We start from the raw sequence: 288,358 nt of genomic DNA on the forward strand, positions 1-288,358 counted from the left end.
ATTTTCAGGCACTATCGGAAGGGCGCGCAGCTCACATGTACTTAATGCGTGCTTGCAAGAATCATGCAATTTGCACGAATATTGTATGTGTTTGAGCATACGTACGTGTGTTTCCGATATGTCCCCGCTAATTTCGTAAGCTGCTTTCTGGCCAAATAAATCTCCACCGGTGAGCGGTTGTGCTGGTACAAGGTGTGTGCTACACAAACCGATTAAAACGTACAATTAAGCTTCTTGCCAGTATTATAACTTTCCCGAAGCGATTCGCAGCTATGCCGGTGACGGTCGAAGCTTACGTCGCCCGCAGACAGAGCAGCTGCATGCAGATTTCTGCAGGACCGTCAGAGTCACTCCGGTAAACAGAGCTGCTAATGGAGATGCCTTCAGCACAGTCAGAGCTCGTGCCGGTACAAACAGACGTGCTGACGGAGATCCCTTCAGCACCATCAGAGACGCGCCGGTGCAAACAGAGCTCCTGACGGAGATGCCTTCAGCACCATCAGAGTCACGCCGGTACAAACAGAGCGGCTGACGGAGATACCTTCAAACCGTCAGAGCCGCGCCGGTGCAAACAGAGCTGCTAATGGAGATGCCTTCAGCCCCGTCAGAGTCGCGCCATTGCAAACAGAGCATCCATGCAGATTCCTTCAGGACCATCAGGTGCATGTAGAGGTGACAGTCAAGAATCCTGTTGGCTCCCTGAAGGAACTTTGAAGGATTTTTTGACCGGGTAGTCATCTTCAGGACCCCTCCGTCTTCAACTCTGGTTCCAGCGGTGGGCTTGCGGCCCCGTTCGCAACACTGGTTGGCAGCAGCTGGGATGGACCGTGCGACATCGTGCTTTCTCCACGGGTGAGCGTTTTGGCTTTTGCTATGGGATTCGCCAGGCTTTAGATTCAGAGAAAAATCTTGACTGGGAATCAAGGGTTTGTCATTTGAGAAGGGTTATTCTCAAGGCATTTTTTTTGGAGTTAGCAGAGCCAAAGCGGAGAAAGCGTCACAATGGACCTAATGAGATTGTTGAAGTCGGACTTGCTGTTGATATGCGAGGAACTGTCAGTGGAAGTTCAGAACAAAGTAACCAAAATTGAACTGGGCGAAATCATTCTTAAACACGTCAAGGATAACGATCACCTAGAAGTTACATGGAACTTGATACAGGAGGAAAAAGCCCGTAAAGAAAAAACAAAAGCCGAACAGAAGGAAAAAGCCCGTAAAGAAAAAACCGAACAGGAGGAAAAAGCGCGCACAGAGAAAAAAGCGCGTAAAGAGGAAGCTGATCGGGAGTGGGAAAAAGAGAAAGAAAGACAAAAATGGGAAGCTGAAAAGGCTGAAAGGGATCTAAAGCGTATACAGCTTGAAAACGAACTGCGAAGAAAAGGCGGTATTGTGAGAGCCGGAACTCCTGAAAGAGCAAGCGATGCTTATGAAATAGGTCCGCAGGCAAGACCCGCAAAGTCTGTGACCGTAGCCGAGTTGGTAAATCGCGACACCACGAGGGTAGTGGCAGAGAACGTGTGCAACTGGTACGGTAGTCCAAGGAAAGCCGCAGAATCCGAGACCGTGTCCAGTGTAGTTGGACGTAATGCTAAGAGAGAGCATTCCGAGATAGCGTCTCAACGACACGAGTGCGAGGATTCTCCTCCAAGTGAGGTAGGAGTGGCAATGGACAGCTTTGTCGGGACAGTTACGAGCGCGACCCTTTCAGTAGAGTCGATACAGGCGTCAAACCGGCAGAACCGCGAAAAGGGAGATTTTCCTAGCGAGAAAGGTTTCGAAGTTGAAACAGCGGAAACCCCTTTTGAGAGTAACAACCGCGGTAAGGGCGAGTTGGGATGTCACAGTGGCTTCAGTGACAAAGGCTCCGGAGAGGCTACCTTGGTAATACTGGCACAAGAAGAGTGCGAGGCTGCCGGGGAAAAGGATAGCCATAAGAGCCAGGCGGGCTCAGTTGTAGCTGAGCACTGCAGTGCAGAGAATGGCGCGCAGAGCGACAGCCAGGCGGGCTCAGTTGTAGCTGAGCACTGCAGTACAGAGAATGGCGCGCAGAGCGACAGCCAGGCGGGCTCAGTTGTAGCTGGGCACTGCAATGTAGAGAATGGCGCGCAGAGCGACAGCCAGGCGGGCTCAGTTGTGGCTGAGCACTGCAATGCAGAGAATAGAGCGCAAAGCGACAGGCACGCGGTAGAGGACAACTCCCTAAGGAATGAGCCAGGGATCTCAGGGGCAGTTTCATGTCCGTCTGTCAGCTGCGTGGAGCTGGCACTCTGCTGCGAAGGCACAGAGGCCAGTTTGGAATTTCATAAAAATTTCCGAGGTGCGACGGAAAAACTAGAGATAGCTAGTTGTCATCAGGAGACGCACGCGACACAGTCTAGGCGCAGAAAAAGAACAAGGGCAAGAACCAAGAAAAAACGAACCAAATTCAAAGCCCTAAATTCGGTTGCGCGGACAGGTGCGAAAAAAAGAAATGCGGTGGAAGGAAAGGCGAAGCCTTCCCGCGTTGCGCCTCGCAGACTTACAACTGCAGTTAGCGATCTGGCGACACGGGCATCTCGTTCGAAGGCTGACTGCAGTAATGAAAAGGGAAGAGCGCGTCTTCCAAGCAAAACTGGCGCGAAGTGCATAAAGGGGCATCGGCCTGCAAGAAAGACTAGACCGCGCCGTCCGGACAAAAAGCCAGTTAGGAAAAAGGCAAAGCGGCCCAAGAGATCAGAAACCGCAAGGTTGCGCGGCACTCAGCGCATGCGAACACAGGCGTCGAACAACCGAGACGACACATGCAGGCGTGTTCGGCGGGCGCACTTGAAAAGGAATCGTCCTTCACATTTGGCACCGCATTCTAGGAAGCGCGCATGGCGAATGGGTAGCCGAGCTTCCTGCTTGGGGCGAGAGAAAGAGGCACCTTCTCGCGCTGGTCACTGCTCGTTGTCCAGAGCCAGAGTCGGTTATCGACATTGTAGGCACGACCAAGGTTTTCGGAGAGCCTCGAGGGGGCGCGGAAACGACAGGGAGAGTCGGGGATCGTTTTTTTCTGCAGCCTTTTGTCACGAGTTGACCGCAGTACAATCAGTCAAAGCGCGACCCCGGCGGGCGCGTCTGAAAGACTAATCCTTTCAACTCGGCGGCGGGGAGTCAGCTTTCCCCCCCGCGTGGCGATTCGAAGTAGCTGTTTCTTTTTTTTTATTCCTCTTTTTTTTTTCTGTGTGTGTTTATGAAATCAGGCAAGGAAAGGCTACTTTTGAGTTAAAACAAGTTGATCGGAGGTTACTGTTTTTTTTTTTCCTTACCTTAGACAAGGGCTAGGGCGTCACTGAGTTAGAAATCACAGGTGTCGATTTCACATGCTACCAAGAGATAACGGCACTCACAGGAGTGCAGCTCGCGTAGAACTACGCTTAGAGTCGCGTAGACGGAGATTTGATCCCTTAATTGTCTGACACCTTACCAAAGGGAGCCTCACTGACATACACTGAAATGACCGAAGAGAAAACTCGTCTGGGGGAAGCGCTCGTGTCCAGACCTTTGATTCGGGCCACTTATTTTGTTAAAGAAGTTCAGTGTGACGCCAGTGATAGAGGACTGGGTGCTATTTTAAGTCAAGTTGGCGACGGCCACGAAGAGCACCATGTTCAGTACGTCAGCCGCAGGCTGACCTGTAGAGAAGAAGCGTTCAGCGCTTCAGACAAAGAGCGCGCGTTTGGTTTAGACGGCACAGATGTTGTCGGGTTACCAGAGTTACTTGAACGGCGCGAAGTTCATATTTGAGACTGACCACCGTCTCAAACGTGCTTATGACAGTTTTGCCCCCCCCAAAAATGGTCGCTTGCTTAGACGGAGTGCTGCTCTCTAAAAACAGAATTTCTCGATGCGTTTCAGGAACGGAAAACCGCACGGAAATGCTGATGGATTCAGCCGATTGTTGTAGACAGGAGTACTTGGTAGGACCACCTACTGTGTGTGGGTTATTGGTTTTAACCTTGGTCCAAGCAGTCCGTCTTTGGCGATTTCAAAGGGGATATATTGCGCTTTCTCGGCACCAAAATTACGCCAAAATTCAGTCAAGTTTTAGTACACCTTTGTTGTCATTGTGGGAAGCCTGGTGGGCCTTTGGCAAATTCCGAGCGCTTGCTTGTGGGTCAGTGCCCTGTCTCGTGGAACAGTCCACTGATGCCATTCTTTGTTGAATGTTCGAGCTTGGATGCCATTTCTGGAAACCAGCCCTTCCACCCGACTCCGGCCTCATCTCTTCCTGCCCAGCGGTCGTGAACGCTGGCCATTCGAGATTTTTCGGGCCGCGGACGAGCTGTTAAGAGTGGACAACGAGGCCTGGCGCCGGCGGCAGAAGCATAGACGACGACGGACGGGGGTTGTTGCTCTCCAAATCACCGAACCTCCGAAGAGATCGAAGGACGCTGTCTCCCACGGGCCTGGGAGAAATTACTGTCAAACGAGTGTCGTCGTTAGGCAAAGATGCGGCGAGAACTTGGGACAGCAGCAGCAACGCTGGAAGCAGAGATGCACATGAAGCACGGCGAAAGCAGCGGTATACGTTGGCCGAGTCGGCCTTCGGGTCACCGAACGGGATGATGCTACGCAAGGTCACGCTGAGCGAGGCTGCTAATTGAAAGACGCTGTGTCGAAGGGGTCTCGTGCTTCGGCCATCCGGCGGGGGAGTTCGAGAAGGTTCAACCACCTGCGAGGAGACTGCGGGATTCTGCTTTCCCACGGAGGCAACGCACAGAAAACTTGCGGCAGTGGTCAAGGTGACGCATCTGTGTTTGATGACTGTCTTCCCCTTCTCATCCCCCAAGCTGTGAGAGAGAGAGAGAGCTTCAGCACCGCCCCGTGCCGGGGGTGGTACCGCCAGCGTCATCAATGGCCCATCCGATTGGACAACGTTATTCGAACTAAGTTCCCCAGTCAGGGATCTGGGGAACGCGAACCGTATTTAACGGGATGTTGTTGTGTGATCGGAGCATTGCATTGCATTGCATTCGCATTCGAGTCGATTCTCATCTGTAAATATGTAGAATAAACCCTCTTGTACAGTTTCCTCGATAGCGCAGTCCGTCAACGTCATTCGGAGCCGGTACCTGTGGGGCTAAACGAGTTAGTCATCTTCAGGACCCCTCCGTCTTCAACTCTGGTTCCAGCGGTGGGCTTGCGGCCCCGTTCGCAACAGGGTGTTCGAGTCAGATTTGAAAGCTCTTCGTGGACCCTTTAATTTAGAAAGAATTTAAGACAATCGCTGCTGGCAGTAGCACGCAACCGATTAAGGCGACACACCTCACAGCACGTCCGCTACCTCGATGACGTCGGTGGGCAGAAGGGACAGCCGGAGTGTACCAGGCCAGCCTTCAAGCTCGCCCCGTCTGCCCATTGACGTCATCGGGGCAGGGCACGTGCTGTGAGGTGAGTCGCCCTAATCGGTTGCGAGCTACTGCGAGCAGCGATTTTTAAAAATTATTTCTAAATTATACAGGGTCCACGCAGAGCTTTGAAATTTGACTCGAATACCCACAAACACCACCTCTACAGATGTGTTACACATGAATATGCCCATCTAAATCATTTCAGGGTTCCTTTAAGCGGTGCACCACTGACCTCGGATGGCAGGTGCTGCCACCGGCGGGACTTGTGTGATCCATGTTGTCCCGAGCAATCCCGACCAATCATTAACCCTTAACCAACACCTGCCAGGTTGCATGAGGACGCCATCTGTTATGGGTACCACCGAGTTATCACACACCCATACACACAGGATTCGGCGTCATAATCCTTAACAGCTTCTTTTTGAAGAGTAGCTATATATAGGTTTATGTTTGTGTAGTGCGTGTCGGCAAAACGCACTGCCGCTTATTATTATCCGGCAGATAATTTCTTTATCATGATCCGCGCGTACGGCGATTTCTTTTCAAAGTGAGCTTTAAAATCCCGCACCGGCGCATGGTCTATGAGGGACGCCGTAGTGCACGGCTGCTTTCGACCACCTGTGGTTTCTTAACGCGTGCCGCCATCGCGCAGCACTCGGATAATTTTGCGCTTCACCTCCATATGGGGCTGTCAGGCGAGCCCAATAGAGCCCAAGATTACAAACCCGTCAGTGGAGCAAAGGGAGGAGCTTCAATCCAGCTCCGACCCGCAAGATCAGCTTGCGCTGGTTGAGCGAGCCGAGGAAGCAGAAAGAACCAATGGGATCCTGTACCCAGGAACACCACTTGCAGCTCAAGACCCCAACCCCTAAACCCCGTCCCATTTAGCGGAATAAAGTTGTATACTACTACTTCTACCTCCATGGAAATTTGGCAGCAGCGGCTGGGATTCGATGCTGCGACTTCGACCTCAGCAGCAGAACGTCGCTTAGCCATTGAGGCCGATGTATTTACTTCGTCGAGATGAAGGCTTCAAAGCGGCAAGAAGTACTGGGAAATTTTTGTGCCTATACTAAAATGTGGACAGGCGTTAGCTGCCAAATGCACCAGTTTCACTTGGGAATATTTGCTTTAAATGCGTTGCTTCTCGAGGTACAAGTCCCTCCAATGGGGAAGATTTGTTTATGGCTGGTTTTGGGGTTTAACGTCCCAAAGCGACTAAGGCTATGAGAGACGCCGTAGTGGAGGGCTCCGGAAATTTCGACCACCTGGGGTTCTTTAACGTGCACTGACATCGCACAGTACACGGGCCTCTAGAATTCCTCCTCCAAAGAAATTCAACCACCAGGGCCGGGTTCGAACCCGCGTCTTTCGGGTCAACGGCCGAGCACCATAACCACTGAGCCACCGCGGCGGCTCCAATGGGGAAGAAGCAACTCATTTCTCCGCTATTTCTCCACTAAAATTAAAAATAACATTTGGATATTGCGCGAAGAGGAAAACTGAATGCTCAAAGCTTGTTCCCTTTCACATTCGAGGGACGTGTACTTTGTAATAACTTCATTGAGCATTGTTCCTGTAGATTAACAGCGTCATGCTTAATGCGAATGATCTCTAATCGGAGAGAGAATTAACTTTCAGGGAAAAATCCTTGCAAAATGAGGAGCCGAGATAGGAGGGAAAATTACAAGTAATTTATTGCCGAGTTTAAATCGTCAAGAGCAAAAAGAAATACTGTGACCACCAAAACTATGAGTCAGCACAGCAAAATTGAAGTGCGGTTTGCAATGCTCTTTTCGTACTATTTACATCTTAGTTTGCACCCTTGAGGGAGAGCATTGTTTTGTGCGGTCAGTGATTACGTAGATTGGAGTCAACCTTGAGGACTATGCGCTGTGTGCTTGCGGACGACCAGGCACGCATCGGGACAAACTCGATCACTCGGCCTCAACTTTCGATCTCAAAAGGACGCACCGTCTTACAGTGCTTCATTGCCATCGAGGGGAGAGCTTGCAATAAAATTGAGATTTCTAATAGTGATTTTACTGTTTATAGCAAGCAAAACACCTAGCGTTTTTCCCTGAAAACGCGAGACATAAGAAATTAATTACTTCGCACAGGCGACTTGAAACCACCAAAGCGTTTGGGAGAAATGATGAGAAAATGGTTTCTAGATCAAAAGCATTCAGGAGACATTTTTTAAAAAGAAAAATTGTCATACAGTTTTCGATACTACCGCACGCGCTCGTCCCAGAAGATTTAAAGCGCACAGGGCTTCCTCAGCTTCATGGCTGCATGCTGGGACGAGAAACGAGCTGTGTGCATGTGCAGGTACTTCTTGTGGACGCGTGAAAAACGGAGCCCTGCTGCGGATGTTCAGTCGCAGCAGGGGGATTCATCGGCACGTGGACTCGGCGCATGAGCTCCAGCCGCTCACAACAGCGCAGGAAGGAGAACAGGACCGGACGACGCCATCAGCTGCCCCCATCCCAAGCGCTTCAGGGCTGCCCGTTGCGTCGCGAAGCAGGCTGGTCGCACAGCCGGTGCGCGCTCCTCCCAGCCGTTGCGCCGCGCGCTACTGCGCATGCGCGAGGAGGGTGCGCCACGTGAATATAATACGCTCGACATGGGAGGTAAGGAGAGTCGAGCCGCTGCTAGGGTCCCTAGAACGGCGCAGAAGACTGGGAGGTTGTCGCCTGGCCGTCGAGCAGCGGAAGAGCGATCGAGCCAAGGCGAAACGTGCGGCCGAAACACCGGAGCAACGAGAAGAACGCCTAGCGAAAAGACGTCGCCAGTAAGCTCAACGACGTGCTATGGCCGCCGCTTTACGCTACGTATATGCAGGCATAGCAGAGCTAAGCCACTGCCATTTTTTTTATTCTGTGATTGCACACGTCCAACGCGCGAAACAGAGAAGCAACTGTCTGCCCTGCAATGTAAAAATAAAATGACAGATACACAGGTGAAACTCCAAATGCTTCTGCTGAGGAAACGTTTTGATTGCCCAGTGAAGGCTAAGGCAATCTCATCTACAATCCCTCCCTCACCTTCATTTTCTCTTTCTAAACTGACATCGGTGATATCCGCGAAATATACCCCTGCGTACGCGTTCGTGGACGCAGTGAGCGCTATTGGTGGCCATATATTCAATGAGCGCTTGTAAATAAACGTGTGCTCTTTATATTGCAATACAGCTGAGCTATGCAGTCCGGATAAAAAAATGTTGCCTGAAAGTCGGGGCGCAAAACCCAGTCCGCGGACATTTTGCGTGCAAGCACTAGAATGCATTTCCCCATCCATACAGTGACCGACGAGTTTTCTCTACAGCGTCAGAAGAATGAAAGGACTCATACAAATTGTAACAACTTTGAATAGCAAACCGCGCTAACAGCGCATAGGCACAGTTTATGCGATAGAGGCAAGAAACCAAGGACACTTCCGTTCGGGATAAATCTCGCACTGGTAGCTCCCAGAAGTGGCATAGCTACAGCGCGCCACTTTTTAACTTAGGTTCAAGTGGAGGCACGCACGACAAAGTACACGTAATGAACAGCGTTAAAAGACAGTCCATATTCCTCTCTAAAACAATACAGTTACTGCGTATGAATTGTCAAGGCGATATCCTTGAAGATAAAGCTATTTTTATACGTCCAAGAATTTAAAATAAACCAGAAATAGGCCACTCCAGTCGGAATGTTTTAACTGGAAACGTGAACAGATTTACAAAGCAGACAGTGGAGATTGGCGAGGATCTATATTTTTTTTAATTTTTCGGTTTTGCGAGTTGAGTGCAGGGCCGACAGTGAAGAGACCCTGTACTGTACGGTGGCAGAAGCATATCTAAACTTGCGCTTATCACGAGGTCTCAGCGTGCTGTTTCATAAGCAGCGGTTTTTATTCTCATAGAGCCGACACGGCACCCCCGCCATGCCACGGCAACTCCTTACAACTGTGGACTGCAAACGCGAGAATGGTAGCATTCATAGGCATTCTATTTTTTTCCTGGTGTGTGTGTGCGCACGCAAAGGTGACCAGTTAGGCGAAGACGAGAGTCTCTTAGCAGGGCGAAGAACATTGCACAGACGCCTTCTTTTCTAAATGTTCGGCGATAACCGTGTTTTCTTAAGTACCTACAGACAGCAATGCAGCTCACCTGGCATTACGAGCACTCCATATGTCTGAGAGACGAGGAGAGCTTTCTACTTTAGCCCTCCTTTAGAGCGTTTGAGTAACAGGCGTACTACCAGATTCCCACTTCAACGCCCAGCAGCAGAACAAGTGGCCTAGCTGGGAACTTCCTGAAAGGACAGTAGACGCGCACTGAGCAAGGAGTGCACAGCGATTCTAAGCAGACAAGCAGAGTTTCTCAAACGGCAGACATAACACTTCGCTGCGTTGTGGCGACATGGATTTCAGGAAAAGAGGCGCACCCACGCATTCCACTCTGGCATTTGAAGTTGCTTCCTAGGCTGTACTTCTCCTCTTCGTCTATTTCCATTATTGCGAGCTCAATTCCTATAGATGCCCTGCGACATTAGACAGTAGTCAATGGTTGTTTGCCTGTTACGGGATTCCCACGTGATTTGTCCCTCACATTTAGTTTCTCTATTGACAATAACTAGGTTGTGCCGCTCACACAAGTCTAGCATTAACTTCCCGTTACAATCTGTGTATCCATCCAGATCCTCGATGTGGCCGTTCATGTCTCCAAGCAAAATAATATCGACACCGTCTCCAATCTGCTTTATATCGTCATTGAGGCACTTACCTAGATCCTTGTTTTCTTGCCTGCATTTGTCCCCGGTCCCTAAATAAACTACCCCTAGCCTTGTCCTTTTACCAGGAATTGTACCTGATACCCAGACATGTTCTGTGCAAGTTGATTTTATTCTTTGCCAATTTGTTCCTTGATGTATCAGCATACCTACTCCTCCTCCCTTGTTCTCCGTTGTTGTTCTGTTGCATCCTTCCCAGACATAGCCATCGATTAAAGGTGGATCTTCTAGATCCCTCAGATGTGTCTCGCATAGAGCGTACACACCTACTGCTTCGTCCTTTAACTGCTGTTCTATTTCAAATCAAATCAAATCAAATGCAGTTTATTTTCCGTCAGAAAGAAATCAACGGAGGAGGCTCGAGCAAAAAGTGAAACATGTTCACTTGATTGCGCTCAAGCCCCCTTTTACATGGCATGCAGTGACGACACACAGGTGGACATTATATAAAACATACTCGTGTAATATGGAAATATGAAACAAAGCAAGCAAAACGTACAAGGTTAAACAATATAGAGTGGTTTTGCAAAGCTCTCTTGTGGAACGTAAACATTTTTTTATATGTACAGCAAGTACGAAGACAAAACAAAATAAACTGTAGTAATTTACAAACAGAATGGAAAGTGCATAGGTACATATTCATAAAGGCAAACGGTTTTGCAACAGAATTGCATGTTATTATTTCAGGTGCACTAATTAGTATGGGTTGTCTGATGCTTGCTCCGACAGGAAATACCTAATTTTTGAAATACTAATGTGGTTAATGTCAATTCCGTTATGTTCAAGATTGTTTAAGTGTTGGTAATGAATGACGTAGCATTTGTTGCCCATAATTTGTCCGGGAATAAGGAACTTTCCAAGGTTCTGAAAAGCGTGTATCACGTACATGTGTTGTTCGAGTTAACTGTGCCATATATTTTAATTCTTGCTGGCTGTTACGAAGTTGTTGTTTATATCTTTTTGCCAATGTATATAGGTATAGATTATGTACACTTGTTACATTAAGCTGCATAAAATATTCGCCTGTGTGGGCTTGCGAGTCGACCCCTACGATATGCCGAATAGATTTCTTTTGGAGTACGTGCAAACGATTTAGATTTGTGACGGTTGTTCTCCCCCAAACAAGAAAGCAGTAACTTATATGTGATAGAATCAAGGCATTGTATATGTGCAGTTTAATTGCTTGTGGTAGGAAAGAGTGGAACCTCGCTAGTATTCCGAAAGATTTAGATATTTTTGTTATAGCATAATTAACGTGAGTGTCCCATAGCATATTTTTGTGCAGATATACGCCAAGTGTTTTAACTGAATCAACAAATTCTATTGGTTCGGATCCTAATGTGATATTTAAGAAGTGAGGTGCTTTCGATTGCCTGGGAGTGAACATGACTGCCTTTGTTTTTTTCGTATTAATGTCCAGGGAGTTCGCTTTACTCCATTGGTAGAGATCTTGAAGGATCGCGTTAATACCAGCCTCTAAGGATTGAAAGTTACGCTCGTGGAATAATAAGGTAGTGTCATCTGCATAGGATATATAATGTGGAACAGGGCTAACAGATGTGATATCATTTACGTATATGTTAAATAGGAGGGGGCCAAGTATGCTTCCTTGAGGTATGCCGGTGGTTACAGGTCTGTATGATGACATGTTGTTATCTATTGAAACGCTTTGCCTTCGATGTTGTAGATATGAAGTTATGAGTGCTAGTGGTGTTCCCCTTACTCCATATATTTCTAGTTTCTTTAGTAATGTTATGTGATTAAGACGATCAAAAGCTTTAGAAAAATCAATGTAGATGCCAACTACTGCTTCTTTTTCTTCAAATGCTTTTAGTATAATTTCTTTCTGTGTGAGCAATGCTAGTTCTGTGGATTTGCCTTTGCGAAAGCCGAATTGTGTCGGTGTTAACAAATTGTGCTTTTCAAAAAAATTGATGATGCGGATATGAATTACTTTTTCAAGTCCTTTTGAAAAGATAGGTAGCAAGGATATTGGGCGATAGTTTGATAAATTGTTGCGATCACCGCCTTTGAAAATTGTTATTACTTTAGATATTTGCATCTTTGCTGGGAAAACGCCTGTGGAGAGTGCTAAATTGTAGATATGAGTGAGATGTGGTGTAAGCAAGTCAAGTGCACCTTTTACAGGCCTTAGCTGAAGATCGTTTATGTCCCGCGCCGAACTGTTACGAAGAGAACTAAATACATCATGGACTTCACTTTCACTTGTGGGAACAAAAAAGATGCTGTCTAAATTTCTAGCAATATTTCCCGTTGCTTCTACACAGTGAGCACTAGTAACCTGGTTGACTAGATGGTTGTTAAATTCTTCAGCTAGCTCTTGTCCACAAATAACTTTGTCATTTATAATTAATTCATGTGTATTCGGGCTATGAGGGTTTCGATTAAGTAGCTCATTTAATTTCTTCCACATAACGTCAGATTTTATGGTATGACCCGTCTCAAAGAATAGGTAAAGATACCGCTGTTTTTCTTTCCGCAGTATGGCATTTGTTTTGTTTCTATATTTTTTGAAGGCTTTCCAATCTTCTGTATCGCGCGTGCGTAGAAATCTATGGAAGAGTTTGTCTTTCTTTTTTATCATTTTTAGGGACTCCTTGGTAATCCAAGGTTTACGTGATTTCTTGAATTTTTTTGCAGTAATGAAGGGGAACGACTGCGAATATGCATCTATTAATTTATTTAAAAAGTTATTATATGCATCATCAGCTGATGTTGTGCTATAAACATCACTCCAGTTTGTCTGTATAAGTTTACTACGAAAAGTGGATATTGTAGACTCACTGATGCTTTGAATTTTTCTGCTTGGAAGTGATACAGTATTCGTACGTTTAGGTGTTGTTTTACAGAGTAAAACTATTGCCAAGTGGTCGCTGATATTTGATGAAACTGTACCTGCTGTTGTTTCTTGCTAGCCATTTCGCTCTCTTTCTACCTCCTTGCATGTTTATGTAACTGATCCTGGCGTTAAATTTCTTTTTCGTAGTTTTCTTTCTGGGCCTCCAAGTAGCCATTTTGTTGGGCGCAGCCGCCATTGTTACATTTACTACTTCGCTTCTACCTACCCTTACGCCCTGAGCCACCCTGGACCGCTCCCGCTCGGCCTTCCAGGCGCCACCCTATCTCTTCTCCTACCTTTTCACTGAAATGGATGCCATCTCGTCCAAAGTCTCTGCCAGAACCTGCTCTGTCGAATTGCCAGGTGCAGCGCCATCGTGGGAAAGGAATGCCATGCCGATTCCCAGCCGGTGGACAGGGGGGGAAAGACGTCATCGAAGGCTGTCGCGTCGACTTCAGCACTGTGTTGAGGTCGATGCCTCCGTGGGAAAGAAACTGCACTGCGTTTTCCAGCAGGTGAATGAAGAGCCTTGTACGCCCCCGCCTGATGTCCGAAACGCGGGACCTCTGTCAATATCGCAGTCGCCTTCCAAGTAAAATCCACAGCGTGACCTTTCACCGCGTCACTCCGTCCGGTGATCCGTGGGCAGACTCGGCCGCCACCGTCGCTGCTGTTTCGGCCGTCCCCAGTCCACGCCGCACCTTTGTTGTATGACTCAAGTCTTCTTGGAATTCCTCCCCGGCCCGTGTTCGCCGAACTCAACACTGGTCATCCCGAAGATACCGTAAAAAGCTCGCACCAGCTGAAATAAAACTGTCATTTTGAAGCACTCATTATCGATTCATTCTCCTTCAACTCTGGTAGATGATCGCTGAAGCGCTTTCCCATTATCGATGTGCTTTTCAAGCATCGCCAGCCACATTCGAAGCGTGCACTTGTATTCTTTTCAGTAGGGCGCTGCCGGTTGAGATGTTTTTTTTTTTTTGCTAAAGAACTCACTATCCTTTGCCACCTGCTGTCGATGCGCGCGTCCACATCTCCCTCAAGAATCTGATGGCAGCAAGATAGGCTGCCTAAATGTGCACCTGGGAATAAAGAACAAACCGAAGCCGGGCTGAAAATACGTGAAGGAGAAGATGCATCGATCCAGCACGTCGGCTTGTATGCCGGCGTGGTTTTCGTGGCTTTTGTGGCTTCGCCGCCAGTATTTCTCGCCGCATGGGGTGCGGGATTTTTTAAAGTCTTTCGACAGCATAGTTTCAGCAGTGAGATCTACTGAGTTAGCTTCAGCAGACTACACTGCTGAAACTACCTAGTCGAAGCAGATTGAAATGCCGCACCCCCCGCGATGAGAAATACTGCCGGCAAAGCCGCAGAAGAATTCTACTGAATACCCCATGTCATGATCAAGTTTTCTTCTTTCACCTAATGGACGCAAGCTGTGATGATTCACGGCGACGTCATGCCAGGCACTCGGTGGAGGCCTTTTGTGGCCTCCCCTTCCCGAGGTCTCACCTGGACCGTGAGTAGAACTCAAGGAGGATGTCCAGCACCGCAGCCGCGGGCTCTGGAAGCAATACGTCTCCGCTGGTTCCACACTGCTCGCCGGAGTTGGACCAGATGAGGGGAGCCACTGCAGAGCACGCTGTCTCAAGAGCCCACCGCCAGAGGCAATGGCCATGCCTGCGGGCTGCATCAGGCTTGTGGAAAAACGGTACGTGGCCCCCGAACGACGTTCTGCCTCTGTAGAACCCACGGTGTGCGAGCCCCGCGTGAAACAACGGCTTCGTCGTTGTCTGATTCCTTTAGCAAAAAAAAAAAGTACTGAAGTCGGTGATTGCGCTTCCCATCTTTTTGTTATTTCCGCTTTGTATTGCGCTCAACGGCGTCCGGAGGGGGGGGGGGGGGGTTGGGGGGGGGGGGCGGCTGCACCTCCCTGGAAAATCACTCACTCGAACCGTGAGTGATGGCCGCACGCCAGGGGCGGTGGTGCGCTCAGCCAAAAGGGCAAAAGCAGCCCCGCTTCCACGCTTTGGGTCACATCTGCGAAATGCCGCGTCCGGGCGCGCGCCGTTCCGCCGTTTTCAAACCACGCCATCGTTAGCTCTGCTGAAGGGCGACCTGTTGCAGACATAGAGCGGCACCGGCGAGCATGTGTTTCGAGCCGTCTTGAGATGGGTGTCTGTTTCTTTGATCTCTAGAGAGATAGCGACACAGAGGCAGACAGTGCACAGGGCATCTTGTTTTAGCCTTCGTCGCTCGCTATAATCAGGATACGTCCGTACGCCGGCCACCGATGAATTCTTCAGGAGGGAAGGACAAATCAGCCATGTCCACCCCCGCTTTGTCGGGCTCTTCAGGACCAAGCGGGCGATGAGTTGGCGCCGCCGCCGCTCACTGTCTCCTGCGATCCACGGGAGAGCGCAGTTCGGTAGAGGCGCCGCTTTCAGAATCTTCGGCAAAGGGGATTAGCAGTTGCTTTTGTTCACGGCGACGCAGTCTCCAGAGGCGCCCCCACACCAGCGTTCCTTGCGTCTTCTCCGAAAACCAGCGCCTTTGGTCAACGCAGCTCGATGGCGCCTGCCTGGCTCGCCTGTCACCTCTGGCTGGGCCTCAAATCACAACAGCGCCCATGTACTGTGCGATGTCAGTGCATGGTAAAGAGACCCAGGTGGTCGACATTATCCGGAATTCTGTACTACTCCGTCCCTCATAGCCTGAGTCGTTTTGGGGCTCTGAACCCCACAAAAACACAAAAAGAAATTTTCCGACCGGAGGCGAGTGTCCCTTCCCCTCGGAAGTCGCGCGGCGTTCCTTTCACCCCCAAAGTGCGCATTCGCGGATATTGCGGCAAGTAAGCCCTTGCACGTGCGCGCGCCTCTCTGTTTGTGCTTCGGTGTTTTTAGTGATCTTTTGTTTTCAACGTACGCGTTCAACCGTTTTTCCGATCAATGTGTATGACGAGTGTGCACCGAGAACGTGTAATGAATCACAGAAATGAATTTATCACCCGTGTAATCACGCAATTCGCCCAGAAAAATCCGAGGCGCCTACAGTTGCTGTTCATGGAAGACTGACTGAGTGACTGTAGTTGCGTGTTTGTGAACATATTGTGCTGTGTGCTGGTCATCAATCCGGGTGAGTCAAGAACCCGTATGCAGCAAGACTGAGCACTCTTCTCCACGAAGTGACAGTATCTTTTTGCATTTTTATTAATTTTAATTGTTTCTTCGTTGATAAACTCCAATGTACCTCTCCTAGCCACGCTTTAATTTGCTGTTTGTAATTTTTCTTTCATGTGTGTATTTCACTTATTTTTTATTTATATATAAATAAATAAAGTTACTCCGCAAATAGTGCCTTTTTGCTACGAACATATCCCCCCCCTTCCGGCGCCAACAACCAATGGGGCCCTCCCCTGCAAAAAATTCTGCGGACGCCCTTGATTACGCTATGTCCTTTCAAGCAGTTTGGGTATTCTTTTTTTCTGCAGCGCTATAATAATGGCCTTTGCGTCTATTGGTAAAAGTTACAGTTGTTGATTGTCACAGACCAGCGGGACTTGGCTCATCGGGAGAGAGCAGAGGGGGGGGTTCAGATAGCATAGTAACAGGCTCGTAGCACGGCTGTTGCTGGGGGTCCGTCAAGGTCTCTCTCGGTGCTCAGCCATCGGCGAACGAAGCCGACACTGGAGTTCCAGGAAGCGTGGAAAGTTCAAGGGCGGTGGTGCAGGTGCGCTGTTTTTTGAAAGTGGAGAGTGCAGGCCTGCCGACTCTGTGAGGGCTGTCTTTTGCGTTCCCTCTTACCCTCCCGCACCGCGCGTCCTGATGATGAGGGGAAGGGAGAAAGTCTGCGATCTGCCGGCTCGTCCGGGTTGCAGGGAGCACTGAGGACAGTCGGGAGGGAACAGGCAACTAAAGAGGTTGCGTGGTGTGTCAGCGGGCGTGGAGGGCCGAATTACCGCGCCGAGGCACACGCAAGGCCCGCCGCCGTCGAGCCATTGCCGCATTGACAGCCACCCGAACCGGAGTCATCGCCTCGGCTCCCGTATGTGAATTGTCCGCCGGACTTTCTCTTTTTTCTACCTCTAACGTTTTTTATATTCCCTCCTTTAATGCACTGCACGCCTTATTGTTGTTCGCTATAGTTGGATGACTGTATTTTTGTTTTGTCCGTCTCCTGCTTTTCGCGTTTCGTGTTTTTTATAGTTGTTTCTGGTACTCCTGCTGTTCGTTTCTACCTTTTTTGTGTTTCTCTCTGCCTTTAAGTAAATACTTGTTTTAACCCATTAACCCCTTGAGCCCCTTCTCGATGACCGACGCACCGACACACGTGCACCACGCACTGGCTGACCGACCTTAACAAATAAATGTTGTCCAACGCTCGCTTTTCGGCCACAGGGAAGCGTAAAGCCGCTCCTGTGCCTCAACGGTTTGCGCCAGGCAGCCGGTTGACGAGCGATAGTTGTGACATTGATATTGCTCCGAACTGCGTGGCCGCAGATGCCTATTTGTTCGGTAAATCTCGCGTCTCGGTTGCACACAATGTGTGGTTGCAGGCACTGCCTGGTCGTTTTGAAATTACGGAACTTTCCTGGTCAAAAAACGCCGTTCATAGCAAGGCCACACACGCAGACGGACGCCCAACTCACAATTAATTAATTGCAAGGTGGCATGCTGAAAAAAAAATCTATTTTGCATGCGCCCGGAGAAAGCAAAATGCAGATGGACACGTGCCAAAGGCAATACTTAGTTTGATATACACCATAAAGCATCTTGCAACGGAGAAAGTGTGTCAAGTACCAAATCAAATCGGTCAATAGCTCGTTTTATTTCAATATCTCCTTCTCAAAACCTACTCATAAACGTTGATATCAGTCCTCTCAATGCTGTTGCCTTCTTCTCCAAATGTTGTATATCGCCGAGGCGTTCAGCTTTCGCCTCCACTGGACACTGCCGTTGAGGCGGGTGTTCCTTCATGTCTGGCTGCACTGAAAAAAGACAGCGGTTCTTTGGTCTTCCTTCGTAGTACTAGTTTAGAGTATCAGGGTCGCCGAATTCCGCAAAATTATGCTGCATTTTTTGTTCGAACATACGGGCTGTTCGCAAGGTCCCAAGTTTCTCTGGTATGCCAGCAGCGCAGAGGATTACGTTCCAAATATAACGATCTTTATGCAGTCAACACCCGCTTTCCAACACTCTCTGGCATTCCTTAGTCTTATTACCTACTGCGCAACATGTGTAGAATTACACGCTGCAGTGAGGGCAAATTTTATTTTTAAACGGTTTTTCGCATGTACAGCTCAGGACACGTCTGAAACTCAGTGGTCGTGTTTTCTCAACTGCTTCCCTTATTGGCTTGTTCCGCAGCAACACTGTGCAGACGGTTCAGTTTCCCTCTTGATGTTGTTGACGATACACGGAGATTTATGACTCGATGTGACGACCTTTTGCTGATTCGTAGTTGCTGAAGCCTCATTCGAGTACAAATTTAACTGAAGCGGCATCTTTTTTTTCCTTTTCAAAACATGAAGACTAAAATATTAATATATTGAATACCTTATAAACCTCCCAAAACCAGCCCCAGACAGCCACTTCGTTTGAATGTCATTGCGACTGCCAGGCTAAACTAAAGAAGGGAGGTCGCAGCAACACAAGTCGCCGGCTGGGTTTCGTGAGACAAGCGTTTGCGGGTAGGCAGGCTGGAAACGCTGATTGGTCAAAAAAATATGACGTCATACGCGTGAAGTCCTAGGTCACGTGGTATTTAATGACGTCATGTTCTGTTGGGGACAGGCATGTTTTCCCTAGATTTTTCCCCGCCCCCGCCACCACTCGTCAGCGGACGGGGCTGCTCCTGTTGGCTGCTCGCGAGGAGCCGAGAGGCGAGGAGGCAGCGTGCACTGCAGCGAACAAAAGAAAACTGTTTTTATTCCCCTTCAGTATTCCTGCTTATCGAGACTTGAGCATTTATATGTTGCAGTACAACTTTTTTCAGGCATCACAACTGATGTTTCGATGTGTTTGGTACATATTCATCTTCAGACATTTGATGTCTGTTGGGTAAAAAAAAATATACGAAATAATACTTGACTGCATCAATTGTGACTGAGGCAACTAGCATCACGTATAGCATGCTCTTGAAATTCCTCTAGCTGTTGCACAGAAGTCTGTAATTGACTTCATTGTAGCTTCATACTTGCACCATTTAAACTCTGCACATAGCTCTTTTTTCACAAAAGGAAATGTGATTAGGTTTCTGAATAGAGCTGTGCACGCGCCGCAATTTCGAACCCGCGCCTGGCCCGGGACCTAACCTACCGACAGGAAGCCCGGCCCGACCTGCAAAGCGGCGACGACACAAAAAGAGAATTTCAGGAAAATGAGTTTATTTCAATGACATTCAAATTTTGACCTCGCATTGCAAATCACAGTTTGGGATTATACACAAGACACAACGCATAAAGGTATAGATTTATCACTCTAAATATGCAAGTTGTTCATTGATGATGGCTTGATCGAAACAAGAGCGGCGCTCTTTCATTACGAATCCTGCGGCGCTGAAATTTTTCTCGCTGCTTGAATTGGTGGCCGCAACGGCTAATACTTTCATAGCAAGAAGAGAAACGCTTGAAGTACGAAGGGGAATGACAGACGTGGTGTCGTAAGCCATGGATGGCGTGCCACGACAGGAAGACTTTTTGACTTGTCAGAGGATAAGCGAGCAAATAAGCGACAGGGCGGCGCTATCCTGCGAATGCCGATGTGGCCGCGACGTCCCTGCTTCTACTATTCACGGGAAGGCACGGTGCTGTGTTCACTTCGCTGACAAGCGATTACGGCGAAACGCAGCACTGCACCAGAATAGTAGTGGAGGCGCCAGTGACATTCTTCTAATGCCATTCATGTGGTGCCCCCCCCCCCCCCCTTCGCTCTCGCCCGCGACTATTGTCCGTCTCCCCGGCCGGAACCTGCCGGGTAGGCGGACAAGAGAGAAGGCTGCCGGTTCTGCGGTGCGCTGCGAGTGGCGAGTGGAAGAATTTAACCTTTTCCCGATGTGCTGCTGCAGCGCGACGCCGTGACCCCGCGACCTCGCGTGCGCCGTACGCAGCCCTGCCTCCGCTTCCCAGAACCATCCTTTCTTCTTACAAGGCGCCCAAAACTGGTTGCTTTGCCCCAACGTTGGTACTTGCTAGAACGAAAAATGCGTTTCCAGCCCCAGCTAGCTTTTTTTTTTAGCGTTTGTACTATCCTCCCGTCCTTCTACATTCCCTCCTGGATGGTCTAGACACAAATCTATTCCTGCTGTGCATGCAAGACGCCCAGCGCACCACAGCCATATTCGCACTTCCACATATATGATACATGCTTTGACCAAATTAGAGCCCTGGGCGTTTGGTTGTGAGTAACACCGTATGGCGCGTAATGCATTCCCATCAGGCAGAATTAAAGTATGAGAAAATTCATCGCAAGATATATTTCCTTGTATTGTCCAAGTAAATTACTTCTATACTAACTCCTCCGTTCTGAAGTGAACAAAAGATAAAACAACTCAGCGTGTAAAAAAGGTGAATGCAAAAATACACTACTTTTGTGCAAAATTCACAGGCAGTGCACTTAAATTGCCACAAGTGCATGGCCAATTAAGGAAAAAAAAACAAGGGCAAAGGACGGAGACGCACAACAGGAACACAGGACGACGCTGTGTTCTGTGTTCCCAGTTCTGTGTCCCCGTCTTTTGCGCTGGTTTTCTTTCTACAATTGTGAACCAATTAACTCGCCCAGCTCTCCACTCTACTGGACCAATAAGGCATCAAGGTTCACAGTGCATTAGTGTTATATTTTACGCTACATATTTTCGAATTGCTTTTGCTCGGCATACACGTCTTTCATTTGCTTAGGAAGAAAGCAGCGCAGTCAAGAAAGTTACTCCCTCCTGCCAGCGAAAATTTAAAAAATGCGGTTTTTTTCAGCGCCAGTATAAAATCTTTGCATGCTGACGGCCTGTTGAAATTTTCGTTAATGCACCGTAATAATTATCTCATGAAGCCCCAGCTCTTGTGGCTCAGGACGAAGAGTACGATGATTTATGGCAATATTTGAAGTGCATTTATGAACCAATTTCTTATTGCTCTAACGTTCTCCTAAGCAAATAAAACTGAAAATTGTGATAATTTTGATAATGCTTTATGGAGCTAACACTATCAGGACGTGGTAAATAAACAAAAAATAAATTCTTTTATAAAGGCCTGTACGCTGCACTTGTGCAGCTCATTTATTTCATGCTGTCCATTTTCTCAGTGCAGTGTCTTCTTTGATATGCATATTTCTGGCTTATTACATACTTTGCTTCGGTTCACAATTCTTCTTCTAGCTATATTTCATCCACTTTCCTGCCATGATCTCTATTCAAACGTAATTTGTGTAATTTTGCTTTGTCCGGGCTCCTACAATGTTCTAGTATATATGAATGATGTGAAGACCTGTTTCAAGCTGTTGCACTATAATTCAGTCTAACCTCCTCGATCACGATCACCTAAGCCTTTCCTTATCTGTTGCCATACTTTTTTATGGAAACACTTAAAAACAAAGCACCATGATCTATTTCAGTATTGTTTTATTTGCCGATCTAATTTTTTCGAAGATAACATGGAATACCAACTCCCCTTTAATGTCCCCGTTCTCGTCTCGAAGTCGCGAATTTTTAGATGTTCGCTCAGTATTCTCGTTAGTGCATTTGTGCTCACAAGGGACTATAACAGCCAACGCGGCTAATACGCTAGATTTAATCCTGACAAATCGATCTGACATAGTCTCACCTATTACATACCTGCCAGGCATCAGCGATCAGTTGCTAATGCACTCTGACATTAATCTAGCCACTCCGAACACTAACAAAAAGAAAAAAATAATAATACGAGACTACAACAGAGCAAATTTTCAGGCGATAAATAATGAACTATTTTTTTTTATCGATGCTTTCCCATAGTTTTGGTGTCCGCAGCATTCAAACCAACTGGAGCATGTTCACAGCTATAGTCACCCAACTCACAGAACAATACACTCCTGAACGCACTGCCACCACCCACTCAATAGCTCCCTGGTGTAATAATCACATTAAACGTTTATCTAACAAAAAGAAAGCCTCTACCGCATCGTAAAGTTCTCGCCAACTAGTGAGTGATCGGACTTCGTATTCAGCGGCTTCCAACATGTATGTTCAGGCGCTCAAAAGCGCTAAAAGCACTTCCACTCACATGTAACCACCAATGTCAAAAATTCTGGCTGGTCATTAATCCTTCCACCAACGATAGTTTTGCGTTATCTGACCCGTTAGGCGACCCCATCCCTTCCGACTTTTGCGTCACGATTCTTAACCGCGCAATCACTGACAACATTACACCCATATCTGATGTATACATATGCCTACAACTCACCACTTCAACTATGTTTTCATGCCACCTATAACTGTTGCTCCTACTGGTGCGAATAAGCTTATTGATGGACTCAGTGTTCATTCCGCTCCGGGTTATGACTGCGTTACTTAAAAAGCACTGCAGCTTATTCGCCCATTATACTAACCAAACTTTTCCAGCATTGACCAGTCGACGCTGCTACTGAGTGGAAGATCAGAAAGGTGGTTACAGTCTACAAATCCGGCAGCAAAGCATCCCCTATTAATTATCGTCCCATATCCCTTACCAATACTTGACCCAAAATGTTCAAAAATATAATATTCACCAACCTTGTTAACTTCCTTTCATTGAACAACTTTTTTATGTCAGCGCAACATGGTTCTCGAAAACCTTACTCTTGCGAAACACAGTTAATATAGTTTACACATGCATTGCACTGTATTCTAGACCTACCATCACTAACTGACTGTATATTTCTGGATTTTTCGAAGGCTTTCGACGATGTATGTCACAACCTTTTGGCTCACAAAAAAAATCTGTATATTGACTGGAACTTATTGAAATGGATTGAAGGTCTACTTAATCGCTCACAATTAGTTTTTGCTAACGGTTATAACACCTGTTTTACAGAGGTGTCTTCCGGAGTTCCACAAGGTTCAGTGCTTGGACCCTAGCTACTGTTCCTGATTTAACATTAATGATCCCCGCTCTCTTATGGATTCTCATATTCACCTATTCGCTGATGTTTGCGTCATTTTTAGAAAAATAACCAACACTAACAACCTTACATTACTTCAGTCAGTGGCGGTCACAGAGAGTGGTTTTAGGGGGAGCGGACAGACTGCTGTATATAAAAAAAAGAAAAAATAGAAACAACGATTTTTTATTTTATTTGCACAAAATTTTTTTTGCGCTTTGTTATTGAAAAATAAAGGGCGAAAGGTATAGACATTATACCATTACTCAATCTTTGAATGTTAACGTTTACGCGAGCAATATTCATTTCGATACCAGGGGAAACGAGTCGACGTCTGAGATATCCCGCCACGACATGTCCACTAAGGTCAAAGCACCTGCCCGGACATTTCACCAGTGGGGCTAGCGGCCTTCATTTCTCAGTTCTGGGAAGTGGCTTTGTTCCGCCCTCAGTCCCCTCCTTCAAGGAGGCTGGTGGGCGCTCCTTGTCAAGCCAGAAAGGGATGGTCCCCTGGCTGGCGTCGCTGTGTCCCATGGTGGGATAAAGACATGAATGGGTGGCTCCCTTCCCCCCCCTCCCCCGCCGACGAGGTTGCTGGCCACCGCAACCGCAGGTGAATGGCACTGCCGTCGCCGCCGCGCCGGCGGCATGGCAAGACAACGGTGGCGGCAAGGCAGGAACACGATTCCTCGACAATCACAACGAATTGTGCTCCTATAACTATCAACGTGTAGAACGTGGAATTGTGTGAAATAAGACAGCTGCTAACAAGGTGAACGTACAAAGCAGGGGACTACTTGACGAGACCGCCACTGACTTCAGTGCGAAGAATGGTGAATGCAGCTATATATGAACAAATGCAAAGTCATGGTGTATCTAGAAAAACTTCCGTCCCACCTCACTACTACTTCGATAACATTTCGTTGAGATCAGCCTCATCATATAAGTGCATCGGCGTCCACATTACTTATTATCTTAACTGGTCTCTTCATACCGAGAACATAATTGAAAATGCTAATCGCATGCTTTGCTACTTACGTCGCAACTTCTTTAACGTTCCTTCCAATTTGAAACTATTGCTTTATCAAACACTAATACGATAAAAACTCGAGCATGCAACACGTGTATGGCACCCTGCTCATGACAACTTCATTAATGATCTTGAGCTGGTGCAAAATAACTCTGTGCGTTTAATCCTTGTTAACTACAACCGCACAGCGAGTATAACTACTATGAAGTCTAATATCTGCCTCCCATAACTGACATCGCGTAGAAAATTGTTTCGTATCACCCTGTTCCACAAGCTGTACCATCATCCCGCTCTTCGTGATCACCTCATCCCCCATACAATTTCTGTATTCCGCCGCATTGATCATGATCACAAAGTCGGAAGTATGTCATGCAACAGAAAATGCTGCTCGCAATCATTCCTGCCGCGAACCTCATGCGACTGGAACCACCTTCCCGCAGAAGTTGCCGGCACTGAAAATATGAGCAGTTCCGCGTAGCACTAGCTAACATTGTATATTCAGGCGCTGTTTAATATCCATGTAATGAACTGTATTTTTCTCTCAGTTTTCGTATATTTACCATTCCCCCTGTGTAATGCCACTGGCCTTGAGGGGTAACATAAATAAATAAACAAACAGAGTATGCAAGCCTCTTACACAACGTTCCCTAATATTTCTTTCTTTCTGTAATAACGATTTGTAGACAGCCTAAAGACTCATATTTCACTGACGTGAAGGTTCATTTTTCACAGTCACAGTTCCATACTGTAGAGCGCAGGATAGCGCTTGTGCTGCATCGTTCTTCTTCTGTGTGTGTCATTGTAGGCGCTATTGTTTATTTTCTCAAGTACTATGCACCATGTACCCCAAACTGAAGTTCTTCTAAACCTTTGATATTAGCAGTTGCAAATTCAAGCCTTCTGCAGGATTTGAAGGAGGCCCAAGGAGCCGAGGACTAATTTTATGCATATGTAAATGTAAACAGCTAATCTATCTGTACTATTGTAACTTCCGTTCTCTTTTTTGCTTTATGTGCTGTTTTTATATTTCGTGCCATAGTGCTGAATGTCGTAATTTTTGTATGTATAATAGTGTAAATTGATACTGTATGTCTGCTGTCAAAGTGTTTTCTTTTTCTTTATTGTAAAGCGCGATTGTAATGTTTATCTCTTATATTGTTTGGTGTACTTTTCATGTTCTTGTAAAGTATCAACTTGTTTTTCCTACGTTCAAAACTGTCATCTAATGGTCTCCTGGGCCTTGTCAAGCTGTTTGGTTTTGGTTTGGTTTATGGGGTTTAACGTCCCAAAGCGACTAAGGCTATGAGAGACGCCGTAGTGGAGGGCTCCGGAAATTTCGATCACCTGGGGTTCTTTAACGTGCACTGACATCGCACAGTACACGGGCCTCTAGAATTTCTCCTCCAAAGAAATTCTAGCCGCCGCGGCCGGGATCGAACCCGCGTCTTTTGGGCCAGCAGCCGAGCACCATAACCACTGAGCCACCATCAAGCTGTGTGCACAGCTTTTAGCCCAGGGTGACCAGCCAGATTTTTCTGGTAAATAAAGTGCATTGACTGATTTATTAATTCATTGATATGCAACTTACAAATGATTGGAAATGAGGGGAACATGTGCACAGGGCGGAAAGCGCGTGGTCTGCCAGGAAACACTGAGGTGGCCCCGAGAAGGGCCTTTAGTAAGGACGACATCCGTTTTGTGCCTCTTCACTAAGCAGCGACGACATGGCGTGCGCAGTCCTCGTTTTGCACGAGCTGTCGAAGCAATCCTTGGTAAAAAAAAACACGAGGGAACAAAGTCGTGCTGTGTATGCAGATGCGATCGCCTCGTGGTTCCATTCACGGCGAACAACCATCCGGCAAGCCTGGCTCTTTCGACGGATTCAGGAAACGACTGAAAAGAACAAAAGTAAGGAGCGAAGAAAGGTGCACTGCTTACAGGTTAGAACACAAAAACAAAGCTAGGCGCTGCACTCGGTTAACCCATTCAACGAGGCGTGGCGTGAGCTTTAAATCCGATTTCGACAAGGCGTGAGAAGTCGCTAAAGAAGCAAAGGCACACTGCACTGAATGAATGATATAGATAGACTAAGCGCAAGTCATAACTTCTCTAAAGCCACACTGCACTCGTTTAACCCTGCAACGAGGCCTAGCGCGGGTTCTGATGTCTGGCGCCGATTTCGACAAAGAGAGGGAACACGGCCGCGAGATTGGATGCCCGCAATCTTCCAGGAAGCAATGAAGCGGCCCTGAAAAGGGCCGTTTGGAGCAGCTCTTCAACGTCAACCTACAGCGGCGTGGCGGCGAGCAGTAGGCCCAGCGTCCGCGGCGAACAATGACATCGGCTTCCGAGAAGCATATCCAGGGAACGATGCTGCAAAAAAAAAAGTTTCGTTACAAGCACCCGAAATTTGGTGAGCCCTCAATGCACGAGAAAACTTGCGACAATGTAGTTCAGTCCTTACCTCGGGGTTGAGAATGCGCACGCCCGACATGCGCGTCAGCGTAGCTGTCAAACGGCGGTCCTCAAAGCGCGCCTGATGCGGATCCTTGTAGTGCCGCGGCAAAAACTTTAAATACGAGCATGACACTAGCCACGTGCTCCTGGCGAAACAGCGAAAGCCGCAAGCAAAAACTGCACAGAAATTTCAGCTGGCTGTCGCCGACGGTTGAGAACGAGGGCGAAGTCAAAAAACGTCACGGAGAAGCGCATCCCATCGACCAATCAGCGTTTCCAGCCTGCCTACCCGCAAACGCTTCTTTCGTGAGACGTACCCGCCGTCTGCTATCCCAGTGTTGCCAGACTTGCGCGAAGGAGAGGCCCTTTGTATTCCCAATGCATTGGCAAGAATGTGGCGGAAGTGACGTCAAAATTTAGGCTTAAAAAGTCGGGCCACTAGCAACGTTGTCGTTGTTGCTAAGAAAACTCGGGCCACTAGCAACGGCGTACGGCGTCGTTAGCGTCGTTGTTGCTAGGGGCCCGAGTGTTTCTCGGTGGCGGTGGACGGGCTTTCGGCACGGTGTGTTCGGCCTTGCGTGTTAAAGTCTACATGCCTGGCGTCGTGACGTTACGCACGCATCTAAGATTGCTTTTAAATGCAGCAAATAACCGCTCATTTCATATTTTGTTCGTCAAACTTGGTGTCGTTACGCGGAGCGATCGATGCATTGAAATGAATCTCGCGAAAAGGTGGCACTCCGGAACCGCGCTTCGACACGCGAAGAAGCGTTGATTGTTTTGATCAGCGAACTTTCGCACCTCACCATACAACACAGAAACATGAAGCCGCTCTCGGCGATGCTGAGCTGCGTGTCGAAGGCCACACGGCGGCTGTACGGTAGCCCGAGGAGGATGGCGAGCTGAGCTATAAGCGGCGCGCAATGTCGTCTTTCTTCGCCTGGCGTCGGAAAGGTTCACCGCACCTGTGCGCCGGTCTGTGTCTAGGTGCGTGTTTGCGGGGAGGGAGGTGTAGGAGTGTAGCGGCGAGCGGCGCGGTTTTTTTTTATACCTTTCTTTTACGAAGCGCTTGCGAGCCGCGCGCGATTCCCGCCCCGTAGCTCGGTGGAGAAGGAAGACAGTGAGGAAAGCTGAGCCAACTTCCGGTTGCGGGGCGGCTTCACAAAAAGTGACGTCAGGGCCTCTCCTTAGTTCTTTCCTTCCTCCATGCTTGCGCGACTTCCAGTGTTGCCAGGCTATAAGGTTGCCAGATTGTGAACTAAAACCCAGTGTGGCCAGACTATTTGTTCCCTCTCCCTTTTACATTCTCCTCCGCCTACAGCTACGCTGTCGCGCCGCAACCGCCCAGCTCGTTAGAGCAGCCTTGCCCGGAGTGGCCGCCGCCTGTTCGCCAAGCGAAAGAGCACGCCGGCGGCGGTTGTGAAATTGTTTTTTTAGTGTCTTGTCGAGCAGACGGGTACGACAGACGAAATCTGCCGATGCGTGGCCCCAGTGAGCGTATTAACAGGAGAGAAACGCGTGATTTTGTTGAAATAAGCGTGCTGTGCTCAAATTCACTTGTGGAGCAGACGGCTACGACAGACGAAATCTGCCGATGCGTGGCCCCAGTGAGCGTATTAAGACGAGAGAAACGCGTGATTTTGTTGAAATAAGCGTGCTGTGCTCAAATTCACTTGTGGAGCAGACGGCTACGACAGACGAAATCTGCCGATGCGTGGCCCCAGTGAGCGTATTAAGAGGAGAGAAACGCGTGATTTTGTTGAAATAAGCGTGCTGTGCTCAAATTCACTTGTGGAGCAGACGGCTACGACAGACGAAATCTGCCGATGCGTGGCCCCAGTGAGCGTATTAAGACGAGAGAAACGCGTGATTTTGTTGAAATAAGCGTGCTGTGCTCAAATTCACTTGTCGAGCAGACGGGTACGACAGACGAAATCTGCCGATGCGTGGCCCCAGTGAGCGTATTAAGACGAGAGAAACGCGTGATTTTGTTGAAATAAGCGTGCTGTGCTCAAATTCACTTGTCGAGCAGACGGGTACGACAGACGAAATCTGCCGATGCGTGGCCCCAGTGAGCGTATTAAGACGAGAGAAACGCGTGATTTTGTTGAAATAAGCGTGCTGTGCTCAAATTCCCTTGTCGAGCAGACGGGTACGACAGACGAAATCTGCCGATGCGTGGCCCCAGTGAGCGTATTAAGAGGAGAGAAACGCGTGATTTTGTTGAAATAAGCGTGCTGTGCTCAAATTCACTTGTCGAGCAGACGGCTACGACAGACGAAATCTGCCGATGCGTGGCCCCAGTGAGCGTATTAAGACGAGAGAAACGCGTGATTTTGTTGAAATAAGCGTGCTGTGCTCAAATTCACTTGTCGAGCAGACGGGTACGACAGACGAAATCTGCCGATGCGTGGCCCCAGTGAGCGTATTAATACGAGAGAAACGCGTGATTTTGTTGAAATAAGCGTGCTGTGCTCAAATTCACTTGTCGAGCAGACGGGTACGACAGACGAAATCTGCCGATGCGTGGCCCCAGTGAGCGTATTAAGACGAGAGAAACGCGTGATTTTGTTGAAATAAGCGTGCTGTGCTCAAATTCCCTTGTCGAGCAGACGGGTACGACAGACGAAATCTGCCGATGCGTGGCCCCAGTGAGCGTATTAAGAGGAGAGAAACGCGTGATTTTGTTGAAATAAGCGTGCTGTGCTCAAATTCACTTGTCGAGCAGACGGGTACGACAGACGAAATCTGCCGATGCGTGGCCCCAGTGAGCGTATTAAGACGAGAGAAACGCGTGATTTATTTGAAATAAGCGTGCTGTGCTCAAATTCACTTGTCGAGCAGACGGGTACGACAGACGAAATCTGCCGATGCGTGGCCCCAGTGAGCGTATTAAGACGAGAGAAACGCGTGATTTTGTTGAAATAAGCGTGCTGTGCTCAAATTCACTTGTCGAGCAGACGGCTACGACAGACGAAATCTGCCGATGCGTGGCCCCAGTGAGCGTATTAAGACGAGAGAAACGCGTGATTTTGTTGAAATAAGCGTGCTGTGCTCAAATTCACTTGTCGAGCAGACGGGTACGACAGACGAAATCTGCCGATGCGTGGCCCCAGTGAGCGTATTAAGACGAGAGAAACGCGTGATTTTGTTGAAATAAGCGTGCTGTGCTCAAATTCACTTGTCGAGCAGACGGGTACGACAGACGAAATCTGCCGATGCGTGGCCCCAGTGAGCGTATTAAGACGAGAGAAACGCGTGATTTTGTTGAAATAAGCGTGCTGTGCTCAAATTCCCTTGTCGAGCAGACGGGTACGACAGACGAAATCTGCCGATGCGTGGCCCCAGTGAGCGTATTAAGAGGAGAGAAACGCGTGATTTTGTTGAAATAAGCGTGCTGTGCTCAAATTCACTTGTCGAGCAGACGGGTACGACAGACGAAATCTGCCGATGCGTGGCCCCAGTGAGCGTATTAAGACGAGAGAAACGCGTGATTTTGTTGAAATAAGCGTGCTGTGCTCAAATTCACTTGTCGAGCAGACGGGTACGACAGACGAAATCTGCCGATGCGTGGCCCCAGTGAGCGTATTAAGACGAGAGAAACGCGTGATTTTGTTGAAATAAGCGTGCTGTGCTCAAATTCACTTGTCGAGCAGACGGCTACGACAGACGAAATCTGCCGATGCGTGGCCCCAGTGAGCGTATTAAGACGAGAGAAACGCGTGATTTTGTTGAAATAAGCGTGCTGTGCTCAAATTCACTTGTCGAGCAGACGGGTACGACAGACGAAATCTGCCGATGCGTGGCCCCAGTGAGCGTATTAAGACGAGAGAAACGCGTGATTTTGTTGAAATAAGCGTGCTGTGCTCAAATTCACTAGTCGAGCAGACGGGTACGACAGACGAAATCTGCCGATGCGTGGCCCCAGTGAGCGTATTAAGACGAGAGAAACGCGTGATTTTGTTGAAATAAGCGTGCTGTGCTCAAATTCCCTTGTCGAGCAGACGGGTACGACAGACGAAATCTGCCGATGCGTGGCCCCAGTGAGCGTATTAAGACGAGAGAAACGCGTGATTTTGTTGAAATAAGCGTGCTGTGCTCAAATTCACTTGTCGAGCAGACGGGTACGACAGACGAAATCTGCCGATGCGTGGCCCCAGTGATCGTATTTAGACGAGAGAAACGCGTGATTTTGTTGAAATCAACTTCTCTGTTTTTCCGCATCTTTCCTTGCTAATAGCAATAACACTAGATTCTCTGAACAAAACAATATTCTTCTACCAAAAGTGAGTACAAATTATGGAAAACAAACTGCTTTTTTCTCCGCCATCAAAACCTGGAATTCATTACCACTAGCAATCAAATCCGCACGTTCGCAGCCCGCTTTCTACACTTTACTAAAAAAACATCTCTCATCAACCCATTAAGCCTCATTCCATGCTTAAGGTTGCCTTAATCTCATTTTCTGTTCCCCACTCTGACAGCAAACGGTCATTTGTTACTCATCTGGAACCTCTTGGTTTTTCCTCCGCCTATGTTTTATATCTGCATTTATTCAATGCCCATTGCTATCCGATGTCTTTTTGTGTTCTTTCTCTTGCTCTTATGCTTTGCTGTTTTATGCCTTTTTTGTTAAATTATGCCCGCTAACTATTGTCTGACTTATTCATTGGCGCAAATTACACCAATCGGTTTTAACTTAACTGTATACTTTTGTTCCAGCTCCCCTGCCAAACTTGTGCACTTTTCTTATGTATTCCTTATGGGAGGTCCCCCAGACAGTTTCGACTTTGGGACCTCCTACTCTACTAACTTTTTTATGAAACTTACAGCTCATTTATATTTCGTTTTAATAAACCTTTTAAATCTGCGCAAAAAAAAAAACCGTTCAAGAGGCGACATGTGGAGTCATGACACATCCGGTTCACAAAGGCGGCGATTAATAGGACTCCAGGAACGCTTCCCTCCTCGTGCGTTAGTGCACTGCGCCACGGGCTAACAAAGGCAGAGCGAAGGCAGCACCCACCCCTGAAGAAGGGACCAAGTTGGTCCCGAAACGGTGGGCAAAAAAATGAAAATATTGGTTGGCGTCAGTTTCCTCTCAAGTATCTCAAAAACCCATAAAGACGGATTTCGGTCGAAGATGTTTCCGTTCCTACAATTACTGCTCTGAATGCGGCTTTCAACGCAGCACGAGCTGCAGAGCATTCTTAACTGCCAGAAGAAAAAAATATCCAGCCACTACGAAGTGCCTGGGCAATAATTGGATGCACGCACATGAAGTAATTATTTCTGCAAGGCTGCTTCTGAAACGCCCGAATTTCGCACTTTTTTCGAAGCTCACCAAGCACAGCCTACAATTTCGTTGTTATCAGTTATTCAGTTCAACACTGCCTACCCCAAATTAAAAGTGTCAATGTTGCGTGAATCTGAGCATAACACGCTTATTTCCAGAAAAGCATGCGTCTGTCTCGTCTTAATACGCTCGCTGGCTGGGGCCACGCAGCGGCAGATTTCGTCTGTGGTACCTGTTAAGCTAGACGCCTACGGCGCCAGTAGGTTCCTTCCCCCTTTTGACGGTAACTACCGTGTCCATTGGAAGTCTAGAGGGGTTAGGAATGGTGACAGCGCGTCGCGCGCTTCGGACGCTCTCCAAGGCCGCGGGAAACGGGGACCAAGGGGCCAACGACCGTTTCCTATTGAAAAGAGATTAGCTCTCAAGTGGGTGGGGTCAGTAAGGTCGGCGACTTCTGAAAACCCGCACTGTCTAGCTAAGTAGCGGACATTACTGGCGCCTCTAGAGTCGGGCTCTGGCGAGCACTGGGCGCCGCCCACTTGTGCCTACAGTGCCACTGCAGCAGTATTGATTGAAATTGCGCGAGAACAGATTTAATAAAGCTCCGCCCAATTATCGAAGGTATTAAAACCAGCTGCAAACAAAGAAGACTCCTCGCTATATTTTCCCTTTCACCTCCGCCGGCTGCAGCTCGCGTGCTACAGATGGCAATTGACGCGGCCGGCAACATTCCTTTCGTTCGCCTTTTTTATTTTTTTCTTTAAAATACCTATCCCACCATGAGACGCAGCGACGCCAGCGTGGGGATCATCCCTTAGCATAGCATAGCACGCTTATTTCAACAAAATCACGCGTTTCTCTCGTCTTAATACGCTCACTGGGGCCACGCATCGGCAGATTTCGTCTGTCGTACCCGTCTGCTCGACAAGTGAATTTGAGCACAGCACGCTTACTTCAACAAAATCACGCGTTTCTCTCGTCTTAATACGCTCACTGGGGCCACGCATCGGCAGATTTGGTCTGTCGTACCCGTCTGCTCGACAAGTGAATTTGAGCACAGCACGCTTACTTCAACAAAATCACGCGTTTCTCTCGTCTTAATACGCTCACTGGGGCCACGCAGCGGCAGATTTCGTCTGTTGTACCCGTCTGCTCGACAAGCGAATTTGAGCACAGCACGCTTACTTCAACAAAATCACGCGTTTCTCTCGTCTTAATACGCTCACTGGGGCCACGCATCGGCAGATTTCGTCTGTTGTACCCGTCTGCTCGACAAGTCACTAAAAAAGCAATTTCGTAACCGCCGCGGACGTGCTCTTTCGCTTGGCGAACAGGCGGCGGCCACTCCGGGCAAGGCTGCTGTAACGAGCTGGGCGGTTGCGGCGCGACAGCGTAGCTGAGGAGAATGTAAAAGAGAGAGGGAACAAATAGTCTGGCCACACTGGGTTTTAGTTCACAATCTGGCAACCTTATAGCCTGGCAACACTGGAAGTTGCGCAAGTCTGGCAACACTATAGTGTTGCCAGGCAAAAAAGGTGTACAAGTATATGTACATGAAAAGTATTAACACAAAATGGACTAATAGAACCCGAAAGCTAAGAACGAAGTATTTACGGGTGAGGGATGGGACGCAACAAAAGACTAACGTGAAAGTGGAGGTAAAGGAGTCGGAAAGAAAGATGTGGAAAGAAAGAATGCAGGAAAAATCGGCGCTAGGCATATATAGGACACGAAAACAGGACATCAAAAAAGAGCGATTATTCGATAATTCGCGGGGCAGTTCACTGCTTTTTGAGGCTAGGACAGGGACTCTGAGAACAAAAACGTATAGGTCCAAATTTGAAGAAGTGGATATTTTGTGCTCTGCATGTAAAACGGAAACGGAGACCATAGAACACTTGGTTCTGAGGTGCGCAGAACTCCGCCCAGCCCTCCCAGAGGGGACAGCAACGACCATAGAGATAGCGCTGGGATTTACTGGGGAGGACGGGCGAGTGGATGGGAAAAGCGTGACATTGACGAAGGGGAGGTTGGAGGATTGGTGGCGGAAATCAAGGGAGGCGTGAATTTTGAGGGTAAAAGGATAGACAGATTAGATATTGTAAAAGCGAAAGGGAAAAGAAAATTAAATTAACAATGGGGGAAGTATAGGCTAGGTGGCGAAAGCTACCGCCCGGTACAAAGGGTAAAGCCATTATCATCCATCCATCCATCCATCCATCCAGCAGACGGCGGGTACGTCTCACGAAACTCTGCCAAGTCGTCTTTCTCGCTTCCGCGGAACCGTGTGCTCCAGCTTGGCAGCTGGAGCAGGCTTCACTTGATAGCCTAGGACAAGGTTGTGGGGATACGCATGAATCCCCCGCCCCGTAGTAACGGCCACGCGTAATTATCACGCGATGTTATGCGCGCGCCGTTTGGGAGGTTTGCGAGGGGGAGGCACTCGGTCACGCCGGCCCCCGCTTCCTTTCGCGCGACGCCGCCGCGCGAGACACCTCCTCTCGGAGACACCTCCTCTCCACAGCCCGGGAGTTTTTTCTCCCGAGGCTCTCTCGTCTTCTGGCGGCGACCGTGCGCACGGACGGATCGTACATCTGCCACGGCTGCCGTCACCGTGTGACTTGACTGCCGTGAGCGAGGAGCCAGGCGAGGAGCCAGGCGAGGTGAGCGGAACATTCCTCCCCCACGTTTTCGCGTGCTTTTTCACCCAGTACGCAAACGACCCTTGTTACGGCGGTTGTTTGCATGTGTCTCATACTAGTGGACGACTCGTCTTTGTCCCCTCTGGTCCGAACCCGCCATGGTGACGAGTTATCGCACCGCGGGTAGGGGTCACAGCTCTAAGTGTTAAGCACCACGCAGGTGTTAGAAAGTGCCTACTGCTTCATAGCCCTTTGAGCGTTACTACAAGAACAACCCCCGTAATGTATGGGTTGCTGGAAAACCACGTTGACGTGATGCGCGCAGAAAGACACGCTTCAGTGAACACGACGGAAAAGCTCTCATCCCCGCCGCTGTCATCAAGAGGGGCAAGAAAAGAAACAAAGTCTCTAGGATATGCCTGTCCACAAACACGCGTCACAAATTTTACTGATGTGACTACGTGACGCCAAAGAAATCAGCCTTTTTCCTCCAGTATTGGTTGATTGAAAAGCAATACGAAAAGAGATGGGGCATAAATCACTACTGGGGACAAAAGCTCCTTTCGTGGCCGTCACGCAGCCACGACTGACGCGCTGAAGATGGGTACGGCGCCACGATATTGGTAGTGAGCTGGCACGAAGAAGTAAGCAGGGAGGGGCAAGGGGATTGAACGCCGCCGTGGAATAGAGACTAAATAAATGAACTAAAGAAAATGCAGCGAAGGGAGCTTCACATAATCGCTGACAAAAACCAGGACGCTTATACGGCTGCCTTATGGGGAAACGTCTTTGTCGTCAGGTTCTGAAGAAAGCGCTCGGCTAATTAGTGTGGCATGCATGTCTTAACCCTCGCCTCTCCTTGGGGCCATCATCAGTGCCAGAGCTCCGACCACATATGCCGAACAAAAAACCTGCATGCGGTATTTGTGCAGCTGCCGGGCGATTGCAGCTTTCCCGAATTGGCGTACGGGCTTCTGGTCTGGTGGAAAATTGGGGTTAGGTGTACTGGCACAGATAGTCCGAGCGATTGTTTCGGATATCGGGAGCTGTAGTACGGTCGGGAGAGGTTGACCGACGATGCTTTCAAGAAATTTGAAAAGCGTTTTTTTTTTTTGCGACGGCATATGCACAATTTCCCATCTAGTGAGGAAAGTGTTCGTCTTATATATTTACGTAAAAGAGGTTCGGACAATCACCACGCAGCAGTTACCCTGTACGTTTTCATCTTCTGTTAAAGCGTGTGGCTTGCGTTGCAATATAATTGTTGCAGTACCTCATTTCCCCTTTGCGGTGCACATGCATAGTAAGCATAACCGGGTAACAAAGGTAGTGCGATCGTCATTAACGTCCCAGAGAGACACAGGCTATGAGGGACGCCGTAGTGCAGGACTCGGGAAATTTCCACCACCTGGGCACTGATATCGCACAGTACACGGGTCTATAATTTCGCCTCCATCGATATGTGATTGCCGCGGGCAGGATGGAACCCGCATCTTTCGGGCTAGAAGCCGAGTACCATAACCAGTGAGCCACCACGGCGGCTTATAACCAGGTAGCAGCGTATCTGTGTGGTTTACTGGAACTGCATGCCTTAGATTGAAGAAAAATGCCACTTCTGTTATTTTGCAGCCAGCTTTTCTTTTAGAGATGACGTCACCAATGCGTTCTGTTAGCGATATTAATCGAAAATTGTAATGACGAAGGTAGAGGAAGGCAGAACGAAGTGTAACTTGCGGGCACGTTTCGCGTTCCAGAAAACAGTCTTTCAGAATACAAAATGGCGCCGCCAAAGAATAGAGGCAGCTACTATTTAAGTGATCGTGAAGTGTTAAGTGAGGACAGGTGCAATGAATGCCACAGGTTATTGCCTCAAATAGTGCGCATATTGCGAGTAAACAATTCCTGCGATTAACATCAGCACATTTCTTTGCCTTGACAGCGTGGTTTGCTCATTTGTTGGCATGCTAAAAGGATTCCGGGTCCGAGTTCATGTACTGGCTCCTGGTATTCAGTTCTTAAAGCCTGTTATGTGCAATGTTCCTCCGAGGCAATTTGCCGTCACTGTGCGCCTAAGTTTTTCGCATGTCTTCGGCGGTTCAGCAGGAAACAACGAAGGCCCACACTGCCACGATGCCTCGTGGCACGCCATATTATCGCGTTACATCCTACCAGGGTGGAAATTTGGGCAAGTCGGTATTGATCCATAAAGCCCGAGTCACACTGCGGAAACACAACAACGACATGAACCAAACATGTTCGCAAGCGAGCCGTCAACAAGTCGCCCAACCAACTTGTCCCACAACTTCTTGTCACACTGCACGAACGGCAGGGAAACGAGACAGGTTGCTGGGGTGTTCCCTCGGTATGACAGCTTCCGGGAACCGGAACAACAAACAAACAGCGTTCGTGGACACGGTTGGCGCTGTTCGCCGGCCGCGCGAATTTCCTGGCGACACCGCACGAACAAACCAAGCCCTTTGCGGTGATTCACCGCTTTTGAGCCTTTCGTGCTTGGAAACTTCGTTTGCAAAGTGCAAAAAAGAGCGCTTCCTTTCGTGGTAATGCTGTCTGCTGCGGTACGGCGTCTTGCAGGCGGGTGCATACAGACGGGAAGGCTGCCCTGGCCACCATCGGCTGGCAGGTGCGGCCGCCGTGGAGAATCACGTTCGATCCCCGTCGCATTCTTGTGAGCAAGCGTACACTTCTGACGAACGCGGTTCTGTAGGGAGCCAAAAGGAATGTCCTGTTCCAGGGACTGCCTCGGCTGCGGGTTCCAGAAGTTTCTTGACGGGTTTGTGCGCTAGAACCACCCGAGCAGGAGCCGGCATACGAGCGTGCCAGTTGCTCGCGTGAACATGCCGCCGTCGTACTCGTGCCGCCAGGAAAGTGACCTGATCGCGATGATTGAAGAGAGGCATTTTCCATGGGATATAACAGACCCAAAATATCAACGGTGTGATCTGAAGGAATCTGTGTTTCAAGAGATCGCTAGTTGGGACTGTATTTCACAGGTGAGCGCGAGTTACCAGTTACCTGTCCTGCTATTTTTGAACTTGAGATGAAGAAGAAAGCAGTGCTGCATTTTTTTGTTTGAGATAGCAATCAGAATAACTTTACTGGGTTCCCATTTGATTGCAAAAATGATGCGTACAATTATATCTTTTTTTAGTACTCTCAGAGCGTGGAACAAACTCGATGAATCTGCCGAGATTGTGGCGTGATTTGTAGTGACCGGCCGGGTTGATAATGCATTGTGGAACAGCAGCGCAAAACACAAAATGTGTAGAAGTAGACACAGGGCACAGAAAGTAGACGCATGTAGTCCGTGTTTAATTCTTTCGCATGAAGTTTTCGAAAACGCCTTTCTCAGGCGCCCTTCTCAACCAGTCGATCATCCAGCGCGGTTTCTCTGCGGTGGCGGCTGGTCGTCCGAGTCAGAATCGAGCAAGGCTGCACCTCAGCCGCCGCGCACGATCATAGTTCGTCCGATATTCTGAAAAACCGCCAGTAGCTACGACAGCGCAAGATGTCTCCAGTTTCCGCGGTTGTGCACACGCACGGAGGAGAGCGCGCGAGCAAAGGCAGAGAAGCGCCGGGGAACGCGATTGAGGTGGTTTTTCCGGTGTGACAGAGAGTTTGTGAACAAGCGGCGCACATGTGGCCAACACAGGCTGGCGGGAGACAGCGACATGTTTACCCTCTGTTCGTGTTGACGCGGTGTGACAGGATCGCCAACCCGACGAAAACACTGTTTTGTCGGACGGGTTGGAGGACTGTTTCCGCAGTGTGACTCGGCCTTAAAACCAGGACGACGGACAAAAGGGGGAGAGAACACACACCAACACCACCAGCGCTAACTTCCGACTGACGAAGAAAGCCAAAACCAACCAAGTGAGCGAAACCTGAGCAAAAGTAGCGCATGCGCTGACCTAAGAGAAAAAATAAATCGAAAAAAAAAGATGCGATAAAAAATGGGAGATCACGGATGTTTTGAACCCAAGAAGGCCAGCTCTCGTTTAGACAAGGAAATGGACGGAGTACTAACGCAGTTACTTTGTATGGCAGCAATCTGTGCAGCTTCCACAATTTCGCGAGTCAGCTTATCTCTACTCTTAGCAACGACTGAGCATTTATCCAAAAAAGGCACGCACTTGCAACCTTTGCAGTGCAAAGCTAGATTGCTGCCGCTATATGTCTTCATGTTGTTATTGTGCTCCCGAAGCCTATCGTTCAGGCACCTACCAGATTGTCCAATATACTGCTTGCGACAAGAGAGCGGAATATTGTACACAATGCCCTCAGTGCATTTAACAAATATTTTCCTGTGGCGGATGGTACACTGCTGCTTTTGGGAGCGATGTGCGGAGGGCAGGGATCTTTTGCATAACACACTTGAGTTTCTCTGGAGCTGAAAACACCACACGAACGTTTGCCTTTTTTCCTATTTTCTTGAGATTTTGCGCGAGACAATGAACGTAAGGAATGACAGCCACCTTGCTCCTCGTTTCTTCTGTGGTGTCCGTTTTTTCCGGAGCTTCTTTTTCAGGAGGTTTTCGGCGACTGAACCCACGAATTCTTTAGGGTACCCTGCTTCGAGGAACCTCGCGAGTTGTTCATGAAAGCTAGATGTGGATTGATGGGGGCATGATTTTTCAAAGGCGTTTTCCATGCAGAGGTTAATAATGCCTCGTTTCACGAGTTTAGAATGAGCTGATGTATATGGCAGAAGCGGTTTGTTGGCGCGAAGTGAATAGCACCAGCAAACGTGGTTGTCCATGAATTTAAGCCGAATATCAAGAAATCTTATCTCTGAGTCAGTAGGCATTTCTCTAGTCAATAGTAGGGGGTGAAAACACCCTTGTACAGTGGTCAAAATGTCGGAAGTAACGGTCTCGAGGTTCGATGGTGTGCAGTTAACAAGGAAGAGAAAATCGTCAACAAATCTAAAGATTCTAACCACGCAAGAATTAGCAAGTCGCTCTTGGAGGATCCTGTCAAGGTGTGCAAGGTATAGGTTGCTAAGTGCGGTTACCAGGCAGGACCGAATGCATATTCCCTGTTGTTAAGCTAGACGCCTATGGCGCCAGTAGCTAATTTCCCCCTACCGTGTCCGTCTGGAGGGGTTAGGAATGGCGACAGTGCGTCGCGCGCTTCGGACGCTGCCGGGGCCGCAGGGGGCCGACGACCGTGCCCCATTGAAAAGAGATTAGCGGTCAAGTGGGTGGGGGACAGTAAGGTCGGCGACTTCTTAAACCCCCGACTGTCTAGCTAAGCAGTGGACGTTACTGGCGCCTCTAGAGTCGGGCTCTGGCGAGCACTGGTGGTGGTAGTGGTTTATTAAAAAAAAAAAAGTGAAGCAAAAGAGTGTTGCCGGCGGCGGCAATTGCTATCTAATATCTTAAGCACCCGAGCTGCAGCCGGCGGAAACGAAAGGGAAAGGGAGAGGATAGTGAGGAGGAGTATGGAGGGGAGCGACAGCAAGAAAGGACAGGGGAGAGCTTTGCACACTATTTACAAAATACAAAAGTAATCAAGTTCGCGCCGCTCGCGCGCTAATGTCCAAGCATTGTCCGAAAATAAGTGCGCGAGCGCCACTGCGCACAATCACTTACACAAGAAGTAAACTGTATGTACATAGCCGCGCGCACGTAGCGTCCTGTCTCGGACTAATCGCGCGCGCGGCACACTGCACTAGCGGCCGGGGTGGGGCGCCCGACCGCGTATACCGTCCGAGGTAGCACCCACGGAGCGTTCGTGTCACGCGTGCACTACCTGGCGTAGAGCAAGCGGGAAGTCAAATCCGCCTGCTCGATGAACGCACAGAGGCTCACCATTGTTCTGTCACGGGTGCGCGCACTGCCGCGTGGCCACAGGAGCGCTTCGAGACTGGGCGAGCACTGGGCTCCGCCCACTTGTATCTACGATGCCATCGCAGCAGTATTGGTTGAAATTGGGCGAGAGCGGATTTAATAAAGCTCCGCCCAATTATCAAAGGTATTAAAACCCGCTGCAAGAAAGAGCGGGACGAGCGCGCCGAGTCCCAGTCTCGGCGGCTTTTCTACAGCCCTTCTTTTAAACAGCCTTTTTTTGACAGCCCTTTTTTAAACCGCCTTTTCTCTAAGTGTTTGTATTTTGCTCCGTCTTCATCAACTAAGTTTTGCTCCTCAAGAAGTTTGGAGTGGCTGCCCCAACCGGCAACGTGTCGCCGGACGAGTGGACGAAGACGTGAAGTGCCCAGCATACGATCAGACCAACCGGCCATTTAGGACCTTTTTTTTTAACTCCTGTTTTTGAACGTCCGGAGCGTCTTGAAAATTTATGAAAGTGGAGCGCAGATAAAACAGCAGTTCTAAAAAACTATCAACAGACAGCCCTGATTCATTTTGAAATGCCACCGCACCGTAATGAAGGATCGATTGTTCCGACTATGGTAAGTAGGTTATTCTTAGAAGTGTTTTTCAGCGCAAAGACTCATAAGGTTGATGCTCCCCTTAGGGTAATAATTTCTGAACAGGACACCTGGCAGAAGTCAATAGCTCTGTTTCTCCAAGAAAAACTTAATATTTTGCCTGTCAATGACCCGTGTCTTGTAAGAAATTCAGAAGTTGTTAATGATGTAAAATTGTTTTCCGACAAGTGCCTTATCTGCTCCTCCATTGACGTTAAAGACATATTACTCCTTGCCTCATGATAACCTACTTACCATAGTCGAACAATCGATCCTTCATTACGGTGCGGTGGCATTTCAAAATGAACCAGGGCTGTCTGTTGAAAGTTTTTTAAAACTGCTGTTGTTTGATCTGCGCTCCACTTTCATAAATTGTCAAGACGCTCCGTACATTCAAAAACAGGGAATATGCATTGGAATATGCATTGGGTGTTCGTACCTTTAGCCGCTGCCGCGCGGTCTCCGCCGCCGTCCCAAGCGGAGAAGGTTCTTTCGCAAGGCTTTGCGAGAACGCACGCGTGAGCGGCGGCGGCGGCCGTATTTTTTTACGATTTATTCCTTCTCTTAGGTCAGCGCATGCGCTACTTTTGCTCAGGTTCCGTCCACTTGGTTGGTTTTGGCTTTCTTCGTCAGTCGGAAGTTAGCGCCTGTGGTGTTGGTGTGTGTTCTCTCCCCCTTTTGTCCGTCGTCCTGGTTTTGCGCTACTCTTATGTTGTGAGATCCTAATTTACTTGTAGCGGCAGAAGTGATCATGGGGTGCTCCGTGCGCTCCTCAAGTTTGATACATCTCACTTGCGATAACCGACCTAACTGTCGTCGTATCCCTGCTCTCAAATTATTAACAAATCACAACTTAGTCAATGAATAAAACATGTGCAGGGTTAAAGGGAGACTGAAGCACTTTTTTTGAAAATCAGGCTGGCAGCGGCGTCCTATAGTTTTTCATGCTATATGCTGAAATATCGCATCCAAATAAGACAAAAACAAGCGCGAATTACCTTTTTTAGCATAAATATGCGGCCTGTGCCGCAGGGCACGCCGTGCGGCGCGCCGCCGCCCGTGATTGGTCAGGAGAGGTCGTGGCGACACTTTGAGGACTGGAGAAGCTGCCGATGCGGATCCGGCGCTGCGTTGAGTGCAGATCAAAGCTTTCCGTGGTGTTATAAAAGCGAATATGATGACTATTTTTTTTTACTGACCGCCAAAGAAAAGTATACTACAGTTTCTTCATTCCACGTGTCACCTGAAACCAAAAAAGGCACAAGCAAAAAATTCTACGCCTAGCACAAGCATACGCCAGCGTGAAAGACGCGTATGCAGACAATGCGTAAAAGGTGCCAGTACAACCTCGGCTCGTATTCTCGGAAAGGAAAGGGTGCGAACAATACTCAAGTTAATTACCACCACCGGACGTCTCCTGGCTCGCCCGAAAGAGCGTCATCCTAAAGAAAATGCCCAAAGAGCTGTGTAGACAAAAATCCTGTTCTCAGTGCCCGGCGTTGTAGGTATTTCAAGAAAGTATTTCAAGGAAACGATGAAGCAGCACAAAGTTGATGTCAAAATAAGCGAAGCGCAGTGGCCAAGCACTGCGAGGCATGTGACCACAGGATAGTGACGCAATCATTGCGCGCTCGAAACCAAGCCAAATACGCATACAAGACTGCTGCTTCACTCGTGGCGCGTTCAGCAGATGCCAGAAAATATTAATCGCTCCCTCGGAAACGTTCGCCCTTCCTAGATTTGCAGTTTAGGTTCAGTGAAGTGGTGACCAACTATGTGTGTTCTAACGCAAGCTAGCTGCAACTCTACCGCTGCCACAACTTGATGAAGATACCGAATAAGGTTGCGAAACATGGTGTTTTTTTTTTGCAAAAACTTGGTTGGCATTCATTTCTCTTAAATTTGCATCCGAAATCAGAACGTCGAACGCTTTCATTTTAATCGCTTAGCTACGAATAAACGAGATGGCGCATATGAAGAGCTTCGATGCTTGCTTGCTTTGCTGTATTGTGCTTTGCTTTGCTTGCGTGCTTGTACACGTCGAACCAAGTATAAAATCACAGCCTTGCTGAGCACGCCTCAGGTGGTCTGGCCATCACATAAGCTGAGGAGTGCGACATATGCTTGAGCCTCTATAAGGTTTCTGCAGGGGCTAAAGCCCGAGTCACACTGCGGAAACTCAACAACGACATGAACCAAACACGTGCGCAAGCGAGTCGTCAACAAGTCGCCTAACCAACTCGTCCCACAACTTCTTGTCACACTGCGCGAACAGCAGGGAAACGAGACAGGTTGCTGGGGTGTTGCCTCGGTATGACAGCTTCCGGGAACCGGAACAATAAACAGCGTTCGTGGACCCGGTTGGCGCTGTTCGCCGGCCGGGCGAATTTCCTGGAGACACCGCACCAACCAAACCAAGCACATTGCGGTGATTCACCGCTTTTGTGCCTTTCGTGCTTAGAAACGTCGTTTGCAAAGTGCAAAAAAGAGCGCTTGCTTTCGTGGTAATGCTGTCTGCTGCGGTACGGTGTCTTGCACGCGGGTGCATACAGACGGGAAGGCTGCCGTGGCCACCGTCGGCTGGCGGATGCGTCGCCGTGGAGAAGCACGTTTCCTACGATCCCCGTCGCATTCTTGTGAGCAAGCGTACACTTCTGGCGAGCGCGGCTCTGTAGGGAGCCAAAAAGAATGTCTTGTGCCAGGGACTGCCTCGGCCGCGAGCTCCAGCAGCTTCTTGGCGGGTTTGTGCGCGAGAACCACCCGAGCGGCAGCCGGCATACGAGTGTGCCAGTTGCTCGCATGAACATGCCGCCGTCGTACTCGTGCCGCCAGGAAAGTGACCTTGAAAGTGACAGGAAAGTGACAGGAAAGTGAAAAAAGAGAGGCGCTTTCCATGGGATATAACAGACCCAAAATATGAACGGCGTGACCTGAAGGAATCGTGTGTTTCAGGAGATCGATATTTGGGACCGTATTTCGCATGTGAGCGCGAGTTACCCGTTACCTTTCGTGCTATTTTTGCGATGAACAACAAAGGAGTGCTGCATATTTTTCTTTGCGATAGCAATCGGAATAACTTTAGTGATTTCCCATTTGATTTCACGAATGATGCGTATAATTATACCTTTTTTTAGTACTCTGAGAGCGTGGAATAAACTCGATGAATTAGCCGAGATTGTGGCGGATTTGTAGTGACCGGCTGGGTTAATAATGCGTTATGGAACAGCAGCGCAAAATACGAAATCCGTAGAAGTAGGCACAGGGCACAGAAAATAGACGTGTCTAGCCCGTGTTTCATTCTCTCGCATGAAGGTTTCGAAAACGCCTCGCTCAGGCGCCCTTCCCAGCCTGTCGATCATCCAGCGCGGTTTCTCTGCGGTGGCAGCTCGCCGTCCGACTCAGAATCGAGCAAGGCTGCACCTCAGCCGCCGCGCACGGTCATAATTCGATATTCTGCAAAACCGCCAGTAGCTACGGGAGCGTAAGGTTTCTCCAGTTTCCGCGGCTGCGCATACGCACGGAGGAGAGCGCGCGAGCAAGAGCAGAGAAGCGCCGTGGAACACGATTGAGGTGGTTTTTCCGGTGTGACAGAGAGTTTCTGAACAACTGGCGCACATGTGGCCAACACAGGCTGGCGGGAGACAGAGGTCACATTAGGGACAAGCCCTGCATGTAGCCGCACTTACGAAAGTGCTTCGAGCAGAGTGCGCTTGCTTTGGTCGGCTTGAATTCTTCGTCACAGCAGCGAGCGCTTGCGCTGTGAGCTTATGGCGGAAAACAGTGGAAGACGACAAGAGTCGCGGCCGTGGTTGTTCGTGGATACGAACGCAGCGCTTTCGATTGGTGATTGCGGCACTGTTTTAGCCAAAATCGAAAAAATAGTTTCACAGGCGTGATTAGCAATGACACTACTTCAAAACCCTAAAAAATTGGCTGATTCGAAAACCGCCTCAGTATTGGCCACTGCCATGCCTTGTTATTTTCAAGCTAATCTGCAGTGCGCTGAAACGTGATCGCACAGGAAAAGCGCCAAGGTGTTTCTCACGCAACTTTGTGAATTCAAAAGAAAACATTCGACAGACGTCGGTTTGGTTGGGAAAGGAATTTAATTTTAAGTTAGAAAGAACGCCAAGCAAAAAAAAAAAGAGAAAAAAAAACACGATTTAAGAACCTACTCGGTTCCTGTTGCGACCATGCGAAGTGGATGGCAAGGACGGGCTCACTCTATCGCCCATTTGCGTTTTTTTTTGCATTTGTCAATCTGTCCCGTTCCGCCGCTTCAAATGACCTTCTGGCCATGCCTCCCACGGAGAGCGCAGGGGGTGTTCGGAGGCTGGCGCTCTGCCCTTCCGAGGAAATCAATCAGCCTTGCCGGCCCACCCAAAGCGGAGACAGCAACGGAAGTTTCTTTGCACGAACGCGGGCGCCGTTACCTCCCAAAGGTTCCACGCTTAGAATAGTTTTTGGCCTGCGTAGGGAGAATAGTTGTCCTCCGGACGACGAGCAGCTATACTTCGCCTCACAAGATGTTTGCAGCACTACGGAAGGTAGAGCTCTCTCGTCCAATCAGGACTGCAGAAACACACAAAATAGTCCCTCGAATATTTGAGCAGTGTATGACTATTAATCAAAACAATAAGCATTGCAACTAAAAACATGGTTTGGACAGGTATATTTGAATGGTAGGGAGTGTTTCAATCACTGGTGATATTACCAGACAAAGCCCGTACGGACACAGCTCTGCGGAGGCCTGCTGCGAGGTAGTGATGCGTCGCCACTTTCCAACATGGCGTCGGTCGAGTCTGTTGTGTCTCCTGTGTGCTCTACACTGACAGTGCGCTGTTTCCCCAAGCAGGCGAAGCAGGTGGCTTCGCGACAACAGAGGAACTGATCAGAACAGGTTGCGACAAAAAAAAAGTGGAACGGGCGTCCTTTGGACAGGCGGACGCCCTTTGGAACGGGTGTCCGCCTGTCCAAAAACAAACCAAAAAAAGAATAAAAAGACATCAAGCGCCACCTGCTACAGGTAGAAAGAAGCCACCTGGACATCAGGTGGATCGAGCCACAGGCGCGTAGGAACACACTAATGTAGTGCGCGCCATCCTGATTGGACGAGAGAGCTCTACCTTTCGTAGTGCTGCAAACATCCTGTGAGACGGAGTATAGCTCCGCTGACTGCTCGAGCTTTCCGAGAGATGTGCAGTTGTTTTCTGTTGACCATTATTACTTAATCTATAAATAAATTGAGTGAGTTAAGTTTTCATCGACGTCATCATGTCTTATCTCATAATTTATAAATAGAGCAATGGATAGCGGCAGCGACGCACAGTTACAACCGTTCCTCATCAGTTGTGACAATGGGCGAGTTACAGCTTACCTTTTAAGTCTTCGTCATCCGTCCGTTCACTGAACGTAGACCGCGGATATAAGAGGGGGGGGGGGGGAGAGAACCTAGGGAGCGGTTAACATTGCCTCGCGTTTGCTGAATATGCCTCGAGTCAAGTAAGCGCCTTCAGCGCGGACGCGGCTCGCTGTCCAGCACAATTGTTCCCTCAAAGTCAACCTTGTGGCCAGATGCCGCGCAGTGTGCCGCCGCCGCGCTCCGTTCCCAGTTCATTTGTTTGACATCCGCCTTGGGCTGCTTCATTCTTTCGGCGAAGTTCATGGTTTGTACGACGGCGAGCACTTGGAGCAGGGGACCTTGTGTGCCACTCCTCGGTCCTTTTCTTTCGGGTGGCGGGTGTCTTGGGCGGGGGAGGAGGCGTCCGATGAAGGGAGGCGGTTTGTGTGCCGTTTGTACCCCTCCCTTTCTGAGAATACGGGCCAAGGTTCCACTGATGCGTTTTACATAAGGAATTCAAGCGCGCATTTGCCGATTTCATGTTATTAGGATCGGGGGAGCGTGGTCGGGCCGGAGAAGGGACGAGGAAGGACGGGAGACGGGGTTACGAGTAGAAAACAAGGAAGGAGGACTTTATGCAGGAATATTTACATTATTTACATAAGAGAGCAACTGAGAGGGACTCTCAGTGGAGAAGAACTTCTTCAGGAGTCAACAGGAGTGCTCTGGAGTCTCAAAACAACTCCCGTTAAATAACGCACGGATTCCCCACATCCCTGTCTGGGGAATATAGTTCGAAGAATGACATCCAATCGCATGGGCAGACGTGGACTCCGGAGGTACCACCCACGGCTGGGGCGGTGCTGGCTTTCCCGCTCTCTCAGCTCGGTCGGTGGGAAAGGGTAGAGTCGGGAAATGAACCTCCCACAGTCTACCCGCAGGTGAACGACCTTCGTCGTGCACACCTGCTGGATGTCCAAAACACGAGACGCCGAGGACACAGCCGTCTTTCATTAGCACATCACCACTGTGTCCGTCGACCCGAGGGTCGACTCGGCCACGGAACGCCGCCATCGTCGCCGCATCTTCGGCCAGCGCTGCTTCGGCCTTCGGCGGTGCCGCTTTCGCCGCTGCCACCATGGTCCCACGGTCCTGGAAGGTCGCTGCCTTAATCCACTTAGGCAGGAGGGGAGCGCGAGCTGCCTTAATCCACACAGGCAGAGGGGGGGGGGGGGGGGGGGGGGGGCATCCCAAACCCAACAATGTGCATATGCCTGAGATGGAATTATTTTTCTATTTGTTGAGACTTTTCTGGTTTTGGATGATGTGCCGAATAGAGGAGGTGGGATATCCGTTTTTTTTTTGGAGGTCAAAGGCAACTCAGTTATTTTCGTTTCTTTTTTTTGGTGTGCGCTCTCTTCAATAAGGTTCTTAGGACAGATGCCGTGTGTGGCGTGGTTGGAGGCGAATTGGAGGTAACGTCCCGTGTGGGTTGACTTTCTGTACACCGAGAACCATAAGCCTTTTTCGCACCTTGTAATTAGAACTTCGGGAAATGGAAGGCTGTTCTTTCCACACTGCAAAAGGCCAGCAGCTATTTCGCTTTGCTCAGGACAGCGCGCGCAAAAAAATGTGGGAATCACAGGTCAAGCGAGACGTTTGGAAACCACCAGACAGCTCCAAAGTGTGCGAGGTAACCATGCGAAACGCTTGCATTCCAGAAGCACTTTTTGTGGGAGCGGAGGCATAATGCACAACTTTTAATTTTTCATCCTAATAGTTACTGACATTTTAGCAGCCGTCAGAGGTGACTTCTCGCACTTGATTTCATGGCAAGCGAGAATGTCTGAGTGGCAGTCTTTGGAAAATATGGAAAGCAGCTCGAAAAAGTAATCCTGATTGCTTAAAAAGTAATTCAATGTAGAGTATCCGGCTCAACACATTGCACAGAAGTATGCCATGCGCGACTGTTGACAACGCGCCGCGTTCCTCGGCAGATTAGCGGTGAAAGATTGCATACTTTAGCGTAACTAACACAGATTCACTGTTTAAACAATCTCTGGTACCACTCTGTCTTGACAGGACAACAAATTTGCGGAATTCCATGCGATGGCGGCAGTTTTTTCTTCGAGACGCCCGCCGCCGCATTGCGCTTGACACAGCCGAACGGGAGGGTGGCCGGGAGCCAACGTGCCGCTTATAGAGCGGTGTATTCACCCCGAAAGCGGCGCTGGCCCTCGATACACCCTAAGGACCTTGAATAAACAGCGCGAACGAAGGCGAGCACAAAAGACAAGAAACGGACGACACAGCGCTGTGTCGTCCGTTTCCTTGTCTTTTGTGCTCGTCTTCGTTCGCGCTGTTTATTCAAGATGCTTAACCAACTAGCCCGCCAAAACGTGTAAACCCTAAGGACGGGTAGTTTCACAGGGTCAAGATCGTGCAGCGGCGGCAGACAGGAAACACCCGGGTCCGTTGCGCAGGCCATACAAAGCTCGCGCAGCCGCCGTTCCATTCCGGCCGTGGGTGAAGTTAGGAGAGGTAGGTGTGAAAAGGACCGCCGAAAGCTGGCTCCAAAACGCCCTCATGCTGCGCGGTGACGCTGCAAACACGGGCGCCGTCAGAGCGAGCAGACCCCCCCCCGCCCAGCGTTGTGCGCGACAAGAAAGCATCGTTGGCGCTTATTTTTGCCTTCTGCTTTTAGTAAATTATTTTGCGTCATTTCGGTTTCCTCAATAATGTGTCCATCGTATTAAAGACCAGCGCATACGTACACAAACAGAAGACGAGACGAGACAAACTGAAGGCGCTGAGAGCTCTCGTTCTCTGGCTGTGTTCGTAAGGTTTTTAATACGAAGGATCACCACCAACTCGCCCAATCCTGATTTGTTCTCAGTAATGTGTGGTGATTGAGCTTATCATTAGCATCTTTACCTGTCTTGTGCGTTGGGGTTTCTTAAAGCTCGCGTGTCGAGCCGCAGCGGATAAGAGCAGAATATGTGTAATTTAAAGGTCATACGCCGCAAACGAAGCATGCTAATTTGCCCTGGTGCTATGTTGAAAATTTTTAAAACATGCGCCCAGCCTTCCATCATTTTCTCTTGGTCCCCAGTTGGAAAATTACATGCCCTGACCACGCTGTGTCGTGTACACGGTCGTATCGTAAAACAAATAAATAAATCTAGCATAGCGGAGACGTGATAGCGCAGACAGATACCGGGTGCGCACGCGCTGTGGCATGGGTGCGGCCAGGCGGGGCCACTGAGCGTGCCCAGCCGGTGTCCGGTAAGCCGGTGTAGTACCTCCACGCCAGCACGGCTCCGCTGCTCTAAATCGCCCTATTGGCGGATTTTCCGAGCCGAACCCGAGAACGTAGAGTAAAATCGAAAGAGGAAGGCTCCGTATTAATTGGCTACGCGGGGTTCTTTTACATGCACTGCAATCTTAGCAAACAAGCGTTTTTGCATTCCCTCTTTTTGTGATAAAGGCAAGAAAAATATGTTTCGGGGTGTTGCTCCTGTTAACACTTGTCGAAAGTTTAGTTTAGTTTAGTTTATGGGGTTTAACGTCCCAAAGCGACTGAGGCTATGAGAGACGCCGTAGTGAAGGGCTCCGGAAATTTCGACCACCTGGGGTTCTTTAACGTGCACTGACATCGCACAGTACACGGGCCTCTAGAATTTCTCCTCCAAAGAAATTCCAGCCGCCGCGGCCGGGATCGAACCCGCGTCTTTCGGGTCAGCAGCCGAGCACCATAGCCACTGAGCCACCGCGGCGGCACTTGTCGAAAGGAATACTGATATAACGCTTTGAGTCTTTTGCAGCGGTGCTCTTAGTTAATTTTTTCCTCTTGTCTGCTTTCACCTGGTGATTTGGTTTTTTCTTCTTTCCTCATCTTTTCTTCTGTTTCTTCTCTACTGCTTAATTTTCTTCTCTCTCTACTCGGTCTATTATTGCCCAAGCACGCTTCTTACCCATTTGTTCGTTTCTTCTGTCCAGCTTTGTTGTGGTTCTGCTCTTCTCCCCTTCTCCCAACCTACTTACCCCCTCTGTCTTCCCTTTCTGCCCAGCAACAGGTTTCTTCCATACTTCCCCCTCCCCCCTCCCCCCCCCCCATCCGGGGCGGGCTCTTTCTCTTCGCTGCCACCCATGCGTCTTCGTCACCTGCTTTTCCTAGTTTCATTTCATTTTAATACCTTAAAGACCCACTGGGGGTATTACATAAGGGGTGGGTACAAACAGTCAGATGAACAAGTGTTATGCTGAAAAATGGTTCGTAACAGCTTCGGCGAATGTGGATGGGCATGAGATGGTAGCGATGTCATTGGAGAGGTCGTTCCAGTCTACAGAAACACGGTGAAAAAAAGAAGCGGCACAAGGAAGATGCGATCGTCACTGCAGTAAACTGCAGTGGATGACGTGGTTGCTGGGGGAAGGGCCAACAATGCCGGAAGAAGGGCATTAGCGACGAAGGCGAACACCTGCATGATGTAGACAAACGGATTAGTGGTGTGGACGCTTGCACAGCCACCGAGCCCACCGAGCCCAACTTCGTGACAAGCAGTTTTTCCCTGCTTGTCACGAAGTTCGTGCATGCATTGCGTTTCTTTTACTTTTGCAGCAGAGGTAGGCAAGGCGCCTCGTGTCTTTTCAGAAACATGTCGCAGTGCGGCGGCGACGATTACCCCCCCCCCCTCCTCGCGTGGACAGTTGACAACTCGCGAAGCTGGAGGGTCATGGCTACCCCGCCCCCTCCTAGGATTACCGTTTCTCCCCGCTCGCTTGAACTCTTTTCTTTGTCCTGTCGCTGTCTCTCGTCCTATTCTTTTAAGGCGAAAGCCTTTCATGCCTCATACTGTCGTTAGCAGACACTGTCGGCAGCCGTGTCGACAGACACGTCGGCAGCGATGTCGACAGACGTGTCGGCAGCCGTGCCGACAGAAGGTGGCGGTTCCACTGCCGCCATCTTGCAAGTAGTTCATATTCTGCCACCAGGCTACGACACTGATCTATCACTGAGAAAGTGTCTACCCGTCTTGCCCCCAGCGACCCGAGACTGGTTTTGGTTGAGATGTTGAGATACGTGTCCGGTCCTTTCTTGACCCGTGCTGGGTGAAGGCTTTTCTTTTGCTGCTGCACCTGCCTTCAGAGGATTACAAACGAACCATGGCAAACCCGGCTGCTAGTCCCCGTCGTGCGTGGGGGGAGGTGTTGGCTGGTGTGGTTCCGCATGCTTCTTTCTCTGCCTGTCCCTTGCCAACACCAAAGAGAGTGGGGCTTCCTTTATTCGGTCTATGGTTCCGGAAGGGTGAAGGGAAAAAGTTGGAGAACTGGGGAAAAGAGGGTACCGTCTTTGTCCAAACGGGAGCAGAGGACCGTTTCTTTCCCTCTCTTGTTTAGCCTTGGCTGAGTAGCCACAGAAAGCTGTACAGTCGATGTTGCTATCTGAAGGGCCTCCTTTGAGGGAATGTGCCGTTTCGTTCTTGAGTTTGACCCACATGTTTTACCCCACTACAGACTTCACTGTTTTCAATGTCGTGACATATATTAGTGGGAGTAAAGAAAAAGAAAAAATAATGCTGCCCAGCCCGCATCGCAAAAGGCACAACGTCGATACAGTGGAAACTTGGGAGAGTTAGTGATAATTGTCGAAATAATTGCACAGCGCAAATTACTAAGTAAGCGAAAAGAGAAAGCGGACGCCAAAAATAAGGAAGGTGTGATATAAAGCAAGTCATTTATGTTTATGTCCCATGTATATATTTCTAGCGTTCTTTTTTTCCAATGAACCTTATAGTTGAAATCGGTGCCTTTCTTGTGTCCTTCCTTCTGCCCTCGTCTTTTGCGCGTGCAATCACTTCGTCACTGTTGATGCATAGTAATATTAGTAGTAGTCGGAACACTCCTGGTCTAGAGTGTAACCTGCAAACTCTAGCGCTGAAAAAAAATATTTTTTTTTTATCAAATGGTATTGCATCTATGATAAAACTATAACAAAGACAGCTATACAATTTAGTCAACGCTCAGCGGATGCCTGTCCAACATTATAAACTATGGTTGGTAAAGAAAAAGGCAGAGAGAAGTGGGCAATTGTCAATTTCTGTTTACCTTTGAGATGAATCGACATTGCGCAAGAGACGTGAAATTGCTATTGAGAGGGTTAGCACCGCACGGTGTCGGAATGCGTTTACCTCAGAAGCAAATATTCGTCGTACATGCGGCGCCACCTTGCAACCAATTCCGATCAACATAGACGGAATTTTGCCAAGGTTCACAAAAATGAAGTATACAGCTAGATGCGTACCATTCACGAGGCGGACTCGAGACTTTTTTATAGACATTGTACGAAGAAAGGGTGGGGGGGAGGCGAGGTGTGCAGGAACGCTGCCAAAAAAAAGGGGGTCGGCTACAAAGCGATAGTTCTGTAGGCACTTAGGGCGACCCCCTCCCCTCTCTCGTTTGGACCCTCAACTGCATGCCCTTATTCATTTTAGACGTACAGGCGCCCAAATCTTTAGCTGGCGTGCGCGAGCGGCGACTTTTCTGTTCGTCAGCGCCATATGACGGAGCGAAGTTGGAAATAGGATGAGGCTAAGCGCATGCTCACAAAGCCCGCTCAGCTGGGGCCGTCGTCTGCTAGGCTGTTCCTTCTTAAGGACGTCACCCCTTCTTATCGCGTTTCGACGAGCAGGCAGCATGAGTAGGCCAATGGTTTTGCTCGCATTTTACGTTCCGAAGAACAGAGTTGTAGCTACCAAGCGAGGAAATAAAACTGAAAGATATGCAGAACACGCCAAATCATGCAATAAGCCGGAGAACATGGGTCGTTATCATTACGAATGAAGAACATGGGTCATTATCGTTATGAAAGGGTTATCACTAGCTCAGGCAACAATCTGCAAGTCTTCTTTTGTTTTCCTGGTGAGGTAGCGAGGAGCATCTTCGATCCGACCTTCGTTCCAGGAGGCACGTATGATTCTGCCCACTGAAGCCCCAGCCACTCCAGTTGCTTTAGCATCTCCTTCTGCGATGAGCCGCCCAATGACATCCCTATAATTCGGAGCCTTGTCGCTTGACATACACGGAGTGGCATCCTGATAACTGTTCTGAACTGCTGCGAGCACGGCTGCAGAGCAGCTTCACTTCAGTTCCGCAGCGGCCTTTTAGTTTCGTCGCCACGCTGAAGCATAAAGCACGCAAAGTGTTGATAAGCGCCCTTCGTGCAGATGAAAAAAAGCTTTCGCGTCAGAAAGTAACACATGAACGATATATGTTCTCCGGCTTATCGCATGATTGGGAGTGTTCGGCCTATCTTTCAGTTTTATTTCCTCGCTTGGTTGCTACAACGCTGTTCTTCGGAACGTAAAATGCGAGCAAAACCATTCGTCTACTCACACTGCCTGCTCGCCGAAACGCGATAATAAGGGGTGACGTCCTTAAGAAGGAACAGCCTGGCAGACGACGGGCCCAGCCGAGCGTGCTTTGTGAGCATGCGCTTAGCCTCATCCTGTTTCCAACTTCGCTCCGTCATATGGCGCTGACGCACAGAAAAGTCGCCGCTCGCGCACGCCAGTTAAAGATTTGGGCGCCTGTACGTCTTTCTTGCATACATTTTGCATCATTAGGTTACTTATTTCCTCCAGAATTTTCCATCGCGTGTTGATATGTATATCTTTCTTGCCTTGCGTCGATTTGACTCGATTTGGTTAGATCAAAGATTGAAAAAGTGCGCCCGCGTATGTGTGTGTGTATGCGTGCGTGTCCACGCGCGCGTACCTGGAAACTGAAGGAACAGCTGCTATTTTCACACTGTCTATTGTCAGGCAACTATAGCCTCATTTACATGAACCCAACTTCGGCGGGTCGAGCCAGTAGATCAAGCTGAGCAAGGTCAGCCCAACTTGACTGCATGTTCACATGAACTCGATTTTAGCGAGTCGCGACCGGTTCAACAGCAGCGGCACCAAGCGTCGAGCGGCGCAGCGGGAAAGGTGAGTGGCAGCCTGGAAGATTGCGGCATGCACGGCTGCCTCGGAGGCGCTACGGCGCAAGCGAATAACAGGTTCGAATTTATCACCTCCCCTTCCACTAACCCGACTCCGACCGGTTTACGTGCTATCTGCTGTTGGGGTCGAGTGAGTCAACCCCCACCCCCTGCAGCGGAGTTGACTGGACTCGCTCCCTCGAGTCCCGGACCGGACTCTTAGGTGTTTACATGAACCCAGTAACCGGTTTTCAGCTCAAATCCTCAACTCAACCCATCATGTAAATGCCGCTTATAACGTGCTTGTAATCATTTCCCGAGAATTCCTTTTCCTGCGGCGCTAGTCTACCCCGCCTGCAGGAGGGGCGCGCAGCAAGGGGTGGGGACGGTCCTTTGTGCCATTTCCCGAAAAGAGGACTTCTCAGCACTATAGTCGGTTACAACTAAAGAACGAAGCGGCACACGCAACTCAGAGGGAGCTCTCCAGCCAATCACGTCGATTTGTGTGGCTGTGCATGCAGCCAAGCCTACGAAAGAGAGCGAAGGAGTCGGCGTTTTCTCCCCGTGTCGTCGAGGGTGGATGTCCTTTGTTCGGGATAAGGCTCAAAGAATAATAACGCAAAAAGAAAGGAAAATATTTTGCTGTCTCGGCATCTGCCATCGTCTCTAGGAGCACCTGAGCTGGAGCAGGGGAAAAGACAGGGAGAAAGGCGAAGGTGTGGTGCCCCCGTTTATTGTCTCAGCTGCACTGGCTACTAAAGGGGGACGGAGGGGGAAGAGGGCTGGGGTGCTCACCTTTCGCATATGTCCGCGCGAGAGCGTCTTTTGCGCAAAAGTGCTGAAGGTAACAGGTGGGGTCATGTTCGGCAACAGACGGTCGTGGCGGCTTCAGTCTCCACCGGTGCTGTCGCGGCGCACCTATGGAGACCGAACAGAAAACTGTTCGGTCGACGCGCTTGGCTGGGCGGTCTCCTTTGATGGGCATGTGCTGCTGCTTCTTGAGTTTTACCCCACTTATATACCACATGGATTCATTTCAGCGGTGGAACATGGCGCCCTCTGAATCACGGCATTCGCTTGAAAGAAGTGCGAGTCTAGTTCAGGAAAACTGCACCTGCTGCATGGTTAGTGCTGAAATGTGCAGCTGCAGCCGCCATGGAAGCAGATGATGGTTTGCGGGTTGTGATAAACGGCGGGGACTCGAGTAAGTTTCACTCGTCGACAAGCTAGAACGCTGCTCGAGTTCTCCGAAGAAACGGATCGAGGCTGGTTCATGGCAACATGTTATTGTGATGTGCTGTTTGCACATTTCTTCATGAGATACGAGATGTTGGCTGCCGCTGATGTAGGCTGTGAACAGCTGACTGCAATGCATTGGCATCGCAAAGGCTAGCGACGACCAGGCCTGCACACGACCATCCGTTTTGGCAGCAGACAGTGCCAAACTGCGCTCAAAGTGCCGGAACTAGCGGTACACACCCGCCGCACCGCCGCTGCCGCAGAACTTTGCCGAACTGGTGCAGTGAGTGCACGCTAATCGAGCGCTCTCGAACTTCCCCTCCACAGCGCTAGCCGGAACAACGAACAACCGGCAGCACGAAGCGCTTTAGCAATGCCAAAGCTATCCTCGAAAAATAATACGACGTCCAGAATGCGTTTCGTAGCGTCAGGTGAAAAAAATTGGCAGTGGCTTAGCTCTGCTATGCCTGGATATACGTAGCGTAAATCGCTACGGTGTTTCTGCCGCACGTTTCGCCTTGGCTGCTCGACGGCGAACTGCCAGGCAACAACCTCGGGATCGGAAGAATTTACATTTTCCAGTCTTCTCCGCCGTTTGGCAGCTGCTCGACTCTCCTTAGCTTACCAGAGCTTACATGTTGAGCGCGACCGTCATTTCTCCGCGCACCCTCCTCGCGCATGCGCAGTAGCGCGCGGCGCAACTGTCGTAAACACGAGGTCACGCTATAGTCACGCGTCGGAGAGGAGCGCACGCCGGCGGCGCCGGCAGCGAGGAGCTCGCACCGGCTGTGGCGAGGAGGCGACGCACCTGCGGACCTGCGCCTCTCGTGACGTCACGCGGTTCTCGCGCACGCGCATAACAGGCGGCGCACACTCGCGCAAAACTCTGCTCTGACCCGCGTAGTGTGGCTTTACTAGCTTTACGCTACAAAACAATACAGCAAAAGCAATATGGCGAAAATCTGCTTGGAAGTTCGACACACACTACTACAGTGAACTAGAATAATATTCTAGGTCACTGTACACTACATAGGGCAAAATCGAGGGAAACGTGCAAACATCGTAGAGATATGGTTCCCTCTCGTGAACACCACCTGATTGTAAACGTTTAGCAGCGCCACACTCGTTATTTTTTTGAACTGTGATTATTTAGTACACGTGCATGTGTGTAGATGGCGCTACTTACTACATTTCTCTACATTTATCGCATGTCGCTGCGTTATTGCTATTATTGTTTGTATTCTAAGGACTTTGTTGTTGCTAATTGTTACAAGTTGATTAAAAGAATGAGAGACCGACATTTTAAGAGTGTATTTGCCAGAAAAAAAAGAAGCCGCGGAATGTTTCAAGAGCTTGTGCCCTTCATAAGGAGAACAAAAAAGGTAGCTAATATCAACTAGACATTGCGCATTCCAAAAAAGCCGTAGAGTAAAAGCGATGCTTAGCCGCGTAGAGCGAAGTATTAAGTTTCTTCACGCAAAATCTCAGAACTGCCACATGCTGGTTACCTGAACAGTATTGCATTCCGTTTTTAACTATTTCGAAAAAACGCTAACTTTGATCAGGAATAACTTTTAAACTAAACACGGCAGACGCATAAAATTTTCAGAATGGATGAGCGATTAGACGATCTCAAACTGTACAAAAATTCGCCGGACTGCAATGCATATCCCAAAAGTTATTGCAGATTGCATTGTTCTGTTTTCTATGCTTTTCAAACAAGCGTGGCTAATAAACTAATCTATACACGTACTTCTACATGCTTAAATATGCGCACTAGCATCAGATCTCAAAGTATCTCGAAAGATATTTCTCTAGGTGCAAGAGGTTTTTCACAATTTTGCATTTCCTGAGACAAGTTGAGCTCAACTGCCAGTTTTCATCTTTGCGTTTTCTTTTACAGTTGAAACAAATTTGCAGCTACCGTTAAACCAAATGCATCTTTTAAAAGCAGAGAAAACTAGCTTTTCGGAGATATCTGAACCATATTTATGAAGCGAACGAGCGAGGTACAGTCGACGTACAAATATCGCCAAAAATGGTTCCCGCTCAAGAAACTGCGCCGAGGGTGGGAATCGAACCAGAGCCTTTGTCATTTGAAGCGGAGACGCTGCCACGAAGGCTCAAGGTTCGAGCATGAATAAAGGTGCATCTAGTGAATGCATGGGTTTCATAAATAAAATAAAAGGAGTAAAGTGAAGGAAATGAAAATAAAAATAAGAAAATAAACAAAAATAAACAAAATAAAAGCAAGATGAAAATAAAAATAAAAACAATAAAAATAAGAACAAAAATAAAACAAGATGTGAAAAATAAAAAATAAATAAATAAAAACAGTGCGCCAGGAAACGCTTTCGCCTTGCAGCACTTTAGAGAGCCAAAGTGCCCCCTGAATTTTTGTATAGTGCGTATTGTTTTGTCTTGTAACTTTGTTGTATAGTTCGCGACCTCATGTTTTTCCCTGCGTGTTTAGTTGTTTGTGTTCTGAATCTGTGTTTATCCGCGTCACGTCTGTACGCACTTGGTGTTGTAACTTTTATTGCGAAAGCAATAGGTGGTATGCACTGGCACGGAGGCCGCCATGATTGAGGCGCACGTAGCAGACGAACTCGTGCTCCGCAAGCATTGCTTCCTTCGCGTGTCGCGTTCACACTGCCGCTGGGAATCCGCGTGCATCGGAAATTCGGCCCTTAAGCCGCCGAGCCCTAGAGCCGCACGAAACTACGTCGTAAACGAATGCCCATTTGATTGGGAAGCTGCGCTTGTTGGCGCTGCTCGAGCCGGCCGAGAAAACAGGCGCAGCGACGAAAGTTGGTCGCGTGTTTAGTTCCCCTCGGATCTGGGATAGAAGCTCGGATAGCAGTCAATGACAGCAGAGCTTCCGTGAAACCGGAGATCCGCATGTAGTTCAGGCATGTGACATTCGCGGGAAAGGGATCGGTACCTCGGCGCCACTCGACAGCTGCGGCGCGTCTGCCGTGCTCCTTGCATAACTGTGGACTGTATATCCGCGCAGAGCCGTTTATTTCCGAGCTGTACTACATATTTGACCGTGATATAACGTTTCAAACTTTAATCTTGGGTTGACCTGCGAAATTCTTGGACGAAGTGCATCCTAAAAAAACGCAGGATGGCCACCAAAGTTTGCTTAGATATGTTGAATGAAAGAATGTGACCTCGTGCTTTTTTTGGTCTTGAAATTAATTCCTGGGACATGCGCTTCGTTTTTCGATGGAATCGTGGCCACCCAGGCGGCGTCCTATCGCGGACGAGGTGAAATTTGCGCTTGCGTCAGAGTGATACTGCATGGCTTGCGAGCTGCACGGCAAACCTGATCCTTACCAAAACAGCTCACAAATTTTTGCACCGTGCGCTGTGTTGTCAGATGCTGACACGAAAAAGAGACACGATATTGACAAAACGCGGGCTATCAAGTATACGCTAGCAGGTACTCTCGCGTCGAATTTTGTCAACATGGCGTGCACAGTGCAAAAGTAAACAATTACCTAGCCCAGTCTGCTGCCTTATACGCGGCCGTTGTGTCAATCTAAACGACCACCTGTGTGCAGAAGAACGACTGTTCCACAGTGGTAAGAAGGCTTCCGATGTCCGGCCATGTGCGTATGTTGTGTGCAGAGGACTCCTACACAAGACATAATACCCTCGATACATAATACCCTCATAATACCCCCTATGTAATACCCTCGATTGAGGGCCTTTAGGGGTTTATTGAATAAAAAATAAATAAAAATAAATAGGTAGTTTTAGCTGAGCGTTTTTACGGTCATCGGGGCGGAGCGGCCAAGCAGATACACCAGCGGAGACGCGCGCGAGAAAACAGTTTTAGCCGGGCGGATCGCCCGTCCTCTCGAGCGGACTAGAGTCGAATTAAAGCCCCTAAATAAACTAAAAGTAGCGACATCTCCTCCCTCCTCCTCCTATGCCGGCGCTCCTTCTCTCGGCTTCTCCCGGGCGCCGACGGTGGCGGCACCTAGGCCGGGAGCAGCTAGCAGACGCTCTCAACCGTCGCCTTTTGGCGCCCGGCAGACCGCGCGCCCAAATGAACTTTGTGTTGCGTTTTGTGACTTGTCTTCGGTCAAAATGACATCATGAAATGAGAGATTGAAAAATCAGTTTCTGTAATAACTGCCCAGACCAACGTTGGATTGCTTTATAGAAACTTCTTGTTTTTTGATCGCTTTGACTGCGGAGCACACGTTGGAAGTGGCGCGCGCGAGCGAGTTCGCGGCACTAGAGTGACTACCATCGCTCGACGAGTGGCTTTCTCGTCGCTCGCGCTTTGGCGCGCAGCGGACCACGCGCCCGCATGATTTTTGTTGCATTTTCTGCCTCCAATTCGGCCGCATTGAGATTGTGGCGTGGGAGATACAAGGCACGAAAAAAAATATAGAGCGTGACCTTTCATAACTGAAAAAAGAATACACAAGTGTTAACACGTCACCACTCCGCATTAAAAGCCATGAGGAGCTTTTCCAATGTCGAACTTTGGAAATGGTCAGGATCATTGCGCGCGCCCCTGCGTTAGTGATTCATTTGACACCAGCTATCCACGTTACATAGCTCCACGCAGCGTGATTTTCGCAGGAATTCGCGGCAGCGACGACGGGCTCAACCCAAAATGTCTGAAACTATGTTTGCATTCTCAAGTAATATGCTTGCATTCTCAAGTATTATCCACGCAGGTATCCTGTATTCAAGCGACAGGTGCGTTAATGTGCCTAGGCACAGTAACGCCCGATTTCGGTTTAGAACCCTGCTTGAAAAATACGCTCAGCAATGCGCGCAACATGAAAGCTAGACCTTAATCGCAAGCAGCATGAGCAGCAGGAGCTTCAACAGCAAGTACCACACCTTTGGTGTCGAGTTCGTGAGCGAAGGAGTGCAACTGTAACAAAACAAATACGTCTATCGATGCGTTCAACATGAAAGCTAGACCTGCACCGCGAGCAGCATGAGCAGAGTAGGCTCAAACAGCGAGTACCGCCCCTTTAGTATCGAGTTCGGGAGCCCAGGAGTCCAGCTGCAGCAACGCAAATACGGCAAGCAATGCGCGCAGCATCAAGCCTGGACCTGCATAGCGAGCAACGTAAACGGCGGGGCTCAAACAACATGCGAACGAGCCCGACTGGAACCAAGCCGACACGCCACGCAATGCGAGCAACATTAAACCTGCACTTCAGCACGACTTTCGTACCCGCTAGCGAACGAGTCTATTTAAAATCATGCCAAACGGCATTTAGTGCGAAGAAAGACTGCAGCCGCTGGCGCTTCACACCAAATCATCCGAAAAAACACGACTGACAACTGAAAAACGACCACTTATCTCACAAAGACGCGGATCCACAACATTATCGAAGTTTGCCCGGCCGATCCTGTGCTGCCAAACCTTTCGGCGAGCCGCGTTGCTTTTTCTGGAAGGAATTACAAAAAATCTTTTGCCACTGCCGCCTCGGTTGTTGCATCTATACGCGCAAAAGAAGCTCGGCATCGCCGCAACACGTAGACGCCGTCAAAGATAAAGAAAAAACGCTTAACGCCAAAACTGTTGCACAGAAAGAAAATGAATCGCGACTCCCAGCCCCGGCAATGGCGCCGGCGTCTGCTGCGGAGCCAAAAAGCGCGCGCTAACACGTGACTACGGCGCCTCGGCCAATGGGAGGCTCGGTTCTCCGGCGGCGCGCCAGGAGAGGAGGAGTGTCGGAAAGTTCAAAGCTTTTCGCTACTTTTGTTTCATTGAGGGGCTTTAGAGTCGAATTGCTCTGCTGCTCCACCTATTGGTCACAATTCGAGTTAGAGTTAAAAGAATATCAATTAAGCCTGCTATAATAAGGCGCTGAAACTGTTTAGGAAAGGCATATTCTGTGTTTTTAGTTAATTATTTGGTAAGAGTGGCGTTTTAGATGCACAAAAGAGGCTGCCATCTTGAATACCCATACACGCCCGCGCGCTCTTACGCACGCTCACGCGCTGCCTATCGCTCCGCTCGAGAGGGCTTCCCAGCGGGCGTAAGCTTCGCTCCGTAAAAACGCTGGCTGGCCCGGGGACGTGCGCATACGCAGTGGCGTCTGCGCTTGTCCGCTCCTCTCCGCTGGCCGTAAAAACGCTCAGCTAAAACGGTCTAATACCGGCCCCTTGTCATGCACCGCAAACGCCGTAGCGAGTGGCGCCGAGTCACCGATCCCTTTCCCGCGAATGTCACATGCCTGAACTACATGCGGCTCTCCGGTTTCACGGAAGCGCTGCTGTCATTGACCGAGCTTCTATCCCAGATCCGAGGGGAGCTAAACAAGCGACCAACTTTCGTCGCTGCGCCTGCTTTCTCGGCCGGATCGAGCAGCGCTAACAAGCGCAGCTTCCCAATCAAATTGGCATTCGTTTACGACGTAGTTTCGTGCTGCTCTAGCGCTCGGCGACTGACCGGCCGATGCACGCGGATTCCAAACGGCAGTCTGAACGCGACACGCGAAGGAAACATGCTTGCGGAGCACGAGTTCGTCTGCTGCGTGCACCTCAATTATGGCGGCCGGTGGCGACGCACCGCAGCGCCGCGTCGCGGCTGCGTGCCAGTGCATACCACCTATAGACCTCCTCCATGTTTGCAAACAAGCGAGGTGGCGCTGCAGTCGCTAGCAGGCTCGCGGTAGGCAAGAGGCCAGGGAGTGGCGTCGAGTTGAGGTGGCGCGGCGCCGGTTTTCAAGGCTTGTAGGCGCGTTTTGAGTTTCTGAGAATCATAGCAATGGTTGATGCACTGGCCATGTACGGCGTATTTCACCACAGTGTATTGTACCTAGGCATTGAATAAAATGATAAGTTTTTGACACTCTGCACTAGCCAGAATGATTTTACCTCAGGACAGTAGTGAGGTAAGCACTGGCGTTTTTTCGGCAGAGCCGACGTGCGCTCACCATCTGTTGACACACGTGTCGCGCAGTGCGAAAAGTGGGGACAGCGTCGATCGTGTCCCGATCTCGTATGTCTCGCGTAACCGCTGTTTTTAGCCGTCAGATCAGGCACCAGCCAGGCCGACTTCTCCCCTTCTTAAACTGGTCGATTTAGTGAAAAGTTTGAATTCCTGAAATTATATTCTTTCCTAGCCCTGGGTCTTTGGTTTTGTGACGAAAAAATATAGCAAAATATTCAGTAGAAATTCATAAAATTACGGTTTTTAGATCTCTGGTCGTCAAAAATTGTGAGGTAATGCGGTTTCTGATGGTCCTTGCACGTCGCGAATTCTGCGGGCTTCCGACGACGGAGTACCACAATGGTAGCATCACTACGAAGAGGGATCGGAGGTTTCGTTGATTTTTCATCGCCGCATTTCTTTGACCACAGCGAAAGCGAAGAGGCCATAACAAGGGAGTGAACTTAAAGGGTTGTTTTTTGATCTACCACATTTTCTGTGATTGCCATCCCTCCCCCCTTCGTAAATTTGTAAATAATGGAAATAGAATGATTTTATTTGTCGCGAACGATTCCAGATACGTAGAGAAGTGCAATAAATGTCCCGATTTTTTTCCTACAGGAGCAGTAGTATGTTAGTTATTTTTATAACAAAAGTTTTCATGTGACTATGCAAGCATAAGTACTGATAATCTAATAAAAAAAGAAGTAATACCGCTATCACAGAGAACAGGGCTTCGGGGACATGCTGGCATAAAAACTTTCCGCACTTTATACATAATTATTCAAGACTTGGGGTGACTTGACGACGGTGTTAATTGTAATTACCGAAGAACTGCACCAGGTATAGCTGAAAATAAAACAAAACGCATTACTAAAATTACCAGAGCAATTTCATATTTGCACCAAATTTGGTTACATATATCATGCATCAATAAAGAAAAAACTTTTCATTGCCTCATCCCCTGTAAATCTCGCTACGTGCTCTTTTGGTAGCCCGCCTGCGGTTGCTTCTTTCCAAACAGGCTTCGCGATCATGTACTACTTCATGAAGCAGCTTATGACACATGCATGATGCAATGAAAAGGATGTGGTTTTTAGCACACCTAAAGTACGCTGTTCGAAGCATGCCAACGTGACCGCGCAAGATTGTCACAACTTACCAGACTGCTTTCTACTAGAATCAAATGATCATGTCGGTCATGTTAAGAAATAGTTTCAAGAATATATTAAATGCCCTAAAACACGCCATTATATTTTCGTATAACTTCTACACACGTTAAAACATGATGTGCTATCAACGAAATAACGCACTCGTTGATGGTGAATGACCTTGCTGGCGCCCGTGCACACCAGCCCAGGGTGATAAGTACGTGCGCAGCTACATGCTTTTTTTTTCCTTGCGCAGTTTTAAGCGTACCATGCTGTTGTTCATTTGAATGAGCGCAAAAATTTCCCTGCTATGAAGTACGTTGACTGGCAGCACCTGTCGACACCCAGACTTCGCGCTTTTACTACCGCGGCCCATTTCCTAATGCGGTATTTATATGCGATAAACCTATTAAGGCTAATCTAATTTTCCGTTTTATGATACTACGTGGATAAACAACGACACAGCTGGTCAGTACATGCTACTTCTGCTGTGCGTAGCCAAGATGCAGCCGCCGGTAGCTGCGGCAACTGCGGTAAGCACGGGCAGGCGGAACCTGTTTTGCCTACCACGCGAAAGTCGCTACTGACATCAGCGCCACCGCATCTCCGTGACGTCGCGGAGTGAAGGAGGTCTATACTACGCTCATGAACGGCCTTTCGTGTAGCGGCGGCCGGTAGCCACGTTTGACCTTTAGAATGACCTCTGACGTCATACCAGGCTGAGAGATGGGCTACCGAGTCGAATCGTCGCGCAGCGGCGGCCGGTAGCCGCGCGTGACATTTAGAATGACATCTGACGTCATGCCATGCCTAGTGACGTCATAGCGCGACGTCATACCAGGGTGAGAGATGGGCTACCAAGTCGAGTCGTCGCGCAGCGGCGGCCGGTAGCCACGCGTGACCTGTAGACGCGGTGCGCCGCGTTCCTTCCGTTAGAGGCGCTGCGCTCGCTTTCGCAACCTATCAGGTCTAACCAAAGCTAAGCCCCCGCCAATTTTTGGTCGTTATCCTTTGTCCAAGTAAAGGTGTTTGAACTTGTCTACGCCTCATGCCTCCGGTCAGCGGCTAATCAGGCGTGGCCCTATCGCCGATCAGCAGTCGAACCTCATCTTTCGCACGTGGGGTGGAGAAGTTTGTCGCTCTTCCCCTCCAAACTGACGGAGAGTGCAGTGGTGGCCAGGTTGGCCCGATCAATTATAATGTCGGCACCGACGAACCATCAAGCCGCCCACAATATCATGACACTGCTCGAAGTGGGCTCAACCAAAAACGCCCGTTTCGTGCACCTTGTATGAAAGCTAGCCCTTTGACTTAAAGGGCCACTGACCAGGGTCCGGACATTTTGAAAAACAAACCCACTGCATAGATGAGGCATCGAAGATAACCTCTGCAAAATACTAGAGCCATGGGCGCCCCGAAAAGCTGCAGAAATTCAAATCAAACCCCGCTCGTTCTTTCCTTCAACAAAAACGGCCCCGCCCACTGTTGACGTCATGGGGGGTTACTTTCGCTAAAGGCACTCCACTGGTGCATCGTTCTGACTGTTCTGGCTCATGCCTACAAACCCGCATGAAGGAAAAAAAAAACTGCGGAGGGAGCGTGCGGCGACAGCCTTGAACCCTAGCCATAAAAAGTAAAAAATAGTAAAACTGAGGAAGTTGGTTCGCCCCCCCCCACCGTGATCCCGTCACGAAACGCTCTGCGTGCGCGTTCCCTTCTCAGTTTTTTTCTTCTATGCAAGCCCCCCAAAACAAGGTTTTAATTACTAGTGCAGCAGAGCCTTTCCCTCGCTCGCCCACTTGACCGCTCCGCACACACACCGCTTATCCTTCATGCATCTTGGGTACGCCTTGACTCCAATGAACGACATGGGCTTCGGAGTGGAGAAAAGACACAAACACACATGAAGAAAAGTAAACGGTCGGTTGCCGGGTCCGCACTTCGCCGTGTGTTTCAAACACAACCGACTTCCGCCCCTCCGCTCGTGAAGCGGTGGGGAGGCCTAAAAAAATGACAAGGTGGCTCGCTAACTGGGAATGACAAACAGATGTATGAAAGGATGCGCTCGCAAACAAGTCTATTATAGGTGGTCGAGCCGATCGCGCCTCTCGATCGTTCAGTGTGCGGAGAAAATGCGACGAGAGTCGAAACATGATCTGGTGCTAGAAGCAGCAAAATATAGCTAAAAAACATCAAAAGCGGCGGGAGAAACCACGCACGTGTTGACTTCTCAAAGGCCTGCCGCGAAAAGAAAAAAAAAACCTCGCCAAGGACAAACGGCCTCAGACAACACTGAAGCAAAGGCACGCGCGCCAAGCATTGCTCAGTGACCATGGAAAAGCGAGGGACGAATACAGGCCAGTAACAGGGGTGGAGCAGTTTTGTTGCACCCCCAACCAGGAAGGGCAGGGAATGGAGTGGCGAAGGTGAAAAAAAGAGCTTCAAACAGAAAAAAAACAGCAACTGGGGAGAGGAAGGACAAATAAAAAAAAACGCGGCGAAACACCGCGAGGAGACCCAAAGAGGGAAACAGAGAGGGTGTTAGGAAACCCGCAGCGCCCCCCCCCCCATCCCCTCGACGAGGAGTGGGAGAGAAAAATTTCGAGGAGGGAACGGGAGGCTCACTCAAAGAGAGAGGTAGAGATTCACCAGGGTGGAAATTTGGGCAAGTCGGTATTGATCCATAACATAAGAGTAGCGCAAAACCAGGACGACGGACACAAGGGGAGAGAACACACACCAACAACACAGGCGCTAACTTCCGACTGACGAAGAAAACCAAACCCAACCAAGTGAACGGAACCCGAGCAAAAGTAGCGCATGCGCTGACCTAAGATAAAAAAAAAAACGAAAAAAAGGTGCGAAAAATGCGATAAAAAATGTGAGATCACGGATGTTTTGACCCCAAGAAGGCCAGCTCTCGTTTAGACAAGGAAATGGACGGAGTACTAACGCAGTTATCTTGTAAGGCAGCAATCTGTGCAGCTTCCACAATTTCGCGTGTTAGCTTATCTCTACTCTTAGCAACGACTGAGCATTTGTCCAAAAAAGGCACGCACTTGCAATCTTTGCAGTGCAAAGCTAGATTGCTGCCGGTATAAGTCTTCATGTTATTATTGTGCTCTCGAAGCCTATCGTTCAGGCACCTACCGGATTGCCCAATATACTGCTTGCCACAGGAGAGCGGAATGTTGTACGCAATGCCCTCAGTACATTTTACAAATCTTTTCCTGTGGCGGATGGTACACTGCTGCTTTTGGGAGCTATGTGCGGAGGGCACGGACCTTTTGCATAACACACTGAGCTTTTGTGGAGCTGAAAACACCACACGAGCGTTTGCCTTTTTTCCTATTTTCTTGAGATTGTGCGCGAGACAATGGACGTAAGGAATGACAGCCACCTTGCCTCTCGTTTCTTCTGTAGTGTTAGGTTCTTTCCGGAGCTTCTTTTTCAGCAGGTTTTCGGCTACTGTACCCACGAAATCTTTAGGGTACCCTGCTTCGAGGAGCCTCGCGAGTTGTTCATGAAAGCTAGATGCGGATTGATGGGGGCATGACTTTTCAAAGGCGTTTTCCATGCAGAGGTTAATAATGCCTCGTTTCACGAGTTTAGAATGAGCTGATGTGTAAGGTAGAAGCGGTTTGTTGGCGCGAGGTGAATAGCACCAGCAAACGTGGTTGTCCATAAATTTAAGCCGAATATCGAGAAACCTAATCTCTGAGTCAGTAGGCATTTCGCTAGTCAATAGTAGCGGGTGCAAACACCCTTGTACAATGGTCAAAATGTCTGAAGTAACGGCCTCGAGGTTCGAAGGTGTGCAGTTGAAAAGTATCCTCAATGCCAATTAGTATGTCTGATACCGATGCATGATATTGAACCAAAATTGATTTCCCATACAGATACTTGATACTCTGATACTTTGATACGCCACTGAAATCACCATTAATAAAGCTGTAATATGTTGATAAGTTAAAAATGTGAATTTTTAGTGTATATGCTATAGTGTACTGTATTTGAAACGGTTGAAACGAATCCGCAGCCACACAGATTTTTTAAGGTCCACTACTGGCACAGCTGGTTTTGTCAAAACTTGTAACACTGGAGTGCAGCCATGGGGATGCCGAAACAGTTGCTTAAATAAGCAGCCAGCAAAATCTTTTGGTGCAAAAGCAATCATATGATCGTGAGAGCGGAGCAAAAATCTTGCTTGCATCTTGGATCTTGCTTGTGTATCTTGCTTAGTGTGGTGGTTGCCATAGCAGCTGTGGTGCCAAGTGCCAAATATTTGGCTTGGGCTACCCTCAAAAGTTGACCTTGGCCAGTTTGGATCAAAATCGATTCTTCATCATAATTGAGCATGTCCGACACGATGGTGATCTCCAAATTTGGCCTGGGCCATTGCAAAAATTTGAGGTATGCACGTCTTGTTGCTAAGGTGTCACTTCTGGCATCACTGTTTATGCCACCATGTTTTCGTACGTCACACATCTTTTTAAGCAGAGTTAAACTCCGCCTAACTTTTTATTTAAAAGTTAATGTTCTTCATGCAAACCAGCCTCGGAGCACTTGTCTGCGTAAATAAACTTTAAACTGTTTCTGATGCTTTTCGTTTGTTACTGCCGTATTTACTAGTTAGAACTGTCTTTTTCCTGTGCTAAAAAGTGCAAGCTCTGTATACTTGGGAAAGGCGAACAGTTATTTTGTTAAAAGCTAGAAGGAAAACAATAAACTATAAAATGATGAAAAGTTTTTATTAGGCAAAGCATACTGTGTTAATCCTGTTATTTAGATTTTTTTACTTTACAGTAGCAAGTAACAGTAGCAGTAACAGCATTTGCTGTCCAAAAAAGCCCCACGATGTGGCTGTGCTTTAAGTGAAGCAGTTGAAAAATGCCCCTCTACCGGAGCCGCGCAAGCATGTTGCTGTGTTGTATTTTATGAAGGCTCCTTTTAACAACGGCTAAGACTGAAGCATTGCCACTTAGGCTCGATGATTCTCGGGGTATATTCAAGTAACTCAAGTTTCACTAGCACCTCTCGAGAACTATGGCTTGTTGCAGCTTGTTCCTCGAAATGAAAGTAATGTGTCGGTTGATGCATTTGATGCCCACATGCAGAAAAGTGCATGACCTTTATTGTGGTTATTCAGCCGCTGTGGTGGCTTGGTGGTCATGGTGCTGGGCTTTAATTTTACTTTAATTTCAGGAAGTGATGCCTAATACTGATGCATGAAAAGTATAGAAAGATAGTATCGAAGACACATGTACCTTCGATACTGCCCATGCCTGAAAGCAACTGCATGGGTGCAACACAAATACATGCAGATGCTTTCCGGCATTGATATGTCAAGTGGTGGAATCAGTTAAGGTTTGGGGATGTGTTCCTTGTTGGTTTGAACCTCGCAAGGTCTGCAAAACTGCCAATCAAATAGATCTGTGTGCCAACTCTGTTACTGGTTGTACAAAGGTCTTGGATGTTTTTTATTTTTTTTTCTGTCTGATGTGCCTCCTACTGCAGAGCAGCCTGCTGTGACACCTTCGTAACAACTTGGCAGGAAGGACTGCAGTGCCAGTCATCAGCAGACTTGCCTCTCTCCAAGTGCAAGAAGGGCGGCTGCAGTAAGTTCTGATCTCTCATTTTGTGCATGTGACACAAAGGAGGAGACACATGATGGGAATATAATGGACAAGTGCTGAGTGATACCTGTCCCTAGGCCAGTTATCATTGAACAGTGCAAGCCAGTTCATGCCAGACTGAATGTGCCATTGATCAGTGTACCCAGAATAGGGAAACGAACTTCTACAGCTCACGCACACACATATAGCTGAAAACTACTGGCATGTGGTCAAATCCTGTGGGAAAAAGGTTGCAAGCTGACCTTGCTGTTAAACACTGGAGACTGAGTGCAACTATTACTGAATTTCATGCTTCAGGGAACAACATGGCTGAGTGATAAAACTGCCAGCAGTGATGAGGCAATGGTGGATAAAAGACTTTCTGACCATCTGGCAGCGGAAACACCGACAGAGCCCACCACAGAAAGAAACACCAGCTGATGTCTGCAGTGATGGTGAGACGGGGCTGTTTGTCTGATGCCAGCCAAAGCAGATCTTGTGTTGCTAGGGGGAGTGCCACAACGGTAGCAAGGTAAGCGAGAAAGGGGTTGACCTTAATGGTATGCATAAACTTGGGCGAGAGTCACGAGCCTGAACTCTTTGTAGTTGACTGATGGGAGCCCGAGGTGATTCAAAGGCATGCAGACCTGTGCATCAAACACTTATGCTTGGGAGATGCAAGGCTTATTCAAGAACTCTCTGCAAGGATTTATACTTCAATTCAAATGTGCATGCCTTGCTTCCTCTATCCTAGGCTGCAGCAGAGACACTGTATCTGACAGCGGCACTTGGGAACAAAGTAAGAATGAAGTAACTAATGACCTCATTCTTTCTGACTTGTAAGCACACAGCATGACTGCTGACAAAAGGAGTTATGCTGCTAAAGATGACAAACTGTGTGCATGATTGGAAGACACGCTTTGTGAGGACTGCACTACATAGTTGAGGAGGCTCCATTAAAATGTACACATTAAAGGACCCCAGAATATCTACATAGCCCTCTACTATGGTGTCCCTCACAGCCCATGTGTTGCTTTGGGACACTGAGCCCTGCAATGTACAATTTATTTAATAATCGGTTTATTAAAAAATAAGAAGAGAAAGTTGGGCTTTCCATCATATTCAGCAGATCTACAGGTTCCTACAGGTTCTCGACCATCAAGGAAAATTCCGGTGAAGAGCGGGCTGCTCTTGCTGGCATTGAAAAATTCAGGGGGGCACTTTGTTGACCCAAAGTGCGGTGAGGCAAAAGCCTTTAGCCCGGTGTTGCTGCTTGTGTCACTGATGTGTGGTTAAGATGTTAAGTACACAATTGTTTGTGAAGTGTGCTGGAGACACTGGAGGGCGTCTGGGAGGCATCCATCTGATTCTACGCCTTTCTACAAACACTTTCCAGCATCCTAGACAAGGACAACTACATTTTCATTGGCATGAAGTAGCATAGCCATTAACACGCTCGGCTGTGGAACGAAAGGATGGTGGTTCGAATTCCATCGTGCACAAAGGTTTTTTTTTTTGGTCTGACTAGAAAAGCGTGACACTTCTGCTGAAAAACTTCTGCTGGCATTAAAGGCTTTCGCCTTAAAATTTTGATTCAAAGTGAGGGGGCGTAAATATTGAAATTTTCGAATACAAATCAAATAAGAAGAATAAGAATGAATAAAAAATGCCTTCAAAAATGAAATTGATTGCCTGATCAGTATGAAAAAAATATTTTATAAAAGGCGAACAAGTGAATATTGTTGCCCTTTTCTTTCAAATTCGTGTATGAGAATTGCAATGGAAAACACAATGGGACTGAATCAGCACTATAGAAAAAAAAAGTGCACATAAATGCGTACTTTTTTATTACGGAGCATAATAGTATGAAACAATGTACTGTCATGCAAAATGAGTAACAAAATTTAATCCATGAACTGACGCGACTGGCAACTAAAAATAACATGATGGCTAGCAAAACCTTATTAATTCGGATTTCAAAGGCCTGGAAGAAATGCCTGGATTATCTGAAGGTCTGTTTATATAATGCCGCACATGACTGGCAACTAAAAATAACATGATGGTTAGCAAAACCTTATTAATTCGGATTTCAAAGGCCTGGAAGAAATGCCTGGATTATCTGAAGGTCTGTTTATATAATGCCGCACGTGACTGGCGACTAAAAATAACATGATGGTTAGCAAAACCTTATTAATTCGGATTTCAAAGGCCTGGAAGAAATGCCTGGATTATCTGAAGGTCTGTTTATATAATGCCGCATGCCCTCGAAAAGAAAAAAAAAATACTGCTGAAAATGCCGTAAAGCCTGATAGGAGGCTCCATTGCACGAACATTGAAAAGCCCATGACAAGCGCACAGTTTCTGTGTGATGGAAGAACAATGCAGACATAAGCAAGAGGAATGCTCATTGGCATCGGAACAGCGAGTCTGCTTTGAAAAAGGAGAGAGAAATGACCAGTGACACGTTTGTTGGTGTGTGAAAGTGCTGGGTAGCTGGACTCAAAAGACTGCCGAATGCGCAGGCCGACAGCCACCGGCTAAGCTCGGAAACTGAACTACATGGCCAGGCTATTTTTTGTTTTGCAACAGGGGCTGTCCTATCATCGTCACGCCTGCCATTGTGCACACTTAAGAGGTGCTTGGGATGCAAAGTTCCATGCAGTAGGTGGGATTTTTACACGATTGCGCGCTCTGCTTTGACTAAAGCCCCTCAATGAACTAAAAGTACCGCCATCTCCTCTCTCCCTCTCCTGTGCCATCGCTGTTTCTCTCTTGTTTCGACTGAGGCTCCCCCTACGTAGTGCGGAATTAGCAGACGCTCTCTGGAGAATGCGCTAGCACTATAAAGAAAGAGAGGGAGGAAAACTTTATTTTGCGAAGGAATTCAGGCCTCCTAGGACCCCTGGGTCCCCGCAAGATCCCACCATACTAAACATTCATGCCTAGAAGGTTCATGACACTGGCGACAATCCTGTAGCTGGCGCAAGGTATTGCACAAGCTTTTCAGCTCGGATTTTTGTCGAAATTTTTTCATGTTATATTATGACTGCTTGCCGAAACACCAAGTGAGAATGTCTAAAAGTCGTTGCACTTCGGTGTTTCTGCTGTTTGCTTTCACACAATAGTGGTGGTGGAAACATTTGTAGCCAAAATAAGATATTGGGGGGGGGGGGGCGGAGCCGCCTACATGGCACTTGGGAGCCCTCCCTGTGTAGGGAGGGCCCCCTTACAAAGCAAAAGATAGCCCTTGGAGGGCTATCCTAGAGAGAGCGCTAGTATTAACCTTGCGCTGCTATCGATCAGAAGTACTGGCTGGTAGGCACTCCCAGTAGTCCAGGGCTACCTCAGGTGCGGGAGCATGTGGGATTGAGGGGCAGGTGAGTAGTAGGTGTAAAAAGTCTCCAGCTTTGCCGCAGAGCTTGCAGGTGGAGGGAAATTAATCAGGAAAGCAGGCATGGCGGTGGAGGGGGTATGGGGTTGTGCGCTTTTGTAGCCTGCGCCAGTGGGCGGATTTTGTGGTAGTATTTAAAGATGTCTCAAAAGGACAGCAGGTGCTCCCCAGCATCCAAGGACGGCCGTTCCTTCCTAGCTCAGAAAGTGAGACCTCGGGCCAGGGAGTGAGCCTCCTTCTTACCTAGAAGGCCCGCATGTGTGGGTGTCCAAATAAGGGTAATGGATTGTCGGGGTTGCCAAGAACGCAGATGCCAGCAGGTGGTTGGGGACACTATGCTATTGGAAAATCTAAGGACAGCCGTTTTGGTGTCCGAGATAATTTTGGTGATGGGCGTGGAGGTCATGACTAACGCAATGGCTGCCTCCTCTGCCTCAGTTGTAGAATCGGTGAGAATTGAGCCAGCAGTGAGAAGTTATTGTGTGATTGTTTGTGATGGCTAGTACTTTGCGATGGCTGATTGAATAGATGGCCGCATTGACACAGGCTACACTGAGGTCTTCTCCAAATTGTCTATGTAAGGCTTGCACCCTGGCTGTTCTGCAGTTCCTGTCCCTTTCTGGGGGCATGTTTTAGGGAGAGGGGCTACTAGAATTTTGGATCGAATTGCAGGAGGGAAGGGGTGCCCCCGAGGGGAGTGATATATGTAGAGAAGAGAGTAGTGCACGACTGGCTGGTGCATGTGAGAGGCGGGCCATCTGGGCTGTGAGCATAGCCTCAGCTGAGCAGGATAACCCTCTCTCCTTCACATGTGTATCAATAGTGTTAAAGGCTGTCTGGAGATTGGTCTCTATGGCGGCATCACTGCCTCGGCATGCTGTATGTCATCCGTATAGAGACTGAAATGTACCTCTGGAATTTGAGAGAGTTGTCGGGGGAGGTGAATAAGAGCAATGTTAAAAGGATCGGTGAAAAGACCGTTTTTTGAAGGGTTCTCTGAGCACCGAGCTGGATGTTTGGGAGTTTGTGGGGGCCTAGTGTGAGGGTTGCTGTTCAGCTGCTGAGGAAGGCCCTTATTTAGTTAATACGTATAGCTGCCTATTTGTAGTGTTTGTAGACCTTCAAGAATGGCAGAGTGCATTACATTATCAAATGCTTTGAAGGGATCTACCCCAAGAATGGTGCGTGTGTCGGGAGTTTTTGAATCAAGGATGGGGTGTTTCAGTTTGAGGAATACGTCCTGGGTGGCGACACCCAGACGGTACCCAAACATGCAGGTGGGCAGGAGCTCCCATTTCTCGGCAAGGTGCAGAGTTGTGTGTGAATTGCATGTTCCGGTAATTTTCCCACACAAGAGGTGAGACAAATAGGTTGGAGTTTGGAGGGGAGAAGTGGTTTTCCTGGTTTTGGGATGAAGACCACTTTTGCCTCCTTTCATTTGGGCGGCAGTCTGCCTTGTTGCCAGCATTCATTAAAGTAATTGGTTAAGGCCATCATGGATGGGATGTCTAAGTTGCATAAACCTTTGTTGGTGATTCCATCTGGTCCGAGGGCTGAAGAGGTATTTATATTGTGGAGCTCTGCCATTACTTCTGCTTCAATGATAGGTTGACTTAGAAGGTCATTAGGGACTCCTTGTTAGTTCGGGTGGAGTGTGGGTTGGAAAGGTGGAATGTATGTCTCCTTAAGTTCCCCAAGTAGCTCAGCTGGCGAAGTGGGGGAGGTGTCAATTAGTTTTGATAGATTGTTTCTTTGTGATGTCGTAGATTGAGGTGGGTGTATTAAATGCCGGAAGAGGTTCTATGTTTGAGGTATGGTTATGTTACCATCAAGACGGTTGCATAGGGACTCCCAGTTTTGCCTTGAGAGCGCGGCTGTGCGTGTTTCTATGTCTTTGTTCAGTCGAGCCAGTCTGGGGCAGAGAGTTCTGTTTCATCTCTGGAATTGCCAGCACCTTTCAAGGCTGGCTTCAGCTTGCCAGAGATGTACGAGGCGAGTGTCAGTGGTGTCACTGGGGCAGTCAATAGGAAGTTATGTGACTGCCTGGACATCATTCTGTAATTGTGTAGTCCACGCAGCGATATCAGTAATGGGCGCATATGTTCTGTTAGATCTACATTTCCGGAGGGGTTTGGCGAGAGTGGATCCCCTAGGTGGGCGGTTAGGGAGGTGAGTGTTAAGTAGGATTTCGAGGATGCAGTGGTCACTGTGTAAGCACATCTTGGTGTTGCACCACGGGGCGGCTGGGAGTCGATGAGTGAAGGTGAGATCAGGTGTAGTGTCTTTGCACACGCAAGTGCTGATACGTGTGGAGTAAGTGGAGTCAATGATAAGAGACGGCCCTGACTGCTGCGCAGCAAGCCGTACTCTGCGGCCTTTTGGGGAGTCATTTGGGTATCCCCATGCTGTATGGGGTACGTTGAAGTCACCTAGAATTAAGAGAGGACACTTGTTGGCAACCCTCTGAACCAGTGTGAAAAGACGTTCAAAGTTGTGTTGTGGCTGTTTTGGATGACTAAATGCATTGAGGATGAAAAGGCTCTTGGCCCATGTGTGTTGGAAGACTAATTACAGAAGGAGATGGTCGATATCTGGTATAGCTAATGTATGAGTAATTGTGGGAAGTGATTGCCTAATTAGAAAGGCCACTTTGGGTGGCACGGCAGATGAAGAAAGGAGACATAACCTGGGAGGGTTATAGGATTGGTAGGTTCTTGCAGAGCTAGGACATCGGGTCCCTCTGTGCAGTGGAGAAGTTGTTGAAGGACTACGTTTTTGGCTAAAACCCCCAGCAGTTCCAGTGCCACACCATTATCACAGGATTAGGTTTTGCCATCATGGGTCAGGGGTGTAAGGGATCCTGCATTGCGAAGGAGGCGTTCTTGTGCAGGAGTAGCGGGATGTATAACCTGGATGAGAAGGGGCTGTTCCTGTACAGGGGAGTGGGATGAAGTCTTCGTGTTCCAGAATCTTCGTCTTTTGATACCTGTGATTGTTGAGGGTCGTGATACTCTCCTCACGAGTTTCAAAGCTCAACGTTTTCTGCTCTTCTGTGATATCGAGGCATCATCTAAATTCATTGACTACATGTGTAAGCATAGCCTCCATGTGTTGGATTAAGATAGTTTATTATCGTTTGGCTACCATGTTGTCAAGCCTTGCGATTATCTTTGTTTCTAGCCACTCTGTTATGGTAACCTCTAATCTATCTACAAGGATTTGCATGCCAGCTTCGGATAGGGGCATATGTGGGGCAGCAGCTGTAACTGGGCGAGGAGATAGTGGAGAATCTAATTCTGGTGCCATGCAGGTAGAGTCGGATGAAACAGTAGGGCTGGGAGGAACACTTATGAGCGAGGGGTGGTCATTTGGGGTGTTAGCTGTGGTGGGTGGTGGGGGAGGGTTGGGCTGTGGTGGGAAGAGAGTTGCACCGGTGGCGGCACTTATATGAGCTTCCAGCTGTGTGATCCATTGGCAAAGGAGGGCGTTTTTTGTGCTGAGGTTGTCTTGGGGTGGCCTAGTTGCTAAGGGCGGGACAGTAACGTAGTGGCAGGATGGTAGTGCAGTGTGCATGTTGGGTTGAGCAGCCTTCTGGGCCCAGGCTTGTGCCGAGTGAGGACCTTGCAAGGGGGGATAGTGTGGGCCATTCCTGTGAAGTGGGAATCGGTGGGTTGGAGACCTGGTGATGCTAAGCTGTTGGCTTGGGATAGCAAGTTGATGTGCCTTGCATGAGTCGGTGCCCGTGAGATGTGGGCCTTCGCACAGGATGCATTTGGGAGTGCAGGGGGGTCCTGGATGGGATGAGGTTGGTCTTGGGTAGAGAGCAGACGTCATAGCGATGTCCGGGTTGTCTGCAGTTGGTGCAGGCACCCGGGCTGCCTCTGTATGGCGTGCAGTGGTATATGGTACTCATATAATTGACAGAATAGGGGACGTAGTCTTCATCGACGGTGATGAGCATCGAGTTTTTCTTGCCCATGTGTCTAGCGGTGTAGACCTCGCAGTGATGGAAGAACAATGCAGACATAAGCAAGAGGAATGCTCATTGGCATCGGAACAGCGAGTCTGCTTTGAAAAAGGAGAGAGAAATGACCAGTGACACGTTTGTTGGTGTGTGAAAGTGCTGGGTAGCTGGACTCAAAAGACTGCCGAATGCGCAGGCCGACAGCCACCGGCTAAGCTCGGAAACTGAACTACATGGCCAGGCTATTTTTTGTTTTGCAACAGGGGCTGTCCTATCATCGTCACGCCTGCCATTGTGCACACTTAAGAGGTGCTTGGGATGCAAAGTTCCATGCAGTAGGTGGGATTTTTACACGATTGCGCGCTCTGCTTTGACTAAAGCCCCTCAATGAACTAAAAGTACCGCCATCTCCTCTCTCCCTCTCCTGTGCCATCGCTGTTTCTCTCTTGTTTCGACTGAGGCTCCCCCTACGTAGTGCGGAATTAGCAGACGCTCTCTGGAGAATGCGCTAGCACTATAAAGAAAGAGAGGGAGGAAAACTTTATTTTGCGAAGGAATTCAGGCCTCCTAGGACCCCTGGGTCCCCGCAAGATCCCACCATACTAAACATTCATGCCTAGAAGGTTCATGACACTGGCGACAATCCTGTAGCTGGCGCAAGGTATTGCACAAGCTTTTCAGCTCGGATTTTTGTCGAAATTTTTTCATGTTATATTATGACTGCTTGCCGAAACACCAAGTGAGAATGTCTAAAAGTCGTTGCACTTCGGTGTTTCTGCTGTTTGCTTTCACACAATAGTGGTGGTGGAAACATTTGTAGCCAAAATAAGATATTGGGGGGGGGGGCGGAGCCGCCTACATGGCACTTGGGAGCCCTCCCTGTGTAGGGAGGGCCCCCTTACAAAGCAAAAGATAGCCCTTGGAGGGCTATCCTAGAGAGAGCGCTAGTATTAACCTTGCGCTGCTATCGATCAGAAGTACTGGCTGGTAGGCACTCCCAGTAGTCCAGGGCTACCTCAGGTGCGGGAGCATGTGGGATTGAGGGGCAGGTGAGTAGTAGGTGTAAAAAGTCTCCAGCTTTGCCGCAGAGCTTGCAGGTGGAGGGAAATTAATCAGGAAAGCAGGCATGGCGGTGGAGGGGGTATGGGGTTGTGCGCTTTTGTAGCCTGCGCCAGTGGGCGGATTTTGTGGTAGTATTTAAAGATGTCTCAAAAGGACAGCAGGTGCTCCCCAGCATCCAAGGACGGCCGTTCCTTCCTAGCTCAGAAAGTGAGACCTCGGGCCAGGGAGTGAGCCTCCTTCTTACCTAGAAGGCCCGCATGTGTGGGTGTCCAAATAAGGGTAATGGATTGTCGGGGTTGCCAAGAACGCAGATGCCAGCAGGTGGTTGGGGACACTATGCTATTGGAAAATCTAAGGACAGCCGTTTTGGTGTCCGAGATAATTTTGGTGATGGGCGTGGAGGTCATGACTAACGCAATGGCTGCCTCCTCTGCCTCAGTTGTAGAATCGGTGAGAATTGAGCCAGCAGTGAGAAGTTATTGTGTGATTGTTTGTGATGGCTAGTACTTTGCGATGGCTGATTGAATAGATGGCCGCATTGACACAGGCTACACTGAGGTCTTCTCCAAATTGTCTATGTAAGGCTTGCACCCTGGCTGTTCTGCAGTTCCTGTCCCTTTCTGGGGGCATGTTTTAGGGAGAGGGGCTACTAGAATTTTGGATCGAATTGCAGGAGGGAAGGGGTGCCCCCGAGGGGAGTGATATATGTAGAGAAGAGAGTAGTGCACGACTGGCTGGTGCATGTGAGAGGCGGGCCATCTGGGCTGTGAGCATAGCCTCAGCTGAGCAGGATAACCCTCTCTCCTTCACATGTGTATCAATAGTGTTAAAGGCTGTCTGGAGATTGGTCTCTATGGCGGCATCACTGCCTCGGCATGCTGTATGTCATCCGTATAGAGACTGAAATGTACCTCTGGAATTTGAGAGAGTTGTCGGGGGAGGTGAATAAGAGCAATGTTAAAAGGATCGGTGAAAAGACCGTTTTTTGAAGGGTTCTCTGAGCACCGAGCTGGATGTTTGGGAGTTTGTGGGGGCCTAGTGTGAGGGTTGCTGTTCAGCTGCTGAGGAAGGCCCTTATTTAGTTAATACGTATAGCTGCCTATTTGTAGTGTTTGTAGACCTTCAAGAATGGCAGAGTGCATTACATTATCAAATGCTTTGAAGGGATCTACCCCAAGAATGGTGCGTGTGTCGGGAGTTTTTGAATCAAGGATGGGGTGTTTCAGTTTGAGGAATACGTCCTGGGTGGCGACACCCAGACGGTACCCAAACATGCAGGTGGGCAGGAGCTCCCATTTCTCGGCAAGGTGCAGAGTTGTGTGTGAATTGCATGTTCCGGTAATTTTCCCACACAAGAGGTGAGACAAATAGGTTGGAGTTTGGAGGGGAGAAGTGGTTTTCCTGGTTTTGGGATGAAGACCACTTTTGCCTCCTTTCATTTGGGCGGCAGTCTGCCTTGTTGCCAGCATTCATTAAAGTAATTGGTTAAGGCCATCATGGATGGGATGTCTAAGTTGCATAAACCTTTGTTGGTGATTCCATCTGGTCCGAGGGCTGAAGAGGTATTTATATTGTGGAGCTCTGCCATTACTTCTGCTTCAATGATAGGTTGACTTAGAAGGTCATTAGGGACTCCTTGTTAGTTCGGGTGGAGTGTGGGTTGGAAAGGTGGAATGTATGTCTCCTTAAGTTCCCCAAGTAGCTCAGCTGGCGAAGTGGGGGAGGTGTCAATTAGTTTTGATAGATTGTTTCTTTGTGATGTCGTAGATTGAGGTGGGTGTATTAAATGCCGGAAGAGGTTCTATGTTTGAGGTATGGTTATGTTACCATCAAGACGGTTGCATAGGGACTCCCAGTTTTGCCTTGAGAGCGCGGCTGTGCGTGTTTCTATGTCTTTGTTCAGTCGAGCCAGTCTGGGGCAGAGAGTTCTGTTTCATCTCTGGAATTGCCAGCACCTTTCAAGGCTGGCTTCAGCTTGCCAGAGATGTACGAGGCGAGTGTCAGTGGTGTCACTGGGGCAGTCAATAGGAAGTTATGTGACTGCCTGGACATCATTCTGTAATTGTGTAGTCCACGCAGCGATATCAGTAATGGGCGCATATGTTCTGTTAGATCTACATTTCCGGAGGGGTTTGGCGAGAGTGGATCCCCTAGGTGGGCGGTTAGGGAGGTGAGTGTTAAGTAGGATTTCGAGGATGCAGTGGTCACTGTGTAAGCACATCTTGGTGTTGCACCACGGGGCGGCTGGGAGTCGATGAGTGAAGGTGAGATCAGGTGTAGTGTCTTTGCACACGCAAGTGCTGATACGTGTGGAGTAAGTGGAGTCAATGATAAGAGACGGCCCTGACTGCTGCGCAGCAAGCCGTACTCTGCGGCCTTTTGGGGAGTCATTTGGGTATCCCCATGCTGTATGGGGTACGTTGAAGTCACCTAGAATTAAGAGAGGACACTTGTTGGCAACCCTCTGAACCAGTGTGAAAAGACGTTCAAAGTTGTGTTGTGGCTGTTTTGGATGACTAAATGCATTGAGGATGAAAAGGCTCTTGGCCCATGTGTGTTGGAAGACTAATTACAGAAGGAGATGGTCGATATCTGGTATAGCTAATGTATGAGTAATTGTGGGAAGTGATTGCCTAATTAGAAAGGCCACTTTGGGTGGCACGGCAGATGAAGAAAGGAGACATAACCTGGGAGGGTTATAGGATTGGTAGGTTCTTGCAGAGCTAGGACATCGGGTCCCTCTGTGCAGTGGAGAAGTTGTTGAAGGACTACGTTTTTGGCTAAAACCCCCAGCAGTTCCAGTGCCACACCATTATCACAGGATTAGGTTTTGCCATCATGGGTCAGGGGTGTAAGGGATCCTGCATTGCGAAGGAGGCGTTCTTGTGCAGGAGTAGCGGGATGTATAACCTGGATGAGAAGGGGCTGTTCCTGTACAGGGGAGTGGGATGAAGTCTTCGTGTTCCAGAATCTTCGTCTTTTGATACCTGTGATTGTTGAGGGTCGTGATACTCTCCTCACGAGTTTCAAAGCTCAACGTTTTCTGCTCTTCTGTGATATCGAGGCATCATCTAAATTCATTGACTACATGTGTAAGCATAGCCTCCATGTGTTGGATTAAGATAGTTTATTATCGTTTGGCTACCATGTTGTCAAGCCTTGCGATTATCTTTGTTTCTAGCCACTCTGTTATGGTAACCTCTAATCTATCTACAAGGATTTGCATGCCAGCTTCGGATAGGGGCATATGTGGGGCAGCAGCTGTAACTGGGCGAGGAGATAGTGGAGAATCTAATTCTGGTGCCATGCAGGTAGAGTCGGATGAAACAGTAGGGCTGGGAGGAACACTTATGAGCGAGGGGTGGTCATTTGGGGTGTTAGCTGTGGTGGGTGGTGGGGGAGGGTTGGGCTGTGGTGGGAAGAGAGTTGCACCGGTGGCGGCACTTATATGAGCTTCCAGCTGTGTGATCCATTGGCAAAGGAGGGCGTTTTTTGTGCTGAGGTTGTCTTGGGGTGGCCTAGTTGCTAAGGGCGGGACAGTAACGTAGTGGCAGGATGGTAGTGCAGTGTGCATGTTGGGTTGAGCAGCCTTCTGGGCCCAGGCTTGTGCCGAGTGAGGACCTTGCAAGGGGGGATAGTGTGGGCCATTCCTGTGAAGTGGGAATCGGTGGGTTGGAGACCTGGTGATGCTAAGCTGTTGGCTTGGGATAGCAAGTTGATGTGCCTTGCATGAGTCGGTGCCCGTGAGATGTGGGCCTTCGCACAGGATGCATTTGGGAGTGCAGGGGGGTCCTGGATGGGATGAGGTTGGTCTTGGGTAGAGAGCAGACGTCATAGCGATGTCCGGGTTGTCTGCAGTTGGTGCAGGCACCCGGGCTGCCTCTGTATGGCGTGCAGTGGTATATGGTACTCATATAATTGACAGAATAGGGGACGTAGTCTTCATCGACGGTGATGAGCATCGAGTTTTTCTTGCCCATGTGTCTAGAGGTGTAGACCTTGCAGTTGAGGTTGCCTTGAACGAATTAACGGTAGACTTCTGCAGGTGTTTCTTGGCAGTAAGCCTGTGAGATGACATCACGGGTAGCTACAGGAGGAGGTGCTGTGCAGGCATGTTCTTTGCCATCCATATTGAGGGAGATGATTGGGTGAGACGCATGGCCAGTTCAGTCTGCGAGATGGCCACCGTGAAAGTGGGGGGGACCCGGAGGAAGGTGTCTGAGGGTGGCGTAGTCTTGAGCTGCTCCTGGATGGCATGCCGCAGTTTGATGCCGGAAATATGGTCCTGTTGAAGCTTTCCGTGAGGCAGAAAATCACACGGAGTGCATCTGATGGAAGCGATGGGAGTTGTTTGGTGCATTGTGCTATGAGGTGCGCTGCTTTTTTTGCTGGCGGTGAATGGGTTGGCGGCATGCTAGGCTTAGCACTGTGCCATGCCGTGTGCGACTTTGGCGCTGGTTCATCTACCGCCTTTGCCTCCATGCTTGTCACTCGTCGGTTACCAGCCAAAGTGTGCAGCGTGGTTTCAACGTTATAACTGGCGTGCAAAGTGATTGGTCCACCAAGTTATCATGCGGCTGTCACTGGCTTGCGAGCTACCGATAAAGCTGTGGAAGCGGCTCGTCGATGATGAGGCCAAAGCGAAGTGCTGCACTAGCTAGACGCTACTCTTTCGTCTGCTGCATGTCGGAGCACGTTACACAATGCCATGCATGTCTTTTTTTCTTTTTGGAGGGCGGGGGGGTCTGGAAAAACAAGGCAGCAGTCGTTTTAGAGGTGTCTGCCAGCAGCTACTGTGGATCATATCGGGGCTTGCATGTGTTGCGTGCGGTAGCGAGCTGGCATGCTTGGCATTTTATACAGCATCTTAACAAACTGAGAGAATACAAAGTGTGATCTAACTGCGGCTTTGCCCCTTCCCACCCACCTTCGGAGTCTGCGGTGTCACCACACACCGACACCCATGGACCTTCAGATGTGCTCCTAACATGCTCCTTCAGAGGTGCAGAGCTAACACGGGACTTTGTCCCAGCCACTGAGAGAGCCGGGAAAGAATTCGTTAAGAGTGAAATCGAGGGCCTTGGCATGTGAAAATAGTTATTAGTGGTTAGTCGAACTGGTTGTTCATTTTTGAATAGTGCATAATTGAATGAATGTGCACACAACTCTTCCCATGCCTCCTGATACTAATATAAAGCTAAGGAGCAAACGGTAACATTACTAATCCCCAATCATATCAGATCTGGAGGCAGTATTCCTTTTGTTTATGATGCTACATGAGAACGTTTGCTGGCAGAAATGGTACCAGGTAGATGCTCTTACGGCACGTCCAACACTTCCCCTTTGCTGTGTTGACATTTAGGCACGTCGGAGATCGAAGACTTCAATAGGCAGTATAGCTGTGCTGTATGTTTTCACCAGTTTTGTGAAACTTTACTTCAGCTTTCGTGCCACATGTCTTTAACATTTAATGGCAGATTAGTTTCCATTCCGATCATAAAGGGAATAATCATTTTAATAATTAAAAAGGGAGCACTAGGCAGTACCTGAAAACGGATCATCCGGCATGAAATTTTAGTAGAGATTATTTTGTTCACCTAGAAAGTGCGAAAACTTGATGTTTCCACTCAGTCAAATGCTTTCTCGTTATCAATGAACACTATATATTGGGGTTGGTTATATTTTCACATTTCTCTGTCACCTGATTGATTGTGTGAATATGGTCTATTGTCGAATATCCTTTATGAAAGCCTTCCTGATTATTTGGTTGATTGAAGTCTAAGGTTGTCCCGACTCTATTAGCGATTTACCTTAGTAAATACCTTGTAGGCAATGGACAGGAAGTTGGTCGTTCTGCAATTCTTCAATTTCTTGATGTCTGCTTTCTGATGAATTAAGTAAAACTTAGCGTTTTTCCAAGCTGTAGGTACGCTTGAGGTCACAAGGCATTGCGTATACAGGTTGGCTAGTTTTTCTAGCACAATCTCTCCTCCGTCCTTCAACAAATCTGCTGTTACCTGATCCTCACCAGCTGCTTTCCCTCTTTGCATTGCTCCCAAGGCTTTCTTTGCTTCCTCCTTCGTTACTGGCGGTATGTCCCATTGCTGTGTTCTACTGCCTCTCTCATTAATGTTCTGATTACAATGGCTACTGTATAGATTTGTGTAAAAATAAATGCTGTCAAAAAGAAATGCACACACAGTGAGGGCTCATCAAAGATAATGAGTACAATACTATTAATTGAGCAACCTTCTGCTTGGGAGATCAACTGCTCCAAGTTAATCTGTATTGTATGATGCCAGTACAGAAAAAGTTGAGGTACAGAAAAATAAGCTAGATGTGCACAGAAAACAAAGTTCAGTGAGTGTGCCACATGAAATATGCAGGTAAAAATGACAGCATATAGGTATGTTTTCACTATAATACATAAAGCACAAAAAAAATTGTGCAAAAAAAAAAATTTAAGAAATTGCGTGGTGCTTGCTTTCTTCCACCATAGTAGTATTTTATTCCATCTGATTTGAAGCAACTGTTTCAACATTCATTCACAACTTGCTAGCACTTCAGTTCTCTCCAGCAAATCTGTGAGTGACAATGCAGTCGTGAATAAAGCCGATAGATTCCTGCGGTTCTGCAGAAAATTGCGGATTTTATCATTTTTCGCAGATTTTTGTATTAGCAGCTGCGTATATTTCTTATGATATTTATTATTTTTTATGGATGTCAGTAGAAATAAGAGGATGAGAATGTGATTAACGTAATTGTTTGAATTCTCTTGAAACATGGAACTGATAACAAAGTTCTGCTGGCACCTTGACATGCTTGCTCCCTCACTGGCTCAAGCAAGTTGGCTTAGTTTAGTTGGGTGTAATGTCCCAAAACGACTCTGGCTATGACAGACATCGTATTAAAGGGCTCCAGAAATTTTGACCACTTGGGGTTCTTTAACGTGCACCGACATCGCAGAGTATATGGGCCTCTAGAATTTCACCTCCATTAAAATTCATCCGCTGTGGTCAGGATTCAATCTGCATCTTTAGGGTCAGCAGCCGAACACTATAACCACTGAGCCAACATGCCTGCACGCTTCTATGGGATGAGTCGGGTACTGGTGCTGGTTGAAAGCAGTAATAATTTATTTGCACAGCTATAATGCTATTTATTTTTCATGTAACATCGGCTTCAGAGAGCTCCTTGCATTATATTTGAAACTAGAGTATTGCATAGTCCATGTAGGAATGCGTTTTGTTATGTGTTCTGAGCGAGACCGAGCCACTGTGACGGATCTTGCAGCATGTTGAGGCATAGCCAGCACCAAGAGAGCTGGGCACCTTCTTCGTCTTCAGGCCCAGCCTAGTGTCGGCGCCTGCCGGTGGCGGAACCCGTGAAAGTTGGTACACTACAGTTTCCCCCTTTGGAAACTGTATGTCCGAGGCATTCACCTCGGAGCACGACTGACAGGAACGAAAATGGGTTGGAGACATACGTTGCACTGCGTCCATTGTGGATTGTGAGAGCAGCAAAGGGAAACAGGATGCAGGGATGGCGGGAAGCAACTTCAGAAAGCGTGAAGAAAACATTTGAATGAGTGATGCCCGTTCAGTAGTGTGGTACGAGGGCAGCAGAAAACGGAGGAATGTTGTTATCAGTTGCGACAAGAAGTTAGGCAGACTGGGTAGGTACATTGCATGAGGGGGCATCACACAGCAGAGAAAAGGCAATTTCCACTTGGGCACAGTCAATAATGGCACAATGAGACGAAACGAAGTCGCATCCCAGGATGATGTCGTGTGAGCAGTGAGACAGCACAATAAACTCGATGATGTGCAAAACGTCTTGAATGAATACATGGGCCATACACGTGGCTGAGGGATTAAAGGGACCCTGAAAAGCTCTTTGCCAAGGTTAGCAAAAGCCCACGAGAGATCGTTATTCTATCACTTGTCACCACACCGCAAAAATTGTTAAGCGAACTCCATCAACACCGAAGAGATCGCCGATTAAAAATGATGTTTCTCCTCTCCCCCACATACTACCCTCAACTCATACACGCGGGGCTCGCTCCGAAAAAAAAAAAAGAAAAGACAGGCCGATGCTCCGCCGATGCATACGTCAAGCAATAGCGCCCTGCTTGTTTACTTCCGGTGGTCGCAGACACATGTGCGAAAAGTGAGTGCGATTCACGGCGGTGCGCTGTTGCGAATGGCGTCACAACGTCCGATCACAGCTCGTCGCCTGCGTGCAACTTGCTAGATGTCAACGACGAGCTGCGCGCGGCAGACGCAACGACGGGAAGCGGGAGCCAAAGCGAGCGCGGAGAGCGGCAGCGTCGTGATGACGTACAGCGCGCTCCTCAGGGCGCTCGGGGCCGAGCCACGCCGGGCCGGCCTGCCAGCCTTGATGCCGGCCACCGGCGAGTGAAAAACGCGCTAGTATTGTTTGTTCACGTTTATAGCAAGCCCTGGGATAGATGCATGTCAAAAATGCATCACTTCTGACGGTCGTTGGCCAATACCGAGCTGATTGTAAAAGTGATGAATGCGTACTAGCAAATTTCATCCCATAGCCGCTTTGGAGCAGGCGGCGCATCGCCTGCCGCCTGCTAGCTCCGTTGCTGAAGGCGTCGTGGAAATCGAATATATATTCTATTATGGGATGAGTTCGCAGTAAAACGATGTGAAGAGTAGGCCTTTTGATATAGCGCAAGCGACTTCCGAAGCGCCGCCAGCCGCGGCTTGGATGCGAAACCATTAGGCCTAGTGACGACTAGGGCAACCTGGGACCAGCTCACAGTTCGTCGCCTGGCCTTGTCGCAGTCGGTGTCGTTGCCGAAAGTTCCACTTTTGAACAGACATGTTGTCGTTGCTCGAATCTAGGAAGCATCATCTCTGGTAGAATGGCTGTTTTGTATTTCCTTGTGCGAACGTCAAGTACGCCGAGCATGCCGGCCGGCCGACCGCCTGGATCACGTCTGCCGGCATCATAAAAAATGAGCTAGAGTGTTCTTGACCTAAATAATAAGCCCTAGGCCAAGAAATGTGAAAAATGTGTCATTTTTGAGGATCGCTGACCAATACTGAGGTGCTGGTAAAGGTAACAACTGTGATACGAGCAAATTTCTGGCCACAACCGCCTTGCAGCTGCCGCTGGCCTGACGTTGGGGTCCGGCTCGCCTGGCACCCGTTCGCTTCGCTGCTGAAGGCGTCGCAAAAAGTGACCATACTATTACTTTATGGTGAGATGATGCTGTTGACTGTAAAGCGATGTGTAGAGTAAGCCTTTTATTATAGCTCAGGCGACTTCCGAAGCGCCGGCCGCTGCGGCTTCGATGTGAAACGAGCTATAGGCCTAGTGATGACACCACGGCAGCCAGGCAGCACCAGAGCTCGTCGCTCGGAGAGCCCCCGAGCGATGCCGTTGCCGAAAGCTCCCAACATAAGCAGGCATGCTTTGTAGCTGCTCGAGTATAGCTGGCAGTCTTTCTGATGACGATCGGTGCGGCGCGCCGGCCAAGTTTTCGCACATATGTGTCTCCTACTTGCTGCTCGAACGGCATGGATCCGGAGCTCGAAGCGCGGCTGCGTGCAGACACCGCTGAGATGGGCTTCGAGCCTTTCAGCACACGCCATACCGAGACCCACAGGGCGACAACAGCAGCAATATATATAATTCTAGTACACTATAGCAGTGACTCGTCGGCGCATCTAGGAAACTCTCAAAGGCGGGCGCCAAGGTTTGACGAAACACATGCTTTTGTGAGCAGATGGATTTCCTTCTTTACCGGAAGTACCACATTAATTTCAAGAAATGCGTTGGATTCTTACCTCTGTATACGTGAGTTTTAAAAAATAATAAGCAATCAATAAAATAGTATTTCAAGGAGCATCAGTGCTCAGTTTCAAATGAAATATTGCAAAAATTGCGCGTGACGTTATATGGCAGAGCTAATGATAAGGGTCGCCCAGTCCATGGCCAAGGCTGCCGAGTTTACGTCATGTGGTAGGGGTGGGTAAAAACGCGCGGTGAGGTGTCACCCTAATCGGCTGTGAGCGGCAAGTTTGAAAAATTGTTTGTAAATTATTGGTTCCACACGCAGCTTTCTGAATCAGACTAGAATACTCTTAGAGACCATCTCTACAGAGTTGTTGCAATAAAATATGATTGAAGAAACCATTTCAGGGCCCCTTTAATGCACTGTGAGGAGGCATTTGGAGCAAAAGGTCAGTGAGCAGTGTGGTCACTTTGCGGAGTCGATGGCAGAGAGCTTCTCTGATGATGGGATACTGCAGCGCCCTTATCGACGAGAGCAAAAACTGTGGCGCCTTTCACGAACACTGCGATGACATAGTGGGACGACACGTAGGACTTGGAAGACTTGGAAACAAGTGTAGTTCTTGCCCCTGGAACTGCGACTGTTAGTTTTCCTCTTGGGCGGAGTTAGAATGTTGCAGCATCGGAGGAGGGCAGTGGCAGTGAGGGGAAGGCGATCAGCGAGTGGTATAAATTTGCCGATCTGACGACCCAAAGGGGGACCCATGATGACCCATGGGCGGCCTTCATGGTGAGGATGGTTCGGCATTGTATGGGTAGCAGCGCAGATCAGGTCGAGAGGGCGGAAAATGCTGGTGGCAAAGCCGCGCAACATGGCTGGGCAGGCCACAGGTGTAACAGATTGGTCGGTTGTCCGCAGTACGCCGAGGGTTCATAGGATATGGGTGGGCTCTTGAGAACGGAGCATGAGAGGGGGCTGAGAGGGCGTCGGAGGATGGACAAAAGGGGAGGCCTGGTAGGAATTGGGTGCTGGCGGATGTCGCGGCCTGGCCACCCGCTTGGTCACATGTCAGGGGTGCTGTCATCAGCGGGAGAAAATGGCTAGATGGCAGCATGTCAGCAACATTGTCCTGCACAACACAGTGTATGGTAGGAGCCAAAAACGGGGCCGAGTCAAAAGCATGGTGAGCAGGGTCTTGGAAATATGAAATTAGGGACAGCTGGTGGGTGACCTCTTCGTGAATGAAGGCTTTCATTTGGTATAACAGAAGGGAGTTCTCAGCAGTAGGACCGCTCAGGGCCAGTGTGGAGAGAGCCTCATCACAGACACCAAAGTGCTGCAAAGAAGCGTGCTGCTTGTGGAGCTTATCGTAGCTCTGCTCTGGCAAAGCTTAATGACCTCACTGACAGTGGTAGGATTCTTCGCAAGGAGCATCTGAAATGCGTCTTCAGCAATTCCTTTGAATCTTGTCTGCTTTGGGCATGGCGGAGTTGGCGCATTTACAGAGGCCAATGATGTCCTCAATATAACTGGTGAAGGTCTCTTCGGTGTGTTGAGCACGACCATGTAAAGTTGTTTGGCATGGGAGCTTGTGTTCTGCAGGGCAGCCGAACACTTCTACAAAACTCTTCTTAAATGCGGACCAAGTCGGTAGATCTGCCTCATGGTTGCGAAACCAGAGGTTCGCGACGTCCATAAGGTAAATGTTGACGTTACTCAGCTTGAAGGAATCATCCCACTTGTTGTAGCTGCTGACTTGTTCGTACGAATACACCCATTCGTTAACATCTTGGTCGGCTGTGCCATTGAAGAGGGAAGAGTCACGCTGCTGGATGATGCCAGAACAAAGGACCACAGTTGAAATGGCTGCCAGTGTTGAGGCAGTCCCGTCTGGCATGGTTGACGCAGGGGGCAGTGTATAACTGTGGAGTTCCAGGTTGCTAGCGGAGGCACCCAGCACCCCCACCAATTGTGGGGTGTGTTTATTATGTGTTTGAGCTATTGTGATGGATGTTGCAGCGTAGTCAGGCATAGCCAGCACCAAGAGAGCGGGGCACTTTTATCTTCAGGCACAGCGTAGTGTCGGTGCATGCTGGTAGCAGAACCCATGACAGTTGGTGCGCTACACGCCATCTTTTTTCTTTTACGCTGTTCTTCGAGATGCTCATTGCAAGCTCACCCACTACGCTTATGAGCTGTGAGAAAAAGCAAACTTCTCAATGACCTTGGACCATCGAAGCGAAGCATGTGGTCCCTTCTGCAGGAAAGGCTGCATGCGTGAACCTGTGGGAGGCTTCCTGCGGAATATTGCAGATTCTTTGCTCTCTTTCTGAAGAATTTCAAATTTTCTGCTGCAGAAAATTAGGGGCCTGCCAACTCAAATTTTTTGCAACACACACATTACAATGAAGTTGCAAATTGCAAATAAGCGCTGCTTTTTTCGCTTTGGAGTTTCTTAGGCGTCTGCATGCAAACTTTGGTTGAGTACAAAAGATTGTGCAAGGCCATACAGATAACCTACTTGAAGATTTGAAGTGTTTAGAAAAGTTCACTTCTGGATCAGTGATGACATGTTCAGGAACTGTTGTGCGGGCTCCTAGGCTATCACAAAGTGATGGCCCTCAAATAAACATAACTAGTTGATTTAGACCATGCACATTCGTGTGGGCCTTAGGCCTATGTTACCTATTTAGGCTGCATTAACGTGGCTAGTGTCCTCCTTTGGCAATATCAAGACCACATATGTGAAAAACATTGCTGCTACATTTCCCACGATGTTGTGTCCACATTGCTGCAACGTTGCCACAATGTTTCATAACATTATATGTAACATTCGTGACTCTTGCTTGCTCTCCTGTCTTTCACCTGCCCTGCTCTACAGTTTCCGATTCTTCCTTTTCACTTTTTGCAGTGCTTCATGGGGAATGTGGAGCCCTCTTTGTTTGGATATACAAGTTTCCTTCTGCTGTTTAAGGGGGGACACGGGTCTTGGACGCGAAAAAATCGCCAAAAAAATCGATTTTCGGAAAACTGCATTTTTCGAATCTACAACAATTATTCTACCGATTTGTCAAGTTTCTCATCTCCTCGATTAATATTTGCGCCGTAATATCAATTTATAACAAGCCTCATGGCTAATTTCGAGCCAGCGTTCACGCCAAAACAGCGCGGTTTCAAAAAAGTACAGCTTCCGTCTCACGCCTGCGCTCATGGCGATCTTGGTATCGTTTGAAAGAGCGGTTTTTCCTCTTCAAATTGCGCGCGCCAGCTCCCTGTTCCGCCGATTGGTTGAGTAAAAAATAGCAAATAAAAAAAGGTACCCACGCGCGTTTCTATTCGCTAGTCTGTGCACGTGACGAAAAGGGATCGCCTGATTGGTTGAGCTTGCTTTCCGTCGTCTGCTTCGCGCTTAGGAGACGCGTCCGGACGCCATTTTGACAAGTGCTGCCGGCCTCGGAAATTTCGCTGTGATGCCGGCATCAACGATTAACGACTCCTTCCGAAAGGAAGGAGTCGTTAATCGCAGATGTCAAGAAACGTTCTCCGGCGTGGCGTTGCAAGACATCGATGATGAGTGAAGTTCAGCGTCAAGTGCCGAAGCCGGCGAGCCTGCGGTTCCCGTTGTAAACAAGTAGGCCTAGCGTGCCCGCCGGGTGGAAGTGCTCCCGGGTGGAAGTGCTCCCTATGTCGGCCGCGTTCGTTGGGATACAGCAATGCTGACTGACGACTTGCGGTGTTGGGGAAGGGAAGAAGAAAGTAGACTCAATATTGCAAGAGCTGTCGTTATCTATAATCAGCGATGAAGCGCCGACGCTTCGCGATGAACCGATAACGCCGCCGCCCGCGGTGCTTAGCGCGACAGCGAGGAGTGAACAGGGCGATTCCTTGCAGATAAAGAAGTGATACCTAAGCAGCTTCCGTTGACAGCCAGCAACCGCGCGATAGATCGAGCTTTCTGGTAAAGCTGGTGGTGCGGTGCCAGCGGCTGCCGCGAAACGAAACGGGGTCCTGCGAAGCGCGGAATCTGAATTCTTGACGAAATAAACTTGCTTCTCAGTGTTTTGGGGGGCAAGATGAGCAGCAAAGAGCAAGTATCGTTTGTTAGGGGCTGACTGCGATCACAACGCCGTTTTGAGGTAGAACCGCGCGCCGCAACTTGGGAGAGGTCGCAGTGCAAAGGCACTCATCCCGGGTTCCAGCCTCTAGACTATGCCATCTGTTCGCCGGCAATTTCCTTGTTGCAAGCACAGTTATGTCGACGGGAAATGGTTCTTCCACATCAGAAACGAGCCAGAACTCACTTCAGTGATTTCTACTTACCCTTCGTGCCACAAAAATGTGCCAAAAACGTTTTTCTCTGATTTCTCAAAACTGCAATTTTGGCACATTTAGAATTTTGGAGGAGCGATATCTTCAGTTCTATATTAGCTATTAGTATAATTATTTTTGTACTTTAAAGATAAATGCACAGGTTGTGCAATAAGGCTAGCTTTAAACCACTGCTTCCTTGGGAAAATTTCAAAATAAATCTTTTGTCTCAGTCATCAAAATGAGCTTTTTCTCTGCCATGTTTGACCAGCTCTAACTTTCGTCCAAGTCGTCCTAGAATGCTAATTTATGCCTTATTGCACTCCTTGGTGACTCCAGATAATTTATAAATAGTAATCTTCTCCACAAGGTCTTATGTCAATTAACCAAGCTTCCTCCAAACAAAAAACACTTTCCATGATAAATATAAAACTTATGGCTGCAGGAAGAAACCATTTGAAAGTTTTAGAATCAGCACATGAAAATGTACAAACAATGAAAATTTGGTGTAAATTTGCCCATAAAGGAAATAGGTCTAAGAGGGGTGTCCCCCAATGATTTTTAAGATTGCAATTCATTTTTTGCATTTTTCTTGAAACGAAAAATTCTCCCACCCTTCTATTTTGCGGGTGGCGCTGCGACTCTTGTATTTGTCAGATTTCAATGATCTTTTTTTTTTACTGGCTCTTGAGTGTGCAAGGAACACAATCCCTAGTAGCACAGATTGCTGCTGGAACGTTGCAGCAATGTTACCTATTTAGGCTGCATTAACGTGGCTAGTGTCCTCCTTTGGCAATATCAAGACCACATATGTGAAAAACATTGCTGCTACATTTCCCACGATGTTGTGTCCACATTGCTGCAACGTTGCCACAATGTTTCATAACATTATATGTAACATTCGTGAAAATTTTAGCAACCCTGCACAAGCACGCAGGCCTGCCAATTGGTAAGCTACACAACATATCATAACGCTTTTCGAGGACCAACGAGAGCAACCGGCACTTGAGCTCCACAATACATTACATACTCATACACTCACCTCCGAGCGGATAACATATAGCCGTTCCTGAAGGGTGTCCCAAGGGTGACAGTGGCGAATAGGTAATAAACAAAGCTTTGCGACATATTAATCGAGCTGTGCATGCAATTTATAGCAGGCGCAACAGAAGAGGTTCAGTTGCAAAGTACTGCTAGTTAAAAAAAATGTTTACTGTAGCAACAGTCGGAAAACTTCTGTAACTCTGTGCTTGAAATATATTTGTAATGTTGCTTTATTGTTATGATTCAAGCATTATAATAACTTTCATCAGGCTGTATTGCCTCAACGTTGCTTCTCGATGTTGTTCCAAAGATAGCAGATGGTATGTTATCCTAACGAATTTCTGAACATTTGGCTGCAATGTAGCAGAGTGTGTCATCCTGACCAACTTATGGGCATGTTGCTGTAACGTTGGAGTATGTTGCACAACATTATAAAACATTGGCGACATTGTCATAACGTTCTGGCGACATTTTGTGCTACTAGGGATAAAGCTACTACACAAGGCCTCTACTAACTGCACAGACATTTTGAAATTGTAGAGAATGTAGAAAGGGAAAGCTTGTACTCTTGAAGTTGAAACTTCAAACTTTCATAACTCTGTCTACAAGAAAGATAGGAACATACAACAAGTTTTATTGTGTTCCTTAAATGAATGGGAATAGATCCACACATCTTTCATCCATTTCCCTTTGTGGATCTTTCTGCAAGCTTCCCACAAATCTAGAACAGAAAAGTCCTTCTAACTATTGAACAAGTTTATGCAGAAGGTAACCAATAGCATATTTGAAATGAGCACACAGAATTACATAAGTTCTGCAAATTTCATGTTGGTAGTTTGAGTATCCTGTCTGCAGGGTTGGGAGTTGCCTGCCTTGGCTGCATTGACACTATTGCACACATGACACTATTGTGAACACCTCCTTTTCTGAGGATATTGCCCCTCTGTAGGAGTCTAGTCTTGACTGTAATATTCAAAAATGCTTGGCTTTTGCCCTGTTCACTCTAGTGTCAGTGTTCTGCTTGTTTCTTCTGGTCATGCACCTGTGATTGGGTGCTTTTCTTCACTGTTGTCGTAGGAGTAGAGTGAGCGACTGGCAGTCAAATTTTTTCTTGATGTCCCATACCTATTTCTCGCTTTGGGTCTACTAAAATGTGTTCTTTGCATGAGTGAGGTCATGGAGTGGTTCAACATTGTGACGTGAATATGGAATGAATTGACTGCAGTAGTTCACCATCCAAGCAAGCTTTAGGCTTCCAAGGAATGCCTCTGTGTGTTACGCTCTTGACTGCCTTCACTTTTTTTGCTGTCTGCTGTGATTTCTCTGTTTCAGAATGTATGTGTGAGGAACTTTGCACTTGTCTTGATTGCACCCATCTCGCTTTCGTGCAGTTTCTTGTACTGGCCTTAGTACGAGTCAACTTCATTGATCATCTTCTTTGAGAATGGGTCTAGACTCTAGAATGTCGTCGCTGATAATTATCATTTCTTCTGCACTCAAAAAAACCTGTCGAATGACATCTTGGAAGAAATCTACTGCAGTGTTTACTCAAAGGGAAGTCTTATCTGCACAGTCCGTGGTGGGTTGAGATTGATTTATTATTTATTTATTTTAGAATTACCGCCAGGCTTCACAGACGGCCTTAGGCAGAAAAAAATACAACTTAACAAGACTTCACAGAAGGCCTTAGGCAGAAAAAAAATCACCTTAACAAGACATGAATCGGGCAAGAAATCGGACATAATCAGCCTGTTTGGGAGAGTTGGCCGATTACAAAAAAAATGGGCAGAATGACCTGCACTTCGGCACGCGGGTCGTGCATGCTGTTTGTAGATGTGACGACTAGGGATAGATAATATAAAACAAAGTGAGATAAAAAAAAAGTGGTAGGGTTTTAACAGCTAAACTGAGTAGGTGTGTGAAAGCATGGGTTTAGTCGTCGGCACATCTGGCGACGATAACAGAGTAAGGTTAAGCTCTGATGGAGGTTAAGCTGATATGATTTGGTCGCTCCAGACATGGAAGTTGATGAAGACGACGATGTGCAGTGTGTGTTGCAGTGTGTTGCAGTTTACCACGAGGTGTGATTGGCTGCGGCCCTTGTGTAGTGGCCAGTAAGCTGATATGTTCTCGCGGCTACGGGTTCGTGGCAATATTCAATTTGGTTGTGCATGGGCTGTTGCTATGCTAGGTTTTGCCAAGGTCGCCTCCAAGGTCAAGCTTCACACAAACTCATGAGCTGGTTAGACCTCATGAAGTAGTGCTTTTACACTAGAATGTTGTGATAATCTGTTGCATTGTTCAAATTCTAGCTGGGATACCATTGATTCAAATCCAGTTTTGAGAACTATGGTTTCATTGAGGATATCAATAATATTTACAAATATTGCAATAATTGCTACAATAATAAGGATTACATGTCTTGTGGGAACTTTCTGCCTTGTAATGCTCATGTTCAGGAATGTAGAGTGGTCGATTCACTGCGACATGTGAAGCTGAAAAGACATTGCCAAAGTGAAAATGCTTAGGCCGTGTGGCCTAAAGCTGGAAAGACAGTGCAGTTGCAAGCACTTATCAGAGGTTGTGACACAAGAGTTTAGGAAAACAATGAATGTAGGACAACTTAAGTCTGCAGACAAGTTTCCATTTATCATGTTTTTATTTTTGTGGGTGTGTTCAGATAAGAACGATAATTGAGGTCCTGTGGCCATTTTTTGCTTTCAATGAAATTTTTATTTATGGTGGGCAAATGTGTCAACAAAAAGGGAATTATACTTAGTTTTTCAAGAAACGCTTTACTTTTCTTGTAAAAAAATCGTATATCACTCTAGATGGAAAATGTCAATTTTGCGATTTCACTAAAACGCTAGTTTGTAGCCCTGCAGAAAGTTAAATAAAATTTTGTGGAGCCTAATTATTTTTTCAGTGATTTTATGCAAACTTTTCTCTTGGAACCAATGCAAAATTCTTTTTTTGCTCCTGTAATTTTCCTGCAAAAAATTGCAAACATTGCTGAAAAAGTAAGGCATTTCAGTAAGGGCAGTTTTTAGGACAATAATGGGAAAAGGAGGAGTAAGAACATGTTGCTGAAATGTTTTCTCAGTATTAATTCATTCTTTTTGCTATCGGTGTACAAAATTTGTGCTTCTGGATCTTCTAGTGAGGTGCAGCAGCGTAATTTTTTGGGAGAGCTACTAAGCGCACCTGTCTTGTGATGAAGCTTAGATGTTGCAGATGGTGGATATCTGCTTTCTGGAAAAATGTGCTTTGAAAGCAGTGTCCATGCAGCAGTAACAATCAGTTCAGTTCAGTTCAGTTTATTACCTTAAAAGTCCCCCGTAGGGGCATTACATAAGGGGTGGGTTTTTATACAAACAGTAAGGATCATGGTAATCGTAAAAAATCTGGGTTCAAGCACCTGGGTTGGGTTGTGATATGTTTACTGATGATGTCTTCATGGCAGTGTGCAACAGATGCTAAACTGAGGGCATTGATATTGCCTGCGCAGTGGCTCATAGGGCCCAGGCTCCATGGGAAGAGCTGCCTGAGGCACCACCACTTGCCACACCTGAGACAGTATCTGCTGTGGATGCAGATCGGAGGAACAGGCCAACACATGTTAACAAGCTGCGGGTTCTCAGCACATCCTATGAATGCTGCAAGGTGAGGGCACCACATATCTTCTACTCCATCCGAAGGCTCACATCCGAGACCTTCAGGCTTGTTGCTCATGTGCACTATGTGGTTTTCACTGTGCTTATGCTACAGTGAGGCTGCGTGTGAGTATTGTGAAAGCTGCATAAATGTCTCTAAAGCTGATCACTGCACTCCTCATGTATTTGAGGCCTCGGAAAAGAAAAAAATTGATTTAGTATTACAGCAAGCCACTTGCTCAGTGTGTCAGCAAAATCAGTTTTGTGCCCATTGTATGCGACTGTTGGCATGAAAAATCAAAAGTTTGTCCCTATTGGTAATGTGTTGGACACTTGAGCTGCAAAGCACACAAAGGCAGAAGGGAACAAGACAGATGAGCTTAATTGCAGTGTCTTACACATGTGAGGGTGTTAGAGAAAGTATCACTGATGTCAGGTGGCTGGCTGAAATCTGCTATCATTTCTTTCTGCATTGCTCACAGTACAAATCAGTAAAAAGCCAGCAAAGCACTCACGTGGTCCTTTGCTTTCTGTGTAGAAGACATTGCAGCAATGAACTTAAGCTTGTATGTCTTCATCGCGAATGCTTCGCAGGTGGCCCTCGTGGGGAACTCAGCGCTAAGCACAGCATAGTTCTTCTTAATCCCTTTCGACATATGTATTAGGAAGTTATTGAGGAACAGCCCTTCTGGCACGAAAAGAGACACCCTCCTGATGTTCCCGATGCATCTGATACTTAGGTAATTGCTGCTTTCCTTTCTGTGTAGAAGACAATGCAGCAATGAACTTAAACTTGCAGCATATGTCTTCACCAGCGCTATGTGTGACATACTGAGGCCAGAATTTGCTCTATCTTGTAAGTGCACTGTAACATAGCACGGTTCACACATGCACTACTGGAGATCTGCGAAAGCTCACCTTTTAAAAGAAAGGTGGAAACCTAAATAGCAGTGTCTGCTGATGTCCTCCTCCTTTTGACTAAGTTGTCTCGAAATGAGCATGTGCACAACCTCATTTTTAGCTTTGCTTTGCATTGTTTGAGGAATTTGGAGAAAGGTGTTTCACTTTTTATTTGTGAGAGTGTGCCATGCATATGGTGTCAGCTTGTTCTGTTGTTCCTGGCTGACATTTTATTGAATGGTAATTGACATATCCTTCCTGATAAACTAGTTAAGAAATTTGCTCTGTGACGTATTTTATGTGCCGACAACACAGTGAAAGGCCACTCCATGCCTTCTCCGAAAACGGTCGAGCCAGCCATTGCTGCACACGAACTCCACATTCAGCCGCAGCGCAATTTCTTCTGCTTTTGCTTTCAATATCACTCCATTCACTGGCAAATTCGCACCACGCGCTCTTTTCACCCAAGCAAGCAGAACGTCTTCTAGGTCTTTGTGTATAGCTGTGCACATTCTCTTTCGCTTTGGCACAAACTCACCATCTTGCAAAGCATTAGTAATCCGCTCGTTGTTTTTTACAGTACCGCTCACGGTACTTTTCGCGATGCCGAACTTGCGCGCTATTTCATTCTTTGAAAGCCGGCCGGCGAGAACTTCGGTCAAAACTTCGATCTTCGCACAAAGCTCAAGCGGCTTTTTCCAAGCTTTTGGCTGATCAGCCATACTGGCAACACGACGAACAAGGTGAGAACTAAAACAAACATCGGACACCACGATGTGACGGGTGTATGCACTAGCAGGAGATTGCGGAACACAGCAAGGTCCTCCCTGCCCGAGATCGTAGGAGGAGTCTGCAAGTTCCGAGAACTCTGCGCACACGACGCGAATCTACTGGCGCGATAAAGAGGACAGATTATTGTTAGGAATTGCTGCAGAAGGTGGGGGGGGGGGGGTTGGGGGGGAGAGGGAGCAGGTTATCATCATCATCATCATCATTTATTGAACCCTTAAAGATCCCGTCTGGGACATTACATAAGGGGGGGAAAGACAGTGGTGTGAAACGGTCATACAAAGGCATGTAAACATAAAAAAAACCATAACAAATATAACAAGAATAACAAGTTTGACGTGCAATTAGCGTCAGGTAATTCAAATAGTACAGAATATATAAGGCAAAGCAGTTGTATATAAAATTAAACATTAAAATGTACGGAAATTAAATAAGTGGGAAAACACTTGTGGGGTGGAGGGGGGGGTCGCAATGGCACAAGCAGTTCAAATTGCAGGGACAGCATCGCGGGGGAAGTAGCTATAGTTGGTTCAAGTGGTCTGTTATTAGCTGCCTAAATCTGGCGGGATTAGTTTCGATGACAACGGTTTCAGGAAGATTGTTCCATTCTTCTATGGCGATGGGAAGGAAAGATTTGTTGCAAGCGTTGGATGAACCGTGCAACCGCTGAATGCTGAGGGAGTTGAATAATCGGCGAGATGAGCGTAGGGGAGCAGATAACGAAGTTAGGCGTAGTGCAGGGAAGTTAAAGTATAGTTTGTGTAAAAGACAAAGAATTGATACTTTTCTGCGGAGTGCTAATGGTTCAAGGCCGAGAGACGATTTTAGGTTGGTAACGCTGTGTCGAGACGAATATTGCGACGTTATGAAGCGCGCTGCCCGATTCTGGATAGCTTCGAGCAGTTGTATTAAGTAAGCCTGGTGAGGGTTCCATATTGCTGAGGCATATTCCATTTTAGCGTGAATGAATGTTTCGTATGCTTATTGTCTGATTGATGGAGGGGACATTGATAGTGATCTTCGGATAAAGCCAAGTGCTCTGGAAGTGCTTGCGCAAAGTTTGATAATGTGGTCTGACCATGTTAATTTGTTCGGTATTTCGACGCCAAGGTACCTGTATGAATTCGTTACTGACAGCGCCACAGAGTTCAAGGAGTACTGGAAATTAGTAATGGAACGTTTGCGTGATATGTGCATGCATTTACATTTCGAAATATTAAGCTGCATGAGCCAGTCGGAGCACCATTTCTGTATTTTATTTAGGTCGTCCTGTAATAATTCCTGGTCAGTGTTATCAGATATGCGGCGATAAATGACGCAATCATCCGCAAAAAGACGGACAGATGACGAGATTCCAGATGGCAGGTCATTGATGAAGATTAGGACGGAACCCTTGGGTACACTGGAGATAACTACGGTAGTTGCAGATGCGTGATTAGCGATGACGGTGAACTGCGAGCGATTAGTCAAGAAGCAGCGAATCCAGGAAAAGACTAAAGGGTCGAATGACAGGCATGCAAGTTTACAGATGAGACGTTGGTGAGGAACGCGATCATATGCTTTAGAGAAATCTAGGTAAATGGCGTCTGTTTGAAATAAAGAATCTACTGCAATGTCAGTGTTATGATCTTCAAGGACGGTTTCAACTATTTCTTTTTTTGGCTGGTAACTACGTATGTTGGTCATCAGGACAGAAGCTTTCTGATAAGTTGCGCTAGGACGCAAGCATTTGGATGGCTGGACATGCGGTAACAACGGGACACATGGCGCCTTGGCTAATCGCTATGACTTTAGTTCTACAATGAAATCCGTTTCAGTGTTGAAAGTGAACTGTCTTTTGCCGATAAGTAACTTGTCGAAGCGGATCTTAAATGAGGCGTTGCTTTGTTGGCCGTAAGAAAAAAGTTTTTTCCTGGCTTGTCGGACTTTCGCGGAATAGTCGTCTTGAACTGAGAATGAGGTGTCTTTAAGTTTATGCCCTGCAACAAGAATTCTTGATTTATCTTTAAAGTGTGCCAGTTTAACAATTATTGGGCGGTTTTTGTCTGTTTGGAAACGGCCCAGTCGATGCGCGTTCGATGTCTTGGCTATCAATTGTAATGTCTAGGTGTTTGGAGCAGAAGGAAATAATGTGTGCTTCAGACTGTGCCCAACTTTCGCTGGGTTCATCCTGAAGACCGAGGAACAATAAGTTCGAGCGGCACAAGCGGTTTTCAGCGTCATCGCACTTGTTTGTTAAAGCTTTAACGTTTGAAGAAAGTCTGGCCAAGTCGGTGTTATTTATAGATGCAGCTACATTTTCCGGATTGGATTCGACTGCTTTTTCCAGTGTTTCGACCCGCGCTGAAAGACGGCGGACCGAGTCTTCAATGTTTGTTTGAGCAGAACGGATCAAGGCAAGCTCTGCAATTACAGTACTCTGAGAGGATTCAATGCGTGATATGGCTTCGGAAATTGATTCTAGAGACGGCGGAGCTTTGCTTTCAGTCGGGCCTGGATTCAATTCGACGTCTCCAGATAATATGAGCAGGAGACAAGTGAGGTGGACGTTGAGGCAGAAGGGGCAAGCAATATACAGCAACCGTTTGCAACAGTCAATGGCGTCAATGGGGCACGACACCGCTAGCAAGAACGGGTCACTAGAGCGGCAGGAAGCGGCACAGGGTAAATAACTAACCTGCAGTAGGTGAAGAAAGGGCAATTGCATGACAAGTTCTGATGTGGTGGCGCGCCCCAAATGGCCCCAGCGATACAGCAGCTTATGTAGGTGGCGACTTCGCGCGTTCGTGCCTAAAGTCACTGGAACTCTGAAAGTACCGCAGCTGTTTTCTCTTCGCCGCCGCGCCGCCTATTGGCTAGTTTTGATCACGTGATTAGGCGCCTCCATAGATGGTCCACTCGCTCTAGGAGCCGACGGGGCGCAGTGCTTCCGAGGTGGTTGGACGGCGTGTTTTATGAAGTAGCACGTTCAGTATAGCGTGTGTGTGCGTGTGTGTGTGTCTGTGTGCGTGTGCGTGCGTGCCTGTGCCTCTATCTGAGCGTATGTCTGTGTGCGTGTCTCTGTGTGCACGCATGTGTGTCTGCGCGCGCGTCTGTGCGTGCGTATCTGTGTGCGCACGTGTCTGTGCACCGCGTGTGTCTGTGTATGCGTGTCTCTGTCAGTGCGTGTGTCTGCGTGCGTATCTGTGTGCGTGCGTGTCTTTGTGCACCGCGTGTGTCTGTGTATGCGTGTCTCTGTCGGTGCGTGTGTCTGCGTCCGTATATGTGTGCGCGGGTGTCTTTGTGCACCGCGTGTGTCTGTGTGCGTCGTGTGTTTGTGTGAGTGTGACAGCAATAAATGTCTTCGAAGACGTTGCTTTACGAGATTTTTTTCCCTGCTTATCGATATTGGCTAATAAGGATTAAATAAAAAGTAATAAATTGTGAAGTTTAACGTCCCGAAGAGACACGATAGCTATAAAGGGTGCCGAAGTGGAGCGCAGTGGGAGAATTTATGCCACCTGGAGTTATTTAACGCGTACTTACATCGCACTGCGCACGGGACTTTTTGTATTTCGCCTCCATCGAAATACAGCCACAGCACGCCCGCATGCTATCTGGCTATCTGGCCGCACAGTTAGAGCTTTGGACCCGTCGTCGACCTTGGGGTCGCCCAACTACCTCCCACAAGCCTCCGACAGGCGACTGACCACACGGAGGGAAGAACAGGAGGCAGGAAACAGCAAGCGCACAGGGAACGTTTTATACGCATCAGACTTCCAAGTGAGCCGATTTACTAAACGTTTTGCTATATACCGCTCGTATGTACGCAGCCTGCCGGCTTTAAAGTCTTCCGGGCCCCGAAAACATGCATTTGCGAGCCTCTCACGGAAGCAAAATAGGACAAGCCTGCTTCTTACGTTGTTAGCTCACACCCGTAGGCTAAAGAATACGAGAGGCTGCGCAGCTGTCGTGCGACGCTTTCAAGGTTTTCGAAACCCTCACCTCATCTAAGGTATCAATCGTGAATACTTTCATTGATTAATTTTCGCGCAAACCGATGAGCAAGGCGGCCACAAGGGAGACCTTCTTCGCCTAGCAGACGACGCGCTCACCGCGCTGGACCACCTCTGGCAACAACACCCCAATGTTGCCCGCGCGCTGCCCGCTGGTTGCGGTACTTTCAGAGTTCCAGTGACTTTATTCGTGCCCGGTTGCCAGATGACAGGCTGGTCCACCACTGGAAGCAGCGGATGCTGGTCAAGGTGGTCGTTGTCGAAGAAGTCGTTGTCGGCAGGCAGCCAGGAGAACTCGGTGGCGTCATGCGTCGCGAAAAAGCCTGAGCTCTCGGCGATGATACTTGAAGTGGCGGGAAGCCATATCAGGATAGCCTGCAGTAGGTGAAGGAAGGGTGATTGCATGACGAGTTCTGTTGCGGTGGTGCGCCCCAAATGGCCCCAGCGATACAGCGGCTTATGTAGGTGGTGGGTTCGCGCGTTCGTGCCCGGTTGCCAGATGACAGGCTGGTCCACCACTGGAAGCAGCGGATGCAGGTCAAGGTGGTCGTTGTCGAAGAAGTCGTTGTCGGCAGGCAGCCAGGAGAACTCGGTGGCGTCATGCGTCGCGAAAAAGCCTGAGCTCTCGGCGATGATACTTGAAGTGGCGGGAAGCGATATCAGGATAGCCTGCAGTAGGTGAAGAAAGGGCGATTGCATGACGAGTTCTGATGCGGTGGCGTGCCCCGGGAGGTTAGGGAGGGAAGGAGCAGCGGCAGTTCTGCGTTCATAGAATCGCCTTTTCAACGGAGACGTGGTTAGGCCTCTGTGCCTCCCCGCATTGCACGGAGGGTCGGCGGTGCAAAAAAGCTTTTTTTTTTCCTTTCTTTCCTCTGAAATACTGCTCGAATGGTCGAGTACAGCTACATGGCTTGGGTGCGGCTGGTCGTGAAAGTTCATCTTAACCGATTAACACGTGGGCAATGTACATCTAAGCAGATTTTTTTTGCATTAACTCTAAGGGAAATTGAACAAACGATCTCCCTGTTCATCTTAACTAAGGGTTCATCTTAAGCGAATTCATCTTGACGGGAGTCTACTGTACTTAGTAGTGTGCTTGGTGTGGCACGAAAAATAAGGTAATAATTTTAAATTGTAACATATTACTTTTCACAGCTGTAATCTTCATGCGCAGTTTGCGCTATTGTTGACGAAGTACGATGCAAACTTTCTGCACCGCGCTTTCCGCATCGCCATTGGCCCGCGGCAGTCAGGCATGTCACGGTAGTCACGGTCTCAGCAGTAGAAGTTCGTTTCGGTCCTTGGGCAATTATAAATAAATAATTAAAACGTTACCCTGCCCAAAACACCTATGTCACAATGGGCTAGAGACAGAAGGAAAGTGGGCTGAATAAAAAAAAAACATAGCAGTGCTAATAACGCGGGCACACGATATATGTTTACTGCAGCGTGACCCATGCTAAACGCGCAATGCAGAGTTTTGAGAGAAGCGGTGTTATTCGCCTGGAGAGCGTCGACGAGCATTTTGACATGCAGTGCAGTCGGACTGATGTTCGCCAATAAGCCAGCTTCAATCTAATTTCACGGTACGCTCATTTCTGCGCCTAATGACTGTAAGATGTGCTGAGCTGCAGCAGCATTTATTTCCTTCTCGTCATCCCTCCAAGCAGTAAAAAAACTTCTCATTTGGTTTTTACCCATGACTAGCTCTGCCCAGTTGGCCCTCAACTGGGAATTTTCGCTTTCCACTTGATCCACAAATGGAATCACTTGCTTCCCATTTGGTCCCCAGTTCTTCCGATTTGGCTCTCGACTGGGAAACGATTTTTTCCAGTTGGTGGCAGACTGTAACCATTTGCATCCATTTGGCCCCCAATTGGGACCAGTTGAGTGCCAACTGAATTTCAAAGTGGAACCAGTTGGACTCCAACTGGAACCAGTTACTCCCATTTTAAACCACTTACTCCCATTTCAATTTCCAGTTGAAGATTTTCACTTGGGTTTGCACTGACATTCCCAACAGTGTGTTTGCAATAAAGCATCTGACAAAACTGCAAGAAATTGTCACTGCTGTGTGGTTTTCACCCCAAAAGCAGATGATAATCAGCCAGGTTTTCGCCAAATAAATATACTCTGATGTAAACAGTTTTGCAGCAGTTTTGGAGGGCTCTTGTTTAGTTTCTCCTGCCAATAATTCAAACATTTTGTCTGGTCTCTTGAAATTCATATTAACAGGTTTTGCTGTGGGATGTATAGTGAGCTTCCATTCCCTTGAGGCTTGGGTAATGTTTGTAGTTTCACTTCGTTTTTTTCTTGATTTTTTTGTGTTGCAATTTGACTGCACTTACCTGTGTTTGTCCCCTACAGCAGGTGCACTGTAAGTCTATTGGTTACGAGTTTTTGTGACTGAAAATGCTCCTGTAATATACTCCTGTTTTAGCGTGGTGTGATGCATGGTGCTGTATTGTGAATCGCCACATCCAGATGGCAGGTGTCGTCTCCCAGCTGCTGAGGTGCAGGCAGGGTTCAGAACACAGCTTCAGGCCTCCCTCCCAGAGGGAAGGTGAAAAGGAAGTCTTGGTTATTTAGGGCAGTCATGCTTGCATGCAAGAGAAACTGCCTTGGAGAGAACACTGGAGAGAGAATCATGGCAGAGGAGCTGTTCACTGTTACAACTACAACTCCACTAGTAATGAATCATTAGACAAAGGTTTTGTGGGAGTGCATTCTTCACCTCCACAAGGCCTCCAGGGTGCAATAAACAAGTGCCGTCAGGGGCCCTAAAGGTTCTCTCAAGGAGACCATATTGTACCCACGTTGCCCGCTGGTGAAGTTAGTCATTGCCTGATGTCTTTGGGATGATGCCATCAGCTGCCACAGTAATTGGAGCATGAAGTTCTTTGAAGTTCTATTGCTTAAAGCTAGGGGTATGCAGGTGCTAACACTTGGAAATTCGAATATTGTGTGAATAGTGATTGCTATTTGATTCACACTGCAGTTTATCTATTAAAATTTAGTTGGCTCCCATTAAGACGATCTTGGTTAAGATGAACTTTTGGATAAGATGAACAGTGCAAGGCCATTTGGTTAGTGTCCTGAGGGATTCAATGTAAAAATATCTGCTTAGTATGAATGAACTTTTGCAGCAACCGTGTACCTAGCTGATCCATGCAGCGGCACTTGCGAGATATCTATCTGTGCAGCGCAGTGTCGAGGAAAAAAAATGTATAAAATGATTCAGTGCAAGAAATCACGCCCCCACATGATAGCTTCTGTGCACCTTCACTCAGAGGTACGAAGAAGCTGTCTTGCGGGAGCACTTTTAGAGCGGAAGCTCAGTGTGGCTGTGACGTCATGCCATGTGGCTCGGCACTCCTCAGCGCAGCTTCGCCTTCACAACTACATTGAACAACATGATTGACCGCTCCCTTCTCAATTGCACTGAACAACGTGACCAAATTTAGCTGACTGTTATTGTCGGCTGGGCAGCACTGGGCGCTCGCGACGAAACGAACGCAACTGCATTCGCATCGACAGTTGGGTTCGCTCGTGGTGGTTCGCGCGGCTGTCATGAAAGGCTTGTACAAGTATGAGTAAAAGTACTGTTAAATATCTGGTAATATAAGTTGAGCGCAGCCAGTATTGTGAAGTTACCTCACATAGCAAGCTGTAATTATTGTGCGGACGAGATACCAGGTTCACTCGTGTAATTTGCACTTTTTTCAGTAAATTAGGGGTCCAAAGAGAGATGCGGAGATTTCACGAAACTCGTCCTAAAAAAACTCCATAATGGTCATAATGCGCCTATATGCCCTACATTGTCGCTCATACGTCGACCCCCCATTTGCACCCGTCGCTGTCGATGCAACCCCCGTCTCCGCGGGATGGTTTGAACGCCGCGTGCGCAGCTCTAAGCAATAAACGTGCAACGATACAATTGCAGAGCTAGCAGTCAGGAGCCAGTTGAGATAAACGTGGCGTCCTCGCGATAGGCCCGGTTGACTAGCGGCTAACCGAACCGCCAGCGGTTCGGCTGGTTAGAAATTCGGGCACCTTGTCCTGGAAAGCATCCGCCAGCACGAGTGGGCTGGGTAAACGGTGCACAAATATAATTTTCTTTACCAGAGCTGATTTAACAAACGAATTATGAACTTCTTACATGTGGAGCTGCCAGGGAATGGGCACCGGGCTTACTGTACCGTCGTGCTCGCACCTCGCACCCAGTTGGGCTTTGGCTTTGCCTGGCCAGTTACGTGATTACACCTTCACAGCGGCACGGCCAGCGCCCCCTCTCTGCTCGCACCTTTCACAGCCGTACACTGCAACACGTTCGCGCTGATCTTCCACAGCCTGCTTTCATGCACGCTGGTGCATTTTTTTCTCATATATGTTGGGTAATAAATTCTGGGTGCACATTTACGCGAGGGCGTAAATTATGCGAGTAAATGGGGTAAGTTAGCCCCCTCCTTGTCAGTTTGGCTGCGGAAATTTTCCGAATTTTAAAATCTACCGGTTGGCGGGCATTGATTTTTTCTTCTTTTTCTGGTCCTGACATAGTATATTCGAGGTTCTGCTGCACTCTTTGGGCGGTATTGACAAACTGTCTCCATTATAATGTTTTTTTTTTCTGAACTGAAATTAGTAATAGCTAATGTACTGCAACTACTTTTTGTGGTGGCTGCCACATGTCTACTTTTTTATGAACTCTAGCAATGATCTTTAGAACAGTTGCACTCCTTTTAATTAATTCTGGTCTGTGGGATTCGTGGTCAATATTTATGCAGATTTTAGACCAGTTGAAAACAAAATTGCTCTCAGTCGCATTTAAATGTCGCCAGTCTGCTCCAAAAGTGCTCGAAATTATCCTGCAAAATGCTCCAAACCTGCTCCAAAATGGGTCTTTTGCTGCTCCAAAGCTGCTCCAAAATAAGACTTGCTGCTCCCGTGCCTGCTCCAAAAAGCTGGAGCCTGCTTCCACCCCTGTTTTCAGCCAAATTTCATAACTCAGCACAAGCTAACAAACAGTTAGCCTAGCGAGTTTGTTACAACAAGGTCAACCACCGCTAGGCATTCGTTACATTGAGGTCTCAAATACACGCACTTCAATGGGGGTGGCGTTGGGGAACTGAAAAACTTGGTTATATCAAGGAATTCGCTATATAGAGGTGTGCTTCATCCAGGTTTAACTGTATGCTTGTTCCTCTTAGCTTTGTTGCTTTCGTCCATTAAAAACGAGCTTTCCAGCAGAATTTCAGGCACATCAGAACGGACTTCTAAGCTCACGGAACTCTGCAGGATATGCTGTGCAGTGACAGCAGTTTCATGGCGGGTATTTAATACTTTGAAGAGAAGCCGGAGGTCATAGCTGTTGTTGCTGCTTGCCAAAATGACGACAGGTTCCTGCAAATAACTGCAGATGATTAACCCTCCAAATGTTTCCCAGTCGCCATTCCTACCTCATCGTTCGTACTGCACTTCAGCTTCCGGTGTTCACCAGAGATGAAAACAAACAAAAAGAGCAAAGAGCCCGTCTCAATGGCCAGTGCGTTCCGCTCCTGGCAGTTGTTCATCCGTTGTGAGCGTCAGGTGTTGGAAACCTTGGAAGGTCTCCGTTGCCAGAAAAAATTGCAACGGTTGCTTGCGGCTTGACGTGAATAATTCAGCGTGAAGCTGCCACCGGTGTATTTTGGCCATGAAGTGGATCACATTCACTCTTGGCTTCATGTACGGCTTTGTTGTCGTCGCTCATCGTTTCTCTCCTGGTCCGGGGTAGGAAAGACCTGCGAATTTCGCTCTCGACTGTTTCAAAGTAGCTGGCAACTGGAGAACTCGCGTTTTAAAGCGAATAATTCTTGCACATGCAGCGTTTGTGTTTTATTGTTGACATGCCTATAACAGCTTGCATAATTGAGGTTGTAGTGTTTACAATGAATACATGCATTTTCATCTCTACTTTTTTTGACCGACACGCTGTTTTCATTTCCCGCTGTTTAGGCCCTCCGGCGGACAATATTCATGTATTCTGGATGACTAGAACGGGTGTGCATGCTCTTGCTGTTAGGCTATAACAGTTCCATAAGAGCTTGCTGAATTGAGGTTGTAGTGTTTACAATAAATACGTGCATTTTCATCTTTACTTTTCTCGACCGACACACAGTTTTCATTTTCCGCTGCTTAGGCCCACCAACAGACAATTTTCGTGTATTTGGGATGACTAGAACAGGTGCACATACTCTTGCTGTTAGGCTTGGCAATGGCCAAATTGTCTAAGGCATCCAGAGGCTACGCTGCTCTGTTTGCGCCAACCATGGGTGACGCCGGGAGTGGTTTGAATCTCGCTCTGGGATGAAGTTTTTTCCTGTGTTGCTCTGAGGAGTAATGAACTATGTGCAGGTCATTCGGCGGGACAGCTGTGTAACACCTTGTCGTTGTTAAAAAAACAGGCACACATAAATATTGCAGCTATAGTGAGATGCCATTCTTGTCATGCTCATTGTTTTGAGGAGGCACAATAGGAGGCAAAAGAAAAGGGAACGCCTGGTGCAAAAGGCGCAGGAGGCGAAAAGATTAACTGAGCACATTGATTACCTTGCAACCAGTTCATTCTCTTTTCTTGGCCCTCCTCACTGAACCCTGGCCTGCCCCCTTCGTGGGTATGTGCCATATGTATCTTGGGAAACAATCCTCGGCCGTCCTCGGAAGAATAAAGGTGCGCATTGGCTGCTGCGAAGGCACCCAAGGGTGCAGCGCCTGCAGCCGAATGCGCAAGATGAAAAGGACTCGCGGTTTTCTGCGAACTCCCACACTGTGAGGGTAAACTACGCAATATGCGGTCAAAAATTGTAAAATCGTTCGATACAGCTGAAATTCATAAAATAAAATTTCATCAGAAACGCACGCAATAGCGATGCAATTTGTCACTGAAGGGACAGAAGTTCAGGCGATCTTTAACAGAGAAACAGAGAGACGTTTTCTAAGGTTTTAGCGGCATTTCCAAAGCACTCTCGGCTCCTCCGGAGGCCGCAAAAAAACGAGTGTCAGTTAGGTTGCCTTCCCCGCACAGCACTGCAAATGCTGGTTAAGCGTGAGTGATGGTCGGTGGCTTCTCCCCATCACATTTGTGGCACGTGGAAAGCGGTACGTCAGAGCGAAAGCTATCGATGTTTTCACCACCTCCGCGACAGTCTACTTGAGCGCACAATTGTTACTGCAAGCTTTCTGCTGCTGCGCTGCTGCTTGCAGGGTACTGTCACGGCCGCCGTGGCACTGTTGACAGATGCAAGAGGCGTGAACGCGTGCTGACTGTGAGACTACAAACCTACACGCTGCTGTTGATGAGTGCGAGATATAAGCTCAAACCTTGGCCCGAATGCTTGTCGCATAAGCACCGGTATTTTGTGTCGTGCGGCAAAGCCTGCAGCCTGCCATGTGAACGGGCAGAGCTTGGAGCTGGGGAGGACGAAGTAGTTCCATATATAAAGTAGAGATTACATGCATTTGTCAAATATTTACGAAGCATTCAATATAAACAATAAGTCATAATATTCGTGTTTGTTATATCGAGGTTTGTCTGTAGTTGGTCTGTGGTCAAACCGCCATTCTGGCCACAAATTTTAAATATGTGCGTGCACGAGCCCCCGCCGGTGCCCAGTTGAGGGCTGACCCGGCACCTCTCAGTGCTGACAATGGACGGGTCGCCCGCCCGTACGGTACAAGTCTCGGCCAGGGGCGGCAGCTCACACCTCATGCAAATCTCAAATCACGTCGCATATAATACGTCTGTCCCTGTGGGTATCAGCGCGGAGGAGAGACAGTGCGTTTCATTGCCAGAAGTGCGGAAGCAAGCTGGCGGAGGCAATTGTGAGAAAAAAAGGCTCGAAGGCACAGTTTTCTTTGACGCGAACGTCGGTGGGCAGTTGTACGAAGAGCTAGTGCTACTGAATCTGGATGCAAAACTGCATGTGAAGTAGCCGATGAGAGGTCTGACCCTACTGTAAAATTCAAAGAAAGGGAGAATTTCAACGCGAGGGTAGCAGCGATCTTCGTAGCCCGCGGGGAGCCAGTCAGCTCTACCAATTTGATACCGGTGGCAGCCTTTGCAACCGGCGCTGAGCCGGATAATTCAGAATTTTAGTCCAGTCTTCTGGACAAAGCCCAAAAGAAACAAGTTTTGTTTCGAGATGTATTCAACGCGAGAATACCACATCTTCATCACAATGTGAGAAGATCACATAAGGGCAAAAAGCCCTACCAATGTGACTTGTGCCAAAAGACATTCAGTGAGAGGAAAAATTTGAGCCACCACAAGAAGTCTTTTCAGTAAAAATAGCAGTTGTCCATAATGCCCCTGGTATAAGCACAACATAATCAGCTGTAAACGAAATTTCTAAATTAAATCAGAGAAACTTCTTTATTCCTACATTTCTATGGAAATTGCGCCCGAAATTGCGCCCGATCTAGCAGACAGGGCCGCTGCACTGGAGAACATTGTCCGATCTTTCTGAACGCTTACAATGAAGAAAATTTCACGAACTCAACATAGCCTTTGCACATGAAAAGTTTAGATCCTCTTGAACCTATGCTAGGAGGCACAAGTTTTTGCGAAACAAGCTTTCGGAGTTAGTATACATTAAAGCAGTGATGGGGAGGACTCTGCAATGTACAGCAGAGAAGAATGGGCGTTATTCATTTAGAATTCACATGAAAGGTTGCTCGTCGATCATGACGAGAATGAGCGTAGGCAACGTCATGTCTATTATGTGCTATATGGACAGTGGTGGAGAAAATGAGAAGTTGGAGAGAACTTTTCTCCAAAGCAACTAAACAAAACCAGGATAATGCGTCATTCGTAATGCAATTCCATCAGACAAAATAGCTTTGTTGTGGGGAACAGCACTGAATGCTGAGGAGAGTGATGATTGCAATTCTTTGCTTGATACAAGGCACAGTGATGTCTATGGATGCTCGATGTACAACACTAAAAAAAAAAGCTTTTTCAAGGACCGCACTGCTTTTGAATTTTAGTGCACAATATGTCAAGCAAGCGGGTTTCACAAGGAGCCAGAATGCATTCAACAGTTTGTATTCAACAGTTTGTAATTAAAACTGCAATAAAATACTGATGTGCGCTAAGCAATTTCACACAACCGACCCAAATCATGAACTTTGCAAGACACTAAAAGATTACATTGTTTGTCATCGACACTAATCACAGTGTTATCACGAACACCATGTGTGAATAGATAAGGCTTTTTCAAGTAACATGAACACAACAAAAAAGCTAGCACAATGTGAAATGATCACAAACGGCTGGTGTTCTGAAGGACGAAAGAGATTAAAGATGGTGTGGAAACATTGCTCCACAAATATTATGCCATTTGAATACAGCAGAGACGGTGCTCTCTGAGAAATGGTGATGCAGATCTTAGTGAACTCTTTAAAGAACAAATAACTTTTAAAGCCTGCAAATTGAAGTAAGGCACATTATTTTGAGGCTGGATAACTACCTCTGCTAACACTGCTTGAGTAAAGAGAAAACATTTTTACAGGAGCAGGTTTTCCTGTGTTGTTATGAAGATAGTTCGAGGTGCAGTGATTGTAAAGAGTTAATTTATATTTAAGCTCTCAAAAATTATGCCACTCAGACTGCATGTTTGAAATGAGTTATTGTGCGACCTTTCGCTCCCGCAAATCTCTTCTTTGAGGCAGAGAGAGGGAATAATATTGTGTACAAGGTTTTAGAATGTAACTCTCCAAGAACGAAGGGATGCCATTGATATATGAACATGATTTTATTTTAATTTAGGCAAGTTTACGAGCATAGCGGGCTCACCTTCCGTGATCCGGAAAGACTCAGAGCGACTGTCTGTGTAACCTAAGGGAACAATAAATGTCCTTTTCTGACAAGTTTGCCAAAACGAACAAATTTGCCAAAACAAGGTGATTTTGCACCAAATGTATGTGGGTGGCAACTCTCATAGTGGATTTAGCATTGAGCTACTGAGCACCAAATTTCTATATGCATTACGGCATTGAGACGTTTGAACCAGCTCGCGGCTTGTGTTTTCCATACATTGCCACTGCATCCAGTGTTGTGAGGCAGTGGCACCCACCATACACAGCGCATATATGAGACATTTCGCTCAATCTATCACCATGGCATTGAACATCACTAACCAACTGCCAGAGATGCGCTCTCATTTCCTCTGCCTGCTCCGCTATGACTCATTTGAAGGGTGCTGGAAATACTGCATCTTTTGTGTTGCTAGGCTGATGGCCATACTGCGGTGCAAGAAGCATCGCCGGTGGTGCACAGGTGGATCTCAGGTGTGAGCATACATTGCTCCAAAGAACTGAGGCCGAACACTTGGCACACACCATGCGTAGTGATGACGACAATCTTGCTGGAAATGCTTGGAGATAAGGGAAGCAGCCACCAGTCTGACAACCATTTTCTTCGTTGCAGCATTTCATCTCTCTCTTAAGTATACTTCATTGGTGGGCCACTCCTTCCGGTCGATGTCTTCTTCCTCTGCGCAGTGCTCTCTACTTGACTGGCACACTACCTGCATGCATGGAAGTAAGGAGTTCATCCTTCGCACCAGTGCACAAGCACTGCATTTGGTTCAGCTCAAAAAAGGGAGGGTTGCATAAGTGGCGAGCACTCAGCATGGGCCCGATTGCTTATTCACTTCAAATCGCACACAAGATATGTTGCCAAGCTTTTTCTTTTACATATTGGAGACTGACGGCCGGAAACTTTTGGCATGTGTATGTGTGAATAAATATTGAAAATCAAAATAACCTGTCTACGTATATACTAGGCGAGCAAGGAGGGAAGCGTAGACGCGCACACCTATCAATGCATTCACACGAAGCGAGTCCAGGGCTTTTTCATTTATGGGTCGGTCCTTGTGAATGTTATTTTCTTGATCCGGAAGAGAGATTTCCTTCTGAGCTCCTCTTCATAGCTGGCATGCTGAAGGAGATCACTGGATGCTTTCTTGGCCCATTTTGGCACGTGTGATAAAAAGCATATTTAGAATGCTGCCACGCTTCACGAGGACACGCCCCCAACAACCTGCACGCAACTGGGTAAACGATAATGAAAAGCAGAAAGTTGACCTCTGAGGTGCTTAAATGAAAACATTAAACTCTTTTAATCTCTGAGATGCTGGGGTGTGAGCAGATGTTTGCCGACAAAGGCACAAACAATTTATGTAACTTCGTTTCTCTAGAAAATATCTAGACTATCTGGTGTACTATTAGTTTGCCTAGGAAGCCTGACAGAGGGCAGGAGGCCATTCCATGACAGTAAAAAATAACAGATATGCTTCCAAAGAAGTCTTCAGATAATTCAGCCTCTAGTAGGCCCCCTCTCTGGTAAGCGACTATGTGAACGTTTTCCCGGTGCATTTTGCTCATTTATTTTCTCCTTCAAAGGAGTGTCCAAAAGATGCATCATAACTAGCTAAAATTTAACCCTCACCCCAAACAAAATTTCTTGTACTCTGCCTGCTTGTGGGTACTACTTTCCATTCATGTACCTAATCCACTAGCCCTGTAACTGCACCAAGTTAGCTCATTGAAATTCAAGAAACCTACAATTCTGCTATACGCCTATCTCGAATGCCTTTTATTCTCAAACGGCTTTGACACCGCTACGCTAACTAAAGGTTGGGGATGCCAGCCCCGGTTTGGACAAATGGCGGTTGTCTACTTACATTCCTTTCAGAGTATGTATGCATGCATGCAGTGCAAATTTCATATATGATTAGCAACAGTAATCCTATGGCACCTGGCAATGTCATCGGCAAGTCTACAATTCAATGTTGGCTTTGATAAAAAAAGGCTTCACTTTCAACATGCAGATGCATAGAAGACATTTTACGGATGATGGTACAAGCCAATAACATACACAAATTATCCGCAAATGGGCGCAAGAAATTATCGTACATCTGTTGGCCTGATAGCGAAGGGCAAATGTAGCGTCGTGACACCGCATACTGACGCCGCATGTTGTTACCTCAAATGACGCCGCAATAGCTTCACTTTGTTCGCTTTCGGCATTTGCATCAACGATGAGGCTCACTCGTTTCTTTTCGAGCTAGGTTGGCTTCTCTGCCAGAAAGCTCAGCTCCGCATAGCACATAAATCAGCTATAGTAGACTAACGTAAACACAAAAAAAGAAATCACAACACTCGCCAAGGTGCCGAAGCTGAGCATGTGCCGGTTTTGTTGAATCCTTTAATCTTCTTCAACGCATTCTTGTAGCACAGATGCTACACACCAAAAGCTGTGTCGGCCAAAGATTTCACTGGGTGTACATCTCATTTCATTGTAGAAGAACGGCAGATTGGGCGAGTTGGTGTTCCATGGCGACAAGTACATATAAATAGCGCTAAACAACAAGACGAGATAGAGGAGTAGACATTTTATTTCACCTACGCATTTGATCAAAATGTGCGTCATGTGGAACAGCTCGGAGTTGCGCTCACAATCCAGTATGCGGCTTAAGAAAAAATTGTGTCGCAACAGCGGCTCCTAAATTGTCTCCTTCCTCCATGGCTTCCAGCCTCTGCAGCGGAGAAATAGAAGACGAAACATACTCCTTGCTTCCATATTGAAGAAGTTGCAACCTAGGTGTTCTTCTTTGCGAGAGTTATGCTACCAAATATCTTTTCCGAAAATGCTGTAACTACAGTGGCTATGGAATAGAGAAATATTTCCACCAAGGCCTGCTGAACTACAGACCTCCACTTGATGGCGCGGTCGTATGGAGCTGCGTGCACCAACTTCCGGTAGCTTTTTAACCGCAGAAGACACCCAATTGCTATGTTCATCTACAGTGATTATCACCAGCGTCCACCACTATTTCGTGCGGTCTATTTAATACATTTATTTTGCCCTTCCCTGCTATCACAACATCAACAATGAAGATAGCCATTATAAGTACTTTTCTTCTAAAAGAGGTTAAAAAGCGTTTTGCTTTTGGTCACTTTATTTCTGTCCGCACAAGAGGTCTGGCCGGCAGCACAATTGCGCCTAGCATAGATAAATAGATGATGATGGTAACGTGGACAAACGATGAAATTGTCCTCTTTGAAATAAATTGATGGAGTGGGATATTTTTCCGATAGGTAAATATTAGAGCCACACTGCTGGTAGTGCTTCTGGCCTAGCAGCGAAAGGCATCATACAGTATGCGCGTATTTAGCATTACGGCTCTTGTTGCTGACAAAAAGCTCATGTTCTCGACAAAAGTATAGGGAGTCTATTGTTAGGGAATGTATTTTGTGTACCACAATTTGTCCTTAGAGAACGCTCTACTGTGTGGCAGTCTTCGGTGCAAAGACTGTGGTGAGCGCACCACTTACATTCTCATGGCTGTTTTTGTTCCCTCCATTCACCGTCTCCCCCTCTCTTTCCCTCCACCCTGATCTCTTGGGTCTCTGCTAACTGGCCACAGCTGCTTTGCCTCGTACTTCCATCGCTTAGCACCCAATCCTTCGCCTTCCTGTCTGCGGGGTGCAGCTGTGGGGGAGGTTCTCCATTACCTACGTGCCTGTCCTCTCATCACGGACATAGCAGCGCAGCTGCCCGGCTTTCTTTCCCCTCACGACTTCCCGTCTTTGTTATCATCCCCTCGGTCTCGTGTGTGCGGTTTGCATATCCACCCGGATGGCTCGTAGGCTGCCTGGCTGCCATTTCTGAGCTTCCCTCATGTCTCATGCGGTTGGGGGCACCATATGGCCAATGTTGGTGGGCCGTGGCCCTGCCCCTGCCCCACGGGCATGGGGGCTTTGCTAGTTGCTTTGTTGCGTGCACCTGCTGTTTTTGTTTTCTTTTTCATTATTTCTTGTCCACGTTTTATTTTTGTTTTGTTTGTATATTTTTTGTTTTTCAGCTGATCGGTTACTTTTAAATTTCGCTCGCTGTTTATATTTTCTTCTGTCGCTACCTTTTTCTCGTTTCTTTTGATTCACTTTCCTGTTTCCCTATTTTTTATGTACCCTTTCTGCTTTGCGAAGCATATTTATCTCCCTTTTTTTCCGTTTTCTTTACTCCGCTTTTCTTCCTTCCTATAGATCTCCCCGCACCTTCCCACCTCCTGGCACAGATTCGTGCAGTTGATTGTCTTGAAGTGATACTTCACTGTACAAGCCCATTTATACCAAATGGTATGATCGCGGGCTTCCTCTTTTTATGCTTGCTGGATTGAAAGCACAGTTTCAGTATTGACAGTGCTTGCAATGAATAAGGACCTCCGGAAAGCAGATACTAAGGCGGTGCCCCAGAGAAAACGGTTTGTTTGTCCCACTCTGCGGGTGCTGCTTATATCGAATTCTCGTCTTCTGGGGCGCTGCGGAATGTGGGCTGGTTTCATATTGAGGCAGCCTCCAGCGCCTTCTGCACAGAGGCTGTTATATTTCACGAAGCTTGTTATGCCCGGCGTGCCCCCTCTCCTTTAGCCTGTCTCTCATTTCCGTTCATCACTCTCTTTGCACAAACGACTTTTGCGTCCGAGACATCAAGCGCACCGTTGCCTCCATTTCTCTTTGTTGTCCGGTCTTCTATCATGTCCACGCTCATTGTGGTGTTTTCTCGAAATAATGCAGCCTATATACTACGCCTTCGACTAGCCATGGTGGGATCCGCATCTAGAAGACATATCCAGTCACATGACTCCTTTACTGTGAGAACAGAGGCATTTTTAATTTTAACATCTTTTCATATGTACTTGAGCATATGTACTTGAGCAGCTGCTGCTGTTTTTTATTACGTGCAAGTGCTACCTTAGCATTTGGGCTTAAAGATGCAAGTCGCCGTGATAGGTTTCGTCTTGCCGGCTGTTGTACGAGTTACTCTTCATATAATTTCATTCGCTTCGTAAATACTGAAAGGTCACCTCCATTACAAGCAGGATGCCGAGCAGAGTGCATCGGCAAGGCAGTTGAGGTGCCGCAGATCTGTCTTTGCCAGAATGGTGACACACTAATGATGAGGATTACAGATAATATTTTATATGGCAACACAATATGATCACTGCCAGTAGGAGTGTGGTGTATACTCTGAGCTGCCTCCTCGAGAACTTAGTTCATCAGCACCGTTACAAGCAGGCTACTTGATGCTGAGTAGAGGGGTCTCAGGGGCCTATAATATGAGGTCTGTGGATATTACATACTATGACAATAACAAGGCAGTGCCAGTAGGGTAAGGTGTGCACGTTACAACTGCCTCCTCGGGAATTATCTTCCTCAGCTCCATTACAAACACATGCTGGATGCTGAGCAGGTCTATCAGCAAGGCAGCTCAGGAGCCGCTTGGAGAGTTGTCCTCGCCAGAATAATATTGCATTGCAATAATAGCGCTCGAACGAAGCACCAGGGAGTGTACTGACATCATTTACGAGGGATCTAGGGTTTGAAACAAGACCAGATCGTGCACACTTGCCATGGATCGTGTTTAATTCGTCTTTAAAAGCTATATCGGATCCGCCAGGGAGCGGCGACTGTAAAAAATGAACAGAGCGGGCCGCTCGAGCGCTCTAGACAGTTGTGTGCACGATTGTACGTATCATTACCCCCCCCATTCCCCCACTGCGTCCAAAGCACAGTCCCGATGTGTACTGTACTGGCGAGGTAGAGTTCGAATAATAAGGGTTGAGATGTGCGACATGGAGAATCTCGGTGCGTGATGTAGCGGGTGAGGACTGCAGCTGCAATGGTGTGATCCCATACCTCAGTGCGGTCACAGGGCGTATACTTATGTTTTATTTTTCAACACGGTTCCCCTTCAGCTCCACACGCTTCTTCCATCGATGCTGCAATTTTTTATTCCCCTCAGACAAAAAAAATGTGGCTCAAAGCCCTTGAGTAGACATTTACAATGGGGGTAACCTCTTTGTCTCATGAAAATTTCTTCCCACCCAGCCACTTTTTCATCTCTGAAAGTAGGATAGAAGTCATATGGGGCCAAATCTGGAGAATAGAGTGGATGAGGCACAACTCGAAAGCCTAACTCGTTGTCTTCATAACGGTAATCTGTAACTTGCCACCTGCTCATAACACGTACGGCCAGTGACTCATAAAATATAATGCAGCCTATGTGTGGATTGAAGTGCCAAACGAAGTAAAAGAAAGAAATAATTCTTTTGCATCTTTAAAAGATGTTTTACTAATTCCCATAGAAATGTAGGAATAGAGAAGTTTCTCTGATTTAAGTTAGAAATTTCGTTTACAGCTGATTATGTGTGCTCTAACCCACCATACCCCGTAGTTTTGGAGTTCAGCGTTCCATATTTCTTTGTGCATTATTGAAGTGCGCTGTGGCTTTGTCCGGTCATAATTAAGTCTGCCAGTATTATTGTGCTTGTTTAGCTTTTGGGCCCCATCACTAAGGCTATGGGTCCAACCAACTCTCTGTGTACTGGTTTTGAAAATGAATAAAAAAAACAAACAAAATGCACAAGCTAAAAGTGACATCATGGCAACTGTAATTTTACAGTTGCTCCGCGTCGCTACCTCGACTGCCGTTTGGGCTAGCAGTATGCTATCGCCACTGTGCATCGCTTTGCTTATGCACTCACTGTGCAGCCAAATTTGCTTACCTATGTCAACCATCGGCACGACGGTGGAAGGGCTCCCAGCCCCATCGTCAGCCGAAGTTCCAGCCATTTTTTGACAGTATGGCTTCACTGCTGTTTTGAAGAACTTTATCTGTCCATCAGGAGCTTTTATAGCAAAAAAAATCGATGCAGAACCACCAAAATACCAATTTGCGCTGTTTCCGTCCTCGCCAATCTTGCAAATACAACGCCAGATACCAGCGTGGCTGTCACGGTCTGCCGAGACGCTAGATGGCGTTACCTTTCCGAAATGGCGGTGCCCCAGAGAAAACGGTTTGTTTGTCCCACTCTGCGGGTGCTGCCTATATCGAATTCTCGTCTTCTGGGGCGCTGCGGAATGTGGGCTGGTTTCGTACTGAGGCAGCCTCCAGCGCCTTCTGCACAGAGGCTGTTGTATTTCATGAAGCTTGTTATGCCCGGCGTGCCCCCTCTCCTTTAGCCTGTCTCTCATTCCCACTCATCACTCTCTTTCCACAAACGACTTTTGCGTCCGAGACGTCAAGCGCACCGTTGCCTCCATTTCTCTTTGTTGTCCTGTCTTCTATCATGTCCACGCCCATTGTGGTGTTTTCTCTAAATAATGCAGCCTATATGTTACGCCTTCGACTAGCCATGGTGGGATCTGCATCTAGAAGACATTTCCAGTCACATGACTCTTTTGCTTTGAGAACAGAGGCATTTTTAATTTTAACATCTTTTCACCCTCAAATTTAAATAAAGTCAAGTAAGTGCACTAGCGATGCTGAAGCCAGTCATGAAATTACACCAGTCGAATAGAGCGGTCAGTTAAAGGGGTTTAGTTTCTGGGCCTTTGCTTTTTTTTTTCCTTTTGAAACTGTCCTACTGGCCTACTAGTCATTAAAAGGAGCTCAAAACACCAGTTAATTAATTATAAACGATTCTGTGAAGGCAATTTCTATCTCGGTCAGCGCAGGTGCATACGTTGACGCCATGGTGCACCCTCGATGTCATTGCCAACCTGGGCTATCATAAACTAACTATTACTGATGATGCCTGCATCACCACTGCCTGCATGATGCCTGCAGCTCACTTTCTTGCCACATATAAATAGCATAAAGAAAAAAGGTTGCCAGGCCCTCAATATACTGAAACTACTGTCAAGAAAACGCTGGGGGTCTGATAGGGCATGCCTGTTACATATATATCGTTCTCTGGTTCGCTCTAAGTTAGACTATGGGTCCATAGTATATGGCTCAGGACTGGATCCTATCCACAACCTTGGTTTAAGGTTGTCTTCCGGTGCTTACAGAACTTCACCATACATACATCCTCAAAATCCTTTCTCAGCCCAAACATCTCTTGTTACCCAATTGTGACGAAATGCTCATCCCAAATACTCTTCAACAACAAGCCTCACGTGATTAAGCCATTGCTCTTGCGCTTCGAAGAAAAATGCCAAGCTCTGAACATACTAAACGAAATTACATATACTGCCCCAAGACACGAAGCGCTACCACCGTGGTACACTCTCCCCACAGTGTGTGACGTCACACTAACACGCCTCAGTAAAACCTGTACGCCACACGACCATATAATACAAGAATATCTAGCACTACAAGAAAAATACAGAAATTACACTGCATTTTATACTGACGGGTCAAGAACTCATGCTCATGTAGGAAGCGCAGTAATACAAGGAAAAAATGAAAATGCAGTACGACTGCCCTCATGTGCTACAGTTTTCACCGTGGAGTGTTATGCTATTAGTGTTGCGGCACAGAAAATAACAAATGAGAACATCAAAAACAGCATCATTTATAGACCAGAATTTTGAGCCTCTCCCGGGCGCGGCCATTTTGCACCGACTGACGCGCCGCGGTGCGGGCGTTTCTTTGGGGACTGCGGGGCTGCGGCAGTTCTGCGGCCGCGCCTGCATATAGCCGCGCTTCGGGCGCTAAAAAAACATTGTCGAGCACACTTCCGTTGCGTGGCTGTGTTGCAGGAAGTTTTTACGTTATAAAAGTGATAACACTGACGCATTTTAATGACATTTAGTTTGACATTCAGGTTAATTGTGCCGGCGCTTAGAACGCGCTCGTGCTTATATCGAATTCCGTCTTGGTGCTCTATCGCAGAGAAACTTTTTGTTCAATATCAAGCATTAGGTGTGCGGCTAGCATGCAATTCCAATTCCCATGCACTCTTATTCCTTCCTGCCGGCTGGCCATAAAGCCACCCCCCCTTCCACAAACAGGGCTTTCTTGTCGCCGTGCCAGTTTATCAACAAATTACCGCTGTGAGCTCAACCGAGTCGCAGCGCCAACAGAAAACAAATTTTGTCATGGTTTATGCAACCTGGTGCATAAAAACCTACTTCCGCTTAATTTATCAAAGCTTGAATACATATTAGCAGTGGATCCAGCTTTCTCTAATTCTGAGGTCCGAAGTCGCGTTATTTTATTGAGGAGCTCTCGCCGCGTGTGAGAGCGTTGCGTAGCCTTTTGGCTAAGTGTGGAAAATGTAACGAAATCGCGCATAGTATTTTCCTATGAATAAGGTAGATACCACACCGCTGCGGTGGCTCAGTGGTTACGGCTCTCGGCTCTGGCCCAAAAGATGTGGGTTCGATCCCGGCCGCGGCGGCCGAATTTCGATGGAGGCGAAATTCTAGAGGCCCGTGTACTGTGCGATGTCAGTGCACGTTAAAGAGCCCCAGGTGGTCGAAATTTCCGGAGTCCTTCACTACGGCGTCCCTCATAGCCTGAATCGCTTTAACCAAACCAAAGTAGTGTAGATACCAACAGCAGAGACATACTATAGATAAACCTTTACCCCGCAGACCCCTCTGACATGCGTGCGGAAAAAGCAGCTGAAATCGGTAGCGGTCGTGCTTACAATCCTGTGCATGAAATGGGTTTAATGGGAACAAGAGCAAGCTCAGCGCAAGGATGCCGAACACGTACTGGTGATCGAAACACGCGCTCCGTCGGGACAACCTTCAGTCTGCAGCTCACCTATTCAGTTACTACTCCACTGAGTCAAATCAATAGATCTACATTCTGATGCATAAAATTATCATGGATGATATCGCACGTAAAAGGCGACAACAAATGACACGACAGCGCAGAAATTGCTTAGAAGTGCCGGTTTCCAGTCCGTACACTACCTGGTCGGCTACCCTCGGATGTCACGTTAACGAGTAACTGCGCGCAAGATAACCGCAGTACTGTCTGGAGGAGGAAAAATGTGAGCAGTGACGCACAGCACACACCCTCATACGTTAGCTGATGGAGCACAACAACGGCAGAAGCGAACACGTAAACATGCGTTCTACGCGCGGCGCGACCCGCAGTCCCTCGGGCCGCGCGCGCTGACAGATGGCGACTGGTGTCGAGAGTAGGAGCGCGCCCGCAGCCTGCGTGCGAGGGTAAAAAAATCTGGTCTATACAGATATTCACTGAGCGTCCTTACAGCATTGAATTCCAAAAATGCCACGGAGCCACTGATTGGAAGCATCATACACAGTATAGTATAAAATTCTGCTGGGTTCCCAGTCACATTGGCATTAGGGACAATGAGAAAGCCGACGTGTGCTGCACAAACCAGAACCATGGAAATAAAACATGTGAATTTGGCTCCTAGGGATTACATGAAGTTAGTGCATAGCATACTAAGAGCCAAGTGGCAAGCTTCTTGGGAAAATGAAGGACACAACAAGCTGCATACCATAAAGCCCATTTTAAAAGAATGGAAATCATGCCGCCATAAAGAGCGTTTTATCGAAAGTAATTTTATGTCGTTTATGCATAGGTCACACACACATCACCCATAACTTCTTATTAACAAAAAAAGACAAACCTGTGTGTGAAATGTGTGGTGAGGAGCTCACAGTAAATCACATTTTAATTTCTTGTTCGCATCTCAAAGAACTTAGAAAAAATTTCTTACGGTATTTTACAATGAACACATTCCATTTCATCCCGCATTGCTTTTAGGCGAGCAAACACTTGTCGAGTTTTCACTTGTTTGTAAGTTTTTAAAGAAAGCCAATGTTCAAAGAAGGCTGGACAAAGAAGGCTTTGTCCAGAAGACACATTCCATTTCATCCCGCATTGCTTTTAGGCGAGCAAACACTTGTCGAGTTTTCACTTGTTTGTAAGTTTTTAAAGAAAGCCAATGTTCAAAGAAGGCTGGACAAAGAAGGCTTTGTCCAGAAGACACATTCCATTTCATCCCGCATTGCTTTTAGGCGAGCAAACACTTGTCGAGTTTTCACTTGTTTGTAAGTTTTTAAAGAAAGCCAATGTTTTAAATCTATTATAATGTAACCTCTGTACACTTGACATAACATCATCTAACCTTGTGTTTGGTGCATGATAGCCATAGTTGCTTATGCGCCATAAAACCCCATATAACTAACTAACTCTTTTGGCACAAGTCAGATTGGTAGGGCTTTTTGCCGTTACGTGATCTTCTCACGGTATTCTCACGTTGAATACATCTCGAAACAAAACTTGTTTCTTTTGGGCTTTGTCCAGAAGACACATTCCATTTCATCCCGCATTGCTTTTAGGCGAGCAAACACTTGTCGAGTTTTCACTTGTTTGTAAGTTTTTAAAGAAAGCCAATGTTTTAAATCTATTATAATGTAACTAACCTCTGTACACTTGACATAACATCATCTAACCTTGTGTTTGGTGCATGATAGCCATAGTTGCTTATGCGCCATAAAACCCCATATAACTAACTAACTCTTTTGGCACAAGTCAGATTGGTAGGGCTTTTTGCCGTTACGTGATCTTCTCACGGTATTCTCACGTTGAATACATCTCGAAACAAAACTTGTTTATTTTGGGCTTTGTCCAGAAGACACATTCCATTTCATCCCGCATTGCTTTTAGGCGAGCAAACACTTGTCGAGTTTTCACTTGTTTGTAAGTTTTTAAAGAAAGCCAATGTTTTAAATCTATTATAATGTAACTAACCTCTGTACACTTGACATAACATCATCTAACCTTGTGTTTGGCGCATGATAGCCATAGTTGCTTATGTGCCATAAAACCCCATATAACTAACTAACTCTTTTGGCACAAGTCAGATTGGTAGGGCTTTTTGCCGTTATGTGATCTTCTCACGGTATTCTCACGTTGAATACATCTCGAAACAAAACTTGTTTCTTTTGGGCTTTGTCCTGAAGACACATTCCATTTCATCCCGCATTGCTTTTAGGCGAGCAAACACTTGTCGAGTTTTCACTTGTTTGTAAGTTTTTAAAGAAAGCCAATGTTTTAAATCTATTACAGTTAAACCTGGATGTAACGAACCTCTATGTAACGAATTCCTGGATTTAACGAAATTTTTGAATTCCCCAACGCTGCCCCCATTGAAGCCCATGTATTTTCGACCTCGATGTAACGAAGACGTTGCGGCAGTTAACCTTGATGTAACGAACTCGCAAAGCTGATCAGTCATTACTTTTCGCACTTTTAAGGAAAATTCAACCGAATAAATGCACTTTATTAGTGAATATTAATATTGTACGGAGCCAACAGCTACGCGAACGCCTGGGATCACCGCGACTGGCCGTGACCAAGCGAACTTAGCAATGATGATGATAGCGACGGCTAGCGCGCGGCTAGCGCCGCCCCGTGGCTAACGTAGCAGCCTGTTCAGGCTTTGCTTGTGTAGCGTGGCACCAGGTGGCATTTGTAGCGGCGGTTGATTTTTTTGTTGCATTTTTTATGTATGGATTTGAGGACAAGCACTTTTATTTTGTGATTTCCATTTGTTTCAATGGCTCAGACACAGTTATGTGTAAGAATTAACTTTAAAAGCAACGCTGATGGCCGGTTCTTTCATTACCAGGGCCACGGCCGGTCTCGAGGGGGGCGCGCGCTCTTTAAAGAGCGAGCGCGCCCCCCTCGAGACCGGCCGTGCCAGGGCAAAGGAAGGAGAGGGGGAAAGGAGAACGAGAGGGGCAAGGAGGACGAGACCGACGAGACGACGCGTTGCATTCGCCATTTTGTGTTTGTCCTGCGTCTGCGCTTGTCAGCTGTGCTCTCGTGCTGGTTCGTTGACTTGTTTTGGAGGTGCTAGGCCTACCGTCGGCGTGTAGTCGTGCGTCTCCGCTTGTAACTGCGTCGTCGGTTGGTCGTGATGAGTTCTGCTGCCAGAAAACGAAAAGTTTTGTCTTTCGAAGACAAACTTGCAATTTTAAATGCAGTCGCCGCGGGCGAGAAGAAGAAGGACATTGCCGCCTGTTTCAGCATTCCAGCGAGCACCCTATCAACGATTTTGAGTGCGGAACACAGCATCAGAAACGCAGTGGAGTCGGGAACAAGCTCGAAGAAAAAAAGGCTGAAGACGTCGACATATGCTGATGTGGACAAGGCAGTGTTCACGTGGTTTTTGGACACGCGAGCCAGAAATGTGCCCATTAGTGGCGCGATTTTGCAACAGAAGGCAAAGGACTTTGCGTGTATCTTGGGCCATGACGATTTCAAGGCAAGCAACGGGTGGCTGCAGGGTTTCAAGAGCCGACACGGTGTCGTCGGGAGAGTAATCAGCGGCGAATCTGCCTCCGCAGACAGCGATGCTGCTGCTTCATGGGTGGCTGACAAGCTGCCTGGAATACTTAGTCGCTTCGAGGCGGCCGAGGTCTACAATGCCGACGAGACAGCCCTGTTTTATCAAATGCTGCCGGGCCGCACGCTAGCACTAAAAGGCGATGACTGCCGCGGCGGAAAGCAGAGCAAGCTCCGCATAACGATTCTGCTGTGCGCCAACCTCGACGGCACAGACAAGCGAGTCCCGCTGGTTGTCGGCAAAAGTGCCCGTCCCAGGTGCTTTAAGGGAACGAAGCGTATGCCCGTCAAGTATGTGGCGAACTCCAAGGCGTGGATGACTCGGACAATATTTTCAGAGTGGTTAAAGGAATTTAACCAGGACGTCAAGCGGCAAGGCCGTCAAATTTGCCTACTGCTGGATAATTGCTCGGCGCACCACGTCGAAGGTCTGCAGCTCTCGAACATCGAACTGCACTACTTCCCGGCCAACTGCACGTCCCTAATACAACCCCTTGACAAAGGGGTCATTAACAGTTTTAAATGCTGTTACCGACGCCGACTAATCCAGAAGATTCTTCTCGACATCCGGCTGGAACGAGAGATGAAGATTGATATTTATCAAGCAGTCGAGATGCTTGCTGCCTCCTGGCAAGAGGTCAGGGCAGAGGTTATTAGGAATTGCTTTTTAAAGGCCGGAATAGCAAAAAACGCACAGGCTGGTGCCGATGACGAGGAAGACGTTTCTACTCCGTCCGATGTGGCCGAAGCGTGGAACGAGCTACGCACTAACGGTGGTGTACCCGACGACGTTGAACTGGATGACTTTTTGTTTGCCGACAACGCCGCCGTGGCTACAGAGGAAATGACTGATGCAGCACTAGCTGAAAGCGTGCAAGATGATGGTGGTGATGGTGCTTGCGATGCAGATCCGTGTGACGTGCCTACTGCAAAGGAGGTGATGAACGCAATGGACGTTATGCGCCGTTTCGTCGGCTCGCGCGACGATGAAGGAGCTCTACATCTTTGGAGCGGCGTGTTCTGCCTGCACTTGTGCCGAAGAAGCAGGCAGCAATTACGCAATTTTTCAGTGTAAAAAATATTTGAAGGCTGCCTTCACCGGCCGATCCGTGAAAAAAAAAACTCCTCGCCCAACGCCGCCTCTCCTCCTCCCGTTCGCTCAAAGCTGCTTTGGCAGCTTTTTTTTTTTCAACGGTCCCTCTCGGGGCCACCAATCGCGCTTCGGCAGAGCATGCGGGCGTTCCCGCTGCGTCTGACTCGAGTTCCTCTCTCTACACCAAGTCGCCTGTGCGCAGACACATGGTGCAGTCGTTTCGCGCCACGCACTTTCACGTGCGCGGCGACGTAAGAACAGTCGTGTCACGTCATAAAAACAATTGTGATAATGAGGTATAAACAGTGTTGTAGGCATAGTGTTGTGGGCTATTTGATTTCGTTTCTGCATCATTCGTACGAGCCTTCACGCGAAACCTGCATGTAACGAAAACCTGCATGTAACGAAAAATCGGGAGCTTTCTTCAACTTCGTTATATCCAGGTTTAACTTATAATGTAACCTCTGTACACTTGACATAACATCATCTAACCTTGTGTTTGGCGCATGATAGCCATAGTTGCTTATGCACCATAAAACCCCATATAACTAACTAACTCTTTTGGCACAAGTCAGATTGGTAGGGCTTTTTGGCGTTATGTGATCTCATGGTATTCTCACGTTGAATACATCTCGAAACAAAACTTGTTTCTTTTGGGCTTTGTCCAGAAGACACATTCCATTTCATCCCGCATTGCTTTTAGGCGAGCAAACACTTGTCGAGTTTTCACTTGTTTGTAAGTTTTTAAAGAAAGCCAATGTTTTAAATCTATTATAATGTAACTAACCTCTGTACACTTGACATAACATCATCTAACCTTGTGTTTGGCGCATGATAGCCATAGTTGCTTATGCGCCATAAAACCCCATATAACTAACTAACTCTTTTGGCACAAGTCAGATTGGTAGGGCTTTTTGCCGTTATGTGATCTTCTCACGGTATTCTCACGTTGAATACATCTCGAAACAAAACTTGTTTCTTTTGGGCTTTGTCCAGAAGACACATTCCATTTCATCCCGCATTGCTTTTAGGCGAGCAAACACTTGTCGAGTTTTCACTTGTTTGTAAGTTTTTAAAGAAAGCCAATGTTTTAAATCTATTATAATGTAACTAACCTCTGTACACTTGACATAACATCATCTAACCTTGTGTTTGGCGCATGATAGCCATAGTTGCTTATGCGCCATAAAACCCCATATAACTAACTAACTCTTTTGGCACAAGTCAGATTGGTAGGGCTTTTTGCCGTTATGTGATCTCATGGTATTCTCACGTTGAATACATCTCGAAACAAAACTTGTTTCTTTTGGGCTTTGTCCAGAAGACACATTCCATTTCATCCCACATTGCTTTTAGGCGAGCAAACACTTGTCGAGTTTTCACTTGTTTGTAAGTTTTTAAAGAAAGCCAATGTTTTAAATCTATTATAATGTAACCTCTGTACACTTGACATAACATCATCTAACCTTGTGTTTGGCGCATGATAGCCATAGTTGCTTATGCGCCATAAAACCCCATATAACAACTTTGTCCAGAAGACTGGACCAAAATTCTGAATTATCCGGCTCAGCGCCGGTTGCAAAGGCTTCCGCCGGTATCAAATTGGTATAGCTGACTGGCTCCCCGCGGGCTATGAAGATCGCTGCTGCCCTCGCGTCGGAATTCTCCCTTTCTTTGAATTTTACAGTAGGGTCAGGCCTCTCATCGGCTACTTCACATGCATTTGCAGCTAGCTCTTCGTACAACTGCCCACCGACTTCGCGTCAAAGAAAATATTTCCTTCGAGCCTTTTTTTCTCACAATTGCCTCCGCCAGCTTGCTTCCGCACTTCTGGCAATGAAACGCACTGTCTCTCCTCCGCGCTTATACCCACAGTGACAGACGTATTATCCGAATCCCCCAGTTCCCTACCTGCCACGAAACCCATTGCAGCGGTATCAATTAGCTGAGAATCTGCTGAAAAAACTTTTGCAGCTTCCGGGTCTGCGTGAACCTCTACTGGCGTCTCGGGTTTGTCTCGAACAGGTTCGTGGGGAATTTCGAAATGCTGTTCAAAATCGCCACTCTCCGTTTCTTCATGTAGCTGCTCTCTTTCTGGCTGCTCTAACAATGAGAGTGTTTCATGTGTTACCAACCACCTTCAGCTACATCTGCTGCCACTGTGCAGACTGTCAGCTCCGGCTGGCTACCCACCTCATCTTTTTGTTTGTTCACGAGCTATACATTCATGTGCCTCCTGGGTCTGCTCTATCTCAGCTTGCTGTGACATGCAGTGCTTCACAGGCGTGACTAACACCCCTATGCCTTCAGCCATCTCTTCTGGCATGGCACAAAACATTAGGACCCGCTGACTACTATCCTTTGCAGCTTTCACAGCTGTAGTTATCGGCACAGATGTTAGATCAGCGTCCGCTACCTGGAGGACCACCCCTTTCCTGTTTTATTTCATCGGAGCGCTCGCCCATAGAAACTAATTGAATTGTTTCTGCCGTTGTTAGCGTTATTTCAGTCCCCGAGTCCACAGAGGCTTCAGAACTTTGAACTTTGGTATACATGTCACCGCATGCCTGGTCCTCCGCCTTAACTGATTGACTGATCTTATTAACAACCATCTTCGATTGGGAACACAGTCTGTCAGGCACCAGCATTTCCACATGGGCTACTAGTTTGCACACCTCTCTTCTCACAGCCAGAACACTTTGTTCTCGCTTCGAGCTCGGACAGTTAATAATTAAGTGCCCCAATTTCATGCAGTGAAAACATTGAACTGCCGCAAATAGGATATCACTATCAGCTTTCGTTCCCCGTCTTTTTCATCTGCATCTATGCAAGCTTTGTCTTTTCCCGATTGATAACGAGTTTCAACTTCTCAATTTCAAGCAGCTGTTCTGCCCTGCCTTCTGCTCAACCGCCACGCGTCGCATAATGCCCCCCCCCCGATTATGCCGTACAGCAGCCATCTCTCTTTGCCGTGCTATCATTTATAGCACGAAAACACTACACGAACATGGTGAATTCGGAGAAAGCAGAAAGGTCTCCTACCTCGCTGGTTGCTTTCATCTGCCACGGTAATCACATCGTCCTTAGTGACGACAGCAGGCTCCTCGATGCGGATGAGTTGAGCCCCGTCTCTCACAGCAGCTCGCTGACTTGAACCTCCCTGATGATGTCGCCTTGCAGCTTGAAGTTTCTCGATGCGACAGCCCGGTTCATTCAGCAGCTTGCTGACCTGCCTCGTTTGACTTGCTGGTCGCCTGGTTCATTCATGTCTTGAACCTCAACGTGGACACCTGGTTAGTTCCGCAGCTCACGGACTTGGCAACTCCACGACATATCGATCGTCTGGCTCCTTCAGCTCCTCGCTGACTTGAGCCTCCTACGTCCCGTTGACACTGATTGACCAGCAGTCTCCGAAGCTTCCAACGTCACTCTATGACACTGACTCACGTTCCTCCTTTAGGACATACTGCTCTGCAGCTTGTCCACCGACTTGGTCTTCCGCCCCTCCGTCAGATACCTCAAGCAGAAAGACGTAGAAAATCCTGTCTACTGCGCCAGTTGAGAGTCCTGGCTGGAGAGGTTATTACACAAAGAATATGCAAGCAAGGAGAAAACATTTACACTTCACTGACTCGACTTGACGAAACCAGCCCTCGGTCTTGCCGAAACAGCTGGTTTTAAACCCTATGTCCCCTCCCTCTGTGGGGAGAATAACCAATCAGTTAACTGCACAAACATACACCCAATAGATGTTTGGGGAAAGGAAAACGTCACAATCAGCAATTTGGAAACGTAACTCATCGCGGCATACCCTGTACACATATGTGCACTTTCTACCATCACGATTTTGGAGAGTCACTTCAACCCATCTGTTCAGCATCGTTGCTCCTCATGCTTGCAGCTAGTATGGCAATATCCTGTTGACTGCTCTTCAAGCTGTCAACGCATGCCGCTGCAGACATGGGACCAAAGCCACACACTGTGACGCGGGTCCGCCTCGCTGCAAGCACGTACGTGCACACAGGATGCAACCTAATGAATCTGTCCCTGGCGGGAGTTTGACCTTTCCCGTAATCCTCCGCTATCTGGCGCTCCCTTATGCCGCTGGGTAGCGAGTGTGAATCACACCCCCTTCTCTGCAGTTGTGCGGAGAGCACAAGAGAAAGAATGGAATGGGCATTCCATTAACGCGAACTGGGTGCAGCAAAACAAAATACAGCACCGTGAACTTCTCTAGTCCATTGCCACGCGCTCTCGGAACTAGTGGGCCGTTTGGACGGCCAGCAAAATCGTTGTGAGTCCCTGCAAGTTCTGATTCGCGTGAGCACCCTGTGTATCCAAATATGTAGCTGGCTCTTAGCCGTTAATAAGCGGGCATATCTTCCGGGCAAAGCATGCAAGTACCGTTGAGAAAATAGAATGCTGTGCATTTGAAATATAAATACCCGAAAGCATGAGGGTTGATCGAGAAGTAAGATCATAGGTAACTGCTGCGAGCAGTAGCCACTAAAATTTACACATACTCGAAGAATTTATGCCATTGCTACATTCAGCGTGTTGATGGGGTGCCAAAATCGTACTCCTTGAAGACCGCACTATTCCATGTCAGCATGGTCTTGAACAAACTGGAACTTCATCTCTTCCTCGCATGGGAGTAGCTTCTGTGCAGCCATTCTGATCTCTTCCTCGCATGGGAGTAGCTTCTGTGCAGCCATTCTGCTTTTGAGTCTTGCGTCATAGATACGGCACTTCGTGGTTGTAGCCAAAACACGGTCTAGTCCGAGCTTAGCCTGCTCTCCCTGGCCAGACAGAAGTCGGTTGGTCGATTTCGGCTGCCACAGTCACCGTGTAGTATGTCTTCACCCACTGTAATCACTCTGGGACGGGGCTACCGAGGGGCTTCTTCAATGCGTCCTTCATTCCTGTATGCCTGGATGATGCGGATTACCGTGTAAACAGGACGACCAGTAATTACAGAATTTCAATGTCGATAATACTGTTTCACACACAAATCAATAATGCATCTCTATTCATTCTCAGGCATTCTTCCCATTGTTCTTCAGTTCTGAGCGAAGAATGGAGTATCATCAAGCATGTGAAGCCTTGCTATCCTGTAGCGATCAAAAAGTGAGAGAAACTTCGTTTGCGCTTAACTGCAGATGACGAAGTATGTACGCTTATGGTAGCGGCTGATACCCTACGCTTCCAAATATCCGGATCACCGAATGACTCAGAAGAACCATGCTCAGCTGGAGCCCACACGACAGCCTCTTCACTGTCCTGTCTTCCATCATGTCCCCACCCATTTTGGTGTCTGGGGCATCATCCATCTAGCAGACTGGGCCGCCGCACTGGAGAACATTGTCCGAAGAGACTACGAAGAAAATTTCACGAACTCAACATAGCCTTTGCACATGAAAAGTTTAGATCCTCTTGAACCTATGCTAGGAGGCACAAGTTTTTGCGAAATAAGCTTTCGGAGTTAGTATACATTAAAGCAGTGATGGGGAGGACTCTGCAATGTACAGCAGAGAAGAATGGGCATTATTCATTTAGAATTCACATGAAAGGTTGCTCGTCGATCATGACGAGAATGAGCGTAGGCAACGTCATGTCTATTATGCGCTATATGGACAGTGGTGGAGAAAATGAGAAGTTGGAGAGAACTTTTCTCCAAAGCAACTAAACAAAACCGGGATAATGCGTCATTCGTAATGCAATTCCATCACACAAAATAGCTTTGTTGTGGGGAACAGCACTGAATGCTGAGGAGAGTGATGATGAGGAGAGTGATGATTGCAATTCTTTGCTTGATGCAAGGCACAGTGATGTCTATGGATGCTAGATGTACAACACTAAAAAAAAAGCTTTTTCAAGGACCGCACTGCTTTTGAATTTTAATGCACAATATGTCAAGCAAGCGGGTTTCACAAGGAGCCAGAATGCATTCAACAGTTTGTAATTAAAACTGCAATAAAATACTGATGTGCGCTAAGCAATTTCACACAACCGACCCAAATTATGAACTTTGCAAGACACTAAAAGATTACATTGTTTGTCATCGACACTAATCACAGTGTTATCACGAACACCATGTGTGAATAGATAAGGCTTTTTCAAGTAACATGAACACAACAAAAAAGCTAGCACAATGTGAAATGATCACAAACGGCTGGTATTCTGAAGGACGAAAGAGATTAAAGATGGTGTGGAAACATTGCTCCACAAATATTATGCCATTTGAATACAGCAGAGACAGTGCTCTCTGAGAAATGGTAATGCAGATCTTAGTGAACTCTTTAAAGAACAAATAACTTTTAAAGCCTGCAAATTGAAGCAAGGCACATTATTTTGAGGCTGGATAACTACCTCTGCTAACACTGCTTGAGTAAAGAGAAAAAATTTTTACAGGAGCAGGTTTTCCTGTGTTCTTATGAAAATAGTTCGAGGTGCAGTGATTGTAAAGAGTTAATTTATATTTAAGCTCTCAAAAATTATGCCACTCAGACTGCATGTTTGAAATGAGTTATTGTGCGACCTTTCGCTCCCGCAAATCTCTTCTTTGAGGCAGAGAGAGGGAATAATATTGTGTACAAGGTTTTAGAATGTAACTCTCCAAGAACGAAGGGATGCCATTGATATATGAACATGATTTTATTTTAATTTAGGCAAGTTTACGAGCATAGCGGGCTCACCTTCCATGATCCGGAAAGACTCAGAACGACTGTCTGTGTATTCTAAGGGAACAATAAATGTCCTTTTCTGACAAGTTTGCCAAAACGAACAAATTTGCCAAAACAAGGTGATTTTTCACCAAATGTATGTGGGTGGCAACTCTCATAGTGGATTTAGCATTGAGCTACTGAGCACCAAATTTCTATATGCATTACGGCATTGAGACGTTTGAACAAGCTCGCGGCTTGTGTTTTCCATACATTGCCACTGCATCCGGTGTTGTGAGGCAGTGGCACCCACCATACACAGCGCATAAATGAGACATTTCGCTCAATCTATCACCATGGCATTGAACATCACTAACCAACTGCCAAAGATGCGCTCTCATTTCCTCTGCCTGCTCAGCTATGACTCGTTTGAAGGGTGCTGGAAATACTGCATCTTTTGTGTTGCTAGGCTGATGGCCATACTGCGGTGCAAGAAGCATCGCCGGTGGTGCACAGGTGGATCTCAGGTGTGAGCATACATTGCTCCAAAGAACCGAGGCCGAACACTTGGCACACACCATGCGTAGTGATGACGACAATCTTGCTGGAAATGCTTGGAGATAAGGGAAGCAGCCACCAGTCTGACAACCATTTTCTTCGTTGCAGCAGTTCATCTCTCTCTTAAGTATACTTCATTGGTGGGCCACTCCTTCCGGTCGATGTCTTCTTCCTCTGCGCAGTGCTCGCTACTTGACTGGCACACTACCTGCATGCATGGAAGTAAGGAGTTCATCCTTCGCACCAGTGCACAAGCACTGCATGTGGTTCAGCTCAAAAAAGGGAGGGTTGCATAAGTGGCGAGCACTCAGCATGGGCCAGATTGCTTATTCACTTCAAATCGCACACAAGATATGTTGCCAAGCTTTTTCTTTTACATATTGGAGACTGACGGCCGGAAACTTTTGGCATGTGTATGTGTGAATAAATATTGAAAATCAAAATAACCTGTCTACGTATATACTAGGCGAGCAAGGAGGGAAGCGTAGGCACGCACACCTATCAATGCATTCACACGAAGTGAGTCCAGGGCTTTTTCATTTATGGGTCGGTCCTTGTGAATGTTATTTTCTTGATCCGGAAGAGAGATTTCCTTCTGAGCTCCTCTTCGTAGCTGGCATGCTGAAGGAGATCACTGGATGCTTGCTTGGCCCAGTTTGGCACGTGTGATAAAAAGCATATTTAGAATGCTGCCGCGTTTCACAAGGACACGCCCCCAACAACCTGCACGCAACTGGGTAAACGATAATGAAAAGCAGAAAGTTGACCTCTGAGGTGCTTAAATGAAAACATTAAACTCTTTTAATCTCTGAGATGCTGGGGTGTGAGCAGATGTTTGCCGACAGAGGCACAAACAATTTATGTAACTTCGTTTCTCTAGAAAATATCTAGACTATCTGGTGTACTATTAGTTTGCCTAGGAAGCCTGACAGAGGCCCAGGAGGCCATTCCATGACAGTAAAAAATAACAGATATGCTTCCAAAGAAGTCTTCAGATAATTCAGCCTCTAGTAGGCCCCCTCTCTGGTAAGCGACTATGTGAACGTTTTCCCGGTGCATTTTGCTCATTTATTTTCTCCTTCAAAGGAGTGTCCAAAAGATGCATCATAACTAGCTAAAATTTAACCCTCACCCCAAACAAAATTTCTTGCACTCTGCCTGGTTGTGGGTACTACGTTCCATTCATGTACCTAATCGACTAGCCCTGTAACTGCACCAAGTTAGGTCATTGAAATTCAAGGAACCTACAATTCTGCTATAGGGAAGCGCACCTGAAGTTTGCTGCCACTGCACCAGCGCCACTTCTCCCCTGCCGGTCATTTTGGCGTTTCCGTCCGGGCACGTCGCGGGCGGAGCGCATTGAGCCAGCAGCCTGTCGACTGGTATGCGCGTGCTGCTCGCGCAGCTGTCACTCTCTCATTGTGAGCACGCGCCGTCCTGCTCGCGGGCGCACAAAAGTGTTGTTGCCGCTCGCTGTGAATTTCGCGACGTTCTAAGAGTGGAGAAACTTGTTGTGTCTGGGGCTGTCACAATAGTTCTCTGAACATCGACGGCCAAGGACTGCCCGTGGAATTCTACAGATTTCCTGGAGATGTCCTACATTCTTGGGGGAAAAAATTTAATATTGGAAAATTGTAACGTACAGTAACGGAAATATTGAAGGTAATGTTCCACCCTTTCTATATGCAGCAAAATCTTAAATATTTTTCATCGCTCGTATCGAGCAGTTGACGATAGGAATAACGTTAAAACGAAAAAAAAAAAAAATGCAAGCCTATCGATGGGAGATTGCTATAGTGAAATCTTCCAGTATATGAAAAAAAAAAAAAATGCGTTCATACACTTTTTCCTATTAAAAAGTGTTTTTGTCCGGTGTATGAAATGGATGAGAACGAGAAACGGCAGGCCTCGATAACTGCTATGGGCAGGGTGAAGTAAGCTTTTGCCTGTTGCTAAACACGTTTGGCATGTTGCACGCGTAATATTATTTCTGAGCAGTTTTTGTTGTAATTCACTAAGCATGCAGTGTTTAGTAAAGCTCGCGCTAACGAAACTCATTTCTTTTGCCATTTTTTATTTTGGAGACTGACAACAGCTAGCGGCGTTATGCAGACGCGTGTGAGGCAAGGTCAGTGATCGCCTCAATGTTCCGACTTGTGACGTCTGGCTCAATTTTCGAAGTTGCTTTACATGTAAAAAATTTCTAAAAATAAAAATAATCAAAATGTTTGCTTGCACATGAATGAGCGTTTGCATATGAGCGATGGCTCTGCAAATAAATTGGGGATGCGCGTGCGCTGTAATCGGCATTAAAATAAATATACCAACCGCTTATCTTCGTTGTAGCGATTGACCAAACTAGAGCATTTTTTCTCTTTGCCGTATATAGCAAGAAGCTGGTAGGCGCATTTCGTGAGTGTTTTCGTTTTTCTCCTCAGCCTCGCGTGTCGCCTTAAGGCCACTTTATTTTAAGTTAAAATAAAAATTATTTCCATTATTTTTCAGCGAAACACGTAACAAATTCCTTATTATTTGGCCAACAAACCTGCATGCATCTAACTGCTCAGGCACCCAACGAAATTAAGCATCTTGCGAAGATGGCTGCGCCAAAAAAAAATGGTATTTACCTCGAATTCCACGTCTTAAATGACCTCGTCATTTACTTGCGATACACATTTCGCCGTTACGGTACCGGCTTTTTCGTCAACAATCTGCTTCACGTAGTGGGCCTGATCCACTAGCAGTTCATTTTTCAAGTTTGCGCAGCGAAAAAAAAAATTCACTGTCCACTATCTGAGAGCGTACTGCCGCGACAGAAACAAATGCGTACAGCGCAGTGCCTAGGCGCTCCGCTGTTGGAATTTATTTTCGTCACGCTTATACTTGGCTCGCAACACAAATACGCTGGAGACATCCGTGATACAATAATGTACCACTTTAGCGTCTTTTTGTTACTACTGAGATAAAAACGCATTGAAGATAAATTCCGACTGCGCAGCGCGTGGGCGCCGTGCAGTCCGCATTTTTTCCTAGCGCCCCTGTACATTTTGCTAATCCTTTGAAGTTCGTCAGCGTTCAAGCATGAGGGAAAAAGCTCGCGACTGCACAAAGAGATTTGCAGGCTGGCCAACACGTGCAAAGTACGTGCGGAACTGGCTTTTTTTCAGGAGAAAGCGCGCTGCTTGCGCAGCTACTCAATGGGAGGGAGACCGGTTTGCCCGGACAATAGTGCGGAGTCGGCCGGAGAGGGCGCTTTTCAGTGGCGTCCGCAGCGCCCCCCTGCGAAGCTGCGGTCCCCTATACGCCTATCTAGAATGCCTTTTATTCTCAAACGGCTTTGACATCGCTACGCTAACTAAAGGTTGGGGATGCCAGCCCCGGTTTGGACAAATGGCGGTTGTCTACTTACATTCCTTTCAGAGTATGTATGCATGCATGCAGTGCAAATTTCATATATGATTAGCAACAGTAATCCTATGGCACCTGGCAATGTCATCAGTAAGTCTACAATTCAATGTTGGCTTTGATAAAGAAAGGCTTCACTTTCAAGATGCAGATGCATAGAAGACATTTTACGGATGATGGTAGAAGCCAATAACGTACACAAATTATCCGCAAATGGGCGCAAGAAATTATCGTACATCTGTTGGCCTTATAGCGAAGGGCAGATGTAGCGTCGTGACACCGCATACTGACGCTGCATGTTGTTACCTCAAATGACGCCGCAATAGCTTCACTTTGTTCGCTTTCGGCATTTGCATCAACGATGAGGCTCACTCATTTCTTTTCGAGCTAGGTTGGCTTCTCTGCCAGAAAGCTCAGCTCCGCATAGCACATAAATTAGCTATAGTAGACTAACGTAAACACAAAAAGAGAAATCAGAACACTCGCCAAGGTGCCGAAGCTGAGCATGTGCCGGTTTTGTTGAACCCTGTAATCTTCTTCAACGCATTCTTGTAGCACACAGATGCTACACACCAAAAGCTGTGTCGGCCAAAGATTTCACTGGGTGTACATCTCATTTCATTTCGCCTACGCATTTGATCAAAATGTGCGTCATGTGGAACAGCTCGGAGTTGCGCTCACAATCCAGTATGCGGCTTAAGAAAAAATTGTGTCGCAACAGCGGCTCCTAAATTGTCTCCTTCCTCCATGGCTTCCAGCCTCTGCAGCGGAGAAATAGAAGACGAAACATACTCCTTGCTTCCATATTGAAGAAGTTGCAACCTAGGTGTTCTTCTTTGCGAGAGTTATGCTACCAAATATCTTTTCCGAAAATGCTGTAACTACAGTGGCTATGGAATAGAGAAATATTTCCACCAAGGCCTGCTGAACTACAGACCTCCACTTGATGGCGCGGTCGTATGGAGCTGCGTGCACCAACTTCCGGTAGCTTTTTAACCGCAGAAGACACCCAATTGCTATGTTCATCTACAGTGATTATCACCAGCGTCCACCACTATTTCGTGCGGTCTATTTAATACATTTATTTTGCCCTTCCCTGCTATCACAACATCAACAATGAAGATAGCCATTATAAGTACTTTTCTTCTAAAAGAGGTTAAAAAGCGTTTTGCTTTTGGTCACTTTATTTCTGTCCGCACAAGAGGTCTGGCCGGTGGCACAATTGCGCCTAGCATAGATAAATAGATGATGATGGTAACGTGGACAAACGATGAAATTGTCCTCTTTGAAATAAATTGATGGAGTGGGATATTTTTCCGATAGGTAAATATTAGAGCCACACTGCTGGTAGTGCTTCTGGCCTAGCAGCGAAAGGCATCATACAGTATGCGCGTATTTAGCATTACGGCTCTTGTTGCTGACAAAAAGCTCATGTTCTCGACAAAAGTATAGGGAGTCTATTGTTAGGGAATGTATTTTGTGTACCACAATTTGTCCTTAGAGAACGCTCTACTGTGTGGCAGTCTTCGGTGCAAAGACTGTGGTGAGCGCACCACTTACATTCTCATGGCTGTTTTTGTTCCCTCCATTCACCGTCTCCCCCTCTCTTTCCCTCCACCCTGATCTCTTGGGTCTCTGCTAACTGGCCACAGCAGCTTTGCCTCGTACTTCCATCGCTTAGCACCCAATCCTTCGCCTTCCTGTCTGCGGGGTGCAGCTGTGGGGGAGGTTCTCCATTACCTACGTGCCTGTCCTCTCATCACGGACATAGCAGCGCAGCTGCCCGGCTTTCTTTCCCCTCACGACTTCCCGTCTTTGTTATCAACCCCTCGGTCTCGTGTGTGCGGTTTGCATATCCACCTGGATGGCTCGTAGGCTGCCTGGCTGCCATTTCTGAGCTTCCCTCATGTCTCATGCGGTTGGGGGCACCATATGGCCAATATTGGTGGGCCGTGGCCCTGCCCCTGCCCCATGGGCATGGGGGCTTTGCTAGTTGCTTTGTTGCGTGCACCTGCTGTTTTCGTTTTCTTTTTCATTATTTCTTGTCCACGTTTTATTTTTGTTTTGTTTGTATATTTTTTTGTTTTTTAGCTGTTCAGTTACTTTTAAATTTCGCTCGCTATTTATATTTTCTTCTGTCGCTACCTTTTTCTCATTTCTTTTGATTCACTTTCCTGTTTCCCTATTTGTATGTACCCTTTCTGCTTTGCGAAGCATATTTATCTCCCTTTTTTTTCCGTTTTCTTTACTCCGCTTTTCTTCCTTCCTAGAGATCCCCGCACCTTCCCACCTCCTGGCACAGATTCGTGCAGTTGATTGTCTTGAAGTGATACTTCACTGTACAAGCCCATTTATACCAAATGGTATGATCGCGGACTTCCTCTTTTTATGCTTGCTGGATTGAAAGCACAGTTTCAGTATTGACAGTGCTTGCAATGAATAAGGACCTCCGGAAAGGAAATACTAAGGTGGTGTTTTGGTAAAAGTTATTGTGTGAAGCGTTTGCGATTTCCGCCAGAACGTGTTAATGAGAATTTACTCCGGAATCCACAAAACTTGCTTGTAATGCAGACCTATCTGCTAAAGAAAAAGAAAAAAGAATGCAGATTTTATTTATGTATTATTGATCAAAGTACTGACAAAATATAAAGGCATGACATACAGACAGTAGATATCACCTCCCCAATGTAGGATTAAACATCCTGGAGAATATTGTTTTTGCATTTCCCATACATTGCGCCATTGTGCAGTTGTGACGATAATACAAAACAACTGCTGCATACCTGCAGCTGACGTCACACCTCGCATGTTGCAGCTGGTGTCATCTGCTAGAAAAAAATATCTGTGACGACTTCTTTCCGATCGTCCCATGTCATATGAGTCTTGCACCGCGCGTGTGAACTCGAGGTGTCTACGCCTTTGCATGCATGTCTATCAAATGCGGCTTGTGTGCTGCCACGTAGCTGCTCAGCACTGACACGATTGTGACACGATTCGGCGGCTCTGGCTGCCATATCTCGAGCGGGGATTGAGAAAAGAAGAGAGTAAAAAACGACTCCCTTCGGCTGTCTCGATCCCAGGTAGAGCTGTGCACGAGCCGCAAATTTCGGCCCGGCCCGAGCCCTACACTACTGACGGAGGCCCGGCCCGACACTGAAGAAACCTAAACCCGCCTGGACCCGGCCCGAGTTAAGGCCCGGCCCGGGCCCGGGCCGACCTGCGAAACTGAAATTGAAGTGACGATGAAACAGAAAGAGATAATTTAAGGAAAATCAGTTTATTTCGATGTTTTTAAAATGCTCGGCTCTCATGGTCTAGATCAAAATTAGTGATTATATGCAAACACGGCGCATGTGAAGAGTTATCACTCCACGTTGTTATGTAAAAACAACAAATCGTCCATTGATAACGGCTTGAGGCAAGTGCGGCGCTCCTGCATAATAAACCCGGCAGCGCTGAAATTTCTCTCGCTGCTTGAACTGGTAGCCGGAATGGCTAACACTTTCTTGGCAAGAAGAGAAAGCGTTGGGTACGTCGCTGCCTTGCTTCTTCAAAACTGTGATAGCTCAAACTCTGAGCAAAGGGTCGACTCTGTGGCCAAGTACTCGCTGCAGCTCGTCTCTTTCGGCACTTCGATTGCTGATTTCGTCACTCCAGTCGCTGAACAAATCCATGGACGGCTTTTTCGCAGGAGGTTGTTCTTGCATAGTTTCCGGCAACTCCTGTGGTGCCGACGCGACGAGCTCTCGTATGCGCCCGTACACTTCTTCGCGCTCCTCGGCGGAAATCATCCTAAGGTGCCAAAATTGAGGGCAAAACATCGTTGCTATCTTGTGCTCCATGGTCAGGATAACCTTTATCTTCACCTTACCTTCCTTTGTGCAGTGTCATTAGGGCTCGTGAGACCACTCATGTGGAGATTACTTTTGAACCTTGCAACAGTAGGGCGGCTGGAGCCACGCAGGAGCAATCGCGATCGCGAATCCCGGCCGGCCCGTCCGAGGCAAATATACCATGGCCCGAGCCCGGCCCGGGCCCGGGTGAATAGACTTCCGCAAGGCCCGAGCCCGGCCCGCGGGCTGGGCCGGGTACGGGCTTTCGGGCCGGCCCGAGCCCGTGCACAGCTCTAATCCCAGGTGCCGCCTATAGGCGGGACTGAAGTGCAGTTTTGCCTAGTTTTGCCTTGCTCCGCAATTTGAAGTATATCACCTTTGATCCCAGACTCAAATGTTATTTTTGTCTTCTTCCCGGTATTTTGTCTTCTTTTTCTTTCTGTATTTTGCACGAAGCATGTGTTGGCGATATAACCATGGCCTTTCTCAAAGTGAATTTGCATTCTGACCTTAGCTTCCTCGTGCCGTGCATGCTTACATGAAGTAGTCTTCTACTTACCACGTTTCGTGGCAAGCATTGCAGACTGCATATGGGTCTGTCCGTTGCCACGTGCTTTCGGAACTAATGGGCCGTTAGGTAGGCCAGCAATATCGTTGTGAGTGCGTGCAAGTTCTGATTCGCGGAGTACCCTGTGTATCCAAATATGTAGCTGGCTCTTAGCCGTCAATAAGCGGGCATACTTTCCGGGCAAAGCATGAAAGTACCGTTGAGAAAATAGAGTGCCGTGCATTTGAAATATAAATACCCGAAAGCAAGAGGATTGATCGAGAAGTAGCATCATAGCTAACTGTTGCGAGCAGTAGCCACTAAAATTTACACATGCTCGAAGAATTTATGCCATTGCTACACTCAGTGTGTTGATGGGGTGCCGAACTCGTACTCCTTGAAGACCACACACACTCTTCCATGTCAGCATGGTCTTGAACAAACTGGACGTTGATCTTGTCCTCACATGGGAGTAGCTTTCGTGGAGCCATTCTGCTTTTGAGTCTTGCGTCATGAGTCTTCCTTCCTGGTTGTAGCCGAAACACTGCCTAGTCCGAGCTCAGCCTGCACTCCCCGGCCGGACAAAAGTGGGTTGGTCTGCTTTGGCTGCCACAATCACCGTGTAGTATGTCTTCATCTACTCTAGTCACTCTGCGACGGGGCTACCGAGGGGCTTCTTCGATGCGTCCTTCATTCCTGTATGCCTGCATGATGCGGTTTGCTGTGTAAACAGGACGTCCAGTAATAGCAGAAATTCAACGTCGACAATGCTGTTTCACAGATAAATCAATAATGCATCTCCATTCATTCGCGGGCATTCTTGCCATTGTTCTTTTGTTCTGAGCGAAGAATGAAGTATCATAGAGCATTTCAAGTCCTGCTATCTTGTAGCGATCAAAAATCGAGATAAGCTTCATTTGCGCTTAACTGCAGATGACGAAGCATGTACGCTCATGATAGCGGCTGATACCCTACGCTTCCAAATATTCGGATCACCGAATGACTCAGAAGAACCGCACTCGGCTGGAGCCCACACAACGGCCTCTTCACTGTCCAGTCTTCCATCATGTCCCCGCCCATTGTGGTTTCTGGGGCATCGAGCTAGGAGACTGGACCGCCACACTAGAGAACATTGTCCGACCTTTCTGAACGCATACAAGACAGAAAATTTCACCAACTCAACATAACCCTTCCACATGAAAAGTTTAGATCCTCTTGAACCTATGCTAGCAGGCACAAGTTTTTGCGAAATAAACTTTCGGAGTTACTATACATAAATGCAGTGATGGGGAGGACTGTGCATTGTACAGCAGAGAAGAACGGGCATTATTCATTTAGAAGTCACATGAAAGGTTGCTCGTCGATCATGACGAGAATGAGCGTAGGCAACGTCATGTCTATGCACTAAATGCACAGTGTTTGAGAAAATGAGAAGTTGGAGAGAACTTTTCTCAAAAGCAGCTAAAAATATACAAACAAGATAATGTGACATTCTTAATGCAATGCCATCAGACAAAATGGCTTTGTTGTGGGGAACAGCACTGAATGGTGAGGAGAGTGATGATAGCAATTCTTTGCTGGATCCAAGCCACAGTGGTGTGTATGGATGCTCGATGTATAACACTAAAAAAAAAAAGCTTTTTCAAGTACCGCTTTTGAATTTTAATGCATAATATGTCAAGCAAGCAAGTTTCATAAAGAGCCAGAATGCATTCAACAGTTTGTAATTAAAACTACAATAAAATGCTGATGCGCACTAAGCAATTTCAGACAACCGACCCAAATTATGAACTTTGCAATACACTAAAAGATTACATTGTTTGTCATCGACACTAATCACAGTGTTATCACGAACACCATGTGTGAATAGATAAGGCTTTTTCAAGTAACATGAACACAACAAAAAAGCTAGCACAATGTGAAATGATCACAAACGGCTGGTATTCTGAAGGACGAAAGAGATTAAAGATGGTGTGGAAACATTGCTCCACAAATATTATGCCATTTGAATACAGCAGAGACAGTGCTCTCTGAGAAATGGTAATGCAGATCTTAGTGAACTCTTTAAAGAACAAATAACTTTTAAAGCCTGCAAATTGAAGTAAGGCACATTATTTTGAGGCTGGATAACTACCTCTGCTAACACTGCTTGAGTAAAGAGAAAACATTTTTACAGGAGCAGGTTTTCCTGTGTTGTTATGAAAATAGTTCGAGGTGCAGTGATTGTAAAGAGTTAATTTATATTTAAGCTCTCAAAAATTATGCCACTCAGACTGCATGTTTGAAATGAGTTATTGTGCGACCTTTCGCTCCCGCAAATCTCTTCTTTGAGGCAGAGTGACAACTATGACCAGGGAATAATATTGTGTACAAGGTTTTAGAATGTAACTCTCCAAGAACGAAGGGATGCCATTGATATATGAACATGATTTTATTTTAATTTAGGCAAGTTTACGAGCATAGCGGGCTCACCTTCCGTGATCCGGAAAGACTCAGAGCGACTGTCTGTGTATTCTAAGGGAACAATAAATGTCCTTTTCTGACAAGTTTGCCAAAACGAACAAATTTGCCAAAACAAGGTGATTTTGCACCAAATGTATGTGGGTGGCAACTCTCATAGTGGATTTAGCATTGAGCTACTGAGCACCAAATTTCTATATGCATTACGGCATTGAGACGTTTGAACCAGCTCGCGGCTTGTGTTTTCCATACATTGCCACTGCATCCGGTGTTGTGAGGCAGTGGCACCCACCATACACAGCGCATAAATGAGACATTTCGCTCAATCTATCACCATGGCATTGAACATCACTAACCAACTGCCAAAGATGCGCTCTCATTTCCTCTGCCTGCTCCGCTATGACTCATTTGAAGGGTGCTGGAAATACTGCATCTTTTGTGTTGCTAGGCTGATGGCCATACTGCGGTGCAAGAAGCATCGCCGGTGGTGCACAGGTGGATCTCAGGTGTGAGCATACATTGCTCCAAAGAACCGAGGCCGAACACTTGGCACACACCATGCGTAGTGATGACGACAATCTTGCTGGAAATGCTTGGAGATAAGGGAAGCAGCCACCAGTCTGACAACCATTTTCTTCGTTGCAGCATTTCATCTCTCTCTTAAGTATACTTCATTGGTGGGCCACTCCTTCCGGTCGATGTCTTCTTCCTCTGCGCAGTGCTCTCTACTTGACTGGCACACTACCTGCATGCATGGAAGTAAGGAGTTCATCCTTCGCACCAGTGCACAAGCACTGCATGTGGTTCAGCTCAAAAAAGGGAGGGTTGCATAAGTGGCGAGCACTCAGCATGGGCCCGATTGCTTATTCACTTTAAATCGCACACAAGATATGTTGCCAAGCTTTTTCTTTTACATATTGGAGACTGACAGCCGGAAACTTTTGGCATGTGTATGTGCGAATAAATATTGAAAATCAAAATAACCTGTCTACGTATATACTAGGCGAGCAAGGAGGGAAGCGTAGGCGCGCACACCTATCAATGCATTCACACGAAGCGAGTCCAGGGCTTTTTCATTTATGGGTCGGTCCTTGTGAATGTTATTTTCTTGATCCGGAAGAGAGATTTCCTTCTGAGCTCCTCTTCATAGCTGGCATGCTGAAGGAGATCACTGGATGCTTGCTTGGCCCATTTTGGCACGTGTGATAAAAAGCATATTTAGAATGCTGCCGCGCTTCACGAGGACACGCCCCCAACAACCTGCACGCAACTGGGTAAACAATAATGAAAAGCAGAAAGTTGACCTCTGAGGTGCTTAAATGAAAACATTAAACTCTTTTAATCTCTGAGATGCTGGGGTGTGAGCAGATGTTTGCCGACAGAGGCACAAACAATTTATGTAACTTCGTTTCTCTAGAAAATATCTAGACTATCTGGTGTACTATTAGTTTGCCTAGGAAGCCTGACAGAGGGCAGGAGGCCATTCCATGACAGTAAAAACTAACAGATATGCTTCCAAAGAAGTCTTCAGATAATTCAGCCTCTAGTAGGCCCCCTCTCTGGTGTTATATTTGTCGATGCTAGAAGCGTGTCCCACCAGGCATCGGGTCCAAGAGCACCGCCGCTGTGCCGAAGGAGGAAGGAAACGTGGGCCGGGAAGTGAAGGAAAAAACTGTATTCACATATTTACATTATTTACATAGAGCGGGACTGAGAATGGCTCTCAGTGGAAGGGGAACGTCTTCGTCAACCGTAGTTGACTGGAGCTAGCAGGCTTCTCTCGGCCACACTCACGGCCGAGTTAAATATCGTTCGGTTTCCCCAGATCCCTGGCTGGGGAATAATGGTCGACGAACACTGTCCAATCGGATGGACCAAAGGGGACGTTCTTGTTACCGCCCACGGCTGGGCAGGTGCGGGTTTTTCCACTCTCTTGCAGCTGGTTGATGAGAGGAGGAGATGCTGACTCATCCAGCGCTGCGGGATAGGAATCTCCCGAAGTCCTCCAGCAGGTGAATAAACTTGCTTCCCCGCCGATTGCCCAGAACGCGAGTCGGGGCCACGGAATTCTTCAATTATCCGCCAGCGTGACCGGCGCCGGCTCGTCGCCTTGGTGTGGTCGCTCGGACAATAACTCCGACGCGTCCCCGGCCTTCGCCTCTATAGTGGTCACCTCCGCTCAAGGAATTTCGCTGGGGTTACGGCTGACAATGGCCCTTGAAATTCCTGCTACACTAATCCGCTGAGGCTCGCAAAGGGCATTCCAAGCATCCCACTTCCCATGGTCGTCGCGAGGTTGTCGACCTTGGTGATTGTTCACGGTAGCTGCTTGCTCGGGCCCACGTGGTCCGAAGTACAGTCACAACAGCACGTCCGCCGCCCGAAGAGGTCTCGTAGTGGTTGCAGCCAACGCTGCTGCGCGCAGAGACCTGGAGTTGTGTCCGTTCGGCCTTTGGTCACAGCTGGGCCCAAAGGTTCTTCTTGCTTCGTTGACAGCTGTAACGAGCTCAACCAGCAAAGTCCAAAGCCCAACAAGCAGAAAGCGCCAAACCGACTTCAAGAACTGCCAAGCTGTTTTCGGTCAACAAAACCTCTTTAGAGAAAATGAGCTGTAGCGTGAAATTTACGTCCTCCTCCGAAAGTTGACATGTTTGACCAAACCAGAATACACAGAGCTTGTTTAGCCAAAAGGGAGGAAAATTTCCTAAAATTTTGGGGGGTGCCGTAGCACGGTGTATGTCACAGAAAGCCACCGCCCGTGAGAGCACAAAGGGAAGGTGGAGCTGCTGAACACACATACAAAACAGACAAAAATGATTCCCGCTAAAGCAAAAAAACAAAATACAAATTTGCATAGCGGATTAACGTCCGGGGAGTCAGGAAAGGGCATTACACGGGAGAGCTTCGGCTGAGGCCATCAGCGTTGTCATTACCACGCAATTTTCTGAAACGCATGTAAACTGAGTCCCGCAATGCCAAGCTCCAAAATTTCGCTCTCATTTTTGTATCAGAGTTAAATGAACAAAAAAAACAAGCAATAAACTGAATAGGATTATTCCTCGAAACCATCCAGAAACAACGTTACGATTAGAGGAATTTACTGGTTCCTATTCTTCAGCCGCCCCCTGCGCGGCCGCGGTCGGATTGCTGCTCTAGCAGGTGCAACAGGACACAAGGCTAGGAATTTCAGCTTGGGACCCTTAACTGTTCCTCGTCCAAGTCTCGTGGTTCTGAAGTTTGGCTGACGCTCAGAAAGCAGAATGCGAGAAGGAACGAACGAGTGCGAATGCCGTGCCAGCGTATCCGTCTCTCTCGGATTGGGTTCGCGCGTGGCGTTCTCTTGGCTTGTGTTCCCACGGGGCGGGTGCGAACTCTTGAGCACCGAGGTGCCAAATTGGGGCGGCTACGCGGTTCGGATTTCAGTCGAGCAGTCAACAAGAGCCGCACTTCCCCCTTAATTAACTCTTCCCGTTTGGCCACCTCTATACGCTTCCGCTCCGTGGAAACCTTCGCTGTTGGTTTGCGGGGTGCGTCACTAGCCATCGCGGAACCGTCACAGGTTAAGTCGTCGGCATTCGCCTCATTGTCAGTTTGTGATCCAGCCTGCTCTGGCTCACTACCGTGAGAGTTTATGAGGGTTACAGGGTCACGTTTGCCCTCTTCACCCGCGTGCTCTGCTGGCGCTGCGAATTCTGGAGCCTTCGAACTGGTGAGGACCTGCGCAGCGTTATCTCCAAGACTAAGGCCCTTTTCTTTGGGCAGCATATCCAAGCGATTTGGGAAAATCGAGGGTTGCTGCTTAGGCAGGTTTTGGGAGACGGCTGCCTCGGTCAGACGCACCTCGAGCGGGCTCTCGATCGTGACGCGGGCAATGGGCAAAGACACACTAGTTTCAGTGGAGCATAACTCATTTTCGGGTGTTCGGTCGCGAGCGGCTGTCGTTCCGTTATCGCTGAACTGATCTTTGTTTCCAGGCAGCGATGAGGCGCATTCCTCGCTTACAGTAAAACTTTCATCTGTCGCTTTCAGCGCGCGACTGCTTTCTGGAGGACTACATCTCGGCGCTGCCCCTACACCTTTCTGAGTTGCAAGGGCAATCTCTGCGGCATCCCGCTTTTCCGCCAACGCTGCGCTTTGGCTTGGAGCACCATAGTCGCTGTCAGGTGACTGACAACGATGCTCCGTGCCGCAGATTATCACATCAGCTTCCCGACTGCCACTGTTCTTCTGAGCAACTACAATGTGCGTAGCTGACCAAGCGAGGCTCTTTGGCTGGTCACTGATGCACTGACGGGAGCGCGGCCCGCTGCTATCACTTCGGCTTTTAGACTCGGTCTGTACGCGAATTCCGAAGTATCGGAAGAGGGCACTTTTGGCTTTGTCGTAGTTTCTGGCATCCTCATCGGACAGTCGCGCTAATACGGCGCTGACATCGCAAGGAAGGATGGCCAGCAACATCATTGACCATTCGCCCTGATCTAGCTCCTCCTCCGTACATATGTGTTCAAAATTCGCGAGGAAAGTTCTGAAGCTCTCGCCTCTCTGAAAAGTCCGCAACCGATCTCGCGCCCCTCGCCGTCTGAGAAACTGAGTCTTACGTGTGAGCTCCTGCTGCTCTCGTTCACGTAGTTCCTCTTCCGTACATATCTGTTCAAAACTCGCGAGGAAAGTTCTGAAGCTCTCGCCTCTCTGAAAAGTCCTCAACCGATCTCGGGCCCTTTTCCGTCTGAGAAATTGAGTCGTACGTATGAGCTCCTGCTGCTCTCGTTTACGTAGTTCCTCGAGCTCAGCGCATCTCTTACGGCATTGCTCCTGCCATTCTTTTTCAACCCTGTCGGCCTTCTCCTTGCGTTCTTTTTCAACCCTGACGGCCTTCTCCTTGCGTTCCTTTTCAACCCTGTCGGCCTCCTCCTTAGCGTTCCTGATTCCCTCCTGAATGACTTCCCAGGTCTCCCAAATTTTGTCACCCTCCTCCTTAGCACCACATTCCTTAATAGCCTCAATCAGCTGCGGCTTTCTGTGACTTTTCCTGGCCTCAATACCCAGCTTTTCACACAGCAACATCAACTCTGGCTTCTTTAGCTTGCTCAAATCCATGGCAATTCTCGAACGAGGACTTTCAAAAATAAGCTGCTACGTGAAATGCTTAAGCGAGCACGTGCAGAAAAACAATCTACAGGTAGTGATAAATTTCCAGAGTTATCAAGCCTGGCAGATTCTCAAAGAAAGTCAAGCGCTCACCACTGCTGAAGCCAGGACCAAGCGTGGAAGATCCCGCCGCTGCCAACCAGTTGTTATATTTGTCGATGCTAGAAGCGTGTCCCACCAGGCATCGGGTCCAAGAGCACCACCGCTGTGCCGAAGGAGGAAGGAAACGTGGGCCGGAGACGGGGAGTAGGGGAAGTGAAGGAAAAAACTGTATTCACATATTTACATTATTTACATAGAGCGGGACTGAGAATGGCTCTCAGTGGAAGGGGAACGTCTTCGTCAACCGTAGTTGACTGGAGCTAGCAGGCTTCTCTCGGCCACACTCACGGCCGAGTTAAATATCGTTCGGTTTCCCCAGATCCCTGGCTGGGGAATAATGGTCGACGAACACTGTCCAATCGGATGGACCGAAGGGGACGTTCTTGTTACCGCCCACGGCTGGGCAGGTGCGGGTTTTTCCACTCTCTTGCAGCTGGTTGATGAGAGGAGGAGATGCTGACTCATCCAGCGCTGCGGGATAGGAATCTCCCGAAGTCCTCCAGCAGGTGAATAAACTTGCTTCCCCGCCGATTGCCCAGAACGCGAGTCGGGGCCACGGAATTCAATTATCCGCCAGCGTGACCGGCGCCGGCTCGTCGCCTTGGTGTGGTCGCTCGGACAATAACTCCGGCGCGTCCCCGGCCTTCGCCTCTATAGTGGTCACCTCCGCTCAAGGAATTTCGCTGGGGTTACGGCTGACAGTGGCCCTTGAAATTCCTGCTACACTAATCCGCTCAGGCTCGCAAAGGGCATTCCAAGCATCCCACTTCCCATGGTCGTCGCGAGGTTGTCGACCTTGGTGATTGTTCACGGTAGCTGCTTGCTCGGGCCCACGTGGTCCGAAGTACAGTCACAACACTGGTAAGCGACTATGTGAACGTTTTCCCGGTGCATTTTGCTCATTTATTTTCTCCTTCAAAGGAGTGTCCAAAAGATGCATCATAACTAGCTAAAATTTAACCCTCACCCCAAACAAAATTTCTTGTACTCTGGCTGCTTGTGGGTACTACTTTCCATTCATGTACCTAATCCACTAGCCCTGCACCAAGTTAGCTCATTGAAATTCAAGAAACCTACAATTCTGCTATACGCCTATCTCGAATGCCTTTTATTCTCAAACGGCTTTGACACCGCTACGCTAACTAAAGGTTGGGGATGCCAGCCCCGGTTTGGACAAATGGCGGTTGTCTACTTACATTCCTTTCAGAGTATGTATGCATGCATGCAGTGCAAATTTCATATATGATTAGCAACAGTAATCCTATGGCACCTGGCAATGTCATCGGCAAGTCTACAATTCAATGTTGGCTTTGATAAAAAAAGGCTTCACTTTCAAAATGCAGATGCATAGAAGACATTTTACGGATGATGGTACAAGCCAATAACATACACAAATTATCCGCAAATGGGCGCAAGAAATTATCGTACATCTGTTGGCCTGATAGCGAAGGGCAGATGTAGCGTCGTGACACTGCATACTGACGCTGCATGTTGTTACCTCAAATGACGCCGCAATAGCTTCACTTTGTTCGCTTTCGGCATTTGCATCAATGATGAGGCTCACTTGTTTCTTTTCGAGCTAGGTTGGCTTCTCTGCCAGAAAGCTCAGCTCCGCATAGCACATAAATTAGCTATAGTAGACTAACGTAAACACAAAAAAAGAAATCGCAACACTCGCCAAGGTGCCGAAGCTAAGCATGTGCCGGTTTTGTTGAATCCTTTAATCTTCTTCAACGCATTCTTGTAGCACAGATGCTACACACCAAAAGCTGTGTCGGCCAAAGATTTCACTGGGTGTACATCTCATTTCATTGTAGAAGAACGGCAGATTGGGCGAGTTGGTGTTCCATGGCGACAAGTACATATAAATAGCGCTAAACAACAAGACGAGATAGAGGAGTAGACATTTTATTTCGCCTACGCATTTGATCAAAATGTGCGTCATGTGGAACAGCTCGGAGTTGCGCTCACAATCCAGTATGCGGCTTAAGAAAAAATTGTGTCGCAACAGCGGCTCCTAAATTGTCTCCTTCCTCCATGGCTTCCAGCCTCTGCAGCGGAGAAATAGAAGACGAAACATACTCCTTGCTTCCATATTGAAGAAGTTGCAACCTAGGTGTTCTTCTTTGCGAGAGTTATGCTACCAAATATCTTTTCCGAAAATGCTGTAACTACAGTGGCTATGGAATAGAGAAATATTTCCACCAAGGCCTGCTGAACTACAGACCTCCACTTGATGGCGCGGTCGTATGGAGCTGCGTGCACCAACTTCCGGTAGCTTTTTAAGCGCAGAAGACACCCAATTGCTATGTTCATCTACAGTGATTATCACCAGCGTCCACCACTATTTCGTGCGGTCTATTTAATACATTTATTTTGCCCTTCCCTGCTATCACAACATCAACAATGAAGATAGCCATTATAAGTACTTTTCTTCTAAAAGAGGTTAAAAAGCGTTTTGCTTTTGGTCACTTTATTTCTGTCCGCACAAGAGGTCTGGCCGGCGGCACAATTGCGCCTAACATAGATAAATAGATGATGATGGTAACGTGGACAAACGATGAAATTGTCCTCTTTGAAATAAATTGATGGAGTGGGATATTTTTCCGATAGGTAAATATTAGAGCCACACTGCTGGTAGTGCTTCTGGCCTAGCAGCGAAAGGCATCACACAGTATGCGCGTATTTAGCATTACGGCTCTTGTTGCTGACAAAAAGCTCATGTTCTCGACAAAAGTATAGGGAGTCTATTGTTAGGGAATGTATTTTGTGTACCACAATTTGTCCTTAGAGAACGCTCTACTGTGTGGCAGTCTTCGGTGCAAAGACTGTGGTGAGCGCACCACTTACATTCTCATGGCTGTTTTTGTTCCCTCCATTCACCGTCTCCCCCTCTCTTTCCCTCCACCCTGATCTCTTGGGTCTCTGCTAACTGGCCACAGCTGCTTTGCCTCGTACTTCTATCGCTTAGCACCCAATCCTTCGCCTTCCTGTCTGCGGGGTGCAGCTGTGGGGGAGGTTCTCCATTACCTACGTGCCTGTCCTCTCATCACGGACATAGCAGCGCAGCTGCCCGGCTTTCTTTCCCCTCACGACTTCCCGTCTTTGTTATCATCCCCTCGGTCTCGTGTGTGCGGTTTGCATATCCACCCGGATGGCTCGTAGGCTGCCTGGCTGCCATTTCTGAGCTTCCCTCATGTCTCATGCGGTTGGGGGCACCATATGGCCAATGTTGGTGGGCCGTGGCCCTGCCCCTGCCCCACGGGCATGGGGGCTTTGCTAGTTGCTTTGTTGCGTGCACCTGCTGTTTTCGTTTTCTTTTTCATTATTTCTTGTCCACGTTTTATTTTTGTTTTGTTTGTATATTTTTTGTTTTTTAGCTGTTCAGTTACTTTTAAATTTCGCTCGCTATTTATATTTTCTTCTGTCGCTACCTTTTTCTCATTTCTTTTGATTCACTTTCCTGTTTCCCTATTTGTATGTACCCTTTCTGCTTTGCGAAGCATATTTATCTCCCTTTTTTTCCGTTTTCTTTACTCCGCTTTTCTTCCTTCCTATAGATCTCCCCGCACCTTCCCACCTCCTGGCACAGATTCGTGCAGTTGATTGTCTTGAAGTGATACTTCACTGTACAAGCCCATTTATACCAAATGGTATGATCGCGGGCTTCCTCTTTTTATGCTTGCTGGATTGAAAGCACAGTTTCAGTATTGACAGTGCTTGCAATGAATAAGGACCTCCGGAAAGCAGATACTAAGGCGGTGTGTTGATAAAAATAGTTTTGTGAAGCGTTTGCGATTTCCGCCAGAACGTGTCAGTGAGAATTTACTCCGTAATTCACAAAACTTGCTTGTAATGCAGACCTATCTGCTAAAGAAAAAGAAAAAAGAATGCAGATTTTATTTATGTATTATTGATCAAAGTACTGACAAAATATAAAGGCATGACATACAGACAGTAGATATCACCTCCCCTATGTAGGATTAACATCCTGGAGAATATTGTTTTTGCATTTCCCATACATTGCGCCATTGTGCAGTTGTGTCGATAATAATAAACAACTGCTGCATACCTGCAGCTGACGGCACACCTCGCATGTTGCAGCTGGTACCATCTGCTAGAAAAAAATATCTGTGACGACTTCTTTCCGATCGTCCAATGTCATATGAGTCTTGCACCGCGCGTGTGAACTCGGTGTCTACACCTTTGCATGCATGTCTATCAAATGCGGCTTGTGTGCTGCCACGTAGCTGCTCAGCACTGACACTATTCGGTGGCTCTGGCTGTCATATCTCGAGCGGGGAAGGAGAAAAGTAGAGAGTAAAAAACGACTCCCTTCGGCTGTCTCGATCCCAGGTGCCGCCTATAGGCGGGACTGAAGTGCAGTTTTGCCTAGTTTTGCCTTGCTCCACAATTTGAAGTATATCACCTTTGATCCCAGACTCAAATGTTATTGTTCCCCGGTATTTTGTCTTCTTTTTCTTTCTGTATTTTGCACAAAGCATGTGTTGGCGATAACCATGGCCTTTCTCAAAGTGAATTTGCATTCTGACCTTAGCTCCCTCGTGCCGTGCATGCTTACATGAAGTAGTCTTCTACTTACCACGTTTCGTGGCAAGCATTGCAGGCTGCATATGGGTCCGTCCGTTGCCACGCGCTTTCGGAACTAGTGGGCCGTTAGGTAGGCGAGCAAAATCATTGTGAGTGCTTGCAAGTTCTGATTCGCGTGAGTACCCTGTGTATCCAAATATGTAGCTGGCTCTTAGCCGTCAATAAGCGGGCATACTTTCCGGGCAAAGCATGAAAGTACCGTTAAGAAAATAGAGTGCCGTGCATTTGAAATATAAATACCCGAAAGCAAGAGGATTGATCGAGAAGTAGCATCATAGATAACTGTTGCGAGCAGTAGCCACTAAAATTTACACATGCTCGAAGAATTTATGCCATTGCTACACTCAGCATGTTGATGGGGTGCCGAACTTGTACTCCTCGAAGACCACACTCTTCCATATCGGCATGGTCTTGAACAAACTGGACGTTCATCTTGTCCTCGCATGGGAGTAGCTTCCGTGCAGCCATTCTGCTTTTGAGTCTTGCGTCATAGATGTGGTGCTTCCTGGTTGTAGCCGAAACACTGTCTAGTCCGAGCTCAGCCTGCACTCCCCGGCCGGACAGAAGTGGGTTGGTCTGCTTTGGCTGCCACAATCACCGTGTAGTATGTCTTCATCTACTGTAGTCACTCTGGGACGGGGCTACCAAGGGGCTTCTTCGATGCGTCCTTCATTCCTGTATGCCTGCATGATGCAGTTTGCTGTGTAAACAGGACGTCCAGTAATAGCAGAAATTCAACGTCGACAATGCTGTTTAACAGATGAATCAATAATGCATCTCCATTCATTCGCAGGCATTCTTGCCATTGTTCTTTTGTTCTGAGCGAAGAATGAAGTATCATAGAGCATTTCAAGTCCTGCTATCGTGTAGCGATCAAAAAGGGAGAGAAGCTTCATTTGCGCTTAACTGCAGATGACGAAGCATGTACGCTCATGATAGCGGCTGATACCCTACGCTTCCAAATATTCGGATCACCGAATGACTCAGAAGAACCGCACTCGGCTGGAGCCCACACGACGGCCTCTTCACTGTCCCGTCTTCCATCATGTCCCCGCCCATTGTGGTTTCTGGGGCATCGAGCTAGGAGACTGACCGCCACACTGGAGAACATTGTCCGATATTTCTGAACGCATACAACGCAGAAAATTTCACCAACTCAACATAACCCTTCCACATGAAAAGTTTAGATCCTCTTGAACCTATGCTAGCAGGCACAAGTTTTTGCGAAATAAACTTTCGGAGTTACTATACATAAATGCAGTGATGGGGAGGACTGTGCATTGTACAGCAGAGAAGAACGGGCATTATTCATTTAGAAGTCACATGAAAGGTTCCTCGTCGATCATGACGAGAATGAGCGTAGGCAACGTCATGTCTATGCACTAAATGCACAGTGTTTGAGAAAATGAGAAGTTGGAGAGAACTTTTCTCAAAAGCAGCTAAAAATATACAAAGAAGATAATGCGACATTTTTAATGCAATGCCATTAGACAAAATAGCTTTGTTGTGGGGAACAGCACTGAATGCTGAGAAGAGTGATGATAGCAATTCTTTGCTGGATCCAAGCCACAGTGGTGTGTATGGATGCTCGATGTATAACACTAAAAAAAAAAGCTTTTTCAATGACTGCACTGCTTTTGAATTTAAATGCATAATATGTCAAGCAAGCAAGTTTCATAAAGAGCCAGAATGCATTCAACAGTTTGTAATTAAAACTACAATAAAATGTTGATGCGCACTAAGCAATTTCAGACAACCGACCCAAATTATGAACTTTTCAATACACTAAAAGATTACATTGTTTGTCATCGACAATAATCGCAGTAATTTTCGTTTCAGCAGCCACAACGCCTGCAGTGTGTTATCACGAACACCATATGTGAATAGATGAGGCTTTTTCAAGTAACATGAACACAACAAAGAAGCTAGCAAAAGGTGAAATGGTCACAAACAGCTGGTAATCTGAAGGACGAAAGAGACTAAAGATGGTGCGTAAACATTGCTCCACAAATATTATGCCATTTGTATACAGCAGAGACAGTGCTCTGATAAAAATAGTGACACAGATGTTTATTTATTTATTCAAATACCCTAAAGGCCCTCTGTAAGAGGGTGTTACATAGGGGGGGCACACGAAACACACTAATAAGAATATGCGAGAAACAAAATAGTAAGAATAAACAATTTCAGCAAACATAGCAAGAAAACCACAAAATACGCAAACACCAATATTAGAAGTGGATTAAGGTTCGAATAAAAAAAAAAGGTGTGAAAATTGAAACACCGGGGGTTCAAGGATAACACAAAAAGAAAAAACTACAATACAATATCGAACAAGATGCACAGGTATTAAATTAGTCCTGAAAAAAAAACGAAAAAAAAAACAGCTAACCACAAAAACGCACAGAGACATCAAATTCTGATATGAGTCCACAGCATTTGATGAAATTGATCGGTGTTAACTTCAGTGGCAATATCTGATGGTAGGTTATTCCAGTCAGCTATGGTTTTGGGGATGAAAGATTGTGCGTAATGGGCCGAGTGGCATGCTGGGCGTTTGACTTTGCAGGGATGATCACGGCGAGGAAAAATGACAGGGGGGTGACTGAAAGAAGTCGTCGCGCAAACGATGATGATGATAAAGTTTGTGAAAGAGAGATAAGCGGGCGTGTTTCTGTCGTAGTGATAGCGGATCCAGTTCGGCACGAATTTTTAAAGATGAAACTCTGGAGTACGGAGAATGGTTTTGCAGGGATTCAATGTTACGTATAATGCAGTCTTGGCTCTGGCCCCAGATGGCACATGCATATTCAATTTTAGGCCTGATTAACGTGATGTACGCGAGTTTCTTTAGATGTGAAGGCGCTTGCTTTATAGTCTGTGTTTCATGATTTCGAAAGTACGGTTAGCAGATGCAAGAGCCATGTTAGATCCGATTGCAAGTTGACTCCTAAGTATTTGTACGTGGTAGTAAGTTCGACAACGTTGTTACCTATAAAGTATGAAGTTGGAATACGGGAAGAGGAGTGTGTAAATGACATGCACTTAGTTTTAGTATGATTTAGGGTCATTTGCCAGTCTGAACACCATCTGTTTATTGCGTTGAGGTCTGACTGCAATGCTTGATGGTCAGTGTCAGTAGAAATGGTACGGTAAATTACGCAATCATCGGCGAACAGTCTTACTCTGGACGACATGCAGTTAGGCAAGTCATTAATATAGATTAGAAAAAGCAAAGGGCCAAGCACGCTCCCTTGTGGAACGCTGGACGTGACAGGAATAAAAGGGGAGTTGTGATGGTTAATATTTGTGAATTGAGTTCGAAATGACAAGAAATCTTTTATCCATGCAATGACTTGTGTGTCAATGTTAAAATGCTTTAGTTTCAGCAGTAGCCTGTGGTGAGGAACGCGGTCAAAAGCTTTAGAAAAATCTAAGAATATCGCGTCGACTTGGTTGCCAGCGTCAATACATGAAAGCAAGTCATTAGTAAACCCTGCAAGTTGCCCATCGCATGAATATCCCTTGCGAAAGCCGTGCTGGTATTTGAAGATTATGTTCTGTTCTTCTAAGTATTTTATGATTTGAGAATGTATGATATGTTCCAGTAGTTTGCAAACGGTGCTAGTTAACGAAATAGGCCGGTAGTTAAGCGGTGATGAGCGATCGCCAGATTTAAAAATTGGTATAACCTTGGCTGTACGCCAATCATTTGGAATTTGGCCGGATGACAATGACTGTGAAAAAAGAGCGCACAAGATTCCCGAAATGCTTTGCGATGTACTTTTAAGCAACTTGTTGTTGAACCCAACGTGGTCAGATGCAGATGATACCTTACGATTATTAAGTAGTGATATGATACCGGACTTGCTAATATATTTATCTGTGGCATGATGATATCGGAAAGTGTACCTATGTTTGGGCATGAAGTGACATCCTCGCGAGTGAACACAGACGAGAATGCATTGTTTAATATTTGTGCACACTTTGACTCGGGAACAGTGGCGCCTGTGGTATCGGTAAGTGTTACATCTGGATGATTGCTTGGATTTATTACTTGCCAAAATTTGCGAGGATTGTTAGTCAGCATAGATGATAGGTCGTGGCTAAAAAAGTGATGACGACTGGATTTAAGTAACTCTTGGTATTCTTTGTCGCACTCTTTGTATTTAAGCCACGATGATGAAAGACCGGATTTCTGGGCTTGCCTGCACAATCGCTTTTTTTTGTTGTTTAGACGCCGAAGTTGCTTGTTAAACCATGGCGTAGAGCTCCTACTCCTAATTGTTATGGACGGTATATACTTGCTAACGACGTCAGTAAACATATTTTTGAACGCGACCCAGTTTTCTTCAACTGTACGGGACAAGAAGTCATTAAGAAACTGGTCTGCAAAAAGAGATAATTGTGCATTCATTCCATCAAAGTTTGCTCTGCTATAGCATTTAATTTTTTTTTTCAATGATCTTCCTACTGTTATGCCGACAAACAATGTTCCCAGTAATGACGTCATGATCGGAGAGCCCATCTAGGTGACTAATGTTGGTGCAGATGTCAGAGATATTAGTAAGGGTTAGGTCAAGAATACTGGAGCATGTGGCAGTGCGCCGTGTGGGTTGCATGATAAGTTGGGATAATGGAAAATCTAAACATGACTGAAGAAATGCATTCGATTCTCTTTCACTCTCCGTGACAGATAGCATTGCCCAATTGATGCGTGGATAATTAAAATCCCCAAATATTAATAACACACAATTTGGAAATCAGTTGCACACTTCACTCAAAATGCGATAGAACTCTTCAACAAAAGCACTGCCCATATCAGGGGGGCGATAAAAAACACCAATAAGTATGTCAGTACTGCTACCGTTTAACAACACCCATACACATTCAAGAAACGTAGAAATTATGATGGGTACACATGATAATTCTTTTTTTATTGCCAACAGGACACCACCGCCTCTCCGATTTGACCTGTCGCAGCGAAATATGTTAAACGTCGCCTTGGTAACAAAAATGCTGTCGTCGGGAACATTGTCCGTAAGCCATGTTTCCGTGAACGCGATTAAGGATGCAGAGCATGAGTTGATGAGCGAGGAAATGGGAACAGCTTTAGAGAGGATACTTCTGGTATTTGTATAGAGGAAAGTTAATGCGGTATCATGACAAGGCTTATGAACTGACGGCAAAGAAGGGTTGATTAATTGAGCTGAGGCAGGAGAATGATTGGGTCATTCGTCAGCACTTCCGTGGGCGCCGTCCCCTGCCTGTGGCGCATCATTTCCAGATGTTTGTAAACGGACTGCGCAGTTGGCATCCGTGTCCCAGACATAAGCGTCATCATTTAGAATGAGCTTGGTGAAAGCAAGGCGCGGACGATCACCCTCCTTTTTTATTGACTTCGAGAACTGCCAAAGCTTTCGGTGCTTATCACGCACAGCAACTGAGTAGTCCCGTGCTATCCTGAAATCTGTTTCCTTCAGCTTGCTGCCATTGCTGAGCAGAGCCTCGATTTCTTTTTCATTGTAGAATTTAGCTATTATTGGCCGATTTTTCTCGGCTGAGAACCGACCCAGGCGGTGGGCCCTGGCAATAGACTGTACTGAAACACCCAGTTTATTTTTACAAAATTCTCGAACTATAGCCTCGGTACTGTCCCACGTTTCTGAATGGTCGGTGTCTTTAATGCCAAAAAACAGTGCATTTGATCTTCGTCAACGGTTTTCGAGGTCATCAATTTTCTCTTGGAGTTTGCGAACGTTGCCGTTACAGGTTTCTGGAAGTTGCGTTGGAGGCATAGGCACACATTTGGATTCAAGCTCATCGACGCGTATAGTTAGCGCATCTAAGTCTTTCTTAAGGATGCTATGCATTTCTAGAGCTTTTTTTACAGATTCTAGAAGGCTCGCGTTATTTTTCTCGAGACGCTTAATTGCATCGCTCACTAAGTCAAGCTTCTCCTCTTGCGCCTTTGTCATCGAACCAGGGTTCGACTCAATATCACCACCTAATAGCAAACGACGCCACAGGTACAAAGCCGCAGTACGAAAACGCTTGCAACAATCGGGTGGCCACGACACCGCAACAAGACAGACATTGTTATCACGAAAGGCATAGGAATCGTGGTAACTAACCTGTACAAATGCAAACGGTGAGAACAACATCGCAACTGCGGTGGCGTGGCCCGACGTGTCGAAGATGTTGGCGTTCTTTTCACACTGCGGATCAGCTGACAATGTTCCATGTTGCCAAACGAAGGGTGCTTCCATGTCCAGAAGTGGTGGTGTAGGTAGCGGCCGGCTCGAGGATAGGACACACTGTTCCATTCCAAGGGCGGCGGTCCTAGTTGATGCGTCAGCACACCATCCGTCCTTTATCTTGAAGAGCCGAGTCGAAGCAGTAGGCGTTAGCAGACCAAACCCAGTCACCAGCACCTGTACAAATGCAAACGGTGAGAACAACATCGCAACTGCGGTGGCGTGGCCCCAGTGAACTTTTTAACTAACAAATAACTCTTATAGCCAGCGAATTGAAGTAAGGCACTATTCTGATTCCGTGGCACGCATTGGGCCTGCGGCCACTTTTCAGATAGAATTTGCCAATCTTGCAAATACAGCCCCAGATACCAGCGTGGCTGTCACGATCTGCCGAGACGCTAGATGGCGTTACCTTTCCGAAATGGCGGTGCCCCAGAGAAAACGGTTTGTTTGTCCCACTCTGCGGGTGCTGCTTATATCGAATTCTCGTCTTCTGGGGCGCTGCGGAATGTGGGCTGGTTTCATATTGAGGCAGCCTCCAGCGCCTTCTGCACAGAGGCTGTTGTATTTCACGAAGCTTGTTATGCCCGGCGTGCCCCCTCTCCTTTAGCCTGTCTCTCATTCCCGTTCATCACTCTCTTTGCACAAACGACTTTTGCGTCCGAGACATCAAGCGCACCGTTGCCTCCATTTCTCTTTGTTGTCCTGTCTTCTATCATGTCCACGCCCATTGTGGTGTTTTCTCGAAATAATGCAGCCTATATACTACGCCTTCGACTAGCCATGGTGGGATCCGCATCTAGAAGACATTTCCAGTCACATGACTCCTTTACTGTGAGAACAGAGGCATTTTTAATTTTAACATCTTTTCACCCTCAAATTTAAATAAAGTCAAGTAAGTGCACTAGCGATGCTGAAGCCAGTCATGAAATTACACCAGTCGAATAGAGCGGTCAGTTAAAGGGGTTTAGTTTCTGGGCCTTCGTTTTTTTTCCTTTTCAAACTGTGCTACTGGCCTACTAGTCATTAAAAGGAGCTCAAAACACCAGTTAATGAATTATAAACGATTTTGTGAAGGCAATTTCGATCTCGGTCAGCGCAGGTGCATACGCTGACGTCATGGTGCACCCTCGATGTCATTGCCAACCTGGGCTATCATAAACTAACCATTACTGATGATGCCTGCAGCACCGGTGAGCACTGGGTGTCCTTGCGAATGACCATTGTGTTTGGTGGTGTCAAAATAATTTGAGCAAGTGTGCCTTGACGTCGCATGACATTGGTGTAAATGGCCCGCAGCTCCTTGGACAACATTTAAAACCACTAAGTTCCACTCAATGCCTGTGACTGAAATTTGCTAAAACGCATCTCCTTATGCCCAGGAAACAAATCAAGGCCTTTGTTCTGGTTTGAAATTTCGTCTGCGCTTCTTTAGTGCATACATATTCCATCCGTCTTCAAACACACCCTCAGCTTTTCGTGATGCATGACACAGCGCGATGGATCAGATTGATTGAATCTGTAGCCACCGTGGCCACTGAGTCAGCAAGCAGCGTGTGATACATTCGTGGCTCAGCCGGCAGTAGTTGCCTTTCGGCGACTAAGGGCCGGTGCTCGTGACCCACAAATCACGCAGGCCTGTGTTGCTGTCGGCTGCGGTCGGGGTGCTCCTGGCCATCTAGTCTGGAGCCCTGTGAGTGCGGCTAGGCGTCGCAGGTGCAGTTCGGAGTGCCCGTCGGACCACTCTAGACAAGTATGGTCGACACTGAACGCGTTGGCAGTCCTCCGACATAGGGCGCCTCTAGGGTCATGGTCTGGTGGTCGGAAGGGAGCTGTTTTCTCTCATATGTACTTGAGCAGCTGCTGCTGTTTTTTTATTGCGTGCAAGTGCTACCTTGGGCTACCTTAAAGATGCAAGTCGCCGTGATAGGTTTCGTCATGCCGGCTGTTGTACGAGTTACTCTTCATATAATTTCATTCGCTTCGTAAATACTGAAATGTCAGCAATGGTGACCTTACAGTTGTAACTGGCAGCTTTCTCAATAAATGTTTTCTTCGTCACCTCCATTACAAGCAGTATTATGCCCAGCAGAGTGCATCGGCAAGGCAGTTGAGGTGCCACAGATCTGTCTTTGCCAGAATGGTGGCACACTTATAATGAGGATTACAGATAATATTGTTGCGGGCAACACAATATGGCAACACAATATGATCAATGCCAGTAGGAGTGTGATGTATACTCTGAGCTGCCTCCTCGAGAACTGAGTTTGTCAGCACCGTTACAAGCAGGCTGCTTGATGCTGAGTAGAGGGATCTCGGGGGCCTATAATATGAGGTCTGTGGATATTACATACTATGACAATAACAAGGCTGTGCCAGTAGGGTAAGGTGTGCACTTTACAACTGACTCCTCGGGAATTATCTTCCTCAGTCAGCTCCATTACAAACACATGCTGGGTGCTGAGCAGGTCTATCTGCAAGGCAGCTCAGGAGCCGCTTAGAGAGTTGTCCTTGCCAGAATAATATTGTGTTACAATATATTTAAGAAACGTCTGTTTAGAGGAGAGTCATTACGATACCAAGGGGCCGGATGGCCTGAGAGACAAGACCTGCTTGATAGTGCCGTTGACTTCATGAGCACTTCATTACAGTCCACAGATCTGCATATAGCGCTCGAACGAAGCACCAGGGAGTGTACTGACATCATTTACGAGGGGTCTAGGGTTTGAAACACGACCAGATCGCACACTTGCCATGGATCGTTTTTAATTCGTCTTTAAAAGCTATGTCGAATCCGCCAGAGAGCGGCGACTGTAAAAAATGAACAACAGAGCGTGCCGCTCGAGCGCTCTAGACAGTTGTGTGCATGACTGTACGTATCATTACCCCCCTTCCCCCACTGCGTCCAAAGCACAGTCAGTCCCGATGTGTACTGCACTGGCGAGGTAGAGTTCGAATAATAAGGGTTGAGATGTGCGACATGGAGAATCTCGGTGCGTGATGTAGCGGGTGAGGACTCCAGACGCAATGGTGTGATCCCATACCTCAATGCGGTCACAGGACGTATTTTTATTTTTCAACACGGTTGCCCTTCAGCTCCACACACTTCTTCCATCGATGCTGCAATTTTTTAATCACCTCAGACAAAGAAAGTGTGGCTCGAAGCCCTTGAGTAGTCATTTAAAATGGGGGTAACCTCTTTGTCTCATGAAAATTTCTTCCCAGTCATATGGGGCCACATCCGGAGAATAGAGTGGATGAGGCACAACTCGGAAGCCTAACTCATGGAATTCAGCCATTACAACAATCGATCTTTGGAGCGGAGCGTTGTCTTCATAACGGTAATCTGTGTAACTTGCCACCTGCTCATAACACGTACGGCCAGTGACTTGTGGAATATAATGCAGCCTATGTGTGGATTAAAGTGCCAAACGAAGTAAAAGAAAGAAATAATTCTTTTGCATCTTTAAAAGATGTTTTACTACCATAGTATATGGCTCAGGACTGGATCCTATCCACAACCTTGGTTTAAGGTTGTCTTCCGGTGCTTACAGAACTTCACCATACATACATCCTCAAAATCCTTTCTCAGCCCAAACATCTCTTGTTACCCAATTGTGACGAAATGCTCATCCCGAATACTCTTCAACAACAAGCCTCACTTGATTAAGCCATTGCTCTTGCGCTTCGAAGAAAAATGCCAAGCTCTGAACATACTAAACGAAATTAAAAATACTGCCCCAAGACACGAAGCGCTACCACCATGGTACACTCTCCCCACAGTGTGTGACGTCACACTAACACGCCTCAGTAAAACCTGTACGCCACACGACCATATAATACAAGAATATCTAGCACTACAAGAAAAATACAGAAATTACACTGCATTTTATACTGACGGGTCAAGAACTCATGCTCATGTAGGAAGCGCAGTAATACAAGGGAAAAATGAAAATGCAGTACGACTGCCCTCATGTGCTACAGTTTTCACCGTGGAGTGTTATGCTATTAGTGTTGCGGCACAGAAAATAACAAATGAAAACATCAAAAACAGCATCATTTATACAAATATTCACTGAGCGTCCTTACAGCATTAAACTCCAAAAATGCCACGGAGCCACTGATTGGAAGCATCATACACAATATAGTATAAAATCCTGCTGGGTTCCCAGTCACATTGGCATTAGGGACAATGAAAGAGCCGACATGTGTGCTGCACAAACCAGAACCACGGAAATAAAAATAAACTTTGTGCACATACGGGATGCACACTGTTCTCTTTCTTTCTGCCTGACCTTCATCGGTGCGCTTGATCTTTCATAGACTACATTCAGCAAGCAGGGACTCAGCAACATCATTAGCATGCTCTGAGGTACTTATCTTTTGCTATGTGAACATTAACTATGAAGTGTGTCTGCAAGCAGACTTCACGGACTTTATATAGAAGCACCTCAGAAATGCACATCGTAGAGTGGCAGGTACATTATTTCATTCAAATAAAAAAAGGCTCTCAATAAATGCTATTTATTTCAATGTTTGAAAAGGCCCTCAATCTTGTTAATTCTGTCTAACAATGAGCACATAGCACTTACCAAGGGCATATAGGCAGCTATACCACTCGTGTGATGCAAGTATGCACCAAAATGTGAGAGGTGAAACAAAATTTGTCAAGCCCATCCCTACAATTCCTTTGCTGTAGGACAACAGTAATGCATCCACAGCAGCACCAGGCAGCTCCTTTCAATGCAGCAAGATTCCTTGTAAGAGGGAAAGGTTTGATGTCAGGAGAGGTGAAGTCGGCTGGAAAAAAATGTCTTCTCATATGATGTTCAACATTGGGGAACGGCACTAATTTAGAGGTCGATAGTAAAGGGGGAGGGCGATGCCACATTACAAGCAGCTTAATGCAGTGTGCAAAAGACTTGTCTTATTCGCTTCATGCAAGTTATCATCATAGCATGCACATACACATGTATTATCTAGTGCACATGTCATATTAAAGGGGCCCAGAAACACTATCTTAGTTGACTATTTTGCCTGTTGATCGCATACAGTAAGTTACAATGGTGCTATTAGCATCGGTAATACCGCATATATTCCGTTTTTTAATATTTTAATGTCCTCCCAAAAACAAATTCATGGTTCTGATGGTGCCCCACACAGTGGCGGGTTTCAGCAGCGGCTATGACATTACCTGGCGCGAGCTGATGATTGGACAAACAGTAAATATACTGCAAATTGTGTGAATAAATAGAGAAACATTTTGTCATCTGTCTGTGTTTTATATTAGATCAGCAAAAACAACTTGTTTGTCTTAAATAAAAGCCCTGCAAAACAAGTTGATTAGTTGAACTTTTCCTCTGAAGTACTGTCCCACAAAAGCTTACGCTTCCTGAGCGTGTTTCATGAGTAATCGTTTTGAACAGAAGTATTAGAAGCTTTGAGTTTGAAAGCATTTTGCATGATACTTTTCTTTTCTTCGTAATCTTGAAAATATAAAATTACTGGCCGCGTTTTATCGCTCTTGCCGATCCGATGTATTCGGGCTACAGACTTGCACGTGATTTGTAACTTGGTAGAAAATATATCAGTTAGAACTTTACGACGCTGTACAGCCTCTGTCTCTTCTGGTTCCTCTGATACACCAAAAACCAGTAAATTCGAGCGTCTACTTTTATCCTCCAAATCCGTAATTTTTGCTTCTAAGGCTTTAACCGTGCTTTCAAGTGCTTCCACGCGCGCGGCTTGTTTCTCCATTTCTGCAAATCGAGTCTCCCAGTCCGCCAGACGTGTTTTCATGCTAGTTTGTTGTATACGAAGTGCTGCAACATCCTCAATTAATTTATTCTGTCCCAAAAGCAGTTTTTCAAGCAGTTCATGTGTGCTGGAACCCTCCATGTCAGCTCCGGGATACAACTCGATATCTCCGCTCAAGAGGAGCAAGCATACGCAGTACACGTCATACACCATTAATACAGCTTGCTGTGAGCACGGCAAGACCAAAAGACAACGGTTGTCGCTTTTAACAGAGCTATAGTAAGCACTAACCTGCACAAGGCAGAAGAATGATCTGTTAGGCCACATGGTCGCTCTTGGTCCGCCGTGCCCACTGAAGTCGATCAAAGGCTTGAAGTTGCTCTTTTATATCCCAAAGCGATGAGGTCACGTGTCGTGATGGTGGCGCTGTCGGTGCATCACAGAGGAGTAAAGATATCGCCAAAGGAAGAAGAGAGCTTCGGTTCCTTGATAATCTTGACGCAGCCGCAGATAGGGGATCAGCAACTGCATCTGGCAGGTTTGGAAGGTCGATCTGCCCGTCAACTTGGTTTATTTGCTTTGTTGTTCCGACGAGACCAAAAGCAAGGACCTGCACAAGGCAGAAGAATCGTCTGTTAGGCCACATGGTCGCTCTCGGTCCGCCGTGCCCACGGACTGAGAGCGACCGTTTTTCGTTAAGATTTTTTTGTGCACATGCAGCACACATGACAAGCATTAATTCGTGGAGCCTTACGTTTAGTGGTATATATTACAGGCCTAGCAGTGAAACAGTATATGAATTCCTGAGAACAATAAAAACTTTCTGCAAAAGTGGCTAAGCACTATTACGACACCACTGCCTAGTTACATATAGGGCAGAGGATCTGATCAAGACATTTTGAGCAGTCATGCTTTTACAGCAGCCACACCAGGCACTTTTTGAAACCAGATGGAGTGCCAACGATATTCCAAAGGGTACATAGTGAGCAGGTAGGTGCAAATTGTGGCTGCTCTCTGTTTATGTCTAGTAGAAGCTGCATTCATTGTGAAATTTTGATGCTTGATACGAGTGAGTTTTGAAAATTATGCTGAACCTAGCTACAGCCTTTACAGCCAAATCGTAAGTAAAAAGAGGTAAACTTAACTTTTCAACAAAACACTAAATATTTAAGTTACAATTAAAAATTTACTGAAAGTAAATGAAAGTAAAGGCAGGAATGCAGCATAAAAAGAATCAGGTTCATGATAAATAAAATGCATCATGTATCAGCAGTTCAGAGTGGTGCACTAGATGGGAGGGTTTACGCAGGAGAGACTGTGTGTTAGGCATGTCTACATTATTGCACAGAATTCTGACAGAGGTCATGGTGTCTCACCAAGTCTGTCTGCGTAGGGTGATAAGTTATAATACAGTGAGTGCCTCAGCTCTTGCAATACTTTTACTTCAGGTTGCAAGCACACCTCACTGTGCTCTTTTAGGATTGCAGTGTTCGCCACTTATGTCACCGCAAAAATGCAAGCAGGTAAGGTTAGGTGAGCAGAAAGGCCAATGCATCAAAATTTTTATCTCAGCAGGAGCACGCAAACAGAAGAAGGCAGTTCACAGACAATGTCTTCACCCCCCTCACGAGCTCAGTCACCATTGAGGAAGTTCCCACACTTGCAGGTAAAACACAATGAATCCAAATGCTGGTGCCTCCGGTAATGTAAATGTTCTTACTTCAGGCCATTAGTATGGCAAAGTATCTCTCAGCCAACTGGTCGCCTCACCTATATGGAAATCCCCCTGCAAGCACTTGCACACTCCCACAGCAAAGTCCCCACGCAAGCAAAAGTAGGTGAGATGCTTCTGATAAATAGCTAGAACCTCAGGTCAAAACTGATTTTGCTTAAGGACAAGTCTACACCACAAACCCCAAGCTCAGTAGCAGCATCATCAGGGAAATCTCCACGCAAGTGCTTGCAGGTAACATGCAAAAGGTAGAAGATGCACTGTCTCCTCTGATAAGCCAAAGTTGCACTTGGGTTATGAAGCACGCTGCAGAAGAGGATTCTTGATTAATTTCATTCCCTGGGGTTATTGTACATGCCACAAATTTATTACAAAATACAGAGTACCAGCTTTTCCAGCAAGCCGTACTCTATAGTCCCTTAAATGCTCCTCCATTACACAATCAAAACTTGGCATTCAGTAGCTATTGATACAGTAACAGCAGTGGGGTAGCTTCACCAGTGGATTGTAGGAATGAACCTGGCCAATGTGCTTGTTTATGAAGTAGAATCCCAGTGTCAAATTCAGGCCTGCATTCCTTTAGATTGCAAATATCTCCTGTTGTGTCTTATGTCAGATAAATGGCAATGATACGCTTAATGCAAGGTAAATGTGTCTCTTGACTGCAGTAGAGAAAATAAGATTCTTTGTTGCAGTTTCTAAAACACACCTTCTACGTGTGATGCAAAAACACTGCTAAGGTCACTGAAGTGTTCAGCAAGTACTCACTCATTTATTAGTGTTAAAACAATCTAAATGCAAAGCACTTGCACATTTAAGCTTTTACACAGACACTCAAGTGCATTTCTGAAGGTCTGATTTTTTGGTTTTGTGGGGTTTAACATCCAAGAGTAGCACAGGCTACGAGGGACACTATTTCTGAAGGGATCTGCACAAGATGCACAGTTGTGCTATAAATAACAGGCATGATGAAGAGTGACATGGAATATTTATTCCAACATTGTTCATGCGAAATCATTCTATTAAGATACTAAGTTGAAGACACATTGTTTTTAAGCACCAACAATACCGCATCAAGACAGCCCTATTAGGTGTTGAACAATTAAGAGCACAGCTCTTGGCACTGTTTCTATTTTTTTTCATGTGCATTCTTCGAGTATGTGAACAGATGTGCAAGGTATTGAATGCTACATAGTGCATGTGTGAGGCATTATTTTCATGCTATATTTATTTGTCTCACGTGTACAACAGTAATATCAGTGAATTTATAGAAAAAATAAAAACGCATTCACAAACATAACTGCTCAAGAAAAATAACTGTCAACTATGAAGCCAGCTGTAACTTCGCACTGCAGGTTGTATAGTAAGTAATCTCACATGCTTGTGATTGTAAAGATACACTCAGACTCAGACTAAGGCTATGAGGGACGGCGTATTAAAGGGCTCCAGAAATTTCGACCACCTGGGGTTCTTTACACAAATTGTACACAAATTGGCAGTTAGCACAACATTTGTACCAGGGGCATCACGGACCATATCTATTTTTTGTGAGCAGCGTTCTTGTGGTAGTCACAATGGAAGGGCTTTTCACCCGTATGCGATCTAACATGACTCACAATACCTGAACGTACTGCAAAAGTCATGGGGCACAGCTGGCACTGATACGGCTTTTCACCCGTGTGGGTACGGATGTGTGCCACCATGTGACCACTCTGCGTAAAGCTGCTACCACAGTGGTGACAACGGTAAGGACGTTCCCCTGTGTGAGTGCGCTGGTGTACCACCAGGTCACACTTCAATGCAAAGCTGTTCTCACATTCATCACAATGGTATGGGCGGTCACCTGTGTGTCTGCGCTCGTGTGTCCTTAGAGAACCCAATTGTGTAAAGCTGCATCCACAGTCATCACAAAAGTAAGGACGCTCGCCTGTGTGAATGCGCTGGCGTTGCTTTAGTGTGGACTTTTGTGTAAAGCTCTTTCCACAGTCATTACAATGGTATGGGCGGTCGCCGGTATGGACTCTTAGATGCCGCACAAGATCGCATCTTGTTTTGAATCCCTTGTTGCAGTGGGTGCATTCGAGCAGCTTATTCTCTGTGGGTTTGCTGCCCCGGTGGCTACCCATGCCAGAAGGAGTAGATTCCACGCAGCGGCTCACAGGGTGCCTTTCACTGGTTGAATCTTCCACAGCAGGTGCGCTCTGTGTGACAACTGAACCTGTGTTGCACAGGCAGAGAACTTTAAATAAAATGCATGAACTAACAATGCAAAGTTCACGAGGAAGTAGGAATGAAAGTTTTAATGCGGAGGACACAGTCACCAAAAGCTGTGGATGTATATCAAAAATTTCATTCAACAAAAGAGGACTCAGGCCTCAAACAAGATGTCTCTACAGTCAATTCTGCACGCAGGAAAAAAAAACAATTAGGCTACATTAGATGTCATCACTGCCAAAAAAATGGGCAGCCTTTGTAATCCATCCAAAGTTGCTGCATGCATTTGACCCTAGTGCTTACATTACCGGCATCTTGACGGACACTGTCCAAAATCCACACAGGTGGCTTAATAGCTAAACAAGTCGCAATAAGCTATGCTTAGCCCAATGCAAAATGCCACATTCTTTCTTTTATTTTCTCCTTAGTGTCTAATAGGAAGAAAAAGCTAAAGGCTAAAAGCCAGACAAGCCCTTGGTCTCCTGTACAATTTCATGCATCAATGAACAGAACTCACAGTGGAGACAGTACGGTTAGTGTAGTTCACATATCATAGAAAACAACTTTGCAGAATATCGAAGGCCGATATCGCCATCATTCCCCACAGTTCAGTAAACTAAGGCCCAAACTCTGAAAGCTTCCTTTCCTTAGAAGTCTTCCTAACCTTACGTGAGGCCGCCTTTCCGCTAATATTCGATGGAGGAAGCCAGCTTACTCTGAAAGCTCTCCTCGCCTCTCCTCAAGTAAGGAGCGCATGCCGCGTTTCTGGGTTTGAGGTTTCCTTCCCATCGGCCAATAGGACGCCGAGTAGGAAGTAGCATTCCCGCGGCGACAACAAACATGGCGGCGCCCTTCGAAGCTGGGGCCCTCGATTCGAACTGAATTCGTCATCGTTACTGCGTTTTTTAGTGCGTTCACTGGCCGTAAATGGGCCATCGGTCTTTCGCTTCCTCTCGTCTCACCTCTAAGCAAAGTATGAGTGATAAATTTGCCCTATTTTTTTATTTATATTGGCGATTCAGCCGCTTTTAGGCTTACGACCATCGGTTTGTTGACAGAAATGGTTTCCGTCCTAACAACCAGATGGCGCCACTAGGCTGAGCTAGGCGGAAAACTCGTCCACCAGATGCAAAGGGAATAGCCACATATACGTCAATCGTCATGTCATTGCGCCGCTGTTTGCATAAGCTGAATTAAAAGTGGAAATTTTAGAAACGTTGTAACGTCCCGCAAAATACCTGCGTTTAGCGTACGTAAGCGTGCACACGCATAAGGTACATTGACAGCGTTGATTTATGCTGTTTGCTAGCCGTATCTCTCACGCCACGAGCGGCGACGTGGTGGCCGGGAGGTGTGAACGAGGCAATATTTCGGCGGCGACGGATTTCGCTCGCTCTCGCCGCCGAATGCCCAGGGGTGACAGAGCCGAGCCGCTGCGGAATCTGAACACAAATTCTTCCTCTGAGTGCACTTCCACTGGATTCACCGCGTCGCGAAGCAACCTAGCTGTTCGAGGATACAGGTACACTTCATCGAATGCGTATTCACAAGCACGGCTAAAAAATTGCGTGTAGTCGCCCGCGTAGCGGTCAGTCCACGCTGCCTGCTCAACTGCGCTCACGCCGGGCTCGCGTCCTTGCGCCGCGTCTCGCCGCCCGCGTGTGTGCGGAGTCACTTGTGACAGCAGTGAGGTGAAGCGCTCCTCCAGGCCAGGAGCGACGTAAGGACGCATGAAGGCAGCTGGCAGCTGCCTCAACTGTGAGGAGGCACCAAGGACGACCTCACTTAGGGCTCCTCAGTAAGGAAACTTTCAGATTGACATGAGGGCTCCTCACTGCAGTGAAGGCTCCCTTACTGAGGTAAGGAAGCTTTCAGAGTTTGGGGGTAAAGCTTCTGTATCCTACAACCTGCTCTTTGAAAGACAACTTTCAGGAAAACATATATGAAGAAAAACTGCAAATTCTCACCTGGTGAGTTATGCCCAGAAGGTACACTATGTTTGTCGTCCCTGTAGCGCAAGCCTGCATGTGAAAAGCAGATTACATCCACTAAGACACAAGATTACATGTGCAACAGCTCATATGGTATACAGTTTTGTAAAACAGCTTCCCCAGGTTAAGTCAATTGAGCAGGCTGAGCCTGAAAACAAGTGAGCTTGAAAGCAAACTTTCCAGACAAGGCATGACGCAGACAAGCGCTTGTCTGCGTCGTTTCCTTTCTGTCCCTCGTGTTCCTTCTGCGCTATTTTTACGTCATGAACGTTGTCCAACTTGCCCAACTTTCGGCTTTGCTTAAGCCATCGTTGCAGGGAGAGTGAATGTGGCGAGAAACAGCGAATAAAAGTGCGACCTGTCATCTGTTGTTGTATTATTCTGAGCAGAAATCACAGTAGCACTATACTCGTTTTACAGACATTTTGAGATGCAAGGGAACCAGTCTAGGAAAACTAAAAAACAAACACTGGGGGTGAGTAAATTTTCTAAAACTGGTGCTGCATTGTGCAACAGTGTACACCATCACTACAGCACCCAGCTTAACAAAAACATAGGCCAATTTTTTTAAATGGCTCTGCATTAAAATAAAACAATATGGAAGATCTCTGAAGGCAGGCTACGTGAACACAGCTATGAACTTAGTTTAGAAAGTCACTAATGCTCAGAGTACACTAATCATAGTGTACTCTTCACAAAGCCAAAAGGACATCCATAAACCAATAAACAGTGGCAAATACAACACAATGTAAAATTCACCACACGATACAGAACAGGTTTTACAGAGCTACAGTCATCACAAAGGCCCGACCAGGAGACAAAGCAGGAGTGCAAAGTGGTGGATTTACATCAAAAGTAAGCAAGCATTCGGAGATTCAAGGTCATACAGCACAAGATGCAGGATAAAGATTGATGTGTCAAATGCAGATGGCCAAAAGCCCAATAATTTCACTGCACACAGTTTTCACCCTTTGTTTCTTCTTTGACTGAAAAATGTAAGAATGTTGCATAAATGAAAAAAAAAATCAATTCGTGCACATAACAACAATTACACAAGTACCAGCATAAATTCAGCCTCTGAGTGACCAATTAATGTGATTCTATTACTGCTACTAATTGCCCACCACGAGAGTACACACGTTGCAGGCTTCATGTGATGGCTCTATGTGGTCACGTATTCTGTTAGTACCGTGACAGCAGTGGAAATTCCATTGAGAGCTTAATTTAAACTATTTAACCACTGCACGCCAGTGGGTCCTAAACAACCCTTGAGCAAAGAAGAAGATATAACTTGGTGCCTTTTTATTCCCGCTATTTCCTCCTTCCCACTCCATCCCATGCCTATTGTCATTCGTGTGGAAAGAATTTTACGAGTTCACTAAAAAAAATTTGTTTTCAGGGCGGCACCCATTTTCGTTATTATTTAAATCCCTGGAATTCAAGCAAAATCATTAAAAACACTTCTAACTCACTTTGAACACAGCCACAATGCACTGAGATCATTGCACAAGCAATTTTCTAGCTTATGAGCATCAAGCAATGGAGTCAGGGAAGGCTGGCAGGTGCAGTATTGAAGGTTTCTTCCTCTGGAACCTTGTACACATTGGCTTATCGGTAATGGCCTGCAAAGTAATGGAGAACAAATGAGCGTCACTATAAAACAAACACAAATGCCACAAACAGCCACGCCTGTATGCTTTTGTGCAAATGGCAATGCACAAAGAAACGAAAATACACAAAATCCACATCTGAATAAACATTGTCATGCACTTTGTTCTGCAGGCACAAAATGTGACTGCAATTTGAAAAAGAACATAGTAGCGTAAGGAGAAGTGTCCAAGGCCACAAAAGCACTGTTCATATGCTTTGTGTATCGAATACATATAATGCAGTCCTAGATCAGCAGACTGACTCCTGAGTAGACTCACGTAGGCTCATATCTGAGTGGTGAGCGAGTCGGATCCAGACCCACGTTACGATTATGATCTGAGCCGTGAGATAGTCTGGGCTCATATTATGATCTGTTTTTTTGAAACGACGGTGCAAGCTTACATTTTTTTGCATGCTTGTTTAATAACAGCGGAGAAGAGGAATTATTCAGTGCCGCTATTAAGGACGCTTGAGGGTGAGGCAGTCTGGTAACGTCTACGGGTGACCGAAGAAGGGGATTCCGCGGCAGCAAGGAAGACGGTATTTCGTCCCATCCCCACTGCTAGTTTACGTGGGTGGAGTAATGAGCCGGTAGCTTTGTTTCAGTCCCTCCATGCTGCTGAGAGTTCAACATATTACTACAATGATTTGCAGTCAGCACAACATTTATAACACGCAGATAAGTTGTCTACTTTTGGCATAAACTTAACCCAAACAGCGTCAGACCAACAACATGCATTCGTGAGGCTTAATTCGGATCTCTATAGCCAAACATGTGCGCGGCCAAAAAGTTTGACCAGATTACCAAGCAGGCAGCGGATAAGAGGATGAGATAGTGGTCACGCGTTCTGGCCACATATGCGGCAGCAAAAATAGACACGGGCATTGTTCAGTATGGCTACGGGATGTAGTCCTGCTTTTTAAAGAAGACCATTAAGTGGAATTGAAGGGTATCATGCATTTTTCATTCCTGTGAAGCGGCTATACTAGGATGCGGAAAAAGGATTTTATACTTGCATGCCAAGGGGGAGTACTTCTGTATACAAAAAATGAAACACGTCATCTATACACATAAACTTCCTCGACTCGAACAATTTTTTCCATTCGTCTCAACAGTTTTCGGAAAGGTCTTTCTTGTGAAACGAAGCTAGCCCTATTCATTTATGATTTACACGCTAATCTCGATTCTAACCTACAGCCCGACGCCATTTTCCTGGATTTTGCAAAAGCATTTGACAAGGTACCTCATAAACGCTTAATCCTAAAACTTTCCCGTTTGAACTTGCCCCCTGACATAGTAAAATGGATAGAAGGAATGGTGCGACGGTTGGCTAATGGAACTGAACCCTTATAAATGTAAACGTTTGTCCTTCCACCGCCGCCGTAACCCGCTTGATTTCCCATATGTAGTCGCTAACGTTCACCTGCAATCTGTTTCATCATACAAATACTTAGGCGTCACACTGTGTAACAACTTATCATGGGCTACACACGTTACTAACATCATTTTCTCGGCTAATAAAACTCTCGGATTCTTACGACGTCATCTTCGCCACGCCCCACAACAGGTAAAATTACTAGCATACTTGTCAGGTCAAAGTTAGATTACGCATTGCCGGTTTGGAACCCTCATCAAGTTTACCTTATCAATGCGGTCGAGTGCCCGTACTGTTACCTGAGCCGCTTCTTTTTTTCGCCGTGTTTCTGTAGACTGGAACGACCTCTCAAGTCACATCGCTACCATCTCATGCACATTCACATTTGCCGAAGCTGTTAGCAACCATTTTTCCACATAACACTTGTTCAATTGACTGTTTGTACCCTCCCCTTATGTAATATCCCCAGTGGGTCTTTACGGTATTAAAATGAAAATGAAATGAAGTGAAAAGAGACTGGTGATATGCCTTGAAGCTGTTTACACCAGTTTCGGCGTAAACTGCTGGTTACAGGCACCGCCATCGTGATATGGTTCAACAGCTTCAACAAGTCACCATAACATAACATGAACGGTTTTCACGACACATTAGGGACGCCGTAGTAAAGGGCTCCAGAAATTTCGATCACCTGGGGTTCTTTAGGAAGTACTGACATCGCCAGTACACAGGCCTCTCGAATTTCGCCTCCATCAAAATTCAACCGCCGCGGCCGGGATCGACCCCGCGTCATTTGGGTCAGCAGGCAGCCGAGCGCCATAACCACTGAGCCACTGCGGCGGTTCAGAATTTATCAATCATCGCCCTTTTTACCGCAAAGCTCTAGAATGCAAAAGAACTAATTGCTGCATTTGCTATGCCATTACGAACACAAAAGAACGCAGTCATCCGAGAAGAAATCCACACGGCGCGATTTTCACGAACATGCTGTCTTTGCAAAAGCCTGCTACAAGAGAAATAAGGCGCGGAAAGCTCACTGGCGACCGAGTCAGTAGAGATGGTCACGGCTGAAAACACACCCCATATCAATTTTTATAAATTAACGCCAACTGTATACAGCTGGACCAGACGGACCATGTCATCACACGCGCACGCTGCAAAAGTTACGTTCATGAAGTTATACTTGCTCTGTGTTGGCATAGATTTCTTTCTGCAAGGCTTCTTCTTCTCACCAACAGATTGAGGAAGTGGCATAAACCGGCCAGGGGGGTAAAGCTATGGGTGCGTTCCAATACTCCCGAGTAGACGTCTACTTAGACTATGGTCGCTATGGTGTCTGGAAGGGGAAGTGTGACGGGCGCTGTATGCGCGCCACGCTTGGGAGGCGCACGAAACGCGAGGAAAACCTTTCAAATCCGCTAGGGGCGCTGCAGTCTAGAGGGGAGCGAGTTGGAAGCGGCGTCGGCGGCGGCCGGGGAGCGTATTTGCCCATCTAGTCGATACAACCATAGCCTCGCTCCAGGGTGAGTGCGCTTATCACGACACATTCGTTTTGAGGTTTTTATTGCAAGCGTACGTTTTATTATAATAAAATAAGCCAAACCACAATTATTAATTGCGTGTATTAACTACAAGGCAAAGTCTTAAAATAAATGGTCACGTTTCCCATGACAACGCTCGCACTTATGAACGCTACAAAATGAAAATGGCGGCATCCAGAGAGTGCCGTCTTGGCAGTTGCGATAAAGTGAGGTTTAGCTGCGACGCATCCTGTTTACGCCCTCTTCAGTTGTGCTAGTTACCCACGTGCCGTAGTAAAGAATGACAGTACGAGAATTCGACTGTCCCGCTCGCGAGTCTGACGTTGCCGCAAGGCTGCCTGCATAACAGCCAGCGTACTGCTGTGCTAGTTTTTGATGCATGGAAGGCATGTAATGTCTGCATTTTCGCTAATCCAGTGCACGCATTTATGTTCGACAGTCCGTGTACTTTTCGCCTTGGTATCAATAAAGAGCGAGCATGTATTCCGTGTGCTGCTGTCGTTTCGAGAAGTGGCCTCGGGCTAACGAATGATAGGTAGTACCTTTTCAAGGACTGAGCCCCTTAATTCATCTGGATCGCCGTTTACTTTGTCTAGTAAACACCCCTCTCGTGAAGTCTCTCTCGTTAAACACACCCCTCTAACTTACTCTAAATAAGAATATACAAATAAAAATTCATTTGAAACTTTAAAGTGCAAAGTACTGGTTGTAGGTAACAAGGCATATTAGGCCACCCGTCAAATGCTTCCCTTAAACAGACAGCTCAATGGGAAGGTGAAATGTTTTCGATCATTTTTTTTGTTTAGTTGCTTAGTTGCCGTACATACAGGAAGTTGTAAATATTTTCAGTTACATGTGCTTACAATGGTAAGGCAAGTCACTTTGTAGAAACTTAGCATGACTGCTTTCTGCACAGGTAGCTCGAGTGCAGTGCAAGGCCAGAGCGAGCTATTTAGCGTATGGCTAGCTGTGTGCTGTGTTCCACATGTGTGTCCAAATACGAGAGCAATGAAATGCAACCACCAGCAATGCTCTGACAACTGTTTATATGTCTTTTTCATTGTACACTACAAAAGGCCGCATAATTGTGAGTCAAAAGAAGCACCCCATTTCTCCGATTTATTTGTGAGCCCGCAAACAGATGAAAGACCGCATGGAGCACTGTGCGACTGGAAGAGTAAAAGTCAAAGTAAACACTGGCAGATTCATTTGTTACAATGCAAAAAAAAAAGGGGGCACAAAAGGGAACAGAAATGCTACAGCAGCAAGTGTTGCCAGAAAGCACTCTAGAATTGCACAGCACATTTTGCATACCGAAATCATTCTGCTTTATTGATGTAATAGGTGATATAACAGGTGAATAGTACTGCTGCTGAGATAGGCCATTTTGAAGCCAGCGAATGCTTTCCAGCGAAGGAAGGTAAGCATTCATGTTGTCAGCAACATGGGCTAGATGTCTGCCACAAACTAGGCAGGGGGTTCGCAACCGCCTGCCTAGTTTGTGGCTTTCACTGTGAGTATGCTGCACTTTTTAAAGATAACTGGAAAACCCTCCGCACCTGCGGTAACTGTCCTATACCTGCAGGAATTTAGAAAGGATTTTTTGTTATATTTATCATAAAGATCATGTTTTCAAAATGAATAAGGGAAGTTTCTATAGTTGGAAACAAATCAAGTATCACAGCACAGCTCTGCCCACATTCAGCTCCACCAAGCAGAATTCCTCCTTGACTAAAAGGTGACCATTGTTAAAGAAGGTAATCGCGAGATGAAAGTACACACTCAACAGTTGTAATGTCTCTGGCTAGTTTGATACAGTCAAGCATTGAACACCTGATTTTGTTCTCATGTTGAAATTGGTCAGCTGAACAATTCAGGATGCCGCCGGCCTTGACCAGTGTTACCAAGTGCTGTTTTTTAAAGTTCTGCCCTGCTAAAGAGTAGGGTCCTGGGTTTCTGTGAAGTGCACTATTGGGCTACTTGGTGCATTGTGCCAAGAAAGTGCCCTCCACTTGTATTGCACGCTGCATGATTACAAGGAAAACCCATGCTCTATTCTAACCTTTGAATGCTAGATTTTGACTTCAGTACAGCACTGCAAATGAGGGTGCCCGAAGCCAAACAAAGATGCGATAGAAAACAGCGGTAGCCCGCAAGCAGTTCTACTTGAATAGCAGATTTTGGATCTGTAAGCATGACAACATGCTGAGATGGAGAAGACATTAGCTTCCATAAGGTCACCTCAGTGGCAACATTTTCAGCCACAGTGGAGGATATGGCTCGAGTTAGACGGACAGACCAGGCAGTATTCATGCGGTGACCTTTTCCACAGAACCATCAGTGAAAACTTGGAGATGGCAAGCATATTGACCAAGTCGGCATGGATCTTCTGGGCCCATTCCCTGTATCATCGGCCAGCAATAAGTGGATAATTGTCGCGACAGACGACCTGACACACTATGCGGAAACCAAGGCGGTGCCACGTGGCACATCGAGCACAGTTCTTCATGCACTGCATTGCATTGTTTTACGACACGGCACCCCGTCCTACGTAATCGCCAATCGAGGAACGGCTTTCACAGTGCCGCTCATGCACGAGGTATTCAAGTTGAGTCACGAGCCATCGCAAGACTACTGCCTACCACCCACAGTCAAATGAGCTCACCAAGCGACTCTACAAAACTATAGCAGATATGCTCGCAATGTACCTAGACGTCCAGCATAAAACTTGGGACGAGATCCTCCCATACGTGACTGTTGCGTACAATACGGTAGTACAGGAAACAGCTCACTTTATTCCATTTTGCCTTGTTTATGGGCATGAGGTGCACCCAATGCTGGATGGCATGTTTCCATGCACTGCCGATAACCGGGTGCTCACGCCACATGCTGAGGAATTTGTCCAAAACACGCAGGCAGCCCGCCAACTCGCTCGCATGCACATGAGGCGGCAACAGGGGACACATGCACGCTGCTACAGCCAGCAACATCGACATGTCGAGCACCAACCGGACGACCAAGTGTGGGTTTGAACCCCTGTCTGTCACCCAGGCTTGTTGGAGAAACTCCTATGCCACTACTTTGGCTCCTACAGTGTGTTGCGTCGCATCACGGATGAGACTTATGAAGTTCTGCCCAACAGTTCTGTGCAGAGCGCGCCGTCGACCCCAGTATGAAGCCCTATTTCGCGCACTAACTGACAGCGCTTCCACAATTGTTTTTGTTTTCTTTTGTTGCATGGGCCATTTGCCTCCTGTCATTTTGCCCCTTTGTTTGTTGTTCCGTTACCCCCTCCAGTTAGCTCGTAGCGCCCTAATGGTTTTCCGTTTTTTTTTTTCGGGAGGGAGGAATAATGTCACCAGGTGGCCACAGGTAGCATCAAAAGGCAAGGAGGTGAAGGTTGGCACACGCACCTTGAAAGCTTTTCTGGCAAACACTGCTGGTGAACGGTGTCTGAATGCATGGTTCCGTGACAATATTCTGCTTTAAAATGCTCGAGCATGAGCGAATGCGTTTCCACAAAGGAGTACTCCGCTTTAGCGAGAACGCAAGGAATGGTCAGCATACAAGCCTAGTACTCGGACCTCTTTCCGAGATGCTATAGAAGAGCTCACCTGGTTACAGTGTCTCCTAAGCGACCAAGTTGCATTAATAACTTTTGTGACACCACAAGGCAACTTGATTGTTCATGGCCGCCTGCGGAACTCCAATGGTTTTCCTGAGGCTCTTTTAGTGCAAAATTTGTAGACATTGAAACTGTGGTACAGATGGGGAAATTAAATGTAGTTAGACTATGCAACTCATCACAGGGGCTTCGTGCAGCCTGACCATTGAGGATGGATGATTTTCTTATCATTCACTTGCAGTTATATAGACAGCATTGAGGTGCGAAGATAGAGATGAGACAGTCGAATCCACAGATTGTTGCCACTGGAGACGGAAAGCAAGAATAACATCAAGAGAGCGCATGTGGCTAAATTGGTGAATGCATGAGCAGCCAAGGTGGAATTGAAGGTGATGTGCACTGACACCCTTGAACTATGCGATGTCAGATCTGAAGTAATCTGGAGCTTTGCATTACGGCATCCATCACAGCCGATGTGTCGCTTTAGGATGTTTAACCCCTCACACCACTACTGACATCCCAGTTAGATGCTGAGACTCTGGTCTTTCTGACTCTGGCCTGTCAGCCCTTGGACAGAAACATCTAAAAAAAATGGTAGGTACAAGTTTCTACCGGCTGGTCAAGTTCAGGTCATTGATTCCATGCGGGGCTGTCGGGCAGGCGGTGCAAATTCAGGAGGGCGAGCCTGGCTGCTTCTGTATCCGGACTGCGTTAGCGATGGGCTCTATGCAGTCTCGTAGGCTGAACAGGTTGACAGCCATCGGAGGGAATGGCGGCATACTTGAGCCAAAGTTCTTTGTATATGGCGGTAAGGTCAATGCGATGCGGCTCTCCACGAGATCTGAACATGTGTATGAGCAGGCTGCGGTACCGGCGACGCAAAAGCAGCGACTTATGTCCCAGGAGTGTGGTTTGCTGACAATGTCACTGGCTCTCAGGCACTGAAGTGTAGCAAGCAGCGGAGATGGTGCCGGGGTAAGTGACTTATCAAGGCCGGCTGCAGTGATGAGAGCTGACGCTGCACCGGCTGCAGCATAGTCAGTGAAAGCAAAGTCGGAGTCTGAGACGGCATGGCCACAATTGGCTGGAAGAGATTCTGCAGACGCCACCGGCTGCCTCGCGGAGAACAGGAACTACTGTGGTTGTCTCGGCTGTCATGGTGGCACAGGCATTGTTTGCAGCGTCCGATGTATAGCCAGTGGTGTGGCGCGATTTAAGCAGGTTGTTGGCGCAACTGGGCAGCGTTGAGGGTGCGTGTGGCTGGCGGCAGGAGGCAGAGGGGGCTGCGCCGAAAGGCAGGGACGGAGCTGCCAACGAACTGTGTGGGGAAGGCGGTGGGGATCCACAGGTCGAAGAGCCAGTCAAAGAGATGGGGCGCTCGGTGAGTGGTACCTCAGCCGGCAGTAGCGTGAGTACTCACAGGAGTGTGCGAGGAAGGCTGAACTGGAGCTGCTGTCGGACAGATGCTTGCAGCCTTATTTGCGTCCGTTGCCACACTATGCGGCGGAGTGCTGGCAGCGAGGTGGTGGAGTGGAACACCGTATAAACGGAAAAATGATTCCTTCAGTTCATCGAACAGGTGGCCGTCCGGCAGTGGAAGGTTGAGCTGGTCAAAGATGTTGGCGGGTAGCTTCCACTCGACGAGGAGGAACCGCCAAATCTGGGACGACGCACCGTTCACGTATAGCTGGGCCTCCACTTGTGCGAAGCATACAATGGGGCTGTGCAGGCAGAATGGCCACAGCTGCACTCGGGACAGGTCGCGGGGCAGGATCGGGTGCCACTCATCTTGTGGTAGGCCCGTGGTGAGGCAGGAACTCGGAGGTACAGCTGCAGTGCGCTGGTTGAGAGGGCGTTCAGGCTGTCCTGGGTCACCAACTATGTGGCACACAGTGGTACCAGATGCGGTGCGGCCACGTTTATTCTTGGTGATGCCGTTCTATGGATGAAGGCAGTTTGTGCAAGCCTTGAAAAGCCGAAGATGATGGCTGCCACTTGAGCCGGGTGCGTAACCTGTTCTGTTCTGCTCACGCTCGCCAAGCTCTTCTTTGTAGCGCAAGCAGAAGCGGTGGTGCTACGATCTTGACGTCAGTAAAAGGTGTGCAGCAAAATTTGTTGCAGTGACAAAGAATGACACATACAGCATGACAACAGAGAACACACATTATGTATTTTTCACTTTGGTAAATGGTGCACTGCTGAATTTTTGTCAGCAGAACATGAACTAAAATAAAGTAAAAAAGACTTGCACACTTTGCACAAAAATGTGTGTGTGTCATCCATTTTCTTTCCGTGCCTGTCTTCCTCAACATAAAAATTAAGCATTGCACCACTTAACAAAGTTAAGATGAAAAATGCAGTGTGCATTGTCTGTTATCATGCATGCTCCATGTGTCTTTTGTCAATGCGACAACTTATGCAGCACGTCACTTGCTGAAGTATACATCTAATGCAGCCTTGCACTTGTTCACTTGGCATTCTTGATATTAAGGCGAAAGCCTTTAATGTCTCATCATTGTAAGCAGGAGTTGTCGACAGAAATGTCACGCTTTTCAATTGGTCGAAACGGTCGTGACGTCACAGTGCGTGAATTTCAATCGGGGCCAATTGTACTTCGGCTACTAACCATGCAACCAATTAAAGGGATCGTATAGTGATGCTCCAATTAAGTTTGACGGAGTTTAGTTAATTGCTTACTTAACCAATTAGTCTAATTAACCTTTCTAGTCAGACCAGATAAATAAATAAAACCGAATTAAGAAATTGGCCGAGCCTGGGTGTCGAACCCCGGTCTCCGGAGTTCGAGTCGAGCACGCTACCACTCCGCCATGCCAGCTCGATGGTTTGGAATGAACAAAGGTGCGTCTAGTGAATACGGTGTCTTCGTTCACTCCCATCTTCCTCCCCTCCCGTTACGGCGAGGTTTAGGTGTCCACCGAGATATGAGAGAGAGATAATTTCCTTTCCTCAAAAACCAATTTACCGACGAGCAAGACGTATTTGTCCGCGTTTCAGATTGGTCGAAATTGTCGTGACGTCACCGCGCGCGAATTTTGACTGGTGTCCACCGAAATATGTGAGACAGTTCCTTTCCTCAAATACAATTTTCGACTAGTGTCTACTGAGATACGTGAGACAGTTAATACATGATTTCCTTTCCTGAAATACAATTTTCATTTTCTTCATTACGGCCCCTCTTTCTTCTTTCATTCACACTTCCTCCCTTCCTGTACGGTGCGGCTCAGGTGTCCACCGAGATGACAGAGAATTACAGCCCTATTTCCTTTCGTCAAAAAGCGTTGCGTTCAAAGGGCAACGCATCGCGCCGAACGGGTGGTGGCGTTCCTTGGACTCCGTGGCAGTGCTACAACACGCTGTCGCATTAATTGGCAGTTAATTAATGCACCAACAAAATGGGCAGTGTACAATCGCGTAGCAGAATGCAGCAGTCAGGCTTTCCGCCTTTCACCACTTTAGCCGCTAAAGTTCCTCGTAATTTTGCTTAACTGTGGCCACGTTTCACCTTCTTGCTTGTGCCTGTTTTGGGTGGCCGACCAGCAGGGACACGTCTTGGACCTCTTGTGAGCCCAAGTCCCCGGTGTGCCAGGCTCATTGGCTGAACTTTATCCTCCTGCCAATTTGCCTGTCCACTCTCGCTGCTGCCTTGAGCCGAAGCATCAGTGCATAGGCCCCGATGCTGCTACTGACGCTTCTCACTCCAGCAGCCAAGTCTTTCACGAGTGACAAATAAGAAGGGCTCCAGTCGGCTAAAGCGTGGACCTTGCATATGGCCTGCTCCAGGGTCTCGCATGCCTCTTCACGTTCCTGCATGATATTTGAATAGAAGTGAATACTCATTCAGTGCTTACATTTTTAGCTGTACCAACAAGGGACATTATCACAAAGTGCTGCCTTTGTGAAGCGCCTATATATTTGTATAGAAGGCACCTAGCATTTTAAAAACGCTGATGGTGAATTTTTGCGGCACAAGGGCATCTGTGGCATGTTGTCAAAGTGGGGTCAAAGACCCATTTCCCAAGCATTTTACCCCAAAGAAGCCCCCTTCAATACAGCGTCCCTCATAGCCTCAGTCGCTTTGGGACGTTAAACCCCATAAACCACACCCATCATAGCATTTCTCGTCTCACTTGCCACATCTGATGCAAGCATTGAATGAGATGTAAAAAAGTACTCTAATATACCTCATGAGTTGTGCTGCATGAAGCCACTCTGGCCACTGCCACCACCAGCTTTATATCCTGTGTCGCTTCTGGTGCCTCGTAGTGGTCTTGCTCGACCTCCATCAGAAAAGCTGGCCACTGGAGGCGCACACTTGGCTTTTCTGGCTGTAGGTGTGGTCCTGTTGCTGTGAGAGGAGGAGGGGGCATTTCTGCTTGCTGGGTTGGTTGGAGTGGGTCAAAGAAGCTCGTGGAGGGCATCTGTCCCCAAGTGTTAGTTGTGCTAGAAGAATGCAGTCTGCAGTTGTCAGGTGTGGGCTGTTTTGGTGGCCTTTTTCCAAACTGCTTGATGCTTGCAGAAGGCACCTTGGTTGCCTGCCCAACATCTGCAAAGACCAACATCAGCGTGCACTTCATAGTGGTGCGTCCCAGAAGAACTTGCAACAGAGAGGACATTCTCTCCTTTTGGAGAGATGTCTTCTTTTGGTACTTCTGGCATGGTTTGTAGCAGCTGCTCACGACTGGTTCGGTGTTTTCCTGCCCTTTGATGGGCATGCTGGAGAAGTTTCATCTCGAAGTATTTTTCCCATGTTGTATCCTAATAGAGGCCTCTGAGTAATTGTCAAGGAACTTGTATACTCGCTTGATGTAGCCCTGGTGGCAGGTGGTCAGAAGTGCCTCTTTGTCTGCCTCCAGTTCATCCTTGCTGACTGCATAGAGAACCTGAAATCGAATTGCGAATAATTATAACTGTTGTCATGTTGAAGAGGTCAACTTTGCATCATCATCATCAGCCTGACTGCGGCCACTGCATGACAAATATTTCTCCTATTAACCCTGTTCTGTGCCAGCCATGGCAACCCTACCCCCGCAAACATGGATAGTCTCTGTATCTATATACTATGCAAGTGCCAATTGAAGCTTAACTGCGGCACACCACCACTGTACATCCCAGGAAGTACTCAGTCAGGAAGTACTCACAGCCGAGGACTGGCTGTGAAAAGTGATTTTTGGCCCACATGGTATCCTCACTTCATCTCCTAAGTGCATGTCAAATGGGCACTGAGTATGCTTTAAAGTTACCTTAAAGTGTTAGATTACTACTCTGCAATCACTAAGAGTGTGCTTTCTCAGAACATGTCCTCAGAAGATACCCTCAAAGTACCTTTTCTATGTTAACTGTTGACCTCCCAGTGCGGGTAGATAGTCTGTTAAATTTGGAAATCTTTGTAAGCCCGCTGCAATGCCAGTAAGGATAAGGTTTGGGGCGCGGCATTTCTTAGAAATTGCGTGCCGTTCTCTATGCTTCTTGAAGTGGTCAAACTATCATACCTGCTATACAATACGTAACGAAGTATGTACTCGTCCATTGCGCTTTTAATGTGGTAAGTACAGTAGTGTAAGAAGTTTAAGAAAGAAAGTAAAAGAAAAAAATGGCATTTACTGTACTTTGTGAAAACATTTTTATGGACTGGCTTCTAATGAAATGGTAAGCTGTGGCAGAAGGTCATGTCATGGTGCTAGACCAGGGTTGTGAGTTATGGGGGATGTGCAAGGGTCAATCTGCTTGTATTATGCACAATATGAAAGCTTCAGCGTACACTGAAACTTCCATGTCATGTCATGCCAACATGCCCAAAATGAAATGTTATTGTTTAAAGCACGTGCATTTATCCAGTGTGCACAAGTGACCTATCAACATGTTGAACATTGCAAAAACACTCCTACACAGCTAGCGCTGCAAAAAGGGCATTGAGAAATAAGGTAACCTACCATGCCTCAGAGTGTAAGCAGTGGTGCAATCACATATGAAACTGTGGGTCATCTTTTTTGTATTGCTGGGGTATACATAGGGCTTTTATTTTTTGTAAATTCAGCGGACCTTTTTCAGTGTTTATTTCAGAATGGAAAATTCCTTTTTTTCTTTCGGCAAGTATAATTTTCGACGAATAAAATACTGACTTTCTTCGGTGGCTTATTGTAGCAATTCTGCGTGATCAAAAGTTACTTATGGAAACTTGTAGAAAAAATTGCTCCCATCATTAAGAGAGTAACTGAAGTTAAATGAGATTATTGCCGGCAGACAAAAACGGAGGTGGAAGTTTAATTCTACAAACTAGGGGTTGTGTTACCGTTTGGCTGTTGCGCTGCTGTGAGCGCTAGGGCAGGGCATCATGTGGTCTGTGTGTTGATGGCAGCTACGGAACTGTCGCTCAGTCGTCACAGTAGCCACCTTTCCATGAAGCCCATGCACAGTTTCGTGTTAGTGTTCGACATACAGTTGGTTCACTACCTAACTGACTAACTTCTCTGAGCAGGTGATGATATAGCAAACAAAGAGTGCTTGCATGCCAGATATACTGACCTCTTTCAGTTAGAACCGGATTTCGAAAACTGAGATTGGCCTGCCTGCCATGCCTGCCATGCCTGCCTGCCTGCCATGCCTGCCATGCCTGCCATGCCTGCCATGCCTGCCATGCCTGCCATGCCTGCCATGCCTGCCATGCCTGCCCTGCCCTGCCCTGCCCTGCCCTGCCCTGCCTGTGCCCTGCCCTGCCCTGCCTGTGCCCTGCCTCTGCCTGCCTCTGCCTGCCTCTGCCTGCCTCTGCCCTGCCCTGCCTGCCTCTGCCTGCCTCTGCCTGCCTCTGCCTGCCTCTGTGTCATGAGGTTATGGTGGAAATGAAGATACCTTGCCTCATATTGGCAGAATCAAGCACTGTTATACCAAAGAAATGAGGATTTACAATTTTAGTTCAGCATTAAAAATTACATAAAACAAGCTAGAGCAACAACATCTTTGCTATTTTCGGTGTACGCACCCACCATGTGAGTAGTGTTTGGTACAATATTACTTATATATTATACCCCTACTAAAATTACCTTGCAACTAATGCAGTTCTGTGTAGGCTGCAGCTACTTGTTCAACTCATTTTCTGAAGAACAGTGGCAAAAAGCTGAGGCAGCAGTGCTAATAACACATACTTTTAAGTAATCAGTGAACAGGGTGCTTACCTTGGGCTGCATAACTTGCTGTCTTTTCCTCCAGCTTTGAAACTGGGTTTGTATGTGGCCCGTACTTTTCAGCCCTCCAGTCATCATGCCAATGGTAGACAGAGTTCTTGCTAAGGTTCGTCAACCCACTTGCAAGAAGCATTGGTCCGTTTGGCTTATCCGCAAGCAGGCATTCATGGTGGCGGATGGCATCGCATGGTGACATGCCAGCTTCGAAATAGGCCAGAAACTCTGCCTTTGTTTCTCTGGACTTGGGTGCAGCAATCTCAGCGTATCTGCCGATTCTGTGCTGTGTTTGTGGCTGTATGACAGCTTGATGATGGCAGGAAGAGGTGTGTCTCCCTCCGGAGGAACGAATCATTTCGTATACTGATTCACCTTCTTGATTTTGACGTCTAGTTCTGCTGGGCACCCTAGGTTGCGTAGCGATGTTGGCTTGTTGCGGTGGGAGTGGTGGCACTGCCAAAATTTGTGGAACGCCATCCTGCAAACACAAAATTGCATTGCTAGAGGGGCACTGAGAACAAATGGAAAGCCTGTATCAAAGAATTAATGCACTGTCTTGACAAAAAAGGTACTCATGCTAAAAACTGAGCTTTGATAAGCTGTACAATACAAGTACCACTGCTACCAGCTGTTTTCAAAAGCAGACTGCAATAATGTGATGTCCGTGGGAGAAGTCAATTAAGAAAATAAAACACCAGAAGCAGCTTTATTTCTCAAGAAAAAACACCAGAAGCAGCTTTATTTCTCCCCATGGTACAGCCCGATTATATCGTTTCTTAGATGCGTGATACGTGCAAAGGTTTCTGTCTAGTTTTAACAGATCCGGAGGTCATGTTATTTATTAGGATGCCTCGGCTGCCTGGTCAGAATCTTTAACAGTCCATCTGGTTTATGGAACATTTCCCAGCGCCCTGTACTGTTAAGATTGGGTGTCTAGAAATAGAAATTGTTAGATTTTAAGTGGTTGACCTTTGACATTATTTTCTTTCTTTGGGAAATAAAAAATGGCCACAAATGGACTTCTACCACACGAGGCAGATTTATAGGGTTGTTTGACCGCGGAACGAATCACTGCCTCGTCAGTGCAACAGTGTTTCAAACCCTTTTTCCAAGCATTTCACCCCAGAAGAGCTGAGCACCAGGCCGGGGGAAAGCTTGTACCCATTAGAAAACCGGCGGGTACCCGGTGGCACTGGGGATTGAACCCAGGACCTCCCAAATGCGAGGCAGGTGCTCTATCACAAGGCCACCGCTTTGTTTCATGTAATTTCCCAGTTAGTTCCAGATGGCTGGAACTGGAACCAATTCGATTCCGATTTTGCTGCAGTTGGAACCCAGCTGAAACCATCCGGAAATTTGAGAACGATTGTACAAAGGTTCATTTTTCTCACGGAAACGTATGCTACAAGATCATTGAGGTAATTGGCGCGGATTACGGATCGAGGAAGCAAAGTGCTCTCGTCATCAGCTTGATTTTGCCCATTACAGGACAAGGCCTTTCTTATACCTCTCCAAATATCCCAGTTCTGTTCTATGCTAGCTGCAGCCATCCCATCCAGACAAACTTCCTAATCTCATCTACCCACCTACCTTTCTGCCACTCCCTGCTACATTTAGCTTCTCTTGGTATCCAGCCTGTTACTCTCATGATCTGGATATGCAGTCACTAACTGCCCCAAGTGGATGTATTTCCTTACCCCTTCCAACCATACCTCGGCAAAATCACAACTGCTCACTCAGGCTCACTCACAGGAGTTTGGTCAACCTTATGGGCTTACTCTGATTCACACGAGCATAGATTTGCTGCAAAACTCTCGATGTTGCGTGCATTGATTCCAACGTGCTCGGCGACCACGATCGCACGGGCATTTGATCTACTGCGTCACTGCTTGGAGCCGTCGGGAGACCACCGCTGCTCACTGAGGAGCACTCGCGCTGTTCGTTCACCAGTGATTCAATACGCCGTGCGCTAGAGAGGTCGTCGACGTATTGTGCGGACGTTTCGCGTCATGTGCGTGCAGTGTGCGTGTACCATTCGCGCTCCCGTTTCCATCAGCAGTGTTCTTGCAATGCTCCAGTGATCGTCACTGGTGTTAGTGTAACTGTCATTTTCGTTTTTCGCGATTGCGCTTGTGTGAGCGGCGGGGGCCGTGACATGGGAGGAGGGTGATATTTTAAAGGAAGCAGCTGCGCTCGCTTTGCTCTTAGTATACAGAAACTTTGTTATGTGCCCGTTTCAAGCGTGTAACATTTGAAGCGTCTAGCGAGCTCTAGCTTCTGGGACGTGCCGGGCTCAAGTGTATTCGAATGTTCATAACGTGGCGTGTTTCTGGTCGCGCGCTATGTTTAGACCGGTTCCCTGTTGCAGGTTTGCAATTCCTTTTCTAGCTGATGTCATGGTCAAGAAGTGCGAAAAAGGCGAAGCTCTAACTGAATTAGGAGGCCTTTTCTCTCGTGTTTATTGTGCCTATGTCCTGTGATAGTGTTATTTGGGGTAAAAAGTACTTAGTGGTTATTTATTTATTTATTTATTTATTGAATGGGCAATACATGGTACTGCCCGTGGGGCAGGAGAAAAGGAGTTAATTGTCTCCTGACGAGGCCCTGGCCCCACTGGGCACAACAGCAGCGGTTACAAAATACATGGAGACAGTACACATACAATTAGATACAGCAGTCATCACCGTACAAAAATGCACATGGAGCAAGTTCAAAAAGAAAAACACATATTGTTAACACTTTGTACACAAATATAGAAACCAGAACACAATAAGTTTGCAATTAGAAATCATTATTCGTACATGTTTGGCAAGCTGTTTGGAGTGAAAAGAAGTGGTATTCTGCGCTTGAAAGTTCTCAGACTTCTACATGATTTTGCGATCTCGAGAATGTCTGGGTAATTATTACATAGTTTCATAATTTGATGATCAATTGTCTGTTTAGCATAATTTGTCCTTGGTTTTTCTATGACAATGAAAGTCCTACGCAAATTGTGGCCAGTATCTCTATTTAGATAATGACTAACAAATCTACTGTAATTGCTTGATACTTCAGAGAATATGTAGGCAGATAATTTCTGTGTGTATATTTCGTGAAAAGGTTGGATATTTTGTGTTCTCATTAAGGTTACAGGGTGTACATTTTCTTTCTATAATGTTCTAATCGCCCTTCGCTGCAGTGCAGATAATCTATCATTATCGGTCTTAATTCCAGTTCCCCATATTAAAGCACAGTAATTAAAGTGTTGAGTGTACAAGTGAAAAATAAAGTTGTTTTTTGAGCCTGGCAGGGACGAGATTTCGAAGGCGGCATAACATTCCAATAGATCTGGCTACTTTCATTCTTATATTTTCTATATGATAGGACCATGACAAGTTCTCCCGCTGATGAAATGTTAACGATGTCATTGATGTACAGAACGAATAACAGCGGCCCGAGTATAGAGCCCTGAGGAACGCCGTATTTAATGTTACCTTTCCTCGATGCAATGCCGTGTATAGATGTGAACTGGGACCTCTCATGCAGATAACTGCGTATAAGACTTTGTGTGATGCCTCTAAAGCCATATGCTTCAAGCTTGTTGAACAAGATATGGTGCTGTATAGAATCGAATGCCTTCCGAAAATCTAAGTAAATTCCAACTGTAAATAACTTAGCTTCAATATTCCGAATGATTTTGTCCTTAATGCGCAGCAGCGCAGTTTGTTGATTTTCCTTTTTGAAATCCATACTGCTGTTCGACAACAACTTTCTTTGACAATAAAAAGGTACTAAATCGTTTATATAGGATACGCTCTGCAACTTTGGAGAACAGTGATAAGACTGAGATTGGTCTGTAATTGTTTAACTCATTGTATTTACCACCTTTGTGTATTAAAGTAACACGAGCAATTTTTAATCTTTGTGGAAAAATATGGGTTAGGGGCTTTGCGATAACACTAGCAACTGCTTTAATCGGTAGGGCTTTAATATCATCTTCGCCAGCTGCGGATTTGTTGTCAAGGGAACTTAACAGAGAAATAACTTCATCTTCAGAAGTAGGAGCAAGAAATACACTGTCATTTATGACATCGTTAATATAATATAAAAGGCTGCACTCTGGTTGGTTATCGGGAATGGTCATTGGTCATGTTGAAGAAAAGTAATTTGATGCGTTCATTAATTAATTATGTGCTATAGATTGACTTTCATTTTATGTATTGTCGATCACAAGTAAAGTGTGCTACTGTGCAGTGACATTACAAGCTAGTATTTCATCAAGTAGCGAAAAGCGGTGCGTACAGCTGCAGCTCTGCAAACATGAAACAGCATCGAAATGATGCACAACACCGTGAAACTTATACTGCAGCCACTGGGTACTCCTAAACTTCTAGAAGTCTGAAAAGCTACGGTAATATATATTATGCACAATACTAGTCTAGATCTGTGGATATGTGATAAATGCTTTGTTTGCCATGCTGCAAAGGGTGGATTTATGGAGGGGGCAGTCACATTTTAAGCATGTATTTCTTGGACTTTTAAGACCATCAACAAAGTACTGCAGAATTTTTCTTACCCTCACTTCTGCAGCAGAAGGCATTGTTGACACAGCCAGCTTCCCAAACATGTGCAATGGAAGCAGACTGCAACATTCAGCAACAAGAGCTGCATTAAAAGGCAGGTTGAACACTAAGGTGGGGTGTGACCATGCATGGCAGCATTGTTCACGACTCAGTACTTTACACTACATTAAGGTGGAATAGTTTGTTTGGACCATGAGATCCAGACACACAGCATTAAAAAAAAAGAAAGAAAAGAAGAAAAAAAGTTCTTTCAGGCAATCGGTATGTGAAATCTCAATTTTACAACGTTCCACAAAGCACTTATAAAATATATTTTTGCAGAAATGACTCAAAAAACCTGAGCTACCGGTGACTATTGCATACACACGCATCCTTAGGCACGTGCCTACCTCAAGGTAGGCACGTGCGCCAAAGCAGATGAGTAAATTTTTTTATTCTTTTCACAATACAGCCACTACCACTGGCGTAGGTAGAAATATTTTTCTGGGAGTGTTATACGCCGCCGGTAAAAAGAAAGAGACCCTGCGCTTAAACAATACCTTAGAGATTTTTCTTCTTTATTAAAGGCGAAGGGTTAGTTTTCTTCACTGCAATATCTTCGAAACTTGTCGAAACTTCTACCTTATACACACGCAAACCTGCGGCGGCCTGTGCCCATGCAGTAGCACGCTCCTTCTTTGGCTTTGAAACGCGCGCACTCGGCACGGCGATGAAACGTCAGGATGACGTCAGCCTGGACAAGATGGCGCCGAGCTTGTTTCCGGCTTCACAAAATGTCACGTGACGGCCTCTCCTCTAAATTTTCCTTCCTCCAAGCCTTTTCTAATGAATCCTGCCCTGTCATTGTGAGGCCAGAGTACTGGTGCTCTATCTTTAGGATTTCAGGTTGCAAGGAACGCTTATTAGCGGTAGAGAGTTGGATGAGGGACCTGCTGTGATAGATATGAAAGGAGCGAGCACTCACTGAAACAAAGGAAAGAACAGGGGTCTTTTTTTCAGGTTGTGCTACACGAACACACTCCTTAGCACAATTGTTTTTAAGGTAAACAGACATGATTCCTCTTCCTCTGCCTTCCTGTCAACTTCCCCGCTGCAGTAGCAATGACTTTGCTTCGTATTTGCGCCTTTTATGTGTGACATGCGGACGTCGCTGGTTCGCGAAGCTACTAGGGAGAGCAACGGGCCTGTCTTTTTCTTTCTGTTTACTTCACAGTCCGTACCCAGCTCTGATCCTCCCTAGAATACCCCGTCCCTAGGAACATTTGTTTGTGTTGTTTGTCCAGTTTAAATAAAGATTCTTGATATAACTGCAATACGAAACTTATGCATTTTATAATCACTTTTTTTATGTTCTTGTTTCTACATGAAATGAATTCCGATCACGTGAGTACTTTGATTTCGCAGGCGCAGATTTGAACCGGTCACGATGGAAACGGTCGTGTGCTCTGTGAGCCCTGAAAGCTGTCCAGCGTGCCTGCTCTTTTGGATAGTGTTCTACCTGTTGCGTTAATTAGTGTACTGTAGAGCATTTTTATTAAATGCGCATGCGGGGCTCGGGGATTTTTTTCTAGCTGTTGCACTAATTGCACTTGGTGCATATTCTCTGTTCCTCTATTCTCGCGAGTTTGCGCAGTTGCATGTCCTCTGTTTTAAGTTGTTGTTTGAAGTTTGTTTTCAGTGCTGTGATCACTGTCCCTGCCGCCGTCGTGGCCTGATTGGAATGGAAGGACCAAGTACACCACCTGCTGAGTCACCTGTGTGCCAAGCTGAATTCACTTTTCAGCAATCCCAGAGGAGGTATGTGCGAAATGAGCATCCCGAATCTGCGAGCTCATTAGCTCGTGAGAAAAGTTATGCATGTTACCTCTGTCCTAATGCTTTTCTCCACCATCGTGAATTGTTGCAGCACCACGAGCAGGAGCATGGGTTCGTGGCGAGACGCAGCACTCTTCAGTTCTCTTCCAGTGCAGGTGAGAAAGATGCACGTGTTCATGGCGTCTTGTTTTTTTAACATGCACGCACGAAGGAATCTATGTTAGCTTGTGTACAAACGAGCAGGTTTATCTAGAGCGCTCGCGCTGTGTTCTGCAGAGCCCCCCCCCCCCCCAAAAAAAAGATGTAGTGGTTTTTGTGCCAAAAATGTTGTCCAGCTCCCTAGGAATGACTATAGCATCCAGTATCAAGAGCACAGCCCTCTAGACGTCCGCTGACCTCTGTACATTTGTACGCATTACGAGCAGGTGAGCAATATGCAAAGCAAATGGTGGGTTTAAATGCGTGCTTTACTCAAAAGGCGGTATTTGTATGTTACCAATTAGGCCATGTTTATGCTTTGACAAATGTGCATTATTTCAGAGGTTGAGAATTCAGCTTGTACATGATGGCTGTCTTGTTAGAAGATAAATTTTTGTCCTTACAGCTGGTGAAATACTTAATGTTTCCTTCTGTGAAATGTTTACATGATTTTACACAAATTATTTTTACCTTGTAAAAAAAATGTGTACCTGATTGATGGTCATGTGAAACTTTTATTCATGTTCATAGCATTCTGGCCTGTGTCGCCTGAGAGTATATTTGTACACTGCTTATGTTGAGGCAAATGCAAATGATCAGACAAAAGGACAAGACGTGAAATGTGTGCAGCCAGGTGGGGGCCACTCTACATGCACAGGAGACCTCTGGTAGACTGGCATATATGTCTCTGGTATATTAAAAACATCTAATGACATTAACAAGCAGTGGCTGTCCAAATTCTTGTAGATGTAGGGAGCAAATGTAGACTGAGCAAGTTGTGTTCTAATGGTCTGCAAAAAATAATAAATAATAATGAGCAGGGCATGTAATAAGAAGGCACGATAGTTGATAGTCGTTATTGTTAACTGAATAGAGAGGCAGCAACCATATCAGAAGGCGGCAGAAAGTGAGGTGGCCAGATGAGATTACGAAGTTCACAGGGACAATGTGGCTGCAGCTAGCACAGGACTGCATTAATTTGAGTGCTATGGGAGAAGCTTTTGTCCTGTAGTCGGCTTAGTCAGGCTGGTGAGATGATGAAACAAAAATCCAGGGCACTTTGACTGTCTGAAATGCATAGACGAAAGCATTTTCTGCATCACTTTGCCTATGTGACATACTGGTGACGTCACCACTGGATGACATCACATATAATTGATGACGAAGTAATGGCATATTACTGATGAGTTGCTAATTACTAATTTATGACTAAATTCTAATTAACTGCTAATTAGTGACACTTAACCCATTAAGGCCCACGGAGAAACTACTCATACGATTTCAACTATTTTTTGCACGCCTTATTACCTGAAGTAAATAATAACACCTGCAAAGTTTTATAGCTTTACCTTTATTCGTTCACAAGTTATGACACTGTACTTTAGAAAGTACACTGGGCGCTCCGATGGCAATGTGAAAGTTAGCACGGTGCATGAAACTTATTGAAGCAACCATGCTTTATGCAGAGTGTAACATTGCACTTTTTGCAAGACCATTTCGACCTTTTGTGACAGACAGTGCAGCGCAGTTGTTTTTCCAGCTTCTTATGGAAATGTCCGTGTGGATCGAGAATAATGGCAGGTACGACAGACGCTGGAAACCTCTTGGTGATCCTGTTAGGCACACCAAGGCGCAGGTAGTGCCTCGCTATGATGCGGGTGAATGCGAGTAAGTCAAGCTGTGGATCTCCTACAAGTTGGTAAATTCTCCATGCGTTGACTACGGCCATGTTTATCATCTGTGTAAATAGGGGCCACCACCATTTTTTTCCTCGGATGCCAACTCTGTAGTTGTTCACCGTTTGATCGTGAAGATCCACGCCTCCCATGCCACTGTTGTAGCTCCTGAGGAGATTTGGTTGCGGAACCTTTACTCTTTTTTTCTCGGAAGATGACCATCGATTCACCGAGCTCAGGGCAGAATGGCAGAATGGAGGTAAAGGATGTTTGCAACAGCCACAGCAATGCGTTTCTAGAATAAACCCCGCTTGACAGTAAACAATAACTAGCTTACTCGACTCTCTAGAAAGGGACCGGATGCAATAGAACCGAAGTTAGACCAAAAACACTACTTAGAAATAGCACAGGCATAAAATAACGAACATGCAGCAATTAACATTATTGGCGGCAATAAGAGGAATGCTTTCGCATTACTACACCCAAACATACTTGAGTGTACCCTTGGAATTTTTGTTCAAGGAACAGCAAGAGAAATTTGGCACCTTAAAATCCTGCAGAGACAGACTGCACCAACCACCACCATCCATCAGGTGATTTGCTCACGCCAGATTGAGTGATGTCGACACTTGCACAGTGCTTCTTGTAGCACTCGGTTGTCCAGTGGCTTGCCATGGGCCTCACATGCAAAATGAGCTGTTTGATGAGGCGGTTGTTCGTAAATTCCAGCAAAGTATGCAGCAATTTGTACAGGCGCTGACACTGCGTTCTTCACAAATAAACAGTCTTAAGCTCATTATGCATACTTTCGATGTGGTTGTTTGTTGTGAGCCCAGTGCCTTCTCTATAGCAAAGTGACCACTGTTCAGGGCACTTTGCATAAACCCTTTCGAAGTACTCTACAAAAGCTCTACACTCGTCCACAGACTGAGCCGCCAGAAATTTTGGAAGAAGGGCCTCAAATTCCGATATGGTTGGGGCAGGCCATCAAAGTGTGCAGAGTGTGGCTCACCTGTTTCTGGTTTTCTCTGCCACTGACTTTGTTGAGGGTCCTATTCTAACTATGCTTAACATGCCAGGTGCATAGCACGCGTCTCTAAGGGATCCCCATTACTTTTTGCCAAGCATTGCAGTATGCTGGCGCATCATCAGACATGAAGACCTCGCAGCTGAGTACAGTATGGTCCACTGTTAAAGAGAACCTCGCGCAGCATGGCCACCGCGCTTCGCGAAGCGCCCCTTTTGAGAAGCGGCGAGAACCGGCAACACCAGGCGCAGGCGCAATAATCGGGGAAGGTGGAGCCTGCCCCGCGTCATCTGCTACGGCGCTCTTTTGGCGCTTGGCTGAAACGCACGTTCACCACGTAGCTGCGATGAAAACCTGGTTTTTATGTTTAGTTCACCCGTCGCATTTCAGAGTTTCTACCTCATCAAGCCAAGCGCCGAAAGAGCGCCGTAGCAGACGATGTGGGGCTGGATCCACCTTCCGCGGTTATTGCACATGCACCTGGTGTCGCCAATTCTCGCCGCTTCTCAAAAGGGGCGCTTCGCGGAGCGTGCCGGCCACGCTGCGCGAGGTTCCCTTTAACAGTGGATCATGCTGTACCTGACCAATACTCTGCTTAACTGCCTGAAAAAAAACGAACCATAGTTTCCTCCGATGTGCTTTGAGAGAGAAGATAGGCACAAGGAATGCCTGTGCCGTCATCTGCAACTACAAGCACAGTCGTAAGTTGTAACCCGTAGTAGGTGTTGGCGCCGTGGGTTGAGAGTCAATACAGACTGCCTTGCTGCCATAGCGGAGCAACATTTCCCCCTCTGGGTACAAGTCATAAGGGCCATGTTAAAGTTCTTGATGTCTTTTTGTGAGAGCAACTCTCTATCAGCATACAGCAAGGCTGAATCCGTGCTTTCCTCCAGGTCACGGATCCACATCTGCATACTGACAAAGTCATCGGGGTCTCTCTGCTCCTCATTTCCAATTTTCGCAGTTATGGAGCCTGTCCAATGCGTCTCCAGCAAATGAGTGTGGGTCTGCAAGAATCCTGCAAGAAACCGACAGAGTCGGTTCCCACCCGCCGTGATCACGTCACGAGATAGCCCTCTGTGTGCGCGCTGCCTCCTCAGTTATCGTTCATGCATGTTGTCTACACCTTGGCTCCGTTGATCGACGGGAGCTTTGGAGCAGAGAAAAGAAACAAAAAACATATAAACACACATGGAAAAAAAAGCAAACGGGCGGTTGATGGGTCTGCGCTTCACCGTGTGTTTCAAACAAAACCGAAGTTTCGGATCGAACCAGTGTCTTTTGGGTCAGCAGCCAAGCGCCATAACCACTGAGCCACCACGGCGGCTCTACTACACGCTGCCTGTGTGATCCAAACCTGTGTGACCTCCATATGTCACATACATTGCTTAACGAACCAAGCTATGCCTTTTTGGTACCAGTGGAGTAGTAGCAATGCGGCACACCAAGGCCATTTGCACCAAAGCGAGTGTGCCAGGCACTCATGCTTGGCAGAAGCTTATGCAAATTACACTTACTTCCTAATGCCATTACTGAGCACTTTCAGCATGGTCTAGCATTCCAGGAAGGGCCAAGTGAAAGGTGCAGCATGGCTGCCTGAATAGGAGATGTGCCAAAGGCAAGCAAAATGAAACAGGTGCATCAAGGCTTGTTTACTGGCAACACTCTGTGCTTAAGCATGCAAGTAGGCACAGCACAGTATGTACAAATGCATTGCTGAAGTGGTAGCTTAAGCGTGCTGCAGACTGGACCACAAATTTTTTAGCATAAGTTCTGTACACCTTAACATGGGGTTCACTCTCCATTCCCTTTAATTGTGGTAGTCTTGTTGCGGCGAGAACTGTCAATTATCCATTACTGGATTAATTACTAGAAGTTGATTAACTAAATAATGTGATAGAGTAATTAACAAATTACTTAAAATGTCTTAACCAATTTGTATCGTAATCTGTATCTAATCTGCTCAGCATGCAGCGCGCTCTGTGTTCATGGCAAGATACGCCCCCATGTGATAAGGGCGTTACCCGCATGTTCACATCGTGTATAAAACCAGTGCTGAATAAACGCGGGGGCTCACTTTGGCCCAGCAAGTGACACGCGACGTGTCGTCGTCTGTTCCACTCGATGCATGGTGACAGAAGTGGTTAGCATGGCAATGCACTTCCTGCACGACGCGTGAAGACCAGCGACCCTGTGGCGGAAAATGGATTTCCTCAAAGCACCGGAGCCGCTCCTTACAACAGGCGACCTTCGCAAGAACTGGCAGCTCTTCAAACAAAGGTTTGAAATTTTCCTCACGGCGTCAGAGGTCGCAGAAAAGCCTCGGACTGAGTCCAAGAAGACAGCGTTGCTTTTGAGCGTCGCGGGCGCAGAGGCCATTGAAGTCTTTAACACCTTCACGTTTGCAGAAGGCGAGAAGAACGACGACTATGCCACAGTGGTGAAAAAATTTGATGAGTATTGCATTGCACAGACCAATGAGGTTCACGAGCGGTACATATTCAGGAGAAGAATCCAAGCTGCTGGCGAACCAGTGGAGCATTTCTTACGAGACCTGAAGAATCAAGCACGTGCTTGCAACTTTGGCGCTTTGGCGGAATCGATGGTGAGGGACCAAATTGTGTTCGGGATAAATGACGACACGGTACGTGAAAAACTCCTCAGGGACAACAACTTGACCCTGCAGAAAGCAGAACAAGCCTGTAAAGCAGCTGAAGCATCAGCAACTCACAAGGAAATGTGGAACCAGGAACACCAAGTGCATCCTATCAGCAGGACTAGCACGAGCCGCGAAAGCCGAGAACAGACACGTTATGACTGCCGAAACTGCGGCGGAAAACACTCCCCAAGAAGGTGCCCTGCTTTTGGGAAAACGTGCCGTAGATGTCAGCGGAAAAACCACTTTGCCAGATGTTGTAAAGCAACGGCAGTCGTTGGCGAGTTGCAAAGCGGCCAAGACGATTTCGACATTCTCGACGTATCCGCAAGGAACGTGTCCGGCAAGCATGACTGGACGGTGGAAGTCCAAATCAAGAACATGGCAGTTCAGTTAAAGGTTGACACTGGATCGCAGGCAAATTTGTTGCCTTATGGATTATACGCCAAAATGAACCCACAGCCGCCCCTGTACCCCAGCAGTGCGATTTTACGCTCCTACGGCGGAGATGTAATCAAACACATTGGCGTCATGCGCGCCGAAGTCTCTTTAAATGGTTGCATTGCCATGCTGAGCTTTTTCGTGGCACGAAAGGGGCGCCAAGCAATCCTAGGACTTGAGGCGAGTGAACGCCTGGGACTGATTTCACGCGTAAACAGCGTGTCGCAAAACAGCTCTGAAGAAGTGGTTGCCAGCTTTCGTCACCTTTTCACTGGCACCGGCTGCGTCAAACGAGTATACCACATGGTGCTTCGCAAGGACGCCACGCCAGTGGTTCAGAGACCTCGTCGAGTACCACTGGCTTTAGAGGAGCCACTTCGGGACGAATTGTCACGTATGGAACAAGCCGGAATAATTGCAAAAGTCACTGAGCCAACAGACTGGGTAAGTCCCCTTGTTATCGTACGAAAGAAAGACGGGAAGCTGCGAGTCTGCATGGACCCCAGGAAAATAAATGAGTCCCTCAAGCGCGAGCACTACGCGATGCCGAGGCGGGAAGACATAGAGGCCGAGCTGGCCGGCGCAAGAGTATTCTCTCGCCTAGATGCAAACGCAGGGTTTCACCAAATTCCCTTAGATGACGAGACGTCTAGGATATGCACTTTTGCGACACCCTTCGGCCGCTATCGATTTTTGCGACTGCCTTTCGGAATATCATCAGCGTCCGAAGTATTTCAGCAAACCCTAAGTGAAATTTTTGACGCGCTTCCTGGCGTTAGAGTGTATGTCGATGACATACTTGTGTGGGGCAATTCCCAACAAGAGCATGACCAACGTCTCAGATCAGCACTAGAAGCGGCAGAACGTGCGGGCCTTACGTTCAATCCAGCAAAGTGCGAGTTTGGCGTTCAACGAATTGAATTCCTGGGCGACGTGATAAACGAAGAAGGAATCCGTCCAAATGCATCCCATGTCGAGTGCATGTTGCAGATGCCACCCCCTAATGATAAACTAGCCGTTCAACGCATGCTGGGTGTCGTGAATTATTTCGGAAAGTTTTTGCCAGCACTAGCAGAAAGGACAACGCTTCTCAGAAGCTTGCTAAAAAAAGATACTGTTTTCGAATGGTCGGCAAATCACGAAAAAGAGTGGAGAGCGCTGTGCGACAGCCTTAGCAAGCAGCCCTTGTTATCAGTTTTTGACCCTGAAAAAGAAACCAAGTTATCATGCGATGCGTCACAAAACGGAATCGGTGCTGCCTTGCTCCAGTATCACAAAGGTGCATGGAAACCGGTTGCTTACGCCTCCAGAGTGCTTACAGATACGCAGCAACGCTATTCACAAATTGAAAAGGAAGCAATGGCCATAGTTTTCGGCTGCGAAAAATTTCACCATTTCATGTATGGGCGGAAGGTTGTCGTTGAGACTGACCATCGTCCGTTGATCTCCATTTCGCAGAAGGCGATCGGTGACATGCCGCCAAGACTGCAGCGATTTTTTTTGCGTCTGCTACGCTATGACATTTCCATGCATTATGTTCCAGGAAAACAGCTTCTATTGGCGGACATGCTGTCCAGGGCTTCCGTTAAGGACGCAGCAGATAACGCAGACAACGGCGACGACGTCGAAGTACACGCAGTAAGTGTGGTCGATTCTCTTGTCAGCGAAACCTCGTGGAAAGAACTGGCTTCCGAGACACGGAAGGACAAGCAGCTCGCCGCTGTGCTAGAGCACCTGGAGAACGGGCAACCAATTGAAGGACCGCTCAAGCCTTTTGCCGCTGAGCTATCGGAAGTAAAAGGGGTTCTCTTGAAAGGCTGTAAGATTATCATTCCGGCAAGTATGAGGCGCGATATGTTGGCAAGAATTCATCAAGGCCACATGGGAATTAACAAGTGCAAAGAAAGGGCACGGCGCCTGGTGTTCTGGCCAGGAATGAACACTGATATCGAGACGTTTGTACAGGCATGTTCTGTATGTAAAACGCACGCTTACAAGTTGCCGCAAGAGCCTTTGATTATGCGTCCCGTTCCAGACCAACCATGGTACCGCGTCGGCATGGACATTTTTTGCCACGCAGGTCGGTCATACTTGTGTATTTATGATGCCCTATCCAATTTTCCCGAAGTCCAACAGCTCGCAGACACTTCAGCAAGAAGTACTGTAGATGCAGCAAGTGCCATATTTTCCAGATATGGCATACCTGTCGAGGTATGCACTGATAACGGGCCTCAGTTTTCCAGTAGAGAATTTGCCATGTTCTCAAAAGTGTACGATTTCAAACACGTGACCTCAAGCCCGTATTTTCCCCGCTCCAACGGACTCGCCGAGAAGGGGGTACAAGTAGTCAAGAGAATCTTGAAGAAAACAACTGAAGCTAAACAAGACTTTTGGCTTGGTCTTCTCGCTTACAGGTCAACTCCACTGGAATGCGGCTGGTCACCAGCCGAAATATTGCAGGGACGCTCGCTGCGAACAACTCTACCAGCCGTTCAGGTCGGACAAAGCCGGCGGGTTGACAAACGCCAGCAAAAAGACTACTCAAGAGGGCCACTCGCACCACTCAACAACGGCGAAACGGTTAGAATAAAAGACGGCTCATCATGGAGAAGAAAGGCTCGGGTTCTTCGGTCGTCTGGTCAACCAAGGTCATACGTAGTCATGACGGAAGACGGGCAACTCTTGCGACGCAACCGCGAGCATCTGCTACCAACCAGAGAATCTTTTCGCCTTAGGGGTCCTCCTCACGACGACGAAGGTGATTTTGAAGAATACGCTGCCCCTGCCAGCACACAACACGACCCAGAGGCGGCGCAAAGTCCAAACAGCACGGCGAGCATTGTGCCGACAGTTCCGCAACAAGCAGCTGCTCCAAGGAGGACTACAAGACAACGCAGACCACCTCGGCGCTTAATGTATGACGAGAACTTTCAACAAGTGCCGTGACTGTATTCAGTGCTCTGATCTTTGCTGTTTTTGATGTGCAGTGATTCTTTATTTAACTTCCTTTTTGTTCTCCCGAGCTAAAAGCGCTCCTTGTCCGTTTTTTTTTTCTTTTCTCTTTACGAAGGGGGATGTATCGTAATCTGTATCTAATCTGCTCAGCATGCAGCGCGCTCTGTGTTCATGGCAAGATACGCCCCCATGTGATAAGGGCGTTACCCGCATGTTCACATCGTGTATAAAACCAGTGCTGAATAAACGCGGGGGCTCACTTTGGCCCAGCAAGTGACACGCGACGTGTCGTCGTCTGTTCCACTCGATGCACAATTAAGCTGTAATTAATCAAACCTGTAAATTTGTAAATTAGTTATTTAATTCAACAAAATTAAGTTGCATTACATTCAGTTAAGCTACCTAAACTAAATTAACTGGGCAATTAAATCATTGACCAAATTAGCCCAATTAGTGCATTACTTCTAGCATTCATCAGCAATTTCATTGAACTGATTTAATTGTTATCTGAATGCACACTGTAGTAAAGGGCAGCATATCATGCAAAGGGTGCTGCTACAGCTGCAAACAATGCAAAATATGTATCCACACGTTGCAGTGTGTGTGCTTGGACTACAAGCAGCACTGGAGTTTGTGCAAACATATCCATGCTGTTGCTCAATGGGGGTGTGAAAAAAATTCAAGCGTTCAAGACTTGATTGACGATGACTTGGCTGGTCCTTCAACATCCGGTGAAATTGAAACATTCTCGCTGGATGAGCCTCAGGCACTTCTCGACAGCATCTCCAGGCTGATGCAAACCTTGAGCCGAAAAAAGCTGGCCTTGAGAACATCCGTACTCATCTTGTAGCTATTGTACAGGAATTATCAAACAAGGAATGGGATGGTCCGGCACGGGAAGAGTTGTTGCAAAAGAAAGTCCATGAGTTAAGACAGGTGGTAAAGCAATTTCCAGACAAGCAACCTTCCGTAGCGAAGCACATTGCTACCCATAAAAATCTGGAAAAGCAGCCAGATTATTGGCCCAAAAAGCATCGTACCTCTGTGAGCACATGTTTTCCAGCTCCTATACTTATGCAGCAGGAGTACTTAAAGCTCCAGTTGCTGGAAGATGCGGAGGTTCCTGTAATTCACACTGGCAGCGACCATGAAATGCTGCAAAAAGGTGTGCAGTTCTAATAGTCATAACAGTGCTGCATTTGCTTATCAGGCATAGTGCACTAAATGTGGTGTTGGCCGCCATTGTGCTTCAACTGGATGTAGCCGCCTCCAGGGCTTCCCGAGAGTGCTGCCTAGAGTTGTGTAGAGTGTTACCTAGTGGTGTTCTCTGCTAGGCTGGAAAATGGGTGGTGTGTGAGTGAGCGTACCTCCATAGTTTGCTGTGTGGGCTGCCTGGGTATAGTTTATTTTTGTGCATGATGCCAGCATTTGCGATTACTGCGTTTTCTGTCACTTGTGGTTCGCATTTGACTGTTCGGCACACAGCACATGCAGAAACTGCAGGGCCAGCTGCGCATGTGACGGCAGTGAACTTCCGGCCTACACAGGCTCCCTAAAGCAGCTTTTCAATGTAAAAAGGTGGAGGATTCATCCTCGTACCTCCAAGGACGCAACAAATGAATATAGGGACATTTTTGAATGTGTAAGCATAGGAGAGGGAACAAGCTGAGCTCGACGAGTGCGTGAGGCAGAACGTCAAACACCGCCTCATCCTAAATTATCTTAACAGCTGTAACGCAGGAGAAGGCGATTGTTGGTTTCAAGGAGAACAGCGGTCACTACACCCGCAGCTTATTTTGCGGATGCAAGCATCGGCGACAGTGACCTCAGGGACCACGAATGCGCATGAATTACATGTATCAGCACTACAAGCCAGATCATTGAGTTGCAATGCAGAGAGGGGTATCCGAGACAGGAAATCAACACTTATGCCAGCATTCGTCGTCCTTTTTGCTTTCATTAAGTAGCCAACGTATTTAGTCCTGTTCGCAGCCATAGCTTCGGATTTAAGCCAAGAAAGGCAAGAACTGAGGTAAGCTACAAAAAAGAGCGGCGGCTGGCTCTTCCCGAATGGCTTGGTTTCTTTGGCCTGAAACGACAGCCCATTTTAATAATGCCATCGCCGGCTGTAAGAAAGAACATAATCAGCTGTTTATTGAACTTGCGATAGTCCGCCGAAATTCCATGCGAGTTAAATGCTGTCCAATGTTTCTGGCGCCCTAATCTCCTTTTAAGGGTCCCTGTTCATAACTCGCAGCTTTTTCTGAGTGTTGCACCTAGCAGTGACTTATTTGTCTCAGGCGAGTTTAACGTCTTTCAGGTAAGCAAAAAACTATGGGCCCGCCTAATTAGATACCATAAGAGGGAAGCGCGAAAGCTGTGTGTGCTGGTTCCATTGCGCACGGACGGAAATCTATGGAGACGACGACACCCAAAGCGCAGCGCGAGAGGCTGGCAGAAGTGTATTGGTGTAATGGCAATGGCGTAGAAGTCTAGTGCTGTGGCCGGTGAAGCTGATCATTTCGCGCCGCCGTTGCGTAGCAACTGCGACACCACTTGAAGTTTCTTGTGTGTCAAATATAAATAAATAAATGTATGAATAAATTGTAATAAAGAGAATTGGGGTTTGCTGCCTCAGCGGCTAGCGCTGCCGAAGGAGAGGAAGATGACAGAAGAAGACAGAAGACGAAGCTGAATTACTGTACCAAAAATTAGGACTGGTATTGTCACTGCCTCTAAATCAGTAGCCAGTGCAAGTCATTGAGTGGCAATTGAATTCTGAACCACAATAGCAACGCCGCCTGATTAGTGGGCACTGCCTTGCCTGTCCTTCCGGTATACTATATATTTTTTTAGAAAGCTTGTATGTGTTGGGTTTAAGTGCGTTTCCTGTAGGCAAAGTATGTTTGGTTGATATTGCGAGAGTGTTTCATATATGTCATCCCGGTTCGTAAGAAGCCCTCGGCAGATCCAGTGGATAATGCTCTCGGCAGCCATTGTTCCTAGTGAGGAAGCGAAGACTAGCGGGAGTTATTCAGATGTCGCCGCCTTTATCAAGCGGCTTGGCTGTAGGAAACTCCGCCTCTCTTTGGGGGACTCCCTCAGCGTCTCCGACGCTAAGAATCCCGGTGTCACCTCCATTACTTCCCCTGGAGACGCGGAAGCAGATGAAGATTTGTCAAGGCCTGTCAAAAGTTGACCGCTTGGACACGGAAAGTTGGTGCAGCCGAAGGCTGCTTGGTGGGGAGCCGAGATGGGCGCGTATCGGCAATACTGTATTGAGTGCCAAGCGGGACGACACACCGGCCGGCCCCCAGGCGCGCTGCGTCAGCGTAGGATCTTCCGGAGAGAAGCGAGAGCTTTTTCCGGGCTTCAGAGAAAGTTATGTTTTCCGTTACCTTGATCTGAATTACCTTTTTCTCGTTCTGGACAAAATGGCATGTTCGTGAGGACGCGGCATGTGGCCCATGGCAGTTGGGACATTCTGTTTGGGTGGCACTGCAGTTTTCAGGTGGGTGCTCATGGGCATCGCACTTTGCACAGGTCAGTTTTCCGCAGCATGTTTTGGATCCGTGTCCGTACTTTTGGCAGTTCAAGAATCTTCTCGGGCTTGGAATATAGGAACAAACTTTACAGTGGATGAATTCTGCTTTTACAGCGCCTGGCAGATGGGACCTTTGATATGTTAGGACGATATGAGGTGTTACCACCTCTTCACCATTCCGCCTTGTGGTGATGCGGCGAAGGGCAATGATACCTTGATCTCGAAAGCATTCCAAGAGATCAGATTCTGTTTCGCGGATGAGATCTCGTTCTGATATGACCCCTTGTACTATGTTTAGATTTCGGGGTGGGGGGGGGGGGGTGCTGGTTGCCAGGTAAGCAAACTGTTTTTGCTTGAGTATGTGGGAATTCCGGAATGCCGTATCCTTCCCTGGCCGGCGAGGCGCGCCGTGGAGGCGGGGAAAAGCGGATGAATTCCTCCCTCCTCACGGGTGAGCAACCAGGTGGTCTGGTTGCTCACCCGTCAGTCGCCGCCGAAGCGGTCGCTGATTTGCCGAAGTGACAACGGCGGATTGGCTCCGCGATTGGCGGAGACCAGCTGCGGCCAGAGAGAGGAAACGGTGAGCCGCGACAGCGAGAGGACGTCAGTTTGGCTCAAGGCAAACCGTCCGGTTCTGTGTTGTGTCCTGATTCGTATTTCCGCTGTGCCGCCGTGAGAACGGCCGCGCGTGGTGTGCGATACCGGGAGCTCGGAGTTCGCGGCTTAGACCTCAAAGGAGGCTCAACGGCCTAGTAAGAATCCCAAAAACTGCCACTCCGCGGGTGCAGCGAGTGTCACGAGTGGTTGCAGCCGCACGCTCTCGTCACCTGCCGAGGCAGGCGCACGGAGATCCGTCTGGCCTTGCCGCTGGACTTCTGGTTGCAGGCAGCTAGGCTAGCGCAGCAAACGCGCGCTCTCGTCACCTCCATAGGCAAATGCTCGGGGATGGCTTTGCCCCAAAAATGTGGCGCGCACGGTAAAACCCGGCCACCACTGTCAGCACGTACAAACGTTCGCCGCCGATACCTCCGAAGTCGCGCCCCTGCCTCAGCCGGTATGTCGGAAGCCCTTCTTAGGTAGCCTTCTATTACCGAGGAACGCTTCATTGATGTTTTATAGCTAGCCGGCCTGCTCCATGTATTAATTGCAATTGTAATAAATAACATTTGAGTGTTCACGCTTTGTCGTCCCTCCCTTTGTTCCCTCGAGCACGAACCCCTCCGCGGTTAGCGAGCGAGAACGCTGCGTCCGCGGAGGGGAAGTGCGGGGCGGAAGGTTGTCCCCCAATATTTCCACAAGTAGGATGTCCGAGTGATCTTTCTGTGACACTTCAAGAAGAAGGTCACTGGATGAGTTTTTTTTTGCTTTGCAGTTTTTACCTATCATTTTATCCAGGGTCCTAGCAATAAGAAAAACCGACATTGCAGTGACTGGGTCATTATCCGCAAGAAATGGATGATCAGGAAGCGAGAAAAGTGGTCATAGTCATGTCGAGTTCTGGTGGAGCATTAATCGCTGTGGTTCCTTTTCAGGGAGCAATCAGGTTTTTTGGAATACGAAGTACTCATGCGATATTGGTATGATGACGGTTCTTAATATGTCGTCTGTGGTTCACCGTCTTATTCACAGGAAGGTCCCGGAGCCCCCCGACTGGTAGACAGACGATGAGCCCATCGGCCGGAGCTTGACCGTGGATGGCCCCGACCGCCACCGTTCATACCATTCACCTTAAAACCTATCGCCATGGTTCGGATGACAGCTTCGGCGTGGGAGCTAAGGGTCCGTGGTGGCGCCAAGCACCATCACACTGAGACTCAAGGTTTCCTTGCGGGAGTTTCGTCAGTGCTAAATCAATCAATTTTTTTTGCTCACTCGATCGTGAATACTTTGAGACTTGTTTGAACTCATGTTTTGAAGGCCAGAGTTGGCTTTCTTCCGTCTTGTTTTTCATTCGATGTGATTCCGCATATGAATGCTGATTTCTTGTCTTTTAAACCTGATTGCTGACTTTTGTATTATTGTGTTGTTAACTTGCATCTTTGTTATTTATAAATCCACTCCTGTAACAGTATGTTCAAATAAATAAATAAATCTGTCGTGACATGTCTTCGAAGTAAAAGATGGTACGAAACTTACCGCACTGGGCGGCCTGTTATTTCCACGAAAGCTAAAGCGGTGCATCGCAGAATCCTGGAGTTTGAGGTCATGTGCACCTTTGCACATGAACGGTGTCTCGTACTATCATCAAGGTTCATGGGCCACAATAATGCTCACATTGCCGTGCCACGCTGCGCCTGCACATCGAACCTGCGGACGGACTGATGATTCGGCGATGAAGGCGACGCCGGCGTGAAAGAGCATGTGTATGCGTTTAATTCAACTTTCAAACGACTCGCGGTGGCCTAATAAAAGCGACGGGCGCTCGAGAAACAAGCGCGGATCTATAGGGACGGCGGGTGACTCAGGTAGAGCGCGACGCTAAAAGGGGAAACAAGGCGGCAGCCAACTTTAGACCTTGACAGCGCCAGTTGCCCCTATCTGCGCTGCTTTCTAGCCATGCGAGCCGACAACGCCCCTAGCTCTAGTTCACTGTAACATGGATTCGTGGTGCGCCCCAGCGCGGTCTGTGCCACCGGCGATTTGAATGGGCCAGTTCCCTAGCCGATGTTTTAATCGGGCTACGTTTGGTATGGTGCACTTGAAAAATACACCATTCCATATTTCGGGCGCTCATTTTCATGTACTTAACGCGAACATTCATATCTCTGAAATAAACTAACCACAATTTATCACTACCTCTTCCGACATACGAAGGAAAGAGGTCGGAAATTTTTAATGCTTGCTTGGTTTGAAGGGTTTTTTTAAAATGTCGTTTTACCTCTTCATGAATGCATACAACCATTCTCAGCGAAATGCGACAGGGACGCAGGGAAGGAGACAGGGTTCGCATGCGTATACGCTCTAGCAATCTGCTGCCTGCTGGAGCTTGCAGCAAGCTGCCTATAGGTTCTACTCAAACAGGTTTCCCTGGACCAGAATCTATTGGACGAAAATTTGGACCAAAACTGACGTCCAACCATAATTGACGGACACGATGGCGACCTCCAAATTTTAATTCGATCCGGGCCAGCCCCGAAATTTCACCTCGGCCAATTTGGACCAAAATCGATGTCCAACCATAGGACCGTACCGGATACAATGGCGATCTCCAAATTTGGCCCGAGCCATTGCCAAAATGCTATCGCTGGACCTTTGGGTATTACCGTGGTTAAACACTGTCTAACCTATCTTTGTTCTCTGCTTTCTCTCTCTTTCTGTGCCTTTTTCATGCGTTGCAGCCCTTTCCACACATGGAATGCGGCCGAATCTGAGGTTCAACGTGCGCGGACGATATACACTTATGACTGGCCTTACATTTGCGAAATTCACAATTTTTTTCAGGGTAAACCGAACACGCAGTGCTCAAGATGGTAAGTATTTTTGGAAAACTATGCACCCTTCGGCATTGACAGACGTCATTGTTACCTCGCTGGAACCAAGTACTAGAAACATTTGAAGTATAAACACGCGGCTATTTCCTAATGGGCAAATGTTTGTTCATCTCTTTTTAAAGAGCGCTTTGTCTAAAAACAAAAACAAGATATCTGCCGCTGTCGCCTAGCAGAGGCATAATTAGAGCCGCTGAGCAATATACTAAATTTTGCAATAATTATTTGGTTTGCGTTATAATTGACACATGATACGAGGCGAAATTAAGTGATTTTAGAGGAAAGAAAAAAAAGGCACAGAGTGAATTTAGAGGAAAGAAAAAAAAGGCACAGAGTGTCTACAGAACAGGACTGGTGCCAAGTAAAATCAGCTGAGGTTCATTGTAAAACCATGCTTTTTTTAGCGTCCACACAAAACCGTATACATATATGTAAAAAAGAAGGCAACCACATGAAGGCACGGATCACTTTCTTTTTTAGCCTCTGTAGTACTATAGACGGCCCAACTGCGAGTTATAATATCTCCATCATGTGACTTGTGCTTGAAAGGAGGACGAATGACGGATATATGAAAGGCTGAATGTAATTAAAATAGACGAGCAAGGAATAAATATTGGTAGTGACCATAAGAGGTTCATCGTAATGATTGGGAATACAGGAAAGGATGAAGCTGGCCTGTGAAAGCATAACATGCATCCTGGAATTAGATATATGAATGACCGTCATTTGACGATGACACCACAAGCGGTCGAAAACCGTATTCAAAAGTTCGAAAGGACATAAAACAGATCGTGAGCGTGTGATGAAGTTCTAAAGGTAATTCAGAGATAGATAGATTTGGAACTTAAGGAAAATTGGTGGAGGGGCAAGAAGAAACGGAACTGTTGGTGGGATGTGGATATCAAAGATGCAATATAAAGCCGCCAAGCAGCTTCCACGGCCCATCGAAAAGCAAAACAAGAAAATAGACCACTGTCCGAAATTGAGAAGGAATGGGACGAGAACAGAAAGCAAAGAAGCATGCCCAAAATATGGTCCAGGAAAAGTAAGCGGATGGCAGATATTCGAAGAAGAGAAAAGCAGGCACGTAGAAAACTCTGGAACAACCTGAAGGCCCTTTGTACCTAATCGAAGGAGACGCGTCGCCATATACAGGATGGCGAGGGTAACTTAATGAAAAATGAAGCGGCCATGTTATTTATTTGCGAACAGTTATGTGAGACTTTTAAAGTGTGCAGTGGCTACAGCGGTGTATGCAGCCTGCATCCGACTGCGTACGGCTGTAGATGAGGCTGCTACCAAGGGAAGGTTTTTGACGTATACACGTAGTAGACCAGATAGATTGGGAAAAGGCGGACAAAAAAGCACCCCTTTGCATACAGCAACAGGTTTGGGCGAAATATTAATTAGACTAATTCCGTTGCTAGGTAAAGATAGAAGAAAGACTTTGCATGCTGCTTCAAGGGACATATGCAGAACTAAAGAAATCCCCAGCAAGCTGGCGAGAGAGTAAAATGATCCTGTTATACAAAGCCAAAAGTGAAACAGATGCCTATAGGCCTCTAACGGCGACATCGGTACTGTGTCGAATAGGAATGCAAGCCATCAGGGATCAACTACAAGGTTAGACTGAAGAAGTAGTTCAGTAGAACAAGGGCGTCCGCAGAATTTTTTGCAGGGGGTGGCCCCATTGGTTGTTGGCGCCGGAGGGGGGGGGGGGTATGTTCGTAGCAAAAAGGCACTATTTGCGGAGTAAATTTATTTATTTATATACAAATAAAATAAATAAGTAAAATACACGCATGAAAGAAAAATTACAAACAGCAAATTAAAGCGAGGCTAGGAGAGATACATTGGAGTTTATCAACGAAGAAACAATTAAAATTAATAAAAATGCAAAAAGATACTATCACTTCGTGGAGAAGAGTGCTCAGTCTTGCTGCATACGGGTTCTCGACACACCCGGATTGATGACCAGCACACAGCACAATATGTTCACAAACACGCAACGACAGTCACTCAGTCAGTCTTCCTTGAACAGAAACTGTAGACGCCTCGGATTTTTCTGGGCGAATTGCGTGATGACACTGGTGATAAATTCATTTCTGTGCTTCATTACACGCTCTCGGTGCACACTCATCATACAAAGGCCGTCCAGTCTGTCGTTTGTCATCGTTGAGCGTAGCCACGTTTTCACTCTCCTCATTGTACTGAAGGAGCGTTCGACCGTACAGGTAGTAACTGGCAAAGCCAGAGCCACCTCAATGGCTTTTGCAACACCAGGGAAGAATGTCTTGGCCTGATGTAGAAGCTCGCAGTAAGTTATTTCTGATGGGTCCCCAGTTTTGTTGCGCCACATCTCGTACCAAGAGATGGCCTCTTCCTTGAAGTTGTCGATGCCGTAAAAGCACTGTAGTTCTTCGGCGAGAACAGCGAACTCAACACGGCTCAAGTGCTTCATTTTTGATGGATGCAGCTGGAGAAGTTTGAAGCTCCTCTCATTGCTTTCAGAAAAGCGCCGAGCTAAATAAAGAAGCAGTGAGGGAGTCCAAGTATGGCACATATATTGCCACACGGTAGTATTCCTCTGGCGACTGAATCCCGTAGTTGTCTCGGTGGACCTGACGAGAGACTTGTCTTGGTACAGATATCACCACATTTAAGTGATTGGCTGCCTCCCTTGCTGCATTCATGATGTTAGAGAACTCCTCTACAGCGTTTGTCCGGTGGCCGCGAAAAATACGTTGTAGCTCAGTGATGTGGCCATGCACAGAATGGAAGTCCATGGATACACCTTGCAGAATGTTCGTAGCTGGTTCGAGCCGAGCGCTGTACTTCGCTACAATATGCAAGCAGACGATGAAAGATGAGCTTGTTGTTGCGCAGTAGAGGATGTGAGCTCGTTGTCTAGTTGCAGCGTTCGAGCATGATTCCGTGGACGCGAGCTGCTCGAGTGCTTCGACTATGGCCACGTAATGCTGAGAGAAGATCCTAATAGACTTGTACTTTGCAGACCATCTTGTCTCACACAGCATCGGAATGTTGGGCACCAATTTTCTCCGGAGCACGCTCTCGCGGAAGAAGTTTATGGTTTGTTTGATTATCCCAATTGTGTTTCGAATTTCAGAGACGTCGTTCAAATCGTTGATGACGAGATTTAGTTTGTGACTTGCACAGTGGAAAAATAGTGCCTTCGGGAACTGTTTTTGTATAATTTTGTTCACTCCAGCTTCTTTTCCAGCCATTGTAGAGCATCCATCGTACCCCTGTCCAACGAGGTTCGAAAGAATCAGTCCGACATTCGTCAAAAGCTTCAAGATTGCCGCGGCGATGCAAGCGGAGTTTAATTGCTCCAGCTCTACAAATCCCAAAAACTGCTCTCGAACGCACACTTCGACTTCCGCCTTGTCAATAAAGCGAACGCCTATAGACATCTGCTCTTTTCCTGAAATATCTGCAGTTTCGTCAGCAAGAACGGAAAAAGCAAACGCTTTGTTAGTTTCGGTAACTATCTGCTCTCTCAGGATGTCGCCACAGATTGTGATGATCTCGTTCTGGACGCGGACAGAAGTGTACTTGGCATTGCCAGCAGAAGAAGCGAAGTGCTCCTGAAGTAGAGTATCTCCAGCTTCTACACGAAAGTCAAGCAGATCATTGAAGACTCCACTATCGGACTGCTTGCCGCGAATCGGCAAGTCATGCGTCGCGCAAAAGACAATGGTGGAAACTATTGGAAATAGTTTCTCACGGTTCCTTTCAACTTGCGCGTGCAGTGCTCTGTTCAGCTGCTGTACAACGGGTAGCTGCTTGCCTTTCATCACATCCATAAAGTTCTGTGAGGCCGTCATTGCCTCCTGGTGCCATTGGGATTTTACGTGATCCCTGCACGCCTCTTGCATTTTTCTGTAGTTACTGAAAGCGCGCACGATAAAACTACCTTGAGTACCCCGTTGAACACGCGGAGGAAAAATGACGCAAAAACGACAAAAGGCGCCTTTCGCTGTCGCTGAGTACGCAAGCCAGGGGGCGTAATCTCCCAGCCACTGATGTCGAAAAGGCCTCTTTCCAGGTGTTACATCCTTCTTAAAATCATATGTGACATTTGGCGACCATGGCTTAGTAAGAAGACGTAACTTCAAAAAGTCCGGTATGCCAGTGAGTTTTTTAGCTTTGCCTAGAAACTCTCCTAAGTCATATTCTTGAGGCAAGTTATTTGTTTTCTTGATGTTGTCTCCGGACTTCGATCCCAAGCAAGGAGAAAGGGAATCGTTTCGGCTTACTGCGTGACCGGAGCTCGCTGGTGGAGTTCCTTCCATGGAGACGACGACGCCGGCTACTGTCCGGTGATGAAAGGTTGCATCGCTCTGGTCAAATCCGGACTTGAATCCCAAGAAAGGAGAAATGGAATCATCTCGGCCTGCTGCATCACCTGAACTCACTGTTGACAGAGTCCCTTCCATGGAGTCGACTACATCAGCTACTGTCCGGTGATAAAAGCTTGCATCACTCTGTTCAAATGCTACACCGTTGTCACATGTCACACCAGAATCTGCAGGGGCGCATTTGGATAATGCTTCGTCAGACAACCGCTGACGCTTGAAGAAGCGTCGAATATCCATCATTCGGGACCGCGCGAGACAAAGCTGGCTATGGAGTTCCTCGGGGTTGGTAGTGTTAAAAATATATACACATTGATTGGAAAAACGGTTGAATGCGTACGTTGAAAACAAAAAATGACTATGTATGCAGCGAAAACTTATTTACAAGATAAATGCACGCTCGCAGCTTCATACACCTCGCTCCATCTTGCTCGCGCAACCGCACAGTCGAGTATTTGCACACACACTACTCGCCGCTCGTCGTTTTCTCGTCCGCTGTCTTGGTTGTTCTCAGCTTCGTTGACAACCGGCCACTAAAAACACCGAAGCACAAACAAAGAGGCGCGCACTGTTGTGCTCGGAGATCGGGACCAGGGTTTTCACCGCATTAGGACGAAGCAGCCAGACTACGGAGGGAAGCCTTCGGGAGGAATAGCAAAGCTGGAAGGTTTATTTTACATTTTGTACAGTAGCACGGAGACCAAAGTCAGAAAATGAGGGAGGATGATCTGGCACCCCACAGATTGCTGCTTAAATGCAGTTCAGATTCCCCAGGTACCCAGGTAGGGAATCTGATCTCGGGTTGAGCGTCCAATGGGCTGCTAGCGTCTTCTTTGGCTCCGCCCTCCCCACGTGACGGCGCACACCGCACAGACACACACATACACGGGCAAGGAGGAACTTGGCGTCTCTGAGTCGCGAACTGTTTTCCCAGGCCCAAAGGTCGTTTGCTGCTGAGTGACGATCCTGATCGATGGGGACGCGAGCGCTGACCGCTCACACCGGTGACCTCTTCAGTTCGGTGGAAGGGACAAATCAGCCGTGTCGCCCCTCGGCTTTGTCTGCTGCCCAGGGCGCACGCGGGTAATGAGTTAGCGGCGCCGCCGCCCCGTCGTCGTCGCCACTGGGTCTCGTCGGTCAGTCCACGGGCAGTCCGGGAGAAGCACCGCGCTCAGCCTTCCCGGCGAAGGGATTAGACGTCTTTGTGTACGCCGACGCCGTCGCCAGTAGCTGCCCCACGCAGTGTCTCTTTTGTCTCCTCCGGACAGCAGCGCTTTCCGTCGCAGTAGCCTGATGACGCCGGTCTGGCTCGCCTGTTTCCGCTGCCAGTCCCCAGGAACGCAGTCCGGCACCAGAGCCGCATTCAGCATCGCCGGCGAAGGGGATTAGAGCCTTTGTCCCCGCAAACGCCGAGCCAGAAGCCGCCTCCAGGCCAGCTTTTCCTTGCGTCTTCTCCGAGAAACAGCAGAGCTTTTGGCCGCATACCTGATGACGCCTGACTGTCTCGCCGTTCTCCGCTGGCTGGGCCTCCGATCATTACAGCACACGCAAGGAACGCCGCGCGACTTCCGAGGGGAAGGGACACTCGCCACTCCGGTCGGAAAATTTGTTTTGTGTGTTTTTATGAGGTTCAGAGCCCCAAAACGACTCAGGCTATGAGGGACGGACGGTCTCTTTACCATGCACTGACATCGCACAGTACATGGGCGCTGTTGGGATTTGAGGCCCAGCCAGAGGTGACAGGCGAGCCAGGCAGGCGCCATCGGGCTGCCTTGACCAAAGGCGCTGGTTTCCGGAGAAGACGCAAGGAACGCTGGTGTGGGGGCGCCTCTGGAGACTGCGTCGCCGTGAACAAAAGCAGCTAATCCCCTTTGCCGAAAATTCTGAAAGCGGCGCTTGTACCGAACTGCGCTCTCCCGTGGATCGGAGGAGACAGCGAGCGGCGGCGGCGCCAACTCATCGCCCGCTTGCCCCTGAGCAGTCCGACAAAGCGGGGATGCACACGGCTGATTTGTCCCTCCCTCCTGAAGAATTCATCGGTGGTCGGGGTGTGCACTGTCTGCCTCCGTGTCGCTATCTCTCTAGAGATCAAAGAAACAGGCACACATCTCAAGACGGCTCGAAACACATGCTCGCCGGTGCCGCTGTATGTCTGCAACGACGCGTCCCCGGACGCGGCACTTTGCAGATGTGACCCAAAGCGTGGAAGCAGGGCCGCTTTTACTCTTTTGGCTGAGCGCACCGCCGCCCCTGACGTGCGGCCATCACTCACGGTTCGAGTGAGTGATTTTCCAGGGGGGTGCAGCCGCCCCCCCTTGCCCCCCCCTCAGGACGCCCATGCAGTAGAAGAAGAAGAAAGAGTGATTCAGACAAGGACAGATTAGACAACTTTTGATCTCTCACCCAATGCATCAGAATTGCTGCAAGTGAGCAACGACCACTGTGGATGGCGTTTTTAAAATCAAAGTTACTTACGACAATGCAAACCGCGCCCTGTTATGGCAAATTTCGGGAAAAGAGGCTGTGGGCTGTGAAACAACATGTTTATTGCAAGAGGTCTGCGAGGGGAACAACCTAGCTGTGAAGTGGAAGGATATTGAAGGGGCAGAAAAAGTTGCGGTTGAAAAGGGACTTAGGCAAGGATATCCTTTATTACCACTCCTGTTTATGGACTGCATCACGGAAATTGAATGGCAGATAGAAATGAACAGATTAGGGCTTACCATAGGTCGGCAGTCTGACTCATGACTGAACTCATATTGCCTCACTCACAAGACGTCGGTGAGTTGAGTGAGTTGTGGTGAGTGCGAGAGAGTGTGTGTGAGCTTGGGTGATCATGAGTGTGAGTGAGTGGTTGTGTGCGCGAATGGACGTGAGTGTGAGTGGAGATGAGTGGGAGTGCGAGACAACAGATATGAACAGATAAGACAACATATTAAAATCAGAGATAAGACTGCGCTGGCTTGTGTGCGCAATGCCACTCGCCCCTCGCTTTCACGTCGGTTCAAGAGCAACCAATTGAGCGGCGCGTCGAGGCGAAGATTTTCCACCTTGTTGGAACCGCGTCGCTCTGACGGCCGAACCATCGCGATGGCTCGAAAGAGGCTTTTGCGTCGCGGCGGCAGGAATCGCGAACATTCGCTTGCTTGCGACACAGGCTTAGGACGAGCTGCCATCTCTTCTGCACAAACGAAGTGCTCAGTGAAAGCGCGGCCGGAGAAACAAACAAACAAAAAAAATTTAGCGCGCGCGGATGGTACAGTAGCTGCCTTTTTATTAACCCTATTTGATCCCTATTAGGAGGATTAGTTTAAAAAATACTGGCTATTGCGCTGCTCAGAGAAAATCGAAAAAATATTCCCTCGGCCTAGCCACTGTCTTGAAAAAAAAATGAAAATGGGTTATGCGGAAAGGAAGTTACGCAGTAACTGTCTAACATATCTCGGTAGACACCCGAACCGCGTCGTGAGGGAGGTGATAAAGGAGGGAGTGAAAGAAGAAAGGAAGAAAGAGGTACTGTAGTGGAGGTCTCCGGAATAATTTCGACCGCCTGATGATCTTTTAAGGGGCACCGCGATGCTTTCCTCAGCACTGATGAATATCATAAAATAGATTCATCATGCGTTCCAGAGACCAGTGAAAAAAGAATTATCAAAAACGGAGCATTGATTGTAAAACATTTTATTCGCCGGAAAAAGCTGGGTAAGAGGTCGCGTTAAGTGGTCGAGAGTACGCAGCCCTCGATGAATTTGCCAACCCACTCCACCGCCAAAACTTGCGTTCTGGGGTCAGAGCTAGCCAGCACGGTCTCCCACCGCTCGAGAGCAGGAGCGGTAACTAGATCACCCGGAGGTGGCTCTATTTTTCAGTCCCACCGGATGTGATCGTAGGTGGCTCGTTGGCCACATTGGGTATGCGCTAGGGCGAGGGCTATAGCCACCTCTTCAGCCGTGTCAGAGGATTTCGTTTTGATTGTTGCCGAGACGATGTGGTCACCATTCTCTTTCACAGCCCCAATTGCAAAGGCATTCGCATGTTTGTATTCTGCCGCACTACATAACCGAGACGATGTGGTCACCATTCTCTTTCACAGCCCCAATTGCAAAGGCATTCGCATGTTTGTATTCTGCCGCATCTACATAAAGTGCTCCAGCGCACTGTCCGTATTTATTATGTAAGGCTTGGCTCGTGCTTGTCTTCTGCCCTCATGGTGTAAGGGGTGCATGCTTTTGGGGTGTGGTTTAATTAGTAGGGCCGTCCTATAGTCGTGGGATAAGTCTACTTTAGCATCTTTATTCGTAGGTTGAACCTGCCAGTTCTGAAATTTGCTAATCTCACTTTTTGAGCCATTAAATGGACATCTTTCAGTTCATTGTAGGTGTTATGTATTCCTAATCTCTTAAGCCTTTCGGTTGAGGCATTTAGTGGGAGTCCTAACTCAGCTTTGTAGGCCTGCCGTATCATGCTATCCAATTTGTCCTTTTCTGCTTTCGCAAATATAAGACAAGGGGGTGGCATAGAGTATCCTGCTTAGCGCAAAGGCCTGCACTAGTCAGCATAAATCTCTTTCCCTCACCCCATGTCTTAGATTAGCTATGCGGCGGATTAAGCGCGCCGTCGCTTCTACCGTTCGTTTTAGCTTAGTGAGTGTGTCAGTATTTTTTCCATTTGTTTGTATATACAACCCCAGTATTCTCCATGGTTTGTACCTGTTTGACAGATCGGCCATTAACATAGACAGTTGCGGGGGGGGGGGGGGGAGTCGTTTTACGCCTACCTCTTTGTTTATGACGGATCACGAAGAGTTCAGATTTTTGCTCTGAACAAGTGAGGCCGGATTCTCATGCGCAAGCCTCAATGATGTCCACTGCTTCTTGGAGTGTGTCTTCTATGTAGCCTTCGCAACTTTTGGTTACCCAAAGTGTGATGTCATCTGCATAAAACGTGTGATGTAGGTCTGGTATTTGTGCCAATTTGGGGGAAATTTTGATGAGGGAGAGGTTAAAAAGGAAAGGGGACAGGACGGAGCCCTGTGCCCATACTTCCTAGTGTGATCGGGGCAGACTCTATTGTTCCGACTGTTATCACTGCTGTTCTATTAGTGAGGAAGGATCGGATGCAGTTGTACGTCCTTTCTCCGGGGTTGATTTCCGACAGGTTTGTCAAAATGGCTTTGTGGGTGACGTTGCCGAAAGCTTTAATAAGGTACCCAATATTGCTATGTCCTGGGTAGTATGTCCTGGGTAGTATGTCCTGGGTAGACAGTTGGGCCCTGAATCCTAACATTGTTTCAGGTAGAAGGTTCATGTCATCCGCATAGTTTTGGAGCCTGTTGAGGATGACATGCTCCATGAGTTTGCTTAGTCATGATGTTAATGAAATTGGGCGTAGATTCTCAGTGCTCAGTTTCTTACCCGCTTAGGAATAAAAGTGATTTTCGCGTGTTTCCACTCTTGTGGTATGTTGTCTGCATGCCAGTATATTTGTTCATAAGGTCTCTAACCGCCGCGATCGACGTTGTGTCTAAGCTCCTGAGAGTCTTATTTGTTATTTTGTCTGGTCCTGCCGCAGATGTTGTCCGCAGTTTTCCAACTGCGTACCAGACCTCTGCGTGTGTGATGTCTGCGTCTAAATTTGGATTAGGAGTCCCCCGGTAGTCTGGTTGTATGGTACCATCATCCGTGTTTTGATAACGTTCTGCTAGCTCTTTGATTAGGTCTTCAGTTGTACCCACATATTTATGTATGAGTCTGTACAGTTGACTTTGTCGCACGAGACGTGTTTGTTCCGGGTCAAGCAGGTGTCTTAGAAGATGCCATGTCTTCTTATTTCAGAGCTGCCCGTTGACGCTTTCACATATTTGGTTCCAGTGTTGTGTTTGGAGAGTAAGTGTATGTTCCTCGATTCACCTTTCGGTTTCAGCGATCTTTTGCGGAGTCGCTTGTTGTGTTTTTGCTTCTTCCAGCGTTTTGGGGGGCCTTTCTGTGTCTGCCACAGGAGTAAAAGTTTTGAGTCTGCAATCTGCTCCTCTTTCTCAACTGGCATCACAACGCTAGTGGAGCTGACATCCGCATTCAGGGAGATAACCCAGGCGCCAAGGTTAGAGATCTCCTATGGAGCTGTTTTGTCGCGAAGTTGCCTGAACTTGTCCCAATCCGTGGTTCGTATTTCTTTAGCTTTCTTTTTGAGTTTTGTCGTGGGAAAGGTGATGCTAAGGTTGAAGTGATCACTACCAAGATTTTGCCCGGTGTTGACCCACTTTGCGTCCTTGACGTTTTTAGAGAGGGATAAGTCTGGAGATGTGTCTACGCATACACTGTTACCCATGCGTGTGTGGTCGCTCGGGTTGTTTAGCGTTGTGAGCCCTAGTGACTGTATGATTTTCCAGAGCTGGTTGCTCAAGTAAGGTGTAATCTTCTTCCGAATCGTTCATAAAATGTTGAATCGCAGTGATATTTATATGCACCAGCGTGGTTGTGAAGGAGCCGGCTGCGTTACTAGTGTCATAATGGGGTGGCATATATGCTTTATAGCCTGGCAGTGTAGCCCTGCCGCTAGCTTCTTGCAATGCAACAAAGTCTGGGGTTGTAACAGACGGTGTTTGTTGGATATGGAGCTGCAAGTTGGCCCGCTTACGGCGGAAGCCTCTGCAGTTCCATTGTCCAATTTCAAATTTTTGGCGCGGTGCCATGTTGGGTTATAGATGGTTGTGGCGTCGTGGACAGATCCAAAAAGGGGGGGTAGGAGGGCCTCGATGGTTGTAAGCCTATTCATTATTTGCTGCATGCAGGAGGGTATTTGGGATACCTGTCCCTCTAGTGTTGCAGAGCGAAAATCTATCTCTGCAAATTTGGTGGTAACGAGGCCTTGGAAGGTTGCTTCTTCTGTTGATACAGCGCTAGTTCTCTCTGAAAGAGTATTGGTGTCTGCCCTGAGTTTGGTAGGCACTTTTGACGACTGCGGGGTGTCGGCTTCCAATGCCTCGGCCTTTCTTTTGGATTCCTAGCCTTCTTTTGTTGGAAGCCGTCTCCTGTAGTTGCTAATCTGGCGTCTGTGTCCGTCGCGTTATGGGCCGAAGACTGGGACGTGGTGGAGGGAGTGGGGGAAACGGCGTCGTCTGTTTCCATCCCGTTATTGGTCGAAGCCTGGGACGCGGTGGGTGACGTTCTAGCTGCAGTGGCTGTGTGCACCTGGTGCGCTTGTAACAGGCGTTTAATTTCAGCCAACTCTTTTTTAAGGCCGGCAATTTCTCTGCCTCGGGATTGTAATTGGGACTGAAATTCCTTCTCTCGACCGTCAGTAGATTGGGAGGCCTCTGCTGGCCAGCTCACCTTTCTGTTGGAGCGGCTACCGCTGCGTCCGCAGCTCGAGCTTCTCTTCTCGTTCCCTGCAGGGTTCCCCAGGGGCGGGAAGGAGCTGGAGTTGTTCCGGCTGTGGCTGCCTTCTGTTCCTTCTTCCTGGGCCTTCACTGGTGTCCGTGTAGTGGTGAGTGGTTGTCCCCTTGCTTGGGTGTCTGGTTGCCATGGGGCGTTCCTTGTTTGTTCTTGTTGATCAGCCGGAATTTGCAGTTCCGGCTGCCTGTGTTGTGTGGCCCCCGTTGCAGACGATGCATACGTGTTGGCAGGTTGGCTCTTCTCCCTCAGGTCGGGGTGAATGATTTTCTCCGCAGCGGCGGCAGAGGTGCGTCGTAGGTTTGTAGCAGACATCGGCCCGGTGCCGTACCCTCCTGCAGTTGTAGCAAACTTCATGTTGCTCCCTGAAGGGGTGGACCCGAAAGACGCCGCATTGATAGATTACTTGGCTGGGTAGCTTCTTTCCAAAAAAGGTGATTTGTATTGTTCTGGATTGTCCGATCCTTCGGGCATCCACAACTTCTATTCCTTCGTTTCTGTTTCCGAACCCTTGGCGAACCGCTTCGGGCGAGTCTCCCGCGTAGGCGTTGTAAATGACCCCTTTGGCCGAGACTTCGCGCGCCGCCACGTACGATGTCACGTTGTAGGTTTGACCTTGGAGATGCAGTTTTTCAATATTGGCGTATGCAGCCGCCCGTTGACGATCGAGCGTGCATAGCGTGAAGGCGTTGCTAGCTGAATTGACTCTGATAATGTCTTCATTCTTCACCGTATCATACGACAGCCTGGCCGCCTCGCAGGCGCAGAAGAGTAGTAGGCCGGGCGCAAAGTCCCTCGGATTCCAACCTTATGGTCGGCAGACGATTTTGTAATTATCGGTAGGTAAGCGCGGGAGAAGGGCTTTCTTGCTGAGTGCAAATAGCTTTTTCCCGTTCTTTCGCGATGGAAAATTGGTGTTCGACTTGCCTTGGCCGTGCCCCTGCGCAGGCTCGTAGTCGGTGGAGGCGGCGGGCCCTTTATTCTTTAGGCCTCGTTGTCGGTCGCTGTACCGAACAATTGTTTCCCATTTTCCGTCCGCGAGCTCCGACGGTGATATTTTCTAGCCTTCCACGGCGTACTCTATCTTTGCGGGTCCCTGGGCGCTCGGTTCCCGGCGGAGAGGTGACGAGCTAGGCCGAGCTCGATGGCTTGACGGCAGTCGGCCGGCAATTGGCCTAGGTGTGCGCAGATTGGCAAAATCCGGCTTCAGCAGGCACTGGACGATGGTCCGGATGTCATCCAAAATGGTCCGGATGTCATCCCCCCCCCCCACCGCTAACTCACCTCCCCTCTCCTGTTTGGCCTTTCCCTTCACATTTTTGGGCAAGGTATGTCGATTGGCTTTTTTTTTCGAACAGCCCTCGCCCCCACGAAGGTTTGAAGCGGTATGGAAAGTGCCCCCCCCCCCCCCCCCCCCGAGCGTTATTCTTATTAGGTTTCGTTCACTTTCACTGCTTCTTTCCTGTTTTTGTGGCATCCGAAAAGCTTTCAGTACTCAGAGACATAATATTTTGGATCCATTTCGCCACTATGAGGGGGCAATATGCAAACTGGACACCCAACCAATCGGAAAAGCATCGCCCAGGCTGGATGTCATCTCACTTCCGTTGCCGAAAATGGCGGCTGCGTTGCGACACCATCGGCTCGGAGCGAGAATTTCTGGAGAAGATTAAAATAATAAATATTACTATTTCGGGGATCGCATTGGGCGTTCAGGAATCACGATGTCCTTTACTCTGCATACAAAGAATAAAGGTATCATGCTTTATCTAGTCGCAGGGCCCTTTTTAACGTGCACTGACATCGTACAGCACACTGGCGCCTCTTGCGTTTCTGAGGAGTGCCACATGATGGCAAACAATGTATCGTTGGTTTCAGTGGGCTGCGGTTTACCGCTTTTTTTAAAGCCTTGGTCCAAGTTTCATGAAACACCGTGTATATAGGCTGTAGGTAAAGCATGCCAAGTTTTTTTGCACTGCCATTTAAAATAGTCACGTAATCGACGATTGAATTTTGCGCTTCGCCTCAAAGCACTGGAGAAATGCGAGAAAGTTTAGTGTTACGTCAAAGAAGGTATGATTTGAAATTACCGCTGCCGACAGCCACGCCCTGCATTGCCATGTTGGATGCTGCCAAACAACGTTTGGCGGGCTTTGCCTTCGGTGGTGTTGGGTTTTTTTCTTCAAAGCAGGCGTTTATGCGTTGGAAATATACCGATACCTTCGATGACGCCATCATGCGGCCCCCGCTTGGCGTTGTGCGCTGCGGAGAAGCTTGTAGGCCATCGCGATTTTAATCGTCGATTACGTCACCATTTCAAATACTAGCACAAAAGTACTTCGCCTGCTTTATCTGGAAGTTTCACACATTCGACCCTTTTAAGCTCAACCACTGAGCCACCGCAGCGGGTACCGCTCTCATGTTCGGGCTCAAATTTTGCAGAGGGGACATTTGGCGGACAGTTTTGTTTTATACTACGTTTAGGAAGGGCTCTTCCGTGATTCGGTCAGAATTAATAGAAAATCTCCGTCGCCAGCGGTGACGGCGGACCGAACCCGCGAGCCTGTAGCGCCATCATGCGGCCCCCGGAGGTAGGAACGCTCGACTGTTGAGGCTGCGGAGAAATGACATGGTGACAACGCAGTTGGTTTGCGGAGAAACGAGAGAGGGATAACGCGGTTGGCTTGAAGCGTTTCCCCGACTACTTCATCAATATTGGGAGCAGAAAACGCTGTTCGCCCTCGATCGCCGTCCTTCCCACCTTGTGCTTCTCCCATGTGTTTCTCCGTAGCACGGTAGCGCGCTCGTTCGTCCGGAGAGCGCGTGATAGTGGCACCGACACCATTGCTGCTAAAGCTTGCTCTCTTGGTTCGCCGTCGCCACAGACGATGGACATTTAAGACCTTTTGATCGAGCCAGGCAAGTACCTCACCCAGACGCAGTATATTGAATGTTGCAATTCCTTATCTGGTTCTACTCGCTCTCTTCCTTTAGAGCGGTTTTTAGCGGTTATTGAATAGTTTTGCCTTTTTTCTTGCATTCCACTCATATTGTCTCGGCTGTTTGCGGTTGCGCTCCTTGTTTGTATACATTGTTTTGTTCACATCCATCCCTGCAATAGCCCAATAGGGCTGCAGTATGTAAAAATTAATAAGACATAGCTTCACCAGCGAAAGTACGGGACACCAGCAAAGGAAGAACAAAGGACCACGCTGGACTAACAATTGAAGTTTAATCGAGAAACGGCCAAACTAGGTCACCAGAAGACGCATGCGTATCAGACACACTAAAGAAGAACCAAACAAATATATCAGTGGCAAATCACCAAGGAGTGGATACACGCGCCAACACTGGCAAACAACAAAAGACAGATGTCTATGTCTGATGTACACCAACTAGCCCACATGGGTACCTTGTTACAAAAATAAATAAAAGAAATATAAAACAGAAATGACCACCAAATACCACCTTTAGGCGAAATTTGAGCTCGAGCAAGCAAGTGGTTAGGTTACGCCGTGAGAATTTTTTTCAGTTTTCTCTGAGCGACGCAAGAGTCAGTATAAATAAAAGAGAGGGATCCCGGGCCTGCAGAGCCTTCCTTGCCGGGCCGCAAGCCAATACAAAATGAATGAAAACGATGCTCGCCGCGCTCGTGCTTGCAAGGCTGGCCATCGGCAAGAACCAGTTGTGCTCGCCGCCGAGCGAGAAGCCGATCGGCGGTCAGACCGAGGAACTGCGGTGGAGGCGCAAGAACGGCTTCGGAAGCGGAAACACGGGTCAGCGCGCATGCATTCCTGCAGTGGGTAGTCTAGGCGCAGATTGCACTGCTACTTCTTGCTTGGAATGGCGCGCGACAACATATGTCCATGAGTCGCGACGCGTGGAATTCACCTACGTCAGCTAAATAATTAATAATCGAATTTTCTTTTTCCTGCCGTCTAGATTTCAACCAGCAAACGTGGGCTCTGACGTCACAGACTAGTCGACGTCACGTAAGTGATGCAAAACCTGCGATATAATCACTCGGCTTGTTCATTTTTTTGTGTGGTTCGCACTCTTGGACAGGCTTGCGTAAGAGTTGGAGAAAATTAAAACAAAGCGACCGTACTGCAGTTTTTGTACGCCTCACGTGACCTCACACTGTCACATTAAAGCCGAAACATCATTAGAGAAAATTCAGTTATAATCTATTTACCGGTTATTGTCGCAATCCACGCGGCTGTCCATGTTTCGTAACGTGCTGCTCAACATTCCAGAGGCAGAACACGCAACTAAAATTTGGTGACTCCTTCAACAGCAGGTGACTCCTGTCGCACAGCAGCGGACGCCGTGCCTCCGCTTCCTAGCTGGCTGCTTCGTGTTTCGCGCTACACAGTTCTGTGCCCGTCCGTCCTTTTAATGCGAGAGCATTACTTGGCTTGTTGGGCGAAAACCCCGCCGTCACCAGAAAGCCGTGGCAGAAACGCGGCCCGCGAATAACGTCAACACCACTCCTGGAGCAATCACAAGGCAGGGTAGATCCAGGGGTAGATCGCAACGCAGCGAAACAACGTTCGCCCCCCCCCCCCCCCTCCCCCCAAGTGCCTGACAACAACTCAGCGACACACTCAGCGATAAGTATAAATGCTCTCACATTTACACATCGTAACAATTGCTTAGGTGCCCCATAATATTTTTGCCCTTCCCTCTGCGGTCAAAGCGCCGATAGAGCCCGCATCCTATATGGGCTTACCCCGCTTATCTCCCTAAACCAGAGCTGCAACCACCGCGGTGGCTCAGTGGTTAGGGCTATCGGCTACTGAGCCGGAGTTCGCGGGTTCGAACCCGGCCACGCCGGCCGCGTTTCGATGGAGGCGAAACGCAAAAAGGCGCCCGTGTAAAGTGCGATGCCATTACGCGTTAAAGAACACCAGGTGGTCGAAACTTCCTGAGCCCTTCACTATACGGCGTCCCTCATAGCCTGAGTCGCTTTGGAACGTTAAACCCCCATAAGCCATAAACCATTCTAATATCCCACGTGGGGGTTCAAAACATGATTACACACTCCGTGATTGTGGTCACGTGGCTTGACGTCGCAAGTGATAATCCCGTGACTGTTGTGTCATGTGAGTTCAGTATACCGTGTCCAGAGCCTGCCACTTTGATATTTGACGCACGATGGTTTGAAATGTGCGGACTCCATGATTTTGCCGTGTAACATGACACCACTTGCGTTATGTTAGACTGCTATCCCGTCAGCTCAGGAAATCATGCATGGCCGATTATTTTGGTAACATGACTGGTTAAAATAGGCTGATTAACTCAGCGAGTGCGGTAATGTCGCGAGGCGTAATCCTAAATTGTTGCGTCATGTCAGCTCTGTAGCTCATGCGTAACCGATGTGCTTACCCTCTCCAAGATTTGTCATGTCACTTGACGTCATCAGCTACGTAATCTCATGGCTCCTGTCAGTCATACAAAGTATACAGAGTGAGTCGGTATATCCCTAACAACGAGGTCCAAGGTATGCTGATATGCTGATTCATATAAAGCATGCAGGAAGTTCATATTGTCTTGCTCTAGCTACCAATATGATTCCCAAAATTCGTGCAGAAATCTTAAAAAGGCCTAATCTATCAATCAGGTCTCACACTGTTGGCAAAACATCCTCCTAATGAAGCCTAGTTTACGGAACACACGGGAGGGAATGATGCCGCCCACCGGCACGCCCGAGTTCTCTTACACCGGCATTCCCCTTTAGCCGACAAGGCAGGGGAGCATGTTACACAGCCCGTAATCAGCTTTGCAGAACACCTACAGGCCTACGGACAGGCCAGACAGACGTACCCCACACCTCATAAAACTATAGACAAGGCGGAAGAACACACCCTTCGCCGACTACAAACAGACACTGTCGTAACACCCCTCCACCGATGGTGGAGGGGTGTTACGATTCACTCCACCCTCCACAAACCAGAGTGTCCGCACTGTGGAGAAATAGCTACGGCTTTTCACATGGTGTGGGCATGCCAATTCAATCCCGCTATTGATAGACTTCCTAATCCCACTTTGGAGCAGCGGAAGGCCATTCTGCGCAGCAAGCACCCCGACCTGCAACGAGGACTCGTTCACAGGGTCTACGCGGCCGCGCAGGCCAATGGGCTGCCGGAATAGGCGGACCACCCAGGACTCCGAGAATTGCAATTAATTCAATGAAGTGCTCAATCAATCAATCAATCAATCAATCAATCAATCAATCAATCAATCAATCAATCAATCAATCAATCAATCAATTAATCAAACAATTCCGCGTTGCAATAGTGCAGTAAGTTCGAATTTGGCGCTGTACTCACTGAAATACGCCACCATTGGGTGCTGCATTTTCACTGGCTTCCTGCAAGCATTGTGCGCTTAATTTCGCCTTTTAGCGAAAAAATATGCAGTAAATTTATTTGTACTGCAGCCTGCAGGGCTTCAGAGAACGACTTTTCCTTCATTTCAAAAACTGATATGGCATCATAGTCTTGCCCGTGGCTAGGCACTCGTCATTGACTCTTGGCCACCATACCGGCTTAATTAAAATTATAATCAGTACATTACAGGTACTTAACTATCTAATTCATGCTATAATAAAGCATCTGACGTCCGTCTCGACTGAGAGTGTGCTATTGAAAAATTTTATTTCGATTTCAAACATCTTATTGTGATTGATTGGATTGGATTGGAGCAAACTTTATTTGTGCCTGCAGTTGGGCGCTCGCGCGCCCCGACGAGGGCCTACGTCATCTACGAGGCTGCCGTTACTAGGCGCGGGTCTCCGCTCGCCGTTGCCGGCTCGCTGGGTCCCTGCCTTTCGAGCGCCCCGAGGACCTGCTGGACGGCCCATAGCTGTTGGTCATGGTCGTTGCTCTTCGCGGCTGCCTCCAGCCGCGGCGGGATTGTTCCTGATCTTGCTTCCTTTGGATTTATGATGCAGTCCCACAAGATGTGCGTGTGATCTGTCGGCTCCCTCCGGCAGACTACACGTATCGGTCGGGTAGGTCTCGGGGTACATGCAATGCATCAGTCCCGGGCTCGGTAGCGATTGTGAGAAATTTTCGAAGGTGCTCGCTGGTACACCTGTTATTAGAGTGTTTTAGTATAGCATAGACACATTAAAGGGTCCCTGAATACCCCGTTTGAGGTTGGCTATAGTACACTTGCTTAATGTAGAGTATAGGCAACTGGGCGTTCATAGCCTCAAAAACAAGCCAATCAGTTACAATATATCTTTTAAAATTCGCGCTTAATTAAAATTGTCGCTGGGGCGAGCAGAGTGTCATGCAGCGCTCGTCATGTCGGCAGCGGAGGGCTATCATTGGGTCGCTGTGCCAAATCTTTTTGGCGTCACGCGCCTACCATGGACGCGGCAGGAAGTTCCGCCCCCCAGGGAGCTCCTGCGCGCGTCGGCAATCTGCAAAGGGGCCGAGTGGGTGGAGCCGGCGGAGGAGCTCCGACATTTCAGTGTGGAAAAGTGACGAGAGGATAGAGAAACGCACGAAAACGCGGAAATTCAAAATTTAACTACAGATAACTCAACTTTCACAAAACGCATAAAAAAATTCCTGCTCAAAGATATTTGTGAAGCGGCGCCCTTTAGAATTACAGGCAGACCACAGCATTATTGAGAGACTGTTTCGCTACCCATTTAAGCTTAGACTGGATTACCGGCCCTGTAGGGCCGGTCTCGCCCCATTCCATTGCGCGTGTCCGGTAATCCAGTATACGTATATGCTAATATAGGCGTCGTCGGTGTTTGGCAGCACCGACGACGCCTGAAGGCACCACTGCGACAATTGACTTGTCGACTACGCAGGTTCTTGACGCAGCACTTCTGTATTTGGCCCACACCTGGACCGGCGCCGCGCCGTCATCGCCGGTTCTGGACGCAGAGGTTCTGCATTTCCACGTCCTTTCACGTGTGACCCGCATCTGGACCGACGCTACGTAGTCATCGCCGGTAATGCTGATAGTTTGCTTGTCTGCTGGGTACCACGAGCGACTGTGACGTCAACGCTCGCCTATATAAGCACAGCGCTGTCCCTGGACGCGTCATTTGGCAGCACCGGCGACGCCTGAAGGCACCACTGCGACAATTGCCTTGTCGACTACGCAGGTTAGTTGTAGTTTGTTCTTTTTTTAGGAAGGGCGTCGTTGCTGGTGTCGAATTGTTGTTACATTGACTTCTCTAAAGTTTGTATTCGGTATCTTTCTCAGGGGAACCGGTCTGAAATGGGAAATGCCCGAATACATCTGCGAGGGGCGCCGGAGCGACCCCTGTAAGGCGAGGACGGAGATGAGAGAAATCGTGAAAAGTATGGAGCATGCTAATAAGGATTCTGAGCAATTCAGAAGAGACTTGGGGGAGGTTCTTGCCGAAAATAAAAAGATTAAAAAGGAAAATGAGTGCCTTCGGAAACAGTGTGTGGAAAATAAGACACGCATAAAAGATAATGATAAAATGTTTGTTCACAATGACAAGTCTCGGAAATGCAATCTGAAGATCAAGGGTGTAACTCAGAGCCGGAAGACGTTGTCGAGCTTGTTGGTAAAGTTTGTGCCGCTGTCGATGAACCTGTGTCGCCTTCAGATATTGAGGCCTGCCATCGTGTGTCAGTGCGAAATGTTAGACAGAGCGACATTGCCGAGCAGAAGGAACATCAAGAAACGAAAAAGTACACGGCGAGCAATATCGTTGTGCAGTCCAGAAGTCGCCAGAAACAAGACCGTTCTAGAAAAAGCAAGAAAGAAGCGCATCACTAATGAAACTCTGGAATTGTTTGACAGCAATACTGACGGTACAGAGAGCCTGCAAGCAGCCCTCTTGTGTTCGCCAATGAACACTTGTGTCCAAGACTAAAGAAACTGTTGTCATCGGCCATTGCACGTAAGAAAACATGCGACTGGCGGTTCGTGTGGAGACGCAGTGGAAAAATCTTGGCACGGAAAACTGAGGGAAGAGGTGTAGTTTACATCGACTCTGAGGTCGACCTCAGATCTCTTAAATGGCCGTGCTACTGTACAGGTGTGAATTTCTGCTAGCATAAAAATGTTCAGACTTCCTGAAATCTTTATCAGCAGCTTGTTGAACCTGGAAATGCTAAACTGCGCGCATCTGCGAAATGCACAGCATCCGTTATTCACCTTAACACCCGTTCTCTGATGAAAAAAACACAATGAATTTGTTGTTTTCCTTGATCAATTTCTTTTCCGATTTAATGTTATTGTGCTTACTGAAGCCTGGTGCAATCCAATCAACTGTGCGCCTTTGTTGCCTGGTTATAATAATTTTTTTGTCAATCGAACCAATATGCGGGGTGATGGCGGTGGCATGTAGATTTCTGACACTTTATCATGCGACAAAGTGTCCCACTTTACCACTGTCACCAAAGGTTACGAAGCACTCTTTGTCTGCAAAAAGAAAGCGCTCTTTTCACTGTTGTATACCGACTTCCATCAAGTAATACTAAAAGCATTGACTCTGTGGATAACTTACTCGAATATGCATCCTTTGAACGATTGCGACTAGATCTTCGTGAAGATTTTAATATTAATTTTATTGCAAGTAATACCTCTTCTACTGAACTAAGAAACAAACTAACAGCCTGCAGGTTTCAAAATGCTATCAAAACACCAACGCGTGTCACAACAGCTACTTCATCAGTTTTGTACCTATTCGTTACTATTAGCAACACACCAGCAACCGCAGCCGGCACCGTCTTTCAGCCTCAGTGATCACTGTCCTGCCTTTATGGCTTATTCAGACGTAGCTGTGCGCCGAAAACCTTCTCATTCTAAGTTCATTTTTCAATGCATAAGTGACACTAGTCTCGAAGATTTTAGGAATACAATTATTAGCACTGACTCGTCTCCTGTTTTTTCAGAACGTACTGGAGATAAAGCGTATGATTCTTTTATAGTCATATTTTCTCAGCATTAGAAGGCATGCTTCAAACTGAAATCTATTAATCAGCGACGATCGATAAGAAAACATTGGATCGGCATCGAGCAGGCAGTTATGATAGAAGAGAAAAATAAGCATTTAGCTCTGTTCTTAAAAACGCGTAATGCTTCCATATTGGCACAGTTCAAGAAACTACGCAAGCGAATGACATCGGACCTGAGTTAAGCCAAGGTGCAGTACTTTCAGCAGCTGATTCAGGATGGCTCAATATCTCGTCCTGATCGGATCTGGAAGATTGCAAACGACGCACTCGGCCTGCGCACAGCTGTGCCTAATTAGTTTCAGATGGCTGTCCAAGGTGAACTGCTTACTGAGGGCGCTCTAGCAGAGTGTTTCAACACCCACTACATCACTGCTATGGCTAACAATGCTGCTCCTTATAAAACGTCATCCTTCCTTGACAACAAAATCTCGGACACTGTTTTTGCGCTGCCAACGAATACAGCTGAAGTTTACAACATATTTACGTCAGTTCAAAATAGTAAAAGCATTTACATAGGTAATATCCAGATCGACCCGTCAAATACGTCCTCGATGTTATCTGCCCAACCCTCGTACACATTATTTATAAGCTTGCTTTGGAGACGGGTAGTTTCCTGCTCAACATGAAACGAGCAAATGTTTCAGTTATATTTAGAGGTAGCGACAAAAATGATGATGCCATCTACCGACCAGTGTCAGTTCTGCCAGTTTTTTAAAAGGTCTTGAAAAAGTCATTCTGTCCTGGCTCGACGTCTTCTTTAACAAACATAAACTTCCTTCGGAAATCAGCATGGATTCAGAAAAGGGTGTTGTACCGAGTCCGCCCTTCTGGTTCAAAAGGAATTAATACTCAAAAACATGGAGGCGAATAAACTGACGCTAGGAATATTTGTAGGCTATAGTAAAGCTTTTGCTTGAGGGGATGCTTGTAGCGCGACAAAAACAGACAAGGGACAGAAGACGAACGGGACAGCGCTACTCTCAACTGGTTTATTCAAGATTCTATCGCACACATTTGTACATTTCCCTTCTCCTTCAAGAACATAATCACGAGAACACTCATGCGAATGACACACAAAAAATCCACACGCTTGCATCAGATCAGGCTATCTAAAAAGTTATACTCGTTAGAGTAGATCTTCACCGAAGGGCTGCTGACGCAGTCCGGCCCTTTTCTTTTTGTTATGGAACGCCTGTATCAGTGCTCGCGTTAGCGCGTCTTTGCTTCGGCCAGTGACCTCTGTCTTGTTTAAAATTGATGAGCATTTGCATGATTTGCAGTGAACTATCATATTTGTTCCGCTCCCATTGTCAAGGCATTTTTCATGCTCGCGCAGGCGCTTGTTCAAGCATCGTCCGGACTGGCCAATATAGACTTTGCCACATGAAAGTGGAATCTGATAGACAATTCCCACCTTGCAGCCAACATATCGGTGTTCATTCCTCGTTTCGCATTCTTTTTTTGGCTTTTTCCTCATTCACCTTTGGACAAAGGCTTTTTAGCTTGCAGGGCGCAGAAAAAACCACAGGAATTTTGTATTTATTTGCCACTTTTTTCAAGTTGTGGGCCACGCGATGCGAATACGGAATGACCGGTGGCCTTATGTTGTTTTCTCTCTCTCTTCTTACCTTCTTAATCTTTTGCAGCAAGGTTTCTGCAACCATAACCACCAGAGACAAGGGAAAACCTGTTGATAGCAGCCTAGATACTTGCACATCAGAACTTTCCTGGACAGCATGAATACACCACTTTTTGATGGCTTCTTCAATGCACATGGTTGCAACGGCTCTTTTTACTGTCTTGGACTGGGCTGAGTCGAACGGCAATATTTCTTTGTGGGCACGAGGCTTATAGCCCCAGCAAGCATGGTCGTCATACACAGAAATTTGAAGATCTAAAAACTGCAACTTGTCTTCGGCAACCTCATGAGTAAAGTTCAGCCCCCTTCCACAGTTTCTAAAAGTAGCTAAAATTTCCACCACAGTCTCGTGGTAGGTCACAGTTTCTAGTTTTTCTAAAAACACTAAAAAATCGTCAACGTACCTAAAAACTTTAATTACGTTTTTGTTGTCTAAGACTTAGTCTAAAACGCGGTCAATGGAAGCGAGAAATATTTTGCACAACACAGGCGCCACACATGACCCAATACATATGCCACTCTTTTGCACAAACGCCCTACCTTCAAAATTAACAACCGAAAACACCCAGATAAAATTCGAGAAGTGACATGAAGCTTTCAACAGTTATGCCAGCTGCATTCTGAAAAGCTATCACGCCATTCTCTTCAATGCACTTAAGAACAGAGGTAAACAATTATTCGTGGGGAATAGAATAATAAAGATCTTCAACTTCTATGGAGAATATGCTACCAATTGAACGGTTGTCTTGTAGAAAACTTGCTATGTCAAGTGAATTCCTGGTCTCAAAAGGATCTTTGACACAGAGTGGGTTCAAGTTTCTTAGGAGGTACCGGCTCAGCATTTGCTGCCAAGTGTATCGTTCACTCACGATACTCCTGAAAGGTATTCCCAGTTTATGGGTCTTAGCAGTGGAAAAAAATTTTAAGGCTATTCTCGTTGCAATCCGCTATGCTTTTTGCAAGCTTATTCAACTCCAATTTGGTACACAGGGGAACAGCTGCGGTCTTTACCTTAGCAGGCTTTAGTTTCGTGGCAATGAAGTTCTTCTTGACAGCCCGCATGGCTTCCTCGTTGTACGTACATCAGTGAGGACAACGAAGCCTCCTTCCTTGTCACTCTGCAGGATTCGAAGGGAATTGTCTTTGAAATAAGCCACAACATCGCGCACCAAGTCCTTACGCCGCATCGCGTTCCTTGAAACAGTTCTAGAGAGGCTGTCCACACCGTCGAGAAGGCATCGTTCTTGGTCTTCGGATTCTGCTCTGGAAACTAAGCGCCTGTTCAACGACAGGAGCTGAGGGGCACTGGTTCTTGGTTCCTTACTGTACTTGGGTCCCTTTTCGATGAAACTTTTCACCTGGTCCTTGAGGTGTACTTTTGACTGCCTCAACCATATGTTCTTCTTAAAAAGCTTTATCATTATGGAATTCGGGGTGTACACCACTCACTCTTAAAGTCATAACTTGCAAGGCACATGCAGTCTGTAGTGATTGATGGCAATTTGCCATCCTTTCAAGAAATACCATGCGGCGTTCATCAAGGCAGCATTTTGGGACCGTTTTTATTTAACATATATGTGAACGATGTGGTTTGTATTCATAAGCGTGCGAAATTCTGCCAATTAGAGAAGGAGGCCATCATTGTTGTTTGTAGATGACTCGCAGTCTCTCAGATCTGTCCCACAGCGGAATTTCGTTGAGCCTTCAGGCGTGGGGTGTTGGAGATCCCCATGCGTTTCCGCATCCCTGGAGTTATTATTTGGAATTTCGCGTTGAATTATTGGGCGGCCGCAAATTGAGCCAGTCGTTTTGGGCGCTGATGATATATACCAGCTTGTTTTTCGCATCAGATAATAGTTCACACCTGTTGCATACCACTAATGACACCCTCTGCAAGTTGCTCGCTTGGTCGAGCAAAAACAGTTTAAGAATAAACCCTAAAAAATCAAAAGCTATACTGTTTGCTTCAAAAAACAAACCAATAAGTTTCATTGGCGGTCTGCGCATGGGCATCTCTACAGTCGATATATAGTATAAGAGCACAAGATTTTAGGTGTGGTACTGTCGCACCGTATCACGTCGGATGCGCATATACAGCAACTGGTCAAAGAGCTCTCCTCCTTTGTTGGCTTAATACATCGATCTCGAGACGTTTTTTGCAAACAAACATTAAAATTCAAGATTTTCACTCCGTCTTTCGGTCCCACATTAACTATTGCACGTTAATTTGGGCCACGTCTACGAAAACAACATAACTATGCTACATAGGCTCGACAAGAAAGCTGTCCGCTGCATTGCTTATGTTTCATTCTGTCCCCGCACTCATGATCTGTTTGCTCAATTCAAGTTAGTATACAGCAAATTCACAGTTACCGTCTACTATTCCTGCTGCATTTTTCAAGTGTACGTTATGTGCATTTCCTGAAGAAATTGTGCACTCATACATTAAAAACTCGCACATATCGAACCAGATAATCTGATGAATGGTTTGTGCTGCGGCCGGGCACAAATTATCTTCTGTGAACATTAACTTAAGATGTACCATTTGTGCTGAAAAAGCTGGAAACATATTTTTCTGGTTCCATTAAACTAACTCGTAAAGCACTGCGCCACATATTTGTTGCTGGGCAATTTTGTTAGAACTCGGTTTTGATTTTGTTGCGGGAATTGTGTGATTGGAGATACGGAGCAAGTGTTGTTTGCCTTCTCATCGGGACCTCGCTTGTACAACTCTTTGTAATACGAATTCCATTCGTTTGTAGCGCAATTTGACTCTTATGTAGATTGTTATCTCTTTTCACTAACATAATTTAGCACGTATTACATTCCAATATTCTTTTGCATTTCAACTATTGTCCTGTATATATGTAAGGTATGTATTCTGTTGCTATATTCGCTTGTATTTGAATCATTGCAAAGTGTATCTAGAGTTGCTGCTGCCAAAATGGCTCCCTGACCTTGTCAAACTGTGTTCACAACTTTTTGTCAGGAAAGCCATCAGCATTTTACGAATGTTTTGAAATAAAGTTGATTTTATTTAATAAGTCTGCGCTTCCCTAAAACTCTCTATTATATAGCAGCCCTCCATTACATAGCAATGCGTGAAGAACAGCTGCTAATGTGGACTCAGAATTCTGCCTATCATGACTAATAGCAGATTCCTTGTCATTTTTTAGTTTCTTTTCTGCCTGCATAACCGTTCTTATAAATTTTTCCGCTAATGAACTGTCAGTGTGACAGTGTGTAGCCACTGACTTACACCAGGTTAAACGTAGGCGCTAATAGGATGAAGGACAGCGTTACTCACCTGGCAATATGCAGGCGTCGAGTAAATTAAAAACTCACGGAGAGAGCTTTTCGATGTGCGCAGACACTAACCATCATAAGTTATTCTTTAGAAATCCGACAACACTGAAGCAGTTTAGTAGTTTAGTAGTATGTTTATTTGGTCATATTACGTACATACAATATGCCCTCGAGGTGAGGCTAAAGAAGGTAGACCAAGCATGCCTCCTGACAAGGCCTACACCCCGATCAACACATCATGGAAATGGGGGCCGAATGAACAAAAGATAAAAAACAATGAGCAAACATGATCACAATAGAAAATAGTTATTCATAGACAATAGTAAATATCAATTAACAATAAACAAAACATTTCATAATATGCACATTAAAAAAAAAGCAGAACACAAACACACACTCAAAAAACTAAGTATACAGAATTAGCTGAAATTTAACCGGGGGGGCGGGAAAGAATCGTCAGTTTTTTCTTAAAAACAGACACACTATAGCTTTCTAAAGCAATCTGAATAAGAGACTGGTAGGCATTACACAATGTTATAATTTGATAATCGGTTGTTTGTTTACCATAATTTGTTCTGGGTCTTGTAGTAGATAGGGCAACGGAACGTAGACCATACGCAACGTTTCTTGAATTATAAGTATAGGAAAAAGAGGTAAAGTCATACATGACTTTATAAAAAATGTGAAGAGCCAAACTAAAATTGTATGAATGAAATTGCTAACATGAAATGTGTCGAAAAGATTTGCTTCAACAGATGAACTTGAACTTAATAAATGTAGAGCTCTTTTCTGGAGAGAAAGCAATTTGTATGAATCAGTTTTTTTGCATGTACCCCACACTGGGTTGCAATACACCAGGTGAGAAAGAACAAGTGCAAAATATAACTGTTTTTTAACTTGTAGTGGGAGGAGATGTCTAACACGATAAATAACATAAATAGATCTGGCCATTTTTAGTCTAATGTAGTTTATATGATCAGTCCAACCCAAATCGCTGCGAAAACACACACCAAGGAACCGGCAACTATGAACTTGCTCGATGTTAAAGTCATTAAATATAGTTTGATGTGATGATCTAATGGTTTGTTTTTTGGATGGAAGAGCATAAACTTTGTTTTGTTTACGTTTAATTGAAGTTGATTAACATAGAGCCAAACCGCTAACTCCTCAAGCCGCTAACTCCTCAAGTGCGTGTTCTATCTGCACAACTGGCGTTAAAGACGCACAAGCCGGCTGCGCCATAGCGACATCGTCCTATGCACTGCTCCAGAGCTGCGCGGAAAGCTTCATCAGTGCGCGCCATGCTACCACAGTGTGTTGGAGAGAAATCTTTTTTTTTTGTTTTATCTGCCTGAGCGAGAGTGATCGCACAAACTCGCAACAATCCTACAAAGAAGTGTGCCGGGCCAGTAAAAGTGCCCGGTATTCAAATGCTTAAAAATTGCACCCAAGAACTAACTGCAACAATGCAAGTTATTGCCGCCAGGTGTCCCCGGGCGGCGCCGAAAGGACGAAGAAGTGAGGAACTCGCGTGCTCTCGGAGCTGGGACTCTGCTTCTCTGTTTATGGCCTGTGCCTAGCCTGTGTGATTAAGGACCCATCTGTGACATTTGTGGTGGAGGTGCTGGGTACATCGCCCTGGAATATGTCGCACACCCCTCCTAACACCGAGAATCCCAGACCTCTCCCTATCGACACGCCAGTGCATCGGGTCAGTCGCGGCAATCTAGGACTGCCCCCTGAGCATGGGCTGTTGGAGACTACCTCGGCACCTGGTCGCCTGCCTCCTGAGCTCAGGCCATTTGACAGTATACCTCGGCGCCTGCCCCTCAACCAGTCATGCAAGGCGCCGCATACTACACCCTCCAAAACCCACGGCTACCAAAATCCTTTCACGGGACTCAGCTGGAGGACGTGGAAGATTGGCTCCTCCAGTTTGAACGTGTTGCCGCATTTAACCAGTGGGATGACACCGCGAAACTGAAGAACGTTTTCTTCAGCTTGGAGGACGGTGCTCGGACGTGGTACGAAAACCGTGAGGATGCTCTTTTGTCATGGCATGAGTTCCGACGTCAATTGCTCGCCGCGTATGTCAGCGCTGATCGTAGAGAGCGAGCTGAACGCGCCCTGCAGTCCCGCATGCAGATGCCCAATGAAACGGTTACCATGTACGCCGAAGACATGACGCGTCTCTTCCGGCGGGCTGACCCAGCCATGTCGGAAGCCAAAAAGCTGCGCCACCTAATGCGTGGTGTGAAAGAACAGCTTTTCGCCGGCCTAGAGCGCAGCCCCCAAGCACTGTTGCCGAGTTTCTAGCAGAGGCTGTCACGATGGAGCAGGTTCTCCGGCAGCGTTCCACCGCGTACGACCGGCCAGTCCTTGCTGCTTCTGTTACGGAGGCTCTCCCGGCGTTCAACACCAATACCGACTTCCTCCGTGACATGATCCGCACTGTCGTCCGTGAGGAGCTGCAGAAGATCTGTGGTACGTCGCAGACCACGGCCAGCTCCTTTATGGGCGTTATCCGCGACGAGGTGCAGCAGCAGGCTGTCAGGCCACAGTTACTACGCGGCGAACCACAGCCAGTACAGGCAGATTACTACCGCCCGACGTACGCTGAAGCTCTGCGACGCCCTGCCCCGAATCCAGCGGCATTTACACAGCCTATCCAGGCGGACTACTGCCGCCCGACGTATGCTGACGCTTTACGACGCCCTGCCCCAAATGCAACGGCGTTTGTTCAAGCCCATCACGACGTCCCGCTACCCTCCGTGCAGCCAGTGCAGCACATCCCGAGTGACCGACGATCCCTGCGCAGAGCGGACGTCTGGCGTGGCCCAGACCGACGACTTTGTGTTTCCATTGTGGGGAGTCCGGTCACCTGTTCCGGCGGTGCCCATATCGTGAACTTGGCCTGCAGGGTTTTTCCTCCGATGCGCCAAGACCCCGATTTGGTCAACGGCCCCCTGCGATTGAAGATTACGTGACGCAGCAACCTATGTGGTCCATGGCGCGCCGTCAGTCCCGATCACCGTCCCCTCGCCGGTCATCATTTTAACCGAATCCGCAGAACTTTTCGCGAGCGACAGCGGACCGCTCGCCCAGTCCTCGCCGGGAAAACTGAAGACAGCGTCCTCCGGGGGCGTGGTCGCTGGATATCGATGCTGTAAGGACCCCCTGACGACGCCGACATCCGAAGATAGAGCTTTGTCGACGTCGACGACAGCAGGTGATCTAAAGGAGCGATTCTCACTCGACATACCCGTGCTTCTCGACGGTCACAGCATTAGCGCGTTGGTGGACACAGTAGCAGAGTTTTCAATTATTAGTGGCAAATTGGCAGCGCTTCTCAAGAAAGTCACGACTCCCTGCTCTGGCATGCAGATCCGGACGGCGGGGGGCCATATCATTACTCCGCTTGGACAGTGCACGGCTAGGGTCCAGATCATCGATTCGACGTTCGTAGTGAGCTGCCTGGTGCTCCGCGACTGTTCTCGTGACCTGATTTTGGGCGTAGATTTTCTCCGTGAGAATGGTGCCGTTATCGACCTGCGGAACAGAACCGTTGCGTTTTCTACAGCGAAAGCCGACGACACCTCCGATGTTCGTCAACGCAGCTCCGCCCTTCGTATTTCCACTGAGAGTGTTTTGATCCCGCCGCGCGCCAGTGTTTTTGCAAGAGTTGAATGCGATGATAGGCTACGTGACGGACCTCCAGTCGCCAAGGGCAACATTTCCTTGCTACTGACACACGGCATTTGCTCGGCCCGAAGCCTTGTCCACCTCCATAACGGTCGGTCGGAGCTCCTGATTACTAATTTTACCAACGAACCTCGTCGCCTTTTCCGAGCTACTGCCATCGCGTGGGCCGACCAATTGGCAGATGTTACTGAGTGTTTTGCGTCCGAGGGCATGGTACAACCGAACACGTCCCTGGATCGCATCGATATTAGCTCCGGGCTATTAGCGACTCAACAGCGCGACCTACGCGCCCTACTGCTTTAATACCAAACCTGCTTCGCACCCTCCTCGAAAGTGCGCCAAACGGTGGTCACAAAGTATCGAATTATCACTTCCGATGATGCTCGCCCCATACGACAGCAGCCGTACCGCATTTCCCCGAAGGAACGCGACGCCATCCAAACGCAGGTGAAGGAGATGCTTACAGACGGCATAATTCAGCCTTCTAAGAGCCCGTGGTCGTCGCCTGTTGTTCTGGTAAAGAAGAAGGATGGGACTTTGCGCTTTTGCGTTGATTACCGTAAGCTGAACGCGATAACGAAAAAGGACGTCTACCCGCTGCCTCGCATCGACGACTCACTCGACAGACTTCGCCGCGCCAAGTATTTTTCATCGATCGACCTAAAGAGCGGATATTGGCAGATTGAGGTGATGAACGTGACCGCGAAAAAACTGCCTTCATCACACCCGACGGCCTATATGAATTTAAGGTGTTGCCCTTCGGCCTTTGCTCAGCGCCTGCGACGTTTCAGCGCATGATGGACACTGTCCTGGCTGGCCTCGAATGGCTAAACCTGTTTAGTTTATCTAGATGACGTGGTGGTGTTTTCAGAAACCTTCGACCAACACCTTGAACGACTGCGGACCGTGCTGGATGCCCTGCGGTTGGCCGACTTGACACTTGAACCCGAGAAGTGCCACTTTGGCTACAATGAGCTCAAGTTTCTTGGCCATGTTGTGAGCGCCGACGGTGTAAAACCCGACCCCGAGAAAACTGCCGCCGTAGCCGAGTTTCCCCGTCCTACTACAAAGAAAGCGCTCGAGCGCTTCTTGGGTTTGTGCGCCTACTACCGCCGTTTTATCGCAGACTTCTCCAACATCGCTGAACCCTTGACCCGCTTAACGCGTGAAGATACACCGTTCGTCTGGACTGCCGCCGCGCAAGAGGCTGCTTTCACAGAGCTGCGACGACGGCTGCACACTACCCCTGTGCTTGCTCACTTTGATGAGGAGGCTGCTACCGAGATACACACCGACGCTAGCAATATTGGGCTTGGTGCCGTCCTCGTTCAGCATCAAGAAGGCGTGGAACGTGTGATCGCGTATGCGAGTCGCACACTCTCGCGCACCGAAATCAACTATTCCACCTCAGAAAAGGAGTGCCTCGCCGTCATCTGGGCCACGATGAAATTTCGGCTTTATATCTACGGTCGCCCTTTCAAAGTCGTCACAGACCACCATTCCTTGTGCTGGCTGACCAATCTCCGGGACCCATCAGGCCGCCTGGCACGCTGGAGCCTTCGCCTTCAGGAATTTGATTATACAATTGTCTATAAGTCCGGACGTAAACACGAAGATGCCGACACGCTCTCGCGCGCACCCGTCGAGCAAGCGGATGACAGCACAGAGGACGACAATCGTTTCCTAGGTGTGGTCAGCAGTTCGGACTTGGTGGCAAGGCAGCGTGCTGACGTTGACCTGCGGTCTGTCATGGATCACCTAGAGGGCCATGCTTCCAACGTACCTCGACCCTTTTCCCGCCACCTGTCCTCTTTTTGTATTCGCAATGGCGTACTCTACAAGAAAAACTCACGTAACGGTGACCGGACCTACCTCCTAGTCGTGCCATCAGACCTCCGCGACGACATCCTTTCAGCGTGTCATGATGAGCCCACATCTGGCCACTTGGGATTTGCACGCACGCTCGCCCGAGTGCGTCAGGCTTATTATTGGCCTAAACTTGCAGCGACCATCCATCGCTACATCAGAGGTTGCTTTGAGTGCCAGCGTCGTAAGTCGCCACCGCTAAAGCCTGCATGTTTGCTTCATCCAATTGAACCACCTCGCACACCTTTTGACCAAGTCGGCATTGATCTTCTGGGCCCATTTCCTGTATCAGCATCTGGCAATAAGTGGATTATAGTTGCGACTGATTATTTGACGCGCTATACGGAAACCAAGGCGGTGCCGCGCAGTACATCCTCGGAAATCGCGCATTTCTTCATACACCACATCGTTTTACGACACGGCGCCCAGTCTTCCGTAATCACCGACAGAGGCACTGCGTTTAATGCACAGCTCATGCACGAGGTGTTCCAGCTGAGTCACACGACCCACCGCAAGACTACTGCATACCACCCGCAGTCAAACGGGCTCACGGAGCGCCTCAACAAAACCTTAGCGGACATGCTTGCCATGTACGTCGATGTACAGCACAAGACATGGGACGAGATCCTCCCATGCGTGACGTTTGCCTATAACACGGCGCTTCAGGAAACGACTCGCTTTACGCCGTTTCGCCTCGTCTACGGGCGTGACGTACAGACAATGTTCGACGCCATGATTCCGTGCGCCATTGACGACCAGGAGCTCACGTCGGACGCCGAGGAGTTTACCCGGCACGCAGAGGAAGCCCGGTAACTGGTCCGTATGCACATCCGACGGCAGCAGGCCACGGATGCACAACGCTACAACCAACGACATCGACACGTAGAGTACCACCCCGACGACAAAGTGTGGGTATGGACCCCAGTACGTCGCCCAGGCCTGTCGGAGAAGCTCCTGAGCCGCTACTTTGGACCGTACACAGTGTTGCGCCGTATCACGGATGCGACGTATGAAGTCCTTCCCGATGGCACTCTACCGAGTTCGCGCCGTCGACCTCAGCCTGAGGTCGTGCACGTACTGCGCATGAAGCCTTACTGTACACAGTAAGGGACGTAGCCTCTTCCGCCCGTTCTTTTTATTTGTGCCTGCAGCTGTTGAGCGGCATGTGACCGTTCGTTCACTTGCTTACTACCTCCCGTTCACTCAATGTGCGCCCACGTTTTTGCTTTCTTTTTTGGGGGAGGGGGCATAATGCCGCCAGGTGTCCCCGTGCGGCGCCGAAAGGACGAAGAAGTGAGGAACTCGCGTGCTCTCGGAGCTGGGACTCTGCTTCTCTGTTTGCGGCCTGTGCCTAGCCTGTGTGATTAAGGACCCATCTGTGACATTATATAAATTTTATTAATGCAATGTTTCCAATTGTATCAAATTTTACAACAAAATTCAACATTTCATTCGATTAAAAATCTACACATTGTTGTCAGATATTTGTACTTACGCATAGTGGCCATATTTCCAAAGCAAAACTACGATTTCACGCTTTTACTAAAGATTTTTAGTGGGAACATGCTGCTTACTGAATCAAAAAGTCATATGTGCAGTACGCCAGTTATGGCAAAATTCAAGATGTACCGGCGACCTACTCAAATAGAGATCTGCAGGAGTTTCTGCGGAACCAAGGTGTCCTCTCCGCAAGGAGGCTTACGACTTACACACCTGAGGACGGTGGCAAGGTCAAAAAGGTACGTTGTCGCTCTGTTGTTTTAGAATTCGCCAAAGATGCTCCACTGCCCAAAAGTGTTACGCTTGGGTTCTGTAGTTTCCCAGTAACTGAATACGTCGGAGCAGCAACACAATGTTACAAATGCCAGAGGCATGGCCACATATAGAGACACCGTACCGGCCCCGTGCGCTGCAGTGTGTGCTGGCCCCCATTCGCACAAAGAATGCACTTCAAGAGCGCAGCATAAATGCGCAAATTGCGGTTGCCCACACCCAGCTTCATACGGAGGGTGTTTTAAAAAGGATACATTTGCTCGCACGGTGGAGCCAGCAAAAGGAAAACCACCCAATAGCCATGATTCCCCACCTAACCCCGACTTGGTTATCACGAATACGTCAGATCTCAACCAAAATCAGTCAACGCAGCGCGAAAAAACAGCTGACAACACATACGCAGCTGCGGTCAAAAAGAAGTGTGGAAAGTCCGTTGGTTCTTCTCCATCCAAGCTACCACAACACTCACTAACAAACAGCCTCTCTTGCTCTCTGTCTAAGGCGCCGCAATGTGACAGGACGATCAGCGAAATGCAGCAAAACGGAAGCACTGAACAAGACATCACATGCCTACTGATTCCGATGCTGTTTGCAGCCATCAAAGCTCTTGTCAGCGCCAACCACCTTCGTCAACGAGGTCTCCCAGAAGTAGAAGCTATCTGTCGTGTCTTGCTAAGGGAAACGACACTGTAGCCGAGGTGCAACAAGAACTCGGGTTTATTGTCAGCCGGCCGTCAGACCGCGCGTCCCGCTGGTCGACGACTGTCCGCGAAAACCAACACGCATGTGCTTATATCGAGATACAGACAGGCAAGGGGGCGGTGCCCAAATACCGGCACGTGGCCGTGAGTTGGCCGTTTGCTTATCGTGATACAAACACTACACTATCCTTGCAATGGAGTCGTTGATGTCGGCCTCCTACGCTCCGCAGGGGCATAATACCAGACATCAATAATCACGGCTCAAACAGCGACAGCTTCACCAGAGCTGACCATCCACTGCATCTTTCGCACATGCACATTTTCCAGTGGAACGCTCGCGCATTACGCTCGAAGCTCTCCGATTTCCGGCAGCTCGTGCGATAGTACCACTTCCCTTTTATAGTCTGCTCTGAATCACTCGTTGACAAAAATTTTCGGCTGCATGGATACTATTTTCACCACTCAAGTGACTAATAGTGACAGATTGCTAATAGTCTTTCGAGAAGTTCCGTCGAGGCAGCGGTAGGGAGCGGACACGTGTGGTCAATGGGCTCCGTGGACCACGGCCACTTCGTACGAAAATCTTGCGGTGCGGAAACCGAAAGCGTTCCGAATCGACAGGAGACGACGAGCGAACACTGCGGATACCAAATTTTCCGAGGTGGGAGCCTTTTTTTTTTGGTCGGTCATTTCTGGGACTTTTCCGCGGAGAGCGTCCAAGCCGAACGCTAAGCCTAGTGAGGTGCAGCCACCGACGGCGGCCAAGTCCCGCCCAACGGCTGAGGCACGATTATGGAAACCGTCGAAGGGACGGACATTGAACCGAGCGAGCTAAATGTGCCCAGGCAGGGGTACACTAGCAAGAAAAAAGGCAAAGCGGCGCCGAAGGAGGCTAATCCTAACCTTAGCCCCAACCAAGAGACGCGTATCGTGGAGCGCCGGCGGGCTGCCGAGAAGCTCGCGAGAAGGAAAATGGCGGCGAAGTGGGTAGAAAGGCAAAACATCAGGCTCCCCAGCGACGCCGAAAAGATAATCATGAGACCCAGCGGTGGCGTCACGAGGCTGACGAAACATGGGAACGCGCACTTGGCGAACGCTATAATCCGGGCTGCCGGAGTCGACCAAGACGCAGCGGGAGAGGACATCGTCTCTATTAATACACGCCAACAGTCCATTCTCGTGACGACGAGAGACGCCGGGCGGAAAAGAAAATACGTAGAGCTGAAGCACCTAACTTTCGAAGGGGAGCGAATAGAGATGACCGCCTACGTCGCCATGCCGGAGGACTGCGGAAAGGGCTTAATCCACGACGTTCCCCTCTGCTTCTCGGAGGCGGACATATTGCACCGTCTCAAGACGCACGACAACCCCCCGGTGCTGGGGGTTCGAAGATTAGGCAAGGAATCCAAGACAGTCCTGATACTGTTCGAAGACAGCAAAGTCCAGAGGTGGGTGCGCATCACGCCATTGGCTGAAGGGTGCGCGCTCTACCGGAAAAAACATGAAGTGTACAACGCATGCGGAAGAATGGGCCACCGAGCCGACGTCTGCCCGGACCCTAAAAACGTATGCCGCGGTTGTGGGGCGGAAAACCCGCCCGAAAAGCATCAATGCGAGACCAAGTGTCAGCTGTGCGGCAAAGGACACCTGCTCGGCGATAAGAAATGCAAGGAGCTCTACCGCACGCCCTACGAGGTGAAGAAGAGGCGGTGGGAGCAAAGCGGCGGCAGTTCGCCAAAACACGGGACCCAGCAAACATTGGAGCGGAATTCCACCCGCCAAGGTCGCCCCAGAGACAAGCGCGGCAACAACTACGAGGGTTTCCGCGCCGAAGATTTCCCGAGCCTGGAAGAGACCACGGGGAGGCACCCCGGGCAGCAACATCGTCGGGGCAGCTCGCGCTCCAACAGCAGAGGGCACTCCGGATCCAGAGGGCCTACGTCACTTCCTAGACCCAAGGAGGAGGACGCTACAGGAAGCAAGCCGCAGCAGCGCGGCCGCTCGAGATCCCGCACCAGAGGCCGCTCCTGATTCAGAACCAGGGAGAGATCGTGTTCCAGGGACCCGGCGAACCCATGGACTAAGAAGCCGAGCCCGAGCGGGGACCATAAAATGGTAGGCTTTGACAGGGGGGCTTCCCAGGCTAAAGACAAGGACAGGGAGATCGATAAATTAAGGAAAGAGGTTGGGGAGCTTAATGAGATTATTAATAAACACTCTGGAACTGAATAAACCAGTTTTGCAGGCACGTACGGACTCCCCTCCCCCCACAGAGCGCCACCAAATTTGGCTTCGAGATCAACACCCCTGGCGCCTAAGGCTGCGACTCCCACACAGCCTGCGACACCGGAGGAAGAAAATACGATTTTAGAATCGGCTAGGCCGCCTCCTACTAAACGCAAAGGGGAGGACGCTGATCTGTTGGCGGCACTAGAGAAAAGATTAGAAGCCAAAATCGAGGCTAAATTTGATTCGTTCATGGCCCAAATTCTGGGTGAGATAAATCAGACTCAAGCTCTTACGGTTGAAGTGCAAAGGCAACTCATAGCCTGAGTTGCTTTGGGACGTTACAAACTAATAAACCAAACCAAACCAAAAATTTTACCAGCTCCAAAATAGCCAGAGGCGCACCAACTGAGTCTTTAATCTGGCAGTGGAACTGTCGCGGATTCCAACGCAAGCGGGTGTTAGTGCAACAATATCTGACGCTATTAGATGAGAAACCGTTATCTATAGCCCTGCAGGAGAAAGGCAAAAGAGCAAAACTCTCGGGATACCAAGCTTTTTCAAGTGCCAGAGGTGAGAAATCTCGCGTCACAACGTTGATTAAGAGGAACATTGCGGCAATCGAGCACGAAGTCAACTCGAGCAAAATTGAAGCAGTGCTATTGGAAATTCTTACGGGTCGAAAAGAGGAGCCGAGGAGTATGTTCCTCTTAAATTTGTACAGTACCCCACAGCAGAGAAAGGTGAGATTCAGGGCCCTCTTTCACAAAGCGATTAGGGCAGCCGGGACTAACCCCTTGCTAATAGTCGGTGGCGTTAATGCCGCGCACCCGCAATGAGGTTACGCTAAACAAGATCCCAAAGGCAGGCAGCTATGGGAGGACGCGCATGAGCTGGGAGGACTCGCCCTACACACGGACCCTAGTATTCCATCCAATGTGGGTAACAGCGTGTGCGCAGACACCTCCCCTGACCTGACCTTCTCTAAAAATGCGACAGATCTTAAATGGCACAATTCAGAGAAAAATGTCGGCAGCGATCATTTCATTCTGGCCTCGATCCTTAAAGGGTCAGTCTACTGAATTTTATCGGTCATATTTTCTTTGCGGCAATCGATAGCTCTTTACCCAAATTGCCGTTTAGCCAGGTGTGGTGCAAAGAGGTGCGGTAGAACATTTTAAAATCGAATTTTTTGATGTGGGAACCCACCTGTATGAGTTGGTAGTCTCACGTGGCAACCATGAAAATACAAACGTCATAGCAATTTATGAAGTGCACTTTTGAAGTGCTCAGGTGATTAAAAGAAATCGGCAGTGAAAGTACATTGGTTATTTATGTCGCAATTATGAGAATTCCTATTTTTTTATTAATAAAGTACAGGAACGTGAGCACCATGACCCTGAGAGGGCGCAGCAATCAATCCAATCCAAGACGAAGCGGCGTCGCGGTAGCCTCCGTAGTCGCGGCGCGCATGGTGTCTTGTTTGACAGACAGTATGTCATGCTTGCAGAATCTGAGCGAAGTTGAAAAAAGAATACTCTCAAGGATGAACGAACAGAAAAACTTTGCCCCATATGAGTCAACTCCGGATGAACGCAGTCGCGACAGCCAAAGTGATGACGAGAGTAGCGACGATCCCGAAGGTCCGTCGCCTTCACCACTGGCCGGGCGCATTGGGAACTCGGACTGGTAAGCTACTCTCCTGCCTTGAAACTAATCTGCAGGTTAACTATTCAACCATTTTTCATCCGCACGCGGCTTTCTCGTGTACCGCAACCTTACTATGTTATTTTGTTATATACTTAGGTGCACCTGCAAGAATTGCGTGGCGATGCCAACTACCGTCGAGTTGCCTGTGTTGCCGGGAATTACCGGAAATTTTGTTGGAAGTATGCGTCACGTACGACCAATATTTTCGTACCCTTTGCCTGGACCCGGTGGTCCTGCAGGTTGCATACGTCGACGTTCGGGAAAATGGCGAGGACAACGGCATTGAAACCAATGCTATTTCTGGCCGAAACGTGTATATTTTGTTGGTAGAAAAAAAGGTGACATTAAAGCTTTTTTTTCCCTTTTCAGAAAGTACAGGTATACCGCCTACAGGAAGTTCGCCCGGTGGGTGTGGGGCCACTTGAGAAAGGGCAACACGAGAGTTATACCATCATGCGCCGTTCGCAAGATTCGTTGCACTTTTCCATCTGCCGCATATCACGGATTTCAGTATCCGATGCTGCAAAAGCTTGCAGCGCTACTCTCGTCATCACTTTGGCTGTCGCGACCGGGTTTATCCGGAGTTGACTCATATGCGTCGAAGTTTTGTTCGTTCATCAATGACAGTATTCTGCTTTCAGCATCGCTCAGATTCTGCAAGGTTTCCGAACGCTTTCGACCCTGAAGGGGAGGACTTTTGATAGGATAGTGCAGCTGTGATGTGCACACCACACTGGTGAGGGATTTTTGGAACGCGGCGTGTCGACAGTGGTGCGTCGGACAGCGGAGCCCCGTACGTGCCAGCCCCGCGTTGCGCGTGGGCGCGTGCGAGTGGTGTGCGCGAGGCAGGCACGAGGAGCGTAGAGCTACGTGTCAGCAAACCGAGGTGTTGAGGAAGACACCGTAACACAAGTCTGATCGTTCAAGCGTGGAAGTAGCAGCTGTCGGACGTTGGATCCGAGCTGCCAATGACTTCCCTTGGATCATCGACGCAAGATCATTAAGCCTCATTCAAGCGTGGAGGTGGCAGCCGTCAGACTTCGGGTCTGTGCTGCCGTGGACCTCCCTTGAATCAACGACGCAGGCCTACTGCGATCGCCACTTTGCTTCCACGGTTTCCTGTGATGGGCTGCACAAGCCTACGGTGTTTGCGGAACGCCGTCGACAGGACCCGGCTACAGTTCTCCTGCTGCAGCTGCCCAGTTCTTGGGGGCGACTGACAAGAGTTCGGCAGCGTCTCCCGTGTCATCTCCGTTCCTCATCTCCTGGCTCTCTACCACCGCCTCCCAGGACGCAACGCCAGCGACGCGTCGCAACTCGCCAACCCGCGTCTGTGCTACCTGCAAGGCATTCCCGCACCACCTTGGACGCTTTGTAGCCGGTGAACTCTCTCCTTTTTATCTGTTGTGTTTCACGCGTGCCTAGTGCGTGTTCCTTAGTGTTTTCGCTTCTTCTATTGGCTCCCTTTCCTTTAAAATATAAACACAGCTTCGTTTTGTTTTGTTTGATTTGATTCCTTTGTTCTTCGAACCTGCACGCGAAAGCGTTCCCCTCCAGTAGTCGGGGACGCGTCAACCCGATTCGCGACAGCAGCCCGCATCCCCTGCATTTTGTTCGTATCTACCCAACATTTCAACCCCCTTCCTTGAAAGAAATAAAAACATGAAACCCAGAAAAATCTCATTGTCCATGATGATGGTATGCTGCTACCTGGAAGTAGCAAAATCTAACAGCGCAATGCAATGCACACAGAGACAACAAAGCACACAAATTTCAAGGTTTATTTTCTTCGGCACAAGTAAAGCAGCATATGTATCAGTGCCCAAGTGACTGTTCCATATCACTTAGCTTGGGCAAAATATTCAGAATAACATAACTCAGTCACCTTGCCCTATTGCATGTGGTCGAATACAAAAACAATGTGCCTTTATAAACATGCATGCCTTGCACCATGTCCATAAAAAGATTTTAGTAAGCTATGGGAAAAGGCGGTGCGAGCTTTTAGCTAGCTTATAGCACAGCAGTCATGATAATGAAGTTATTACAAGTGCTTTTGATCAACTTGCAACAACACAGCATACTTTCAAAAGCCAAGATATGCCGTACACCTTACGTTCGGATAAAAAGCTCAAGACAGCCTCTATTTGGACACGATGCAGAAAAGGCCTCCATAGACTCTGAGACCACTATCAGGAAAACAGGAAACTTCGCCCAGTGTGGGCATATAAAAAGACAACAGTTGTAGGTCAACAAAATGACCAACATGCAACAAACTCTCGGCACTCTTTTCAATGCTAGCAAGTCTCAAAAGACTGCACTTGGTTCCGGTCAGCTCGATAAAAATTATATCAGCGCCAGACACAATGTATTAAAACAATATGTGCTACAAAGATGCACAGAAGAGAATTTCCCATGACAACATTATTCTGTGATGCTACTATAATAATGACAGAGTCCCCATTGAACATAGCAAGAGTATTTTATAAACCAGACATAACTGGACGGAAAGCAAACACAAGTAACAGGACAGAGTAGAAAAATGAACCTATGTCTCAGGACAATACCTATTCTCAGATCTGCTAGCCAAGTGTACATCCCGCGCCTCCTTCCCCCATTTCTCTGCGACGACGTACAAGTGAGATGGCAACCATAACACTATAGGGCTACAATTAAAATGACAAGAGGGAAAAAAAGAGTACTGTGCAGCGTTGAAAAGTTTGTAGTCAGTGCGCATGCATGATGTCTCTACAAGACCTGCACTGATAAATAATGCCGGTTTCCCTGGCACTTGGAACGCATGTCATTACATATCGTTGTCTATACACTAGAAGTTCACAAACAATCGACAATTGTGACAAAGAAAATGCAAGTGGTGAAACAATATTTCATTACAAATAAACCTAATCCCAGAGAGAGAGCTCTTTAATGAAAAACAGATTTTAGCCGGTATGAATATTCGCTGACATGCTACTCTGTGTAGGGGAGGGAATAGGGCAGTAAAGATGGAAGAAGGGTGGTACAAAGAGTGCGGTCATTGAAGAGGGTTGCAACGCAATAGTTCACTGCATGATGGCCACTTTGGTTGAGACCAAAGTCAAGTTCTGTGCATGTCATAGGTCGGCACACTCATGCATGAATGCACCCATATTGCCTCACTCACAGTCACGTCTGTGAGTGTGGGTGGTCATTAGTGGAGAAACGAAACAGCCTGTAATAGTAAACAAATGCACAGTTACATGATAACATTTTCAGCCAAGTGTAAGCGATTGTAGAAACTGACTGCGATAGCATACCACATACACTCATCGTTGTACACACTGCCATGGCTTCATTCCATGCCAGTCATAGACAATGAATAAAAAATAATAGCACTGAACGCACAGAACAGCACACTGGCAGTTTCACATTTAAGAACATGAAAAGTTGATAAAGACATTCCAATCACAATGTGAGCAACTGGCCGTTTAACACGAGGGATGACTGGATGCAGGAATGGTATAATGGTCTGAAGCACTGACCACTGGGATGGGTAGTCTCTCTCCAACGTTGGTTGCAACTGACTTTTTCTGCAGGGTGTGACTTGAACAGCGACACTCTGAAATGCCTCAAGAAGCTATCATATGAAACAGGAAGACACCGTGACAGGTTCAAGAATCGACCTGGCAGATGCTCTTCCATGACAAGTGGCGCTACTTGTTAAAACGCAGCATGCGCTTTGCAATTAGCACTTCCTTCGACAGCCGAGGATACAACGATGACATCGGTGCTGGTGCCAGAGAAGTGCTGAGCTGCCTCATGGAGGAAAAGGTCCGAGAATTGCACTCTTCTAGACTGGCTCCTAGGAGGTCTTGGACATAATCTAGAATGTGCAAAAGTTTCAGAAATTAAAAAAAGGGGCCATGCCACTGCTTGGTCACTTTTTAAATGGCAGCATTATAGTGCTATTATTGAAAATGTTATCGTATGTTGGTTTCACTTTGATAGGAATAGCCACTTCACAGCCTTTCCTAGCTCTCGGAAGCTTCCGACGGAACATTTCAGTTTCTTCAGAATCACGGGCTTGCTCCCTAGAGCAATTTTCATTGTGGTGAATGACGGCAAGCTTAGTCCTGCAATCAGATTGCGAAGCAAGAAAAAATTTTAAACATGCTTACAAGGCTCCGATTCTGCATAGACTGCACTATGCGAAATAAAAGTACTGCACCTGGCACTCCTTACACCTGCAGTGTATGCAACGGACTTCGGAGCGAAGTAGATCAGTAGTGAATGGAATGCTTCCAAAGATGATGTCTGTGTACTGCTTGAAAGCTGCTCAATATCATTAAGCAGGCGCACATTCATAACAATTTTGATACATCTGTCATAGGCAAGTGCTCATGCAAATGTAAAACCAAGGTGTTTGGCAGCATCAAATTATGAAAGTGAAATTATAAAAATATAGCAAGCGGGAGAACTCCATGCTTCAAAAGCCACACAGATAATTACCAGGCTTCAGCCACTCCTTGTCGGTCAAAGGTTCATGCAAGCACCTATGATAAGGTTGCTCATGGCCTTCATGAATATCTGCAATGTGCCTTGCGAAGCCTACAACGATAAATGTACATGCAGTATTATGTATCCATGGTAATGAAAAGAAGCATCTCTCTATTAGCGCGAGATGTTGGTACAAATGCAACAATGCAAGTAAGGTTATATCCTATACATATACTACTGCGCATTGAGGGTTGTTATAACGGAACAATATTGAAAACTCCTGTTTGTTCAGCGTGGAGTTCATATGCTCATAACTGTGAGATAAATCATTGAAACTCACTTTTCCAGATGCTCAGTCTCAGATTCACGTCACCATCAGACACACACACAGAGAAGTAAACGTGGTAGATTATTGGCTGAATCCAGGCTTTGATGTCAGCGCACTTAGAAGCACGAGCTGCACCCTCCAGCTTCTTTCGCAGTCCTAGCAGCACAAAGCAATATGACGATCTTGTGAAAAACATCAATTTGTGCAAGTTCATTCAATACTAGCAAAAGTTACTGTTATGAGTGCAATGCATAAAAGACATTGGGAAACGCTGAAAAAGTACCATTGCAAGAAAAATATTTCCACACCAACCTTTTGCAACATGCCAAGTGTCCAATCCGTGCTGTATGTCTGGCTCATTCTCCCGCATGTGCTTCCTGATGGAAGGGTGTGCCTATCAGTGATGATACTAGAGATAGTGAGGTTCTTAGACCGCAGGTCCTCAAGCCCTTCTAGGCACCCGACCTTCTCCATTTCAGGGCTGGTCTTTACGTCTGGAGACTGAAGAAACAAATAAATATACTCGGTGGTCAACATTTCACTGAAAATGCTGGAGAATAAGCGAAATAATGACACCATATGCAGTTTGGCAAAAAATGGTCTTGCCTGCCCGACTTGAACTTGAACAAAACTAACAATTTTTGCAGTCCACGATTTCATAAATGTGTACGTCAAATACTTCGCCGAATGGCCAGGGGAGTCGCATCTTCCATCTCCAAGCAGATGCAAGTTGCAGCCCCTCATTGCATTCAACACTGCGCTTTGTTTTCGCTGCCAGACTGTTTTTGCTGGCAGCGGTAACTCAGGACGTGCCACGTCCGCCGCTTAAGAACTTGGGTGGCGCTGATGAACACTCTGAAGGTTAGGTTATTTGTAAACATAAATACCCCCGAAAGCAGAAGATTTGACAACCGTCGCCGTAGCTCAGCGGTAGAGCACCGGACGCGTAAATCGGAGGTCGTGGATTCGGATCCCACCGGCGGCATGTGGTTGTTTTTTCTTCTGCTTTTCTAATCAGTTAGCTTTTAGCGATAACTTATTCAGTAATATTCTAAATCGAACAACAGCACAAAATAAATAAATAAATTAAAAAAATTCCCTGTGCCCCTTGGTTTCTGTGGCTGTTGGCTTCTGTCATAATTATAACGAGCGCCTCATTCTCCTTCCGTTGTTCGCTTAATTGCTTAGCGACGGTCTCGGTTCTGGCAGCCTTGACGCCACAGGAAGCATAAGAGGGTACTCACACAGCTCTCACCCTCGCCGTTCGATGACTTTCTACTTCACATCAGCGGTAACTCAGGACGTGCCACGTCCGCCGCTTAAGAACGTGGGTGGCGCTGATGAACACTCTCAAGGTTAGGTTATTTGTAAACATAAAATACCCCCGAAAGCAGAAGATTTGACAGCCGTCACCGTAGCTCAGCGGTAGAGCACCGGACGCGTAATTCGGAGGTCGTGGGTTCGGATCCCACTGGCGGCATGTGGTTGTTTTTTCTTCTGCTTTTCTAATCAATCAGCTTTAAGCGATAACTTATTCAGTAATATTCTAAATCGAACAACAGCACAAAATAAATAAATAAATAAAAAAAATTCCCTGTGTCCCTTGGTTTCTGTGGCTGTTGGCTTCTCTCATGATCAAGAATGTCATTCATGCCATGTTTTAAGTGCCCTTCCTTACGTTTTCAATAGCTGGAAGTAGGCAGCCTTTCTGGTAGACTTCATAGCTTGCTTTAGAGAAGACTTCGATGTTTATAGAGCTGAGGAGGCGCAACACTTTTGTTGAGCTGGTGCCACTGTACAAAATTGCCCCAGCAAGCAAAACATTTCCAGCAGCCACACCGTTTACAGATGACTGACTGTGCCAAGTCAGAGTGTGGCCAAGGCTGCACCTTGCAGTTACGACAACCAGTGCGCCTTTTACAGCTTTGGAGATAGTGCAGTCATCATCTCCACAGGTCCTTCATGCCTTAAACAGCTCGTTTAGAGCACTGTCAAAAACAATATATTTCTCTTGAGAGTGCAGTAGTGTGGCAGTCATTCCATCCCTGGAAAAGAAGTGATTCATAAGTATAAGGATGCCCAGCTAGAGCCATCATGAACTAACTTACTGTTCAGAACTTTCATCCAGTGTCGGCTCGTAACTCATATCATGGTCAATTTTGGGGCTTTCACAGAAGGAAGGCGTTTCAAGCTGATCTAAGCTGCAGTCCATTTTTTTTTGGAGTAGACGCATTGACCCTGTCTGGACAAAATTCCAGCTGTGGCATCTCTGCAGTGTTTTGCATTTTACTGCATAAGCAGCACCTTTCGCCAGCTTCCTGCAAATCTGTCTGCACTGCGACACTTCTGCTCCGACACATGTATATTGAAAGGTCCAGGTTAACTTGAATGCCTGAAAAAGGACAGTGTGTTGATAGCCCTTATGATATTTAAGGGAGTAGAAAAAGAATGTCAGGGCTGCTAAACAGAGCTATCTTTGGCAACATCCTTCAAATTTGCAAATGACTTGCTGAGCTTGATGACACCGTATTATGCACTTGAACAGTCCATTATTTGTTATTATGGTCACAATTGTGCACACTGAGTACTCTGTTTGCAATTATTTTTTGTCAGCCTGTCTCATTTGCTATGGTTGTGGTGCAAATCCAGGCAACACGCCAGTTTTCTAGAACTGCTGGTCCGAAGAGAATGCGCATAAATGTACCGTGCTACTCACTTGCTGATGAGCTCTGCCTGGAGTTTTCCTGCGAAGCTGGTGGGAGTGACCGCTGCACATAGCAGTGGTCTTCATGTGGCTGCAAAGACCATGAAAGAGAACAGAAGCATAACTGGCACCTCTCGCCAGTAGCACTGCTCAGGAGCCTATATGCGCACAATGCTGGCACGTACCACAGGCAGAATACAATAAATTGTTCCTCATTACTATTGACACTGAACCTGTTCCAAATCTAGCTGACCTTACAGCACTCACCACTGCGTGTATTGGAAATTCACAATCACTGACACCTTCAATGCTTGACGGCACGGTTACATCTGCTCCACAGTAATCCTGCGATCAAACACCAGATAAATTCTGCTAGCACTGTCATCCACTGCTGCTGCCCGCAGTTGATAACTCGATAACTCTAAAATGTGTATCAACAACTGCAATACCAAGAGGACATATCTGCAATCATGCGCTCACCACTAAACATGATGGTGATTCGGATTCACTTCTGACAACTGTCACATTTGCAGCAGTATCGTCAAACCTCAGAGAGGCAGTGGCATCAGCTCCACCGTAAGCCTGTAAAAAAACACGCAAACTGTCACCCACTCTTGCTGCCAACAGGTTACAAACTGAATATGGCTTGAAGCTTCAACAACTTAAAAAGCTAGGTCTCGAGCACAGGAACACATCAACATGATTTATGGAATTCATACATAGCAAAGTGCACTTCCTGACAACCTCTGAGGGTAATGCTGCACTGAAGCTGAATTTCGGAAACTCATCAGGTGTTGTTTGAACGGAGTACCATAATTCTAGGCCACAGTCACCGCCTCACCTCACTGTCTCACGCCATTACCACAAGTCACCTATTTATTTGGTATTTTTATCCTGACCTAACGCAGATAATTTTCAGGACAGAAGCACAGGTGCTGAGCAGCTTAACAGGTCAAAACGTAGGCCACAACAGCACAGATGACGCGTAAGATATGATAAGGCGTCGGTCGTAGCCGGGTCAGTCTAGCAGCACACATTTCTTTTTTCTTTTCTTTTTTTTGGAGGGGGGGGGGGTCGATGCCGGCGCATGATGTTTCCTACGAATAGTTAGGCGTGGGAAAAATGGCAGGCTGTGGCGAAGACCGCCGAGCGGCTGTCCCTACATCACACAAAACGTTGTCATCCTTGACTATGGCCCACACACTTTACACATCCATCATACTGAACGTCCCACTGCATAACACATCGCGCTCAGGAATATAACGTTTAGCCTTGCAAACGAACAGTGCAGCTCAGCTCTCTGTACACAAGCGAGATTACTACCAATGGATTAGTGAAATGACAATGCGCCTAGGAGTTTCCAGCCTTTTGTTTTACTTTACCACGAAAGTTGTGGTTTTAGTGTAGCGCACGCTAGCTATGTTCTAAGGTGACAAAAATCGATGAGAATCGCTGTAGAGAATCTATGAAAGCTCCTTACCATCAGGTCAACAGAGGGTACAGCGGTGGTCTTCAGAAACCTTCGGCGTTTCTCTCCTCGCGCTCTATAGTCCGCAGGACGAAAATGTGATGAACAGACACGAGCGTGTGGCGCCAACAAGTAGCCAACGGCTACCTCCCATTGCATTCTCCTCTCTGCACACGCAGGCAGTCGATGGTACGCGACATCTGGCTTGTGCATTTGCCTATTGCTACAAGTTCTCACCGCACAACACGTAGAAGGCACTGCAGAAATTTGTCGCGAAATGCCGGAGGAAATAATGCAAGGTACTCAGTACTACAGCACTGCAGCAAAAGGGCCGCCTCAGCAGACACAGAGACGGAAACGCCATTGCATGCGTAGCGGCGGCGTCGGTTAGGTCCTTCTTTTTCAAAAAACTTTGAAAAAATATAATTAAGCAAGATTAAAGTATAAATATTCATGTCATTAACAGAAAAAGCGAGCGGTACGCCTTCTACAGTTTACTAGAACAAAATGTACGTTTCTGTGACGTTGGGGTATACTAATGAGATACATAGTATGCTCACTTATGCTTCTACAAAAAAAGACTACCACTTGCTTGACCAAAAAGAACGTTTGGGGTCGCCACCATGCATTTTTACGCGACTTTTAACGTGAAATTAAAATATAAATTCTTGCCTAAACCATAGCAGTTACCTCGCTATTAACGTTATAGGGTGCCAACTACCAGAATCTGCCATTATCTCGACACTCATCTCCGTGAGTAGACTGACCCTTTAAGAAAGTAGTTAAGACGCGTCGTGCGCGTTAACCGAGAGTAACAGAATGGAAAATATTTAGGAAGAAGTGAGAGACAGCTGCCACTGGGAAGATCACTAACATAGAGGAATGGACGGAGACCCTCATGCGTCACGTTCGAGAGGCAACAAAGACGCTTGAAGGGGATGATGCCCCAGAGATAGTTGATAGCAAACTGCTTCACATGCGGGAGGCAAAACATGGTATGGAGCGCAAACTAAAGAAACAAAAATGGAACCGTAATCTTAGAGAGAAGGTCGCTACACAGAACAAGGAAATTGAGAATTATGCGATCAAATTATGCGAACAAAACTGGCGTAGCAGATGTGACGAGATGGAAGGGAGCATGAGCCTTTCCAGAACGTGGAGTCTGCTGAGACACCTGTTAGATCCGCCCAATTCAAAAACCCAATCGGGAATTACATTATCAAAAGCCAGGCACGCATTTGAGGGAACAGATGCGGAATTTATGCAGAAAAAAAATAATCAACATGTACATTGGTGATACTCATAGTACCACCATCCCAGAATACGATGGCGCTCCCAACCAGGAGCTCGACGCACCCATCACCGAGGCGGAGGTCAGGGCAGAAATATTGGGACTAAAAAACGAAATCGGCCCCGGGCCCTGACGGGATAACTAACAAAATTTTAAGAAACCTAGACGACGACTCCATCAGCTCTCTCACGGAGTACATGCAAGAAATTTGGACTAAAGGCCACCTGCCTCGACAGTGGAAGTCGGCAAATGTAATTCTAACCCCAAAGCCGGGTAAACGCCCGAAACTGGAAAATTTAAGACCTATTTTCCTAACCTCATGCACGGGGAAATTGATGGAGCGCGTAGTCCAGACCAGACTGACGCGCTTTATGGAGCAAAACGATCTGTGGCCGCACGGGATGGTCGGCTTCCGACCAGGCTTGTGCACGCAGGACGTTATGCTCCGACTGAAACATGACATAGTCGATTCGCGTTCTAGAGACGCGAAAGTAATTCTGGGCCTAGACTTGACAACGCCTTTTGATAATATCAAACACGAAGCAGTCCTCCGAGGTCTCCATGAAATTGGGATAGGCGCGCGAGCACGCCATTACATCAAGGACTTTCTGTCAGGCACAACTGCCTGCATGAAGTTCCAAGACATTGAGTCTCGCACACTGAATTTAGGGAGCACGGGCACGCCGCAGGGCTCGGTTCTCTCCCCGTTCCTCTTTAACGTGGCAATGAGCGCCGTCACCGAAGCTCTGCGGAGCATAGAGGGGCTAAATTTCAGTATGTTTGCGGATGACATCAACCTCTGGATTAACCAGGGGAGCGATGCGAGTATCGAGGAGCGCCTGCAGGCTGCGGCGGACACCTTCGTCGACTATGCTGCCAGTAGGGGTATCTCATGCTCTCCGCAAAAATCAGAATTATTCGTCTATAACCCGAAGTCACTCCGATGCAAGTACAACTGGAAATTTGACATTAAAGTCGAAGGGAAACCAGTTCCAAAGGTAGATCAAATCAGAATCTTAGGGCTATTTATTCAGGATAATGGATATAATGATGGAGCAATCAAAAGGTTCGAGGGACTTGCCACGCAAGCCATTGGCATATTTAGAAGTGTGGCGCTGAAAGGACGAGGCCTGAAGGAAAGAAGCTTGCTTAAACTAACACAAGCATACGTAATAAGCCGCGTGAATTATGCCACACCTTTCTTAAACACTAGGGCTGAGGAGAAGAAGAAACTAGACTCGCTTATTCGACGGTGCATAAAGAGGGCCCTAGGCTTACCGATTAGCACCTCCACAGAGAAGCTGTTCTCTATGGGAGTGCACAATACCTGGGACGAAATAGCGGAGGCAGTCAGAATTTCACAGCTCGAAAGACTAAGCCGAACAATGACAGGCAGCTAAACAGAAAAGTTAGTCTAATTTGGACTCCCGCACACGCGTCCATTCCTGGCAACGACGCGGCCCACGAGTTAGCCCTAGCTCTCTACTTCCGGGTAGTTTTAGAGCCGCCCGACTGCCGGAACATGGACGAGCGTCTGCAAAATTATACAGAAATTGTTGAAAATTATAGGTTACAGAGGAGACTGGTGCCACCACCGGATAAAAGTCTAAACAATAGGGAGGCAATCGCATGGCGACGCCTCCAAGCTGGGAACTTCGTAAACCCGGTCTGGGCCTATCATGTTCATAGAGACAACAAAGAAAACGATAAGTGCAAGCACTGTGGGGCGAGAGGGACCCTCGACCACATAATCTGGGAATGCGCGAGCTCCCCAGGGGCTAACGAAAACATAAATTGTAGAGAAACCTGGGAAGCCCTGCTGCGGAGCAAGGCCCCTGCTTCACAGCAACAAACCATCCGTCCGGCGGAAGAAGCCGCGAGGAATCAAGACCTCTTGGCCTGCTTATAATCGCGGAGGTCCCGGCCCCCGTCACCAAGGCCTGCGTGCCGGGGACGGGGAGTAGGGGGCTTCGTTATCTGGCGGAAAATAAAGTTGATATCATCATCATCATCAATAGGCTTTCGAAAGGTTATCCTAGCCTTCTTGGTTAATATTCCCTCTCACAGTGAGAACGAATACTTGTGCGCCGTAACTCTAATTGGCCGAGAACAATACACTCTCTTTTTTTGCCGCCGCGGTGGCTCAGTCAGTGCTGCCAACCTCCAGAGCCGCTTCTCCACCAATTTGCAACCAAAAATTCCCTACATTTCTCTAGATACGAAAAATACTGTTCAGTTGTATATTTTAAAATTGTAAAATTGCATATTTCTGCGTAGTTCAATAGCAAGTTTTATCATGCACCTACCCTTATTACCAGTCGTTGGTAAGCAAATTAGCTGTAAATTTGAAATGAAGGATGTAAAATGAAGAACTTCTAAATGAAGCTACAAGATAAACCGTAGCGCTCTTTGGAAATTACAAATTAAAGGTTCTATATCGTACATGTCCTTTTTTAATTGCACGCAAGATATTAGTAAACATGCATCGGCATGTGGAATTAACTGAATTTTTTACCCTCATGTTGTGTCGGTTTAGACTTCAGCCGAAGGATACCATGTACAAAATGCCTGGAGGTCGCTTGAGGAGTGTACGGAAACTAGGATATAAAAGCTGCTTGTTCATTTGCTGCGATTGCTCTAGAGGGTGGCTGACGTAACAGTTTGAGTCAATTAAAATAATGAAGCAGTGATTGGCTTTTGTATGCCTCTTGTGACCTCAACTCACTTTGTTCGTCGTGGTGGAACTGGAAATAATGGTCTATGATTTTGGAGGGTCTTATGTCCCAAAGCGACCCAGGCTATGAGGGCTGAAATAGTGAAGGACTCCGGAAATTTCGACCACCTGGGGTTCTTTAACGTGCACTCACGTTGCTCAGTACACAGGGCTCTAGAATTTCGCCTCCATCGAAATTCGACCGCCGAGCCGGGAACGAAGCCTCGTCTTTCGGGTCAGCAGCCAAGCGCCATAACCACTGAGCCACCGTGGCGGGTGAACTGGGAATTGTTCCCTTAGTTAGACTAGCTCAGATTTCCAACACGGCGCTCCTTTATAAAAAAAAATGGCGCCCTTGTTCCTTCCTAGTTATCAAAACAAATGTGCAGATATGCTTACTAAATAGGAATTTCACGTCGTGCAGCGAGCTCCAAATACAGCGTGAGGAAGGGGCGCGCGTGTTAAGGGAAGACGGGGGCGCGCCAGATCACATCAGCGGGTGCCACTGGCCACGTCAGGGACAATACACGTCTGACTACGCCCGTGCAAAGGCTGGTTCACATGCATGCAAGTGACTGAAAATTCAGCAGCGCAGCGCTGCAAAAAATTTGTAACTTGTTGGAACATCGCCGCTCTGACTGCTAGAGCCGCTGCGATGGCTCTAAACAGCTTTTGCGCTACAGCAACAGAGAATTTTCACCTCCATGTAAAACAGGCTTTACTCGAGCGCGCGGCGGTGTTTTGCGGGCCTCCGTCAGTTGCATAGAAAAAACCATGCCCAGCTTTCCGGGACATATACTACTTGCGCCATCTGTCGGCAGTGGCGGCGACACCGCGCGTAACTGAATGGGAAGTGGTACAAAAAAAAATCGTAAAACGTGAACAAAAGCACCTACAAAAAATGACCCGGGGATTTGTATAGTGTAGACTTAGATGAGGATTGTGCCGAAGTTTCAGCTCTGTACTGTTCATACACAAGCTGCCCAGAGCGTTTGAATATTATACGATGCTGCCTATCGGAGAGGGCCACATTTTGCCCATTTTTCAAACATTAAAACTGTATAGCGCCGTAACACAGATAGATATCGAAAATGACCCGGGGTTTTAGGTACCCTAACATATGCTGTTTAAAATGGTGTGCGTCGACCTCTCATAGCTTTGATCCAGAAGCTTCCCGAGGCCTTTATATCTGAAACCTGGTAATGCCGAACTTATGAAAGATGGCGCCTGGTTGCTAGTTACGCTGCAGAAATAGTTCGAAGCGATGAATTTCAGTCCATTTTGATGATTATCTTTTTGTCAGGAGACGTATGCCTTATAGAAAAGAACACGTGCGAGAGTTCGAACCTAGTGTATGAACCGGACTTTTAAACAAAGAAAGTTACTAGGGTGAAAATTAACGTAGCTACAAAAAGTATTTGTGGGTGTTCATAATGCTTCGCGAATTGTCAGCCCTGTGCTATTATTCAAAAAGTTTATTTGCGTCTGTGATTATGGTAGAATAGGGTATGACAGCTAGCTAGTTTGAATTTGGATATTCATGTTACTTCGGAAGAGCGAAGCGGCAACCAAACGGCAGGCATCAAAAAGTAATGTCGGATGGAAGTGTTTGAGTTCATTCTCTTAATGCTGGTGTAAGAAGTTTGATGGAGCTTTACTCGGAGACGTTCTGTACCTGTTCAGCTTATTACATGTTGTCGGAAATAATAGAGAATTATAAGTCCAGAAGCAGATGGCCTCCGGTTAAAAGGTCAACTGTCGCTTCCATATGCTTACAAATTAGTGATTTGTAGCACTGTCGGAATAAGGTGACTGGGGTTTGGACTTGGGGTTCTAACCTGTGTTCAGAACCTTTTTTTGTCAACCGATTTTAATAAAGAGTTTTCGTTTCAAGACCTCGAAAATATATTAGTATCAATGAACAATTTCACGCATTATAACCATTCGTACATTTTTTTTAAAGAACTATAGGCGACTTCTTTTTGGTGCTCTTTCATTCAAACTTGTGTCACATGCATGCATGACGTATAGCCAGGATCCTATCTGTGGGGTGTCACTGCAGAAATGAGGCTGCGCTTTTGAGTCACCAAAGTTCTCTTGTACCACGAGATACCACCAACTTTGTTTAATTGTTGCGAAGAAAGTGGTGAATTTAATTTTGTCGACTTCTGTCCTTCGAAAAAGCGCTCTTATATGGGCCTCTGCAATAAAGCAGTTTACAAATGGCAGGTATAAATGGTATGTATAGCGGCTGTAGCATTTCGCTACGCTGCCTGTCGGGAGATTGCATACAGTCGGATAGAGCTCAAGAATTAAGCGGCAAATGCCCAACAAAGCAGACCCTCTAGCGAATGGCAGCAGCCGATTGTCATGGTGCCGCGGTTAATCCCACCGTACCTCCAACAGTTATAATGCAGGGGGCTGGAAGGTGCAAAAGGCTTAACCGCAGATGAACAGGATTAGCTGCGAAGTGATGTCAATCGGCTGACGCCATTGGCTTGAGGGTCTCCTTTGAGGAACGTTTGCATCTGTACCCTTGAAACTGGGGTGTAATCATTTAAAAAAAATAAAGTATTCTATATTACCAGTGTAGGAGATTAGTTGCGTTATCGCTCACAGCTTTCTTTTACGATTCATCTTCCTGCTCAAAATGCAATGAAAACGAATAAAAAATTGATCGCGAAAAGCCAGGTCAAAGGATGTCGAAGGGGAAGAAAAGGAACAACTAAACAGTCCTGCCCAAGCCAATACAAATACTATGTTAAGAATCTTAAAAGAATGAAAACTGGAAACATATGTTAGGATGGGCAATAAAAAAAGGAAACTCTCCTGGACAAAGAGCATGACGTCAATGGGACAAGTCCCTGTGGGTAAAATCGCCCACTTTTGCTTCTAAACTGGTTTTGTATGTGTCGATCATTTTCCCCCCGCCTTTCTTCTCCCGATTAGAGACGCCTTGGTATGAAGAGGGTATGAGTAGTACCTGCTGCCCTTCCCGGTCAGAAGCCCCATGATTTGCCCGCCACACCAGAGACACGTGCGCCGACGACGTCTGCCGGGAGAGGTCTATTCGAAGTGGAGGTTTTCTTTTTTGGTTCCTACCTCAGCAGTTATGGAAATGCGCAGCACTCAGAGGCGGCTATAGATGCGTGTGAGAAAGGAAAGAACGAGTCTTGGGCATTCTACGCCACAATTGTTACGTGGTGCGGGGGCAACCGGTTGCAGGAGGGAGGAGAAGGGGCTCTTGAAGGAGCGTGGCGACGCCTTGTGTTGTTGTGAGTCATACCATGCACTCACTTGTTCCCTATTTCGTTTCCGCGAAGCATGAGGCAGGTCTCGGAATTTCGTCCAGTGTTTGTGTTTGGGTAAGCTGAGAAGTGTATTGCAACAGTGTAAAGCCCCAACGACACATCCTGGGCGCACGCGCTCAGCGTCGGCGCTCTTGGCGTACGCCGGAACTGGCGCCGAAAAGGGCCATGCATCTCCATGTCTCTGGTGCTGGCTCGTTGCCCCTCTCGAGTCGAGGGACATAATTTCAAGCCGTGAAGAAAAGGGGCTGGGGGCGCTGAAAGGACCAATTAAAACGCGAAGAAAAGTTCGGGGAACCTGAAGGAGGCTCAAGCCATGAAGAAAAGAGTCACCGAGACTCCCGCGGTCCTCCGATTGTTGCAAACCGGACCCGGCTTCCGACGCATACGCGAGCGCCCTTGCGCTGATATCTAGCGCGGACAGATATCGGCGCCTCGCCGAGGTTCGCTGGCGTCTCCTGCAGTGCGCATGCGCAGACCGGTTCTGGCGTACGCCCAGGAAGGGCCCGTCTCAGGGTACCTTCGTGGTCGGTGCAATCTGGATGACCGGTAGCTCCGTGCGCTCCCTCTAGAAGTTCCGAAAGTAGTTCTTGCGCTGATTTTATTTTTCAGCTTTTCGTTCCACCAGTCCACGTCGTCAGGCACTTCCCACAAGAGATTTCGTTCATTGGGTCTTCATCTCTTCCTCTTTGGTGGAACGAGGAATAATTATCTTTTAAAAAAGATGCACGCAAATAAAACTAGCATAATGCTGCTAGACAAAATTTATAATAGCATTCGGCTGAGATACATTCCAATCAAGGAAGCTGCGCGAATTCACTCGAGATTTAGGGATGACTCCGAAGCTCGAACACAGCCTGCACTACCCGCACTGAACAGCCGTCGCCATCGCTTCGCCCCCCCCCCCCTCTTCCCCTACAGTAACGCCGGACTGCTTTGGTTGTGTGGACATTGATTTTAATAACAATAGTGCTTTTATTCGCGTCTCACAGGGTACAGAACACTGGAGGCCGGCAGTAAAGGTTGTCATAAATGAGAGCTTGAGAGCCGCACGCCCCCGAGCACTAGAAAGCGGTACAGTGGCATTGCTTTAAAAAAAAGAATACAGTACATAATATGCTCTGATCAATGAAATTCCACTCTTCGAGAGTAGATAGAGCACATGGAATTAGCTTGTTGTAAGGCAGAAAAAAAAACAAAAAAAATTACTGAACCATTAAAGTTCACTCACCCTATGAAAACGACTTCAGTGCTTATACAATTAAAACGGCTAAAGCAAGCGTGGTCACAAGGAGAAAGGACTTAACGGAAAGGAAAGTAGGTTAGAACAAAAAAAAAAGCAGTAACAGGCCGAAAAAAAACAAGTATAGTTTAATTGCGGCTTGTCAATGACGAAGCCAAAGACAATCATTCGGAGATGTAATATTTTCATATGCGTTGTTCGCTTTTTTTTTCTTCTTGTTTAGGAAATGTTTTGTGTACACGCTAAATGAGTGCTTGAAGACCATAGTACATGACTGAATATTTACCGCATAAGCTCGAAATTTGCCCAGGGATGCAACCATGAGTACGACTGCATTCCAGTACTCTTGTTTACATCGCCGTATGCAAACTGCTAGTGCTCGTTTGCATGGCATAATACGCGACCTGCGCATCAGTTATCTTATTTAATCTCATTTTTGTAACGGTTGTACCCTTGCTTATTTACAAAGTGCGACAACTCTGTAGGAAGCGCCGATGCGACTGCACGCCTGGGAAACACGTGGTAGCCTGGTTGCTGACATATCGCGTAGGACCGGCGCTTCTCGGTAATCGTCCCTGCTTTCTACGATGAGACGAATACCTCATTTTGGATCAGTTTACGCAGAACCATATTCGGTGACCGTTCGCATTCAATGAAACGGCCTTATTTGTCATCCACAAGCGACGGCAGCGACTGCTGCTGGCTGCCTAAAACATTGAGCGGCAGTCCGAGTCCCAACGGCGCTTCCCGTTCAGTGCATGCGCGCCCTGTAATGTAAGCGACAGTCGATTTCAGGTCACCTCTGGCAAAACTACACTCGCTGTACATTTGGGTTCGCTGAAACTTGAGAATTCGCTCTCCCCAATCGCCGAAATCGCGTACACACACCCAGTGGACTCATCAGGCCTACCTCGGAAGGGGGTCGCCGTCAGCAAAGCGAGAGTAGGTGTTCAAGTGTGAGCATTATCTTTATTTGCATATGAATTAAAACAAGCTTTCATTAAAAAGCGCCATCATGAAAATAAGATGGAGATTTTTAATTCTTAGAGCAAATTTTTGAATGCCGGAGAACGGCTGTTGAGGCTACACTCTCGCCTTGCCGGACCAAGTTGAGGGAGCCCACCAAACTCACTGCGAGGAAAGTGCGTTCTGCAGCGAGTGTCACTAAAGCTCATCGTGTGACAGTGCGCAAATGACACTTTAAGCAAATGTCACTTGTTGAAAGTGGCACTAAGCGCTCCAGTATGGCAGGAGTATAAAGCTCTCGCATTAGAAACTGTTCCAATCCGTGCTACACCTGGACTACCACATTGCATTAATACATGGGTAGTGTGCCGTGTTTTGTAGCAATGTATATATATCGAGCGTTGTCACTACAGAAACCTTTATGAATTTGTTTCGTTGCGCTTGCATTACGTGCTGTCGCCCCGGACGCCTTCCGCCTGAGGGGAACTTCAAGAGGAACCTCATTTAGTGTTCTGGCTTCTATGACCAAGTGTCCAAGGGCGTGTGGTGATGGCTTGGCTAGACTACATGCTGGAAACGCTACTGCATGAAATTAACGTCGCTGTTTGTGAAGGTGATCTCGGCGCCTCTTCACCGCGACAGATGCCCCGGCCCGCTGTCGCTTTGTCGTGGCGTTTGCGGATCCAGGCGAAAGTGTGCCTCTTCGCACTACTAATTTCTTCTCTGTTCCCATTCATGTCGACAACTCCGTTTTACTGTAGAGCCTAGGCCATCCATTTAGTGTTTCTGTCTGTTGGCTCCGTTTCTAGACTTTTCGTGTTGCTTTTCTGCCATGATGCAGTCGCTTCCCGCCGCTCAAGGTAGAGCGCTAATTCTTGCAAGTATAAATAACTCCTAGAGACATGCACTGGTGACTTATGGTTATAGTCGAGCTGTTCACAAAGCCACACACTTTTTTGATTGCGCACTTAAAAGAGGTTAGAAACACGGTGAAACTTGAAATTATTCCAGATGTACTTTTTTTTTCGGGTGACTTCTTGCGTGAAGTCGAAGGTGTAGCCTCGAAATGCATGCATGTATTGATACACGCTTGAACAATACATTCATGGCCACAGGTGAACAGCATTGCACAAAAACAAAATATATCACCTCATCGCATGGCCGGAGTGTAGGAAACGAATTCCTCGTTTTACTTCACTCTCTGATTTCTGTTACTATAATTTTACTTGGTCCATGAGGCACACAGCGTGCTCATTTATCCCTTAGTCGCTGTCACCATAAAGAAGGCTAACAACATTTCTCTTACATACTTGTTTCTTGATTTTGCGATTATAGTTGTTTTCTCAAAATTCAGCGCATATTGCCAGTGCGATATTTACTCAATCGGCGACATGACACGGCACAGATATGCAGACGCACGCTACGTGTGCTTTCGGTGCTCCAGCTTGCGTTCGTGCGGGTGTGCGTGCGTATGTGTAGCATAGCGCGTGTGTGGCGAAAAATACGGCGCCGGAGAGACACGGCACACTGTGTAGCACTGCGTCATGTTTCTACCGGGATGTAGCTTTTTCTTTTCTCAAAATCCTGCAGGCACATTTTGTAAATAGTGTACAAAGCTATCCCCTGTCCTTTCTTGCTGTCGCTCCCCTCTATATTTCTCCTCACTATCCTCTCCCTTTCCCTTTCATTTCCGCCGGCTGCAGCTCGGGTGCTTAAGATATTAGATAGCAATTGCCGCGGCCGACAACACTCTTTTGCTTCACTTTTTTATTTTTAAATAAACTACTACCACCACCCACCTTTTGGAGACCTTACAACTCGTCAGAAAATATCGCGGAAAGCATCCTCGCCCCCTCAAGCGATGCAACAAGCCCGTCAACCATCTTGCCCTTTCTGTCCCATCTTTCTCGTCCCACAAGGCGCCCTTCTCAGTATCCGACTACTGAGCATGCGTTTGTCAGGCGCAGAGAAGGCTTCACGCCGCATTGGTACTTTTCTTTCACCCGCAGAGCCCTTCCTGCTCCCCCTCCTCCCACAATGTTGAAGGTATTCCGAACAAAGGTTCACCCGACTGCCCCTCCCCCCGCCCCTCCCCCCCACCACGCCGTGTTCCCTCCCGTCTGCCCGCGAGCGGCTACGCGATGCAGGAAAGGGGAAAAGAAAAGAGAGAGGATGAGTTCAGGGTGAAGCGGCCCGTGGTGGCAGTCTGCCGAACTAAACGGCCTTGTCCCGGAAAGCTGGGCTTGAACGAAAAGCTTGTACTGTCTTCACAATTGGAGGGAGAAAAAATAATTCTCCGAGCAAATGAAATTTCTCTAGATTATACAAAAAATTCCTTTTCCCCTAGACCACATTAATTCCCTATATCTAGGGGGAAATGTCTAGGGTTGGCAGCACTGGGCTCAGTGGTTATGGCGCTCGGCTGCTGCCCCGAAAGACGCGGGCTCGATCCCGTCCGCGGCGGCTGAGTTTAGATGAAGGCGAAATGCTAGAGGCCAGTGTGCTGTGCGATCTCAGTGCACGTTAAAGAACCCCAGGTGGTCGAAATTTCCGGAGCCCTTCACTACGGCGTCCCTCATAGCCTGAGTCGTTTTCTGACGTTAAACCCTCACAAAAAAAAAATACTCTCTTTGGAGTGTACCTTGACCAGGCAGGCCCTTCGACGCTCCAAGGCTTGAAAACTTGATAGCAAGGACAACCTTTCCCCAATGAAATTTGGGGCAGCTCACACACGTGTGCCCGAGGTGCCAAGCTTGCAGAACGTGTCTTAACACATTAAATTAAGTCGCTAAATGATGGAAGCAGAACGCATACCTCCAAGGCCTGACGACTGCTAGCAGCATCGACGTGACCACTGTAACAACCTCACTTGCCCACAACTTTGACTGGTGCACCAATTTGGAAACACGTGGAAGTGATCATTACCCCGTCCTCATATCAGCTGTCCGAACGCAGACGGCGGAAAAGAAATTACTTATAAAATGTACTGGCTGGGGTGCGTACAAGGATGCTGCAAGCAGAGGGATTACTGCCGGAGCCCGGAATGAGGAATTCCGGCCGACAATGGCTCATTGCCTCAGATAAAGGACACGAATTACAGCTAAAAATGATAGGCAACCTTAAAACAATGAAGGATTTCAAAGGCTGTGCTCTATTCGCAGGCGAGCTGAAACGAAAGCTCTGCGCACAAAAAACCTTGAAGACCTTCGTGCCTGCCGACGGGCACAACGCCACATTCAGCGCTACCTGTGCCCGTTTGAGCCCGTTGTGTCGAAAGACGGTGCGGGCAGGGCACTTTTTTTCTTATTTATTTTTTAAGCCCACACTAATATCTGTGTAAACTCAGTCGGCAAAGATGGCATGACTTTTGTTCTACGCTGGATGTGCGCCAACAAGTATCCAACATTAGGCGGATCGTTAGAGGTATGCGAACTCCACTCCAACAGCTTCACCCCTTCGCTGCACTCTCTCTGCATGAACGAAAATCCCTAAAAGAAGATTCAGAAGAATACTGCAGGCTGCTGTCAGCAGGGCCAGGGCCTTCGACATTCTCCGCAGATGGTAAAATCAGCACCCCACAGGCGGCAGTGCCAGCGTTAGACGTTCCTTACACAACTGAAGAGCTATCCACAGCTATTACGGAATCAAACAGACGCACGTCTCCGGGACACGATGAAATGACCTATGACGCATCGCAAGGCTGCCTCACAACTTCTGTCTTCGACTCCTGAATTATTACGATTCTTCTCAGATGACTAGTGAGGTCCCCAGCGAATGGCAGCTGGCGAAAGCTGTGCCTATTGTGAAACCCTGTAAGCAGCCAACAAGCTACACATCCTTCCTGTCCATCGCCCTACTGAGCTGGTAAGCTTATGGAGCGAATGACCTGCAAGCGCACATTTGGTTCCTCGAAAGCCGCAATGAGTATCCCCAAGAAATGAGCGGGTTCAGTCAAAATAGGCCTGCCATTGATAATGTCATAACCCTCGTCTCATCACTCGAACAGAGCCATTATTCTGGGTGCATCCCAACTGCCGTTTTCCTTGACATCATGTCCGCTGTTTACTGTTTTTCACTACGTAGTTCTCGCAGCCTTGGCCAGTCTAAGCCTGGGAGGAAATCTGTACAAGTGGATTGGACACTATTTAAAATAACGACAAATTTTTATGAGCACTCCAAACGGTCCAACAAACTTTCACGCAGTGGAGAGGGGGGTATCTCAGGGAGCAGTGCTCAACCCTCTCCTTTTCAATATTACCCTTATACACATAACAAGAAACGGTCTGTGGAGAATACACACGATTTATGCCGATGATATCTGCATCTGAAGCGTGTCACGTTCGCGCTATACTGCCCAGCAACGTATTGAGAGAGCGCTACTGCACATTTCCATGTACCTAGCCCGTTGAAGTCTTCGTCTCTCTTTTACAAGAAAAACGATGTCTAGATTAGTGCACTGCACGGGCTCGGGCCGGCCCGAAAGCCCGAGCCCGGCCCGCGGGCTGGGCCGGGCCGGGACATGATCTGTTTTGCCGGGTCTGGGCCGGGCCCGGGCCTGAAGTTGCGGGCCCGGGCCGGGCTCGGGCTTAAAGCTTGCGGACCCGAGCCGGACTTGGTTTCGTACAGAAACAGCTGGTGTCCGACTATTCATTCACTCTTGCACAATGAAGTACACTACTGTGGCATTGGAGCAGCGAGACAGCTGAGCTATGAGTTATAGTACGCGCTGAGAAAAAAACTAAGCTTTATTCATTGACTTATTTCCCTATTTCCACGTCGCGGTGGCTTAGTGGTCAAGTCTCTTGATTACTGAGCCGGGGAACCAGCGTTTGCTTCAAGCCTCGGCGGCCGCATTTCTATTTAGGCGGCAAGCATGACAGCCATGTACTTTGTAGTATCATTGCTCGTTGACGAAACCCAGGTGGTCGAAATGATCCGGAGCCCTCTGCTTCGGTGTCTCTCACAGCCTGACTCCCCTTGGGCCCTTAAGCCTCCAAAACATAGCTTTTATTTTATAGCTATATTTTTATCATGTGAGAAAATTCACAAACTAAAGCGCGTTTAGCTTTCTTTTTGATCAGCTGACCGGCACGTCTCGTAAATGAAATAGCAACAAAAACTCGCGAGAGTTTGCAAATCCCATCTAATAACCACATCTGTCCCTCCTCGCTTCTTCAGCCTGGTTGTCATGACAAGTGTTTTGCCCTTTAAGCTATCACGTGGTTCGCGCGTTATCTTCTGCTCCACCAGTAAGAGTGAAATTCAACCGGTCTTAAATGAGCATTGACCGTTCGTCATCCCAATACATAGCTATACACTATTAGAAATACATTCGGGAAGAACATATTACTTTAGGACGCTTATAGTCTTCAAACACACACCGGGAAATACTCAAGCCTTTTTTTTAGCTTTTCGTTTCTGGTGAAAGGCAACCAGTTCGGCCATGAGTTCAACCTGTAAGTTCGCGTTCACTAAAAAATGTCATCCCACTGCTTGCTAGGCACCTATAATGTTTACACTTCGTGGGTGGCAAAATATAACTGATTAAAATCATGGGGGAATGCAGAGTAGTCTATTACGCGCGTATGCAGCCCTTTTTAATTGGCTCTCGGAACTTCCGAGTTTATGTTTGCGCACCTGCACGAGATCACTGTCCAAAAGACCGGCCTGGCGAGCACTGCTCTTAATCACTTCCTTCCGGGTTAAAAAGAACCAACTTTCTGCAAGCCAATCTGCGGTTTCAGAACCTTTGTCGGCCAGTTCCTTATCGGTCTAGTCGCAGTCTACTTGCTGAGAGTCAGCAGTGTACCTCAAGCGCAACTGTGAAACGGGCCGGGCCGGGCCTGGGCTGGGCTTCAGTCCGGGATTCACGGGCCGGGCCGGGCTCGCTAGAGCAGTAATTTAGCGGGCCTGGGCCGGGCCCGGGCTTGATGCCGCGGGCCGGGGCCGGGCTCGGGCTTCAGGTCTCGGGCCTGGGCCGGGCTTGGGCCTCAGATTGAGGCCCGTGCAGTGCTCTAGTCTAGATATCCGCGCCTCCTAGGTGGACGGTCACTACCTTATGTACGAACTCAGCGATTTCTAGGTGTTTTTATAGAGAGTAATCTCTCGTGGTCACCTCAGATTAAAAAAACTCCGCCAGAGGATCACTGCAGCATCGCTAGTTTTCAGGTTCATGGCGGGAACACGGTGGGGCAGCAGCTGCGGATCAGTGGTTCTGCTTGAAAAAGCCTTGAAAAAGACGGCGGCCCAGCTCTGCTGGCGCTCGCCAGCAACATTGTTTGATGGATTAAAGAAATTCCGTCGGCGCACTTCGCTGCAACTTCGTGGTTCTTGCTTGCACGGAAGAACACCACATAATGGCGACGAGGATCAACGCATCTACAGCGTGACCCTGGAGCTAAGTTGGTATTGTTTTCTTCACTTCGGAACTGAGAATACTGTGAAATGGCCTTGCAGCTGGGACAAATGGAGCCTTTCAACGACTCGACCAGTGACTGGACGTCGTACGACGAGTGACTTTCATCGTACCTGGGGGCGAAAAAGGTTCCAGCCGAGCTTCTAGTCGACGTTTTCATGAGTCCCATCGGTCCGAAAACCTACCAATTTTAAAGTCCTTGACTGCTCCCGATACGCCTACTTCGAAGTCGCTAAGTGCGTTAAGAGAAGTTTTGAGCAAACATCTGTCTCCGAAGCCATCCGCAATTGCCGAGAGAGCGAAGTTTTACCGAGCAACGTAGCGTGAAACGCCGGCGACAGCCCAGTTTGTAGAAGAGATACTGGCTGGCTCAAACCTGTTATTTCGGTTCTTTTCTCGGCGATGCGCTTCGTGACAAGTTTGTTTGTGGCATGCGGCGAATTCACATTCAAAGGCAGCTGTTCGTAGAAGACAAGCACTTAACATTTCAGAAGGCAGTTGACCGCGCTTTGGCCTCGGAAGCCGCAATGAACAATGCAGCGGCAGCTCATGACTTATCAGGCAGTGCTAAACAAGTTCACCGAATGCATGGTGGAAAGGAAAAGAACAAGTACGCTAGCAGTCGCGAAAAGCCCCATTCATGCTATCGCTGTGGTTCTGTCAAGCATGACGCACAAGCAAGTCGGCACTTAAAAGCTACTTGCTTCGAATGTAACTGCAGAGGACACATACGCAAGATGTGCCAAACAAGAACAGAATCGAAAAGACGGAAGCAGTGTATGCGCGCTCTTGAGTGCAACGGCCAGCCCGATCTAACGGAGCTGAAGAGTGTCGGCATGTCTCGAACACCGCCCATAATGGTAGACGTTAATGTGGAAGGAACTACCTTACGAATGGAGCTTGACACTGGAGCAGCAGTATCGGTCATGTCGCATCGTCAGGCCAAAGTGTACTTTCCCGGTATTCGTTTGCAGCGAACAAAGATGCAACTGAAGACCTACACAGGGGAAACTGTAAAACCTGTTGGCGTAATAGATGTGCTCGTGCGCCACAACAACCAAGAGGCTTTACTGCCGCTGTACGTTCTACCGCAAAACGGGACACCACTTTTAGGTCGCAACTGGCTACAGCATATCAGGCTGGATTGGGCAGTTGCAAGGTGTCTGATACGTCAGGCATTAGAAACTCTGATACGAAAAAACGAAAACCTGTTCAAGGACGAGCTAGGAACCATACAGGGGTAGCAGGCAAGCCTCCGGTTGAAGGATGGCCAAGTGCCCCGTTTTCTGAAGGCGCGGAGTGTACCTTTCGCTCTTGTGGAAGGGGCAGAGGCTGAACTACAAAAGCTCGAGAAGTTGAGAATCATTTCTCGCGTCGCCAGTAGCAAGTACGATACGCCAATTGTTCCCGTAGTGAAGCGCGACGGGTCAACTAGAATTTGTGGCGGTTACAAACTCACGCTGAACCCGATTTTCGATGTGTAGAATTACCCGCTTCCAAAGTTGGATTAAGTTTTGTCAGTGTTGGCTGGAGGTCAAAAGTTCTCGAAAATCGATCTGAATAGAGCTTATCTGCAAGTAGAAATGGACGACGAATCGAAAGCCTACCTGACTTTAAACACGGACAAAGTCTTGTATGTGCTTAATCGTTTGCCTTTCGGCATAGCCTTAGCACCCGCGATCTTTCAGAAGATCATGGACAACGTCCTGAAGGGTCTTCATGGAGTTACTTGCTACATCGATGACATAATGGTCACCGGTAGGACGGAAGAGGAGCATCTGAAGAATTTGGAGGCGGTACTGAAACAGTTTTCAGAGAGAGGGATCAGAATAAAGAAGGAATAGTGTGAATTTTTCAAAGACAACCTGCAATACTTGGGCCATATCATCAGCAGGTACGGAGTTCAACCAGCTGACAAGCTAGAAACTATTGCAAAGACTCCTCGTCCTACGGATAAGCAACAGTTACGTTCATTGCTGGGCTTGATAAACTACTACGGCAAGTTTGTTCCCAACCTATCAAGTGTTGTTTTTCCTCTCAACAGATTGCTACAGCTCGATGTTCCCTGGGCCTGGAATGACAAGTGCGAAGCAGCGTTCTCGGACATCAAGAGGCTGCTTTCGCAACCACCGGTTCTTACGCACTACGACCCCAGTGCACCACTGCAGTTGACGTGTGATGCATCGGCGTACGGTATAAGAGCTGTCATCTCTGATGTGCTACCAAACGGTGAATGCTATCCGGTGGCGTACGCATCGCGTACACTATATTCAGCAGAGGTAAATTATAGTCAGTTGGAAAAAGAGGCGCTTTCTCCAGTTTTTGGCGTCAAGCGTTTCCACTACTACCTTTTTGGGCGTTCGTTTATTCTTGTTACGGAACACAAGCCCTTGCAGACAATTTTCGGTCCCAAGACGGTAATCTCAACCATTGCCGCAGCTAGACTACAACGGTGGGCTGCACTTATGTCTGCTTACAATTTTAGCTTGCAGTATTAACCGTCGTTTCAAAACGTCGACACAGATTGCTTATCTCCGTTGCCTTTGCCAAGTGACAATGAAGAACGGTCGGATGAGCAATTTCATCTCCTACGCATGCAGTCCCTGCCAATTGACTATCGTGAGGTGGCACGTGAAACGAGCCGAGATTCGCTTCTAAGGCATGTCAGGCTGCACGTAATGAACGGCTGGCCTGAGCACGTCGTGAGCGAAGAAATGAAGCCATTCTTTCACAGGCGCTGTGAACTTTCTGTGCAACTGGGATGCCTCATTCTTGGAATGCGTGTTGTTATTCCTCGAAAATACCAGCCTCAAATGCTCGAAGAATTTCACCAGGGACATCCTGGCATAGTTAGAATGAAAGAACTAGCACGCAGCTACGTGTGCTGGTCAGGAATCGATCGCGACATTGAAACTCATGTGCGTTCGTGTAATCCCTGTCTTACTCAGCGCACAATGTCTTGCCCTGCTCCTTTGCACCCGTGGGCATGGCCAACCAGACCATGGAAACGTCTGAACATCGCTTTTGCAGGACCTTTCAAGGGTGCCATGTTTTTGGTTGTGGTCGACGCTCACTCCAAGTGGCCCGAGGTGTGCCAGATGCGTGACACGTCCGCAGAAAACACCATAAACTGGCTACACGAAATCTTCTGCAGGTTTGGCTACCCTGAAGTGGTGGTGTCCGACAATGGCCCGCAATTCATTACGGCTGCTTTTTCAGACTATCTTAAAAGCATTGGCACGCGGCATGTGCGCACTTCAGCCTACCATCCCAGCAGTAATGGACAAGCTGGACGATTTGTCCAAACCTTGAAAGCGGCTTTACGTAAAAGTACCGCCGCAAACTTAAGCACCACGTTGGGGAGTTTTTGTTGTCTTACAGTAACACTCCACACACGACCACGGGAGAGGCGTCGGCCACTCGTTTGCTACGGCGGCAGCTGCGCACCCGACTGGACGCAGTCAAGCCATCGCTGCAGCGGAATGTTTCAACAAGACAGTTCGTCCAGACAGTGCGTCTTAAGCAGCGTACAGCTGCAACGGAAAAAGAATGGCACAAGTGAATCATGACCGGAGCGAAAAAATCGCGACACGCGGCGCTATTGTTGCCGAGTACACCGATAGCGAGAGTGCCAGGAACATTCCATTTCCTAAAGCGGGGGCGGCCGGAAGACAGCAGCCCACCTAGACATTCGCCCATCAGAAATGCAACATCTTAAACGAACGCCTGTAGATGTCTTATCAGCCAAACCATGTGCTAAGGTGGCTACATAATCTTGTTTTATTTTTTTTTTGCGCTGGCGTGGCGAGCAACGTTATCTTTATCATCGTTTTCTTTTTAAAATGTTCTGGAGATGCACTGTTAAAAGTGGAGATGCACTGTCAAAAGTAATGTGTAGCAGTGCCTGCTTTCGGATGGGCTGCTTTCTGTCGGTCACCCCACCCCCACTTTGGAAAGTGGAATGTGCCAGGCACTCTCGCTATCTGTGCATACGGCTACAATAGCGCCGCGTCTCGCAATTTTCACGCTCCGGTCATGAGTGACTTGTGCTAATCTTTTTCTGTTGCAGCTGTACACGTACATTTGCTGTGGGTAATAGTGTTCTGGTGCGAAACTTCAGACGCGGTGAAAAGTGGTTACCTGCGATTGTGTTGGCGCGAACTGGACCTGTTTCGTACAGACTGCGAGTGGAAACCACTCAAGGTGTGTTTGTTTGAAACCGCCACCGGAACCACATCATTCAGGCTATGAGCATGGACTCGAGTTCTGCGCCTGAACAGCATGACTCCGAGCAGCCGCATTCAGCGACGACGGCGGTGCAACACGATTCATTCCTCTGTCAGCCACAACAGAGCGCCGTTATCCTGAGAGGCACCTACGCCGTCCGGACCGCTATGTGCCATAAACTACGGTGTTTTTGTTTCATTTTCATGTGCCCGAATGAATATAAGAACGGGGAAGTGTAGTGGCTGCGCGCATACTGATAGCATCACGCGCGCTACTGGGACACGCCCCTTTGTTAAGGCCTGATAGCGCGGCACCGAGCGCTGTCGCGGCACTTCGTCCTAGCTTGTCACTGACGGCGGTCCAGCTCTGCTGGCGCTCGCCAGTAACTTTGTTTCATGGAATATAGCAATTCCGTCGGCGCACTTCGCTGCAACTTCGTGGTTCTTGCTTGCACGGAAGAACACCACAGCGTATACGTTGAAGGAACCTTGTGCTACTGTCTACCAGTGCTTCGAAGATTATCTCCAACAAGCGAGAATTTTGTTGAGGTCGTGAGGAACAACTGCCTGCGAATATGCCTTGGCCTCTCAAAGCGTTCCTTTGCATCAGGAACAGTAGCGGAAGCAGGCTGGCTCCCGCTAGATGTGATTGTCACGCAGGAAACTATGCCTACACATCTACGCCATGTTCTCCAAGGGAAGAAGCACTTCCTACACCTCATCTACCTAACCCACTCCAACTCTGGCTTTGCCCAAGCTGTGCCGCTCCTGCCCCTCTCTACTATCAATCAGCCACAGAAACTACTGCCTCTGATCTTTCCCCCTGGAAATTCTCGCCTCTAAAGGCGAAGCAGTTTGTTCCAGGCGTGAATGCAAAGAGCCGCGTGCCACAGGCAGCGCTTCTGCAAGCTACTCTCGCGTACTTAACCGAGGAATATATGCAGCATACCCTCATCTTCACCGACGGTTCAACTACGCAATCAACTTCTTGCTGTCGCGGTGGCTCAGTGGTTATGGTGCTCGGCTACTTACTCGAAAGACGCGGGTTCGATCCCAGACGCGCTGGTCGAATTTCGATAGAAGAGAAATTTTAGAGGCCCGTTACTGTGCGATGTCAGTGCACGTTAAAGAACCCCAGGTGGTCGAAATTTCCGGAGCCCTTCACTACGGCATCCCTCATAGTTTGAGTCGCTTTGGGACGTTAAACGCCATAAACCAAACCAAACCAAGCAATCAACTTCTTGTGGCCTTTATGTGCCCTCAACAAGCTATGTTCTTTCTTACCGGCTGCAGCGGAAGACATCATCTATACGGCAGCTGAGCTTCACGGCATTAAAGCAGCTATTTCCTATACCCTCCACCAAACTACCTGCATCTTTACCGACTCCAAAGAATCTCTGCAGATCCTATCCAACCTGCTGAAGAAAACCAATCAGCCCGTTTCCCATGACATCGGGTATGGCTATTGCCGCAGGCCATTCATAACATTTCAGCGGATACCAGTGCACTGTGACATTCTGGCCAATTAAAAAAACAGATTAAGCGGCCCATAAAGGCCACCAACATTGCAGATACATTCGGACTTTCTTCACGGAATCTGATGCATCTCAAATGGCTAAAATATTTGCTTCTGCAAAAATGTGTCCGCTCTGGAGCTTGCCGACATAACACAACCAGTTTCTTTACTCCATTGACCTGTGAAGGACTGCATACGTGAAGCCTATGCATTGCTCAAAAGAACTTACTCCATCGGCTAGTGCCAGAGACATTGCGCCTATCTCCAGAATAATCGGTGAGGACATGTTTTCGAAGGCACCGCTGTGGAAGGCGGCGGGCGCTACTTAGGACTGACGACCACAAAAAGCCAGAGGAGAGAAGATGAAGGCCACGTGTGGTGCCAGACGCTCACAATTCCCTGCGGTTTGTTGGGCGGTCATGCTTCCCCCTCCCCCTCCTTCGGGCGCGGGCAGACAAGCGTGTTTGTGGCTGCGTGCGGCCGGCAAGCGGCCCTACCAGCAGCGGACGCTACAGACTGCGTAACGGCTCGAAGTGGCGAAGGAAGTCGGCGGCTGGCAGCGGACGGGCTGCCAGCAGAGGAAGCGAGGCGTTGGCTGCAGGAGAGCGCACCCCTAGGAGGGACACGTTATCCTCCCGTCACATACCTAATGAGGCCGTCGTCCGTCCCGTCGTAATGGCGGTGGCTTCCTGGAAATTCGCCGTACGCCCATGGCCGACTGTATTATAGGAGTAACGAAGGCGAAAAGGCCGTTGGGAGAGGAGGACCCCGAGAGAGGAGGAGAAGCCGAGAAGCTGTAGGGACGCGGTGGTCGTGGAAGAAAACAACGGACAGGCGAGACGAGAGGCGGGCGCCGGGAAGAGAGGCAGACCATGGGAGCGCCGAAGCAGCCGCGGCCCGCTGAAGCAACATCAGCGGAGTGAAGCCCCAAGCTGCCGGACTGACAACCAGTTCTCCTTAAAGCCAGTGGTGAGCGCACTCCCAGTTTCGCCTTCAGGCAGAGAAATAAATGTTTTTCCAGGTTACCGCCTCGTTGGCTCAATTCTCCTTGCTTCAGCAGGGCCCGTAGACAGCAGCGTATTAGGTTGCTTTGTGACTGACCCCCGATGGCGGGAACGTTACAGACCCATATCTCGGATCAAGACTCCCAACCAGAATTCCTGGCCATCTGGAAAAACTTTATCACCGACTTCGCCTGAACGCTGCATTTACAAAAACGAGTTGCGATCCCGTTTTGGACGAATGAACAGTAGTGTTGCAAAACTATCCATAGCACTATCGATAGTTGAGTCACTGTCGAACAATCGACGGTAAAAAAACAATCGATAGTTAGCATTCTCGATAGTACTACCCATAGTACTTTTGATAGTTCTACAGATAGTACTATCGATAGTTACTCATACCACCACCTCCATACCACAGACTCTGGAAACCAAATTTAGGATGCAGTGGGTACGCGTGGCTGATTTTATAGAATCGATGGTACTATTACTATAGCAGGCAGTATCGATACGGCTATCGACAGTACTATATTTAGAACGGTCGAAATACTATCGATACTACTATCTAAAGTGGTTACTATCGATGGTTAGCACTTTCGATTGTTCTACCGATAGTACTGTCGATAGTTACCACTCTCGACAGTACAATCAATAGTATTTCGATAGTTCTAAAGATAGTCCTATCGATAGCCGTACCGACACAACTTGCAATATTCATTACTATCGATTCTATAAAATCAGCCACGCGTATCCGCTGCATCCTAAATTTGGTTTCCCGAGTTGGAGGTTGTGGTATGAGTAACTGACAAGAGTCGCCCGTTTTCGCAGCCTACGCGTCACCAAGCTGTGCAGACGTTCCCTACGTAAAGTTATTAGATAACGGTGTTTGTGTCGCGAGTATCCTAGCTGCGAAGCATGTGTGCGAAAAGGATTTCTGCAGCGGTTACATCAGTATGACGATGTCTGCAGTGCACGATGGTGTCGTGTTAGCCAGCACACGTTGTGCGGTTTCTTCTTTCATCGGACGTAGTTCCTGCGATTTTTCCGAACTGTCGCAGTGCACATTATAGAACCACAGCTGGTCGAAATTTATCCGGAGACCACCACTACGGCATCCCTCATAGCTTGAGTCTCTTTGGGACGTTAAGCCTCATAAGACAGTGAAACCACTCAGGTATCGCAAATGTTTTAGCTATATTGCTGGCCAGCAAATGCATAATATCAGTAGTGTTACTATCGATAGTCTTATTGTCGACAGTCTCCCTATCGATAGTCTTGCGATAGATCACTATCGGTAGCGGTACTATCGGTAGTAATAATATAGATAACAATATTATCGATACCACTATCGATAGTACTATCGATAATACTATTGACAGTCTATCGATAGTTTCAAAACACTATCGATGTTATCTATCGTCAATTTTAAGATAGTTTTGCATCCCTAATGAACAGTCCGCTTTGTGAAAACTGCATCTCGATTGACACTGTGGAGCATATCCTGCTTGAGTGTCCTGCTTATGCTGACAAGCGTGCGACGAGATCAGCTTTGCTAAGTTGCGACAAGTCCCTCCTCTCCTAACGCCCTTTCCTCTGCGGCTCGCGTCGTCCGCCATGTTCTTCCTAACGCGCTCCGGCGGCGCGGTTGTATGCACTGGAACCGCGGACCTTGCAGAGTCGCGGCTTTGCTGTAAGGGGCAGTAAAAAATGTAGCAAATGAGCTTGGTATGAGGAGAAGGAAGACATGCCAGTAATGCGCTCCGAATGTGATCTGCTTTGTGTTTTGCCGCACACTGTGAGGGCGGGCAAACTGCAGTCGTAGGCCGGCGGCCTAGTTCTCAATAGGGAGTTTAGTTCGCATCAGAAGACACGCGGCTTTGCTGTAAGGGGCAGTAAAGAATGTGGCAACTGAGTTGTCTACCAAAAAAGAGGAGAAACGTGCCAGTAATGTGCTCTGATTGTGATTTGCGTTGAGTTTTGTCGGAGACGCTGAGTGCGGCGAAACTGCAGTCGTAGTTCGGCGGCCTAGTTCGCGAAGAACACGGACATGCGTGCAGCATTATATATAGAATATTATTGCCAATACTACCATTGGTCGCTCGCACGTAATACAATTCATAACTGCGCCTGGACAGTCATGCCCGAGCGGTGCGAACGTTTGTACCTGGTACGGTATATGGCTCTTCCCTGTTCGTTCTCGCTCACCTCTTGCTGAGTTCTCCCTTTTGCTTTTATTTCCGCCGGCTGCAGCTCGTTTGCGCAAGACATCAGATAGCAATTGCCGCGGCCGGAAGCATCTTTTCGTTCCGTTTTTTATTGCAATGAAACCATTACCGCTACAGGACCTCTTATATGCTGCTGTTTCAACACATCATCCCCATTATGTTGTTTTCAATAATATGTCACAATGCACTATTACAGAACTGTCATTCGCACTCAGTAACAAATTCACCTGCTATCACAAAATAAAATTCGCCGTCGATAGGGGAATCCGTTTCACACTTTTCAGACTACGATGCAGGGCCTTTTGAAGCGTGCATTGCACACGGATTTGTGCTCATTGTGGCTCTAAATTGCATAAACCATAGTTCATGGTGACCTACAATAAAACATAACTAGTATTGCCGAAGTTAGAGGTCAAAGAAAGACATGGTGAAAAAATGCAAGGATTCACAACCAGTTTATTTCAAACAAACAAAAAGATGCACATTAAAATTCTGCTGATTTCAGTCAGCTAGTTTCAGTGGAAACCAGAGTGTATTGCAAGTTTAAATATTTGGCGGCTGTCCTTTCGTATGGCCACCTTCAGGAAAACTTGTGGGACTCATTCCTGCCACGGTATTCAATTAATCAAGAAAGGCCTGATGCATCACGTGCCTTGCTTCAGCAGCTGAGAAGCCGCATTAAATGCCAAACAGCTGTTTTTACACCCCTGTTTGGCCTAAAGTCTTTTCATAAGCTTTTCTAAAAAGGAAAGCTGATTTAGGGGCTTCAGTTTGACCAACCTGGCTCAAGCTCTGACTGCAGTGCAGAAGCAGCACATGTAATTGTTAGGCAATGTTGCTGCTTCCAACATAGTTATTTCATAGCACACAAGGTGGTGAGGGTCATATCAATGCTAATTTTTTTTAACAACGCCAGCCCTGTTCCTGACTGGGTTGAGCACCCGAAGGCGCAATAGCCCGGCATATCGGCTGCTGCTGCGGGCACAAAAAAGCGCGCGAAAAACTAATGTGACTTCCAGCAAACAGCAACAAATATAAAAAAGTCACCACCGCTGAATGTCCGTCGCCAGCACAACTATACGAGCAAGAAACGTAGCGTGCAAGCACCGTCGAACCACGGCCGCCGGACTATGCAGCCGGACGGCTTAGGAAGAACATGGCGGAACGAAACCAGTTCCCAACCGGAAGTGGACGCTGTCCAATAGTGTGCGTCGGCGGCTCCGCAAACGTTTTCGGTACTTAGCTTTTTTTAGAAAAGCTCATAAAGGGATTTAAGGAGAAGCTGTCCCTAGTGCCTCTATCAATGAACAGTGTTTTAGGTCCCTTAGCCTGCCCTAGGCAACAAAGACATGCGATGAACTTTTCGTTTGCATATCTAAATGACATTAGACACCTGAAAAGCTCTAATTTCACCCTGCATGTTGCCGTCACTCATTCTTCACGCAGTGAATTTTGTTAGCCCATTTATCGGACTATGCAATTCACTATTTCAACGGTAGGTGCATCATTACTTGCCGATGCACCATAATACGCATTTAATGGCCGCATTTCATCTTCTCCCTTTTTATTTCTTTTATTTTGCCTTTTCTGCCCCGCTCTCCTTCCGTTTTTGTCTCCCAATACCCTTCTCTATGCAGAGCAGGATGCCAGTGATTTTAAACGCCGGCTAAAGTCTTGGTTTTTCATTAAAGGGTTTCACTCTCTCTCTTTTTTCGGTAATGTACGGGGCTTTCTGAGCGGGCGCGCAACGAGCGTGCGAGTTGACGGAGCACTCTCTTAGCCTCGCCCCGTTGACCACAGGGCGTGCCGCAGGGCTCTGTATTGTCACCTTTTCTGTTAAATATGGCTGTGTCGGTGGTTCCAGGCTGCCTTCCCACGGGCGCTATTTCGGAAAGTTGCGCGCGCCCCTTACGCGACCGCCGCAGAGCACGGTGGGAATTGTGAGTGAGGTCGCCGAGCCGGATCCGCCACAGGAGTGCTACGCCATGGACGCCGCGCAACAGCAGGTAAAAAAAACGTTCTTTTGAAGTGCTAGTGATACTTTTTTGCATGGTTGCGCCGCGCAAGTGATCTTTACATTGGCGTACAACTTTTTGTGGTTATGCAGCCGACGCTACGAGCGCGAAGCGAGTATTTTCGCACGCGAGCGCACGAGAAGCGCGCGCATGTGCCAGCCATCGTCTCGCGCTCGCAGCTTGCGCTGCGTAGCTACACCGTTGTCGCCGTTTTATAGCACGCGGTAACAGTGTATTTGTTATTGGTCGGCCGTCGCGAACCTTCCAAGTTTGTGCGGCTGTCACGGCGGCAGGCGTGTACGTAGCGTACAGTACAGGCTGTTTCACACTAAGAGGGAAACTCTGAGCGCGTGACGGTTGCGCTGCTGCGCTTCGCGAAGCGCTGCCGCCGCCAACGGTCGAGAATGGGCCGCGCCAAGCACACGCACGGAAAGAGTAGCCGGCTGCACTTACTGTGCTTGCTCCTTTGCCGCCCGGCTGCCCGTGGCAGCGCTTCGCGAAACCCGGAAGCCAGGCGCTCCCAGTTTCCCTCTAAGTGTGAAGTAGCCTGTACATTCCTGTTTGTTACCACAGTGCGATACCCTCTTGAGAGAATGTATGCGCTAGTATTTCAGCATAATACCTCATTATCGAGCATTGCCCATTAAGTCTACTGGTTACAGCGTGCTATTTAATCTACGGACGAGTCCGAAACAAGTATACCGTCGAAAGAAACGGGCAGAGCATACGCTCAATAATTTACATCTTGCAAGAAATAAGTAGTTGAGTTGGCGCTTAGTTTGTGCCAGCGCATTTTCTTGTCTATAGTGTTGTTTGAATAGCGCGCAGCAGGTACGAAGCAGAACCAACAAGCTCTTGTATTAGCACTGTTACATTCTGTGTAGCTGAGCATAGCATCGCGATACAGATAGCAGTTGTTTGTGCCATATTCAACGAGTTTGACAGCTCGTACTATCTCGGTCGCGGTGTCCATTTCTTACTACCTTGGAGTGCATATAGACGCAGCCAAAAGGTGAACGTGCATTGGTAGCTTCAACTAACGCGAACGTTGTCGAAAAAAACTGCGGCTGATGTTTTGGCTAACCTGAACAACATGGACAGGCCAGAACCTTGTACTAGGGCGGCCTCAGAGTTTTAAGTTAGCTAGTGATTCACCAAGGCAGTCCTTGTGCAACATTCTTCATGGCCGCACGTAGTAAACGAAACAGATTCAGTGTTGCTTTTCAAGCATGCTTGCCACAAGTGACCAAGACACAATGTATGAATACTCTTTTATTTCAAGATTGCATTGGTGATCTCATGATCAGCTGTGTATGCTTCCATGCTCTGTTTATATGTGGAGTGCCGAAGAAAACAATTTGACACTTGCTTATTCGCATGTTGCAGGTACCACTACGCGCCATTGATAATGCACTTCCTCTTCAAGCAAGGTTACCGAAAGGACCATGGACGAAGCAGTTGAAAGACGTGCCGGATGGATTCTCTGAGCAAGAAATCTTGGCACATCAGAATGCACACGGTGCTCAGAAGCATACTGTAAGCGGATACAGGATGTTCAAATAAGAGAAAGTTCATAATCTTCTGATTTCCAAGGCTGACACGTCCACTTTTGTTAAAGGAACCGTGGAAGCATCATTCTCTTTGGCGAAATTATATAACACTGCTGCTGCGCTATCATCAAATGGAACTGTGCTTGAAGGAACCTGCAACTGCCGGGCTGGAGCTGCAGGTGTTTGTAAGCATGTAGTTGCACTGCTATGGTTTGTCTTAGACCTGAAGCGCTCTGGGGCAGCCTACGTGCGAGACACGCAGTCATGTACAGATAAACCCAGAGCATGGGGTACTGGGACTAAGAAAGCCAACGTGCACACACGCGAGTTTTCACAGCTACATTTTGTAAAACATATGCCAATGAAAGCTACTAGGCATCTGACTCAAGAAGCCACAGTTTGTGTGAGAGTGACAGAAGACCATATTAAGAGAATTTATCACACTCAGAAAAATATTCCAAACGCCATGCTATGCAAGACGCAGGAGGACAACGATTTTCTGCCCGTACCAGTGAAAAGAACACTACAGGAGGAGGGTCTAAGCCAGATCCCAATCAGGCTACCGACGCAAGCCCTGTGGGTTGAGCATGTGCCAGCTGGGTACCAGTTTGGCTCCTGTGAGCTTACTAGAAGAATCATGGGCCCTTGAGAGAACAACTAGAATGCAGAGCGGCTCTACAACATGGAGCTTCGAGAGGTCCAAGCGCCTGACTGCTTCACACTTTGGAGATGTGGTTTCACGGCAGAAGCCAGCTGATAAGTTTTTTAAGAGGCTGTTCGGGTCTAGCTAGATGCAGACCAAATACATGGCTGATGGCTTAAGAAATGAAGATGCAGCCGTGCAGCGTTACATAGAGAAGAGAAAGGTGCCAGTTAGGGTTTACTGTTGTGGGTTGTGCGTCAACCCTGGTGTCCCTGTTCTTGGTGCAACGCCTGACCGTGTTGTAGAGGAGGGAGGAGATTTCGGTCTCCTTGAAGTTAAGACCTTCTCAGCTGCCAAGGAAAGGGGTGATGAATTAGAAAATGCTGTGACTACGGCATCCTACCTGAAGAATGGAGTTCTTAAAGCAACGCACAAGTACTTTTACCAGGTCCAGGGTCAAATGGCTTTGACTGGACTCTCCTGGTGTGATTTTGTGGTTTGTAATGGCACAGACTGCACTTTTCAGAGGATCACTTTTGACAGCTCGCTTTAAATTTCCAAAATGCTGCCAGGTCTTCTGGAATGTTTCAAGAACTACCAAGAGCACTGTGCTTGTGTGTGAATTTCAGTGAATTATTTCAGTTACATTGGCATGTGTTCATGCTTACATATATTTGTTTTTTAAATATCTTGTATTGCCTTAGTCTGTATGTAGAAATGAAGAAAGTGTGTTCTGTGTAATATCATTATTGTCATTTGCCACCACCTATTTAAATGTGTGTGCAACTAATAGGCATGTAAAAAGTAAATATCAAGCACCACACGTCTTGCTGTCCTGTCAGTGAATACATACATAATGCACTCCCTAGTCTCGGGAACCTGGGCAGCTAGGTACTTCAACCTTTTCTATACTTGATGATAATGACTTCATTGGTCTCTAATGAAACCGCACTGAAAGTTGCAAACAAAATCTTTGCAAAGTGACAAGTGTGTTCTCCTAGGTACTGTTGCACTCAAGGCTTATGCTTAACAGTAAATCAATGTGGCGTCATAGAGAGCTCCCAAGGTGCACATTCCGCATACTTTGATCTCAGCTCTGAGGAGTTAATGCACAAGTTTCGAGCAGCACTGGGCTCGCCCTTTTTTGAAGACCAAGCTCAAACCTGCCGCATCTTGAGTATTGAAGCTAATATTGAGTGCGATAGCGTTGATTTATATAAGTTTTTCCTCAAGGGTTCCATGCAGGACATTACATGAGAGTGAGTAATAAAGCTCTCAAATTTCATTGGCATGAAATACTCGCATACATATACAATTTTTTAAAATATACAGTACATACATATACAAATACATATCCATATCACAATTTTTTTTTGCAAAAAGAGGAACACGTCACTAACACATGTAAAAATAACAAGGTAAAATTCACTTTACAGATTTCATTCCAAAAAGTGAGGAAAGACAATCTGTGGTAGAAAAGTCAATGGTTGCAAACACCAACTTTCCATCTTGTCTGTGTAGCTCAGCAATGAGACAGGTGATTTGGGGTGATTTGGTTTCAAGTCATGACTCGGATACAGTACTGCCACACTCAATGCTCAAATCATTTGCACAATATCGACACAGCAATATGGCATTGCAGCCCTATATTGCCTGCACAGTGACTCCAGACTTGCTTCAAAACAGCAAGAAATACTGCTGTAGTCTGTTGTACATGAAGTACTGTACTTTAACTCAAGTTCAATGGCTTGCACTGCAGCAGGGATTCTCAAGCTGCATTTTGTGGAACTCTCGGGTTTCTTGGAACACTTCCTGGAATCCCCAAGCACCTATGTTCATGCATCCGCCTTAGCGAGTTATTTTGGGACTCATGCTGTAGCTGCTTACTGCTATCTCACTATACAGCCAGTCATAACTTTAACCCAAGTTCAATGCTTTGCACTGCAGCAGGGATTCTCATACTGTGCTACCACCACCTATCTGAATGTGTGTGCAACTAATAGGCATGTAAAAAGTAAATGTGAAGCAGCACACGTATTGCTGCCCTGTCAGTGAATACATACATAATGCACTCCTAGTCCAGGAACCTGTGCAGCTAGGTACTTCAACATTTTCTATACTTGATGATGAGAATGACTTCACATTGTTCAGGTGCTGTGCAGCTTGCGTACCCCTTTTGCATATGTCGGCCAGCACCTTT

General features: G+C 47.5%; 1 protein-coding gene and 1 pseudogene across 2 annotated transcripts; both read left to right on the top strand.

Annotated features, from left to right (window-relative positions):
* The first annotated feature begins 69,898 nt into the window (after positions 1 to 69,898).
* On the top strand, positions 69,899 to 207,966 carry LOC149355523 (uncharacterized). Of its 2 annotated transcripts, none has more exons than XM_089583839.1 (5): positions 69,899 to 70,046; positions 96,297 to 96,451; positions 193,294 to 193,412; positions 193,522 to 193,585; positions 207,557 to 207,966. In XM_089583839.1, exons 1-5 carry the CDS (start codon positions 69,923 to 69,925, stop codon positions 207,593 to 207,595), a joined length of 501 nt encoding a protein of 166 aa, XP_089439965.1. In that variant the 5' UTR covers positions 69,899 to 69,922; the 3' UTR covers positions 207,596 to 207,966. The 2 variants fall into 2 exon arrangements, with proteins under 2 accessions (XP_089439965.1, XP_089439966.1); XM_089583840.1 differs by lacking the exon at positions 69,899 to 70,046 and adding an exon at positions 90,974 to 91,067.
* A 75,969-nt stretch (positions 207,967 to 283,935) lies between these two features.
* LOC149355524 (uncharacterized) lies at positions 283,936 to 286,780 on the top strand (annotated as a pseudogene).
* Positions 286,781 to 288,358: the final 1,578 nt, after the last annotated feature.

This window comes from Amblyomma mixtum, chromosome 3 (genome assembly GCF_055824585.1).
Source record: "Amblyomma mixtum isolate Tamu chromosome 3, ASM5582458v1, whole genome shotgun sequence".
NCBI lineage: Eukaryota > Metazoa > Arthropoda > Arachnida > Ixodida > Ixodidae > Amblyomma > Amblyomma mixtum.

Bases quoted from the DNA above. Each gene is read 5' to 3' on its own strand.
- LOC149355523 (XM_089583839.1), top strand. From the start codon at position 69,923: ATGCAAGGCTTATTCAAGAACTCTCTGCAAGGATTTATACTTCAATTC. The intron at 70,047-96,296 runs GTAAGAATGAAG...TTGCCTGCGCAG, and splicing joins CAGCGGCACTTGGGAACAAA to TGGCTCATAGGGCCCAGGCT. The intron at 193,413-193,521 runs GTATGTGCGAAA...GAATTGTTGCAG, and splicing joins TTTCAGCAATCCCAGAGGAG to CACCACGAGCAGGAGCATGG.